The sequence below is a fragment of the Thamnophis sirtalis genome, unplaced genomic scaffold, assembly GCF_051295495.1.
Source record: "Thamnophis sirtalis isolate CommonGarterSnake01/CBP01778 unplaced genomic scaffold, rThaSir2_p1.2 scaffold_8, whole genome shotgun sequence".
Lineage (NCBI taxonomy): Eukaryota > Metazoa > Chordata > Lepidosauria > Squamata > Natricidae > Thamnophis > Thamnophis sirtalis.
This window is the reverse complement of record NW_028261388.1, coordinates 31,858,292-32,141,266: the sequence shown is the minus strand read 5'-3', so window position 1 is coordinate 32,141,266 and position 282,975 is coordinate 31,858,292. Positions and strand designations below refer to the sequence as shown.

Sequence of the window (282,975 nt, the reverse complement as noted above, 5' to 3'; positions counted from 1 at the left end):
GGCCTGACCCAAGCTAAAAGTGTTGAAATAATTGTTATCTTTTAAGAACATATATAGCTGTAGACACACCAATCTGCCAAGTATATTGTCCCCTAAAGCAGGGATCACAAACCTTTTGGACCTTGAATTCATAATTTTAAATCCCGCAGACCAATAATATGATCTGCCTAATGACTGGCTGGGTGACCGTGGCTGGGTGGTCATGTGACTGGGCGGTCATGGCCAACTTGATGTCACTCACATCAAGGGGTGCCTCCCCAGCCTCTACTCGCCCCTCCACTCCTCACCTGCCTGCCCGGGCTCCTTAGGGCCTCAACAGGAAGCAGTTGTTAGAGGTAAGCAGCCACCATGAGAAAAAGTTGGCAAAACAGCTGGCTCAGTTCAAATTGGATTTGATCAAGATGGAGGCTCAGCAGAAGCACCTCACTGAGGACTACAAGCATAGGCTTTCCAAGCAGAGGAAAGACTTGTGGGAGTGCAAGGCCAGGTACCAGCGCCTGCAGGCTCAACAGTCTGAAATAGTCAGCCAGTTCCAGGCCATGATGCAGTCCCACTGGAATGAGGCCCTCCGGCTCTTTGCCACCAGCAGCACTTTCCTCCAGTCTTCACCCAAAACTCCACAGATCCCAAGTCGGAATTCCACCCACCCACCCTGATCTGGACAAAAAGACCCTAAAGGGGTGGGACTCTCTGCAGCAACACAAAAGTTCATCCCAGGGACTGTAGTTTGAGGACCCATGATTTAGTGCAATATAAAAAATGCAAATAATTTTTCTGTGGACCACCAAAATTTTCTCATGGACCAGTTGGTGACCGTTGCCCTAAAGGGATATTTGTGTCTGAATAATAGTTGGCAAAATCCTCTGAGAAATTATTTCAGAATCAGTGAAACATTGTCTTTTTTTAAGGCAGACAGCCCAACTCCATTACACATAGATGGATTCATCACTTCCCAAATCCACCCAGTTAATCCCCCAGGATTATCTCAAATGTGCCAAGATGGACAGAAATAAAGAAAACCTGTTGTAGATCAGTACAAGAATACACATCAGTTCTCATAATCTGAAAGTGATCTCATATTAGATGATGCACTGGTTCTGTCAATGAATAATAAATCTGAAGCAACCTTACAAGAGTACAAACATTCAATTTCATCATGAAATGGGCATTGTAAATCTGTCCTACCAGATTTTTTAACCCTCTGACAAAGTTTTTGTGGATGATTTTAAGACCTTCATGTCTCCAAAGAACTCTGCTAAATGACTACTTGAGGATCCAACGGAAGCAACAAGGTACATTTGCAATGTTCACCGCTGCACAGTAGCATGATTATAAGCACACAATCATATTCATTTAGCCCCTTGGCTGACGTTACACTATTTATGCTAAGCAAAACACAAAATATGAATAAGAATTTTGGCAATCTTAACTATAAATATATATATTCAGTGATTTAAAAACTCCATGATTTTTGTCATGTTCTGGAAGAACCTACATATATCATTATTTAAGATTAAATAGATGATCCTTTATTAAGTACAGTGCATTATGATTCATGATCATATCGGGATATTAGCTTAGTCTTTCAAGCTATGGACAGTAAAGCCAGACCTATCAGTGAGGTAAAACAATAAAACATCAGTCTTGACAGTGACCACGATAAACTATTGGAAAATAGAATTCCATTTGTTAAATAGCAGATATAATTTACTAAGGTTAACTTAAAATGATTTTGGTTTTCATGACAAATATGCAGTTTTGCATCCTATGAAACATATTATTTGAATTTTGTTTGCTCAGACTGAAACAAGTTGTTTCATTCTCATCCTTTATATATATATATATAAAGTGGAAGTGTGACCTTCCTCCCACACTTGGGCATACCAGGGGTTGTGACTTTAAGTATATACCTCCCACCCTGGCTGGCTGATAAAAGGAGTCGTTCTCTGTAGCTCAAATGGTTAACTCCTTGCCTGGGAGGCAATAGAGCACAGGTTCGAATCCCAGTAAGGATATGGCTAGCTGATGAGAGCTAAATAGCTTGAAATAGATCTATACTAGTCTTCCTTTATTTATTTATCAGCACAAATAAAAACACACACACATATATATATATATATATATATATATATATATATATATATATATATATATGTGTGTGTGTGTGTGTGTGTGTGTGTGTGTGTGTGTGTGTGTGTGTGTGTTTATTTGTGCTGATAAATAAATAAAGGGAGACTAGTATAGATCTATTTCAAGCTATTTAGCTCTCATCAGCTAGCCACACCCTTGTTGGGAATCGAACCTGTGCTCTATTGCCTCTCAGGCAGATGTGTTAACCATTGAGCTACAGAGCTCGATTCCTTATCAGCCAGCCAGGGTGAGAGGTATATATTTAAAGTCACAACCCCTGGTATGCCCAAATATGGGAGGAAGGTCACACTTCCACTCTCTGTCTTCGGCTCGTCACAAGAGACCATCCAGATGTAACAAATGTAACAAAAAGGCAACAGTAAAAAATATTGGGTTTCTCTCTGAGAAAGAGCCAAGGTGGCGCAGTGGTTAAATGCAGCACTATATATATATATATATACACACACACACAAATATATACACATATACACACATATATATATATAATTTTGAGGCTGATTGAGATTTAATCTAAGGGAGAATGAGAATTAGGTTGCTTCATGCATACACATTCTCTTGTTGATAGTTTCAACAAGTTATCCATAAGATTAATTTGGATTAATATGAAATCCATGAAAATAAGTGATTATATAGGGATTAACTAGTTATGAAGAATAGATACTATTAGAGGCTACAAATTCCAGGGATTATTATTAGCATACCATCTCTTTTTTCTCCAAAATAATGGTTTAGATCCATATATGCTAGTACAGTGTCTATAGCTGCTTATTGATTAATTAAAAACACATGATGTGGGGTAAGAGTTGTATACTGAGGGCACTTTTTCATCCAGATTAGCAGCAATATGTATGTCAAGTTTAAACTGCTAGGAGAGATTTTTGTTAATTGCATTTTTGTTGTTTTGGAGAACAAATATTCAATATATATTTCCTCATTAAAGAAAAAAATATTGCTCTAACGCTCTATAGAACTTTCATTCTCGTTTCTGTTTAGCATTTATAACCATATTAATGCTGTCATTATGTTGGTTGGTTGGTTGGTTGGTTGGTTTAATTTATTTGTATGCCGCCCTTTTCCCTGAAGGGACTCAGGGCGGCTCACAACTCAAAAAGGGAGGGGAAATACAAACAAAGTTACAAAAACATAGAAACCATACATAGTTAAAAGCACAACAATCATACCATTCGAAGTGGGGCAGCGAGTCTTTAGCCCCAGGCCTGTTGGAACAGCCAGGTTTTAAGGGCTATGCGGAAGGCCTGGAGGGTGGTGAGGGTACGAATCTCCATGGGGAGTTCGTTCCAGAGGGTCGGAGCAGCCACAGAGAAGGCTCTCCTCCGGGTAGTCGCCAGTTGACACTGGCCGGCTGATGGAATTCGGAGGAGGCCTAGTCTGTGGGATCTAATTGGTCTAGTGGAGGTAATTGGCAGTAGGCGGTCTCTCAAGTACCCAGGTCCAATACCATGAAGGGCTTTGTAGGTGACAACTAGCACCTTGAAGCATACCTGGAGATCAACAGGCAGCCAGTGCAGCTCGCGGAGGATAGGTGTTACGTGGGTGAACCGAGGAGCACCCACGATCGCACGGCTGCATTCTGGACAAGCTGAAGTCGCCGAATACTCTTCAAGGGCTGCCCCATGTAGAGCACGTTGCAGTAATCCAGTCTGGAGGTCACAAGGGCACGAGTGACTGTTGTGAGAGCCTCCTGGTTCAGGTAGGGACGCAACTGGTGCACCAGGCGAACCTGGGCAAATGCCCCCCTGGTCACAGCTGACAAATGGTGTTCAAAAGTCAGCTGTGGGTCCAGGAGGACTCCCAAGTTGCGGACCCTGTCTGAGGGGTGTACTGTTTGACCCCCCCAGCCTGAGAGGTGGAACACTTGGCCAATTAGTAGGAGGGAAGCACAGCAGCCACTCAGTCTTATCTGGATTGAGTACAAGCTTGTTAACCCCCATCCAGTCCCTAACAGCCTCGAGGCCCTGGCACATCACGTCAATCGTTTCATTGAGTTGGCACGGGGCGGACAGATACAGCTGTGTATCGTCCGCATACTGGTGGTATTTTATCCCGTGCCGTCGAATCATCTCACCCAGCGGTTTCATGTAGATATTAAAGAGGAGGGGGGACAGGACTGAACCCTGCGGCACCCCATACGTTAGGGGCCTAGGGGTCGATCTCTGCCCTCCAACCAACACCGACTGTGACCTGTCCGAGAGGTAAGAGGAGAACCACTGTAAAACAGTGCCTCCCACCCCCACCTCCCGCAGTCGTCGCAGAAGGATACCATGGTCGATGGTATCGAAAGCCACAGAGAGGTCAAGGAGTACCAGGATGGAGGCATGACCTCCATCCCTGGCTCTCCAGAGATCATCGATCAATGCAACCAAAACGGTTTCCGTGCTGTAGCCAGGCCTGAAACCCGACTGGAAGGGATCTAGATAATTGGTTTCTTCCAAGGACCGCTGGAGCTGAAAGGCCACCACCTTCTCAACAACCTTCCCCACAAAGGGGAGGTTGGAGACTGGACGATAGTTGTTTAGGACGGCCGGATCCAAAGATGGCTTCTTCAGGAGGGGTCTCACCACCGCCGCCTTTAATGCAGGGGGAAAGACCCCCTCCCGAAGGGAGGTGGCAACAACCGCCTGGATCCAGCCCCGTGTCACCTCCCTGCTGTTAACAACCAGCCAGGAGGGGCACGGGCCCAGTACACATGTGGAGGCACTTACAGCTCTCATGGCCTTGTCCACGTCCTCAGGGGTAACAGCCTGAAAATCAATCCAGTGATGTCCTACCAGATTATCCCTTGGTGCCTCAGCTGGTTCTGCAGAATTGGAGTCCAGGTCCGCCCGAAGCCGAGCAACTTTATCCGCGAGGAATTGGACGTAGTCCTCAGCTCTGCCTTGCAAAGGATCGCTCATATCCCTCCTATTTAGGAGGGAACGGGTTATCCTGAACAAGGCGGCTGGGCGCGACTCAGCGGAAGCAATCAGAGAGGCAATGTATGTTCTTTTTGTCGTCCTAATTGCCCGGATGTAAACTCTGATGCTGGATGTTAAAAGTGCTCGGTCTGACTCAGACTTACTGGATCTCCATCGGTGCTCTAGGCGTCTCTTTCGGCGCTTCATCTCCCGGAGTTCCTCAGTAAACCAAGGGGCCCTCCTGGATCCACTGCCTCAGATCGGCCGTAAAGGCGCAATCCGGTTAAGAGCCTCTGTCGCTGCTGAATTCCAGGCAGCAACCAGAGTCTCCGCCGGACTGCGGGCGAGAGTATCAGGAATAACCCCAAGCTCCATCTGAAAACCCGACGGGTCCATAAGTTGCCTGGGCCTCCTCCCTACAGTGGGGGTTTGGTCTCTGAAAGTCAAGCCTCAGTAGGTAGTGGTCCGACCATGACAGGGGTAAGATCTCACTACCCCTCAGACCAATGTCACAACTCCACTGCTCCGAGAGAAATACGAGGTCGAGCATGTGACCCGCTGAGTGAGTTGGGCCCCGGATTACTTGGGTCAAGCCCATGGCTGTCATGGACCCATTATGTGTATTTAGTTTATTCTCCAATTGGTTTGAAGGGTGCTCTAAAGCAAGAGTATCAAACTCATGTCGTGGCGGTGTCACTTGGCCAGTGCATGATGCATCTGGCCTGCGGGCCGCGGGTTTGACAGCTCTAAAGGGATAGTTTATTAATATTTGTTTTTCAGAAGAACTAGACATAGGCATATAATTCATCAGTTGCCTTAAAATTGAATATAGCATGCTGTAAATCTGATTAATTAACATTAAGGCTGGGCTGTGTTAAAAGGACAAAGGATCAGAGGTGAATAATCACAGCATAGTTTTCTGTATGAAGGTTGATGTATATATGCATGTATCTGAGTTTGGTTCTCCCCCATTAGTTTTTCTGTCTCCTATCAGAGAATATTGAGTTAGTAGGCAAAAGTCATTAGAAAGTCACATTGGAACAACTGATTTTGTTTTTACTAACTCATCATTGATATATAAATTTAAATCTCATCATTTCTTTCATTAAGGAATTTGCTGATAGGAAAAGGAATAAAATATGGAATAATCAATACTTTTTAAAACAAATATGAGGTAACTTAGCCCAACTGAGAGTAATAATGTGAGTACAAATTAAAGCAGTTTTCTAATATAATGCAATAAGGATATAGGATATAATTTGATAAATATTGTTCTTGAGTTACAACAGTAATTGTCACTGGAATATCTGTCACTAAGTGATACAGTTGTAAAACATGAGATCATGTGGCCACATCACACTGCAACAGCAATCCCAACAGTCTGCATTCCATCAATCCCATCGGTCATAAGGTGAGGACCCCCCCCCAATCCAAGCCATTCATGTCCTGGTCCCGCCCAGCCTCATGCCTTGATAAAGTAACTGTTGAACTCTTCTCCCCCCACCAGCATCTCTCCCCCATCCTCTCTGTACTTTTGGCTGTCCTGCACAATGGCACTCTTTGGCAGTGGCAGCAGCATTGGGTCTGAAGATAGATGCTCAAGATGGGGGTGAGGGAAGCATTGGTTGAGTGAGACTGCTGAAGGGCCTGACCCTCTAGTGTAGCCTAAGAATCACATCCAAGGACTGCCATTGTACAGGATGGCCAAAAGGGCAGGAGGTTGGGGGTTGAACAGCCTCTGTAGTAGTAAGTATGGGAAGATTGCCAAATATGTGACAGCACTGTTTCTCCAACAGCTATCAAGGATTGGGCGTAAGTATCATTTCTACAGCCAGCACCCAACTTGGCAGACAAATTACCTTAGATGCCAAACGTTTTTAGTACTTTTGGTTACCACTGCAAGCTTCTTCATCTAAAAGATCCCAATTTAGTCCTGAAATGAGTGGAGACAGTAAAGGCATAATGTTTCTCAAAATATCATATCTTCATTTTGCTCAGATGGCTTTAAATGCAATAGTGGCCTATTGTGGAATGGTGTAATAGACGTCATTAAATATTTGTAAAAGTATTTGCTGCTCACCTTCTGACCCAGTCATTTTACATCAACTGTATGTTATTAAGAGTGGCTTCAAACCAAGTATCCTGAACAATTAGGTCATCCGTGATCTTTGGCTTAAACAGATTAAGCTCTTATTAAGTGACTGTTAAAACATCGAGCATAATCCAATGAAGATCAAGGGACAGGGGTCCTGCTTTCTTTTCAGTTTAAAAGAAATAAAGAAGATATTGAAGAATTATCAAGTAGCCATGAAAATTGTGGATTAAATCAAAGCATATATTTGCTCCTCATGATTTCTATGTCTCTTCTCCAAGCTTTCTATCCTATATCTGGGGGCAAAATATGTTATAAGGTTTCCAAAGTCAGATGAAACTCTTTATCCTCTTTGATCACCAACAGCAGGTTAAAAATAGGCTGCTTCTACAGTATGTCAGCAGCTACCTCACTAATCCAGTCTGATTCCATTGGCATTTGTCAGAAATAGAACTGAATAATAATCATACGGTGACATTGAACCATGATCAATAACATCATTAAACCGCAACAACAATGGCCATTACAAGAATCCCAAGTCAGGATTTCATATTTAATATTAAACAATATTTGAGCAGTTTAATCTTTAAGGATGTAAAGACAGGCAAAGGTAGAAGAAATATGCACTTTTATTTCAGGACACACATTCTGTGAGTTACATCCTTGTTACTGACAATGTGAAAAAAAATCATGCTGTAATCATGATATTTTCAATAAGATTTGTAATGTTGGTTTTGATGAACTTGGTTTGAAAGTGCTTTTTAAATAAAATGCATTGGTCTCTAGGTGGCAGAAGAGACTCACAATATGCCTACTTAAGCGCCATTCCTTCAGTATGGTATAAAAGTAGTTTCTATCCTTGAGCTGTCAGACTCTTAAACACAACCACAATCACTCAACGCACACACGGAAACGTATGACTAGTTTTTAGTTTTCCTTCTTTTTCTTTTTTCTTTTCCCCTAATTACTTGCATTGGGATTATTCCTCATACTATTTATGTTGTTTGGATTTGTTGTCATAGATTGCACCAGTGAGGCTAAAACCAATTTCGTTGTATTTATTTTGTACAATGACAATAAAGACTATACTAATTCAGTAAAATTGCCAGGTGATTCAGACAAATTAGTATGAATTAATTTCTAATCTCAGTCTTCTATCATAAGGCCATTTATGTTGTTGATGTTTGATGTTTGATGTTTATTGGTCTTGTATGCCGCCCACTCCCGAAGGACTCCGGGCGGCTTACAATAAACAAGGGAAGGGGGTAAATAAACAAAACAATACTTTAAAATACACAACATTCACAGTTACCGTGGGGCTGAATATTTCAAAAGCCCCCCGGCCTACTGGAGCAGCCAGGACTTAACGGCTTTGTGGAAGGCTGGGAGGGTAGTGAGGGTCCGGATCTCCACGGGGAGGTCGTTCCAAAGGGGAGTCGCCAGCCGACATTGGCTAGCAGATGGAATCCGGAGAAGACCTAACCTGTGAGATCTGATTGGTCTATGGGAGGTAATCGGCAGGAGGCGGTCTCTCAGGTACCCAGGTCTGATGCCATGTAGGGCTTTATAGGTAACGACCAGCACCTTGAAGCGGGTCCGGAGACTAATGGGTAGCCAGTGCAGCTCGCGGAGGATAGGTGTGACGTGGGTGTACCTGGGTGCACCCACAAACTCTCGCGCGGCTGCGTTCTGGACTAGCTGAAGTCTTCAAACACTCTTCAAGGGCAGCCCCATGTAGAGCAAGTTTATATTCAAACTCATAGGAAACGAACAGTCACAATGAAGAAAGAAATCTAGATAGGAAATTAAAGCATTTTATTTAAGGCAAATGGATTACCTTTTGCCTTAAATAAATCCTCAGAGCTAGACATATATTAGCTCCTTTAAGGTCTGCTTTCTAATGAGCATGACCCTGCTTATTTGTTGTTTTTATTTTGGCTCCCCCTTATAAACATACTGTCAGGCCTAAAGGCAGTTCCTTTTAGGCTCTTTGGCCTGTCATACTCTCTATTCTTGTGCTAGTGAGGAATTGGGAGGGGGTATAGTAAGGAGTAGAATGTGTTATTGTCAAAATAAATTCCTTTCTAGAAAGCCAAGGCCATCTTTTGTTCTCTACACCTCTCGAGCCTGGCGGGAATTGGATGGGTGGAACTGCCAGCATGGAAGTGGAAGATTGGACCATGTGATGGACTTGTGGGTGTGGGGGCAAGATCATGAACTTTCAACTGGGTGGGGAAACCTGGGAAGCTTTCAGATTCGGGTTTCCACAGATGTGTCAACATGTCTCTCTTAATAAATTGGAACTTTGAGGAATACTTTGCCTTGGACTCTGATTTAATTTTTGATGATATTTGGAACGCTGACACATACACCTGCTTAATACACATTGCTATGTGACACACCGATATAGTTATGTGGCTGGTGATAGATATTGCCATATTTCCAGTAATCACTTGCTATTGTGGCACATCTATTCTTCTTTTCCTTCCTGTGGGTCATTTTCTATTTCATTTCCTTTGCCATAGGTTTGACAGTTATCGGATGGAGATCTCATGGTCAATTTCCATATGTTCCATGGTCAAGTTCCATAAAGCATATTCTTAATGTAGGAGCTAACTTTGTCACTTCATTCTTTCCATCCTCTTTCCAGTCTCCAGTTTATATTCCTGTCTTTCATTCAATCATGTCTGGTTTTCAGGCACTTCCTGGAGAAGTCCCTGAAGTTTTCTTGGCAAGGTTTGTCAGAAGTGGTTTGCCACTGCTTCCTTCCTAGGGCTGAGAGAAACCCAGGGTGCCCCAAGTTCATCCAGATGGTTTTATGCCCAAGGTGGCACTAGAAGTCACAGTTGCTCAATTTCTAACCTGATGCCTTAATCACTACACCAAAAATGTTTCTAATGGACCATTTCCTATTATTTATAAACCCTAAAATAATCCTGAAATAGCTTTTACAAATATGAAAAACAAATGTTATGTCAAAATTAGAGAAAAATAGAATATCATGTTTCCCTGAAAATAAGACCCAATCTTATTTTTGGAGAGGGGCAAAATAAGTACCAGGGATGATTTTAGAGGAATGTATTATCCGCTTACCTCAGGACCACAGCAGCCACACCACCCCTGCCCCAAACCTGTTGTGACACTACCAGACTCCCTGAGACTCATTATGCTAGTGGTGCCCTTGTGGCAAGACGCTGTGAGGCTCGTCATGCTGGTGGCATTGTGCCAGTAATGCCACTCATGGCAGGAAGCTGCATGGTGTGATGTGTCATTGAACACGCTTGCAGTGGTACCAGCTCAATGAGCCATGCAGCATCCTGCCATGAGCAGTGGCACTGGCACAATGTGCCACATGGTGTCTAGCTGTGACCACCCACAAGTGGCTGCAGAAGAAGTGCAATAGGTGTCAGGGCATGAGAGGCCTTGCTGTTGTGGTCCTAATCTTTATTTTTACACCTGCATTGTTCTGCCCTAGGCTTCCTGATACAGTAAAACACACACAATTAAGTCCAAAAACCCTCTTTTTATTTCAAAGGCTGTGAATTACAGCTCGTAATGAGTTCCAAATAGTAGTAAAGAGTTCTACAGCAGGCTGCCAAACTACTTTGGGATAAGGCTGATAAGCACCCACCTTTAACTTCTTTGAAAATTCTGCCAAAGACTTAATTGGCAAATAGCTTGGCAAGGATACACGGAGCAAAGAGTCCAAACGCATTTTCAGAAGGTAAAGTGACCAGCATGAACTATCATATTTTTCGGAGTATAAGACGCACCGGAGTAAAATACGCACCAAGATTTTGAAGAGGCAAATAAAAGAAAAGTTTTTGCACTCTGCAGACCTCCCAAAAATGGCCTGTTTTTTGTAAAAAAAAAGGGCATGCATAGCTCTTTAGGAGGCTTATAGAGTGCTTATTGGGGGGGGGGACAAAATTGAGCAAAAAACAGCCCACTTTTATAAGACCCACCCAGATTTTCAGCCTCTTTTTTGAGGGAAAAAGGTGCATCTTATACTCTGAAAAATATGGTAAGTTGCTTCCTGCAAAAACTCATGAGCCTTTGCTCATCCTTTATGTCCCATAGGAGGGGCCAATCACCTCCAAACCTTACTCCCAAGTCGTCCCTTCTGTTTTAACTGTTCTTGCCTTCTGGCAGCTCTGTACATGCGCGCACTGGGAACAGGGGGAGCCTGTTCCTCTGTCTTGCTGCTGTTCGACTCTGGAGGTCTGGAGGGAGCACATAACTCCAGATGGCGCTGGCCCTTTCTCTGACTCTGACACAGAGCCCTCATCTGAGCCTTCCCCAGACTCCAGGACTCGCCCATGTTACTCCCAACCTTCTTGCTATCCAACTCAGCTACGAGTTTCACAGGTCACCGGTGGACCACAACGTGCATCTCGCCCCACCTTGTACAACCAGATGGTGAGTGGGGCTTAACTAGGGCTTATTTTGGGGGTAGGACTTATACTAGGGTCTGTCTGTCTGTCTGTCTGTCTGTCTCTATCTCTCTCTATCTATCTATCTTAGTTATATATTGCACGAGAATATAAACAATAAGCATTTCATGGATTTGGGGATTAGAATGGAAAGTTCTTGTGTTGCCAAACCTTTTAAATCAAGTTTCTCTTTATTATTGTGCAGTAAGTAACATGTGCACATAATTGCAAAGGGGATTTGAGGACATATTATACTTTGTCTTAACTTGTGCTAAATAAGAATTCAGATTTTCTTTTTTATGTAATCATACCATTATTATAATGTTAATTTACATCATCCCAAACTCAAAAACAAACAAAGAAGGAAACCATTCTAGATTCCTTACTGTTATGCAATCTGTCTACATTCACTTAAAGTTAGTAAATAAATGTTTTAAAAAACCCTCATAGTCAAGTTTTATTTTGATCATAGCAAGTTCTTTAGCTGTTCCCGTATAATTGGGAAATGATTTTTATAATCTGATGCTATAATAAGTTTTTTTAAGTTTTTTGATGTATGCTAGTTAGGTGAGATGGGTGGTATAGTATGCTAGTTAGGTGAGATGGGTGGTATAGAAATGGGATGAATGAATAAAATTTAAAAAGGAAACATTAATTTTCTAGATATAAGTTGATAATATCTACAAGTATATTAGGGTAGGCTGGTGCTGGTATTACAGCCGATTCAGTGAATACAAAAATAAAAAAGTGGGGGGAGAAGAAAGAAAAATTATAAAGTAGCATTTTTGTTCTATCCTCTCTATAATATTACTTCATATTTTTCTTCTTTCCATAGTCTATCAAGCATTAAACTTATAAACCAAATTTTTATTTTTATTTCTTCAACAAAAAGTCCATAAGGCACTTCCAGTCAATAATAAATGGGTTTCTTGTTTTTCCCCTAATCAATTTTACCAACTTCTTCGCCAACCATTTCTCCATGGTGCATAACAGCAGATGAAACAATGGAAGAACTAATCCTATTTGTGGGAACTACTAACTTGTACAATATAAATTACATTTTAGTTTGTGAAGAACTGCTTATGTCATTTTGTCTAGAACTGCTTATAAATAAAACATGCTGCATTTAATTAATGCATAGACATATGCCATTGTGTGCAGTGGCGCAGTGGTTAAATGCAGCACTGCAGGCTACTGCTAGATCAGCAGTTCAGCGGTTCAAATCTCACCGGCTCAGGGTTGACTCAGCCTTCCATCCTTCCGAGGTGGGTAAAATGAGGACCCAGATTGTTGGGGGCAATATGCTGACTCTCTGTAAACCGCTTAGAGAGGGCTGAAAGCCCTATGAAGCGGTATATAAGTCTACTGCTATTGCTATTCTTTATACTCTCAGACATGCCCACAGAGGGGGGGAAAAGGTAAGGTAGGGATTTAAAAAATAAATAAAAACAAATGGCAGAAAGCCATTCCTGCCTATCTATGTTAATCTCCTTCACATCTGGAGCAGATCTTTAATCTTCATTAAAGAGCAGTATCAACCATCAGTAATAAATACCATTTGATGTTTCTTTCCAAAAGAACATCCAAAGTTTAGCACTTTGTCATGTGCTAATGGATTGAGCACATTTGTCTTTTCAGTTATAGTTCAGATTCAGTTATTCTGATTATGGTACGAACAGCGCACAAGGGAAAACACCTGCCCATGTGGCTGTTCCAGTGAGAAACTAGTCCAATATTAAGACAAATAGAATAAAAATGTCATAAAACCTCTTAACATTATTTTTATGATGAAGCTACGTTACTGCAATGTTGTTGTGTTTTTTTACTTAGAAAAGTTGACCAAATATAAAGAAGAGATGAGGTCTCATTTGCAGGAAGTCTTCAGGCATAAACATTTGGCAGACATACTTTGGCAAATATGCTTTAACCTGGATTTGTTCACTGGATATGATTCTGCATCTGATGCTTTGAATGGTCAAAGTTCTAGCTATAGAATAGAATAGAATTTTATGTCAATGGTTCAATGAAAAACTCATCATTCTGATGCAGGTACTGTAACTGTTAGCTCCAGGTAGGCTATTATTACATGCAGATTTCATCCTTTATTTCAATAATGAGTATCATGATATATTCTTCCTTTCTTCTATTCCTAATAACAAATAAATTTGGATAAAAATAATCTGCAGACAGAGGCGAATTAGGTACTAAGCAGGGCCAATTTCCTGAGATTGAATAGAAATAAATTAATATACAGAGGTATATAAATCAACTCTAACACTCTATTCAGTACTGTACTGAAATGTGATGCAATCCCATATAATGCTTTGAACCAATTTCTTAAGTTGAATTGATACTTGAATCTAAATTTTCAGATAAGGTTGATTTGATGTAAATTTCCAGTTCTATGAATGCACAGAAACTTTTGACTCAAAGGCATTAATTTTAATGAATCGATGAACGCCACAGTTTGATTTAAATTTTCAGTTCAGTTCCTAAATTCAATTTGCTTTGCACAATCAGTTGAATCCACTTCAAATAGAAATTCTGCATCAAAGATTCACATAATCCTACAATTTAAAACACATCAAAAGCAGCCTTATGCCATCCAGTCCTTTCCACTTGCATGGAACTGCCAAGTCATCATCATTGGAGATTTGGAGAATTAAAGCCCAATGCAAGTAAAGGTAAAGATATTCTACCAAATTTTAAATTCTTGTTTTTAACCATGATTGCAAAAAAAAAAAAAAGTCACATTATCTTTTGTCTTGTTTGTAAAACCTGTTGGCCATATAGGAAAATATAGATCTTTATCTTTTATACCCAATTCTGGTATAAATATTTTGAGAAGATCCAGTATAGACCAGGATGAAGCAGGCATTGTTTACAGGAATCTATGAAAATATTTGCATACTTTGTTAGATTTCAGTTTGACCCTGTCATTTCATTCATAGCCAAGCTATCTTATTAATAAATAATTCAATGTTCACCAAATTCAAAGTTTGCTTCCTTACTTTGAGGGTGTTTTTTAAGGTATAAGTAATATTATTTTAGTGTGTGCTAAAGGTCTCAGCTGTGTAATCAAACCCAAATGGTTTGGAACACCCTTTTCTTTATGATTAAATGTATGCGTTTGGATCAACATTGAATGAGTGATAATTGCTACTGCTTGGAGAAGCAAATGAATGTGACAGCATCCTTTTGTTAACATCCTCTAGCATAAATATTATTTCAATTTCAGTCTTTCATTAGACCATGTAATACTATAGATGATTTGGGATTTGGAAGAACAAAGCCAGTTTTTTTTTAACTAGGAATGAGACATTAGCTGTGAAGCTTGACAGGACAGGTGTTGTAAATTAAATTATTTCTACTGTACATAATGGACACCAACTATATCCTGGACATAAAATATAAAATATTACAATTATTATCACATTATATTCAACAAAGTTTAGAAAAGTGATTTTTTTTGGAAAGAAAAATCCTAACAGCCAGAAGCACAGATTGGAATACCCACAGTGTGTTCTGGCAATGAACCAGATGATATATATTAATATGCTGGTCACTTGTGAAAATTTTCCATTATGTTAACAAAATGGAAACTAAAAGTAAACACTGTTCTAGAGTGATGATGGTGATGTAGATATTTAAATCTTCTGAATAAAAATATATGAATCTATCAGTGAGGAAAAATGATAACAAATAGATCAAATAATGAATTCTTGATTCTGGCACTTTAAAAGTTACTTTTAAGTCAGGCATTTGGAACTATGTAATTTCAACATTTAATAGGTTTGGAACTTCCACAGTTTAAAAAAATCAGTTGCTACTTTGTGTGAAAAGGCAGTCTTTGGAAAAGCTAATCCCCAATTTTCTAAAACATGTTGAACTTGTGCTAGATTTTTTTTCCAAACCAGAGTGAAACTAAATTTACAGTGTTATTGTAATACTTACTGAATTGTTATTATTCAGAAAAGTCCTTATTGTGCCCTCTGCAGGAGGAGGCTAGAGAATCACGTGCCTCCTTTGCATAAGGAATTTTTTGCCTTTTAACCCTTGCTTAACTCTGCTCAAGTAATCATAAAGCAGAGTAAAGGAGGCCCATGATTCTCTCGTCTCCCTCTGCAGTTAAGCACTAACCAGAGTCATCCACTGTGACTCTGGCAGCAACTACCTCTGCCTTTTTCCTTTTAATTTTGTTTTTCTTTTCATTATGACAGTGGTGAGGCCCTGCCTCCCCTGACTGCATGTCACTGACCCTAACACCCCTCGATGTGTGTTTGTGTGTGTGTGTGTTCCAACATAACTCCAGAACGCTTGGGCTGCTGAAATGAAAAGGACTGAATTATATCTACTCAAGTACTGTCACAGTACTTTTGACAGTGATAGTGTGCATTTTGGATTCAAGTTCTGTTAAGATACGGCCTGTTGTGCCTTAAAATAGCTTCTACTGTACAGCACAGTGAAGTTGCCATGGTAAGGACTTTGCAGAATTCCACAAGGGGGCTTCTTATAATACGGGATTGGGATAAATACATACATGGGCTATGGCGGGTTATCAGCTAGTTGTATATAAGAAAAACATTGACAAGAATATATTTACATTATCAAATGTTTTCTGGAGTTCACTTCACAATGCCCTTGAGAAAATTCTAATACATCTTAGTAGGTTAACCATCTATAAAATGCTTCTTGTGCTGAAAGCTATAAAGCAAAAGTTTACATTTATTCCATAGTCTAAGAATAACCATCTAACATAATGGTTTTTGAATTTTACATTTATCTTAGCTTTATCCTACCATAGATATCCATGCCATACAAATATCAAATCATGACCTTCTATATCCATAAATTTCCATTTCTTAGCAACACCCACTTTTTTATCCAAACTAAACAACAAGCAGCAAATCTTCAATCATTTCCAAAACAATTTTTCATTGTTTATACATTTTTATCCCTGCTTTAATCCACAGAATTATTTTCTCTGCCTTTGACTACATTGTTTCCTTTCCACTATTTTCCCCTGAATATGTAATATCTAAAAGGTTTTCACACCCTCATTTTTACATTTATTTTTTACAGACGATTTTTTTCATCTAGATCTTTTGCTTTGTCATTCCATTAAGTATATGTTTACATATTTCCCATTGGTGTAACTTCATGTACTTCTTTGGCAATTAATAATGTAATTACTTTCACACACAGTTTCCATATGCTCTTTCTGAAGTCTACTTTCCATTTATTTTCTTGGGAGATTAAATGGTCTTTAATTGTTTTGAAGTGTACTATTCATGCTTTCTTTTCCTAGAAACATTCTACTTTTCTTTTTGTTTCTTTCTCATCTTTCCTCCCCCCACATCCCTTTTTTGCCAAGATCTACTTCTGACACTGTAAATATTCTCTTTACCCTATTCAGAACCTCTTTCATCTGAAATAATCAAAGCTATGGTTTTAGATTATATTTGCTTTAAGAATAGACATGAACTACATATTTGATGTAGTTTTTCTTTTATTAAACAGTCACTCACTAGTCTCCATTTTCATTCATTCTGGGATTTCTCCATGGCCCAATCACTTTTCCTACATTCTTTTATTCCTTTTCCACCCCTTTCCCACCATATTCTGGCTTTTTATTTTCATATGCATCCATAATATCCCTCAGGACAGCAGTTCATCCCTTTTGACATACAGTATATTTAATATTTTTTATAAAAGCTACACCTTCGTTTCCATGTGTATTTGCCAATTTCATTCCACAAGATTAAACTGCCTTCATTCACATCCATTTCTTCATTTCCCTTTTGCTTTCAAACACAATTAATATATTTTTCTTTTATTTCTTTTATTCTTAATCCATGCTCTTCTTATATGTAATTTCCCATAGCCCACTGTCATCACTATAGATATTGATTTCTGCTATTTTGATCAGTTGGTATTTTTATATAATGCTTTTTAGTATTATAAAGAAGGCATGGACTAGTTTACCAGCATTAGTTGTATCTGTGTCACATATTTAAAAAAGGTAAGTACCAGTTCTTTTTGGCATATACTGTATTTTGCCTAATAGGAACCATGTGCAACCAATATTTGTGTGATCATCCTATTCTACGGAAAGTCAGAACTTTAATCTACAAAATACTTTTGTATTCTGTAGATTACTCTACATCCTACTAATTAGGATAGCAATAGCAGTAGACTTATATACCGCTTCATAGGCCTTTCAGGCCTCTCTAAGCGGTTTACAGAGAGTCAGCATATTGCCCCCAACAATCTGGGTCCTCATTTTACCCACCTCGGAAGGATGGAAGGCTGAGTCAACCCTGAGCCGGTGAGATTTGAACCACTGACCTGCTGATCTAGCAGTAGCCTGCAGTGCTGCATTTAACCACTGTGCCACCTTGGCTCTTGGATGCTTATGTATATGGTTTACTGACACATCCTCAAGATTGCTTCATTATGTCCTTTAGATATATGAATAGTTCTAATCTGCCTTAGAAAGTTGCTGCTTTTAGCCAGAATAAAATAAAATAATATATTAAAAATAGAAGTCTTCATTTTTTATAATGCGTAAATAATACTATAAATTAAACACAGCATGTCACTATCATCTATCAGGAAAAAACATGTTTAAGCGTTCATATATCACTTATGGGTGTTTCACCAAACATTAATTTAAAAAACTCTTCTGGGAACCATTTTAATGATACAAATAGTCTGTTTTGTGAACATTATGAATCTTCCATAGTATTATATGATATGAGAAGAAAACGTCCCTTGTGTAACATCCAAACCCCTTTGCTATTATGAAGCAACTAAATTAATCAGTCATTGCAAGCCCTTACTAACAGATGTTCATGGGGAATGGAAGTAGTTCCCAGGAATTCTACCAGGCTAATGATAAGGAATGGTTGAAGTATGTTTTACATTAATGGGAGCATTATTGATGGCTGAACATAAGCTTTCTGACACATGGAGCTTCTGCTGCATCTGTTTTACTACAATTGATCAAAAGAAAGAAGAATATTTATTTACAAAAAAAAAGTTATAAATGAACTTTTAAGAGATTGGCAGTAATTAAAGCATGACTAAAGACTTGATCTGGAAAAATATATTCAGATAAATATAAGAAAAAACATCTGCACCTTTAATTTTTAGAGATGTGAACTTGAAGAGTTAAAAGAAGAGAAGACATAAAGAAACAATGAGAAATCAGAAGAAGAAGAAAATAATACAGTTTAATAGAGACATGTTGACTCATATAATACCAGGGGGGGAAATTGGGCAACAAGAATGTACAACAACTGAACTCAGTTGTCAAGCAAGAAAGTACAAGGAACAATATTTCAAATAAGAATATCAACAAATATAAAAAACAGTAAAGAACGATGCTTTTAGAGGTTCAGAAAAATCACAAAAAAGTTTATAGTTAACATTGAGATGATAAAGAATCATCATGGAGGAGAACTCATAGAAGCAAATAAGGTTAAAGAAGATGGAAATATTATCCTGTTACCATCTGTAAGCACATTTAGTTAAGAGTCACATTTGCACAATGGTGGGTTTCAAATAATTTAACAACTGGTTCTCTGCACTAATGACCAGCTGGGTTGGCTTGATGGGTGCTTCACATTAGCTGTTACAATGTAATAAGGGTTAACTGGAGAGGCAATTTCTGTTAGCAGGGCAATAAAGATTAGGCTAAAGACAACAACAGAATGTTTCCTTTCTGCCTTCCTTACATGTTTAGCCTTGTAAAGTGGAAAAAAACAAAGTGAGATTTCTTCCAACAACCAGTTCTCCAAACTGCTTAGAAAGTTAACAACCAGTTCTCCTGAATAGGTGCGAACTAGCTGAATCCCACCACTGCATTTGCAGACAGAAACTCACTGAGGGAGTGAGAGCCAATAGGCAGTAGACCATTGCCAAATAGAAGTGTACTAGGCTCAGAAATATCCATTCAATTTTTTAAAAAACAAATTAAAGCTGAAGTAATATCATAGACTCAGGACTGCAGGAGACAAGCAGTCTTGATCATTTTTATCTTCCACTTTGCAGACATGTAAAGATATTTAAGGCTTGCTAACATTGTCTAGCAATGATATTCTTAGTTGGTGAATCCTAAGCATATGTTTATTTTTTTATTTTTATGGGAACAACATCTTTCTGTTGAAAAATCTGGGAAAGCTTTTTTTTAATCTATGAAAAAAAAGACCTTTTGAAAGGCAGAATAACTTGCAGGACTGTCAAAAAAAAGGAGACTAAACTTAAGCAGAAAGTCCTTTCAGGGAAAACACTCAAACTCTATATCCTATTTAAAATATCAAGCTTGTACATCTTAATAGTTGTGTCGAATATTTTCCATTATAAATTTGCTATTATTAAATTTACCAACAACTCAAGAGCTGGACTTTCTTTTAGACTTATAAAAATATATATTGCACAAAACTCCAAAGTATGCTAATGTTATTTTTATGTTCACTTTTCTATGTACACTAATTCTATGTACACTAAAGGGGAGGAAATTGAAATCTTTTATTAATTCACAGGCTGGCAAGTTAATACTATCAAGGCTTCCATTTATAGGATGTTTTCTAGAGCTGGACTTCTAGAAGAATGATTTTTTTTTTATGATCAGAATTTTTCTAAATCAGGGACAGGAACATCTGCCTCTGCAGATGTGCTGTACTTCAATTTGCATAAGGTTTAGTCATTACGAGACAACCCCTGACCCACTTTAGTATCATTTCAGAGATATTTCCTTACCCAAACCGAATCATCACAGGTGGGGAGAAAAGCAGCAGGAATAGGAGCGATTTCCAACTTCCTGGCTTCTGCACTGAGTTTCCTTGTGGGAAACTGCCAAATCCATTGTAAGTATATCATCTCTTTTGGGGGTTACCTATTGCATGTTCAGAAATGCAATGAAAAAGATCAAGTATGTATTTTGCTAAACTTTGATTATTCTTGTAGGTAAAGTACAAAGAGTAAAGATACTATGGGACAAATCCACATGAAACAGCTGAAACAACATAGACTGGGAAAAGGATGAAAGACAGACCTGAACTGCTGGGTTTTCAAAAAGCCATAACAAAAACCTGAATTTTTTAACATGTCTTGGGGGAATTACTGCTGCTCCTTCCTGTAATCTGGAGATTCATGAATACAGAGCTGTATTCATCTCTAGTATTATGTCCTGTATTGTTATTCGTCCTGTATACCTTGAATATGTAAGTCACTCAGGGCTATTATATGGAGCGTCTAAGTAAGCAAACAAACAAACAACATGAAATGAAATATCACTTATTATCAACCTGTAATGTGACTTTACATATGTATGTTGCAAAGATATGGTGTTTTTTTTCTAATAAAGCCTTCAAGAATTGGTAAACTTATAAAAATAAAACATCCTCAACATTGCACTTCCCAACAAGTTATGCCATAATTATTTTACTTTCCTTATCTTTTTATTTTTTTTAATTAAAGTTGCTTTATGAGATGGTGCAAGGTCTATTTTTGTTGTTTTGTTTTTTGCACTGATATGTAACAGGAATTTCTAACAATTACCCTCCCAACACAGAAGAAAGAGAATTCAATATAAGAATCTCTTGTTACTTTACATCAATCCTTTAGATCAATGACAAAGATATTTGGTTCACTGGGGCAGGTTATCTAGCTTCCCCTCCCAAGACCTATTCTCAACTGTTTAAAGAGCAGGTCCCCAATTCTACCTGGCTTAAAGATTGTGCATTGTATAGAAGAACTTTCCCTTATCAATGAATGTACAATATATTGTCAGAGGAGGATATTCAGGAAAAACATGGAACTATGCTGTCCCATAGGAAAAATTTGGAGAGACTGAAATACAATTTGGTTGCTTCACATTTGCACAGGGCAGCAAGGGAAGTTCATTTAGATATCCCCACTGGACCAGAGTTCACTCATCCCTCTTTGCTGACATCTGGTATAAATGTACTTTCAAATTTTACAGTAGAAAATATATCAGATTTTTAAAGCAAATATTATTTTTGATAAATTATTATTTTTTTAAAGCTCAAACTGTCCAAAGAGCTGCTGATTCAGTTCTACATAGGAATTATTGAGTCTGTCATCTGCACCTCCATAACTGTCTGGTTTGGCTCTGCAACCAAACAAGACAGACACAGACTTCAGTGGATAATTAGAACTGCAGAAAAAAGCAATTGCTACCAATCTGACTTCCATCAAGGACCTGTATACTGCACGAATTAAAAAGAGGGCTGTGAAAATAACTACAGACCCCCTCACATCCTGGACATAAATTGTTTCAACTTCTACTCTTAAAAAGACGCTATAGGGCACTGCACACCAGAACAACTAGATCCAAGGACAGTTTTTCCCCCGAAAGCCATCATTCTGCTTAACAACTAATTCCCTCAACACTGTCAATAATATACTAAGAATGTATTACTATTATTCTTCTCTTCCTAGTATCTACCTCTCCACACTTATGACTATAACCATGTTGCTTGTATTTTTCAATTTATATATTTTTATTTGTTTCCTAGTACGATTTGACAGCTTAATAGTAATCTTGACTATCACTAAGTGTTGCATCTTTTTATTCTTGATTAATGTATTTTATTCTCTTATATATACTGAAAGCTTGTGCACCAAAGACATTTCCTTTCTTCTGTCACTACCATGTCCAGCATTTATATCTTTGCTTGCTTACATAAAGGAAAGTATTCCAGTAGGATGACAGGAATTTACAACTATATTTTCCTGTTTCTTCCCTTCTCTTTACATGCTTTATTCACAGAGCTACATGGATTTTCACTTTTTCTCTCCACCAGGGATTTTAAAATACTTGATAATTTTAGTGTACAGAAAAAAACAAGAGTTATTTATTTATTACATTTATATGCCCTCAGTATCACTATCCAAATTGGCTAAGACATTATGATAAATAATAAACATAAAAATTAACATTAACAAGATTAACAAAAGATTAAGATTATTGAATATGAATAGCTCAGCCCTATTCACAAAACTCTTAAGCAAAACTTTATATGGTTACGCCTATATGACGCAAGAAACACTGCTAATATATGACTAATCTCTAAGCTTACTTTTCTTCATCAGAATATTGAAGTTTTTAAACAGTTATTGAAATTGAATTTAATACATTCAAAGTTATTAAATAAGGAGGTTAGGACTGCAATTTTAAAGCATCCTAGAAAAAGAAATGATACCTTCTAATTTAAATTTGGTTCTAGGTTCAGGGCAGAAACAGTCTTAAGTGCTCTAGTACATAACCTCTGATGAAAACATAGAACCTCCTACTTCTATGAGATCTCTTGATGTGATCCTTCTGAACCACTTGAAAGCAATATTGAAGCTACCATTTTGCAATGCTTATACTTATTCTGAAATGAATGGTTCTAACTAGTGTATGTGGGGGAGGGAATTCTAGTCAGTGACGTGCAGTGAGGTTTATGGCTTGTGAGGCAAGCGGGCAAAAGCTGCCCTATGTCAGACAGATGCCTCGGTGCTGTGTCTGCCACACAAGCGGGACGCCTCTATGCTGGACACAGTGCCGGGGTGTTAGGATGGCCGGGCGCTGTGCCCATCATACAAGCAGGACACCTCTATGTCCAAATGCCCCGGCACTGTGTCCGACATAGAGGCGTCCCGCTTGTATGCCGGACACAGTGCTGGGGCTTTCGGACACCCCGGCACTGTGTCCACCATACAGGTGGGATGCCTCTATGTCTGAAAGCCCCGGCACTGTGTCCGCCATACAGGCGGGATGCCTCTATGTTGGACACAGTGCCGGGGCATTCCGAAAGCCCTGGCACTGTGTCCGACATAGAGCCATTCTGCCTGTAAGGTGGACACAGCGCCAGGGCTTTTGGACGCCCTGCCAAAGTCCTGCCGCTGTGTCTGACATAGAGGCATCCCGTCTGTATGTCGGACACAGTTCCAGGGGTTTCCAAAAGCCCCTCCAAAGCCCCGATGCTGTGTCCAACATAGAAGCATTCCACGGACACCTCTATGTCGAACACAGCGGCGGGGCTTTGGCGAGGTTTTCAGAAAGCCCCGGCACTGTGTTTGCCATAAAGGTGGGACGCCTCTATGTTGGACATAGCGGCGGGGCTTTTGGAAGGGCTCTACCACACCAAGGGAGAACCCATCTTTCTACCCTCTCCTACAAAACAGAAGGTGAAAGGGGCAGATTATATTAATGAAGACACCCCATACTTAAAGTGGTTCCCCTTAGACAGGAAATGTAAAATGATTATAAACATGCCTGCTGAATGGTCAGCCTCCTCACTTTAACAGGTTTGGGTTGCCAAATTCAACTCAGACACTTTCCAGCTCAGGGATTTCCTACTGCCCAATAAATGCATTTATTTATGGGAATGGTTCTGAAACATTAAAAAAAGTGCCAACCCACATGCCAGCAGAGGCGGGTAAAAAAAAACAAACCACACACAGACACACAATAATACAATTACTTACAAATTACATTAATTTTTCCCCCTCCCTCCGACCCACATACCTTTCCAGCTGTTTCACAGAGGATTTCAACTCTGCTCTTGTCTGCCATGATGAAAATGTAAAAATGTAAAAGGAAAAAGGCAAGAGCTGCTGAGGCCAGGCTGGGTTAGCTGCTGCTAGAGTCTCCAATGGATGACTCTGCTTAACTGTTTAAAAAAGCCTCTAAAAAAAGTTCCCTCTACAGGAGGAGGCGAGAGAACTACGTGCCTCATCTACATAAGGAATTTTTCGGCTTTTAACCCTTGCTTAACTCTGCTCAAGTGATCATAAAGATAGACTAAATGAGGCACATGGTTCTCCCGCCTCCTCCTGTAGAGGGCACTTTTTAAAGAGGCTTTTTAAGCACTCTCAGTTAAGCACTAAGGTTAGCCATCAATTTGGGGTAAGGCATAATCAATATGTTTACATCCCAAGCTATTCTACAGGTGCTATGAGGTTTCTGACACAAGTCTAGAGCCTACAGGTGCTATGAGGTTTCTGACACAAGTCTAGAGCCTGTGAGGGAGTCATTAAGTTGTAATGTAAAATGCTCAGCATAAATCCAAGCAGATAGAGTTTATAATGACTGATTTTTCCTGAAATCAGAATCTCTTTAGCTCTGGACAAGACTAAATTTACTTTAAATCAATATGTCTGTTTCTTGGCAGATTGGATTCTCCTGAATATCTTCTTGTATTTGGTGTCTTGTTCAAGCAAAATATGGCTTTCACTCAGGTTTCACTGGTGCACCGGTTGCAAGCTTCTAAATGGGGTCTCATGCACTTATCACTTTAAGCTTAGGTCACTGCAATGTGCTCTACATGAACTGCATTATATATTTATACCTCTGAATCCATGAAAATGGGCAGGATACAAATGAATATAAATATGTATACATGCATTATTTGTGTATTTATGTTTTTGATGACTCATTGGAGTTATAATGTAGAGAGGGATATAATTCTAGAAAACTGGTCAGGGTTTTTAAAATACCAGTCTAACACGATCACTACCCAGAGTTATTATGGAAATAACTTTAAATGTCATCAACCAAAACTGAAGTGATGCGAAGAAAATATGTACAAAGAGTTGAAAGGCACATCAAAAAGAAGGGGCCGATGGAAATGATTCATTTAACAGGAAAAATAGTTATGACTATAAATTGCACACATACTCATTTAGTGAGAAGAATGTTTATGCTTTTCTTTTTAATTTTCAGGAATAAAGAATTCTAAACATCCTATTGTTTTCCTTCAAGTGATGTTTGTTTCTTCATTATAGCCTTTCATGTTGATTTCTCTATGACAAGGAAAAAAAGCTCTTGTGTTTTTATTAGAGTGTAATAGCTTTGTAACAAAAACCAGACATTTCAAAATTTTATTCATCCATGTCTTTGTCACAGCAACACAGAATGTCCTTTATGCAGGGAACAAACAGATCAGAACCTTTATATCACCTTGTCATCTGAGGAAATGTGCTGTTTCAATTACATTTGGATAATCTGTGCTACATGTAAGAATCTCATAAGAATTCCTAGTATGTTAGAAATAAAGTTTACTTAATGTTTTTGATTAATCATAAAGTTAAGATTGGTTTCCTATATCAACTAAAAACAATAAAATAACTGTATTTTGGAGCAGCCACTTTAAATGAGAAATAATATAAGTTAGTTAAGAAAAAACAGGAAGAAAACAAGCTGCAGAAATTCTGTTTAATACATTTATATCCTATCTTTATTTCAATATAATAAGTTTATTGTCATTTTTTTTTTACTGCAAGCACACTGGCCCGATGCTATGTGGAACAAAACTGACTGAATTTAGATGTTCTGCTTGAGATACCATGAAGCCTCCTCCCAGAAGGTACAAGAAAAACAGGTCATGAAGAGGATGTGTGGTGTCTCAGACAATACTGTGGACCCTGCTCAAGCAACACTTATGTGTTATGCCCTGGATAGAAGGAAGTGAACTACTAGAACAATTAATCAGTGGAACAATTTGCCTCCAGAAGTTGTGAATGCTCCATCACTGGAAGTTTTTAAGAAGATGTTGGATAACCATTTGTGGTGTAGGGTTTCCTGCCTAGGCAGGGGGACTGGACTAGTAGACCTCCAAGGTCCCTTCCAACTCTGTTATTCTATAATTCTACTAATGAGCTTTTCTGCTATTCTCACCATTCTCTGCACTGCCTTCTTGTATGAAGCAATAATGCTTCCAAACCAGAGAGTAATGCAATATGACAGGATGCTCTCAATCGTCCCTCTATAGTAAGTCGTAAGGACAGGGGAAGGAAGATATATTTCCTTCCCCTGTCCTTATGACACAGAAAATGTGGGCTTAACAAAATACCTGGTATAATTAGGGACTAGGAGCATAGATACAAATGTTGCTAAATAAGAACATACATTAAAAACTAGGAACCATTTATGAGAATCAATGTGGTGTAGTGCTAAAGTGCTAAAGCTAAAGACTAGACTTAGGAGTTCACTCGCAGCCATAGAAACTCATTGGGTGTCTTTTGGCCAGTTATTCTCTCAGCCCAACCTATCTCACAAGTTGTTGCTTGGGGTAAAATAGCATTAAGAAGCACACTACAGTGAGCTCCCGAATTAATGGTAGTATAGAAATCTAACAAATAAATACACAATCCAATGCCCACTATCAGTAGTGGGATGCGATACAATCACAGTCTATGGGCAGGAATGTGAGGAAAAGGACTCAGAGTAATGCTGCTTTAAGCCGATCTAGGAATTGCTTTGGCGGGCTTTAAGGATTCTGTTAACTTAGCCTATTGACAATGAAAGTCATTCCACAAATCCCATGGTTCTTGCTTATTGAGTTTGCCAGCCTTAAAGGGGCAAGAAAGACATCTGGCTTTGTGATATCCTTTCAGTGGAAGACAAGAAATAGTACCAGTATTAACTTTACAAGAGGCCATAAAATCAGCAAGAAAGCTGAATGAGAAGCTTTGTTTTTGCCAATGTAAAATATGGGATGTACCCTATGGATGCCAGAACAAAAATAAAAAATAGGATAACTAGAATCACTCTTTAAAACTAACTAACTAACGAAATAAATAAATAATCAAAGAGCCATTTGTCAAGGAAGAAGTAATTTACAGAGTTCCAAGTGGAATTAGGTAAAAGAACAATAGCACTTTTGAGTTAGCAAGAGACAATATTTCTTTCTGAGAACTGGGAGAAAATTTAGTTGAACCATTATCCCATCAAAATTCATTAAATTTATACCTTCACTGGAGAAAAAAACCCTGCAGAAGGGGAGCAAATGCATTTAGTTTCTAATAATAAGGAACAATTTCACACTACAGCTAAGCCTGCATCTCAGCTATGAATTACCAATTAGGCTCGGTTGGTGCTTACTCTGGACCATAGTCATTACAGACCATGACTGGTCATTTGCTTACTTCTTGCCCTTCGCCTCTCTTGGCTGTCTCTTGTGTGGGCTGGTCTCCACATTCCAGCCTTTTGATTCTAAAATGGACCATCTGGTTCAGATGCTAGAATAATCAAAGCAATTAAAAAACAGATTGCTCCTCTGCTCAACTAGAGATTCAAAGAAACTATGTACAAAGGAAATCCAATTGTTTATAATATACACTATTTGTAGCTTTATTTTAATATTGCAACTTATATGTTTAGGGGAAAAAGAAATAAAACCTTTGTAGTAGTACATGGGTGGGAAAGCAAATGGAGCATGATTCATCTGATATGGGCAGAAACTGAAAATATGACAGTGGAAAACATAAGTGTTGGATGAACTGTGGAGCTTCTTGCGGGATAGAAAATAATGGATTGAAGAAATAGGTTATTATTAGGATATATATTATTATATTATATTATATTATATTATATTATATTATATTATATTATATTATATTATATTATATTATATTATATTATATTATATTATATTATATTATATTATATTATATTATATTATATTATATTATATTATATTATATTATATTATTATATTATATTATTATATTATATTATATTATATTATATTATATTAATTATATTATATTATATTATATTATATTATATTATATTATATTATATTATATTATATTATATTATATTATATTATATTATATTATATTATATTATATTATATTATATTATATTATATTATATTATATTATATTATATTATTATATTATATTATATTATATTATATTATATTATATTATATTATATTATATTATATTATATTATATTATATTATATTATATTATATTATATTATATTATATTATATTATATTATATTATATTATATTATATTATATTATATTATTTATTATATATTTATTATATATAATAGTAGTAACAACAACCAGAACAATGATGCCAGATGCTTACCAACAGAATTCATAGCAGCTAGATAATTTAGAAAGGAACAGTTGCATGAGCTCTGGAGGACCTACACTCTGAAGAGGCAAAGTCACTGATTGGAATTGAGCTTTCACTATATCATTGCACCTCATTCACATGGAAGGATTAAAGACAGTTGAGGATGGAAAATTTCCTTTTTCCTTTTCAACAGCAATATATTTGCAATTGGCAGTGAATGTCAGGAAGATAATGTCATCTCTTCTTGAACTCAAGGAGTGATGAGTAGCCTGTAGCAGTAGGTCAAGCACTAAGGTGCACTTACTCCTAGTCTAATTTAAAGCAAGGACGGACAATGTATCATCAAGTTCCTTCTGTGTAGCCCTCAGAATCCCATTTTGTTTTCAAATAACATAAGCACTTCACAGTTAAAAATCAAGGAATGTCCAAACTCCCCCCACCACTTTTCTTTAATATATTTGGCACAATTCATACTGAGGCCTTAGGCCCATCCTCAAGTGTTGTGGAGACTTGGCTATCAGAAGATTATTCAGCCTTCTACTGAATAAAATCTAACTGTATAAGTGCTCTTTATATGAATGAATATTTGTGGAATAGCATAAGTAAGAAACCACATGAAATAAAAAATAGCCCTACTTTCAATTGATGCATTGCAAAGGGAGCTTATTATAAGTGTTCCAGAACTCTAGAAGTAATGGAGCCAAAATAAACAGATCATTTGAAAATGTTTTGAATAAGTAGAGACTATTTCTAAATGGTTTGCCAAAAATCTTAGTGTCATTGTGTGCTGCCAACAGTTGACAGTGAACTACACCATTAAATCAAAATGGCCAAAGTGGAGACTCTGGAGTCCATGTTGAAGTTTCAGGAGGGTATTATTTGCAGACCATGTTATCTTTTCCTAGTGTATAAGGGGACATCTCTTACACAATACTTCTGTATATCTTTCATTGTTTCTACATCATTCCACACACACCCCATCACCACCATTACCTAGCTGTTGAGGAGAAAAATGTAGAACACAATACTCTTTTCTTTAGGCAACATAGTTTTATAATATGTATTGAATTCCTTCACTCTATCTTTATTACTGATTATTGAAAACAAATTTTTACCTCCCCTTGAATAAAGCTTTTAATTACCCTATATTGATTTCAAGTACTTATATAACAGGTTCCTTTGCATTGCTGTTTTCCCATTCTTTTGTTTAAAATAACAAAATCAGATCATAAAGAAATATCTGACTAAGGGCTTACCCATTACCTCGCTGCCCCATGCTTAAGTGGACAGACAAGCTTTTTGGAGGCCAGGAAAAGATATCCATCTCTAGCCCTCTCCCTGTGCATACAAAAATTTGTATATCTACTAAACCTGCCCACAGGAAGTAAAACAATTGGCAAATAGGGTCTTGGAATAGGCACAGCAGTCTCAGCTAAAAATCTTGCAAACTATCATCAAAGTGTCTCCATTCAGACAGGATTGTCCTAAGCCAGTTAAGAACTGATCCTGCCACGACCACAAAATATACTAAGAACATTTTAATGGTGCAATGTGAATACGACATAATATTTTTATGTTTCTTTTAAATAGCACGCTGTGGAAGAAAATCATAGTGCAAAATCAATGAGGGAAAATGAGATCAATTTGCTCTCCTATACTACAAAGGAGGACAATAATAAGATTCAATCACAGACATGTAATTTGATCCTGAACATCAAGACTCCTGCTTGCTCTTGGCTCAAAGCAAGGCAAAAAAAAGGTCTATAATTTCTCCAGAACACGTCCAGGTACCATAGGATTCAGCAGCTCAGTCCACAAAATAGGGCATCAAGGGCAAGCAATCAAAATATGTAGATCCTTCTTGATCTCAATGCTTTTCAGGCTGTATCTTGTGACACTTACTTAAATAAACGTATTCTATAAAGGTCTGGATTTATGAACTTGAAATAAATTTATCATTTATTTTGTGTGACCTGCTTTTTTTCACCATATTCAGCACTTTCCTACACAGGCAAGGAACTATCAGTAATAAATCTGAACTGTGTGGGAGGCTATGAACAAACCTGCCACACCATAAAAATTGTTCTTTTAAAATATTTCAGTACTTACAAACAACAGTTTTTGCTAGTTCATTCCAAATTCTGACAAAGTTGTGCCAAACTTAAATGTTTATCATCTGCTGTTTGTAGAATACTACATGTTGAATGAAGTAAGATGGCAAAATGTTAAGCCTCCAGTAGAATAGCCAGAGGGGGTGGGAAGCTGTGGTGACTTAGTGGCCAAACATATGCATTACAGATCAAGTCCCAGATTTAATTTATTTCATTTCCAGCTACATGGATCTGAAATTTGTCTGGTTAATTCAAGTAATGAACGATTTTGCTATGCAACTATTTATGTGATTTTCCACTGCATTATCTACAAAGCTTGCTTTTATTCAATGCTGTTTTTAATTTTAAATCTCTGTAATTCTTCTACTACTATGATGCATGTTATACTTTTCTTTTTCCTAGGAAATATTTTGAGATCAAACCAGGAACTCAGTGGATATGTTTTAAATAACTAAATAAACCGGAAATAAGTAGACTTATCTGATGAATTATTCTTTGTTTAAAATTTCCAAACAAGGCAGAACAATCTAAATGTTTAATTGGTCTTTATAGCCATGATCCTGTGCAAGATTGCCTATTGCTATATCATTCCACAAACTGATTGTAGTTCATTATGCATGCATTCTCCTTCAAATTATTATTCAAGATAATAATTGTCATTATTACCTAAACTTTTCTGAGATTGTGGAATGATTTCCCTCACATAAGGTCATAGTACTTCCTCATATTGTCATTTAGAATATTTTTTTTCCATTGTTACCTTGGCTACTTAAAAAGAAAGTTGAAACTATATTAAGTTATGTTATAAGTTTACATTTATTGTACTTGCTTTGTAAATCTTCTAAACTGCTTTGAGCTTTGGAAAGAGGAAGCTTTCTCAATTTGTAACATATTGTATGACCTAAGTCTTAATACTACTCAATGTTGCTGTTTTCTATGGTCTTTGCTCACAAAATTGAACAGATTTGTCTGTGTTGGAATCTCAGTGTGCTAATGAAAATAAACATAAGTAAAACCCTGACTCCCCACCCCTAAAGTCACCAGAGACATTTTAATTCCATATGCAATTTTCTGAAAAATGTAGGGACGTCAGCAGGGTCATCATATGGGGAAAACTTGTTACAGATGCTTTAACTCCACATACATTTTATGAAGGACTTGTCAAATGGCATAGGAACTAAAAACGGCACATTCCATCAAGGGGGATAAAGTGATAGTAATCTAGAAACTATGAATCATAGGCCCAAACTGAAAGGTTGAGCTGCCTAGGTTTGAGGTGATTATCCCAAGCATAAATGACTGGAATGATAGAAAAGAGAGGGAATTCTTTGCAGCTGGCTTGAATGGTTCAGCTATATTTATCCAGCAGAATATCTCCAGGTGAAGAGCTGTCAAAGCCTTGGATTTAGAAGATTTGGGATTCAGCCAGCATTCAAGTCCGCCAAGAACAAGTTCCTGAAAGAGACTTTGTAGAATTGGCAGCCAGACAAGTCATTCTGTGGTGCTTACTTATTGTTAAAAACCCAATTCAAGCTCCACGCATAAAGCTGATTTCTTAACAATTTATTGGAAAACTTTTTTAATTCTGGCCTTTAAAAGGCTTTTCCCAGCTGAAGGAAAAGAGGACTGCAGTTACATAAAGCATCTAGATTAGAGTCATTGCAAGGACTACAGATACTTCATTTGGGAACATGCAAAATCAAGGATAAATTATCTGCCACCACATTTTAGACACCAAAAAACTTTGGGTCTTAATTTTATATATTGTATATTATATCATCTATATGGCATGTACATGTGTTTTAGGTCTCTTTTGTGGATGCTTTTTATCAAGTGGGGTCCATTCTATGCAGTGGTGAGATTCAATTTTTTTTACTACGGGTGTTGTGGGTGTGACTTGGTGGGCATGGCTACGTGGCTTGGTGGGCATGACAGGGAAGGATACTGCAAAATCCCTATTTCCTCCTGATCTGGGACTCAGGAGGCAGAGAATAGATGGGGACAGGACAGTCAGAGGTGGTATTTACTGGTTCTCCTAACTACTCAAAATTTCTGCTACCCATTCTCTAAAACTTATCAGAACCTGCTGAATATCACCTCTGATTCTATGACTATCTTGGTCCACATGTCATCAGTTCTTCTTGCTGAGTAACAAGCCCATTTCCATTTCAATTCTTTTACTCTCTTGATGATATTGTATACAAGATAGATCAATGACATCAGCAAGTATTGCGAGTGCAATTAGCAAAAGAAAACTCAGGATTGTATTGATTGGAAACACGCAGAAGAGACCTTCATCCTGTATTGGACAGATAATGGGTAAGATGAAGAAGAAGAAGAAGAAGAAGAAGAAGAAGAAGAAGAAGAAGAAGAAGAAGAAGAAGAAGAAGAAGAAGATGTAGTAAATGTGTATGAGTGGGTATCTGAATAGATGGATGGATGGATGGATGCATAGATAGATAGATAGGTAGGTAGGTAGGTAGGTAGGTAGGTAGGTAGGTAGGTAGGTAGGTAGATAGATAGATAGATAGATAGATAGATAGATAGATAGATAGATAGATAGATAGATAGATAGATAGATAGATAGGAGACAATGGGAGAATGCCACCCAGAGTAAAGATTCATATTGGTTATATATTTTGGAAATCAAAAGTAAAATTACCTACAGCATGAAGGGAAGTTTTAAAGAAACTCTCCACAGAAAGTGTAGAAGGCACTATGAAGTATACAAAGGGAGAACAATCAGTCATAGAAGAGCTCTGAAAGAAAGTGTTTTAATAAAGTATACTGTTTACCGCAAAATAAATTGAAATACTGTATAAATTGAAGTACTGTATGATCCTTTATTTATCCAAACAGACTCATATGAAACAGTGATCAGTTCAAGTAATTATTGAAAGTGGTGGTCATTCAGCTCTGTGATAGTAGTACTGTACTGTACTCTTTGCAAAGAAGCAGAGGCATTTAAAGATGCTGTTGGATTCATTTTATTATTTATGCTCAGGTAATCACAGAAAACCAAAACATCTTCTAACAGTATTGTAAATACAAATTTCCAATGTTCTTGGCATAGGGTTGCTGAAGACAATTGGAAACGTTAGTTAATTCATATTTCTGCAGTATTGCTAAAAAGGATTAGGTTTAAAAAAGGTTGCTTCTACTATTACAATTTTACTGATCAACTACTAATTTTCCAAAGTCAACCCATGCTTCCTTCATAAGTTACAGGTACAAAAATTGATGGGATGTTTCATTCTTATTGTAAACTACATGAATAGTTTGATTATAATCTGATTTTTATATCCGAAGACTATCTAAAATATAGCAGGACAACCAGAGAGAGTGACTAATTGTGGGTCTATTTGCAGTGACATTCCTTGCCTTTGAAATGTCCTCTCAATCAAAGTCATCATTACTCTTATCTAGAGCAGGAGTCACAACCTGTGGGATTGCTCAGCTCCACTCACGCCTGCAGCATATGCCAGCACTCACAACTTGCACTTGCCCTTGACACAAAACTACCCTCTTCTCCCCTCACTTTATTCCAGGCCACCAACCCGGAAAGACTGAAGAATGTTGATGTAGAGAAGATATTCTTAAGAACCGCTAACAATGACATTTTAACTTAGCACAGCTAAAATGAAGTTTGTTACTTATATTTATGTCATCTTATTTATTAAGTACCAGACAATTAAGAACAGATGAACAGTGCTTAAAATGCCCATGATTATGGTAATACTATGTTTTTAAAGATTTGAACTAAGGAAGGGAATAGGGTCTTGGCCTTTCAGATGTTTTGCATTCAATAGTCTGACAATTATACTGGTTACATTTTTTTCTCCGTGGCATCTCATGTCATCACCACAAAGAGGTTATCATTGAGAACAATACAACAAACATGGTATGCCTAGTTTTTCCATAGGATTACAGTCTTCACAAAGAATTAAGTTAGGTCTTGCTTTAGAAATACCTTTGACACAAACAAGTCAAGCTGCTAGCCTGGATTTAGTTTGGTGTAAAACTTAATACTTATCCATTACTATGAATTGTTCTAAAAGGAACTGTGGTTATTTACTAATGAGTGAAAACACTTTCTTTTTGTCTGAAACATTTCTTCATTATCATTATTTTCTCAAAATCTTGGAATGATGTTCTAGAACTAAGCCACAGTGAGCTGTGGCTCACATACATATATTTAATAAACCTTTCCAAGTATTTTCTTTCTTAAATCTTTTTAAAAAATAATGTGTCAGGAATGATTACAAGTGATAGACACTAGTCAGCTGGTTGATTTGTCTTTTCTTTTCTTGAACAGCTGTCCCTGCATTAGTAGTGTGGCTCCTGCTTTGTTTCCCAGTAGAATTGAGCCATTTTATAATCTGATACCACTACTATGCCTAGCTTTCTGATATTTTGCCAGGCAGATAGGAGATCACTTTATAGCACTATGAAAAATCTCTATAATGTTAGATAGTTTACAAATAGTGTATGGAGTCTAGGTAGTGCTAGCTTCTTAACTTTTCTTTCCACACTTTCTCATTTTCCTAGGTTATATTTTTAATTCTTTGGGGTTATATTTGTTCATGAAAGAAGCCAGTTGTTTAGTTCTGTTTATAGTTGAGACCTATTATTAACTGCCAGGAGATTTTTAATATTCCTTGGACTAACTCTAATATCTGAAGGCTATTACATATTACATAGAGGATCCAAAATTCTTCTACATCTGAATCCTGATCTGAGGTGGCACAGTGGTTAAATGCAGCACTGCAGGCTACTTCAGCTGACTGCAGTTCTGCAGTTCGGCTGTTCAAATCTCACCGGCTCAGGGTTGACTCAGCCTTCCATCCTTCCGAGGTGGGTAAAATGAGGACCTGGATTGTTGTTGGGGGCAATATGCTGACTCTGTAAACCGCTTAGAGAGGGCTGAAAGCCCTATGAAGCGGTATATAAGTCTAACTGCTATTGCTATTGCTATATGCTTTAAACAGGGAGCATGCAGAAAAGGCCATCTTTAAAGTTTAAAAATATTCGACTCCATCCATTCATAACATTGCTATAGTTGTAGTACCATTAAAGTTTCGCTCTTCCTGGAGTAATCCATTTATTTCCAGATAAGTTCAAGACATTAAACTTCTTCAGACCAATTGCTTTTCATTAGACAGTTTATAACATGTTATATCTATCATTCAGCTGGAAAGGAATGATGAATGAGTAAAAGTGCAAAAGTGATGATAATTGCTTGATATTTTAGTAAGCAAGTTGCAATAGGAATATTAGAATTTACTGCAAAGAAAATAGGATATACATAAATCCAAGATAGGCAATCACATGTGGTGATTGGGCAACAAATAAATTTAGTAAATGAATACATTTAATTAATAAAATTTATATATCCTCCCATCTTACCAAAGGTACAGACAAGACTTAGGAGTACAGATATCTGCAGAAAAAAGTTCCAATGCTTTGCTTTGTTAAAATGCCAATATAGTATTTTCTTTCACTGTAGCCTTAAAGGGCTTCTTTTTTTCTTTTCTTTTTTCCCCCAATTTTTAATTTTCAAAACAGACACAACACAAAGAATCAGTTGGTTACAAAGACTTTCATGCATCTCTTCCACAGTCATCAACCATAATTCATATTAACTCAAGTATTTTAACTCAGATATATTTATACATATTACCATTATCATACCTCCATTTTCATTTGACTATAATTGTTTAAATGTCCTTCATCATAAAATATATCAAGATTTAAAACATAATCACATACTGGCATTTCATTTGCTATTTCTAATATCCTCCAATAACATTGAATCCTTACAGCCTATTCTGGCTAAACATCCATAATATTTAGTAACAAAAATTTCTAATCCTCCTTTCCAAATCACTGTTTACAATTTACCTCCACTTTCCTTATGTTGTACCCGTGTGTGTGTGTGTGTGTGTGTCTATATATATATATATATATATATATATATATATATATATGTATGTATGTATGTATGTATGTATGTATGTATGTATGTATGTATATTGTTGGTATCATTATCCTCCTTTATTTGACTGTGTCCTTTATCATTAAATTTTCCCCCCTAATAAACAAAATTTAACTAAATTTAACTTAGTTCTTTTTTATTAAGCTTTATATATAACCAAAAAAATTCTAATCTTCCTTTCATAGGTACCATTCAATATTCATATCCAATTATTACTTATCATAGCAATACATATGTATACATTATTATTATCAATTATTTATTTAACTATATCTATTGTCACTAAATTTCACTAAGTTTAACTAGTTTTAGATTATACCCTTTCATCTATCAACCTGTATCTTTCCAGTAGCAAAACAACCTCATGTCTTCTGCTATTTGTAGTATCAATCCTTTAATCATCTCTTTAATCAAATTTGTATGGACTCCTCTTTGCAACTCACTGCTTATTAAGTCTCTCATGTAATTTCTATGCCCTTCTTCTGTTTCCTTAATCAGCTTATCTTTGTCAGTGGTGTTTTCAATGATGTTTCTAACAAAATTTCTCTCTTTAAATCCATAAATTCTTTTATTTTTTCTTCTTCTGTATCTTGCCATCTGAGGTAGCATTCCCCTCCATTTAATTCCTCTTTCCGTATTCCACTCTTTCCATTTCCAGACACAAACCAATCACCATAGATATCAGCGGATTTAATTTCTTTGTAGTCATTTTTCTCTTCGGTTTTTAGGACTCTAACCTCCACTTTTTCCACTTGATAAATATATCCAACTTCTTCATCATATTTTATTGTTAGATGCTCTAGATTTTCCAACTTCTTCTCCGTCCTCTCAAATGTGTTTGATAATTTCTGAATTTCTAACAATATCTTTTGCAAACTTAAAGTTTCTTTCCGCTGTTGAGATTGTGCTATTATCTCCAGCTGACAAACACTGCTGCTCTGGCTTGGAAGGTTTTTATAGGATTAAGCATAAATTCACAATAAGGTCTTATTTTCACTTTTCTCTGTTTAAAGATATACTTCAAAGGAACATCTGTATGCTTTTCTTCTTATCACTCTCTATAGACAAAACAGTGAGAACTTGAAGTGCCAAGCCAGAATAATCAGTGAGCAAAGTAAAAGTGTTTTGTTTCCAATACACAAACCTCCAGCCTCCAAGTAGCAGTGTCGTCTTCTGCTCTGTTGTTACTTCATCAGCCTGGTGTCTGGACTTTTTGTCGCTGGCTTGAAGAACTTCTCTTGGATCAATCAGGGACTTTGTGATGTCCCTGAGACCAGCAAGATGTATTCTTCCTGTTCACCATCTCTGCGGGACGGTTTAGGTCCGATTGGACCACCCAGCGGCAAAAGTATTGCTGTGGTCGCAGAACATCAAGACCGCACGTCCGTATCATCATGAGGTTGGCTCCTCCCTCAAAGGGAGGGACATTATAACATTTACAATATATAAAATTTGCATGGGTGTGATCTTCATATAGTAGTATGTAGGTTTATACCTAATAATGTTTAAATTTACCAAGAAACTGTTTCAAAGTAGATGAATTTTATGAAAACCATTACATAAGCATTGTGTTTGTTTCAGTAGACCAAAGATTTTAGCTTTATATTGGAGAATCAAAACATTGGTAAGACAAATCATTTCATTTTATTTAAGAGCTGTAAATGACCTGAGAGAACGGCAGTATTCCATTTACATCATTCTCCTATTTTATTAAAGAGACAACACCACATTTAGATAAAGTTGCCTTTTCATAACATTTTCTTAATAAGGGCATGAACATTAGTCTGGATTTTATGCTTATTTTTATGCATGGCATTCATCTCTTTGTCATCACATCTTCTATAGTTATGTAACATCTAATATATATTATGCCATGATATCCTGACTTTTCTATGTAAGCTTACTTGTATGTTTGTGTATAATTTATATATGGAATTCAATCAACAGATTGGATAAGAATTTGCATTACATCTGGTGTAGGGTACTTTGGGGTTATTATTTGGCTTATAACTTGAAAGCATTTCCAAATTGTCTTGACTCCTTACTTTCACTCTTAATATAATAAGGCTAACAATGATCCATCATATATTGTCAAGCAAATTATAATTGGCTTCTTTGGTATGTATTATTTAAAATAGCAACACATAGCATCTGGTTAGTGTCTCTTTTGAAAATAAGTATAAACTATTCTATTGGAACAGACTTTTGAAAGCTAACTGGAGCCTTAAGAACTGGCCATGTAAAATTCATGCACTAGTAGAAAGGCTAAACTATTGATGTCTGTCTCTTTTCTTATTGTGAAGAAAAGGTATGTATTAAAATTTAGAGTATTCATAAATAATGGTACAAAAGCTTTTCTCTGAGTGTTTTGTCCTACATTACCACTGACAACAAATTTGTTATAGAATAATATATAGTGTATATATAGAGGCCAGCCATGAAGCTAATTCGAGTAAGAATTTTGTATGACAGCTTCTCTTTTAATTGAAATACTACTGAATTGAAACATACCTTCTGACTTCTAATTAAGCTGAAGTTAATATTCTGATTTTTAAAAAACTCTTATTTTCAGGTTTTAAAAATAATAGGTACTTAGCTGAGAAATAATGAAACAAAGCAGTGAAGGAACGAAAAGAAAAAAAATTAAATAAATAACTGATTTGACAAGTTTGGAAATAAATTTTTCTCAACTTGCAGATTGATAGGACTATATAGTTAGTTCACTCTGCATTCTCCTTTGCTGACAAAACTGAAGAGGGCAATAAATAAACAAACAATAAATGAATAAATGCTAGATAGATACGGTAGGTAGGTAGGTAGGTAGGTAGGTAGGTAGGTAGGTAGGTAGGTAGATAGATAGATAGATAGATAGATAGATAGACAGACAATAGATAGATAGATAGATAGATAGATAGATAGATAGATAGATAGATAGATAGATAGATAGATAGACAGACAGACAGACAGACAGACAGACAGACAGACAATCCAGTATATATTCTGGATGATCTAGAAACATTTATTGCTTCAGACTAATCTATAACTATATATGTTGTAATGAAGATATTTGGCATCATTATACATAGTTTTGTAAATCTACTGCAGGTGATCCATCCAGTTTAAAAATTAACACTTTAGTAATACCTTACTAGGTATTAAACTAGTAAGCATAATTGTTTACTAGAAAATAAGAAGATTCAAAGTTCTTCCTTTTGCTTTATGTTTTGGGACAAGGGGGTCTTTTTTTATTATAACAATCACAAGTAATGGCCAATTGTTGATCTAATGAAGAGTAACTTCTATCATTTAAACACCTTTAAGGATTTCCAAGACTAAGTTTCCTGACTCTGGAAAAACTAGTCTTGGATAATTGTGGGAATTGAAGTCAAATACTGGATTTCCTCCTACTGTATAAAACTGAAAATTTCCCTCTGACTTTAAAGAGTAGGGAGCCTAAAATACAATGTGAATACTTTTGTAGAGACCAGAACATAAGCTGCAAGGAAGGGAAAGGAGGGGAAAGAATTGCTTTAAAAAAAATGAGTACTTCTTGTCTACTTAAGTGTTTTTCCAATGAGACTGGTCTAAATTTAAATTTAACACTTCTTATCTACTTACACATTTATTGCTATGATGATTAAAAACATAGAAAGCAGGGGAGTCTTTATCTTTTATATTACTTGTAGGCTGTACATTCTGTCCCTGTAAATAAAGGGATTAATAATGCATTTTCTTAGTAAATAAATTTACGATTTACGATTACAATCTTAATTAAAGAAATAACAGATATAGAACTGCCTGTCAACTTCCATGACATAATTAGTTGTATCTGACAACTGAGGCAACTTATCAAAATAAGATTTAGCCAGAATAATTACGGCAGCAAGGAAATATTTTTATGATTTATCTTTGTTGATTCATCACATAATTGGGGGAAAGCAAACATTGAGGAAAACTCAGTCAACCTGTTATCATTATTTCTGAGCATTTTTGCAAAAAGAAAGGAACCAAGAGTTGGGCCTTCCTGGTTTTGTTTTCCAGCTAAACTTTCCAAGCTTCACTGCCTGCTTTCCCTCTGGAGTGCAACTCTGTAATCTGGGAATCCAGACTACATTCCACGACAGTACCTTAAATGGGCTAACTACAGAATACACCAAAATCGAGGAACCATGAGTTCCATGGAATTGAAATTTGGCAAATTATATAAACATAGCAGGTTTTATAACTAGATGCCTAGTTATATTGCCTAATGGAATGGAAGAGGAAAATTATTCAAGATGGGGAAACTAGGAGTTGTTAGCATGAGATTGGGGGACTTTCTCTAGGGCCAACCAGCCTCATGGCTCTTGTAGGCCACTGTGTCTTCCACACAAGGCTACATAGCCAAGTTTTGACCCTTGTGTGGGACCTGATTTAAATCAATAATCTTTTTTTTCAACCCATTTCCATTAATTTCCAGGGAGGTGGTGTCTTCCCATACTCCCATAAAATCTTATCTCAAACTTATTTTAAATACTTATGTGGTTGTCAACTGATACAAAAACAGCACGTTATAGAAACAAGCCACCTGTTTTTTCTTTTCCTTTCCCACTAGCATAGCACACATATGCACGGATTTTATCAAGATTTTGTCAATAAACTTCTGTAATAGCATGATTTACTGTGCTTCTACTATTGTATACATTCTTAATTATTTACTGATATTGACAATATATCAATGAGAAAATGCTACAAGAACCTTTTTCCTTGAGTTTCCTCCCAAGTTTCCTTTAACTATAAATGAAATTCAATTCTAAGGAGGTCATTAAATGTTTTTGGACATTTTCTTTCTCAATGGACAAACATTCTGGTTTTTTTAATTTTGCTTTAGCCATGAATGTGTAAAAATCCTGAATCATTGCGATACTAACTTGTTGGGTATCAAATTTGCTAGAAGAGCTTCACATTACACATTATTGCAAAACCTATGAGAAGAATATCATGCTGAATCAGGACTTTCCATGATTTTCTTTTTGTTCCCAAAGTACCGTAAACTAGATGAGGGTGGGAAGTAAACTAATCCAATGCCAATTGTGAAGCAACCATTGGCTATCTTGGGATAAAGTGCTTCTTGCAAATTATACATCATGCTAAACAATGAATCATCCAATGGTGAGGACAAACTGGACGAACTGCAGAATGGGATTACAAAATTTAGGAAATTATTTACAAAGGGAATGACCAATGATGTGGAAGAGCTCATTGTTAATGACATAAATATGAAAACAAAGTTATTAGAATAGGCATGGGTGAAGTGTGAATTTTCAGCTAATTCAATGTAGTATTAATAAGAATTTGTGGATCTTTTTTTACCATTTTAATCTGGTTTTCCAATGTCTTCTTTCTTTTATTAATCATATAGCAGGATAAGACCTGGTATGATTTTACATTCAAAAGTAATTTTTTGAAAGAAATTTCTGTACCACAATGGCCAAAAGAGCCAACCTTCTTCAAGGGAGTTAGGAATGAAAAGTTTTAGGTTATGTTTCTTATCTAAAAATGTAAGGAACCCATGAAATATATTTATTTCACTCAATGTCAATTACAATATTTTTGGGGCAAAAAATTTTTTTGAAGGTTTTTATAAAAATATCATGTTAAATGATTGAAGTGGATAATTCCCATAATTCTGATGTTCTATTTATTTCTGCTCCTAGCATGGCTGTAATGTTTTATGCAAGCTTTAAAATTTAATAATTAGCTTTTAATTATTATTTTTTACATTTATATTAGGACAATGTTGGTATAAAGTAACTGAACTAATTATTTGTCTACCATTCTTGGTAACCTCAACAAACAATATTAAATTTTAAGATTTTAAGAAAAAAATGGAAAATATCTATTTTTTTCTATTTTTTAAAATTCTTTCTCTTTAGTTTCTACATTAGAATGTAAACAATCTCAAAAATCTTTTGGGACTGTTCGTGCATCAAAGTATACTGTTAGTACATATTGTTTTAATATTTATTTTTTATATTTCAGCGATTGGCATTACAGATGAGAACAATTTTAGAATTTCTGCTAAATATGTGTAGATGTATATAGCTTTGGATTTTTGTAGCCATGCCAGTTCTAAATACAAGCCATGTGTAATGTGAAACCTCTTGGCATTCTTTGTTTAACATACTTTCCAGTTGAAGATCAGCAGGTGAAAAATAACAGTGTAGAGTATTAAAATGCTTGGAACAAGTTCCTGAATGATAAACATCAATTCTGGATACTCAAGATTTTCTGCTTTTTATTTTTCCATTTTGTTGGTCTATCATCATCACATCACTAAAAATTGCCTTCTGCACAATACCTATATCATCATTTTGAGAGAATGGGGAAAATTTTGAAGAAAGGACTTATCCCCCATGAATATTTTGATTTACATTACTACATACATATTAATTGTTATTGTATAATCATTCAGTCACTTCTGATTTTTGTGATTGAGTAGCATTGAAGAAAACAACAGCAATAAATTAAGAAAATAGTAAAGGCAAGGATTGTCCATATTACTTTGGGAAAATATTAATTTTTTAAAAGGCTAGAAATAATCTAAAAGCAGAAGTGGGTGGGGGACATTTAAGAAAGATGTTGAGGATAAGTGTTGGATGTGAATTTCTCAGAGTTTGCAATTGGCAAAGTCATGATAAACAATGAAATGACAATCAAGTGCTTAAATGGCCTATCAACCAATTAGAAAGCTGATTTGCAGTTCCTATGCGACATAAAGTGACCAACTATTATTTCTAAATGGCAGGAACAGATTACATTGTCTTCAGCTTGCCTCTAGCCTACTTGTGTGATGATCTCTGCATACATACATTTGTTTTATAGAAAACCACTTTTTCCCACCTAAGTATTTATCCACCAATCAGCAATATTTGTGATACACATTTAATTGCAGATGTCTTCATTTTTTTTATCAATTCTGTTAATTAATCTCATTTTGGATTTGGATCAGGGGTGGGTTCCTTCCAGTTCTAACCTCTTCTATAGAAGAGGTTCCACAAATCTATAGTGCCATTTAGAACTGGTTCCAGCTCCATCTATCCGCCCGTCCGCACATTATCAAGATGAAGAGCGAGAGGAGGAATTCTGGGAGTTGAAGATCACAAGACTTAAAGCTGTCAAGTTTGAACAACCCTGCATTTTTTTCCTAAAGGGTTAGAGATGCAAGGGTCTTGTAACTTGACAGTTTTAAAACTTGCGTGCTTCAAATGCCAGCGTTTCTGAGCCAACATTTTGATTGCTAAGCAAGAGCGTTGTTAAGTGAGTTTCATCACATTTTACAAGTTGGCACGCCCATCCAGTCACATGGTTGGCAAACCACTCCCACTCGGCCACATGGCTGGCAAGCCACTCCTACCCGGTCACATGGCCAGCAAGCCACTCCGACAAAGCAGGCCAACCTACAGAAGAGGTTCTAAAAATTTTGAAACCCACCATTGATTTGGATCTGATGACTATTTTGTCTACTTCCCCTGCAAAGTTGTTGTGTTGGAATATGACATCTTCCTTTGATCTTCACTCCTTTGAAAGTCTTTGATTCATGCTCTGGCCATTTACTTGCATTAAATTTAAAATCCCTTTAATATCTTTGTAAACACAATTATTTTTAATCCCCAGGACATTTGATGCAAATATGTATGTTGTATCCAGTGCTTCCTTGAACTATGTTGAGTTCAATTTTAATTCTATTTGCTCTGTTCTATGCACTTCTGCAGTAGTCTTATAAACTCCTGCACTTTTCATCTTCATTGTCTTATCCATCTCAGCTGGCAATAGATTACATGATACTCTGGGAATCACCAGCTGTTCCAGATTATGACCATTTGTATAATTCCCATCATGATCATTAAAGTGTTTACTGTATGTTGTTTTGCCAGAGCTCTTCCTTTTGATATTGCACATGTTATTGGGTGGTTTACTCTGCACTAGCTGGGCTTCTTTCCAGCTCTATTCTTTCTATCCATTCACTGTTTTTAGCCAGGTTGTTATGTTAATATCTTCCGCTTGTGTTATATAAGAAAGCTGTTGAAATATTTTAAATTTAAATTGTTTAAATAAATCATGTGGAATCAACATAGGTATATCTCTCCAAATATGTATCAATATTGATGCATAATTATTTTCCTTAATACAAATTCTTTCCAAAAATATAGAGGTGTTTTCATCCTTCTCTATATACCCAATCTTGTATTTCATAAGAACAATCAAGAATCAAATTTAATCTTTTCCTTTAACATTAACAATTATATTTTTCCAGAAATGGACAAATATAGCATTTTAGTAAATGAAAACATTAAATGTGCATTCATTCATGTATTATTTAATTTTATTATAGCTGCCCAAACACAATGAACTCCCATGAATTAAATAATGTACTGCTAATGCATAGGTGCATTTAATTATACATTAAAAATAATAAAAAAGTGGAGTGGTGTAGAAATGCTAATGTTTGTTTTGTTAATTTGATGTTACATTTTTCCCTCTGAAATTAGAATATAAAGTTAATTGGTTCATTAATGCTTAAGTTCACCAGCTGAATGCAATTATACAGGTGATAAAATATTTGATGTTTTCTAATCTCTGGTTGTGATTATTCTTCTGTCTACTTCCACTAACTAAGGGCTTTTTGAAGCAGCTACTGAGCATTTGAAAACAAATACAATGCACTCTTATAAAGCAGGGCAAGACTTTAAAAAAAACATCTAAACCTTTTTACCTAGTAATTTCAATTATAAAATTTCAGACTTGGAAAACCAATAAAAATCTCTGATATTAATTCCCAAAACCAAAGCCATGGATGGATCACCAAAAACAATTTGCTGAAACGATTAGTTGATACCAGTTCCACATATTTATGCAACACTAATGTACGTGGGAGAACAATGTGACATATTTAATACAACATACCAACACAAATAATATGGGGAAATATTGATTTAATTGACACATGTGTACCAGAAGTCTGTTCTGTTTCCTAGCACTGCAATTATGTAACTATGGTTACAAGTTGCACATTTGAAGAAAGCCAGACATATTGCATCTGTGAACTTGATCTCTGCAGAATACATTGTTTGAATGTTTTATTTTGGTTCAGCTCCCAACTTGCTTGGAATTGTGAATTCATTTAAGCTATTGCTTTGGAGACTTGGTGTTTCCTGTCTTGGTTTTTCCTGTAGATATGCACCATTCAATAGCCTTTTGCTTACAAGCATTTTAGACAAAGATCTGTGTTTTTCTATTGTCCTTGTGGTTATGGTTAAAACTGTGGTGATTGACAATCACCTTAGGCTGTAATTTAATTTAGTATTCATGATCTCTAAAGGTTTAAGCATTAGACGTCTGAAATTTGCAAGTTCATCTGAAAATAAAGCCAGTTATAATTATAACTGGTATTAGCATTCTAAATCTTCTTGGGTCTATTAAAGATTTCCTAGGATGATATTTGTTATGTCTACTTCCAACTGAATTTTATCATCTTTGTCTTTTCCCCAGCTAGCTATGTACAGACAAAAACCAAATTGCGCTCCTTAGCCAAGAACTTTGTTACTTAAATTATGAAACACGATCTTTTTGTACATGTCAAGCATGACCTGATAGGTGTAATGGGGAAAAAGCATGCTAAGGAAACAACTGCTAAGCATATGTCTTAAAATTGCAGATGTGAGATAAAAGGGGAATCAATTAATGTCAAACAAGCTTTCTCTTTTTAAAAAAAAGAGGTTTTCCTGTAAGCTTAGTAGAGTTTGATGCTTTCATTTCAAATGATTCTGTATATTATTTGTTGGAGAGAATATTGTTTTCTCATTTATGAATTTTTATTTGTTTCTCCTAACTGTATACTTTTGAAATGTATACGATCGCAGCAAAAGTTAATTACTGTGGCAGTAATTGAAGTGATTGAATGGTTTATCATTTATCTTTGTCCCTATGCATTAGGACAGCAGGAAATTGCTCTCTTTTCCCCTGTATAGTACTATAGTATTTTAAGATGTATCAAAACAGAAGAATTTTAACAGTGTAAAATAAAAGAAAAAGTTAACCAAAAAGGAAAAAAGAAACAAGCTAAATGTGAATTAACTTTGTTATAGATAGCAGAAACAAAGAATGTTTCTGTGTATATTTAGAAAATTGCCATGGTAAGAAGAACTAAATCAGAGATGTTAAACAGAGTTTGAAATATTATAGCAGCAAAGCTCCTGAAATAAATTGCCTCAAAGTCTGCTATGGGCTTTTCAAGGAACCAAATCCTTTTTAGCTCTGCGTTGAATGATGGCCCAACAGCAAAAGTCATAAGACTGCAAGTAGTATTGATTCACAATATTTGACATGTCCCTGGGATATATTACAAAGCAAATCCAAACTTGATATTTTCACTCATTTGCTTGTTGGTGACACCCTGACACATTTTATTAGATAATTCTGAGGTTAATATTATTTATCCAAAAGCAACATAGCAGAAGCAGGTATAATTGACACTTTTCTTCACAGTGACCAGACACAAAAAGCTTAGAAAAGAAACAAAAACTTGGAATATAAATAACAAAACTTGCAGGAAATAGGGAGATATCACTGTTTTATTTAGAAAATAAACTCATCGCTATGGTATTAGAAGCGAATCTGGATGAGTTTGGAACTATCCTTTACTTGTCTTCTGTTGAACAAATCACTGGGAAGACCTCCAAGCATAACATGTGGTAAAATCCAACTGAGACTGATTTAAGGATAAAACATAAAATAATATGTAAAAAACCCCAAACCACATAATGAAATGTTCACATTGGAAATTCCCCAGTTTTCTGCTTGAAGATTCCTTCTGATTTCATTGCTGGGCATAATACCAAAGTGAGTATCACATCAGCTTAGTAACAATTAAGGACAAAGGCTTAGTAACATACCCCAATGATACATAATATTTTCATGTATTTCTGTATTTCTGAAATCGATGCTGTCTAGTGTCAAGTAACGATTTGAAAACAACAAAAATTACATTGTATGGCTTTCATGAGGTGCTGTTATGTAAGTACAAGTACACATTACATCTTTCTTCTTTCTAATTTCTAAGGACATGCAGATTTGACATAATAGGTTACTTAATTAGTTCATGAAATTCTAATAAGTGTTGTTATTTTGTTATAAATCTCATTTTCAGGCTGTAAGGAATTAAAGAGGGACTCATTCTTTCACATGATGCTTTCCTTTTGACATTTATCTTTCAGCTTCATTAAACAACAAATGCAAAGCGAAGTTAAACAAGTGTGAAAAAGTTACTGCAAAATAAAATTCTCACCTTAACCCAATGGAAAATGCATGGACACTTAGAACCCAGAAAGCTTAGTTATTAGGTGAATGACACATCTGACTATTGCTTTCAGATGATACAATAAAAATAGACTGACAACTACATAAAGATAACCCTGTTTTCATGGAATAATTGCCAATATTAGACTATACAAATTTGTTTGCTGCATTTTGGATTCATTTTAACAAGGACTTTGGGTTGATTTTGTTACCAAAATGCCATGCCTTGCGAAGTCTTGTTTAACTTAGTGATTGGGTTATGGTGGGAAGGACATTGATCTTTAATCATTCTCTATAGCAGCTTCAGACCAAGTTAAATTCTTAGATAGATGTCCAAAGTGAAAATTAAAGGAACCATTTCTTTTGAATGTCTTGGCTTCTTCCAATATCATTCAGTTGGATTTTTAATTTACTCAGACCATACTTTTATCGGGAGTATTTTTTTTCATGCATTGCAGTTCTAAGCATATTTACTTGAATGTATTCAACAGAACTTTCTGTGTTGTATGTATGCTCAGCATGGAGTGGAATAGTCCATTGAATGCCTTGTGGGAGCAGGACCCCAACCTTACATCACAACTGTACACACACACACACACACACACACACACACACAAATTTCTAAAGAGATTCATTATACTACATCCTATGAAAATGTTTACCATCAAATTCTTCCACATATCTTTGGTCCCACCCAAGTTATATAGGATAAAGAGAATTTTTCGGTACTACTTTGTCTTCTGGCAAATTAATGTTTCAGGACTGGCAATGCTCATTAGGGTAGCATTTTGTAGATAGGAACATCTATGGGAAGAATTTTGGAGATGAACAAATCATATGGTTTCAAAAAAATCTAAAAAGCTTTTGAACCCAAATGTTGCCTCCTCCACTAGAACACATTTGTCTATATTATTTAACATGAAATGGTTTATTTTGATGCAGGCAAATAAGCTACATGAAAACAGTTGTGAAAACTTCGTGACAGAAAGTATGGAAACAAAAACATTAGGAAGAGAAAATTAGGAAGAGCTGCCAAAGAAATCATAAAGCCATTGGCTGTATATCTTTAATATAAAGTCAGTAATCAACCTTAGGATTATCATGTCTAGGATGTCTATATGAAGACAAATAGAATATACATTTTTTTTCCTTTAAAAAAATACTGCATGTAGTTTCTGGTATCACTTTCTCTCTCTCTCTCTCTCTCTCTCTCTCTCTCTCTCTCTCTCTCTCTCTCTCTCTCTCTCTCTCTCTCTCACACACACACACACACACACACACACACACACACACACACACTTACTTTTTGTTCTTCTATAAAGGATGTTATAAACTTGTACTATTACAATGTGGTGCCGAAATCTAAAATATCTGCACAAGATATTTTCTAAGTTGTTGTAATTCATAATGGGGAGGAGAGTACATGTGAGTAATTTATCCATATCTTTGCACATATTCATCATGTCTACGAAGTTTTGAGAACAAAATATTTTTTGTATAGTGAAGTTTGGTGCAATAGTCTAATCGCTAGCCAAAAGAAGCACCCTTGCGAGTACAGAAAGTTCTAGCTCGTTTAATGCTGGAATAAAATATACAATACACTGGGGTCACTTTTAGCTATGTGGCTGTAGTTATTCTAATTAAAAATGATACTTGACATGTATAATCACTTAGTTCACAATTGAAATATTGCCATTAGGTTTCAGGAGTATGATGTGCTTGAATGGTCATGTGAATTTCACTGTATATGTGAGTTTAGTTTAGTCCATAGGCCATATCAAAGTGCAGAGTTTCAAACACAAATTATTACAATTTAAAAATAATTTAAATTGTTTTTATCAGATTTTAATGATAATTTGTGTTTGAAACTCTGCACTTTGATGTAGCCTATGGCCATGATGGACAACCTATGGCACATATGCCACAAGTGGCACACAGAGCTTTCTCTGAGGGCATGCGAGCCGTCGCCCCAGCTCAGCTCCACCGTGCATGCATGCATGCCTCCCGCCGGTCAGCTGATTTTCGGGTCTCTGCCATGCATGCGTGGGGATGGGGCACATGTGTCAGGGGTGTGTGCATGCATGGGGGGCAGTGAGGCAGTGGGGTGGGGTAGCATATTTTTGGTCCCAGGAGGCTGCAGGGAGGCCTACTAGGGCTAAAATAGGGTATGGGAGGGTCATGCACACATGTCCGGGAGGGTGAGGATTACATGGAGGGCCGCATGATCATATGTGGGTGTGGGGCGTGTGTGTGTATCATGCGCACATTGCATTATGGGTGTGGGGGGCACTTTCTGCACATGATGACAAAAAGGTTAGCCTATGGGCTAATCAATAAACTCAACTCAACTCACTATACATGGCACTGCTGATTTTAATGGTTGTGCCCACTCCTCCACTGGGTAATCAGTATAAGCATCATTAGTTTTCTGTGTCAATAACTATGATTTTGAATTATATGTGGTAAACTGTTGCTGAATTGCTACTCAGATTTTTCATTAGAACAGAATGTTTTAAATGATTGTTACCAATATAGCCTGCATGCTTTTAATTTCCTAGCGATCCTCTGTTCAAATACAATCATGACTATCCTATTTAGTTTTTAAAATCAACCACCAACATAAGAGATTGAGTTCAGCAAATGCAGGTATTTAAACATGTACCATCCTGGTGAGAAGCTAACAGCTTTCCATGAATCCTGGCATATAGTCATGCCAGCCACATGACCACGAAGCAACTTTGGGCAATGCTGGCTCCCTTGAGATAAGCAGCACCCCTTCAGATGGACTCAACTGGGCAGAGGAAATCTACCTTTTATTTTTATCCTAATATATTGCAAGTTCAACAAAATGGAAGGCCCTTGTAGGCCTCTGCCCAGTTCAGGATCACCACAGTATTTGCGAAAGGCTGACAAATGAGCAGGTTCAGCGTTAGTTGTTGCTCTCTGCAGTTCTGAATGATGAGAGAAAGAGAGATTTTCTAGATTACTTTCAAAGAAAAATAAGATGGACTTCCAGAATGGTAATTGAGAATCATATGCCTTCTGCTTAACAAAAGGAGGAGCTCATGGCTCTGGAAACTTTTTCTTATTCAGCTATCAATTTGTCACATCTGCCATTACTTTAACAAGATCCAATGATCAGTAATGCAAAGCTAAAGAATTAAGGGTTAGCTGTCTACAGCAGTGTTTCAAACTCGATTTCATTGAGGGCCACATCAGGGTTATATTTGACCTCTGAGGGCTGGGTGGGCCGGTGTAGAACATGGCCGGGGGGCATGGGGATGTGGCCATGGTTGGCGTGACATGGGACCTCTGCGCACATGCTTTTATACAATTATAAAAGTAGAGAGGCATACATTTCTGTGATTTTGTTTTTTAATACATACTTGATCTACTTGATCACCCTATGAGAGAGAGACCAAATCAAGAAACTGACTCCATAGAAAGACTAGAACTATATATTATTGACATAGGCTATAGTAGGAGAATCCTGTAAGACTGAAAGGTAAAATATTTTACCTTTCCTTCCTCTTATAACCTTCTGAGTCAAGGATGGTTTCCTGCAGCACTCTGACAGCCAAATTGGAGAACAAGGGGGGGGGGGGCTGTGCCACATTTTGACTGCCAGAATGCTGCAGGATCAGAACAGAGTATAGGGGGGACGCCCACAGCCCCCTGCCCTATTTTTGGTAGCAGACATGCTGCAGGCAGGTCCTTTGCTATTTCCAGGCTGGTCCTGTGGACCAAATCTAAGCAACCTATGAGCCAGATCTCACCCGCAGGCCTTTGACACCCTTGGTGTCCAGTCTTTAGTTTGGGAAGATTATTCTTGGATCCTTTAATTCTCTGTGGGTATTGGAATTGCTATACATTTATTGAGGAGACCCTGCTTTTCTTCAGATCAAGATCACATATACCTTTTAGAGTGTTTCCAGCATGCAAGCGCATTGATTTTACTGCAGGATGGAATTGTTCCTTAGAATAGGAATTATTTGTCTATTTGCTTGACCCTAGTAGTAAAGTTGTACAAAAATGAGTTAAATTGGGTTTGTGGGGCAAAGGTCTGTATCATGTAACAGCAGAGAAATGAATTAGGAGTTTTTGTTTTTGTTTTGCCATTCAATACTGCTTTCCCCCCCCTCACTTGTACCAGTATTATATATTACTACTGCTGCTGCTAATAGGCATGGTAAATATTAAGTAAATAAACTCTTATGGCTACTTGCCTAATATATTGTTTTAGTAAAAATTATTTCCTACTATAAATTAATTCATGAACTCAAACACACTGAAACATAGACACACAGACAGAATACATGTAAAATTTATAGCATAGGATTAAGGGGCACTTTATAGTATTGCAAGATTATGTTCATGAAAGTTACTAAAAGTTACTAACTAACTAAAAGTTACATTGATTATGTTCTTTCATTTACAAAAATGTGTTGTAATTGTACTACCTAGAAACTGTGCTAATAAAATGAAAATTAGTTTTGTACGAGATATCAGTGCTAGGAATTTAAATCAGTAATGACTTTCTTGGAAATGCCATCATAATTGGCTGGCAGACACCTTTTTTGCATGTGTACTCATCAGCATGATGTTTAATTTACTACAGCTAATGAGCGACTGTCAAAATCTTTGGCACTGTTTTTTGTGCAATATGCTTAAGATTTCCTACAATAGTCATAGGAGCATGTCAGCACCTCATATCACTTTGTTTGCCAAGAATATAACCACACATTACTCATATGTTATCAGCAGGATAATCATTGCCAATTAAACCTTATGAATGAGTAAATTCTTCCCTCTTACACTTGACTTATTCTACGATATTCTGGCTAATGGGTGTGTGCAGTTAACTCAACAAATACAACACACTCTATAGGTTTGCCAATGTCAACTGACTCCAACAGAAGAAGGGTTTCATACTTTGGGATAGTCAAGTAAATTGTATGGTGAATATGGGTAAATACAGTACATGAGTTATTTAAATCTCACATATGTAACTGTTGTCAATAAAGTAGTTTACAAATATGGGAAAACAAAATGTATATACAAATAAAACAAAATGTATATACAAATAAATGTAACAAATTAAAAGTGAGTCATTTAGTTTTCTCAGCTGGAAGAACCACACCCAATTTTCAGATATAACACTCAGGGTTTCCTTTTCAGAAAGGAAACTTGGGTAGAAACAAAACAGATTTTTTTATTCCATATCTCCAGAGGCACTTAATTTTTTTTCTTGGTTAATCCTCTTTACAAATCAGTGTTCCACGCTTCACTATGAAAAGTACCCCCAACAAACTCTAAAATTAATTTACTATTACTCTCCAAAGTCATGAAGCCTAGTCTCTTAAGAGACAACTGTGCATGACTTATATTCTATTTTTTGTAAATAAATGCAACAAATACAAATACAACGGTATCAATGGGGAATTAAGTCTTTTTTTAAAAATTAGATGTAGATGTAGATAGATAAATTTATTTATAGGCCGCCCTTTTCCCTGAGGGGACTCAGGGCGGCTTACAATGTATAGGGAAGGGAGTACACACAATGACATATAAAAACAGTACGTAATTAAAAATAGAAGCAACATTCATTCATCATTCGGGAGGGGACGGATTATAATCTTTAACCCCAGGCCTGACGGGATAGCCAGATCTTGAGGGCTGTGTGGAAGGTCTGGAGTGTGGTGAGGGTACAAATCTCCACGGGGAGATCGTTCCAAAGGGTTGGAGCTACTACTGAAAAGGCTCTCCTCCACGTAGTTGCCAGTCGACACTGACTGGCAGATGGAACTCGGAGGAGGCCTAATCTGTGTGATCTAATAGGTCGTAAGGAGGTAATTGGCACGAGGCGGTCTCTCAAGTACCCAGATCCACTACCATGGAGGGCTTTATGGGTGGTAAGTAGCACCTTGAAGCGCAAATTAGGACTGCATATGCACGCTGGTGGAAGAATAAATGCAAACATGAAATTATAATAATTTGTTATTAAGAGAGATGGACCTCTGGCTCTTCCATATGCCTTTGTTGAACATGACATGGTGGTAGAATATATAAAGAGTTTGTACCAGTGGTGAAATTCAATTTTTTTACTATTGGTTCTGTGGGTGTTGCTTGGTGAACATGGCAGGAGAATGATACTACAAAATGTCCATTCACACCAGGGGTGGGTTCTGTCAGGCATTACTGCCGGTTTGCTTATGGGCGTGCTGCATACACTTTGCATGCATGCGTGCACATGTGCAGTGTAATAAAAATTGTTCTGAACATGCGCAGGAGCGAAAAACAAGATGGTGGCATCTATGGCACTGCCCAGATAATGGTTTTGTGGCGTGGCGTGGCAGACATGGGTCACTGTCAGTTCCAGACACCTAGGCTGCCACACCACTACTGGTTCGGCCGAACCGGACCGAACCGGCAGGAACCCACCACTGATTCCCACCCCACTCTGGGGTCAGCCAGAGGTGGTATTTACTGGTTCTTCAAACTACTCAAACTTTCCACTACTGGTTCTCCAGAACCTGCCACAACCTGCTGAATTTCACCCCTGGTTTCCACCATTATCCTCTCTGTCAATACAATTCTGTTTAAATACAACCAGAATCAGAACTGTTTTGCCTAATCCCATGAGAGCCAAACTGACCTTTCTTGCATCCAGACAAAGTCTCCCTGCAATCACTTCTAAACCAAAGAATAGAAATATCCTCCATAGCTCACAGCCCAAGGACAGACCTTACAAGAAAATCATAACCTACAACCAGTCTTTCATTCTCTATTAGTTGACATTCCATTTTCTTGAACAATGTACTTCTCCAGATCTGCTGCCCTTCTGAAGTCCATTGTTCAAGGAAATAGAATGTCAACTGATTTTGTCTAACAAGTGAACTATCCCCAATTTTGTCTAACAAGTGAACTATATCCAAATACATTGACAAAGGCTTGCCTATCTTCCCAAACTTGACAGCAAATCAGAGCTCTGAGATTTCCCACCTTGCAGCTCTCTATTTCTATAAAGATTGTTGTCCAGGGTCCTCCTTCTTATAAAGCAGGTAGCCAACAATCATTGCAATGTAATGTGGCTCTTTTCCTCACCATTGTGCTCTTTCTTTGTACCAAATAGGCAACATCTACTTTCCAAAGATTCAGTGATAACCCAGCCTAACTGAGGATGCATGTTATCTGCAGAATTTTTTAAAGAAATGATTTGAAAATACACTTTTGCAGCAAGTTGTCAAAAAGAAGGCTTGAGAACATTGGTAAAATTTATTTTACTTCTGGCTCTGTGGGCGTGGCTTAGTGGGCATGATAGGGGAAGGATACTGCAAAATCTCCCTTCCCACCCTTCTCCAAGGGAAAGATATTGCAAAATCTCCATTCCCACCCCACTCTGGGGCCAGCCAGAGGTGGTATTTACTAGTTCTCTGAACTACTCAAAATTTCCACTACCGGTTCTCCAGAACCTGCTAAATTTCACCCCTGCCTGAGAAGCTATAAAATTATGCAGATGTTTTTGGAAAATTGGACTGTTTCTAGATTTTAAAGTATATTTTGATACCTATTGTTGTCCAGCCTTCATATATTTGAGGATACTGAGACATTGTAATGTTTTGCTGTACAATCATGCAAAAGCTGTTAAAAGTGTTCCCTTGTTTTGTATGAGTTATTGAACATAGTATTTATCATTAACAGTCAACTAAAAATCAAACACAGGACAGATCCCTAAATGATTAATAATATCAACACTGCTACTTTTTTCATCACGAAATCAGTGATGTGATTCTATACTAATCTAAATAGTATGGTAACATTTTCAGATGCAATTGAGAATAATAAAGTTTGAATTAAAATTTGGTGTTCTGACATTTTCTGATCTGGTAGTGTAACAGCACAGCGTTAAGCTTATTTCTGATCCCCAGAAGCAGATAAAAGTCATGTTGAGATGTCAAGGAAATGCTCTGTAGGAGCATCCTATCAATATATCCAAAATTTAATGTCATCTTGGACTTAGCTTTTGCACACATTGTTAGCAGTGTAGGTCAAATATTTTAAATGTGTCTTTTGCTTTTTCAGCTGAAAACCTGTTCAACTGATATATAAAGTACTTATCTATTGGTATATAAAAGTCATAAATTCTTATCTTTCAGCTTTTAGTTTGGCAGAAAATTGATACATATGTACTATCAACCAATTTGAAAGATTATTTGGAAAGCATTTATTTTAGATTTGTAACATTTATGAATTTAATCTTTTATTTCTTAAAAAATAGGAGGAAACTCAAGAAGCAAATTCCAAGTACATATCTTTATGAAAATAAATTGAATAAGAATTCTAATCCGTCCCCCTTACTTTGTTTAGGACATATTAAAAGAAATGTTGTATACATTATGTTGTAACCAATGAAATTCACTACAGCAGAATGTCATGATGTTCTCTAGTAGAAGAGGCTAGATACTTTTAATTACAATAACAATGCCAAGATTAAACAAACATTTTTGGACCAGAAGAACATTGCTATGTAGGGAAAAATGATATAGACATTTGTGGAGTCTTATTAATTGCAGGAATTCATGTTTCAGATTGTTTAATTATATTATAGACTCATAAAGGATAAGTATATTTCAAAAGCACAAAGACAAGAACAACTTAAATATTATATAAGGCTTATGATAAGAAATATGTAGACTAAATCATTACTTTCTGCTTTTATACAAAAGATTTTGCATGTCTGTGTCATTAGAAAGAGGGACCTTTTGTGGGGGGAAAAAATCTAAAGGAATATTCTAAGTAAGAAACTTTGTATGCACCCAAAAATTTAAAAACAAGACATGTGGAAAATAGATACAAAGAACAGATCTTTACCAAAATAAATGGCAATTCCAAACGTGAATATAATGGAAATAATACTACTTACAACTGCAGTTATCAAAAAGCCAGGGTATTGGGATCATTATTCCAAATGTGTGATAAAACATCAGGATATTATGAAAATTCACAGTGATCATCAGCTTTATTAGTCCAAAAAGCTGGATTTTAGTTAAGGAATCTGTAAATCAGATCAATTGAATTCTTAAAAATTCATTTTAAACCTACTTTCCGGACCTTACAGAATGCCATTTATTCATATTGCTACCTTGGAATGCAATTTCACCTAAAACTGTCCTAATCTTTGTTATTTTGACTAAATAGTTTTGCTTAGTTCTTTCTCTTTATTATGTATGAAGCAACTGGGACAGATTGTGTTTCTCTTCCCCAAGTAAATCCAGAACCACAGAATTATAATTATAAAAGACTACTTCAGGGGTGGGTTTCAACTGGTACGGCTGTACCAGATGGTGAAATTTAGCATACCTCACCATACTCATTGGTCAGGAGGCTCCGTACCAGAATGCTCCCTCCCCTCTTTTGCTCTTTCACTCACCCCACCCATCCTCACCATGCTACCGAAAAGTTCTCAGAAGAAGAACCAGAAGAAGAAAGAACTGGTGAGTGGCTGGGGTGGAGGGGGGAAAGATGTTGAGGAAGAGGGAAGAGGCAGAGGGGCTGGAAGTGTGTGTGCAAGATGGTCAGTAATGTTGAAGACTGGCAAGGACAGCCATATTTCCTCTGTAAGTAGCTGTTTTATTGTTTTGTGTACTTATTTTATTCTTATTTAAGTAGTAAGTGCACAAAATAATAAATTTCCTTTTTTATATCTTCTTTTTGTAGGTCATTCTTTGGGCAAAGAATTCAATGACATCAACTTGGCCATTCCCACCCAATCACATGACTGCCAAGCTATTCCTACCCGATCACATAACTGTCAAGCCAATCCCACTCAGTCACATGACTGCCAAGCTACTCCCACTTGGTCACATGGCCACCAAGCCATTTCCACCTGATCACATGACCACCAAGCCACTCCCACAAAACAGGCCCACACCTACAGAATAGGTTCTAAAAAAATTTGAAACCCTCCCACTGGACTACTTAGAATATTGAATTCAATTCAGTGTTCAGTGAAAAAATCCAAATTAAAGTAGAGTTAATCCTCGACGTACAATCAGAATTGAGCCCAAAATTTATGTTAAGTGAGTTCTGCCCCATTTTATGATTTTTCATGTCATAGTTGTCAAGTGGATCACTGCAGTTGATAAGTTATTAACCTAGTTGTTAAGTAAACCTGACTCCCCATTGACTTTGCTTGTCAAAAGCTGCAAAAGATGATCACATGACCATGGGACACAGCAATGGTCATAAATATGTACCATTTGCCAAGCATCTGAATTTTGATCACATGACCATGGGAATGCTACAAAGGTTGTAACTGTGAAAAATGGTCATAAGTCACTTTTTTCAGTGTCATTGTAACTTTGAACAGTCATTAAATGTTGTAAGTTGAGGACTACCTGTATTCCTTATAGTTTGTTTGTTTGTTTGTTTATTTATTTATAAAATGTATATGCCACCCAATCCCGAAGGACTCTGGTTTTCTGAGGTCTCCTCCATATAAACACATCAAGAGAAGAAGTGCCTACCTACAATTTTTCTATTGAACTGCTCTATTTTTTATAACTGTTTTCTACTTTTTCTATTTTTTTCTAAAGATTTTTCTTACATTTCAGTATAGTCTTTTTAGTCCTTCTTTATGCACTGGAATAATGGATAAGAACAAAACCAGAGTTTTAACTTCTTGACTCACCAATCCATAGCTTTAGCATATAATCCATTTACTGCATTTCTATTCTATTTTACTTCTGTCAGGGAACTCAAAGCAGTGTATTTGATTTCTATATAGATAATGTAAAAAGATATAGTCTCTCAACACTATATATAATACAATTGCAAAGTGAAGAGGGTGGCTTTGTGCCTGAGGCCAGACTAGAACTCATGGTCTTCCAATTTCTAACTTACAGTAATGCCTGTAATCACTACATAAAACTGATTCAATTTGTAACTACAGCAATAATAGCATCTTTGAAATTCCACAGATGACAGCCTCCAATTTTTGTTCTGACAAAAGGATTATAAACATGGCTGCTAGTCAGTCATTCCAGTCATCCTACTCCCTGTGGTATTGCCACATGAAAATATGGAATTGACTCTAAAGGGAATCACTGGGTCAAGTATGTGGTATGAAAAAGGCCCCTAAAATGTTTTTGTTGTTGTTGTTTAACCTTTAAATCAGACTTGAGTCCTAGAAATTACCTGGACATGTCATTTGATTTCCAACTTATGCCATTGTTACTTTCTCACTGTGAAAGAAAATACACCAACAAACCAGTCTATCAACCATTCTCTGAAGACATGATCTAGAACTGCAAAGGTACTTGGCTTCTCACAGGTAAATGCCCATTTTTCTTCTTCCCATTATTCATATTATATCACGAGGATAAAAGTTAACAAAACCAAGAAAAAGGTGATTCATATTTATCATGAAAAGTTTTTAAAGTCTGAGATTCATGCCAAAATGAGAAAGAGCGGAATTGTGGATTAAATACATAACAGTGATACAGAATGACAGTAAAGAGATGCATCATTTCCTTGAAATTAGCCTAGCCTAATTTTAGAACTGTATGTTTACTCTATTCTTCTCTGTTAACTTTCTTTTTACTGCTCCTCCCGTGCCAACAATTCAATCATACTGAAAGAGAAATACGGTGCTTCACATTCTAAGTGTTGCAACCAGTGGTGGGTTTCAGGTGGTACACCCCGGTATGGGTGTACCGGTGCCTGCCCAGAGCACTGAGTACCATTCCAGTATGGTGCTCCGGAAGACCCACCTGCCTGTCCATCATCCTTACCTGTCTTTAAACTCTTCGGGGCTTCCACACATGCACACGGCTCATACAGCGCCTGCGCGACACTCCGCCAAGCAGCTGGAACGTAGCGGAGGCTCGTGGAGGCATCACTAGAGGGTGGGACACATGCCCGCGTTGCACCCGTTCATGTGGAGAACACCAGGCCCTGTTTCAACTGTACCAGTTGCAACAGGATCCGGAACCCACCACTGGTTTCAACAGGGAAAGTGGGCATTTAAACCAGTGGTTGATTCAACATTTTTTACTACTGGTTCTGGCATGGCTTTATGGGTGTGGCATGACTTAGTGGGCACGGTTTGGTGGGCCTGGCAAAGGAAGGATACTGCAAAATCCCTATTCCCTCCCCATTCCTGGGGGAAGGTTATTGCAAAATCCCCATTTCCTCCTCAGCCCACTAATCTGCTTTCCAGATCCATTCTCCTGTTCAGGGCAACAAAAGAAGATCAACTGGGAAGCTGGGAGGCAGCCGGTGTGTGTGTTGGGGCAGCCTATTTTCCAGTTGTCCGAACTACTCAAAATTTCCGCTACCGGTTTTCCAGAACCTGTCAGAACTGGCTGAATACCACCTCTGATATAAACTGAGTCCTGTGTTTCTTCTTCCATAAAGAAATAGGCAAGAAGGGCTGGGAAACCCTTCATAAGCTAGGTAAGACATTATCCACTCACATGTTTCAGTGAAAGTTGCCAGGAAAATTTCAGGTGACAGAGAGTGATAACCTACATTTTGGAAATGCAAGTGGGCTAATACAATCAGTTAAATGTTAACTGCCCAAGAACTGCCTTTGTGTTATGAAGATTCCAGGAACTACATCCAGCGCTTATAGTAACCACTTTCCTTTAATAGATAATATTATCTTCTCCTAGGAGATTGGCAATCCTTCATGAAATGCCCAAGAAGATGGATCATACAATACACCCCCCATATCAAAAATTTTAATGAATCAGCACATGTATGCTCCCAATTTTTAACCACACCCAAAACTTTCCAGAAAAAAAAGGTTTTGTAAAATATGCAAGGGAAATATTTATCAAAATATCATCAGTTCATTTTAAAACTGTTTAAAATTTACTCTTTGGGCTCCCTCCATATTTCCACATTATATCTTCCAAATCTAGTTTTGACAAGGAAATTTATTCCATGCCAAAGTGTTAGTTATCTGTACACAAAGCTTGAAAATCTTGGTATTCCCAGGAAACGTTCATTTTTACAGAAAAAAAGAGCATAATGGTCTTCTGGAAAAAAAAGATATACAGCCAACTGCTGAATAAGATAATCCAAGCTAAAAAATAAAAAAGACTCTCTTCTCTGGTGCCTTTTTCCTCTGCTTCTTCAAAGATTGAACTCAGAGAGAAAGATGCTTAATGCATCTAAAGTTTAAGATGTACAGTTCAGAGGTGGTATTCAGCAGGTTCTGACCAGTTCTGGAAAAAATTTCTGTAGCAGAAATTTTGAGTAGTTCAGACAACCAGCAAAAACCACCTTTGACTGGCCCCGCCCCATCTATTCTCTGCCTCCCGAGTCCCAGCTGATCGGAAGGAAATGGGGATTTTGCAGTAATCTTCCCCTAGAGTGGGGAGAGATGGAGATTTTACAGCATCCTTCCCCTGCTATGCCCACCAAACCATGCCACACCCACTAAGCCATGCCCACAGAACCGGTAGTCAAAAAATTTGAATCCCATCACTGGTACAGTTCTGTACTTTAATTCATAGGAACCTGAGTACATATTCCTCTTTTCAATTCTACTCTATTTGTGACATTAAAAAAAATCCTTTACTTCATCAGTAAGGACAGACCTGATTCATTGAAAAAGATTGTTCCAAAAACCAAATCCTGAATGGTGGACTACTTACCTACCCACATGAGTGATCTCTCTTTGCAGTCATAAAAATAGTAATTGAAATATTACTTTCCATATATATTAAAAAGACCAACTCACAAGTCCAACTTAGCTAATTCAGCTGTTCAGTATAAGAGCCAAGGTGGCGCAGTGGTTAAAATGCAGCACTGCAGGCTACTGCTAGATCAGCAGGTCAGCGGTTCAAATCTCACCGGCTCAGGGTTGACTCAGCCTTCCATCCTTCCGAGGTGGGTAAAATGAGGACCCAGATTGTTGGGGGCAATATGCTGACTCTCTGTAAACCGCTTAGAGAGGCCTGAAAGGCCTATGAAGCGGTATATAAGTCCACTGCTATTGCTATATTGCTATTATATGCAACATCTCTCTTCTAAAAACTTACCTTATTTTTCGGAATATAAGACGTACTGGAGTATAAGAAGCACCAAGATTTTGAAGAGGCGAATAAAAAAAAGGTTTTGCACTCTGCAGACCTCCCCAAAACAGCTTGTTTTTCGGAAAAATGGGCCTGGTTTTTTTTTCATTAAAAAAGGGCATGAATAGCCTTTAGGAGGCTTGTAGAGTGCTCCTGGGGGTGTGTGTGTGCCAAAAACAAGCAAAAAACAGTCCACTTTTTATTTTAAAAAGGGCATGCATAGCATTTACGAGGCTTACAGAGTGTTCCTAGGAGCTGGGAGTGCCAAAATTGAGCAAAAAATGGCTCATTTTTTGCTCATTTCTGCCCTCCCCAGTCTCCAGGAGCACTCTGAAAACCTCCTAAATGCTATGCACAGCCATTTTGGTGAAGGGAGCAGGGTTTCAGGAGACAAAAAAATGCTGTATTCAGTGTATAAGATGCACCCAGATTTTCAGCTCCTTTTTTGAGGGAAAAAGGTGTGATGTTATAATCCGAAAAATACGGTACTTATAGCATGATCAAGGAAATGCTAACCTGTAAATTAGACATCATCTAACCCTGTTGTTCAGCAATATTGCACGGCTTCTCTGTCTGCCAACTTTATATAAGGTAAAGGCTCCCCTTGTACATGTGTGCTAGTCTTTCTCGACTCTAGGGGGTGGTGCTCATCTCCGTTTCAAAGCTGTTTAGCCAGCGCTGTCCGAAGATGTCTCCATGGTCATGTGGCCAGCATGACTAAATGCCAAAGGCATACAAACACTGTTACCCTCCCACCAGGGTCTCTATTTTTCTACTTGCATTTTTACATGCTTTCGAACTGCTAGATTGGCAGAAGCTGGGACAAGTAATGGGAGCTCATTCCATTACGCGGCACTAGGGATTTGAACTGCCAAGCTGCCGACCTTTCTAATCGACATAAATTTTCATTCTAGTTCCTTGAGAGAGTTTACAATGGAAACTGCCACGTTTTTGTATCAATTATCACTTCTTCACTTAATAATGTTGCTTGAAAACACCACAATACCCACCACCAAAGGAATTAAGCCACCCCTTTAATATATTTTATGTCAATGTTATTGTAAGGACATTTGCTAACCTTCAATTCCGCCCTTCATCCTTAGTTGATAATCTCATCTCCATACTATTATACTCTGATGATGCTGATATTTTCTCTGTTTCCCAAGTGGGATTGTGGGTGGGATTGATAAAGTCTGCATATTGCACTGTTCTGTCAGACTAAAATAAAAACTAAGGCTATAATTTTTACAAGGTTTAAGCTTGCTTTCACCTGAAAAATTAATAGCATTTCAGAAAAAGGCCCATAAATATCTTGGAAACTACAGTCCTGTAAACGTATGCTTCAGCTAAAGCTATGCAAATCAAAAATTACATTTAAAAACCCCCTAAGGTGACCAGATTTTCAGATAGGTAAAGAGGGACACCATTGACGGGGGGGGGGGAGGAGGAAGCTAGGCCGCGGCAGTTAGTGCCAGCCTGCGGCCTCGCTAGGGACGTCTGGTCACCTTAATTATACATATCCTCTCTCTATCCATCCATCCATCTGTCTGTCTATCTGCCTGCCTATCTGTCTATCTAGTTATGGTATCTCTCTGTCTCTCTCTTTCCTTCTGTCTGTCTGCCTGCCTGCCTATCTGTCTATCTAGTTATGGTATCCCTCTCCCTCTCTCCTTCTCTCTTTCTCCATCCGTCTATCTGCCTGACTACCTATCTCTCTCTCTTTCTCTCTCTCCATCCATCTATCTGCCTGCCTATCTGTCTATCTAGTTATGGTATCTCTCTCTCTCTCTCTCTCCCTCTCCCTCCCTTATCTCATTATCATCTATCCCAGTGTTTCTCCACCTTGAAGACTTGAAAGTATGTGGACTTCAACTCCCAGAATTGTGGGAGTTGAAGTCCACACACTTTCAAGTCTCCAAGGTGGAGAAACACTGATCTATCTAATTAATATAATTACTTCTCCCTCTCTTTTTCACTCTCTCTCTCTCCCATGCACACACGCAAATGCATAGGGCAGCCCACCTCACACACAGGTAACGCCGGGCGGCTTACAACATTATGATGCACACCCAAAGCGAATAGAGTCAGGTGCCTGTGATCCCAACCCTCCCTTCCCGAGGGGGAAGGGCTGTGGAACACTGCAAAACTCTTCTTGGTGGCATCACTCTATGGGGCTTTCACTTTCGCTTGTCCCCCCCAACCTTTCTAAAGCCAAGCTTCATCCGATTCTAACCAATCCCAGCGCCTCTGGCATCTCTCCTTTGCAAGCGTCACCCTGTGCAGAGCGCTGCGATGGGAGCTGGAATCCGATGCCACTGGCAGTCCACACGACCAGTCAACATCGTATTTTAATCAGTGGGCTGCACGCAGAGATGAATATCTCCTCTCCTCCCTGCATGCATCCCACTGATTAAAGTGCTTGCTCTGGCCCACCCGATCTCTGCTGCTGGCAAAAGGGAGCTGGGACGAAAGGAGAGATTCCTCCCAGCACGCACCCATTGAAAGCATTTTAATCAGTGGGCTGCATGCTGGGAGGAATCTCTCCTCTCCTCCTGGCACGCACCTCCCTGCCTAAAGCGCTTCCTCTCGCCCGCCCGATCTCTGCTGCAGGCAAAAGAGAGCAGTTTAATCAGTGGTGTGCGTGCTGGGAGTACAGGAGGGATTCCTCCCAGCATGCACCCCACTGAAAGTGTGTGGATGGGCGGGGGAGCGAGCAACAGCTGATGGGCTGGGGAGTGGGACTTTTTGAAAACTGTGCGGGGCGCGGGACAAATTGTACAAAAGCGTGCCTGTCATGCTGAAAGCGGGATGTCTGGTCACCTTAAAACTACCAGAAGTTCCAGAAGTCTGGAAATGGGCCTATTTCCAGACTCCGGAAGGCTTCTGGGCCCAGGGGAAGCAGTTTTTGCCTTCCCAGAGGCTTGGGGAAATCCTCCGGAACCTGGGGAGGGTGAAGAATTCCCCCTTCCACCATGGTGCAGGAGGCTGATAGACCATGCCCACCATGGCCACCATGGAAGGCACATGTTGCTGCAATTTTTGAAGCCCACCTATGCTCACCATCTCCCATTCTCTGGCTTGATATCTTAACCTCTGAATCTAGACCAAATTGGTCTTATATTTCAAAGTCTATAAAAGTTCAGTCTATAAAAAGCTTAAAAGCAAAGTTAATCAGCAAATGGACATAACTATAATCCATGCCATTTCTATCTTGATCTCATTCACCACCTTTTCAGTATCCCTAAATATAGAGCAACAGCAATAGCACTTAGGCTTATATACTGCCCATAGTGTTTTACAGCACTATACACAGTATGTTCTACATTTCTGCATTATCAAACCAAAGGGCAAAGCTATTTACCTTCTGCTAATTTGTCAAATCTAGACATTCTCACTGGTACTGAAACTGGTACTCATCTACTTCAGGATCCCTCCAGATAATTGATCCTGGAAAGTAGAATTGATGATTTTTTAAATTTCATATTGTTCAAACTGGCAGCATGAGAGAAAAGCACACATTTTACTACATATTGAAGTTTCCAGGAAAGTGACTAAATTTTGCAATACAGTCAAAACCACTGAATTGAATTGGAAATTTATTATCTTTTTCAGTTAATGTACTTAACCAAATACCTATCCAAAACCTCAACCAATCTATATTAATGGGTGTTTTAATTTGTTCCATTTAATTTGTTTAATTAATTATATTAATGGGTGTTTTATTTTGTTCCATATTCCTATCTGGACATTTTGTCCCTGTTTATTATTTTAAGCTCTTGGGGTTTGGCTGAAATAAAGCATATTTATCTATCTATCTCTCGACATAGAAACAATTTTGACAATTACTTTGTGAGAGATACCAATATAGCAACTGTTATTCCCTGAGCTGTAATACTAGCAGTCGAAATGGCTGAGTGTTACAGCTCCATAAATCATTAAGAACTGTTGTCCAAGTAATTTTATTTTCCTTTTGCTTTCCAATCTGTTTTCTACTTTATCTATAAAGGGTGTCAAGTCTTTTATTATGTGATAAGCTGCTGTGGGACCTTCCAAGAAGAACTAATGACTTTCAGAACAATGAAGTATAAGAATTAATAATAAGAGAACAATGGGGTATTAAAATAATTTTGACAATAAAAAGAATTTAAGCAGTAGGTCAGTGGCTAAGGTGTTAAGCTTGTCGATCAGAAGGTCAGCAGTTCAGTGGTTCAAATCCCTCGTGCCGCATAATGGAGTGAGCTCCTATTACTTTTCCTTAGAACTAGAAATTCAAATCAAATCAACCTTATCTGAAAATTTAGAATCAAGTATCTAAATTAAACTAATTCAACTTAAGAAATTGGTCCAAAGCATTGTATGGGATGCATCACACTTCAGTACAATACAGAATAAAATATTAGAGTTGATTTATATACTTCTGTATATTATTTTTTTTTCTATTGAATCTCAGCAAATTGTCCCTGTGTAGTACCTAATTGAAGGGACTCAGTGACTCAGTGGCTATGATGTTGAGGTTGTCGATTAGAAGGTTGGAAGTTCAGTGGTTTGAATCCCTAGTGCCTTGTAATGGAGTGAGCTCCCATTACTTGTCTCAGCTTCTGCCAACCTAGCAGTTCGAAAGCATGTAAAAAATGCAAGTAGAAAAATAGGTACCACTTTGGTGGGAAGATAACAGCGCTCCATGTGCCTTTGGTGCTTAGTTATGCCAGCCACATGACCACAGAGACGTCTTCAGACAGTGCTCTTCGGCTTAAAAACGGAGGTGAGAACCGCTCCCTATATCCGGAAATGACTAGAACACATGTGCAGGGCAACCTTTACCTTTACCTTATATCTTCTTACTTATGAAACACACTTTTCTGCACAAATTGCTGTTTGCTCCATTAGAAACAATATAGCACTGAATGTTTACTGTACTACCCTTTGATCAGGAACCATATCAGTTGTATTATGGAACAGACTTCTTTAATATTTAACACTAATAAGATTTACTTATTACTATGGCAATAAAACAAATCCATGAATTTCAAAACAGTATTAAAAGAACTTGATCATGCTGTACAATTGCTTGCAATAAGAGGATCAAATAATACATTATGGGTTACATTGTAAATTCTTCAAAATTACCCCTTGTCAGTATAGCATATGTTATGTAATATTCTTTGTTCTTTCTATTTTCCAGAAACCACTCCGGTGAAACACTTATGGCAGTTAAGAAATCCATAAGCACATATTATAGAAGTCTTTTACCATTTAGTGTTTATGCAATCTCAAAGGATTGCAAAATATAGGATTTGTTATGAATACAGAGCAGGAAGTTCAGTTAAAAGGATCAGTGGAACTTAGATGATAGACATGATAGTCAGCAAACTTTAGAACTCTCAATTAACAAAGAAAATCATGAATATGTTGAAAATAAGGATAAATAAATGTAATATGAAATTGAGGGTAAAATTAGATTGTTAACTCTTCAAATATAAAATAGTAAAACTTTTAAAGGTAAAGGTTCCTCTTGCACATATGTGCTAGTCATTCCCAACTCTAAGAGGCAGTGCTCATCTCCATTTCAAAACCAAAGAGCCAGCGCTGCCCGAAGACGTCTCTGTGGCTATGTGGCCGGCATGACTAAACGGCGAAGATGCATGGAACAATGTGTCTTCATTTTTCTACTTGCATTTTTACATGCTTTCAAACTGCTAGGTTGGCACAAGCTGGGACAAGTAACAGGAGCTCACTCCATTACGCAACACTAGATTTGAACTGTTGAACTGCTGACCTTTCTGATCGACAAGCTCAGCTTCTTAGCCACCAAGTTCCTGTAAAACGTTTAGGGCAGCTCAAATATAATATTCATATAAAAAGTAGAACCATTTCATAAATTTATTGAAATTGACCTTGGAACTTCCCCTGAAAGCAATTCTATTGGCACCAAATAGGATTCTTGGTCTCCAGTGTTTGCTGAACCAATAGAGTTAACTGATTTTGGTTTTCTGCCCCTTTTTTGGAAATGTACTACCTTAATTTCTGAGGATGTCTTATTTCATTTGCTTAAGGTCTATTTTTTCTGTCTTGACAACTCAACAACTCCTTGTTTGGCACCTGTTTCTGGATAGACAATATTAGTCATTTAGTTAAGATACTGCTCACTGTGTCTATATTTGAATGGAACATTCGAGAAAAGAAGTCCTCAAAATAGAGTGAATTTTCACTAAAAGTAGATTCTTCTTCATAATGTAGTTATTCCCTTATATCTTTTGTTACATCTTGATCATGGCACCATTATTGACTTTTGGCTCTCCTGCACTGCATCCTTCAACTATTTATTTTTTTTCTCTTTAAACCAGATAGAAATAAGGCTAGTTTCAAATTTCAAAGCTTTCCTTAGGTTTGATCATAGCAATTTCTTGATGTTCTTTTCAGATTCTACTTACCCAGAACCCCTGATTGGTAGTTTCCTCAGCATGTCACCTTGGCTGGAAGGGTCTACACTTGCATTATTCTATCAATCAACATATAAAGAAATGTGTGGTTTCACTTACATAAACACTTGTTAGGAAAAAACCTTTCAATGCTTTACTGCAGAACTTGTAAAAACAAATATGACAGTTGAGAGCAGTGTCCAGTCACTGGAAGAAAGAGTCAATCTTTCCTGCAAATTTCTCAATTAACCTTGTTAATATAATTAGTAGCTCAAGCTTTTAATATCTTATGTGTTTCAGAGACTGTTTCTATTCCAGTTCACACAAATTATGCGTTCTTGGGATTTATGCAAACTTTTAGGGTCATGCAAATAATTAAACCTCTACACATTTTATAGAAGGAATCTCACATCAGAGCTCCAAGTCCTGTATTTCCAGCAAGAGATTGGAAATACCATTATATTTAAATTATCTTTCCAGAGAGTTGCTATGATGTCATCCTGTCTCCTCCCACAGTGTAAACTAAACTGTCAAAGTTTAGCTGTCTCTGTGACAGAGAGAACTATTCTCTTCATTGCAGCTGCATTACCTTGTATGACACTCTTCAGCACCTTTAACAGTGGATTTTTTTGTTTGGAAGTATGATATCAAGATTGGTCTTTCTCCTTTTCTGTGGACATTTTGCACAAATCCTTGGAAATGCTGGGAAATTGCCAAGAGGCAAGTAGATATAATTCTCATACTTCGTAGGGAAGAAATGCTTAGCCTTTATAACACAATCTTGTTTTCAGAAAAATATGAAAGGATTAAGAATACAGTGAAGGAGAAATGAAATTGCAAAAATTGCAAAAACACATTTGAGAGAGACAGAGACAGATGGAGTAATTTAAAATGCTTTGCATAAACAAAAGAAAGTATAAAACATACTTTTTAATTTCTTGACCAAAACAAGGAACACTGCAGCCAGAAGAAAAACTAGTCTTGTTTATTTATAAAATATGTACTTCTTATGATAGTATGTAATGAAATCTCTGATATATGTGTGTAAACAGGATTTAGTTCTTTCAACTTCACTGTAAACACTTTAAACTGATTTGATTTACTGTGTATCATCAATATTAGTTTCCCTCAATTATTTCTCTTTAGTATCTATTAAAATGTATGCTTGTGTGTCTATAAAATGCAGTGTTAAGGAGTACTGCACTTGGACTCAATTTTTTGTAAAGTGAAAGAAATTGTGCAAAATTTTAAATTTATTTTTCTTCAATATATGTTAGTCTGACATTTTAAACTTCTTTACTGAAAACAATCTGTGCTGTAACATTAATACCATATTTATAAATATAGATTACACTGCCCAATACATTGGTATTTTTTAACTCTATGATGCTTCACATTCTGTTACTGACTTTGCTGAAATGCTTTTTAATGGAGTGCATGCTTTGCAGATATGCCCAGTGTATTTACAAATCCCTTAAGCAGCATTTTATTTTTTATTCAGTGGGTGGAGGAAAGTTAAGTTAGAAAAGATTTTCCTAGATTATGCATGTATGACATATTTCATATCAGATGAATAATTATCTTTCCCCATAAAATAATGTGGGTTTTTGTTTTATTTGTAATTTGAAACGTTTATATTCTTCCTACACAAAATGTAGTCTTTATCAAATGCATATTGTAATGTATTTATCAAAGGAAATATAGTAACATGCTTACCTTCTGAACTAAATAGTATAGTTATTTTATTAGGACATGTGGATAATTCTATATATCTTCCTTATACATCTTTATGGGATAATAATCATAACTATCTGTGTTCAGAATTCTGACAAAATGTTTTATTTTATGTTTATGTTTTATACCCCAATACATTAAGGCAGATGTTTTCTAAAATTAAGTGGCAGCTGAAAATACTAATTACTATTTTTCATTTTTCCAATTATTCTTGATTTTGGAAATAAATAAATATCTACCTATTCTAGTTTTCAAAATATGTACAATATGTAGTGTGAGGCTCTTTCTAATATACTTCACCTATTGACAATCTGAAGATGCACCAAAGATTTATTCATTTCATTGTAATATTTTGGGGTATTTTAAATGTTTTAGGTATTTTGAACATTTAATAACATTTGTTTCTTTGAACTCTTGTATTATTAAATTAAAAAAAAATAAAGAATACACTAAACTTACTTTCTCCAGTATAGCATTTCTATTCACAGTCTTCATAAAATAATACAAGGATTCCAGCTAACAGCAGTGCTTTGAATTCAGTTCATAATGCTAAGAGCTGCCAAAGTTATTTTTGGGTGGACTTAACCATTTCAGTGAAGTTTATTCCTGGCATTAGATTATGAATGTAGATTTCCTTTCTCTGGTACAAAAAAGGGAAGGGAAGGGTACAATTCCTTGGTACAAGAACAGGGGAAAAAATTCTGTTTTTGTACCAAGCAAATGTAGCCATAGAAAACTAATAAGATGTTTGGGTGTTAATTACTTGGCTTTAGTATAAAAGCTGTTTATAACAAATGTTCTATTCTTCAACCATCAATATGAAGGCTTTGCCTTTTGAAATTCTGCCATTTTTTCCATCATATTTCATTCAAAAGAAATTTCAGCTTGAAAACATTAGTAGGGAAATACTATTTTCTGTAGGCGTTACCTAAAATTGGTTTGGTACTTATAGAACCAGTTGAAAAAGATTGAATAGTTACATTAAATCACCACCTGAAGAGCAAATGTGACTAGAAAAGTCCATCATAGTCATAACTTGTGATTCCATTAAATGGTTGATCTCTTGACTGACCCAACCTTAGGACCTTCTTGTAGCAGTCGTGAAGTGGTCATTAAATTAATGTGGCAGTCATTAAGCAAATCAATAGTTCACCAAAAAACAGAAATAAATATAGGTTTTCAGCAAAACCATCATAAAATGTGGTCACATGACTGGAAGATGCTGTACATGGCTATAAATGCATCCTGGTTGCTCAGCAACTGAAGTGCAGTCATGTGACCATGGTGGGCAACATCAGAACTTTGAATCCAAATAGACATCTATGAAATACTAATTTGAATATACCAAAAATAAAACAGAGCTAAACATAGCATGATTGCCTAAATGAGCAGACCAAACAAAATCCATCCCATTTAACTATATGCACTTTAGAATTTCAGGTCAAACTCAAAAAATGGCTATTTATGTTACGTCTTTTTTTAACTGTTTAAAAACATGACACTCGTGCAAAAGTCAACAGGCCTTTTTAAACACATTCTGGAATACCTGTGTAACTACACGATGTTGACTGGTCATGTGGACATTCCAGGAAGAGTTAGGAAACAGGTTTCTATACTCTGAGCATGGTGCTTTTGTAACTACCTAGCCTTCAAATATTTTAGGAAATGATTGCTGTACATGTAAATGTATTTCAGATAAACATTGGCAGAAAAATAATGCCAGATGCATCCTGCAATAGCTCCAGATATTTAAAAATTAAGCTGCCTGTTATGTGAAATGGAGTGTATACAGAGATGTGCCAATGTAGCTGCAGACAAGGGATAACAATACTGTCAGTAATATTTATTTTAATTTCCATTTCACATGAAATATTAATGGCTGGGCACAAGTAAATGTGGCTAGATGATGCACATATCTGTAAGGCATTTAAAATGGGAACAGAGATGCATTGTCTAATGTTTGTGGTATGCATTTACTATTCTGTTTTTTAGTTGTTGGCATTTTAAAGTGTTTCTCAAGTTTAGCAAAACCGCAATTCAGTTGTCATCTATTCAGAAGTTCTTTTGATTCTCATGTTCCTAGGGAATAAGTCCTTAAGAATACCAAAATACATCTTAGTATAGCAAATACAATGCAATATTATATGGAATTGTACTAGGTAAAAGGAAATGCTGGCTTGAACATTGTTTATTAATTGATTAATTTTATTAAATACTCAAAATTACACACAATTAAGCTTAAAGGGTCATGGTGGCTTAGTGGCTAAGACACTGAGCTTGTCGAGCGAAAGGTCAGCAGTTTGGCGGTTTGAATCCCTATTGCTGCATAAGGAGTGAGCTCCCATTTCTTGTCCCAGCTTCTGCCAACCTAGCAGTTCAAAATACGTAAAAATGCAAATAGAAAAATAGGGACCACTTTTGGTGGGAGGGTAACAGCATTCCTTGAACCTTCGGTGTTTAATCATGCCAGCCACTTGACCACAGAGCTGTGGTCTTCAGACAGAGCTGTCTCTTCGGCTTTGAAACGGAGATGAGCACCACCCCCTAGAGTCATGACCACAACTGACCCCAAACTTTCTGTTGTGAGACAGTTGTGCATTTTCCCCTATTTTATGATCTTTCTTGGCACAGTTGTTTGTAAATCACTGCAGTCCTTATGTTAGTAACAGAGTTGTTAAGTGAATCTGGCTTCCTTATTGACTTTGCTTGTCAGGAGTCGCAAAAGGTGATCACATGACCCCAGGACATTGCAAGTATCGTAAATATCAAGTAGTTGCCAGGCATCTGAATTTTGGTCATGTGTGATGAGATGGTCGTAAGTGTGAAAAACTCTTCCAAAGTCACTTTTTCAGTGTCATAACTTTGAACGGTCACTAACTGAATTTTTATAACTTGAGGACTAACTACCTATATAAAATTAAATGTTGTGAAACAAATTATAAATCCACAACAGTATAGTAAACAAACAAAAATAATTTAAATAGTTAGTAGAAAATAAGTAAATTACCTTAATTATGCATTTAGCTAAATGAAACACCCATATGGTATACCTGAATAATGAATCCATATTATGATCAAATTGGGAAAAGAAAGGGTATCGCTATATAAAATATAAATTTTCTATTATGAATAAATAGGCTCAAATCAGGACTTCAGAATTTCCAATAATATAAGAGACTAACTCATATATACCAGGTCTCAACTGTTTATGTTCTCAGCCATACATTTTCTTCTGCCTGTATCAAGAGGTGTCTTCAATACATAGGAACCAGCTATTTGTTAGACATTTCTTCTCAACAAGCCTTTACCTTGGTGATACTTAGGTTCTATTAAAGCAATTGTGTATAAAATAATGTTTTCCATTAGAAAATCAACACCATCTTCACTAAAAAAAAAGAGTTAATATAGAGGGAAGTTGGTGGCTTCCAGCATTCCAATGGTCTCATTCAAGAAAAGGCCTTCAATGGCCCCTTGCTGCTGAACAGAACAGAACAAACCATAACCCATAAACCAGTTTTATTTTTTAAGATTTATGAAGGAATAGCAACTCATTTCTTCTAATAACATGCCTTGTAACTTCTCTTTTTTTTAAATAAATGTTTTTAATTTTAATTGAAACAAGTACAGCATCTTTCTTTACATCTGTAGAAAGTGTATCAATCGATTACAGATCCTCCACGGTCAACAAACATAACTCATATTAACTTAAGCATTATTATATTTGACTGTAATTATTATTTAAAAGTATTAATACAAGTAATAATCTTGAACAATACCTGCCCACACCAGTGGGAAAAGAAAAAATCAAAAAGAAAAGGCAAAAAAAAAAGGACAAAAAAAAAAAAACCAGACACGACAGGCAGGGAAAAAGAACAAAACACAGGTATCTATTAAGAAAAAAAAGAAGTATATCAGCTGGTTACAACATGCTTTGGTGCTTCTCTTCCATTAATTCATATTAATTCAAATATCTTAACTCAAATGTTTACCATATTAACATCATTATACCTCCAGTTTTAATTACCTATAGTTATTTAAATATCCTTCATCCTTAGCTATATCAGAAAATTAATCCATAACACATGCTGACATTTCATTTACTACTTATAAAGTCCTCTATTTACATCAAATCCTCATATCCTATTTTAGCTGGACATCCATAATATTTAGTTATATCATATATCATAACATTTTCCCAGTGTTGATTAACATTTGATTGTATGTATTTTATTTAGTTTTTATAATAGTGATAGTTATTGTAATTAATATTCTTTATGTATAATCCAAAAATGTTTTCTCATATTCAATTGTTATTTATCATATCGACTCCACATTATATACATTACTATCAATATCAATTATTATTCCACTATATCTGTTACAAAGAGAGCAATTAGATTAGCTAAATTTCTTCAATCTATCAGCCAATTCCACATTATATACATTACCATCAATGTCAATTATTATTCAGCTGTATCTATAACAAATTAAAATAATCAGATTTAGCTAATTTTAAGTTATATTCTTGCATCTGTCAGCCTGTGTCCCTCCAACAGCAAAATATTCTTAATCCAGTTGCCATTCGTTGAATAAATTTACCAAATGTTTTTATAAGCAAGTCCAAACAGAAATATCTTAGCACCTTTTGGCTCTGAATGTGAGTGATGAAATAATAATGTTGTCCTGGGCTTGTAAAATTTTTCAGATTAACTTTAATTCTCCAGGGTGGAGTTTCCATTTCTCCTGCACTCTGTCTCTTTAAATGAATCTTCTTTGTGGCTCCCCCCTTCCTTTCTTCCTCTGAGATAGACCAGACGCCATTTCTCACATTTTCCATTTGTATTTCAGGAACATTCAAACATTCAACAATCTCAGTTTTTCCTTCATATTTTAAAATCATATGATCCAGTTTTCTTTCCAATTTTTGAAAAGAGTCAAAGAGCTCTTGACATGCGGAGAAAAGAATCTGAAATGAGGTTTCAGACGCCATGATGTGTCGTAGTTAAAAATTCCAAATATAAACACGCTGAAAACTGTGCAATCTTATCTGATCGTAAACACAGCCAGGTAGTAAAGATGTCAGATCATGACAGGCTAATTAGTAGAAAGTTAACTTTACGATCCACTTAAAAAGAGTCAATGAGGGGGGTTGCCGAAACATTCCTTGAAGTATTTAAGAGATAAGGTCGCCACCAGCCATAAATCCATTAGAAAAGGACCAATTCGCCGCTAAATTCTGCTATTTTATGGTTTCAATTGGTTTAGGCTTTTAGCGCGGACAGAGTCTCTTGAGTAATAAAATCAGCTTACCAGATGACATCACTTCTGCCATTCTTAGGGGCAACCTGCAGTTTCAGTTAGCACGCAGCTAATCCAAAAAGGAATTGGCACGAGGAGTTAATACCCCCCCCCCCGAGACTTGCGGGTGTCTCTGAGGTCCAGGGTCTCTCCTCACCTTCACTGTCTTCTACGGGACAGCTAGGGTTCAAAGAACCCGTCCAAAAATCCTTTGGAATAGAGGAATTTCAGGAATAGCCTGAAACTCCGTCTTCTCACTGCTAAGCCCCGCCTTCTTCCTCACCTTGTAACTTCTCTTAAGACAATTTCTGTTGTCCCTCTCCCTCCCCCCATTTATTTATTTATTTATTTATTTTTGAGCAATGAACATTTTTCTCATTTGCAATGAATGTGGAACTTTTCTAGAAGCAAAAGCAGCATGATTTTCCAGAAATGATCCTCACTTGCCAGAAGAGGATTTTTTTTGCCTTTCCTTTTCCTTTCCTCTTACTGCATATGATTTATGGTACCTCTGTGCTTTCCTCACAGCAACCTCCAAAGTGACAGATTCCACCATCCTGTAAAGGCATCAATTTTGTTGATCTACTTTTGTGGGAATAGCCTATATATCATAAAAGCTTGATGGAGTGAAGCTAGCAAGTGTCTATGAATTTCTATATAAGTGCAGAGTGAACAATCCACAAGAACTCCTGCAGTCTGTCAATTATACTCCTTATACAATCTGATGGATAATTATGGATAATTATGCAATAATTATGTGATAATTATGCAATAATCATTCCCAAGTATTCATAGTTGCTTATCTATAAACAGATTGAGGATATCAGTATCAATTTGTTCTAAAACATACAATATTAATAGTAAGCTTACTTCGTGTATGTGTTCCTATCCATTAGTAGTTTTCGTGATTGTCAATAACAGTTTATACTTCCTTAACCATTCATTCAACAACAACAATATCAAGGGTTCACAATAATTTGCAGAAATCTGGAGACATTTTATTTAGTTTCTTCACTGGATTAGGTGAACTACAAGAATGGTTGTCTATATAAATGTTGTCTATGGGCTATTTAAAAATATATTTTACTAACAACTTAGACACTACATTCAAATCTTCTTTGAGTCAAGCTCACCTTCTGGGCATAGATTCACGGAAGTGATTTGCTATTGTGTTCTTCCAGGATGTTGTTCTTTCATCCCACACCTCTCATTCCCTCCATTCTAAACTATTTCCCTGAGATTTCCTACTGGTTTTGTCTGCTGAGTTTTGAGTTCAACCAAGTTGCTCAAGTATACCTGTTAAAGCAGCAACTTAAAAAATTAATCTACACAGGGGTTTGAATTCCATACTTTTATTGGAATTGTTCCTGTGAGTGTTGACATTTTTTTGTATACTTGCTTGCCTTTTAACAGAGGCTAATGTATGTTCGAATATGTATTGAATGCTTTAGTAAGGAATCAGGCGTGCAAAGATTAAGTAAATGGCCTAAATGATCCCTTCTTTTAGATATGACAGTCTGAACTCCGCTTTGGCTATGATGTAACATGTAGTGTTCATCGGGCAGAGGTGCTATTCAGACGGTTCTCTCTGGTTCAGGTGAACTGGTAGCGGTTCCATCACCCGCCCCAATGTAATGTGTGAGCACTGGCTTGCACAGAAGGTGGTATGTGATCACATTTGTGAACTAGTAGGGAAGGTAAATGAATCCCAACTCTGTCATGGGGCATGTTGATTGTAAATGTTGATCGCAAAAATGTGTGTGTGTGTGTGTGTGTGTGTATCTCTACCACGTAGATAATTTAATCATGATAAAATCAATCAATCAGAAATTCAGATAATACAAAGAAAGAAGCATTAATAAGTACATGGTGTAACTTTCTCTTGAAGTTGTTTTTGATATATAATACAATAGATGACTTTTTTTTTCAAACTAAGACGTTATGTTCATAAATCAATTTTTTAAAGAATATTTATAGCAATATACTAATTGAAAGGAATGTCACATTAATTGCACTGTGATAAAAATAGAGTTCTTAGCCAATTGGAAACATTAAGAAATATTTTTTAAAAAGTTTGAAAAAAATTAAGAGGTTGAAGTTGCTAGGTCAATAATAACTGCAAACCAAATGCTTATTGTTTTGGTGGGGTCATGGAATAAGTAAGGAGGCATAGATTTTTGTTCCAGAAAACAAAAATTAATTGAAATACTGATGATATAGCTGAATCTGGATGATTTGCATAAAGAAGTGGAAACTGATGATGATTAAACTTGTACTTAACACATTTGGTACACAGCCATATTCTACATTGATTGTTTATGTGCCACATTAGTCAGAGTTAATTTTTAGCAACCACATAGATAGATCTCTAGAGTGATGTGTTGTCAACTTGGCTTTTGGTCTTCCCACAGCACATACGTCACTGTTCTGAATCCTCGCATCTTGTTTGTCTTCTCTTTTATTCCACCTTTCTTATTAGAGATTTTTCAAGAAAGCTAGGTTATTGCATAGTATATCTAAAATATAACAATGTGAATCAAGTCATAGTGCCTTGAATGAAAACTCAATATTTTTCTGTGATCCATTTGTTTGTTTTCATAGCTCTTCATGAAATCCTCAGAGGTTTTGCATAACCAAACCACTTCCATGTAATTTGGGCTGGATCTTCTTAAGGATTATGTTGCTAACATGTAAATTAAACATATTGTATAACAGTTTGCACATTCTAAATCTCCTTTCTTTGATGTTGGCATTATATACATTATAGACAAGGTCTCTTCCAGTCTGTGTTTTTCTGTTTTTTTCCAGATCAGCTGGCATAGTATGATTTTTCTTCTAATGCTTTTTCCATTACTTGCCATATTTCTGATACATATTTCATTACCACTAATGTAGTCAATGGTATTTATTTAATTTCATCTGAAAGTACTATTCGTTTATATATTTATTTTAAAAGGTTAAAAATTCCAAGATAGGCATTTATAATTAATTAATACAGCTGTGTGGGTTCCCATAGAACCCGCCCATGGTTGCAGGGTCCTCCCCCATGTAAGGCTGCAGAGTCATGTTTTGACCATTTTGTGAAAGGCAAGGGTGTGGAGGTTCTTAGTGGTAGTTCTTACAAGTAAGGAATATTTTTAATAAAAAATGGAATGGGACATGCCTACTGTAGTCAATGTGATATCTTTACTAGAGAGAATATATATATTCCAACTTTTAACATCTTTTAATCAATTATTATTTGCTCACTGGTAAAGTTTAGCATACCCATTCAAGGCTAGAATTTCCATCTCAGTTTGGATATCTTTTGGAAGATATTCCCTGTTTTTCTATGCATGTTTTCATCTTCATTGTCTTTACTGATGTTGTAGTGCTGCTTCCAGTCTCATCTAATAATGTTCTGAATTTTTAAAAAATTCTTCCTGTGATTTTTGTCCTTTTTGTCCTTAGGTTCTGTCTTGGCTATTTCCACATTTTTCTGATATCCAGATTTCTACTTTTACTGTTTCTTGGTTTTTTTCACATTCATGCTTAAAAATTCTTTGATTTTACTCCAAAATTACTCTAGTTACCTATCGCTAACATTCAGGGTTTTAAGCTTGTCCCTGATGTTTTCCTTGAAAATGATGGGTATGTTCTCAAAATAATATTTTGGAAATTTAATTGTGAAAACTTGCCTAGTAACCATACTTGTAGAACAGATCTTGACAGAGTACTTGATTACAAACTGAGAATGAATTGACAATATTTTGGGTGCATAAAGACAAATATAATTTTAGGATTCAATTTTAAAAAGTTTTGAAATCACAGGAAGTAATCATTTTATATGATTCTGTTCTAATAAGACCATCCACCCTGGAGTAATGTATCAAGTTCTCAGAACTACAAAAGGATAAATCGAGAAGAGAATAAGTGATGTTCAGGAACTATCAAGTCCTCTATAAGAATTTGAAGGAACTCCAGTGGACTGAGAAAGAATATATTAGAGTACAGTATTAGCATAGAAAAGAGTAAAGGGGCTATTTTTGATCAGAGTGCAGAACACAAAATAATGCATTGATGTTGTAGGAAGGAAGATTCAAACTGAACGAAGTCCACCATATAAAAATTTAGTCCCATTTTGATCACTTTTGGAATGAACTGAACGAATGGTGAGAGCAATTGCCTATGGACATTCTCAGTCATCCAGGTCATGGTTGTCCTCAGTCATTCAGGTCATGGTTTTCAAAAGGCAACTGGATTTTCTTTGTTTTTTTCCTTGAAGGCATTTCACTTCTCATTCAGTCAGCATGAAGAAGCTTCTTGGATGAGAAGCAAAAAGTTATCAAGGAAAAAACAAAGAAAGCCCAGTTGCCTTTTGAAAAAGCATTTTTGGAATAGTGAGAGCACTTCAATAATAAAAACCAATTACTAAAGGAAGGAGTGAGCTCCCTTACACAAGATTGAACAAGAGAGGCTTCTGTTTTTTAGCACTTTTCTTCAAAATATTTTTTCTTAATGTATTTACATATGTTTATTTAGTATTTCCTTCTGCAAAATCTGTACTGACATGCAAGTGCTCCTCTGCTAGTATGGAATTCCCAGTTATGAACAGCTAGAATTTTTGAAGTTCCAATGTAATCATAATACCACTCACATTGCTCATAGTGTTGAAAAGTAAAGGTTGTCTAAATGCTTTGTAAAAACATACTTTAGAAATAGCAAAAGCTAACACATTTTTTAAAAGTATATACAGCGCCTGCTGGAAATAGCTCTTTTAATAACATAGTGTTATATAAAATATGTTAGATATTAACACTGGAGCAATAGATTCCACCAAGGTCCTCCAATCTGGAAGGAAAGTGCTTGAAGCCTATTGGCTGAGCTGTCTGACAGCTCCCTATAAAAGGGCAAGCTGTCAGAGAGGCCAGCTCTGGATCTGTACATAGTTGCCAAATAAAGAGCAGTTGTTGTCACTGAGTCCTGTCTCATCTGTTCACGCTATCTAAAAAAACATATTAATTTCATGTAAAATTATCGAAGGAGTATCTCTCCACGCGCAGGGTATCTCTGCCAAAACTGATCAGAATTAGACTAAATTTTATATGGTGGGAGAAACTGGCAGAAGAAAGAACAAATTCAAAAATGGGCCTTGGTGCTCTGGAGAAAAGAATTCCAGAAACAAAAATATTCCAAAATATTGGAGATACCAAAGAGAGAAACAATTAGGTGGTAATTTCTGAATGATCCACTGCAAATCCCTTTTTATTTCCCTTTTTATTTACCTGCAAATCATGTGATACAGAGCATATGCTGCATGCACATATTCAAACAAATATTGAGACAAACCATATGACAGGAGACCAGACATAACCAGCAAGGCAGGTTATAAATGAAGATTAAATGATTGTGGGATCCTGCAATTGTTGTAACGACAAAATAGTTACTAGGTGCTCAGATTGTGTATATATGACTGGCTGGGGGGTGGGGGGGGGGTGGGATGTTAAACAGGAGAGTCAGAGCCTTAAAAACCAATCATAAGTACCACTCGTTAACTGGCACCAAACTGCAAATGGTCACTGAACAAGTTATTGTTAATCAAGTACTAGCCGTAGACAAAGATAAAGATGCAGCACAACAGCATAAAAGCACACATACATAATCAGAGGCAACATATGTACACCTGCTCTGGTTAAACCTTTACGTACACATATTTGCATAGAAACATCAGTCCCTAAGAGAGAAGCAGTCACATATGCACACAATACTCAGAGAAAGGTAACATGTATGATTAGTCCATAAGAAGAGGTTGCACACATATTAGTTCATCACATAGAAAACAACACAGTTGTGCCCTATGTTGGACATTGTTATTTACTCCTTATTGTTGGGGGGAGAGCTGCGGGAAGGCTAAATCTTTTTAGAATTTCTAATTCTTAGGCAATATCTTCAGAACTGAGTTTGGAATTGCCCACTTGAATTTGAGTTTGTTTTTCTGCAATGTTTGCTTTTCCTGACACATCCTTCTCTACTCCCAAGTAAAGACCAAAATCCTTGCCTTCCTTGAATTTCTTGAACATCATCTTTACCAATTTTCTCCAATAAAATATACCTGAGGGCTAATACTTCTTTCTCTTGAAATATCTTTTCTTTTTTTTCCTTAAATTTATCTGCAGTCCTCCTTACTGCTTCTGTCTTTTCAAAAGCCAAAAACCTAACACAAATATTTTATTCAACATCTTATTTTCTTCTTTATGAAGGTCATTTATAATGAGTAATACATGGGTCATTGTTAGATGTTTTCCAAGCAAATGCTAGGGTGGAATTGTCTGACTTCATTTGTAATTTGTATCCATTATTTTTTATTAGTATTACATTTAATGACTGCCTGACTCCAAATGATTTAGTGTGGCCATTCCCACCTAGATTAAATAACATGATCATTGTGTACTGCTTCCTGTTTCCTGTATTTTAGTACCAAAAGTTATTTTTGCTAGTTATTATTGAACTGAAAAAGCCTAAGCTTCTGTGGAATAAATGGAAAGTATTATTCTAGTACAAAAATGAACTTGAGGCCCTAGTCTTTATGAGGCCTCAAAGACCTCTATGCTGGAGCATCATCTGATCTCAATTGCTAAAGTTTGGTAGCATTTTAACAATTTTAAAATTGGAAGAAACATATAAATACTAATATTCAAAGACATTTCAGAAACATATACAGCCTAATTTATATTTAACATAATGAAAAAAATAGCTGTCCTAAATCTCTCCACCCTCAATTAAGAAGTGTGTATGAGAATAGTATGACCACACCAACTGTGACATTTGCTTCTGTTAAACTGTTAACTTCGGGCTCTTGCCCATTCCTTTTTTAGAACAATTCTTGAATTATTTTTACATTTTTTTTCTTTCCAGAGATACAGATAGCTGTAAGACATATGTCCCAACCAGATAACATTAGACCAAGTACATAAGGTATATAATGCTATTAGGTGCTCAGAGCTCATTTCTAAGGCCAGCAGAAATATTCTAGAAATTGAACAACCATGGAAGGGAAAATGTTGATCTTTTAACCTGAATGGTAGAAGGTGGAATTCGGCCCTTCACTGTTACCAATTTGAGTTTCATCTGAGTGAGCTTCAAATAGGAGTAGCCTTTAGATCACTTAGTGACATTTCTGTAAATACAGTGTTTACAGAAAGCTGCTGGCAAAACTAAAGTCAAGGACTCAATGACTCAATACTGCAAAGGTCCTTTTGCCACTAAATTATCAGACTATAAATCAGAGTTCACGCTAACTTTGTGTTGTCATCCCAATATATTTGGCTTTAAATAAAAGTGTACATCTTTCATTGCTTTCCCATTTCGTAGTATCATGACTTTTCAAATTCCGTAGTTGTTATTTTCAGTTCTTAGAACCATGAAACTCTGAAAAACGCTGTGCAGTTTTAGCAAGTCACTACTATTAAAAACGTCTATTAGATTCACATTTGTTCGCAAAACTAAGAGAGTAGATCGGTATTTGAATTAAATTGTTATTCAGGAAAATGGTTTGGGTTTTGCTTATTCTTGGGCCATTTCTTCATGATAGCCCGTTCTTGCACTCTGGAAGACATGGTTAACCCATACTGGTGATGGGCTAAGTGATACATGTGACTATGCACATTCCATTTAAAATACTCTCTAAACCAGACAAAAAGGACAATGCAGTTGGGAGGCCAAAATGTAATATAATGAGGCCAAAATGTAATATAAAGAAATCCTGTTATTACAAGTATTAAATAGTATAATAAGAAAATAAAAACAAGTGCCACATTTTTAGGTAATGTCTCATATCTTATAAACCCTCCAGCTGTCTTACAAGGTTATCTCATTGAATACTTTCCAACAATGCAATATTACTAATACCTCTGATTTAAAATGGTTTCTCTGTGAGGGGATTAGAAATGTGGATCAGATGGCAAGCTAAGCTTTATCTGACAGAGAGGACAAAGAGCTCAGATACCTGAATTAAACTTGGAACAGAATGCAACAAATGTACATGACTCAACTTGCCAAATGTTACAGAATAAGTACAATAAAAATCCTATTTATGAAAACAAGATTAAACAAGTTGGATTTTAGAAGACTGCAGATGTTTTATGCTTATGGAACAGCAGACTATTATTTTCCTTACCTCCGTGCTATTAAAGGAAATGTAATCCTTCTGTTTGTAGAGAATGAGCTTAAAGATATTTATCTGTGGTGTATTATGGTCATTATCTGACAGTACAGTGTAAGACTATTATGTTAAAACTGGGTTCCACAAGCAATAAATCTAGTTCAACTCTTTCTTATACTTTCCCAACTCATTTTAGATAATGTCTTATATCTCACAGACAGTCAGAACTTTATATTAACTTATTTAACCAATCAGAACTTTAATCACAGATTATCTGTTCTCTTATCTTCTTTCATCAGATTCATTTTCACCATAATCACATTTTATGCTGTTTAAATACTCTTTTTGTACCCACTTTCCCTGGAAATAAGATAATAAGTCCAATCAGGCTTTTGAGTGCATGCGCTAAAATAAGCCCTCCCCCCCCAAATAAGCCCTCCCCAAAATATTGCAACACAGCAGCAGCCATGAGGTGACCACATTCACTGCCTCCCACACCTCAAAAATAATAATATCTCTCTGAAAATAAGGCGAAGCGCTTATTTCAGGGGGGGGGGGTTCAAAAGAAAATAAGACCCTGTCTTATTTTGGGGAAACATGGTAACAGAAAATTTAAAAATAGAATGAAATCTATCATGCCTTTTAATAAATTATCTTAACAAATTCAAATATGTAAACAATAGTGACCATAGTTTAGAGCAATGTTTCTCAATCTTGACAACTAGAAGGTGTATGGATGCAACAACCACAATTCCCCAGCCAGTCACACATCTTCAAGGTGTCAAGCTTGAGAAACACAGATTTTCTGATGTTACACTGGCAGCTGTGGCTGATATCTTCTACACACACCACAAGAATAAGAGAGGGGCTGACTGGCCTTCTATCTTTATAGCCATGCTTCCTGATTATGTGCATTGCTTACTCTTTCTTTTCCTGTATTCACACCTCTCTCTTCCACTGCTTACAATGAGTTTTTTTTAGTGCAAATTGAGCCCTATATTACCATACCTACAACTGGAAGGTACATTTTTATTGCAAGTTCCAATCTGGGTCAGTCACCAGGACCAGAGGTTTAGACTTCCAAGCTTTCTGACTCCTCCTGGAGCCCATCCTCCAACACAAGTCTGAAAACTCAAAAGACTAAAACCCTGGTCCTGGGCAGGAGTGGGTTGCTGCTGGCATTATTGCCGGTTCGGTGCGCGCAGAACCTTTTGTGCTGGCTCTATGTACAGCTTTAGTACTATCCTGCCATATAGTCCTGATACTACTGCAGTTATTTTTTATAATTTTTAAAACCAATATACCTTTATCAAACAGCTTTTCAGTAGATAATCACAACCAAATGGATTTATTAAGATATTCTCATTTTGGGAGGCTTTGATTTTATCTTGTTGCAAGATACCTTATTGTCTGAAGGGAAAAGAGGGAAGTCTATGTATGGCAGAGAGAATGATCAAGAATAGCAAAAGCATCCGTTACTGCTTGCTTAAACCAGATAGCAAGCAATGACAGGGGAAAAATATACACATGGAAGTATTAAATGTTCACTTTCAAGTGTTAGACTTCTGCAGACATTGAATGCCTTCAGGGCAGCTTGCTATTCCTTTTATGGGCTGAGGCAAAACAGGTGCTATATTTCACTCTTCATGGCTTAGTCCATTCTCTCAAATGTCTTTAACTGCAATTTTACTAATCTCACTTTGTTCAGTGCAGTTCAAATTCTGTGTCAGTAGAAAGCTATTAATTCATATCTTAGAATGATGTAAGTAAGAAAAAATATATATTTCTCAGAAAGGCATTTTTATTCCTTGAATTGTTTACAATATCTTAAAATTTATTTGATCTCATTTTAAACATAAACATTAGTCACTTATTCTTACAATAAATTATATTGAAATAGCAGCTCAGAAAATTTTAGCTTTATTTCAGCTAGTATAGTTTGTTTGTGTGTTAGTTTGTTTGTTTATATGCCACATATCTCACTGTCAAGTGACCCTGGGTAGCTTACAACATCATAAAGCCAGGCATAAACATAGTAACAATATGTATTAAACTGAACAAAAATAAAATTAGTTAAAAGCCTAATTTTTAGTTTGGCTGGAGGTGGAATTTTCTTTCTAGTCCACTAATTACCTCCAATGTGGAATGGCACCTATTGGATCCCAAGGCTAATTGGCAGTTCCAAGTTTTCAGGCTCTTCTGCAAGGCCAAGAGGGTAAGAGCAGATCTCACCTCAAGGGGACAATGTTGCAGAGGGTTGGGCCACACCGGAAAAAGCCCTTCTCCTGAATGCCACCAGTTAGAATTCTTTGACCATCCAAAATATTTCTGCCGGAAGAAATGTGATAGGTCAATCTCATTGGGATGAGAAGGTTCCTCAGGTAACCTAGTTATGATTAATCAATTGCTTGGAAATGATTGCTTTTTGATGGTTGGATCCCAAGAGTGATTTCAGATTATTCATAAACATCTACAGCATTATTAAAAGGTTATTAAAAGCACATAACAACATTCCAATGCTCCATCCCTATGCAAGTTTGTATGTAACACTGTGACACAAGCATGAATGGACAAATGTACACTTCATTCTTTTGGCATTATGGCTAGTTGCACATGCCTGTGAACTAATCTGTGGCTATATTAATATGATAAGAAATGTTCACACACTAACAACTGATAAAAGTTGTTCAGCTATGGAAATTTGACAATAAATGCAGCTGTTTAAAGGCAGCAGAAATAAAGTTGGAAAGAGAGAAATCGATATATGGCCTAAATAGAAATAGGTAACCTTAGAGAATAATGTATAAGTTAAGAACACAGCTTTAGATTCAGTATTTCCATATAACTCTATTTATTCCTGTTTTATATCTACTTTGCCTAAATGGCAAAATACCATTCAGCCACTTAAAGAAGCGATAGTAAGGCCCTTCCTTAAGAAGCCTTCTCTGGACCCAGCTATTCTTAAGAACTATCGTCCTGTCTCCAACCTTCCTTTTCTGGGAAAGGTTGTTGAGAAGATGGTGGCGTTTCAACTCCGACGGATCAGCATACCTGCGAGACCGCCTACTGCCACACTCCTCCCAACGGCCGGTAAGATCCCACAGGGTGGGCCTCCTTAAGATGCCATCAGCCAGACAATGTCGGCTGGTGGCTCCCCGGAGGAGAGCTTTCTCTGTGGCTGCCCCGACCTTTTGGAATGAACTACCTCCAGAAATCAGTACCTCACCCACTCTCATGGCCTATTCCGGCAGACCTGTGGCTGTTGACCTCATTGTTGAGGTCCAGCCCCAACTGAAATGAATGTATCTGTGTTGTTTTTTAACTTGTCTATTTTATTTTTATTTTCTTTTGTTTCTTTTCTTTCCCCTCTCTGTAACCACCCGGAGTCCTCCAGGATTGGGCGGCCTATAAATAAAATTAAACTTGAAACTTGAAACCATTGTGCCATATTTCAGTCATTTTTCATCAAATCTAGAAAAATATGATACTGTTCACTGAAAACCAGTTCATGGTGGTTTAACTAAGTAGTAAAAGTAGCTGGAAGTGAAACAATTTGGGTCTATATTTTAATATCACACCATATACCTCAACATGTCAAACATGAAAAATAATGAAGATAGTCTTTTCATGAGTTTTTTTTAAAATTAGCACATGCAGATTTGTAAGAGTTATCTTGTGGAAAGAGAGCATGGTCCTTTAAATTTGTAAGGCAAAAACTTTCCCTTTAAGTGGTCAACAAAAGTTATGGGGGTGGGGAAAGGCTCTGTTCTCTCAACAGCTTTTGATCATTAGAACTAGCCACAGTATTGCTAGCTTGGTAAAAATTGTCTTCTAGTGGTGTCTAATAATGTCAAGGGTACATTTTTTTTCTTTCAGTTGTCTTTCTTATTGTTTATGGTTATATTATACATTTGTCAGGGTAGAAATGTTTTGTTTTGATAACTTTAAAATAATGACAGCTACCAAACAACAATTTATCTTGCTACTTGTTCTTTTAATATTGGCAAAAAGATAAATTATCAGATTTAATTATTGCATCAAGATTTATTCATATTCAATAACCAAGCATAATCTAATATGTCATAACATATGATTATGAAACTGTCTTGTTCTTAAAATTATAAATGTGCTACATTCCCTTATGACTCTGATGTAAGTCTTCTCTAAATCTAGACCTCCATGAAAACAATATTTTATGATTCTCAGTTATTAAAAGGATTTTCTACTTAAACACATTTGCCTTCACAACTATCTAAATATCTAAATCATACCATAATAATTATTTATAGCACAAACGTCCCCTCAAGATTGTTCTTCAATAGAAATCGCTGGAGAACTGAAGGACTACGAGCCAGTAAATTTTCAGCCCAATAATAATGTTACTTCTTTATTATGGTCACTGATTAGCATTACGCAAACTAAAAAAAGAAATAAACAGATACTGTGCTTTAAGTAAAATGCCAACACAAAATTGTAACTACATCATTGAGGCAATCAATAGTATGAGTCATTTCAGACAGACTGATATGATAATCTAGGTAGCTACTTGTTTTCCAGCATAATGTACAGATTCAGATTAGAATTCAGTAAGTCTGTTAGTTAAGATTTTGGGATCTTGTCAATGGTGGGATTCAAATAATGTAAACAACCAGTTCTCTGCCCTAATGATTTTCCAACAACCAGTTCACCAAACTCCTCAGTAAGTTAACAACCAGTTTTCTCAAAGTGGCTGAATCCCACAACTGGAGATTGAAGAGAAGACACAGATCTTGAAAAGAACAAAGGCAATGCCAACCTCACCTACAATATGATACAATTTGTGATATACATTTAAAATAATAACTGTATTTCTTGCAAAATATCATTTTTTAAAATAAAAAAATGTACCATTTTCAGATCATTTAAATTCTGCTAAAAAGAAGCTCCAGATTTTTCCTTGAGAGTGGCCTCATTCTCCAATTAAACACCACTCTCTGGCATGGTGCCTTGCCATGTGGCATTTGTTTCACACACTAGACAATACATGAGTTGACTCTCAGTATATAATGTTGTTGTTCTTTGTTACAAAATACCAGTGTCTCAGTTTCCAGCATTACAAGCATGTATTAAAAAAATGTGCCAGGGCATACTTTCTCATACGTAAATGGAACAAATTGCAATAATTAGCAATGTGCCAGAAAACAGTTGTGTTTTGGATGAGGAATTACACAAGAATTAGCCAAAATATTTTTTTTATCATTTAATGAAATTCAAAGACGGTTGGAAAGAAATTCACTTAAGATGAAACTAAGAACTAAATTGATTCCTCTAAACCAGGGGTGTCAAGCTGAAGACCAACAGGCCGGATCTGGCCCATGGGGTGCTTAGATCCAAGGTGGCGCAGTGGTTAAATGCAGCACTGCAGGCTACTGCTAGATCAGCAGTTCAGCGGTTCAAATCTCACCGGCTCAGGGTTGACTCAGCCTTCCATCCTTCCGAGGTGGGTAAAATGAGGACCCAGATTGTTGGGGGCAATATGCTGACTCTCTGTAAACTGCTTAGAGAGGCCTGAAAGGCCTATGAAGCGGTATATAAGTCTACTGCTATTGCTATTGCTATTGCTATTAGATCTGGTCTGCGATGTGGCCTGGAAACAGTGAAGGACTGGCCTATGGTGTCTCTGCCAGCAAAAATGGAGCTTGGGAGTGCTCGGGCCATCACAAGTGTTGACACGAGTGACAATGATCTGGCCATGCTCCCCCTGCCCCCCCCAGCCAAACACTACCCTAATGTGGCCCTTAATAAAATTGAGTTTTACACCCCTGCTTTAAATTATATCAGATCTATACAAAGCCTACTATTAGAATCTTGCATTGTTAGTAAGACAGTTTTCTCAGGAATTAGATCAGGGTGTCAAACATCATGACAGCATCACGTGCCATAGTGTGACTTTTTTTCTTTTGATAAATTGGACGTGGTTGGGGCCAGCATGTGAAACATGCTGCCCGCAGGTCGTGAGCTTGACACCTCTGCATTAGATGCTACAGACTACAATGACAGAGAATTATAGCTACTGGAGAAGAACATTTAACTTTTGGGAGCAGAACTGACAATGGGGCCAGACCAAAATTCAAAAGTAGTCTGTGCATGCCTAAGCCAATGTGGAAAGAGAATCAGTCAATCCTAAAGGAAATCAACCAACGGCTCTTTGGAAGGGCAGATACTAAAGCTGAAACTCATATACTCTGGATTCCAGTTAGTAATAGCAATAGCACTTAGACTTATATACTGCTTCATAGTGCTTGACAGCAGATTGACAGAATGAGCATATTGCCCCCAGTGGTGAGGAAATAAGAAAAGAGGAATAGATAGAAAAGATCCTGATGTTGGGAAAAATTTTAAGGCAAAAGGAGACAGGGACAGCAGAGTATAAGATGGTTAGATAGTGTCATCAATGCAATGAACATGAATTTGGGCAAACTCTGGGAGACAGTGGAGGTCAGGGGAGGCTAGTGTGCCATGATTCATGGAGTTGTGAAGAATTGGGCATGACTTAGTGACTGAACAACGACATAATTCTTCCCACAACAATGTTTTTTTTGCAAATAACTTTTTTATAGTGTAGCTACACTGCTTTTTACAGTGGACTGTAATTTTTAAGAAACAGATTTGAACCAGAATTTTTTAGATGATTTAATTCCTACTGATCCAGTATTAAATAAGTAACTGTGACTTTTGAATATATTATTCAGTTACAGATTAATTCTTGACATCTCATTTCTTCAGTTGTTGATCATACAATCACTCATTATTGCAGAAATAGATGCAACCAATCAACTTTCTTTATTATGCAGTATTTATATTAGTTTTTAATCCATTTGCACTAAACTGTTTCCTCCCCACCAGAAATACTTTTTCTTCTTTCTCTCTCCCCCCGCCCGTCTTGTTCTTCATCTTCTCCTCCTTGAATATTTATTGTCATAGAATCTTTATCTCAAATTGGCTGCTTTCCTAGTAAAATATAAAAACTGTGCATAATAAAAATGCCAAACTCAAAAGCAATTTGTAATAAGTTTTTCAACTGCGTAGACTAATGGACTTTTTCCTACTGGTTTCCTCATGCATTTTTCATATTTGAATCTGTTGAGAAAGTACTCATGTGTCTCAGAATACATGTACTGAAGTTAATTTTAACATGTTACATTAAAAGGAAATAACCTACAGAGAATACTAAAGTATTAATACAAACTAAAAGTCTTACATCATTCTGTCATTTAAATAGATTTATTGTTAACTAGCTTGCCATATGGTATCAATTTCCTTCATCCCCTATGATGCAATTGAGATTTTTTGGGGGGAAAGTATAAAAAGTGGTAAGTAAAAAAAAGTATAAAATGAATCTTAGTTTGCTAATTTCAGCAGATACCATGGGAATTCATGAGCAATTTAAAAACAGTGCAGATGTTTCTTTTGTTGGTCTGCCTTTTTTGGACAGCAAGAGAAACACAGCTAGATCTGGAAATGACAAACGCACAGCTTTCTCTGATAATTTCTTTTTAATGAAGTGAATCTGGCTTAATTGAGCAGTGTGTAGATGTGCCACTGAATTCAATAAGGCTGGATTTTTCATGTGTCTATAACATTGTAACTTGGCAACAATGTCTTCTCTGGTGGATAATCCATTGATTTTGTTTGTAAAGGCAATGAAACTTAGCAAATCTTGTTACTGAAATTTACTGGCATTCAACAAAATCAATTAATTGACTGTTTGCCGTCAAGGCAGTGTCATGGTTAAGTGACAACATAAATCTTTTTTCCAGAACAAAGCTAAATGATAACTCCCATATAAAAACAAAATAGCCAATTATATTACTTCAAAATACTGGAATTGTACAGATTCATATCATTATGATTAAGTGATCCATAACTTATAAGTAATTAAATAAGTGAAGCTTTTGGTTTTTCACTTGAAATCTAGAATTCTTAGTAGGTGTAAAAATAGCAAGAATTATCATTTTAATATTTATCACTTGCTGCACACTTCTACCCCTCTCCCCATTTTGAAGCTGGTAGCATTGTTGAGCAGATGGAGTTTTTCCATACAGCTTTAAATTATCCAATATACAGAGCAGGCTTTCTCAATATGATTTAGGGAACAGATAGAATGAGTGTGAGTTCATTTAGATGTTGAACATCATGAAGGATAAAATAGAACCTCATGGAATGCCACAACAACTTTGGCTGAGAAATCTTTAATAGCAGGTTCAATTATCTGACTACTCTTAGATATCTTAGGATTTGTTCTGCTAACCATTAAACAAGATGGAGCAACAGGATGAATTTTTTGAGACAGATTTGCATCAAAATTCTATCCTAGATATTAAAATAGTAATTTTCTTCTAGTGAATGGCTATCTAGTGACCATTTTTTAAAATACTGTTTTCCTAATATTATTTTAGTTTTAAAGTTCTTGACAAACTTCTTTCCTCTGAGTAAATTATTAAAATTAAACTTTCACAGGAATCTTGTGCTACTTTTAATATTAATATATTTAACATACTGTATATGAGTTTGATTCAGGTCCTTCTTGGCTTCTTTTGTAGGACTGGAGCATAAAGAAAGAGATGGTAGAACTGGGAGATGAACATTGTTTCACTTTGGAAAGGGACAATACTGGAAGTCTTGAAGAAGGCTATGGTGCACCTTTGCTTAAGGGAACTCAAAAGGACCCTATATGAAGTGGATTAACTAGATTCCTGTCAGTCCCATTGCAATTCTGATAAGGGATAGAGAAGCCATTCATCACTCTAGTGGATAATCTTTGTAGGAACTTTGATGTAGTATGGCAGTCTTCTTAGACCTCTCATTGGCATTTTATTCCACCGACAATAGTATTATGGAGTGCTACACACTGATATGGAAAGAAACTTCAGTGGTTCCTCTGATATCTCAAGACATAATTCTAATCTATGATGATAAAGAAGGTCATGATTGTGACTATTTTTATAATATTTGATACTTCCCTGCTCTTGCTATTGAATATACTCATAGCAATGTTTGGTGTAACATCATCAATATGCTGATATTTGGCTCTATATTATGACAAGGGATGTTGTCAAAATCTGCTCCTGGTGTGTAGAGGCAGTTGAAGTATGAATGGGATAAAATAGGACAAAGTTGATTTCAACATGACAGAATTGCTGCCCTTGAGATAATATTACTATGACGAGGTTTTGTCTTAGATTCACTGTTGGAAGGGCTGATAGTAGCACTTATATATCATTTCACAGTGCTTTTACAGTCCTCTCAAAGCAGTTTACAGAGTCATCATATTGTTTCCAACAATCTGGGTCCTCATTTTACTTACCTCAGAAGGATGAAAGAATGAATCAACCTTGAGCCTGGTGAGATTTGATCTGTTAAATTGCAGGCAGCTGGCAGGCAGCAGAAGTAGCCTGCAGTATTGCATTCTGACCACTGGGCCACCGCAGCTCAGGTTGATGACTAAGTTCCAGCCTTTTTTGGAGCAAAATGATCTGGCTACAGTTACTCATGAGTTTGACTTCTGCCTCTGAAATCAACCTGGAAATAGCACTTGGTCCAAATGTAGTGACCTTCACTTTTATTCACAAATAATTCATGTTTCATTCAGTGTTCTTAAGGGTATTTGTCATGAAATTACATCGTAGGTAGAGATACCCATTGTCAAGAAAACTTAAAAGGAGAAAAATATACAAAAGCATTTAATGCTGTTTGCATAGTTCAGTTGTCATCAAAAAGAAGAAGTATATTGATTATGGAAAGCAAAAACACATAAACATAGAATGTGTGAACATCCATTTTCTGAGAAAACTCTTAAGAACACACAAAATATTTATCTTTCTTTTTTGTTTATGAAAAAGAAGCTTATATACTACTTCAAAATTACTTTTGTTTTCTTTTCTCTGTCCCTAATTATATATAATGGTACATTCCAGAATTGTTATTTCAGCATATCATTTCATTCTCTTTAATGCAGACTTAAACAATGTCATTTTTTTGTATTTTAAGGTTTTGCATGACCCATAACGAGGTAAAGACCTGGTATATGTTTGTAGAAACTCAGCAAAGTAAAAACTGAAAAATAAAATAAAAATAAAAACCCACAACCAAAGCCATATGTGGTATGGCCTCACTCTAACTTCTACATCAAAAGATATTTTATATGTTCCAAAAACTAAAAAGGGGAACTAAGATCTCTTGACTCTAGGGATTAACCAATATTGAATTTCCTTAGAATATTTATCAGTGCATATAGTAGTCCTATTGTTATTTTAAATGACAGCATATATTCGTAAAGTTGATGTTGTGCTTAAACAAGAGAATGCATTGCAAAGTGCTGAATTGAGGAATGCATTTTAAAAAAAAATCCAGATCTTCAGTGAGCTGAATATTATCTTTTAGTGTTTTTGGCTAACATATTAACATTTACAACTGGATTAAATTACACCTATTTCATGACAAGAATATTATTCAAAAGAATAATTTACTACCTACTACTTGGTATTAGCATGTAGGACTCCACAACCTGTAGTGTACATGACAGTATAGTTTATGGATGTTTAGGTAAGGTTACGGTAAATTACAACAATGTCTCTGGACAGTGTGATGTGTCAAATTGATAAATATCTCAACAGCTAACAATGACCAGATTTCTCTATCAGATTTTGATTTGGTCGGCAATCTGTTTATTGGCTAATAACCTATTTCTTTATTTAATGGTAACTGCCTGACATTTTAATTTGTATCTGCATTCTTTTAGTGTTTATTGGTTACACATTACTTTGAGCACCTTGGTGATAGGAAATAGAGCTAATGAGTATGATAAATAAATATATTGCAAACAAATTCAAGAAATTGCTGACTATGTAGATAAAATTGACACAAAACTGACTGTGGACACTATATAGTATTACCGTATATACTCGAGTATAGGCCGACCCGAATATAAGCCGAGGCACCTAATTTTACCACAAAAACCTGGAAAAGTTATTGACTCGAGTATAAGCCTAGGATGGGAAATGCAGCAGCTACCGGTAAATTTCAAAAATAAAAATAGATACCAATAATGTTTTTGAATATTTATTTCCTCCCCTGGAGTGGGGAGGAATTGGGGATTTCATAGTATCCTTCCCCTGGAGTGGGGAGGAATTGGGGATTTTGCAGTATCCTACCCCTGGAGTGGGGAGGGAATGTGGCTTTCATAGTATCCTTCCCCTGGAGTGGGGAGGAATTGGGGATTTTGCAGTATCCTACCCCTGTAGTGGGGAGGGAATGTGGCTTTCATAGTATCCTATCCCTGGAGTGGGGAGGATTTGGGGGATTTCATAGTATCCTTCCCCTGGAGTGGGGAGGAAATGTGGATTTCATAGTATCCTTCCCCTGGAGTGGGGAGGATTTGGGGGATTTCATAGTATCCTACCCCTGTAGTGGGGAGGGAATGTGGATTTCATAGTATCCTTCCCCTGGAGTGGGGAGGATTTGGGGGATTTCATAGTATCCTTCCCCTGGAGTGGGGAGGATTTGGGGGATTTCATAGTATCCTACCCCTGTAGTGGGGAGGGAATGTGGATTTCATAGTATCCTACCCCTGGAGTGGGGAGGATTTGGGGGATTTCATAGTATCCTTCCCCTGGAGTGGGGAGGAAATGTAGATTTCATAGTATCCTTCCCCTGGAGTGGGGAGGATTTGGGGGATTTCATAGTATCCTTCCCCTGGAGTGGGGAGGATTTGGGGGATTTCATAGTATACTAAGTCAGAAATAACATTGCTGCGTAGCCAGGAGTGTGTCTCAGTCACTTAAACCTCATACATAAATCATTGTACGAGGCGCTCGACGGCGCCTCTTACCTGCCGCGGGTCCCACCAGGACCGGCCAGAGGCACAGCAAGCTCCGGAACTAGAGCGGGAGCCTCCGCCGCATGGCTCAGCTCCACCAGGGACGCATCCGGCAAGGGGAAAGCGGGGTCCCCTCTCGCGCAGCGGGTGGAGGGCGCGGGGTGGCGGCAGGGCTGGGCTGCCTCCGGGTCCTGCCTCCCGGAGCCCTGGGGCGGCCGCGGGAGTCCGTGGGCGGCGGGGCTCGCTCGGCTTCCAGCAGGGAGGAGAAGGGGGGCTTCCCGGAGCCGCGCGCTCAGCAAGCTCGCCGCTCAACTCAGCGCCAGCGCACCTTCATCTCCGAGCGCCCAGCGGAAGGGCCAAGCCGCTCGCCTCGGAGCCGCTGGAGCTGGGACGCCGCCTCCGCCGCGGAATTTGCTCCAACTCAGCCGCTCCGGCCCATTGTCAGCTGGCTGGTCCCTGCCTTCCCTCCCCTCCTCTCTCTAGCTTAAAGAGACACCGACTTGCCTCGGCTGGAGGCCGGGCACGGGGAGGAGTTGGCGCCAGCCCGGAGAGGGGGCTGCGAGCGGGCGGGCGGGGGGACGGGAGGTAAAAGGCTGGATGGGTTTGGTTGCCAAACTGAGGCGGCTCGCTCGGGGCTCTTCCCTCTCTCCCCACGGGTGGGCAGCGGCCGGAGTTCCCACAAATGCCGCTCCCTGCATTTTTCTGGACGGGGTCTCGCAGGAAGGAATCCCCTCCTCCTCCAACAGGCAACAGCACTGCCGGATCCAGTTGTAGACTCGAGTATAAGCCGAGCCGGCTTTTTTCAGCCCAAAAAGTAGGCTGAAAAACTCGGCTTATACTCGAGTATATACGGTATACTTTCTAGTGCTGCATTTCATAAGATTGTCAACATTTTAAAAATCATACATACTATTTGGTATAACTTGTGACTGAATTGCAGCACAATTAATATTGCTCAGTTTAATATATAACCTCACTTTGGATTTATTATTCCTTGTCCTATTTTTATATAGTTCACACTGAGAAGAATTACCAAATTTTTTTTGATAACATAGCAATAGCAATAGCAGTTAGACTTATATACCGCTTCATAGGGCTTTCAGCCCTCTCTAAGCGGTTTACAGAATCAGCATATTGCCCCCAACAACAATACGGGTCCTCATTTTACCCACCTCGGAAGGATGGAAGGCTGAGTCAACCCTGAGCCGGTGAGATTTGAACAGCCGAACTGCAGTCAGCTGAAGTAGCCTGCAGTGCTGCATTTAACCACTGCGCCACCTCGGCTCATGACATGACTCTTATGAACGAATCATTGCAAACAAAACAAGACAATTCATGTGTAATGTCAGTCATTATTTTGCTTACATAGTATAATTTCAAACTATCTATTGAAATGCCATACTAATGATTCCTAATCATCTATAGTTCTACCCTCCATTTGTGTGTCTGAATATACAGTGAATATCAATAGCGATTATTTTATGCTGTAATAACATCTGTCTTTCTCTTGTTCTTTTGCTACATTTAGTTAAAAAACATAGCCTGAAAGTTCAGATCAATGTAACCAGTGATGCAGTGTGCATGAGATACATCCGTCCAACTCCAATGTCTAAACTTGAAGGCTTCGTCCTGGGATATGGAAGCAGTTTCTTCTCTAACCAGTATATTCCCCTACCATCTAATGGGAAAATGTACATGACTGAAGTTGGTAAGGCTATTTACAATTTACAGATTGGTTTTTTTTTAATGATTGCACAAATCATTGTGTAATGATTTGTTTGGTCTCGAAGATAGATGAGGCTTTGAAAGGAAAAGAACCCATATGTGTTACCAATACAGTTGTTTTTATATTCTGAAAGATGTTTGTTTGTTTGTTTGCATGTTTCCAATTACTCATGTTTTTCTAAATATCTGAATATGTAAAGGAAACAGGCTAATTGAACACTATTGCAAATGTTAAGTAAATTAAGGACACAAGCTTTTTTTCCAAGATAAAGATGGCAGTTAGTCAATAATTTCTTGATCTGCAACTTATGTTACAAGACTTAGCACTAATCACCTGAAGCAAATTTAAATTTAGGCTTAATATTAAATCAGAACTAACAGATCTGTGCTGCAAAAATCTATATAATTACTAGATAGCTCTGATAAATTCAGAAACTCTTGTTTGCTGCTTTTTGCAATACAATGTCAGTTTCTTCTTAAGGCAGATTATTGCAAGTAAGAACTTTGCACTTGGTGAGTAATATTCATGAAACTTTAGAGATCCTCAAAGGAACTGCTGGCAAACATCAGGGCAAATTTTATCTCATACTACCATAAGTGTTTCCATAGTCAGCTGTGATAAACAAATGTTCAGAATGGAGAAGTAGTTGGTCTGGAAAATTTAAATGCCTTCTAGCTATTTTTGGCAAGTTTAAATCTATGTTTTCCGAGATGGATTTCTAAGGTTGGAAACCCTTGTGAATACTTAGCATTGTACTGCACGAGACTTTTTCTCCTTTTAGAGCAAATATATCCAATAGATACTTTGCAATTAAATACATTTTGGAAACCATTTATATGTTTTCCCCTATGATTAAACTAATCAAGATATACAACCAAATTAAACACTTGCCAGGGAGTTCCTCATAGTAATGAAGAAAATAAATTCACAGTCTTTATAAACTTTAGAATTGTTGATGGATATGGCGGTAGATCCATTGGTTGCAAAAAAAACCACACACACAGACACAAAAAAAACACACCAATCCTGACCAACCGGCTTATTGCCTGGGCCTGATGTCAGTTTGGTCTGGGTTCAACTAAGCACTGCCCTGGTGGGTGGGCAGTATCCTAGTGGCACCACTAGGAGGAGCAGACCTCCTTACCTTTATAAAATCTAGAATATTATACTCAATTATAATTTACAAGTGCATCAATTTGCAAGTAAACCTTTTGCAATAAAAATAGTTTTATATTAGTCAATGAAAACAACAACAAAAAAATTAACAGAACACCAAAGTTGGGACAGACCTTGGAGGTCTTCTAGCCCAAACCCATGCAAGAAACCCTATAATTATATCAGCATGCAGATTTGTAAAACAAAAATAGAATAAAAGCATTGCCCTTATAATAGAAAAATAGAACAGCAAATGTAAATATTTTGAAATGCAACATGCCTAAAACTGATGACAGAAAGAACCATGCTAATCTTCCGGGTACAATTCAGTCCAAAATGATACACAAACTACACTGAAAATTTGAGATTATTTTGGAAGAGAGATTGTAGTCTTCAAAAGTAAATCTTATTTTCACTGCATTTACTGTAAAATGTACAATAGTGGCAGATTTTACACACACCTTATATTAGCAACAACATTTTATAAAATCTGAAATATCATATACTGAAAATGTGGATGATGCTAAACAGAATATAATTCCCCATATGGTTAAAAAACTATATGCAGTGATACTCATTCATGAAAATTTCATCAAAATGACAAAATGTGCAAGGTATAATAACTTAAGCGCTACCACTCATGTAGTGTCACAAGTACAAATGAAGTGGATTGGTACCATCTTTTAAAATTCCGTAATCCCTGCAGATGCCCATTTTTGTCTAGCCATCATCTATAATTCTATATGAAGAATCATATAGGCAGCATCTCCAAAATTAAACCAAAATTGATCTCTGAAGACATAGACTGGTGTATTATAACCTATTCAATTAGAGCACAAATTCTTCCCAAAGAGTTTACAAAATATAAAATGTTTAAAATGTATTTGGATAACAAACCACTTAGGGAAAGATGGTTAGGATGCTGCTGGCATAGAAAACTAACTTAGTTTGTTTTGACAGGATTGAGCCATGGTGGTGCAGTGGTTAGAATGCAGTATTGCAGGAGTTTGATCCTGACTGGCTTAAGGCTGACTCAGCCTATCATCCTTTTGATGTCAGTAAAATGAGGACACAGGCAGTGGTGGGCTCCTACCAGTTTGGACCGGTTCTGCTGAACCAGTAGTAGTTTGGTGGCCTGGGTCATTGGAACTGGCAGTGATCCAGGCCTCCTGCCAAGCCCCCAAACTGGTTCTCCAGGTGGCGTCTATGGCGCCACCATCTTTTTTTTACTTCTGTTCATGCACAGAACAATTTTTATTGTACTGCGCATGCGTGCGCAACAAACCAGTAGTATTGACTGCTATAATCCACCCCTGGACCCAGGTTGTTGGAGGCAAGAGGCTGATTCTGTAAAATGCTTCAAGAGTGCTGTGAAGCACTATGAAGCAGTATATAAATCTAAGTGCTTTTTCTATTGCTAACTGAATTAACTTTATGAGTATATTCTCATAAAGTATATTAACAAAAATAATATCTACAATGCAATTAGGAAAGTATATACATATCTAAAAAGAACACAGTGATTCAGTGGCTAAGATGCTGAGCTTGTCGATCAGAAAGGTTGACAATTTGGTGGTTCCCCTAGCTCCGCTTAATGGAGTGAGCTCCTGTTACTTGCCCAGATTCTGCCAACCTAGCAGTTCAAAAGCACCTAAAAATGCAAGTAGAAAAATAGGGACCACTTTGATGGGACAGTAACAACATTCCTGCACTTTTGGTATTTAATCATGCTGGCCACATGACCATAGAGACATTTTCGGACAGCGCTGGCTCTTCATCTTTGAAATGGATATGAGCACTGTACCCTAGAATTGGGAATGACTAGCACATATGTATGAGGGGAACCTTTACCTTTACACACATCTACATTATTGTTATACAATAAGTTTAAATATAAATCAAGATCCCAGAATAAGGCCACATGCACAGAAGGTCCACAAATTTGCCCACTCTAATATATGGTGGTTCCTGGCCAGCATATAAGGTTATTCACTTTATATTGCACTTATTCTGCAAGATTTAGTTTAAAATATAAAATGAATCTTTTCTAGTACTTGCCCTAATTGTGTGTTCATTGTATCTGAATCTTAAAACAACATCCTGGAATTTGTTACACAACTCTCCTGAATTATTTCAATATATATTAAGAAGTTCTTCAAACAAGTGCCTGGCCTTAGAGCATCAATGGTAATTCAAGGAGAAAGGGTGATGGTTAGTCAAACAGACTGTTTATTATCATAATTGCTATATTCTCCTAGTTACTTCTTTTCAGCAGAAGACCCAAAGTTAGCAGAATATTGAATAGTACTTTTGGTCAGTGAGATACCGTCCCTATAAACGTCTTCCTTTGTGGTGTGTGTTAACTTCTGGGTAAACTTTCAATAACTGTAAGCCCATATAAATCAGTTTGAACACATTTCCACTGCTTTGTAAAATCACATGTACACACTGTATTGTTATTTGCAAAAGGAAAATAAAATTTAAAATAGTCCAGTTATGACACAATGCTCAATAACTGCATGATTTTAAAATACCCCATGCAGAGAGAATAGAGTCCAAATTAAACAATTGGGCAATAGACTGGCATCAGTCTACAAATGACACAATAGAATCAGAATTTAATAAATAAAAACACAATCAGAAAACATTGTTATTAAACAATTCTAAGGAAAAGCCCTGGGCATAAAGATGTGTCAAGAATTGTGTGGTTATAATGTACCTGAAGGGATTAAAGAAGTACGGTATTTGTGTGACCCTGACTGTTTCAAAAAGTTAAGCTAGGCCAGTCCATGTTGGCACCTATAAATTCCATGACAATACGCTACAACCTTTTTAAAAAAAATCAACCCGGAGAATGCTCTAACAAACTGCATCCATATTATGGCCAAGAAAACTTTATATCATGATGAGGATCTAGGCTGGAGTCAAGATAGTCTTTCTCGGCACAAAGAGATCAGCAAGCTATTAAAAGCAGATAGTAAACAATACATACATATATACATACATACATACATACATACATACATACATACATACATACTGTAACATACATACATACATGCATAGTTGAATATATACAATATTTCTTCAATATCAGTTATTACCTCTTAAAAGTGAGTGTGAAAAAATGAAGACATCTTACAGAATAAAATGTAATAGACTAAGGACATAGTGAAATAATTACATGATATTTCTTGCCAAGCATTAACATCACTAGAGTTCAGTGAGTTTCCACATAGTATACAGATGGAAAATAGTGATTTGTCAGTTTTGGACAAAACCCATATTGCTTTCCAAGATTGTTATGTAAAAGCAAACACTAAGAATTAAAAAAGCTATTCTTTACAAAAAGAAGAAAGTACCATGTTTGATATACTTGCAGGAGATGAAGATGGTAAGGTTTCCCCCCATGTTACATCTTTTCTATTGATCAGACCAAAATACTAAAATCAGCACTATGTTTTTCCGATTCTTACTTTATTAAAACATAGGATAAACTATTCCAATAAATCTGCAAGAATTACAAGACATGCAGGGAATTCAAGGAAACTGAGCAACAATGCAACATTACAGGCATACTTAATCTATCAAAAAATAATTCAGTATACGTCTGCCTGTCTAGAAAGAACTTTCATATAAACATACATTGTGTAAAAATATTCCCAAGACCATCAGATGAATGGCCAAATATCCATAAGCTGGAATGGTGGGAGGAAAAAGCCTGTTTTAAACTCTGGGGCATAGAATTATATACAGGTTTAGATTTCTTTCCACTACATCACAGCAAAATGCCTGTTATGTAAAATGTATACATCTTCTTGTTGGCAATAAACACAGTCTTCTTACAAATTAAGCCACTTCCAAATAAGGGTTGACGTTCTGAAGAGGTGAGATTTACCACTGATTCCTGGTGTGAGACCTAAAATGTAGTTAAATGATAAACCTTTAAGATCCTGTGCATAATGTGAAGTCTGTGATTCCCAGTGTTAATGGTTTTGATAAACTTCTTGTGTATTTCACAAAAAAATTGGAAAAATATACATTTTGGAACGACACATTTTTCTCTTTGTACATCTTTATCCTTAACAGCATATGGTGATTATGATCTGGAAAAGAATCTCTCCCTATATAAGTTGATCTACTACTGGTCTATAAACATAGAGCCGCTCTAATGTTAACAGAGGTTACTTTAGGAGGGAAAGGAAGAAATGGATGAGGTAAATAGATGTATCAGTAGTCAACCTAAATATTAGAGCCTGAGATAAGGCTCTGCCTAATCTACCCTGAGTCTTCAGAGGAAACATATCTAATTCTTAAACATATCCAATGTTTCCACAGTTTCCTTCCATACTTGCTATAGAGAGTAAGAAAAATGATGTCAGAGGAATGTAAGTTCCATTGCTAAGTAGCAAAACATATTTTCAGTACAAAATATTTAAAAGTAACTCAGACATGTGCCTAATTCACTGAACTATAAGTCAGGAAAGAAGGTGACATATCATTATAGCCAATTTCAATAAAAATAATTTCTACTTTCTCAGGAAGTTGATTGGTCTACCTGGAAGGACTTACACATGACCTGAAATTCCTGAATTCTGTGCATACAATAGGATGATTAAAATGTTTACTATCTTAAAGTTCTAACTAATTCCAAGTAATTTTTATTTCCTTAATTAAATCACCGTTCAAAATATTTCAAGTTATATTTTTGTCCAATATAACTTGAATAAGTATGGAGTTTAAGATAGACATTTTGGTTAATTTTTTTTAAAAAATATTTTAATTAAAACCCTGCCTCTTATCCAATGAGAAATTATATCTATTTACCCACACATTACTATGTAAAAAATCCTTTTCTCTCTCCAAATATTGTTTTAATCAGTTTTTATTGTGATTAAGCTGGTGACTTGAAGTTTCACTAGAAAGATTAAATGAATTTATTGCCTGTTACCATGTGTTTTTCCAGTCAATATAAAATCCATTAATGATTTGTTAGCATATGAGTAAAAACATCAGCACATTTGGTTTTGTTTCCAAAAAAATAACGATTTCTGAAGAATTTGGAAACTGTTTCCCAGTCAGTACAGTCAGCAGGGAATTTATTCCAAAAAATTGCAGTTAGTTTACAAGAATACTACCTTGTGCATGATTGCTATTACATCAAGACAATAAATGTATATTTAATATTTTCTTGTAATCCAAAATAGTTTACCTTTTTCAAAATTAATAATTACCTAATTGACTGGCTTCTCTTTATGATAATGGTGCTTAAATAACTTAATTTTGTCATCAATCTTGTTTTGTGCTTCCATATTTGGTTGGAAAAGTTTTTATACTTTCAATCGAATCAATTTTTTTCCTGATAGCAAATAAGATCTTTATGATATACATTCACATGACATTGAGCTAAACTAGAGTTGGGTAATTGCTCCAATGACAAAAATTAGCTTGGAAAGTATTAAAGTGGGGCAAATAAAAGGACAGTAATTTATTATATTTTAGGTACTTTATAGCCTACTGTGTTGTAAATGGAAATGGAAATATTATCAGTGTTGAAACTCCAAAGGAAAAAAAATTGCTTGAAAATTACTGGTTCATTCCTTATCATTTATTGAGAGGAAAGATTTCATGTTTCTAAGTAGCACTATTTATTTCATTGTTTTATTGCAACTCACAACTTCCTGATTTCTTTAATCACAGTTTCATTCTTTCTTCCTAATGGAAAATACAAGCTGTACAACTAAACTTTCAGATTCATGTGATTCTATTTAGGGAAAGAGATTCTTATAATTAAAAGGTGTGAATGAGCGATTTTAAAAACATTGTTTTACTGAAATAGGAGGTTATTAGGCAATTCAGTGATGCTATGCTTATTATAAAAATGTAAAGATAAAGGTTCCCCTATGTGTTAGTCATTCCTGACTTTAGGGGGCAGTCCTCATCTCCGTTTCAAAGCCGAAGAGCCAGCACTGTCTGAAGATCTCTCCATGGTCATGTGGCTGGCATGAGTAAATGCCGAATGTGCACAGAACAATGTTACTTTCTCACCAAGGTGGTCCTTATTTTTCTACTTGTATTTTTACATGCTTGGTTGGCAGAAGCTGGGACAAGTAACGGGAAATAACTCCGTTATTGGAATTGGAAATTGGAATTGGAAAGTTTATTTATAGGCCGCCCTTTTCCCTGGGGGGACTCAGGGCGGCTTACAACTCATGGGGAAGGGGGATACAAACAATGACACATAAGAACAATACATAATTAAAAAGAACACAACATTCATACCATTCGGGTGGGGGGTGGGTTACAATCTTTAGCCCCAGGCCTGACGGGATAGCCAGATTTTAAGGGCTGTGCGGAAGGTCTGGAGGGTGGTGAGGGTACGAATCTCCACGGGGAGATCGTTCCAAAGGGTCGGAGCTACTACCGAGAAGGCTCTCCTCCGCGTGGTTGCCAGTCGACACTGACTGGCAGATGGGATTCGGAGGAGGCCTAATCTATGTGATCTAATTGGTCACGAGGAGGTAATTGGCAGGAGGCGGTCTCTCAAGTATCCAGATCCACTACCATGAAGGGCTTTATGAATGGCAAGTAGCACCTTGAAGCGCACCTGGAGATCGACAGGTAGCCAGCGCAGCTCGCGGAGGATAGGTGTTATGTGGGTGAACCGAGGTGCACCCACAATTGCTCGCGCAGCTGCATTCTGGACTAGCTGAAGTCGCCAGATGCTCTTCAAGGGCAGCCCCATGTAGAGCACGTTGCAGTACTCCAGCCTAGAGGTCACAAGGGCACGAGTGACTGTTGTGAGGGCCTCTCGGTTCAGGTAGGGTCGCAACTGGTGCACCAGGCGAACCTGGGCAGCGCTAGAGAGTCGAACTGCCAAACTGCCAACCTTTAAGATCAACAAGCTCAGTGTCTTAGCCACTGAGCCACCGTGTCCATTATATACTTATTATAAACATCACTAAAAAATTCCACAAATACAAGACATCTTAAAGTCAAAACTTGTATGCTATTATACTCTCTGTGTATTTTGAAAATGAACTTGAACAACATAAATGTAGTGTTAATGAGGCACTAATAATATAATGGGAAAAATAATATGATATGGTTTTGATTATTCAGGTATTTCCTCTTTGTCTGATTTTTCAAACAGTTATTAACTTATATTTTCCAGATGCAGAGCCAAGATACTTGATTGCAGTGAGACCAGTTTCCAATAACAAGAAATCCTGCTCAGGTATTTCAAAACTGTTCAACAATTTTTTCTATAAAAACTCAGGAGTTAAGAGTTAAGCAAAATATAAATTTGATAAATAAAAATAACATATATTTATTATATAATAAATATATGTACAATTTCAAAACATGAACCAACCTATTTAACTTTTAACTTTTTTAAAAGAAGAAACCAATGTTAGAAAACTCAGCAATATCTTGAAGAGTTATAAGAGTTTGAAGAGTTTGTTCATAAAAACAAACCTGTGTTAGCTTCTTGCTTTTTCTTATTATGTAACCAAATACTGGAAAGAGACCAAAAGAAAAATCATTCCATTCATATATGACATGCATCCAGAAGATTGTTTGCTCTGTTGTTTCATAAATCTGAGTAATAACATTTTCTGCTATTAATTTAGAGACAAGTATGCCCATGTCTTCACTTAGGCTTAATAACAATGAGAAATAATTAATACAATTATTTGCATGTATGATAATGGGAAAAAATCAACTCTGAGAACAAACTACATAACAATTACATATTTCAGCAGAGGTTTCATGTTGCTATAAGTGCCTCCATTGCTGAGTGCTATCTTCCATGGAGCTGCCAATATGCTATTATTCTAATTCTCTATGTTTGCTATTTATGCCAAGAGTAAAAAATAAAAAAATAAAAAAACTCACTTTTGTACAAGAGGGCCATTGAAGCTGCCCTCAAAGCAACTGGAAAAGCTGAAAGAAAGGTTCTTCTTTACCTTTCTGCTGAAGGGAAGGGAGCTGGGAGAAAGGACAAGATAGGGAAAAATGAAAACTTGAAATTTCAATGATGTGAGGACAAGGAGCCACTGCCAATCTTGAATTAGCATGCTTCCTGCATATGAAGCCATAAGTAGGTCAGACAAGTTGACTGAACTGAATTGCACTTATTTATTTTGTAGGCCTCTCTAACTGAATGGTCTTTGCTGTTTAGAAAAAGCAATACAATAAATACAAAATAACTCCAGCAATAAAAACCAAATACATTCAGTAAACCCTATGCAAAAAAAAAGTTTGTCCAATTTCCTCATAATTCCCAGAGGCATGCATCGATTGACTGACTGATTGATTGATTGATTGATTTTGTCAATCATGTACAAGATAACAGGTAAAAAAACCATGGATATGAACAAAGGAAATGAGTGCAAATAACTGAGAACAGAAGGACAGGGACAGTAGCACGCTGGTTCACTTATGTAAACCCCCTTTACCGATCTCTTAGGAATGGGGTGAGGTCCACGATAGACAGTTTAAGGTTGAAACTGTGGGGGTTTGAGAATGTAACAATGGAGTTAGGTAGAGCATTCCAGTCGTTGACCACTCTGTTGCTGAAGTCGAATTTTCTGCAATCGAGTTTGGAGTGATTTACCTTGAGTTTGTATCTATTGTTTGCCCATGTATTAATAATGTCAAAATTTTAAAGGCCAGTTGAAAATTGGCAAAGGGGGAGTCATGTGGATCACCAAGAAGATATTGTTCCAAAAGGCAAAGAAAGCTTGTCATCCATATCTCACTAAAGCTAGCCTTCTCAGAAAACAGACAATGGGCAGATACTGTGGGAAAGAGACAGTCCTCCAGCTAGCTATTTGCTATGACATTAGAGCTTACAGGTAACTCAAATTTCACCTAGAATTCAACTGGTAACCAGTGCACTCATGCTGTAGAGATGTTACAATGACCTAGCAAGGCTTGCCAATTATTGATTCTATCATATGCTGAAGGGTACCCTCTGCAAAGTTCATTGCAATAGTTTAACCATCACTGCTTGGAAAACATAGGAATGAGCACAACTGGCAAACAAGCTGTGCAGAAGGTTTTCTGACTACAGCTGCTACCCACTTCTCAATCAGAAGCTAAAAGTCCAGAAATATCCCTAAATTACATCCATTTATTTGATATATAAAAATACAGTATTTAAGCAAATGACACAGCATTTGTTGTCTCATAAAATAAAATAATAAGGAAGAAAATGGATAACATATATTATATATGAAATTTGAACCACTCTTTATGAATGCTCAATCTCTGTTTTGTTAAACAAGCTTTAGAAAAAGAAAAAAAGTAGAGAATTCTGACCTGAAAATGAAGGATGTGTACCAGAGAAGAATAGAGGGGATCATAAAGATTCCAAAATAATATTCTGCTTAATAAATCTAGTCAGGCAAATTAAAAACAAACAAACAAATACAACAAAAGCTGACTTGGTGGGGGAAAAAAGAGAGATTCTTCTGATCTCTATGAAGAGTAGGGCTTCGGTATTAAGCTAAAACATTTAGCTTAGATGCTTTGTAAATTGTGTTAGCTAAAACAAAGCACTGCTCTACAAACTGTTAAAGCAACTACATCTTTTCCAAGATTCACTAATTGCTTTGCAAGCTCTTCCTAGTTGTCTAAGTATGTCTGTACAGATATTTCTTCTTGGGGAATAAAGTAAGAAGTTCCCTTTCAGTTTTACTGATGCTAATATGTGGCCAGCATTGCCAGGTATTGGCCTCTTTCCATGAGCAACTCACTTGACTCTAATTAATGAATAATATTTATTTAGTAGACACAAAAAAACGGCACAAGCATTTCACTTTTTTTTTAAATTTGTCTGAGTTTTGCATAACAAAATAGAAGCTGTAAGCCAATATGTCTGGGAAATGCTTCACGGAAATAAAACCACTACATATCTTTAAACAACAACAACAAAAACCAAGTATGCCTTTTAGCACTTCTTACAACTCAACCCAAAATCTTATGAGATATATACATATTCTACTCAAAACCCAAGGAGCAGAAATTGCATTTTGTTGTTGTTAAAAGACAGACAAATATATTGTTTAGAGTGCTCTCATAAAAGTAAGCAGGAATCAAGGAATCAAGAAAGGGACATTTGGAGATGCAAAATTTGGCATAGATGTATGCACACACATACGCAAACAAACACATATTTAAAGGTACGAAGGAAGAATGAATTAGAAATTAAAGCGGGGAAATCTGATACACAGAAATAAATGTTAAAGTTCAATTGAATGTGCAATTCGCTATACAGTATGTCTACAACTATGTATTTTTAAGCTTCATTAGTTTCATTAATTCTCCTAAAATATAAACAATTGCAGCCCTAAACTAGTTACTAGCAGTTGAAACCCTCCATCATCAAATATATATTTGTATTTTTAAAATCACTTTTTCTCCTAACATTTGGCATTACTATACTCAGTTTTGGTACTTACATGACAGCCTAGTTCACCTAATATGGATTTTTCCCCACCTAGTTCACCTAATATGGATTGAATACCTCTGAGTACTGCCTTAATAACAAGGGTATTTGCAACAAAGTGCCAGCAAAGATACTATGGTCAAAGTCTCATTTGCTTTTATGTCCACTGTGTGTAGGACACACATGAAATGAAAAATAGGCAGAGCTTCAAATGCACCATCACTGCCACCATCTTGGGTTTATTTTTTACTATACACTCATGACACCCTTGACTCATAAAGTGGGGCTCTTTCTCAATAGAAATATATATATTGAACATATGTCTATTGATATACAAGACTCATGTTAACAGTAAACCAACCTGCATATTGCTAAACTTGTGAAAGTTCTGAGCATAGACAACTTTTTTTGCTTGTGAGAATGCCTCCACTCAAAGAATGACAGAATCCCACCACACTTTCCCTCAGGAATAGAATCATGTAAATAATGTGCTCTCTTGTGACTGTAGTACTTGCTATCAAAGAGATATTATAGGTGAAATGAACCTTTCCTTTTGATGAATTTGTACTGACAATCTAAGTGGCCTTTAAAAAAAATAGAACTGTGTTCAACTTATTCATGAATAACTTTGATCAAGAATAAAGACTGGGCATGTGAATTGGATAGCTGCAACATTCAAGTTCCAATTTATATTCCTCAAGTTTTAGTGGCTGGTTACATTGAGCAGTCATTTCCTATAGAAAGTCATGTTATAACAGGAATGAAGGATCTTCCATGAGAACAGTTTAATTGTTGGCAATGGGGAGTAGTATATACACAAAAGTTTCTGCCATAAACAATTGTGTATGACCTATGAATGATTGTAGATAGAAAGTGATTTGGCAGATGAAGCATTACATTACTTCTCACGTGTTGGAATATAGATGTGAAATTATTGCCCAAAGCGTTCTGTAGGGAAAGAATTATGAGTAATTGAATATGCAGAGTAAACAATGTTATCTGGTTTTGATTATCATCAGGTTCTATAATAGGAATTTTGACAATAAATATCTGCCCTTGACTGTATCATTTTGAAATATAAGAGATGTAATCTTACTAGTTTTAAATTAAATGATTCTTAATTGAAAATAATTCATCCATTATGATTTGGACCGTTCTCATCAATATCTGATTTTAGAAATGATGAAAAAAGGTATGTTGGTTACTATTTGTTCATAGTATACAGACCATATAAATTTTATATGATAAATTTAAAAGCCTTTTAATAAACAGTATATCTATCTATCTATCTATCTATCTATCTATCTATCTATCTATCTATCTATCTATATATCTATCTATCATCTATCTATCTATCTATCTAAAAAACAATATGCAATTTTATATTTCTTATATTAAAAGCCTTTTAATAAACAGTATATCTATCTATCTATCTATCTATCTATCTATCTATCTATCTATCTATCTAAAAAACAATATGCAATTTTATATTTCTTATATAGGTAAAACAAAGACACAGAAACCCCTTCAGCTTGTAATAGGCACTTTAACTCCAACATCTGTTTTTCTATCGTGGGGGATATTAGTCAATCCAAAGCATGATTGGACCACAATGAATAACTGTCCAAATGACAGGTAATGGAATGGACTGGTACTATAATGTTTTTCCACAATACACCTGTTTATATGCAAAAATGTGTTATATTCATGAAATTACTGTTTGGATAGATCTGTACTATAATAATTAAGCTCTTGCTTTGTTTCTTTTAGTGAAGGTAAAAGTGTCTTTACTCTGAGCAACTTTGCCACGTATTAAATATATTTAAAAGATAGTGTGTTATAACGGTTAAGATTTCAGACTACGCAGGACCAGCTTTGTGTCCATCCTCAACCACAAAAACTCACTAGATAACTTTGGACAGTCACATCCTCTCAGCCTAACCTATCAAGGGAATAAATAGAACAATAATTGTTAAGTTCTGGGCGATGAACGGAGGCAAGGCCAGAGTGATTTCTAACCCATCTTTATTCAATACTGCCTGTGAAGCAACTGAAACCCCCTGGCTGACAGAACTCCTTTTATAGGAAACTGATCAGCCAAACAACTAATTAGAAGAGAGAAATTTCCCGCTCCAACAGAGGAGCAGAATGAGAGCTTCAATTGACAACTATACACTATATACAATACATAACACTAAGAGACTCATATAAATCACTGTGACCATACACTTTTTATATAATGAAACAACTAAGTGAAACTATTTACTATTATCCTTTTCTGAACTACATTTATTCTGTTTTACCTAGACCTCATATAGCCACAATATCATTTAGTTCTGTAATCTCTCGTGCCCTATACAATTACAAATGATATCATTCAGCTATCTTTGATGGGGTAAATTGAATAAACTTGTAAACAGATTCATATCTTCACTACTGCTAAATGAATGAAGAATAAGGTCAATAGACGTCAAATAAGTAAGAAAAATAACAATGATAATAAAGGATTGTAAGTGAAGTAAAACAAATTACAAATAGTAAGACAAAAGTAAATAGTTGGGGGAAATTTTTTTAGAGAATATAATCAGTTCTAAGTAGTATGCTATACATTTTTTTTAAATGAAAGAATAATGTAACAGCACTGTAATTTGAGAGTCAGTCACATAACAAACCCACAACTGACAATAATTCAGCCAGGAATGTATCATGTGGCCTCTATCTAAGTTGCTAATGCTGTTGTTTGTATGCTGATGTAGATAAAGTGCTATTTCAACATATTTGTTCACATAGTTTCTATGATGCTTTGAAGCTGATTTTTTATTATGTTGGGATTAAATAAAAATGGCTAGATTAAATGGGAATTGTCATAATTCATGAGGAAATGTTATATACATATTAATATGTTTATGCCACAAGCAAGTTCCTAAAATTATGTTCGCAAAAAAGAGATTTTGTTATTAAATATATGATGATTACACATTACACAGAGAAATAGCACTGGCAGATGAGAAAAGTAGATTATGTTTTAATGGAAAGTTTAAAAGCTTCTGTATTTGCAGAGATATTTACAATAAAATGAAAGAAATTTTGTTATTTCTATAGAGCAATTCTCTTTTTACATAAATTTGTAAAATTTGTTTAAATTAAAGTTATAAAGAACGGCCTTCTTTTCTCATCTGCAGTTATTAATTTATTATTTCTTCAGAGTATTTTTCTTATATCATTTGTCCATACAAGCACAGCATTGCTTCTTTGTAGCTGTCCCATTTTCTTTTTTGCTGTTGTTGGAAATCATATTCTATTGAGCAAAATAAAACAATTCATTCCATTACATTTTATTCACTCATTTATAACATTATTTTTTCTGGCCCTTGAATATTTGTGAAATGTCCAATGTGGCCCTCAAACTGAAAGATTTGGAGACCTATGCCATAGAGCATAATGTAGGTCAGTTAATATAGCCTGGTCGCTAAGAAAACTGTATGGGGGAGCACTGATCAGATTTGCCTGAGTCTGGATAGTTGGATTGAACTGATTCAAGGCATTTAACTCAATTTAGATAATGAGATTACTCTAATATCTCAAACCTCACCATCTCAGGTTCCTTTTCCCACAATTCCCTCAATTCAAGAATGTTTGAAGTAAAAAAAACCACAAAGTTTGTGACAATACACAATAAATTTATATTCTGCTTTTAGCAAAGATATACACAATGTCATTCATTTTTGTCAGATTGAAAATTTATATTTATTGTTATTGTCTAGATTTTATACAGTGCGCTACAGAGAAAAGGACAAGAAAGACAAATGGATCCTGCAGCTTTGTCCAACTACAGAAACAGTGGTGGATAATTTGAAACCCAACACTATTTATGAATTTGGGGTGAAAGACAATACAGATGATGGGATATGGAGTAAGAGTTTCATTTACAAAATGGTTATACCTGGTAAGTAATTTGTAATGGTTTCAAACTTTTACTGCTTAAAAATCCAGATTTGTTTACTTATTGACTGGATTTAAACCTGTCTGATTCCAAAAAGAATCTATGAGGCTAATGATTTTTAAAAGAACACATAATTTAAAAGAGGAACATAACCACATAACATAACCACACATGAATAACACCCAGACTAGATAAACTATCTTCATATTATCTGACTGTCCAATTGAATATGGCATAGTTAGTATGCTCTAATTCTTTAAATTAAGCTGGAAGCATGCCTTCTAGGTTGAGGTTACACCATGATTTGCATGGCCATGACCCTGCTGTTGTAAGAACGGTTTTGAAGAGCTGGTCCTTTTCCCAGTCCTTCAGCAAGATTGAATGAAATACTCTTGGATTTTTTCCCCTTTCCCATTCCAGTCTGGTTTCAGTAACTTAAGAGTATCCATTCTGTTATATTTCCCCCCTGTCCTAGGACTATTACTGATCTTTCCTACAGTTCTTCAAGAAAACTGTTTCTAATAAAACAAATGAAAAAAGAACTAAAGTGAAATTAGTGAAGTACATAAAAGATTCATTAGTATAACTAAACCTATTGTGCCAAATATGCCCATTCCTGTTTATGTAAAATATTGTTACATTCCTTGTTTTAGGGTAATATAACATGCTATTGAAAGGACTGAGCTTGAAAATGGTTAAATGTTTAGTTTAGATGAACCCAGGCAATTGATTTTGAAAGCATAAAAGAGAAACATCTTGCTTCTTCAGTTAATAATAGCCTATTTCTAAACATGTATGAATAGTACTAGTTATAGCTTAAAAAGCTGCATAAAACCTAGGCCAAGGCTATTTGAATTTTTGGATCTTTTTTTCATTTGGCCCTATTCAAGTTACAATCTTTAGGAAGATTTCCATTTCCATTCTGCTAGTACCAGGAATATGGTCAGCAGGAAGATGAGAGTAGATCTTCTTACAATGACTAAACCTAGATTTTGAAACATATTGCTGTAGGAGTACAGAACATCCAAACAATAGTTGTAAATACAATTTTATGCCAATAGCTTTTGACATCTTATTTGATCTGCAATTGACATTAGTTGTATGAGATTATTTTTTATTTGTGTGTGTTTTGATTAAATAGTATATAAAATATACTATTTTATATGTTTATAGAATTGTCTTTAGGGGAATGCAATAAAGTAAAATATGAATATTTACTCATAAATATTATCCACTACAGAAATCAGCTGGAGTTTAATTATAGCTGAAGGAATAGAGCAATACATTCATTAAAATATCATTAACTGTGATATAAAAATGGGAATAGTATGAGATCACATTACATTTGGTATTACAAAATTAGTGCGTTTATGTATCTTTATATGACTATTGGAGGGTTTTTACATATATACATATATATTTATGTCAGGTAAAAACAAAGAAAATGGAGAACTTCAGAACAACTACAAGTTGCCTAAAATCCAAACACAGGTATGCAATGAAAATTAGTTTTATATTTATTATTGGCATATTTTCTATGCAGGAAAATTGCCTGCCCATTATGGCTGAAAGTTGGGATAAATGTTAAATGAACTTCAAATAGTTGTTAAATGACCAGTAGCTCAAGTTCTTCCTGTACAATATATCAAATATTAATCTAATTTTTTTCCTTTATAAAATTTAATAAAATATATAAATACTGCTAACCCTAACCCTAACCCTATCCTGTTCAGGGAACCTACAAATGCTACTCACTTTTCACATCAGAACTATATTCCATCCAATTATAAATCAAGGTGAAGATAAATTGGATTTAATTGTCTTGTTTGTATTTTATATTAAATCCATTTTTGAATATGTGAATTAGTCAAGAAGATTTTTAGAGCTTAAATGCTAAGATTATAATTATTTTACCTTTGATATGTACAAGATTATGATATTTTCCTTTGCTTATTTTTGTTTTTCTGAGTGCAGACTAGTATCTATTTTAATTCACAAGTAAATTACTTTTTTAACACTTATTTTAATTTTCATCATAAATAAGGTACACCATTACAATATTTTAATATGAAGACATGCAGACAGTATTAAGCTATAAGCATCTCCACTTCTGCTTGTACACTTCAACATTTACTTTTAGATTACTATGTATTTAATGCTGTTGGAGATTGTTGAAAGTACCACCTTGGAAATGTCTGACTCTTCAGTGTCCTGGTTCAGATTGAACAAACACACCAACTCTATTTACAAGTGGTTTATTGACAAATAGTATTCCAGTTAATTACAAAAACAACTACGCCACTGGCTATGCAGACACATATATGCCTTGAAAAATATAGTTTAGAATTTAGTCCCAAATCAAGACATAGGAGAGCTCAGATTCAGGGAAGTGGAGCATAGCCATGACAGAGAAGGAAATGTGATCCACAACAGTCCAGGAGTCTAATCCCAGAAAAATTAGTCAGCTGACCCACGTCAAGGAGCCACGAGTTAAGGAGCAAACAGAAAGATTGAACACAGGAACACAGATCTGAGATTGGTGAGTTGTTTCCAACATATGATTTCCAGATAAATGGAAGTTGTTTTTAAACAGGCCAAGTAGATATATGGCTCAATTATGGTCACTGGCATCTTCTCAAGGAGGCAAGATCACATCATCTTCTCAAGGAGGCAAGATCACATCATAAAAGTTAATATGAAGCTATCCAGAATCTTCTAAATGGGAAATTCTAACTGTTCCATTTATTTAGATACCTTTATGACTGCTATATGGATTTTTAAATTTTTATTTTATTTTATTTCATCAAGCATGAATTAGATAACAGATATAAGTATAGACATGATTATGAATACATTAAATACAAATACAAATAGAAGGGAATATTAGGACAGGGACAGTATGCATGGTGGTGCGCTTATGCATGCCCCTTAAAGACCTCTTAGGAATTGGGTTTTCCTTCTTTCTTTCTCTCTCTCTTTCTTTCTTTCTTTCTTTCTTCCATTTCTTTCTTTCTTCAATCTTTTTTCTTTATTTTAGAGTTTAAGAAAATTTCCTGTCATGCATCATCATCCTGTTAATATCAGAAGCTGAATCCCTTCATACTGATTGTAGTATAGTGATTTGTTTGATTTATAATATCCTAGTTAATTTTCAGATTAGTTAATTTACATGCTCCTACATCCTAGTTAATTTGTTTATTAAGAAAATGTACATGACCAGCCAATTCACTCTTGGTGACTTGGGGCAGCTTACAAAGATAAAATCTTTGTAACAGAAAAGAAAAGGACAGAAACCAATAAACCCCCATGTCATTCTAGTATGTTAGAGAATATATTAGCAATCCATCTTGAATTTAAATATAGTATATATGTATAGTCCAGCATTGCATCTCATGATGGATTTGGCATATTTAGAGTTAGAAAACTGCTCTCTGAAAATTGCATCTATGTTTAAATTTTTCTTCCCCTATACCCCAAATATTTTATATGTAAGAGCATAAGCTCTTTTTAGTTGTTATCAATAGGTGTTGCTTCTACCTGCAGAGAAAGGAGCAAGAATAAACCTGCTATTTTCATTCTCCCTTAGCTCTTATTCAGAGCACTGAGACTTTGGAATGTCCAAAGGACTTTTGGAATTTTTCTTCCTTTGTATCCTTAGGATACAAAACTGAATATCGTGAGACAAATTATAAATCCACAGTAGCATAGCAAATAAACAAAAACAATTTCAGTAGTTAGTAGACAATAAGTAAATTAACTTAACTATGCATTTAGCTAAATGAAATAGCCACATGGTATATCTAAATAATGAATCCATATTGTGATCAAATTGAAAAAAGAAAAGGCATTGCTATATAAAAATAGTTTTTTATTGTGAATAAATAGAGACTCAAATCAGGATTTCAGAATTTCCAATAACATGAAATATTGTATTAGACCAATTTTCTTTAAAAGGTATATTATAATATTACACTGGAAAAGGTAAAAAAAATATCCACACCCCCAACTAGCTTAGTATAAAAGTTAAGTTTAAAAATTAAGTGGGCAAATCTTTCGAACTTGTCAGAGCACTGAGACTTTGGAATGTCCAAAGGACTTTCGGAATTTTTCTTACTTTGTATCATTACTATGTAAAAAAACCCTTTTCTCTCTCTATTGTTTTAATCAGTTTTTATTGTGATTAAGCTTTGGTGACAACTTAATGTTTCACTAGAAAGATTATATGAATTTATGGCCTGTTACCAAGTGTTTTTCCAGAGAATATAAAATCCATTATTTGTTAGCTTATGAGTAAAAATATCAGCACATTTGGTTTTGTTTCCAAAAAAACTAATAATTTCTGAAGAATTTGAAAACTGCTTCTCAGTCTGTACAGTCAGCAGGGAATTTAGTCCAAAAAATTGCAGTTAGTTTTAAAAGAATACTATCTTTGTAAGTGCATGATTGCTATTACATCAAGGCTGTAGTGGGTTGCAATTAATTTTACTACCAGTTTGCTCGTGTGCACACACACTCACACATCTGGGCAGGTGAGTGGAGCCTACCACCACCACACTACCAGTTTGCCCAATCTGGGACAAACTGGCAGCAACCCATTTCTGCAATAAGTGTATATTTAACATTTTCTTGTAATTCAAAATAGTTCACCTTTTTCAAAATAAATAATTATCTGATTGACTGGATTCTTTTTATGGAAATGGTGCTTACATAACTTAATTTTGTCATAAACCTTATTTTTTGCTTTCATATTTGGTAGGAAAAGTTGTTCCCAATCCTAGCTCATCACCTTCTATACTATATTTATACTATAATACTATTACTATAATAATATTATAGTAGTTTTATGCAGTATCAATATGATACATATTTTGGTTAAAAGCACATCAATTTCACATTTGACAGTGAGAAATTATATCTATTTACGCACACATTACTATGTAAAAAACCCTTTTCTTTTCTTCAAATTGAATGGACTGCATCTGGTTCTGGTCCTGATAGTTTCTTTGTTGTCTATTTTGTCAATAGGTAGATCTATTGTTACCTTCACTTAATGATCTAATTTATACATAATGTTATATCAAACATTTTTTGTTTGGAGCTTAGCATAATATGACCACTCATTTCAGCATTATATAATAGGTTTTTTTGAATATATTTTTATTATTTTTACATTTAAAACAATGCAGTACTGTGAAGTTGAAGTGACCAAACATTCACATTATATACAGCTAGTCTCAACCATTAACAATTGGCTTACTTAATACATTGTCTATCCTTCTGTCCAGTCACAATATATACAGTTTGTCACCTTGTCTTATACCAATCATAAAATTTGTTCCAGACTTCAAAATATTCTGATTCCCCTTTATTTTTAAGTTCAAGAGTGAGCCTATCTGCTTCCGCACAGGCCAACACTTTTCTGATTATATCTATTTTATATCTATCTATTGTATTTTCTTTTTTCCAATATTGTGCATAAGTTATGTGTGCTGCAGTTAGATCATGTATAATTAGATAAAGTATATCTTTCTTAAACCCCTCCGGTATTATACCTAGGAGAAAAATTTCTAGTTTAAACAAGATTTGGTCTTCCACCATTTGTTCTAACCATGATTGAATCTTTTTCCAATATTTTTTTGCCTCATTGCACGTCCACCACATATGATAAAAAGTGCTTGGTGATATAATAGTTTATTTTTGTTAGCAAATGATCTTTTGAAATTGCATTTTCCTTATACATTCTGGCTTGGTTAATATATTCCCTTGTCTGAATCCAGAATCTTGCTTGTTCCCAGCCTATTACTTACTTATTTCAGTATTCTATTAATGTTTGCAGATCACGTGGGGGGAAAATACAGGTACTCCTCGATTTACAAATGGTCACTTAGCAACCATTTGAAGTTTGAAGTTACAACAGATCCCCACCTTTCCACAAAGCTAGTTATAACTTGATTTAAAGTTACAATTGCTAAGCAGTCCCATGGTCTGCTTGTGACCACAGACACATTGCAGTGCAATCCCTCACCAATTTCTCCCTCACATCCTGTCCCATTGGATCCCTAAGGGCACTTTGCCTCCTTTGCCATCCCACTTGATTCCACATACTCCTCCCCACCTCAGTTACCAATTGCTCAATTAACTTCTTTGTACCTCAGGTAGGAAGGAGAACAGACCACTCCAATGGCCACATGGCACAATCCCACAAATGGCCATCTTGCTGCCTCAACCCAGTGACCAATGTAACCTAGCGCTTTGTAGTTGCTCTCAGAAAAAGACAGCTGCTTGTGGGATTTTGCCTTGTGGTCCAGTGGTGGGCTTCAAAAACTTTACTACTGGTTCTGTGGGCATGGCAGGGAAAGATACTGTAAAATCTCCATTCCCTCCCCACTCGAGGGTAAAGATACTGCAAAATCCTCATTACCTCCTGATCAGCTGAGCCTCGGAAAGCAGAGAATAGATGGGGGAGGGGCCAGTCAGAGAGGGTATTTACTGGTTCTGCAAACTATTCAAAATTTCTGCTACCGGTTCTCCAGAACTGGTCAGAACCTGCTGAATACCACCTCTGATGTGGTCCAGCAAAGGAGCATCCTGTCCTCCTTTACTACACCAACTCCTGAGCTCTGTAGATCTTCAGAAGATAAATGACTGGTTTTGAAGGGAGTAGCTGGAGACCCAAGTGGTTGTGGGAACCCAAGGATGGGAAGCAAAGTGTGGGGTTATCCACAGGATGAAAGGGAACTTGGGAGGCTTGAGGCAGGTGAGCTGGTACTGCACTAGGCCTCTCAGGTTTCTGTGGCACTCTATGCTCCATTTAACAATTTGCTCATTCATTTGATTATTAGAGAGAGCAGGGGTGGGGGGGGAGTATTGTAAAAGGGAAGCAGTTCACCTGTACTCACACAGTTTGATCAAGCCATTATTATTTTACTTAAATGTAAGATTAATTCAGGTTTGTAGCTGACTTGTTCAATAAATAGCTAAAATGACCTTGCCTTATTATATGCAAATGATATATATTATAATAATTTTATGACTACTTATTAATAGGATTGCAATGAGAATGTTGACTTTTTTTAAAAAACCTGGAATTAATTAATTTTATTTTCCATTGCATTTTTCTCAAAATATATTGCTTGTTCCTGACATATCATGAAAAAAATGAATTTTAAAGGCTGTATACTTACTTTTGATTGATTTTCATTTTGAGTATAAAATATCATGGCATAAGCAATTATGTTAGTCATTAAGGATCTATAGGATTTTTTGATCATACAATATCAGTTTAATGCATGCCAAAGCATTAAAATTGGGATGTTGAGGGAATGGATCCAAAAAAATCATTCATTCATTAGACTAAAACATGAGGTGATGTTTAACTATGAAGTTCACATTGAAAGTTTTGTTTCTGGGGCCTCTTTAAAGAGTGGTAACAAATTCCAAAAAGCACACATGTGAGAGCTCCATCCAAAATATAATTTAGCCATTCAAGAACAGAAAGCAATTTTTCTCAACCTTGGCAATGTTATGATGTGTGGATTTCAATTCCTAGAATTCCCCAGACAACACTGCTCTGGATTATCAGCATTGGACAAAAACAAATGAAAACTATTTTTTCTGTTATAGGATTGTGAGTGGAATATATGTGGTATTTCTTTTCAAATGAACATTCTGACCAAGGCCTCTAAGAATCTTTAAAAGTTTGGAAACAGTTTTAGTGCTTAGATACAATATCCTTCAATATCCACCATTTTAATTCTCTGGTACCTTCAGCAGCTGGACTGGATATTCATGACATGTTTAAAATACTTCATAAAACATTTACTATGAAATAAACAAAATATTTTAATTCAACTGTGATCTGATGCATTTGCTGTGCATGTGAAAGTTATAGGCACTATTGAGAAAAAATAAATTTTAGAAGGAATGAACAATATTTGTGTCTTTAAGTGTATATACAGGTATTTCATGTATCCATTTTTTTACTTTTCTTTTCTTCAGTTTATACCAGATTCAAAAGCTTTTATTCCAGTTAAAGTAATCAAACAAGGTAATGTGGGATTTTGTGTACTTGTATTTATAGAATAGAAAGACTGTACATGGAAAAAAAATGAGTGTTGCCTATATGCAATTGGAGCAAAAATACATCTGCTTAACTTAAGTATGCTGGAAATATTCTAAAATACCTCTTTCAGCAAATTCAGTTGTTTCAGACAATTCCCCTTAGAGTGAGAGAAATCTTGCATTAGTCAAGTCATATAGCAGAGCTTGTCATCCTTGCAGAAAATTAAACAAAATCTGGATTGAGTTTACTTTCCCTACCCCCCACCCCCACCCCAAAACACACACAATGGTTTGGCAACAAAGCAGGAATTCCTCCTTATGTAGCCTTAAGGGCAGGAATGAATCAAGGAAGGTTATGCAGAATAACTATCAAAAGCTTTTTGCAAATAAAACTGTACTGATATCAATATATTTACTTTGATTATTCACAAGGTGCTGTGCTCTTTATAAAGTAGGGTATTAAAACATTCTAGTATCATCTTTTAAGTGCTATAGTTTGGTATGTTTCTTTCGCAAACCAAAAAACCTCCCCACTGTTTTCCACTTAATAAATTTGTATACAGCTTTTGAAAGGCCTGAAAGGTAGCAAATGGTGAGACCTATTTTAATTTTGCTTGTGTTCATTATATCAGGAATTCAGAGATCTGATGTTAATTGATAATTAGTCCACCACCAAGTTATTAGTTCCCCTTTCATATATGTATTTCTCAAACATAGCGTTTTTCCTTCAATTTTAGAAATTCCATTTGCAACATAATCTAACAGGTACATGTTCTGTTATCTCCAAGCACTTTAAACATACTATGAACCTGGTTTACTCTTGTATCTGCCAAAGCTCTTTCATTAAAATCATCACCTTGATTTTTTAGTGTCCTATCTGGAGTTTCCGAAGTTTCTTTGAGATCCCCATTTTCATTATATAATGTTACATAATACTGAATATTGTATTTCATAATTTTATAAATAAAAATATGTATAATTTAATAAAAACATATCTTATAAGTACCATTCAAAATCTTTCATATCAACCATAATGTGTCAGGTTTATTACATCAAAACAAGTATATAGATTTCTAACAGTTTCATTCCTATTATGTTCACAGTTCTTCAAAATATTACACATCGGACACAGTCTGAAATTCTAAAGAAGTCTCCTTTATCAGGACCAATAATAGGTGATTAAGATAAGTCATTATTTTTTATAAACATTCTGTGGCTTACTTTCACAACTTATTTCTGGGAGGGTCTCAGTCTAAGTGGATATAATAGCTAAATCAATTCTTATTAGTTTGTACTGAATTTATAGTACAAGCAAATGGATCTGTATGAAAAAGAAATTCAAAGTACATAGTTAAGTTTTCAGTCATTGGTAGTGCCAACTTTGTTGGTAACAGTAATGCTTTATTTTGTTAGCATTATCACAACTTGAATTATATCAAATTTTTATTTTGGGATTCTACTATATCCAGAAAGTAAGTAAAGGGATTTTAAAAAGTTGATGTATTGTAATTACATAACATGTCTCTGGGATGGTAATGGATGCCTCTTATTGGCAGTTATTGAAAAATAACATAATTTTCTATACTTATAAGATGAAACTATAATCCTTTTCCTACCTCTACTTTGCCAGTTGACTGTTTCTACTACTGATACTAATCTCTACATGATTGGAATCTTAGTAACCCTTCTAAATTATTAACTGTTTCATTTATCTGTCCTCTTATTGTAGTGCACCTTATTGTTCCTGATTTCAATGCAACAAAACAGAAACCGGCATCTTCGCCAAGGTTGGATATATTTGAAAAACCAAAACAAAGTGTAGGTAAGTAGAAAACCTTGGGTGAATAGAATTTTTCTCGCATTCACATAGAAGTGCCATATGTTTAACCAATGTTGCGAAATGGCAGACAAGCTACCAAAATGCCACATTACTTTCATGGTATGCTAACATCATGTATGAGAATGTACAGAAATTTTTGATATGGTTTTATGTGACAGTTTATTTGGCCTACAATGCTTCTTTCAAATAACTATGATTTTGTTTAGATATATTATTTATTTGATGTTTAGTTTATTTACTATGGATATTGTTATCCTGGAAGACTCAGCAAGATGTAGCATAATAAATAAACAATTTCAACCAGAGTATAGATGATAGTGCTGAAGTTACTTATCATTTGTCTTTCTATTTTCTATTATGTGCACAAAGAAAACATTTCCTGTGATAGATGCATTTGGAAAATATATAGGTTTTCAAAAAGCATTTAAATACAGTGTAATTTTTTTAAAGCTTGTATCAGAAAATTTATGTAGAAAAACCTCTGAAAGTATATAAAATAAAATTATTGCCTGGGAAATTTGAAATAAAATTAAAGACCTTCAGGCATATGGCATATTAAGGAAAGTTGAAACTAAATATACATGCACTTTTATTTAGATTGAACATGTGGTAAACCAAAATACAGCTTTAGTAATTTAAGTAGTAAACTAAATCAATGTATACTGATTCAGACAGCCTGACTACGAGTGATAAAACTTATTTGCATATATAGGCGATATATCTTTCCTTTTAAACTAAGAAGTGCATTCTTGCTTTATGCAGCTAAGAACAAAACTCAAAAATGGCTCCCAGAATCAAAGACATCAGAAGTAAAAGAAATTACCTCACAATCCCAGACTGGTGATTATTTTGTTCTTTCTTTCTATATAGTTATTTGAACTTTTATTTAATTTTATTTATATTGAGCTAAAATTATTTTACATTAATCACATCATACATTATTTGGAAGAACATATAGAGAGACATACATTTTCCTGATTTTTAGTGCTCATTTATTCAATTACTTCCAGATAACCATTGAATACACATTAATGTGTTTGTGCAGTTTTGTGAAGTTTTAATTCAAAAAGAAGCAGGATGTATGAGAAGAGAACCAGCCATTCACTTCTCATTCTGTGAGAGAAGAAGGTTTCCTCAAATTGATAAGAAATGCAATGGGTGGAGATGAGTATGAGTGATGCCATTTTTTTCTGATTATCCATAGAATGAGCATTCCATGGAGGTGGAGATCTGACAGCAGGAGAGCAAACTCTTTTCTTCTTTCCAATAAATTTGTCTTCCTTCCCCATTGATTAGGCAGTGCAGCATACAATCCATGGATGGGAACCTATTTTTGTCCATTAGTGTTAGGGAAGACTGCTGGACATATGTCAAAAATAGTTTTCACCCAGTCCCACTGATCAGGCATTATTGAGTCTGTAGGGTACTGTAGGAATTGATGCAATACTTTCAGTTTCTTTAACCAGTATGTGGAGATCGTGTGTGGGCCAGATGCTATCCAGCTCTTCATATTCCTGACCCACTGTTGGATGCCTGCTGTTAAGGGGTCTGGGATATTGTGGTTCTGGGAAATTAGTGTGGTTTGTTCTCATGTCCTACAGCTACTTTGCACTGGTGTTGTTTGTCTTCTTTCTCCCATATGTTCTTACAGTACTTGTTCATATTGTGACTGGATAATATGGTAGCTAATATGGCCACTTTTGACACTTGATATCAGGATTTGAATCCCAGATGGCACTTACCTTGCCAGTAGAAGTCCTGGGGCAAAGACTCCCTAATATTTTACCTGCCTAGCTCAAATATAAGAGTAATACAAACTAGGATACTATTGTTGGTTTGTATTGTATTAGAAACTAATACAATAAGAGGAATTAGAAACTAATAAGAGAAACTGATGATAAGTGAGCTACTGGGACAAACATAGATGAATGAGAGAAAAATATCTGGAATATACTACAGCAGTAAACCTAACAGCTGTACATACTCCCTTCCAAAAATGAATTGAGAGACTAAAATCAAGGCAACTCTGAGAGGTTAGACAGCTGGTAGAATTACAGATGGGTGTGAAGATTTAGGGTAAGATTCAGCTAATGAAAAAAATACAAGAATCTGTCTCCTTCTGAACCCTTATATGATAAATTAGTCAGATGAAATACAAGGTTGAGGGATTTGTAACTCATTTGATTACTTCTTGCTTGAAGGCAAACCTAGGAACGACTGTAATCATACAGTCCCCTTGAGTACATATTCTTTCAGAACCTGATTGGACATTTATATGTGATCAAGCTCACTTCACACCCAATTCCAGTAAATTTTGCATTGGAAAAAATAAACATGCCATTTGAACAACTATCTTCATGCAGATTCCTTGTTCAGAATGGGGTTGTAAGAGGGTCCCTAACTATCAACTCTGGGCCAAATAGCAGTCTGCTGTTGAATCTCAATCTCTCTCTCTCTCGCTCTCTCTCGCTCTCTCTCTCCCTCCCTCCCTCTCTCTCTCTCTCCCTCCCTCCCTCCATCCATCCATTCGTCCATCCATCTTCATACAGCTATGACTGAACAAAATTTGGAAAGGAGTAAACCTACAGCTCCTGGTGTCTCAAAAGATTCTGCAGTCAATCAAGGTAACATATTCTTTCCATGCTTTATTTTGCTGTTTTGAATTACAAATTAACATGTACTGAACTGAAACAGTGCCACAATGATGAACTGGGTTGTTTTTTTCAGTTTATGAGGTGCTATATCATAAATGAATTTCTAATTAAAGCATGGGTCAACTTTTTGAATAATTGTGAGATTGTGCCCCAAATAGTTGCGTAGATAGGGGCATAGTAATAGCATGTAAATACAGCACATTGTATAACATTATTCAGTTTTAATTTGTGGAAATTTATGCATAGAACTGTCAGTGCTATGTTGACAGAAAGTAAGGAAAGGTTTTTTCAATCTGATTCACTTTATATAAGCTGGAAGTATAGTTCATGGCCAATAGTTCTATTAGCTCTAAGTTCTGGGGCCTGTAGTTCTGTCATATCTGGAAAACATCTGGTCGTGAAAGACTGATGAAAAATAATAGTTCTTATAAAAATGGCCTTAACTTTTTTTAAACCTCTGGAAATGAAATTAAATCTTCAAAGTCCAAAAATGAATCATTTAATAAGCTTGTGAATATTTTATAATTATTGAAATATAGTTCAAATGATTATAAAGACTGCTAATCAAAGCCCTCCCCAGTTTATATTCCAGAGAGAAGAGGGTAGTGAAGAAAAAGTGTTTGGGGGAGTGGGTGAAGGACTTGGCCTAAAGCCCTTGTTTCCTGTCAATGAAGCATGAATATAGATAGAATATATATATATTAAGTGAACCTGTTTATACAAAAAAAGTTTTTAACAAAAGTTTACCTTTCTCTGTTTAAACGATAAGAAAATGATTGTTCCCCATCTTCAGAAATTTAAAGAATAAGCAACAGAATTTTTGAACTAGAAAAAAATTGATGATAGTAGCAGGTGAAACAGATTTCCCAAGATTAATAACATTTCACTATTTTTGAAGAACAAAAAGATGATTTTTGTATTTATTCAAAGGGACTTATTTCTCAGGAAAATTTATTTCCTGTGTCTTTTCCAGGAATATTTCAACAATAAGATTTTGAAAAATATTCATGTCATCTAATATTTCTTTATTAATTGCTCACTGAAATATTTCCATTTCCTTTATTAAGTGCAACACAGCTTTTGGAGCAATGACATGAAAACAAAAATTATTATCTAGTGAAACCTGCTTTGTTTGAAGTATGCCATATAATTGGTCACACTCTCTAAAGAAAAGGTGTTAGTTACTTTTGATTTCTTTTAGCTCACACCGAAACTGAACTGGAATCTTCAAAACCTAGCAAATCTCCTATGAGTGAAATGCCACTTGACACATTGGGTAAATACTTTGTTTACACATTGCAAAGCTACTGAATAGTGCTACTAATATATGTAATACCAACATGATATTTAACTCAATTAAATATCTTGCATTAATGTATCTTTTGATTTTTTTATTATTGCCATCAAGTCTTTTATTATTCTAGAAATCACATAGAATTCCTCCCCCCCCCTTGACAATCTACTCTTAATCTGATCTCTCAGGTCTTTTAGCAGTGCATTAATCACCATTGTAATTGAGTCCATCTATCTTGTTGTCGTCCTCTTCTTTCTTTTCTTCCACCTTTCCCAGAATTGAAGCCTTTCCTGAGATCTAAATCTTCAAATAATGTGTCCAAAGTAAAATATTTTGAGCCTGATCACTTATGTTTTGAGATTCTATGGTCTTTGCCATTATTGTCAGCTTTGGTTTTGTGAAGCTGTCTTCAGTACACTGTACACCCTCTGAAATTCATGTTTCATGATAATTTTTTTAAAAAAATTAGTTAAAAGGTAATCTTAGATGAAGATTAACCTATCTTGGAATTGAATCTTTTGCCTTTGCAGGATTTACTACCAATAATATTAGTACTTCATTTATGTCACTTAAAGAAAAATTCTTGGTTTTTCCAAGCCATCTTTGCTAGTAAACTAACAGTGTACAATGCTGTGGCTTTAAGAATGCCATTGAAAAATCTCTAGCAGAGTTTACCCTTGTTTTCTAATTATAGTAATTTTAGTCATCACAATCAATTCCAGTTTGCTTGCAAAAATGAATTGCTTTGTTTTTGTAAAGAAATGGCCATAATCCAACAGACATTAAATATGCTTAATCTCACTGAAATAAATCTTTATCATGATGAATCACTCTGTTGGATTGCAGTAAATATCTTTTTCAATTGCATTTTAACAAAACAAAATGATACAACTCTCAAAACACAAGCTTTTACAAGCTGATGAGCAACAGGGTATTTTATAGATTCACGTATTTGTTTTTATTAGCCATCTTTTTGGAGTAATATTGGCCATTGGCCTAACCATACACATTGTCCTCTCTTGCCTCCTGTACAGACACTTAGAAAAGTAACCTCTACTTACAATCATTTGTACAGTGAATGTTCAAAGATACAATGGCATTGTACAAAGGGACTTACAGTATGACCCATGCCTGAAGTTAGGGACATTGCAGCGCTCCTCAATGGGTTGGGAAAGATAGGTGGGTGAGGGAGTTGTAGGCAGTTGCTCACTTTACTGAAGGTCAGAGTTGAGAGACATCAAGCTTGAATGGTTTGGATCTGGGTTGATACTCACTTAACAAGTATAATTCTTGGTTGACGATGGCAATTGGGATTGCCAGGATTGCAGTCACTAAGCAAGGCTCAATCACATGACAACTTGCTTTACAACAACATCACTTAGCAATGATCCTAATTGTGGACATAAGTCTGTTTCCCTCAGTCTGATTTAATAAAAATGTTTATACCGTCATTATATAAGCAGAGAGTGTGTAAAATATAAGATTATGTCTACCATATTATATCATTAAATCATAAGTATTTTTCAAGATTTGTGAAATCATACAGTGGCTATTCTTGTTTCATTTTTGTTTGTTTAATATTTAGATCTGCACAAGTTTCTAGGACTTCCAAAAGCAAGACCATCTCTTATGCCTCAAGTGCACACAGAACCATCAGGTAAAAATGATTTATTTTTAATATAATTTTAATTAATTTCCCCTTTAAAATTTTCCAGCATTCTTGAATTATTTTAGTCCTAAAACTTCATCTTTATAACATTTAAGGTTTTTCTTTAGTGTTAATGATAGATTTAGTCTTTCTATCATAAATCCTTTAATTGGCATTAAATTATGCCCATGAAGGCTTACTGTAGAAGAGTCATAATTTCTTAATATAAATTTTGTGCCAATGTTTTATTTTTTTAAAATGACAATTTCTTTTATTTTAGTTTCAAAGAAAATACAGCCAGTTCCTTTAGAACTCAAAACACCTGTTCCAAAGACTATACAGACAAAATCAGGTAATTATTTTTCTCCAATATTACATTTGAATAATGCAGTTTTTAAATAAAGCTGTTTTGTATATGTTAAAACAATATTTAGCTAAAGTCACTTCCATTATGAGGACTCTACTTCTGGTTCAGCACCAATATAGCTAAAATCACAGTAAAAAACCCTCATTCTCAGAGTTTACGCTTAGGAAGCTTAAAGGCTATTATGGATCATTTTCAAATTGTCTCTGAAGAATTACAGAGTAGAAACAAAAATGCCCTCTCATCAGGTACGGAAATGAAATATATTCCTAAATATAAGAAAGCTATCCTATTTGATTCCAATACAGTATTCAGAGTATGTGCATGCACAAACATATCCAGTCTTTGTAACTGGGTTAGATGGATTTCTCTTTATGTTTTGTTAATCAAGCCGTAATGGCATAGTTCACATACATAATACTAAATCATAATGGAGGGGCTCTGCATCATGCTGAGACAAAAGCACAATTCACATTATGGTTTATTATTTTGTATGAGGCACAAAACTCGTATTTAAGCAGCAGGAAGTTGAAGCTGAAAAGAAAGAAAAACAAAAGCTTTGGAGATGGCCTTTTTGGGGAAAGTATTTGTCACTGAATATATCAGAAAGAATTAAAATATTGTGTAGTGGATTTTTTATTTTATAACAGGAAGTGTGTAATTTGTTAAATGAATTTTAATAATATATTTAACTTATTAGAAATGGGCCTCCTCTAAAAAGATGATGGATCTAATATTAGTTTTGAACTACATGAATATTAAACTAAAAAACGTACTTTCTCTCCTGCACAAACAGCAACTTCAGAAAGGTCAATTTTTATGAGAGCATTGACAGAGAGAGGATGTTTTAAACTCACATAATATATGTTTCAGATACTTTCAGCTGAACAATATTGTCAAAGATAAAAAAATTATTGGACAAGAATCTCTAGTTAATTTAGGATAGTTAATCATAAGGCTATTTTTATTGGATTAAAAACATTTTAAAAATTGTCATCATAGATTTAAAGGTGTTTTTTAAATTTTTTGATCCATTAATGAATTGATGTTACAAAGAAAGATTTTACTACTTTGCTTGATACTTATTTCAAGTAACTTTTCTTGGTAGATTTCAATAAATATGTCCAAACAACATACTTAAGTGTTTAGTTGTCTGAAATAAGAATGTTATAAAAATTAGTGTCTTCTATAGGAAGCAATTTGGGTGGCCTAATTATTATGAATTTAAACTTTCTATAAAAGAACTTTTTGTTTAAATGGGTATTATATTTTATCAGCACACAAATAGTTCGGAATGTATAATCTGAATGTAACTGTAAATAGGATAAATGCAATTGCTTCAGCCAAAAACTATGATTCATGCAATTTTCCTAATAAAAACTCTTAGGTTATGTCCTTTCTTTTGACAAAAAAACATTTATTCAAGTTAGTATGTTTGTAAACGGACTTTAAATTTAATTAGTAACATAAATCAAAAATGTTTTGTGCATATATCAGAAAGAATTTTTAGTTCATCTAACTTTTTAAAAGATTTCCCTATTTTTGACACTTTTTTCTCCAAATATTATAAGAGTGTTGTTGTTGTTGTTGTTCACATAGTTAGCCAGGTATTTAGACTGGAGTTGTCTGTCACAAGATTAAGAGTTTTGTGGAATTTTAATTTCCATTATGACTTATGAGTTAATGCTTAGAGCATGTGATAGTAACATGCTGGAAATGGATCAGGCAGGTCTAAATGTTATTTACATTTTGTAGTAAAGTGTGAGTGTTCTCATCAGGCTAGTATCTGTTGGGGAAGGTAGATTTCCAGAAACTGTTGTTAGGGAAATTTAAAGCAATGATAGATGGCAATAGGTAAAGATTATGAAAATAGATGAAATGTGATCCTTATGGAAAAATGGTTCAGAAGAAATTTAGTTTAATCTACGCTGGATATTAAACTTCTGTCCTTACCAGCTGCTGTTGCAGTAATTTTACAAGAGAACTTTGTAAAAGGTGGAATTTTGCCACCTAGCAAAGGAATTGTATTTATTTGTGTGCTATGTTTTCATAACTTTGTTGTTTCGTATCTGGGCCTGAAATTGTTTGAGGCCAGAGGTCTGCTTAAGGTTTTAAATTCATGATAAAGGTGACAATAGAAGGACTCCTTATAGAATATATAAATTTGTCTCCCATCAAGAAAGCTGATGGATTAATTATTTTAATAACAAAAGAAAAGAAATATTCCACTTGTGAGAGATAAGAGGGACGAAAAGATCCCTCTTATGAATATATATAGCACTATATATGATTCATAGTACTTGAAGGATCTTAGAAGTCTACTAGCTTAATGTCCTGTCCAATGAAGGAATCCTCATACCATCTCAGACAAATGTATGTCAAATCTTTTCTTGAAAACTTCCTCAACTTTAGGAGCTGGGAAGTGTCCACAAATTGGTTCTTTTCTTACCTTCAGACACTATAGAGAATAAGCCCCACCATCATATCATGCACTTGAATGCATGCCTCGTCTTAGCCTTTTCTTCTGTAGGCTAAACATATCAAGTTCATTTAACCACTCTGTAGGATTTGGCCAAGTCCCTTAGTCAACTTTTCTCTCTTGGTACTCTTTGTAATTTCTTAGCACCGTCTTTGTATTGTGGTAACTAGAAATAGCATTCCAGGTGCTTTCTGATCAGTGCATCATAGAAAAGTATTATCATTAATTTTGTTGAAGCTCAATACTTAACTGTTCAGAAATATAATCTATTATTGAGGTAGATGTTGCCTGCCATTTAAATTTGGATAATAAATTAGATAATAAATTCTTGCCCATTTTTTCCTGCAATTTCAAGCACTAAAACCTATTCATAGGGTGTTTTTCTCCTCGAATTCTAAGCATTAGTTATGCATTACATTAATACATTACTTCCCATATTGTCCTCAAATTAAACTTTTTAGCTTAGAGATAACAAAGAATGTTTTTGTTTTACTTTTTTTTTTTGCATGATTTTATAGGTTTCAGAAAAGAATAGAATAACAGAAATGGAAGGGACCTTGGAAATCTTCTAGTCCAACCCCCTGCTTAGGCAGGAAACCCACACCACTTCAGACAAATGTGTTACTTTTACTTTAAGTATTGATTGCAGTAAGGCCACCACTGATCCCAAACACATTTATGTGAAATAGAAAAATATCAATTGGGAAAATGTGAAAATATATACATGGCTTTGCGGTGCTTTAATAATTAATAATTTGACCAGAGGGCTAAAATTTTGTCAATACATTTTGAGCTTTAGGAAAAAATGGATTAAACATAGACAAATTAAAAACTTTCACCAGTGACTTTCACTATAATTGTGCCAACTACAATAAAAAGGAAGCCATGGAAAATGAAAACACATTATTTATTTTCCTCAAACATGAAGACTTGAGGATTACTTTAATAAGTATACGTTCTTTTATTTTATTAATATATTAAAAGTCAGTGAGCCAAAATATTGTATCCTGCCCTTTTCCATGCAGAGGCAAGTTCTAAGGCCCAGAAATGACAAACATGGAAACCTACTCTTGAGTATGTAATGTACCAATCACAACATTTCCCTGCAACTTCAGAGGTTATATAATTTGACCACTCAGTATAGGCTGATTTAGAAGTCAATGAAAAACTATAACTGATTCCCAAAGAAACTTCTTGAATTACATTTTCTGTCAGCCAATTACAATCTGATTTTGAATTTGTGGTTCAAGATAAATCAAAATTTTCACCCAGCACCTCAAATTCCTAGAACATATTCATTGGATCCCAGCCTGTATTTACTGTATATATGGCTTAATAGTTCATATTTCAGTTTTAATACCAGAGCTAAATATGCCAAGTAAGCTGCCTACTTGCTTCTCTCTTTTCATCACTAAAATATGCACTGAGTAACTTATTTAAGTTTTGTTATAATTGTTAAACATATTTGGTTTTATTCTTTAGTTCTCAATAGAGAGATCTGCTATTCTGTCCCTGAATAATTGCTATTTTTTGTGTTTGTTTGCTTTTCTATTTTACAAGTAAGTCACATTGAATCACATTGCTTTGCTGAAATGCATATTATGGGCTAATCCAAATAATTGTATTATGTAAATGAGAAGAGCTTTTTAGCTGAATGGAAAGATTTCTTGCCTTTTTTTCCAAAACCTTTAAAAGTGGTGGTTAGGTTAGAAGATTTGGTAAAATAAAAACTCTCCCTGATATTTTTCAATTTACCAATCTATTCTGTAGCAGAAGATACTCCAGAATATGCTTTTGAAAACTGAGAAATAGAAATGTATCAGCTTTAAAGTCTTAGTTGGTAGAAAAAAGAAAATTCCCAAGTATTCTTTTCAATAAATGAAGAAAGTTGCTGTTATTTTTCAAAAGAAAGTTATCCTTTTTTTAACTCTCTATAATAATTGAGTTTTTGTAATGCATACACAAAATTGTGTTTTGGATTGGTGTTTCTATGAGCAAATGATTCATTTCTTCACTACAATCCTATAATTCCATGCCAGTTTATTTGCATGACATAACTTTGGAAGTCATTCTTTACTAAAGATCTTCAGAAAAAGTGGATGGCCTTGTGTCAGAAATCCTGTAATAGATCCTGCACAGACCAAGGATGGGAGTATAGGGCCTTTAAAATTCCTTCCAACCATATGATTGAATAGATTGTTAGAAATCTCTAAATGTAATGTATGGCATTGACTCTGATAAAAGCTGTAAGTAGTCCAGCATTTGTTCAAATTCAGCTAAATTTTCATGAACAGAATTCTTACCGGTGTGAAATTTAAATGGAGTGCTTCATTTATAACAACTAATAAATTGGTGAATTAAAAGCAATAAATGTTGACTATGAAAATGCTTCATTCTCTATAACCAGAAACATTTTTCCACAGGCAAAACCTTTTCTTTTTTTTAAGATTGCTTTTCTCTCACCATCTTTTATACATTCATTTTTTCCCGTAGCAGTAACAAATGAAGCTACTTTGGAATCTTTCCCATCCAAAACATCTAAAACTCTTGACTGGCCAAGGGCAACTCTGGGTAAAGTTATTTTTTCACTGGAAATGATTATACTGAGTATTCTATTTCATCAGAAACATTTTCATTCCATGAGAATTAATTTGTTCGAGAATACAATTTTCCTTCCATACTAATCTTGGTCTATTTTCATCTTCTTTAAAGCCTCTAAAAAAGTTTTGAAAATTGTGGTGCATAACTGAATTTCTAAAAGTTTAAATTTTAGATATGCATGAATTTCTTTTTATTATTATTATTATTCATTTTATCTAGAACCATCTTTGTGAGTAGACTGCCTACTGATTACTCATTTGTTTTGGGAACATTGAGATCTTAAACTGTATACTGTAAAACATGCATTACATCTTTATCTTCTTCATCAGCTTGTTGGCCCATTTCTAACTCAATTTCTTCATCATTACAAGATCCTTGCATGTACGATTTTATGTGATATGTTTATAAATCAATCTTGAACAATTTTAAATATATTTAAATATATAAGTTGATGCTCTTTTCAGCACCATCTGAAATCCCAATCACATTGAAATGGAAAGTTTCAGCCACCCCAGAAAGATGGCATGACAAACCTGGTAATTAAAGAACTTTAAGCATGCATGTATATTAATTTGTTTATGAATCACTATAATGTGATTTTATATTTTTGCTTCATTGAACTTGAATATGAGCAAAAAGTCATTATATGTATTTTTATCATTAGTATATTAACTTCTAATAATTTTTATTTTCAGGATTTGGGGAATACCAATTATTTTATGTTAATTTTATCTTGTATGTGAAAAGGAACTTTGAGCCATGTTGCATTTTTACATCTTGTACAATCACTTAAAGAAAGCATGCAGTTTTAATCCTTCTTTCTTTTTGTGCTTATGTTGAAACGGAAAAGCATAAATAACAGTTTGGTATTATGCAAACATTTCTGATTGGTGGATCTTCAGTACATTATCAAACCAATGTCTTATAGTATATATTTGTATATATGTGTTTCTGTATGTGTATGAAACTAGAGGTCTATATTAGCTGTGTGTATGTATGTATGTACATATTATATCTTGATAATATCTTGATTAGATTTTCTGCCTGATTGTTTGGTGCTAATACCTGCTGTTGCTGTTGGAGAATATGTGTTGTGGTCTTTTTGTTTTCTTCTTAACTTTTTATTGTTGCTTTTGAAAGCTATGTAATTATAATTTATCTCTATGTGTCTATTGATGGCTGATTTGTCTGAATACCTAGGTTCAAGGAATTTCCTAGCTTTTTCTTTATTTAGGTTGATCTAAGATGCTCACAATTTTCCAGCTAAAACTATGGTTGTGTCAGTTTAAATTTTTCCTATGAAAAATCTCCTTTTCACAATGACAAATAATAAAATAATGATGTTTTCTGAAAGATTAGATTCCAGTCGCATCAATAAAAAGGCCTTGAGAAGCTGTTCTGAGCATTCCTCCCACATGCAATTTTGTGGTAGGAAGAAAGTGAGAGAAAGTGAGAAACCACAGGAGGGCTACGAACAGAAAACCATGACTTCTGGATGATCTTACAAATTCCATGAATAGAACAGGATGATTGTACAATAAAAACCTGAATGCATACAGAAGTGTTGTTTATCAAACATGAACAGTCAGAACATTTGTTTTCAATTAGCTTTAAATCATAAGAGATTTCCATTCTTATTGTTCCATTTGGTGATCTATATATTGAAATAATGTATAGACGAGCATTATAACATTTATGTTCATCTTTGGATACATTTAGATAAAGAACTTAGAGTGACATATAATAGAATTGTGTGATGATAATACTATCTGCTCAATTGTGTTTGAATCCCCGTGATTCCATGGGCAGCTCTCTTTAATTTTTTCCCAATTGTGTATGGTTTCTTGTTTTATTTTCTGGGTGGTATCAGCTTTGATGGAGTCTAGCCATTGTGTTTTTGGCAGCTTAATTTCCTTTTACCAGTGATCATTGGAAGCATAACTCCCTTTTCCAGTGAGTTCAGTTGCATGTCATAGCTTAAATAAGTAAGGCAGAATTTTATGATTTCCAACCAGTAATTTGTCTAGTTTTATATGCTCCAATACTTACTTATTTGTCACTGTTGCTGTCCAAGGAATGTGCAAGAAATTTCTCCAACACCACATCTAGAACGAGTCAATTTCCCTTTTGTCTAGTTTTTTCATGGTTCAATTTTTGCAGCTGTAGGAAACTATTGGAAAAACAACAGCGTGGCATAATCTGAATTTAGTTGCCAAGCTGATATCCCTTCTTTCTATTCATGTTTATTCATGTTCATCCTTGTTGTATGACCCAGTGCAATTTGACCCTTTATTTCTGAACTGCATTCATTGCTTTGATCAATCTGCAATACTACTAAAGTGAATTCTTGTACTCATTTGATCTCTTCACCATCAATTGTTATTTTGACATTTCTACTCCTATGCGTGGTCTTTTTTATCTTTAGGAAAAGACGATATATACAGTATGTGTATGTGTGTGTGTGTGTATGTGTGTATATATGTGTGTGTGTGCATGTGTGCATATGTGCATATGTGCATATATACATACATACATACATACATACATACATACATATATCTATATCTATATCTATCTATATCTATCTCTCTCTCTCTCTCTCTCTCTCTCTCTCTCTCTCTCTCTCTCTATATATATATATATATATATATATATATATATATATATATATATATATATATATATATATATATATATCATCTATATCTATATCTATATCTATATCTATCTATCTATCTATCTATCTATCTATCTATCTATCTATCTATCTATAAACCTTTTGATCATGTTTTCAATCTTTGGTTTCTGAGAAGAGATTTTATCATCAGCATATTGAAAATTGGTCTTTCCTTTAATCTTTACTGTATCTTTTGATTCTTCAAACTCCAGCTTTCACATGATTGCTTTGGCATATGTGTTGAAAAAGAAAGGTCTTACCATACTTCTTTCTCTATTTTGAACTAAACAGTGCCTTCATATGCTGTTTGCCCAGTGACTTTCTGATTTATGTACAGTGACTGCATAACTTGAACAAATGTATTGACATTCCAGGTCTTCCAAGACTCTCCACAGTTTGTTATGATTAACACAATCAGCTTTCTTACAGATATTGATGTGCTTTGATATTCCTGAGATTTTTCCATGCTCCAGCATAGATTTGCAATATTTTCAGTAGTGTCATGCCCCCTTCTGAAGCCAGCTTGAACATTTGGTAGTCTGGGTTATAGAATTCTTTTCCATACATTTATCTAATCTAATCTCTAAAATGTATCTAATTTTAGAACCACTTGTACTGATCCTCAGACAAGTTCTTTGACATAAAATTCCATTAATTTAATTAAGTATTTTATTCTATCATTTTGATTCTCTTAGTAAGGTGGGAGATACATTGTAAGAGAAACATAATATCTTTTCTCTATCAAGCATGCAATTTAAAATATCACATATTTTTTCCACCTTCTTTTTAAATTAAATTTAAAAGGCCCCCAAAAATGTCTTTTCTTGCAGGGCAACTGTCCTGTATCTTTTTCAATGTCTTTTCAAATACATTGGTCAGTATTATAATGCTCACCATAGAGCATCATTATTTTGGCCATTTTACTTTCAATTTCTTTTTACTGAATGGGAATTCCATTGGGCTCTGAAGCCAATTCTAGAGAGAATACTTCCAATTTAAGCCTATATTCTCTAATTATCACAATATCTCAGTGGTTCACATTCTCAAATGTAATTACCAAGGCAATTTAAGCATGAAACACATGCCTCAATTTCTTGTTGCTACTCATGCATACATCTAGAGTCTTTTTCTAACAGTAGACAATTATTATCTAATATTGGTGTGGGTAATTTTATACTGTTAGAAAAAGACTCATTTTTTGTAATTTCACAAAATTACAAATTCCTGGTGAAGATAGCTAAATCTACTGTATATCTTTCTGGTGATTTTGAGTTTTTGGAGTTTGTCTTTCATGTTTAAACTCTTTGTAGCTCTGTTACATGACATGTGGACCATATAAATGGATAACAGGCAGTTGGCTTTTGGGAAATTAGAATTATATAAGTATTACCTATCATAGCACATTATCTATCTCTCCTCCATATACTAAGTTAATAGTTGTTCAAGAGTTTAACTTAGGCCAGTGCAATATATCTTTCTCTCTAGGAACATAAATTGCTTTCATGGAAAGTGAATATCTCACCATGAAGAGATAAGTTCTTTTACAGTAGATGCTAAATAGCCATAGCTGCAACAAAAATCAGCTTCTAGAATAATATTTTATGTGATAGTATCTAATTCCCAAATGATGTTTTTCTATTTTTTTTTTCATTAGCAGAAAAAGAATCACAACAGAAAACCACTGCATCTAGCTTTTTTAAAATCCCAGAATTGCCAAGAACAACAATGGGTAAAAAATAATTACGTTTACATAAAATTGCAGGAAACCATAATTTGCATATATTTTTTGATATTACATAAGTGGACTATTTCCATAATAGTAGTGTGTGGTCTTTGTCTGGCCATGGTGTACCTGCTGTTATCTTATGCCTGAGTTGGCTGTGCTATTTCTTTGCCTGGTTTTACATCTGACTTCAAGTGATGAATCCTCAATGGAAATCATACTTCGTATCAGATTTGATCATCTTATACTTCTAATTTGAACCATAGTGATACTTGCTAAAGTCCCACACTGTTTACCATTATTTACACGTGATAGCTGTCATTTGCTGCTTTTTTGGACAGCTTTTCATTAATCAAATGTTTTAAACTGCCATGTTATCTAGCTAGCTATTCTCTTATTCTCATCATTCAGAATGATGTCTGTCTGTTTGCTTGCTTATTTATTGGATTTATATGTCAATATTTTTTATTTTTGAATTGTTGAATTGGCTATTATTTAACCAAACAAATTAGGTTATAAGAGAAAGTCACACACCACACCTGCAATGCGCTCTACATGGGGCAGCCTTTGAAGAGTATTCGGAGACTACAACTCGTCCAGAATGCAGCCGCGTGAGCGATTGTGGGTGCACCTCGGTACACCCACGTTACACCTATCCTCCGCGAGCTGCACTGGCTACCAATCAGTCTCCGAATACGCTTCAAAGTGCTAGTCGTAACTTATAAATCCCTTCATGGTATTGGACCTGGGTACTTGAGAGACCGCCTGCTGCCAATTACCTCCCATAGACCCGTTAGATCGCACAGGGTCGGCCTCCTCCGGGTTCTGTCTACCAGCCAATGCCATCTGGCTACCACCCGGGGGAGGGCCTTCTCTGTAGCAGCTCCGGCCCTTTGGAATGAACTCCCCGCGGAGATTCGGACCCTCACCTCTCTCCAGGCCTTCCGGAAAGCCGTCAAAACCTGGCTGTGCCGGCAGGCCTGGGGGTTGATGAGTTCCCCTCCCCTCTCGACTTGTATGGCTGTATGACTCTTGTGTATTTTAATTACGTGTATTGTGTTTGTATCCCCTTTTCCCCTTTTGAGTTGTTCGCCGCCCTGAGTCCCTCCCGGAGAAGGGCGGCATACAAATAAACTAAATCTTAAATCTTAATCTTAAGAGAGAGAATAAGGAATCATTTTCGTGACTTTTAACAAGTATTGGGTGATGAGTCTATGCTAACTTCTACTGGAACAAAAAATAGATTGGGTGAATTATTTTGTCTTTTTTTCTGTCATAGAAACTCTTCATAGCCCACTAGTAAAACTGAAACTTCCAAGTTACCTTGATTTGGCCCTAACAATTCTACCTTGTCTATTTGAACTTTGATAAAGACAAAGCTTTTAGAAATGCATTTTTACATACAGGGCGGGGCATAACCTTTTCCTAGGGGGTCACAGCAAGATCGACAGCAGTTTACAACTTCCGCGACACCTCATTTTAAAGCCCATAAAAAACTGAATTGAATGAGCTATTAAATGTTAAATTTGCTTTAAGAATGGCTGGAAAATTCGATTCGGAAGAACAAAGGATCATTGACAGAATAAAATGCATTGCCTTTCGAGAGGCTCGCGATGCTGGAGCGACGTTTATCAATCGAAAATGGATTGCAAACAAATTGAAACGTCATCCGGATTGGGTTACTGATAATTGGAACAAAACAGCCCAAGAATGTTTCACAAAATTTGGAGAAGGGCGTCCTCTGCAACTGTCCCAAGAAAGCAAAGCCATCATTGCAACTGGCAGTCACAAACAACGAAAAGGAAACCGAAAAGTGGCCCAAGAAATCCTTCAAATTCGTGGAAAACGAGTTGATCAAAGGACAATCGGCCGATATCGAGAACGAGAAGGTTTGAAGCCATTCCACGTCATTTGCAAACCATTGAAAACTCAAACACACGTTCAAGATCGGCTTTGGTTGTGCGATTGGTTGTCTGAATGGACCGAGGAAGATTTTCTTCATTTGGCGCCATCTGACGAATTCTTCGTTTATGCCATTCGAAAACCGAATTTCCAGAACGATCGAATTTGGGCTAAAGACGTCGACGACATCGCCAAACATGAACGATATCGACAAATCGTTCGCAATCCGACTTGCATCGGGATTTTCGTCATTTTCACAGCCAAGAAACTGCATTGGGTTTTGAAGGATAAAGGGGAATCCTGGGATGGCAGTTATTTCCGTGAGAAAATTTTATTGGAGAATGTCATTCCATTTCTCAGTGATCCAGACAATGTCTTGGTGATTGGTGAGGCTGTCTTTCTTCATGACAAAGCTCCTTGCATGCGTGCAAATGCGACTCAGCAATTGTTAAAGGAAAACAATGTCGAATTTTGGGGCAATGACGTCTGGCCGGGAAATTCGCCAGATCTCAATCCGGCAGAGAACATTGGGGCCATAATTAAGGATGAAGTGGAAGCTCTGATGATTCAGGAGCAAGGTCAAAATCGATATTCGGTTGAAACTTTGAGAATGAATTTGGAAACTGTGTTGAAAAATCTGGAAAATCGAACGGAACTGTTTGAAGATTTGTTGTGTTCTTATCCACCTCGTTTGAATGCTGTTCGAAGGGCTAATGGTGGTCATACTGACTATTAAATCGTGTCAATAAACTCAGTTTTTGATGGGCTTTCGAATGGTGTATGAATTATTTGTGTTGTTATTACAAGTGTTGCTGTGACCCCCTAGGAAAAGGTTATGCCCCGCCCTGTACAGTATGTATGTTTGTTAGATTGAATAGCCACTCAGGACCTGTGATTCTGAGTGTGGATTTAAATAGTGGATTGGGCCTAATAAATTCAACTAGTTTGATGTAATAGTAGTAATGATCAGGTTCCAAAAACCAATTAAGGCTAAATCAGTAAGCCAAATGCTATACATATAAAACTGTACATATAGAAAAGTAAAGTTCTTTAAAATAAATAAAACGTATTTCTAAACAATCTGATATGATTGCATTTCATTAATTACTTTGTTCAAAAAGCAAGCTCATTTTCTTTTGTTGCAACAGAAATTGCCATTTGGAAAAAAGAGGGAAGTCAAAGCTTTAAAATACAAATAAAACCAATGTATAAATTCCTATTTCTTAACCATATGTGATAATTTTATATAATTTTGGATTTAGATGTGCACAAATTTCTGTTACAGTAGGATACTCATACAGTTCAAAAATGCTTGTAAAGAAGCAGTTCTGAGTGCATAGTGCTTTTTTAAAAAAAAAACTGTCATTTTTACTTTTTATCCTTCAGTTCCCAGGGAGCAAAAAATTCCTGTTTCCAAGCCCCAATTCCTTCCCCATCTGGAAGAGCCAAAGATTACACTGGGTAATTGCTATGTACTTTCCTATAAATGTTTTGTTCCACAGCATAGATCAAGCTTTCCCTTTTATTGTTTTGGACAAATATTTCATAATAACAGAACATGTCACATTGTTTTTATTATATAACATTGCAACATGAAATTAAATATACTAATTATAGCGTTTTTTTAAACTTATCTAGAAATCCAGTAAGATTTCATTCATATAACATCTTTTGTGCTATCATGAAATTACTGAATTAATATAATTGGACAATAATTTTGTTAAAGATTAATTGCAAATAGCAGTACATGAGAATTACGTTACAATTTTATCTCTGTCTCCAAAGAGGCTCCTTCTAGACTCAGTGTTCCTGTTCAAAGAGCAGATAGAAATTAAGTCAGGCAGACCTTTACCCAGCTTCAACTGGTATGCCAATTGTGGCCTTACCTGGAAGATGATGTCCTTAGCAGTGACGTGCGGTGAGCTTTATGGCTGTTGAGGCAAGCGGGCAAAAACCACCATATGTCTACCGCCCTATGTCTGCCAGCACCGGGGCTTTCCAAAAGCCCCACTGTGTCTGCCATACAGGAGGGACGCATCCCGCTCTATAGCGGACACAGTGCTGGGGCTTTGGCGGGGCTTTCCGAAAGAGCAGCACTCTGAACGCAGCGTAAGCCACAGCTAGGGTAGAGGGGAAAGCGGCAGCAGCGGAGGAAGCAGCAGCGGCAGCCGATGAAGTTCCCGCAATGAAAAGTGCCCCGCCGATGCCGAGGCCGACATTCACGCCACCGCCGATGCCACGGGCGGGCGGCAGCATCGGCGGTGACATGAATGCCGGCCTTGGTGGTGGCAGGACACTTTGCATCGTGGGAACTGCCTAGCGCCTTTGCTGCAGACCCAGGTATGGTGCTGAGCTGCCCAGCACCATACCCGGTCTGCAGCAAAGGCGCTTGGCGGCTCCCGGTCGGCTCCCGATGCAAGATGCCCCACCACCGCCGAAGCCACCACCCGCCCACTGCCCCGGCTGCAGCCAGCCCAGCAGTTAAGTCTGTGGGCTTTACTTCTCAGTAGCCCCATATTCACTTACCATGTTTGTTGGCCATAAATTCCCAAGTGGCTTCCATATGCAGATTGCTTTAACTTCCCATGTCAGGGATGATAATAACAATAATGTCTTAATGCAGACTTAATCATTCTTAAGGGAGAGTTTTTGAAATAAGAGACCTCTAAGTCTTCTGATGGTTCTGCTCTTGGCGGCTCTCGCGATGCAAAGTGGAGAGTTGAACTTGCTCGGAGAATGAACTTTTCCAACACAAGCAAGGCTCCTGCTGCTAGATTGCATAGTCGCTCAACTGCAAGGAAGGCATGATTCGCTGCTCCCAGGTCAGGAGGCGGGAGAATCACGTGCCTCCTTTGCATACAATTTTTTTTGCTTTTTAACTCTTGCTCAACTCTTAAAAGGCGAAAAATTCCTTATGCCCAGGAGGCCCATAGTTCTCTTGCCTCCTCCTAACACTAAGCAGATTCCAAGTCACTGTGACTTGGAATCTGGCAGCAACTACCTTGGCTTTAATTATTTTTAAAAAATTCTTTAAAATTCTTTCCTTTTCCTCTTGACTGGTGAGGCCATGCCTCCCTTGCTTCTAGTGACTGCACGTCCCTGGTCCTTAGGATAGTCTTTTGTGCTCTTGTCATATTGTAACTAGACTATTGTACTTTACTCTACATGAAGTTTTTCTTTAAGACCACCCACAAATTGTAATATGTAATTGTAATAAAACACAATAACATTCCACTACAATGACTTTCAAGTAGTATTTAGGTTTTTTGGGAAGGCCTTTGGGGACTGATAATTGTGGAACCATGGGTGTAGAAATTGGTTACATCATGTCATGTATTTGTGATGTTATATGATATATGTTGTATCTTATTTTCTGTATGTTATATGTTATATGGTAATATTACTGTGCACCATCTAGAAATCTGGATTAAGATAGTAAATGCATTGAGTCTATAAATGAATATGCTAAATGCTTCCAATGTACTGATTTGGCATTATTCTTGAGAAAGTTATATGAAATCAACTTATATGAAATCTTAAATATTAAATCTCCAGAATCATATACAACTTATATGAAATCTACAGAATAATATACAATATTAATTAGCTGATTATATTTTAATTGCCTGTCACAAATAATATGCCATTAAAAACATCCCATGAAAAATACCAGACTTAAAACCCTGAATCCTTAGATTTCTTTCCTCTGTTTCAGTATGATATCTTTTATACTCCAGCAGTTACCAACAAATTGATTCCACTTCCTGCTTCAACAAAGATATCTGTCACTGATGGACATCCAGTGGCAACAATGGGTAACATATATTTTACTTCAACAACTCCTAATTCACATATTACTTTTTTCTCATACTCATATGCATCCATCCATTATATTTATTATTTAATCATATGTTTTACTCATGCAATTTATTTATCATTAACATTTTATTAGCTATTTAAATACTGTGTATTCCTTATATAATGATTAAAAGAGGTATTTGATTCCTTAAAGTTTATAAACTATGAATCTATCTGTTGCATTCTATTGAATTCTGCCAAATCTGGGTAACATTGTGAGTAAGAATATCAAATGGCATTTGAATATATGGTAGGGTGAAAATAATAGAGACCATGATTCCATGTCTGACAGAATTAGGCATATGCTTAACCTATTGGATGAGTAGATTTAGTAAAGTAAGAGGAAAAACATAATGTGCACTTGATTCTTAATCGGGGGTGGGTTCCAGATTGTTTTGCTGCCAGTTCGATCAGTTTTACTGCCACTTCCTTGCTGAACCGGGCCGAACCGGTAGGAACCGACCTCTGCTCTTAATCTGTTGTAATTTTTGTCCCTAATTGGACCATCTTTACATTGAAACCAGATACACAACTACAAGCAAGAAGGGAATAATTGAAACCAGATTAATAGAAAAAAGTTCAATATATTACTAGAAAAAACTTCAATCTATGAATAATTGCATTGGATGTTTCTAATTAGCAACTAAATTGCAATAGTTGCTATAATTTGATCATCATTTTAAAAAAAATTCAAAGACCGCCACCAATCACACTTAGTAAATCATAATTTAAGAGCTCCAAAATAATCTGCTAAATTATTTTTATTTTCATAAATAAATATTGTTTACTTTAAATCTCAGTCCAAAAAAATGTTTCAGAATACAATAGTCATCTTAATTAGTGTAGAATATTGCAAATACATTAAGTAACTCAACTGATTATTCAAACAAAATAACTTTCTAAAAGATTGAGATTATGTTCTGAAGAAAGTACAGTCTAATATTTGAGAATGACTATAAAAAGTCACATAAGCAAAAAAAATTAAGAGGGAAAGTTTTGTACTTCACCTGATAAACATTACCCTAAAACTTTGGTACTATCAGTGAGACATACTTTTGTAGTCAAAATCCTCTACTGTTTATTGAACTCAACTTCAGTCTAAGAAATATGTTTTAAAAAACATGTATAATATGTTACTAACATTTCAAGTCAAATTTGAGGCTTGTAAACATTACCTTTATGAACCAAGCCCTGTTTCATAAAAAATTAAAGAATATGATTTTACTATGCCAGAAATACCAGACAGGAAACCTGGCGGACTGACTTTTTAACTATCGTATTTTTTGTATATCTTTTTGAAATATTCTCTAGTAGTATATACTGTTTCAAAGGCCCCAATATGAGATTCAGGCTTCATTAAAATGTTATAAAATTTTGAAAAATCATTAATGAAATGCAGTGACAAGAGTCTTGATTTTTATTGTTTATTTTCACCCTCATTCTGAGTTTTGCACATTGGATCTTATCCAACATATTGCAAAATAAACATTTATGCAGTACACCTTAATAAATAACAGCTATGATCACATTCAATAACTGAAAGCACATGACCTAGGTTTAAGAGATTGGATATAAATATACTATTTAATCCTAACATACTTTGTTTATTTCAAGTTTGCACTAAGGAAGAAAGTTTCCTTCTAATAGCCACACCAAAACTCAAATTTACTGAGCATGGTAATAATGTGTTTTTCAATATTTCCTGAAATTTTATGTCATGTGATAATTAGTTGTGAATGCATTGATGTGGCCATTAATGTATAAGTATCTGGAATGCATATAAATCTGAATCAAGTTCTCTTTAACTTATATATAGTAATAAAACACAAGCAAGACAATATTTAAACAAGCAAAACTTGACTTAAATGGGAAATGTGACTGCAAACAAAGCTAATATAATTTTACATGGTGAATGCAAACAAAGCTAATACGATTAATTACAATGTCATAGTAAATTGTGTACTTCAAATTTGAGACAATGCAGGAAAATTTATTTATAAATTGACACAATGTAAACATGTTAGACATCAAAAGGTCATTGTCCTCAGCAAATTCAGAACCTTAAAAAAATTCATTGTCCTTGAAATAATAATGTGTAACTCATACTAAACTAGGGGTGTCAAACTCGCAGCCCACGGCCTGCATACGTCACATGCTGGCCACGCCCACTCCAGTTTAACAAATAGGGGAAAGTCACAATATGTCACGTGATGACAAAGTGACATCACAAGTTTGAAACCAATGTATTAAACAATTCAAATATCTCTTCTTAAAATTATATTCAATACTATTCTTTCACTTAACTGTCTTTTTCTTTCCGGAGAGTATTTTAGAAGTCAATTCCCTTACAGGTTCAAACTTTGGTTATTTAAGAAATAGTTTGAATATTAATATGACCTACCAAATTGAGAGTCCATTTACCATCCTTTCAAGATACTGTATTAATTAATTCTCAACTGGATTTCTTTTCAGCTTCAAAAGAAATAAATCCTGTTCCATCAAAGTCTAAAGAATTCGACTATACCAAACCAGAAGAACCAGACAGGAAATTTGGTATAATGATTTTTAAATATTTATTCCTTCTACTTTACAAGATAACTATTTGAATATATCTACTGTATTCTTATATTATATGAATATGAAATCCATATTTGGGGTTGTTTGCTTTTTTTCCAGTTTCAACTGATGATGATAATTATCTTCCTAAACTCTTGACTACACCAGAATTTCCAATTACCAAACCTGGTAATTATATGTTCTTATATTTAATAAAATTTTGTACATTGTGATTGCTGGTTAGATAATGCATTCTCCATGGCTACTTAGAAACAAGTAGATTTAAGACTTAAAATTTTTTTTGAGAGACATGCTTGTTGATCATATGCAAAGATTTACTTTAACCACAATATTTCAAGAATCCAACAATAAATATTCCTTTTTGAGGCTTTTCTTGAAATTATTTTTCATGGGGCTTCACATATACAGTGTTACTCTCTCAGAAATTTTATTCTCCACTTCAAAACCCTTCCAAAGATATGATTTCTATCAGATGGTATTTTGAATCTTGTATTTCCCCTTCAAATGTAAATTAATTTTAGGCAAGACTTCGTTTCAACTTCTTTTAATATAAGCCTGGTTCTGCCGAGTTTAAAGAACCCAATCACATCATGTCAGCAGTACCAGACACGAAACATGTTAGAATTTATCTAGTGTATTACTTTCTGAAATGAACATAAATTCCAGACTTCCTTGAAATTATAAATATATTCATTCAATCATGAATGCTGTACAAAATTGAATAAAAAAGAATAGAATTACCAGTACACATTCAAATCTGATGACATCACACCTTGCACAACAAACTTTCTTTAATAGTCCTGTATTGTAGATTAAAATTAATCTAAGACAAAACATTACTTCATAATAGAACCATGCATAATGACAGAGAAGACCTTGTAAGAGACATAGGATACATAAGTGCAACCATGTCCTTCAATATGGACACTATAAATTTATTTTGGGATTGTTTGCTTTTTTTTCTGTTTCAGCTGAAGATGATAATTATCTTCCTAAAGTTTTGACCACATCAGAATCCCCAATCACCAAACCTGGTAATCATGGCTTCTCATATGTTTGATAAAATTGAATTTTGTTTGTGCCTGAGAATGCATTCCCAGTAGCAATGTACATACACAGAATTTCTGCACTGGCTGTAACTTTGAAAGAGATACCAATGATGATACGTAGACTTTCAATACACAGATGAATAGTATTAGGAACCATGCTTATTGTATCGTGTAACTTTTGATATTCATTTTCTTGAGGTATAACTCCCATTACCCTGTGAGAATAATTACTTCTTCAGTTCAAAATCCTTTCATACGATTAGAATAACATTGTATATTGAATCTTGTACTTTGCTGTCAAATGTACATTAATTTTAGACAGGACTTCTTTTCAGCTTCTCATAAACCAAGGCCGGTTCCAACACAGCTTAAACAACCTGACAACATCATACCAGAAGTACCAGACATGAAACATGGTAGAGTGACTTTTTTTACATGCTTCTTTCTATCTCTGGAATTTATCTAGTGTATTCCTTTTGGAAATGAGCATGAACTCCAGACTTCCTTAAAATTATAATCCTCCACTGAGGATTGAAATTCATCTAACAAAATACATTATAACAATTTTTCCTCAAGATAGAAGGCCACATAGGCAACTTGGGGTGCATAGGTGTAACAATGTGCTTCAATATATACGCTGTAAATTTATTTGGGGGTTGTTTGCTTTTTTCTAGTTTCAATGATGATGATAATTATCTTTCTAAAGTCTTGATCACGCCAGATCTTCCAATTAGCAAATCTGGTAATTATGTGTTCTCATATGGTTGATAAAAGTGCACGCAGTGTGATTGTTGGTAGATCATGTTGGTGGCTACTTAGAAACAAAGCATAACTTCAAAAGATCATATGCAGAGCTTAAGAGATGAATAATATTGGGAGAATATTCACTCATTCAAGCTCCTTTTGATCTCCCCCCCCCCAGTTTTAACTCCCATTACGCTTTCAGAAGTCTTTCTTATTCCTTTCAAAATCCATTCATAAGTAACATCGTATCTTGAATCATGTACTTCCTGTCAAATGGAAATTAATTTTGGATTGGACTTCCTTTCAGATTCTTATAAAGCAAGCCCGGTTCCGCCAAAGTATAAACAACCTGACTACATCATGCCCGCACTACCAGACAAGAAACATGGTAGAGTGACTTTTCAACATGTTTTTTCTTCCTCTCAAATGTATCTACTGCATTCCTTTCTAAAATAAACATGAAGTCCAGTTACCAAACCTGGAAATTATAAAATACATATTTTAAATATATATTGTATAAAACTGTACAAAAAAAGAGTAGACATTGAGTAGACATTCAAACCTGAAGACATCAAGCACACCAAAAGTTTCTTGGACGGTTCTCCACTGAAGATTAAAATTCATCCAAGACCATATCTTACTTAATTGTAGGATCTGGTATAACAATTCCACTCAAAGTAGAAGGACTTGTATGTAACTTGGGGTCCATAGGTGTAACCATGTCCTTGAATATGAACACTGTAAATATATCTTGGGGTTCATTGCTTTTTTTCTAGTTTCATCTGTGGATGATAAATATCTTCCTAAAGTCTTGATCTTCCAATTACCAAACATGGTAATTATACGTTCTCACATGTTTGATAAATTGATATGTGAAGTGATTGTTGGTAGTTAAAGAATTTCTGGTGGGTTTTTTTTTTTAGATATAAGGACTTTCTGTGTAGAACAGAATTTGAACAACATGCCCACAGATCATGTGTCGAACTTGGTTACACGGATGGATAGTATTAGAAGGCCAGATAGTTCTTGTCATACTATTTTTGAGATACATTTTCCTGAAATTACCCTTTCAGAATTCTTCTTTCAAAATCCCTTCATTTATTATGATTAGGTTCACACAGTATTTTGAATCCTGTACTCCCTGTCAGATTGCAAACTAATTTTGTACTGGACTTCCTTTCAGTTTCTTATGAACCAAGCCCTGTTCCATCAAAATTTAAAGAACCTGACTACATCATTACAGAAGTACCAGACAGGCAACATGGTAGAGTAACTGTTTTTACATTCTACTCTCTGATTTACAAGATAGGTTTTTGCATCTATCTACTGTAATCTTATTGAAAGTGTATACAAAATCCATCCAATTCTGGAAATTGGTATATAAACAAGTATTAAGCATCTTATTGAACCACAAATGCTCTACAACATCAAGTAGAAGGAAGGGACACTTTCCAACCAGAAGACAGAGCACAATGAAAACCAAAAATTCCTGGATCCCTCTATATGAAAGATCAAAATCCTTTGAAGACAATATAATTCCATTTTAAGATGAAATAGCTTTTAGGCTTCAACAGGTGAAAATGTTCAAGTGTGCAATGTGAACTTATTTGGGGATTGTTTGCTTTTTTCTAGTTTCAACCGAGGACGATAATTATCTTCCTAAAGTCATGACCACTCCAGATCTTCCAATTACCAAATCTGGTAATTATGTGTTCTCATATGGTTGATAAAAAAGTATATACATTGATTGTTGCTAGATCATGCGCTCTTGGTGGCTCCTTAGAAGCAAAGAGTTTCTGGTTGAGCATAACTTAGAAAGACCATATGCAGAGCTTTAGAGGTGAATAATATTGGGAAAACATTCACTATTTCAAGCTACTTGCGATCTTTATTTTCCCAAGGATTAACTCCCACTACCCATTGATAATTCTTTCTTCTTCCTTTCTTCTTCCTTGCCTCTTCCTTTTATAAGTAACATGGTATTTTTAATCCTGTACTTTGGTGTCAAATGGAGATTAATTTTAGATTGGACTTCCTTTCAGATTCTTATAAACCAAGGCTGGTTCCACCAAAGTATAAAGAACCCAACAACATCATGTCTGCACTACCAGACAAGAAACATGGTAGAGTGACTTTTTGAACATCTTCTTTCTACCTGTGGTATTTGTCTAGTGTATTTCTTTCTGAAATGAACATGAACTCCAGTCTTCCTTCCAATTATAAACGGCATAAGTTCTAAATATATGCTATAGATAACTGTACCAAAAAAGAGTAGTCATTGAGTTGACATTCAAACCTGAAGACAAACCTGACATTTTTCTGACGGTCTTCCACTAGGATTAAAGTTCATCTAGGGATGATATTTTAGTTAATTGTAGGGCCATGTTCAAAAATTCCACTGAAGATAGAAGGGCTTGTAGGCAACTTGGGGTACATAGTTGTAACCAGGTCCTTGAATATGGACACTGTAAATATATCTTGGGGTTCTTTGGTTTTTTCTAGTTTCAACTGTGGATGATAAATATCTTCCTAAAGTCTTGACCACATCAGAACTTCCAATTACCAAACCTGGTAATTATACATTCTCATATGTTTGATAAAGTGATATGTGGAGTGATTGTTGGTAGATAAAGCATTCCTGGCGATTGTTTAGAAATTACGAGTGTCTGCACGGAACAGAATTTGAAAGACATGCCAAGGATAATGTGCAGAACTTTGTTACATGGATGGTCAGTATTAGAAGGCCAGATAGTTCCTGTCATGCTGTCTTTGACATTTATTTTTCTGAAATTACCCATTACTCTTTGAGAATTCTACCTTCATCTCATAGAAGTAGGATCACACAGTATTTTGAATCCTGTACTCCCTGTCAGATTGCAGACTAATTTTATATTGGACTTACTTTCAGTTTCTTATGAACCAAGCCCTGTTCCATCAAAATTTAAAGAATCTGGCTACATCACTGCAGAAGTACCAGACAGGCAACATGGTAGAGTAACTGTTTTTACATTCTACTCTCTGATTTACAAGATAGGTTTTTGCATCTATCTATTGTAATCTTATAGAAAGGATTTACATAATTCAGATATTCTGGAAATTGGTATATGCACAAGTATTAAACATCTTATTGAATCACGAATGCTCTACAACATCAAGTAGAATGAAGGGATACTTTCCAACCAGAAGACATAGCACCATAAAAACCAAAAATTTCCTGGAACTCTGGATATGAAAGATTAAAATCCTTACAAGACAATGTATTTCTTCAAAGTAGTGTCATGTCTGTTAATTCCATTTTAAGATAAAATAGCTCTTGGGCTTCTACAGGTGAAACCATGTCCAAGTGCACAATGTGAACATATTTGGGGGTTGTTTGCTTTTTTCTAGTTTCAACTGAGGATGATCATTATCTTCCTAAAGTGTTGACCACGCCAGATCTACCAATTACCAAATCTGGTAATTATGTGTTCTGATATGGTTGATAAAAATGTATACAAAATGATTGTTGGTAAATATGAAGTCTTGGTGGCTACTTAAAGGAAGTAAGTTTCTGATAGAACATAACTTCAAAAGACCATTTGCACGGCTTTAGAGAGGAATAATATTAGGAGAACATTCACTTTTTTTCAAGCTACTTAAAATCTTTATTTTCCCAAAGTTAAACTCTATTACCATTTGATAATTCTTTCTTCTTCCATTCAAAATCCTTCATAAGTAACATTGTATTTTGAATCCTGTACTTCGTTTTCGAATGTAGGTTAACTTTAGACTGGATTTCCTTTCAGATTATTATAAACCAAGCCTGGTTCCGCCAAAATATAAAGAACCCGACAACCTCATGTCCCCACTACCAGACAGGAAACATGGTAGAGTGACTTTTTTAACATGTTCTTTCTACCTGTGGTATTTATTTAGTGTATTTCTTTCTGAAATGAACATGAACTCCAGACTTCCTTGAAATTAAAAACGCCTAAATCTAAATACATGTGGTACAAAATTGTACAAAAAAAGAGTAGACATTGAGTAGACATTCAAACCTGAAGACATACCAGACGTTTCTCTGACAATCTTCCACTGAGGATTAAAATTCATTTAGGGATTATATTAGTTGTATTAGATGATATTGTAGGACCATATTTAGCAATTCAACTCAAGATAGTAGGGCTTGTAGGCAATCTGGGGCACAAAGGTGTAGCCAGGTCCTTGAATATGGCCACTGTAAATATATCTTGAGGTTGTTTCCTTTTTTCTAGTTTCAACTGTGGATGATAAATATCTTCCCAAAGTTTTGACCACATCAGAACTTCCTATTACCAAACCTGGTAATTATACGTTCCCATATATTTGATAAAGTGATATGTAGAGTGATTGTTGGTAGATAAAGCATTCCTGGCGATTGTTTAGAAATAACGAGTGTCTGCACGGAACAGAATTTGAAAGACATGCCCAAGGATAATGTGCAGAACTTTGTTACATGGATGGTCAGTATTAGAAGGCTACATAGCTCCTGTCATGCTATCTTTGACATTTATTTTTCTGAAATTACCCATTATTCTTTGAGAATTCTACTACCTTCATCTCATAGGAGTAGGTTAACACAGTATTTTGAATCCTGTACTCCCTGTCAGATTGCAGACTAATTTTGTACTGGACTTCCTTTCAGTTTCTTATGAACCAAGTCCTGTTCCATCAAAATTTAAAGAACCTGGCTACATCACTGCAGAAGTACCAGACAGGAAAAATGGTAGAGTAACTGTTTTTACATTCTACTCTCTGATTTACAAGATAGGTTTTTGCATCTATCTATTGTAATCTTATTGAAAGTGTTTACAAAATCCAGACATTCTGGAAATTGGTATATAACGAAGTATTAAGCATCTTATTGAATCACGAATGCTCTACAACATCAGGTAGAATGAAGGGACACTTTCCAACCAGAAGACAGAGCATATTGAAAACCAAAAATTTCCTGGATCTCTCTATATGAAAGATCAAAATCCTTTGAAGACAATATATTTCTTCACAGTAGTGTCATGCCTGTTAATTCCATTTTAAGATGAAAGAGCTTTTAGGCTTCAACAGGTGAAAATGTTCAAGTGTGCAATGTGAACTTATTTGGGGATTGTTTGCTTTTTTCTAGTTTCAACCGAGGACGATAATTATCTTCCTAAAATCATGACCACTCCAGATCTTCCAATTACCAAATCTGGTAATTATGTGTTCTCATATGGTTGATAAAAAAGTATATACATTGATTGTTGGTAGATCATGCGCTCTTGGTGGCTCCTTAGAAGCAAAGAGTTTCTGGTTGAGCATAACTTAGAAAGACCATATGCAGAGCTTTAGAGGTGAATAATATTGGGAAAACATTCACTATTTCAAGCTACTTGCAATCTTTATTTTCCCAAGGATTAACTCCCACTACCCATTGATAATTCTTTCTTCTTCCTTTCTTCTTCCTTGCTTCTTCCTTTCATAAGTAACACGGTATTTTTAATCCTGTACTTTGGTGTCAAATGGAGATTAATTTTAGATTGGACTTCCTTTCAGATTCTTATAAACCAAGGCTGGTTCCATCAAAGTATAAAGAATCCAACAACATCATGTCTGCACTACCAGACAAGAAACATGGTAGAGTGACTTTTTTAACATGTTCTTTCTACCTGTGGTATTTGTCTAGTGTATTTCTTTCTGAAATGAACATGAACTCCAGTCTTCCTTCCAATTATAAACGGCATAAGTTATAAATATATGCCATAGATAACTGTACAAAAAAAGAGTAGACATTGAATAGACATTCAAACCTGAAGACAAACCTAACATTTTTCTGACGGTCCTCCACTGAGGATTAAAGTTCATCTAGGGATGATATTTTAGTTAATTGTAGGGCCATGTTCAAAAATTCCACTCAAGATAGTAGGGCTTGTAGGCAATCTGGGGTACATAGTTGTAATCAGGTCCTTGAATATGGACACTGTAAATATATCTTGGGGTTCTTTGGTTTTTTCTAGTTTCAACTGTGGATGATAAATATCTTCCTAAAGTCTTGACCACATCAGAACTTCCAATTACCAAACCTGGTAATTATACATTCTCATATGTTTGATAAAGTGATATGTGGAGTGATTGTTGGTAGATAAAGTATTCCTGGCGATTGTTTAAAAATAACGAGTGTCTGCACGGAACAGAATTTGAAAGACATGCCAAGGATAATGTGCAGAACTTTGTTACATGGATGGTCAGTATTAGAAGGCCAGATAGTTCCTGTCATGCTGTCTTTGACATTTATTTTTCTGAAATTACCCATTACTCTTTGAGAATTCTACCTTCATCTCATAGAAGTAGGATCACACAGTATTTTGAATCCTGTACTCCCTGTCAGATTGCAGACTAATTTTGTACTGGACTTCCTTTCAGTTTCTTATGAACCAAGCCCTGCTCCATCAAAATTTAAAGAATCTGACTACATCACTGCAGAAGTACCAGACAGGCAACATGGTAGAGTAACTGTTTTTACATTCTACTCTCTGATTTACAAGATAGGTTTTAGCATCTATCTATTGTAATCTTATAGAAAGGATTTACATAATTCAGATATTCTGGAAATTGATATATGCACAAGTATTAAACATCTTATTGAATCACGAATGCTCTACAACATCAAGTAGAATGAAGGGATACTCTCCAGCCAGAAGACAGAGCATATTGAGAACCAAAAATTTCCTGGATCTCTCTATATGAAAGATCAAAATCCTTTGAAGACAATATATTTATTCACAGTAGTGTCATGCCTGTTAATTCCATTTTAAGATGAAATAGCTTTTAGGCTTCAACAGGTGAAAATGTTCAAGTGTGCAATGCGAACTTATTTGGGGATTGTTTGCTTTTTTCTAGTTTCAACCGAGGACGATAATTATCTTCCTAAAGTCATGACCACTCCAGATCTTCCAATTACCAAATCTGGTAATTATGTGTTCTCATAAGGTTGATAAAAAGTATATACATTGATTGTTGGTAGATAATGCGCTCTTGGTGGCTCCTTAGAAGCAAAGAGTTTCTGGTTGAGCATAACTTAGAAAGACCATATGCAGAGCTTTAGAGGTGAATAATATTGGGAAAACATTCACCATTTCAAGCTACTTGCGATCTTTATTTTCCCAAGGATTAACTCCCACTACCCATTGATAATTCTTTCTTCTTCCTTTCTTCTTCCTTGCCTCTTCCTTTCATAAGTAACACAGTATTTTTAATCCTGTACTTTGGTGTCAAATGGAGATTAATTTTAGATTGGACTTCCTTTCAGATTCTTATAAACCAAGGCTGGTTCCACCAAAGTATAAAGAACCCAACAACATCATGTCTGCACTACCAGACAAGAAACATGGTAGAGTGACTTTTTTAACATGTTCTTTCTACCTGTGGTATTTGTCTAGTGTATTTCTTTCTGAAATGAACATGAACTCCAGTCTTCCTTCCAATTATAAACCGCATAAGTTCTAAATATATGCCATAGATAACTGTACAAAAAAAGAGTAGACATTGAGTAGACATTCAAACCTGAAGACAAACCTAATATTTTTCTGACGGTCCTCCACTGAGGATTAAAGTTCATCTAGGGATGATATTTTAGTTAATTGTAGGGCCATGTTCAAAAATTCCACTCAAGATAGTAGGGCTTGTAGGCAATCTGGGGTACATAGTTGTAATAAGGTCCTTGAATATGGACACTGTAAATATATCTTGGGGTTCTTTGGTTTTTTCTAGTTTCAACTGTGGATGATAAATATCTTCCTAAAGTCTTGACCACATCAGAACTTCCAATTACCAAACCTGGTAATTATACATTCTCATATGTTTGATAAAGTGATATGTGGAGTGATTGTTGGTAGATAAAGCATTCCTGGCGATTGTTTAGAAATAACGAGTGTCTGCACAGAACAGAAATTGAAAGACATGCCCAAGGATAATGTGCAGAACTTTGTTACATGGATGGTCAGTATTAGAAGGCCAGATAGTTCCTGTCATGCTATCTTTGACATTTATTTTTCTGAAATTACCCATTACTCTTTGAGAATTCTACCTTCATCTCATAGGAGTAGGGTCACAGGGTCACACAGTATTTTGAATCCTGTACTCCCTGTCAGATTGCAGACTAATTTTATATTGGACTTCCTTTCAGTTTCTTATGAACCAAGCCCTGCTCCATCAAAATTTAAAGAATCTGGCTACATCACTGCAGAAGTACCAGGCAGGCAACATGGTAGAGTAACTGTTTTTACATTCTACTCTCTTAGGGTTTTTTGCTTTTTTGTAGTTTCAACTGTGGATGATAAATATCTTCCTAATGTCTTGACCACATCAGAACTTCCAATTACAAAGTCCAGTAATTATATGTTCTCATATGTTTGATAAAGTGATTTGTGGAGTGATTGTTGGTAGATAATGCATTCCTGGCAGTTGTTTAGAAAAAGAACAGTTGTGTACGGAACAGAATTTGAAAGATATAGCCACGGATCACGTGTAGAACTTCGTTACACAGATGGGTAGTATTATAAGGCCCGATAGTTTTTGTCATACTACCTTTGATGTTTATTTTTTGGGAATTCTACCTTCATTTCATAGGATTAGGGTCACAAAGTATTTTGAATCCTGTACTTCCTGTGAGATTGCAGACTAATTTTGTACTGGACTTCCTTTCAGTTTCTTATGAATCAAGCCCTGTTCCACCAAAAATTAAGGAATCTGGCTACATAATTGCAGAAGTACCAGACAGGAAAAATGGTAGAATAACTGTTTTTACTTTTTACTCTCTGCTCCCTCCAGGGAAAAGGGCGGCATACAAATAACGGAAAACTAAACTAAACTCCTTTACAAGATAGGTTCTTGCATCTATCTCGTGTAATCTCATTGAAAGGGTTTACAAAATCCTGACATTCTGGAAATGTGTATATGCACAAGAATTAAGCATATTATTGAATTACGATTGCTCTACAACAGCAAGTAGAATGAAGGGACACTTTCCAACCAGAAGGCATAGCACCGTAAAAACCAAAAATTTCCTTGATCCCAGGATAATAAAGATGAAAATCCTTCCAGACAATATATTTCTTCAAAGTAGTTTAATGTCTGTTAATTCCATTTTAAGACAAAATAGCACTTAGGCTTCTTGAGGTGAAACCAGGTCCAAGTGTACAATGTGAACTTATTTGGGGGTTGTTTGCTTTTTTCTAGTTTCAACTGAGGATGATAATTATCTTCCTAAAGTCTTGACCATGCCAGATCTATCAATTACCAAATCTGGAAATTATGTGTTCTCATATGGTTGATAAAAATATATACACAGTGATTGTTGGTAGATCATACGCTCTTTGGGGCTACTTAGAAGCAAAGAGTTTCTGGTTGAGCATAACTTCAAGAGGCCATATGCAGAGCTTTAGAGATTAATAATATTGGGAGAACATTTACTCTTTCAAGCTATTTTAAATATTTATTTTCTCAAATTTTAACTCCCATTTCTCTTTGAAAATTCTTTCTTCTTCCGTTCAAAATCCTTTCATAAGTAACACAGTATTTTTAATCATATACTTTGCTCTCAAATGGAGATTAATTTTAGACTGGACTTCCTTTCAGATTCTTATAAACCAAGCCCGGTTCCGCCAAAGTATAAAGAACCCAACAACATCATGTCTGCACTACCAGACAAGAAACATGGTAGAGTGACTTTTTTAATATGTTCTTTCTATCTGTGGTATTTATCTAGTGTATTCCTTTCTTAAATGAATATGACCTCCAGACATCCTTGAAATTAAAAAATTCATGTTCTAAATATATGCTGTAGATAACTGTATAAAAAAGAGTAGACACTGAAGAGACATTCAAAGCTGACACACCAAACATTTCTGTTGCAGTCCTCCACTGAGGATTAAAATTCATTTAAGACCATATGTTACTTAATTGTAGGGTCTGGTATAACAATACCACTCAAGATAGAAGGGTTCATAGATAACTTTGGGTACATAGGTGTAACTGTCCTTGAATATGGACACTGTAAATATATCTTGGAGTTTTTTGCTTTTTTGTAGTTTCAACTGTGAATGATAAATATCTTCCTAAAGTCTTGACCATGCAAGAACTTCCAGTTACCAAACCTGGTAATTATATGTTCTCATATGTTTGATAAAGTGATATGTGGAATGATTGTTGGTAGATAAAGCATTCCCGGTGGTTGTTTAGAAATAATGAGTGTCTGCACAGAACAGAATTTGAAAGATATTCCTACGGATCATGTGTAGAACTTCGTTACACGGATGGATAATATTAGAAGGCCATATAGTTTTTATTATGCTACCTTTGACGTCCATTTTCCTGAAATTATCCATTATCCTTTGAGAATTCTTCCTTCATCTCATATGATGAGGGTCACACAGTATTTTGAATTCTGTACTCCCTGTCAAATTGCAAACTAATTTTATACTGGACTTCCTTTCAGTTTCTTATCAACCAAGCCCTGTTCCAACAAAATTTAAAGAACCTGGCTACATCATTGCAGAAGTACCAGACAGGAAACATGGTAGAGTGATGTTTTTTATGTTCTTCTCTCTGGTTCTTTACAAGATAGGTTTTTGCATCTATCTATTGTAATCTTATTGAAAGTGTTTGCAAAATCGAGACATGCCATTACCCTTTGAGAATTCTTAGAAGCAAAGAGTTTCTGATTGAACATAACTTCAAAAGGCCATATGAGAGCTTTAGAGATGAATAATATTGGGAGAACATCCACTCTTTCAAGCTATTTTAGATCTTTATTTTCCCAAGGTTTAACTCCCATTTTCCTTTGATAATTCTTTCTTCCATTCAAAATCCTTTGATAAGTAACACCGTATTTTGAATCCTGTAATTTGCTCTAGGTTAACATTAGAATGGATTTCCTTTCAGATTCTTATAAACCAAGCCTGGTTCCACCAAAGTATAAAGAACCCGACAACATTATGCCTGCAGTACCAGACAAGAAACATGGTAGAGTGACTTTGTTTAACATGCTTCTTTCTACCTCTGGTATTTAATTAGTGTACTCCTTTCTGAAATGAAGATGAACTCGAGTCTTTCTTGAAATTATAAAATCATAAGTTCTGAATACATGCTGTAAAAAATTGTACAAAAATACATAGAAGCAGACATTCAAACCTGAAGACCTCAGACCAGTCACATCACAGGTTCCTTTTACGGTCCACCACTCTGGGTTAAAATTCATTTTAAGTTAATATGTTAGTTAATTGTAGGTCCATGTATGACAATTCCATTCAAGATAGATGGGCTCGTAGGCAACCTGGGGTACATAGGTGTAACCATGTCCTTGAATATGGGCAATGTAAATATATCTTGGGATTCTTTGCTTTTTTCTAGTTTCAACTGAGGAGGATAATTATCTTCCTAAAGTCTTCACCACACCAGATCTTCCAATTACCAAATCTGGTAATTATGTCTTCTCATATGGTTGATAAAAATGTATATACAGTGATAGTTGGTAGATCATGCACTCTTGGTGTCTACTTAGAAGCAAAGAGTTTCTGATTGAGCATTACTTCGAAAAACTATATGCAGAGCCTTAGAGATGAATAATATTGGGAGAACATTCACACTTTCAAGCTAATTTAGATCTTTATTTTCCCAAGGTTTAACTCCCATTACCCTTTGATAATTCTTTCTTCTTCCATTCAAAATCCTTTATAAGTTACACGGTATTTTGAATGCTGTATTTTGCTGTCAAATGGAGATTAATTTTAGACTGGACTTTCTTTCAGATTCTTATAAATCAAGCCTTGTTCCGCCAAAGTATAAAGAATCCAACAACATCATGCCCGCAGTGCCACACAAGAAACATGGTAGAGTGACTTTTTTAACATGCATCTTTCTACCTCTGGAATTTATCTAGTGTATTCCTTTCTGAAATGAACATGAACTACAGACCTGAGGTGGGTTGTTGCTGGTTGGGCCTGGATTGGCCGAACCAGTAGTAGCAGTGGTGGGATGCTCCACCCACCCAGCCAGGCATTTCTGAACATGTGCAGAAGTGTCACACATGTGCAGAAATGCATGAATGAGCTCACCCAAACTGGTAGTAAAAAAAATGGTAACCTACCTCTGTCCAGACTTCCTTGAACATATAAAAACATGAGTTCTAAATATATGCTGTAAAACCTGTAGAAAAAAGAATAGAAATAGAACATTCAAACCCAAAGACATCAGACCAGGTACACCAAAAGTATCTCTGATGGTCCTCCACCAAGCTTAAAATTCATCTAAGGCCATATGTCTTAATGTCTCTAGGCTTTGATCAAGCAAAGCAAGTAGTAATCAATAGAATAAAGGACATGGAGTTCCAAGAAGAACTAAATAGGTTGTCTCTTGACAGTAGGGACAGAATCAAACAGGGTGTATGGGAATCAGCAAGATATCTAAATGACCTGATCTCCCCAAAACAAAGAATAGCTTTCTTCAGAACCAGATTTAACATTCTTCCTTCAGCACTCCTCCAGGGCAGGTATAAGAGAACACCTATAGCAGAATGGATTTGTATATGTGGTAAAGGAGAAGTGGAAGATATCTTATATGTTCTATTACACTGTTAGCTATACAGAGTTTGTAGGTCTGCCAATATTCTCCCCTTATTAGAGAGATTGCCAGGGAGGGCAGACAATTTTTATCTAGGCTTTCTCCTCCAGGACACAAATTCGGCTACCACGTATGCAGTGGCAAAGTTCTATGTTGCTGCAATGTTCACAAGAAAAAAATTGGTTACAGAAATATAGTTGTCATTTTGTACCAATTATTTGGACATATCTCTAACAATTTGTGAACCATTGTATTAACTCCCATACTTATCAGCTTTGCACCCAGGTAAACCAGGGAGTGACCCAAACAATTTGAGAACATGTATGTTATTATCCACTTTTAATGTCAATACTTTTTAATAATATTTTAATTTCAGTACTTTTTAACATATTGTAAAAAGTCTTGTGTATTGCTGGTCTTTGACCATAATAAAGATTTATACTATATACTATACCATATGTTAGTTAATTTTAGGATCATGTATTCCATTCAAGATAGAAGGTCCTGTAGAAAACTTGGGTACATTAGTGTAAGTATCTCTTTGAATATAGACACTGTAAATATATCTTGGAGTTCTTTGCTTTTTTCTAGTTTCAACTGTGGATGATAAATATCTTCCTAAAGTCTTGACCACGCCAGAACTTCCAATTACCAAACCTGGTAATTATATGTTGTCATATGTTTGATAAAATTATATGTGAAGTGTTGGTAGATAAAGCCTTCCTTGCAGTTTTCCTGAAATTACCCATTATCCTTTGAGAATTCTTCCTTCAGAATCTTTTCATGTCATATGATTAGGGTCACACAGTATTTTGAATCCCGTACTTCCTGTCAAATTGCAGACTAATTCTATACTTGGACTTCCTTTCAGTTTCTTATGAACCCAGCCCTGTTCCATCAAAAGTTAAACAACCTGGCTACATCATTACAGAAGTACCAGACAAGAAACATGGTAGAGTGCCTTTTTATGTTCTACTCTCTGACCCTTTACAAGATAGTTCTTGCATCCATCTAGTGTAATCTTATCAAAAGGGTTTACAAAATCCAGACATTCTGGAAATTAGTATATGCACAAATTCTAACGATATTATTGAATCATGAATGCTCTACAACACTAAGTAGAATGGAGGTACACTTTACAACCAAAAAAAGCACATCCTACAAACTAGAATTTCCTTCGATCATCTTTTATAGAGGATTAAAACCTATCTAAAGCAATATATTTCTTCATAGTAGTATCATGCCTACAATTCCAATTTAAGATGAAATAGCTTTAGACGTGTGTGTGTCTCTGTGTGTGTGTCTGTGTGTGTGTGTGTCTGTGTGTGTGTGTGTGTGTGTGTGTGTGTGTAGCCATGTCCTTCGATATGTACAATGAGAACTTATTTGGGGATTGTTTCCTTTTTTCTAGTTTCAGCAATGGATGATAAATATCTTCCTAAAGTCTTGACCACACCAGATCTTCCAATTACCAAATCTGGTAATTATATGTTCTCATAAGTTTGATAATATTCTATTTTTAGTTATTGTTGGTAGATAAAGCATTTCTGGCAGTTGATTAGAAGTAACAAGTTTCTGCACTGAACAGAATTTGAAAGACATGCGCAAGGATCATATGCAGAACTTCATTACACAGATGGACAGTATTAGAAGACCAGATAGTTCTTGTCATGCTACCTTTGATGTTCATTTTCCTGAAATTACCCATTAGCCTTTGAGAATTCTTCCTTAAAAACCCTTTCATCTCATATGATTAGCATCACATAATATTTTGAATCTACTGCCTGTACTATGAGTTTCTGAACTGAATTGAATTTGAAAGACATGCCCATGTATTACATGTACAGCTTTACCACACAGATGGATAGTATTAAAAGATGGTTTTTTTTCTTGTCATGCTACTTTTGATGTTCATTTTCCTGAAATTGCCCATTACCCATGCCAGACGTACCAGACAGGATACATGGTAGAGTGCCTTTTTTTACATACTACTTTATGATCCTTTGCAAAATTAGTGCTTGCATCTCTCAAGTGTAATCTTATCCAATGATTTTACAAAATCCAGACATTCTGGAAAGGATTACATGCTTAAATTCTAACTACATTATTCATTCATGAATGGTCTATAACACTGAAGAGAATGTTAGTGCACTTTTGAATATAGAAAACAGTATACCGGATAATTAAAATTTTCTTTTGATCCTCATGTATAGAAAATTAAAACCCTTTAAAGACAGATAATACACTCTTGGTGACACTTAGAAACAAGGAGTTTCTGATTGAACATAACTTTGAAAGTCATGCCCAAAGACCATATGCAGAGCTTTAGAGATGCATAGTATTGGGAGAACATTCACTTTTTTTCAAGTTACTTTTGATCTTTATTTTCCTGAGAGTTAACTCCATTTTCCTTTGAGTATTAAAAGATTTGAGAATTCTTTCTTCTTCAGTTGAAAATCATTTCATATGTTATGATTAGTAAAGCATGGTATTTTGAACCCTGTCAAATGTAGATTAATTTAAAACTGCACTTCCTTTTAGCCTCTCATAAACCTAGATTGGTTCCTCCAAAGGTTAAAGAACCTGACTACATCATCATGCCAGAATTACCAGATAGGAAACATGGTAGAGTGACCTAGCTTCAAAGTGCTAGTCGTAACTTATAAAGCCCTTCAAGGTATTGGATCTGGGTACTTGAGAGACCGCCTGCTGCCAATTACCTCCCACAGACCCATTAGATCTCACAGGGTTGGCCTCCTCCGGGTGCCATCTACCAGCCAATGCCACCTGGCTATTACCCGGGGGAGGGCCTTCTCTGTGGCAGCTCCGGCCCTCTGGAATGAACTCCCCGCAGGGATTCAGATCCTCACCTCTCTCCAGGCCTTCCGAAAAGCCGTCAAAACCTTGCTTTGCCGGCAGGCCTGGGAGTGATGAGTTCCCTCCCCTCTCGACATGTATGGTTGTGCGACTGTTGTCTACTTTTATTATTTGTATTTTGTCTTTTATGTTCCCCCTTTTTTCCCCCTTTGAATTGTTCACCGCCCTGAGTCCTCCCGGAGAAGGGCGGCATACAAATAATAAAATACCAATACCAATACCTTTTTTAATATGCTTCTTTCTACCGTCTAGTATTATTCTAATTGTTCATTTTTGAAGTGAACATGAAATCCAGACTTTGTTGAAGTTATAAAATGCATAAGTTCTAAATAGATTCAGTCAATCATGAATGTTGTACAAAACTGCCTAAAAAGGAACAGAAGTACACATGAATACATCAAACCAGGCACATTGAAATTTTATTTGATGGTCCTCTACTGAAGATTAAAAGACTGAGTAGAATGTTAAGTGTATTTTCCAACCAGAACATAGCACACCTTAAAACCCAAAATTTCCCTTGATTCTCAGTATGGAAAATTGAAACTCTTCTAGGAGAATATATTTTTCATAGCAGGGTCATGTATAACAATTCTATCATAAGATGAAAAAGCTCTTATGCAACTTGACATATATAAATAAAACCATGTTTTTCAGTATGGATACTGTGAAATTATTTTGAGGTTCTTTGCTTTTTTCCAGTTTCAACTGAAGGTGATAATTATCTTCCTAAAGACTTTAACAAGCCAGAACTCCCAATTTCCAAATCTGGTAATTGTTGATATATGTTGATAATAATGTATACAGTATTATTGTTGGTAGATAATGCATTCCTGGTGGCTACTTAGAAACAAGGACTTTCTGGATTGAAAATAACATCAAAAGACATGTAGCTCATATGCAGAGTTTGCTATAGAGATGGCTAGTATTGGGAGAACAATATGTTTTTTTCCCATGCTACTTAGATCTTTATTTTCTTAATGTTTGACTCCCATTACACTTTCAGAAAACTTCCTTATTCAGTTCAAAATCACAAGATGTGATTAGGATCACACAGTATTTTGAATCCTGACCCCCCCCCCCCCGGTCAAAATGTAGATTAATTCTAGATATGACTTCCTTTCAGTTTCTTATGAACCAACTCCTGTTACATCAAAATTCAACGAACCAGACTACGTCCTTCCAGATGTACCAGAAAGGAAACATGGTAGAGTTACTTTTCAATGTACTACTTGCTGACCCTTAACAAGATAAGATATGAAGATATATGGTATAATCTTATACAATGGATTTATGAAATCCAGACATTCTGGAATCCATTACCTAAAACCATTATAAGTATATTAATCAATCATGGATGTCCTACAATACAGAGCAGACTGGAAGTGCACTTTCCAACCAGAAGACAGCACATCTTACAAACCAAAATTTCATTTGACCATCCTGTATGTAAAACCCATTAAAACCCATCTAAGACAAGCTATTTCATAGTAGGGCCATGCCCAACAATTCCATTTTAACATGAAAGAGGTGTTAGGTACTTTAACATATGTAGGTGTAACCATGGCTTCCAACATCAGCAATGTGAACTTACTTGGGGTTGTTTCTTTTTTCCAGTTTCAACTGAGGATGATAATTATCTTCCTAAAGTATTGACCACACCAGAACTTCCAATTACCAAATCTGGTAATTATGTGTTCTCATATGTTTGATAAAAATATGTGTGAAAAGATTGTTGGTAGATAATGCACCCCTGGTGGCTGCTTAGAAACAAGGAGTTTCTGGACTGAACAGAGTTTGAAAGATATGCCTGCAGATTAGATGCAGAGCTTTATGACACAGATGGCTAGTATTAGAATTAGAAGACTATATATTTCTTATCATGCTCCTTTTGATTTTCATTTTCCTGAAATTGCCCATTTAAGAATTCTTCCTTCAAAATCCTTTCATCTCATATGATCACAAGTATTTTGAATCCTGTACTCCCTGTCAGATTGCAGACTAATTTTATATTGGAATTCCTTTCAGTTTCTTATGAACCAAGCCCTGTTCCATCAAAATTTAAAGAACCTGGCTACATCATGCCAGAAGTACAAGACAGGAAACATGGTAGAGTGAATTTTTTTATATATTACTTTCTTCTTGCTTACAAGATAAGTTTTTGCATCTCTCTAGTGTACTTTTATCCAGATATTCTGGAAATGTCTATATGCATAAGTTCTAAGTACATTATTCATGAATTTTTTACAATACTTCCTCAATAAGTGGAAGCACACTTTCCAACCAAATGATAGTGGATCATACACCCAAAATTTTCCTTGAAGCTCAAATATGGAAAATTAAAATCCTTCTAAGACTATTTGTTTCTTCATAGTAGAATCACACCTGAAAATTCCATTTTAAGATGAAAGAGCTCTTAGGCAAATTAGACATACTGTAAATAGGTGAAACCATGCCTTTTAATATGAATATTTTGAAATTGTTTTGGGGGTCTTTGCTTTTTTCCAGTTTCAACTGAGGATGATAATTATCTTCCTAAAGTCTTGACCACGCCAGAGCTGCTACTTACCAAACCTGGTAATCACGTGTTCCCATGTGTGGAAGAAAATGTATATAGTGTGATTATTGCTAGATAATGCACTCTAGATGGCTACTTAGAAAAATGGTTTCTGGATTGAACAGATCTTTGAAAGACATTCTGATAGATAATTTGTAGAGCGACACTACGAAGATACATAATATTAGTAGACAATCCATTTTTTTCTCATGCTACTTTTGATGTACATTTTATTGAGATTTACTCTTTGAGAATCCTTTCTTAAGGTATGACTAGTGCCATGTGGTATTTTGAATCCTGTATTGCCCCTTATGATTGATTCAATCAAAAATGCTGTAGAAAACTGTATAAAAAATAGTAGAGTACACATTCAAACCTGAAGACATCTATCCAAGCACCAAAAAAAATTTTAGATGGTCCTCCACTGAAGATTAAAAATCATCTAAGACAATTTATTAATTAATTGTAGGACCGTGCATAACAATTCAATTTCAAGATGGGAGACTTAGGGTACATAGGTGTGACCAAATCCTTCAGTATGGACACTGTAAACCTGTTCTGGGGTTCTTTGCTTTTTTCCAGTTTCAATTGGTTCAAAGGTTCTTGCATCTATCTAGTATAATCTTATCAAAAGGGTTTACAAAATCCAGACATGCTGGAAATTAGTATATGCACAAATTCTAACGATATTATTGAATCATGAATGCTCTACAACACTAAGTAGAATGGAGGTACACTTTATAATCAGAAAAAAGCACATCCTACAAACTAGAATTTCCTTTGACCATCTTTTATAGAGGACTAAAACACATCTAAAGCAATATATTTCTTCATAGTAGTATCATGCCTGACAATTCCAATTTAAGATGAAATAGCTTTAGACATATATATGGGTGTATAGCCATGTCCTTCAATATGTACAATGAGAACTTATTTGGGGGTTGTTTGCTTTTTTCCAGTTTCAACAATAGATGATAAATATCTTCCTAAGGTCTTGACCACACCAGATCTCCCAATTACCAAACCTGGTAATTATATATTGTCATATGTTTGATAAAATTATATGTGAAGTGTTGGTAGATAAAGCATTCCTGGTGGTTTTCCTGAAATTACCCATTATCCTTTGACAATTCTTCCTTCAGAATCTTTTCATGTCATATGATTAGGGTCACACAGTATTTTGAATCCCGTACTTCCTGTCAAATTGCAGACTAATTCTATACTTGGACTTCCTTTCAGTTTCTTATGAACCCAGCCCTGTTCCATCAAAAGTTAAACAACCTGGCTACATCATTACAGAAGTACCAGAGAAGAAATATGGTAGAGTGCCTTTTTTATGTTCTAATCTCTGACCCTTTACAAGATAGGTTCTTGCATCCATCTAGTGTAATCTTATCAAAAGGGTTTACAAAATCCAGACATTCTGGAAATTAGTATATGCACAAATTCTAACGATATTATTGAATCATGAATGCTCTACAACACTAAGTAGAATGGAGGTACACTTTATAATCAGAAAAAAGCACATCCTACAAACTAGAATTTCCTTTGACCATCTTTTATAGAGGACTAAAACACATCTAAAGCAATATATTTCTTCATAGTAGTATCATGCCTGACAATTCCAATTTAAGATGAAATAGCTTTAGACATATATATGGGTGTATAGCCATGTCCTTCAATATGTACAATGAGAACTTATTTGGGGGTTGTTTGCTTTTTTCCAGTTTCAACAATAGATGATAAATATCTTCCTAAGGTCTTGACCACACCAGATCTCCCAATTACCAAACCTGGTAATTATATATTGTCATATGTTTGATAAAATTATATGTGAAGTGTTGGTAGATAAAGCATTCCTGGTGGTTTTCCTGAAATTACCCATTATCCTTTGACAATTCTTCCTTCAGAAGCTTTTCATGTCATATGATTAGGGTCACACAGTATTTTGAATCCCGTACTTCCTGTCAAATTGCAGACTAATTCTATACTTGGACTTCCTTTCAGTTTCTTATGAACCCAGCCCTGTTCCATCAAAAGTTAAACAACCTGGCTACATCATTACAGAAGTACCAGAGAAGAAACATGGTAGAGTGCCTTTTTTATGTTCTAATCTCTGACCCTTTACAAGATAGGTTCTTGCATCCATCTAGTGTAATCTTATCAAAAGGGTTTACAAAATCCAGACATTCTGGAAATTAGTATATGCACAAATTCTAATGATATTATTGAATCATGAATGCTCTACAACACTAAGTAGAATGGAGGTACACTTTATAATCAGAAAAAGCACATCCTACAAACTAGAATTTCCTTTGATCATCTTTTATAGAGGATTAAAACCCATCTAAGGCAATATATTCATAGTAGTATCATGCCTGATAATTCCAATTTAAGATGAAATAGCTTTAGACATATGTATGTGTGTATAGCCATATCCTTCAATATGTACAATGAGAACTTATTTGGGGGTTTGCTTTTTTCCAGTTTCAACAATAGATGATAAATATCTTCCTAAAGTCTTGACCACACCAGATCTTCCAATTACCAAACCTGGTAATTATATTTTCTCATATGTTAGGTAAAATTGAATACAGTTTGTTGTTGCTACAAGGCTGCCAAGGCTGCATGGCACAAGGAGTTTCTGTAATGGATATAACTTTTTAAAATATGCCCGTGATCATCTGATGGTCATCTGCAGAACTTCACTACACCAGTGCATAGTATTAGCTGACTATCCATTTTTATTCATGTTATTTAGAACTTTATTTTCCCAAGGTTTAACCCTCATTGCCCTTTGATAATTCTTTCTTCTTCAGTTCAAAATCCTGTCATAAGATATGATTAATATCACATGGTAGTTTGAATCTTGTACCTTCCTATAAACACCCAGATTAAATCTAGACTGGACTTCCTTTCAGCTTCCTATGAATCAAGCCCTGATCCATCAAAAATTAAAGAACCTAACTACATCTTTTCAGAAGTACCAGAAAGAAATCATGGTAGAGTGACTTTTTTATTTACATTTTTCTGCCTTATTACAAGAACCTCTTGAACCTATCTAGTATAATCTTATCCAATAGTACTATGAAGTCAGTACTTCCTTAAAATTATAAGTTGTATAAATTATAAATGTTGTGATCCAATTCTGAACGTCCTGCAACACCTTGAATGTCCCCTTTATAGAATGGGAATAGAAGTAAACTTCATAATTGGAGAAATCCACTACATACACTAAAGCTTCCTATGAGAGTCCATATAGGGGAATAAGACCCCTCTGAGACAATATATTTCTTTATCTTCAGATCATGCATTTTATGATGGAATGCTTTTGATTCATGTTTGTGAAATTATGAACCACCTCTGAGGCATCTTGGAGTACATAGGTGTAACCATGTTCTTCAGTTTCGACGTTCTAAATTTGGAGGGTTGGGGGTTGGTTGCTTTTTTATTTTCAGCTGGGATGGGCATATAATTATGTTCGTTAACTTTTGAGCATGCCATAACTCTCAATTATTAATCCTGATAATTATATGTTATTATACATGAGATAAAATTGTTTTCAATATGATTCTTAGTAAATAGATAGATAATGCATTCCTGGCAACTCCTTGGGCATAGGTATTTTCTGGATTCAACGCAACTTTGGAACATGTGCGCAAATGCATTGATTCTTATTAGTTTCTAATGTTAGTTTCTAAGATTATGTATCAATTTCTGTCTTTAAAGCTACAATATTTTTTTGTTTGTAAATTAGTGTTGCAGTTACAGGCATTCTGAAAGGTTTTCCATATTCTAATAGTTCCCTTTTTTCCCCGGTACAGTTTTGGAACCTATTACGTTTAGCAATGAACTTCCAATAGTAGGTAATAGTGTTTTCCTGGCACATTGATTGATTTTCTTATTTTACTTTCTTGTTCAGAAATCCATTACATTTTCTTTTCTGTAAGATCATCTAACATCATCTTTTTTTTCCATTAAATCCCATCCTTTCTCTAGGTTTGCTAGTCATTTAGCACTGAAGACTTTTAACCATTCTATTTATTTTTTTCCCACAGTACTGCTTTTTCTTTCTTTCCTTGCACAGTGATTCAGTCATATGAAAATAGCTGGAAGTGGCCTTATTATACGAAGTCAAGTCCCACGTGTTTGTAATGTCCATTTCTTTTTTAAGCTGGCTCCTGAAATTTTCATAAAGCACTAATTTTATATATGTATTGAGCCTACTTCTTTCTCAACCCTTTTGTGTGGCTGATTTTGTACACTTCATATCCACAGCATGTTTCTTCACCTTCACCTTCACCTTCAATTTTAAAATGCCCGACCTGACCTTATTTACATGTTAATAATTTTGAAGGTTTTTTTTTCTTTTTCAGATACAAAGGCCAAGCATCATGTTTCCATCACTGAAACAACAATCAGTCCACTGCTACTACCAAAATCTGGTAAAATTTTATATTGTTATTTAAATTATCTCCATGTGTCAAAGTCTGCATTAAAAAAACCCAACATAATTTGGGAATACAAATTTATTAGGTTTTTTTTTCCTTTAGAAGTAAGTTTTTCTTATTAAATTTGTCTCTGAGAGGCATACAAGAGAAAGTTATGCAAGAAAAAAGTAACAATTAGTAATAATCAATAATAGGAAATCTGGCCCATACTCCTCTCATGAATCCAAAAGCCATGACCATTCAGCCATGGTAGAACTGAATTGAAATTGTTTTCTCCCTTCAGACTTCAATAGACTTCAGATACTGTGACAGAACCTCAACAACTTTCACTTGTTTGAGTCGGAACAGATTTATATAGTTGAGGAACATCAGAATGCTAATGATGCTTTACCTCATACTGAGGAATGACTACCTCCTTCATTTCATGTAGATGTTAAAAAGAAGTAGGGATGGCATAGAACTGTAATTCTTTCTTAGTGGTTTGTAAGCAACAGTATTCTAGCATGAAATGAAGACATTTTTTGTTACAATCTGAGCTACAAATCTTTTACTGAAACAGTAAGTCTATCAGTGTACTGAATATCAAATAGGGGGTTCTCAGACTTTACAGGTGACTTTGTAAAATCTTCTTTGGAAATATGGAAGTTAGGAAAGTCCTATTTTGCCAAAATATTTTTGCTTGTAGTTATTTCGATTCATATGAATAACAATATTTCTAATTCTAATTATGCCAAATGGATTTCTAGTAAGAAACCTCATTTTAGTATCTCTGCCCATGTACAATAATTACTTCTAAATAAAATATTGCTTTTTTATTTATTTCCCCAGCTGTTCTATGCATTAAAATCCCTTTTATTTATTCAAATGTATGCTCCATCTATCTTTTATGCAATGTTCAGAATTTACCATGATTAAAAATACACACTTAAAAAATAAAAATAAAAAACAATTAATTTTATATCAATTTTATTCAAATCTAAATAAATTCAATTAACAATGACTTCTCTATGACTTCGGAGACTGGGAATGTCCTTCCTGGGAATACACATTATAACCTGGGATGTGCATGTTATCAGCCAAGTAACTAACTAGGTAAATTACTAGTGAAAGTGAGCTGATTCTCAAAAAGGCCTTTTCTGATTATGTAGCCAGGTTAGGCCATAAAAGGAGACACTTCAAGGAATGAGATACAGCTTTAATTTTTCTGGAGGAACAGTGCAGTCCTTGGTAGCCTCTGGTTGTTTTCTTTCAACAGATAGCCCACCATCTCTTCTCTGTCGGTTACTACAAATGCAATTTAAAAGGCATGGGAAGATCTTTTGTGTCTGAATAGCCAGACACTTAATGATGATTAATACAAAAACAGTTAGCTATTGACACCTATTCCTTTGCACATAGATTTAAACTATGTTATATAAGAATTTTATTTGTCTTTTAAATTCTATAAAATACCCTTTGTAAACACTAAGCTAGATGTATTCCACATAGTGTAGCTTTCAAAAGTTACAATTGTAGGTAGCAAAAAATAAAGGCAAACATCTATATTCCAATCTGAGAATGGTTCAGGTAAACTGAATTAACTTTGGTATGAGTATATGTTTATGCAATATATAAGCAGAATTATATTCTAATTAATGAAGTCAATCTTTATATTCCCCATTGTTCATAAAACATTTCTAAACAAACAAATGCATTCCTATCATTTTCTGATCATAACAATAAATAATGTCTGTACATAGACAAATACATAGTAAGAGTATTAGAAACAATTCAGTATATGTTACAGGGGTGCATTCAAAAAGGCAAAAGAATGAAGTGGAGTACACCTGTTCACACTTTCTTAAAGCAGTTGTATGTTTTTCTGGGATTGTCTGACTATTTTCAGCACAATTCTTGGAAAAGAGATATTTGGTTTAGAAAGTTACAGACAGAGCCTCTGAATGAAATGCTCTGTATATTGGTAAAATAACTGTCTAACTAATTCTTGTATTTCATATCTCAAAAGACATTCTTATGATCCATATCCAGCTTGTTACTGAAACTTGATCAAATAAAATATGTATATTCACTAGCTGCTATAGCAGAATGAAACCGAAATGTACTTTTCACGTTATGTTGCAATTTATTTACAATATATTTTTTATTTTTTTATTTATTGATATTATTGATGCAGAGGTAGAAGAGATTATTTTTAAAAATGAACAAGCAAAATCATCAACTGGTAATATATTTAATTATGGATTTTCAGATTTTTTAAAAAAATCCAAATAATGAGAAATTTATGTCTAATGAGATGTCATCATATTTATCATCCCACTGAGCTTTTTGTTTAAGTTCTTCATTATTAATGCCTTTTTCATATTATTATTAAATTGTGTAGCCATAGAGTATGCATCAATGGTGCAGCAAGACAGCTGTTTAAATGCAGTCTTGAGTTCATAAGCTTACAGGAATGTCTGCTGGCATAAAAGCAGAGAAAAGCAACAAAGATGATTAAGGAACTGGAGGCTAAAACATATGAAGAATGGTTGGAGTAACTGGGTATGTCTAGTTTAATGAAAAGAAGGACTAGGGAAAACATGATAGCAGTGTTCCAATATCTATGGGGTTGCCACAAAGAAAAGGGAATAAAGCTATTCTCCAAAGCATCTGAGAGTAGGACAAGAAGCAAAAGGTGGAAACAAATCAAGGAGAGAAGCAACTTAGAACTAAGGAGAAATTTCCAGACAGTTAGAACAATTAATCAGTGGAACAACTTGCCTCCAGAAGTTGTGAATGCTCCAACACTGGACGTTTTTAAGAAGATGTTGGATAACTATTTGTCTGAAGTGGTATAGAGTTTCCTGCCTAAGCAGGGGGTTGGACTAGAAGACCTCCAAGGTCCCTTCCAACTCTTATTCTGTTCTAAAACTGTGCCTTACAAGGCTGGCAAATGGTGCTATCATTACTGTTTCAATGCAAAACATATTATGGAAGTGTTTATGGAATCCCTGGTTCCACTCTCATTTTTCCAAATGCAGTGAGAAAACCAATACCAATTACTATTCTTAAGATATTGTGAATAAGTATGGTTATGTGTAGGTGGGCGTTTATAATGGTTGGCAAGTTGTCTGACTAATAGGTTACATTTCTGGATCACATTTGTGGCTCAGGCTGTTTCAACTCAGGCCTGACACTCTGCTGAAAGAAGCATTATGTTTCTATTTAAAAATAGCTCCGTGACAAGTCATGCAGGGGGGAAAAAAGGTTGGTTAAGGAAGTTAGAGTGAGGGATTAGTAGTGAGCCCTTGACCAGTGCTACAGTAGGGTGGCAATACAAGCACCAAGTGGTTGTGACTGTTAGCATTTGGAAGTTGCCCATGAAGTAGCTGAAATTACACACATGTAATGTGCCCTCAGGTATAAATGATTAGAACAGTGTTTCTCAACCTTGGCAACTTGAAGATGACATCTTCAAGTTGCCAAGGTTGAGAAACACTGGATTAGAATGTACAACCATATGAAACCTTCTGTTAACAGAAGAAAAAAGAGTAACATACAGTGGCAGAACCAGGTGCACACAACTAGAAGAAAATAGCCTAGCTATTTCAAGCTGACTTTTACTGACTGGGAGTGAAGAACACTCGCTCAAGAGAATTCTTTTTAAATACAGGTATAGTTCTCTCTGAAAACTATATCTGTATTTACTGTGTATTTATGTCTACATGTATATCTTTCAGTCAGAAGACCATGTAAGATCTGAAAAACACTTTGGAAAATTCCAGTCAGATACTCATAGACCTCATTTGACCTCAAATGTTTTTATTTATCTTCCTTGTCATTTGATGAAACAGCTCCCTTGAGTAAGAGTTCACAAAGCTGTGTTAACACATTTTTTTACTTAGCCACGCCAGTGTTTTTATTTAAATAATGGAAAGGAGCCTGGAAGGTGGTTTCTCTTGTCTAAATCTCAAACCCCATTGCATCTAGTTCAGAGAATTAATAATGTAGTCTAGTTTTTGGAATTGCGTCTTTTTTAAATCAGTATTTTTATAACAGTGCTCATATTTATAATACCGTGTTTTATTAAACAGTTATATAATTATTACTGATTTTTATTGGATATGTGTGTGTGTGTATGTGTGTATATTTGTAGAACTGTTTTTCTGTATGCTCTGTAGTTTGAGATATTAGTTTTAAAAAACCTCAGTATAATTTCTTACAGCTCCTAAGGAAACACATCAAGTTCCAACCAGACCAAAAACTTCTTCCAGTCCTGATACAACCCCAACCAAATCCAGTGAGTAATTCTTTATTTCGAGTTTCAGGAATTTGTTTTAAATATATTTAATAGAGTTCCATCATACATACTCACATAAAATAATGTGAGGGAAAGCACGTATCATGTATAACTAAAATTAAAAACTGGAAAAAAATCTGTTTAATAGGGTGTGGGGTATGCCTGTGTGTGTGTGTGTGTGTGTGTGTGTGTGTGTGTGTGTGTGTGTGTGTGTGTGTGTGTGTGAGAGAGAGAGAGAGAGAGAGAGAGAGAGAGAGAGAGAGAGAGAGAGAGAGAGAGAGAGAGAGAGAGAGAGAGAGAGAGAGAGAGAGAGAGAGAGAGATGTATTTCAACATACAAATACTAGTGGGAAAAACCCACACATTATAAAATCATTTACAGTATTTTTCTGTAAAAAATAGTTTCTTACTCAGAAATAATAGCAATTATTTATTCTTTTTCTTATCTGTTAAAATATAGGACAGACCTGCCAGCAGAGTATAAAAGAAAAGGATGAATTCATTCTTAGCAACCAGAATAACGTTTTTCCTTTTTAACTACATTTTTGGCTTATTAAAAAAGTTTCCTTTTTTGTAACTTCTCATGTAAAAGATATTTCCAGTTTTAGAAAATAGCCAGGAGGTTGTCTTTGCTATTAACCTAAACAATTTCTTCTGATTTAGAGCATTTTTTGCAACTTGGATTATTCTCAGAATACCTTTAACATGAGAACATTGTACAACAGATGTAAAGTTAACCTTTTATTCTATATATTTAAATCAGTACACATTTAGCTATTATACATGCTTTCTATTTGAATAGGAATATCCATTTTCCCCTTTAAATTAAAGATTTATAATATAATAGGAACTGACCTGTAAGGATTTTTCAAGTCAATTTGAAAAGTTCAGATTATTTGCTTATTAAAAAAAACATTTCAACCTTCAGCTATTTGAAAAAAATCATATTTCCTAAAAAGAATTATTTGAAAATAAAAGAAATATATATATCTTAGATCAAGGCATAGGATCGAGATACAGGACCCAAATGAGTTGCAAATGCCAGCATTTTTGCCAAACAGCAAAATAGAATCTCCCTTGGAATGAATAGTTGTAACTGTTCTTATTTTCCATTTTCCTGAGAAACTGAAATTCTGAAAATGCATTTACTGAAAGGATGAATTAAAAAATGCTGCCATTATGGCACAGGCAGACATGGTCTCTGCCATACACTGAGATACATTGCAAAGGGAGTTTCTATGACAAACTCCTCAAATTTAGATGAAAAAAATATTGTTTTCTCTGCTATTAATATAGAGTAGTCCAGCTAGTATCTGCCACATTTGTTAGAATTAACCCTTTCAGATTTGAAAAAATAGTGTAGGAATGGATTTTGAGCCAAATAAATTTAAAGTGACACCACCCTTCTTTCAAGAAAATACTCTGTTGTAAGATTTGCAATCTAGACTATAAACTGTTAATCCAAAGAATAAATTTAAAACTATAAGTAAAGCAGCAAATCTCATTGTTTTCCTTCTAGTTCTTCTGGTCTCTCTTGTGAATTCTTTTGTGAATTCTATTATTTTTTATAATTATTTTTTCTTGAATTACTATGATAAATAATTCTCACACAAGAACATCATTTCATATCAAGTGTGTTGCTCCTTTTCAGGTCTAAATATCAAACATGATCCATCCAAACCTAAAAATCATCCTGGTGAAAAAACACAACAGTCAAAACCAGGTAGATATATAATTGCTATTTTATATCACACTGTTTCTTTCACTAAAAGTGCACCATTAAACTTCTTCACTGCAAGGATATATTTATGGATGCATACAACAAATCCAGACAGGACAGAATGTTGGATATAGTAATTCTTAGATTGCAGCCACCTTTTTCCCTTTTAGAGATTATTTACATAAAATAGTTTAGTACATTGCGTATAGTTTATCCCAGGACTCATTTGCAGGATCTTTTGGCACTCTATCCCTCTCTCTCTTTCTCTTTTTTTCCTCCCTCCCTCCCTCTATTTTTATATACATTTTCACTATATATATATATGTGTGTGTGTTTTCTGAGGTTTTCGCGGGTGTTAGTATGTAGGTCTCTAGTTGTTCGGGTTTTCTCCCGCATAGAATTGGAGATGTCTTGGCGACGTTTCGACGAAGTCTCATTCGTCATCTTCAGGCTGCTTCAGACTACTTCAGGTTTGGAAACACCTGGAGACACCAAACCTGAAGTAGTCTGAAGCAGCTTGAAGATGACGAATGAGACTTCGTCGAAACGTCGCCAAGACATCTCCAATTTTACGCGGGAGAAAACCCGAACAATTAGATATATATATATATATATATAGTGAAAGAATATATATATTCTTTAAAATAATAGATTCTTTAAAATAATCCTTACATGGCAAATCATTAAATGTTATAATTTGCTCAGGAGTTCAGCCTAATTATGTAGTCTGACAATTTACTATGGAAACTTTAAAAATAATAAATAAGATCCCTTTTAGCCATTGATGTTATATCCTATTGTTACCCCATCCATGATAATTACCATGAACTTGCTAATTAATGTCTATAAATCCAAAGAAAGGTTGATGTTTTCAGAAACTGTGTATGTACTTAAATTCTCAACTTAGAAATAGGCCTTAGACAAATATTTAATATCAAATGACAACTATGCCATAGTTGTAATTCAGCTTTTCTTTTCTATAGATATATGTATGTGAAAATAATAATGAATCTACCCTAATACATTTCACTCGGTATATATGTTATATAAAAAGCATTGCATAAAATGATTTCTTAATGGAAACTGGAATAGTGTTAAAACAGTAGAGTTGGTTTGCAATAACATGCCATTCTAGTGTAACATTTTCCCTTGCATAGTAGCTTTTAAAAAGCAGTGTATGTTACTTTTCTCAAAAATAAAAAATAATAGCAGTAGCAATAACAAACTTATATACCGCTTCATAGTGCTTTACAAAGTTAGCATATTGCCCCAACAATCTGGTTCCTCATTTTACTGACTCAGAAGGATGGAAGGCTAAGTCAACCTTTGAACTGCTGGCAGTTGGCAGAATTAGCCTGCAATGCTGCATTCTAACCACTGCACTACCATGACTCTTTATAAGCATTTACTTCAATACTTATCCATATCAGTTTGACAAGGTATTGACAAGCTCAAAACAAGGGGATTCTGGTCCCCTTAACTTGCAGCACACAGTATTGCTGCCTTTATTTATCTTGCCCCACTTGCAGATTATCTGTGGACAATTCACTTATCAGAAAAACATCCATCTGTGTAAGCAAGGGCAACAGCGAGTAGAAGTCCAGAAACCCTTGTGTATACTAGGTGGGGAGCTCATTCAATATAAAAGATTGTGAAATTGCAATAAAATCCTTCTGGCTAAGATTGTTTTTAATGTATTGGAGAGTAAATTATTTGGAACAAACTACATTAAACATACTACTGAAAAATAACTTTTTTAATGTTTCCATTTCTTTCATGATGTCTCCATTTTTTGTCTTGCAGAAATTATTCCATTCTCTCAAGATTTTATTACAACTATGGTGCCTGTTGCCCCTGAAAAGACAAAGGAAACACTTGGTAATTATGTACAATAAAAATGATGCTCCTTTCTTGGGGTTTTTTGTTTTGTTTTGCAGGACAAGAAATTCCCAGTACCATTTTTGTACCATTATTTTTGTATTTTTGCTCTTTCCATATGCTCAGCTGTCCTTGGCACAAACTATGCAGTAAATGCTGACTTTCACATAAAAAGTTTTAAAATAGCAACACCACTTTAATATTATTGTTTCATGTACTAGTAGTTGAACAATGTAGTTGAACGTCCTGGCAAGGGAGATTACTTACCCAAGCATTTTATCTGACCTCTATCATATTCAGGTTACTTGTATTTCATCTGATGCAAGTTTGAGCTAGTTTCTTTGTTTCATCATTCCAATTGTTTATGGAACATTTCCTTCTATTTTAGTTTCTTAATGTTATACAGTTAAATGTGCTCCATCAAACTAAAATAAGGAAGAGATGTATATTCAAAAGGAAGAAGGGAGGAGGAGAGGGAGGAGAATGAGCAGGAGTAAAGGGAAGGAAGGAAGGAAAGAAGGAAAAAAGAAAAAGGGAGGAAGGGAGGAAGAAAAGAAAGAAAGAAAGAAAGAAAGAAATAAAGAAAGAAAGAAAAAAAAGAAAAAAAAGAAAGAAGACAGTGAGGGGTAACTGTTCTGAAGGTGGAAGAAATAGAAAAAAGATCAAGTCACCTGTACTCTAAATCTTACTTGCTTCATTAAACGTCACAATATATGTGATTCTCTCAGTGAAGAGAAACAACCACAACTGATTGTACATAAAGTACCTGTACCTGTTTCTTTGCAAATGCAAAATAATAGATAGAGAAGTATTTTTACAGGTAATTATTTGTACTCAAAGCCATAGGTGCCAATACAGTATACGTATCTATCAGTATACTACAATTCTATCAGTGTGTTCCATGGTCATATTATGGACGCAGCCACAATGTCTCCTGCATGGAAGGAGCTCCCATTTCAATCCAATTATGTCAACGCAGGGGAAAAATACTAGCTGGTGAAAACTTTGAGTTAACTTAGTCTACGGAGACATGAATTAGCCATATGTGTTATAAATAAAATAAAATAAATGCAGAAAATGATAGTCCAGAAATTTCAGAAGTTCAGTGTTGTCTAAATAGATCTTTTGAATTCATGTAAACATATTCTGCTAATTTTATCTCCCATAATGAAAATTCTAAGCAAAGTAATACTTGTCATTCAGAAACCTTTAAATACAAAGATGATGATAATGATGATGATGACAAAATATTATTGCAATAATAAAAATATTGCCTTTCTTTTTTAACCTTCTTCCCAAGTGACTTTCATACCAGCTTTTACCACTGATAAACAGATGCATTCCTGCACAATATAATCCAAGTTTAAATTCTTATTTTCCTTTCTCCCATTGAATAGTTCATTCTTAACCAATCAAATTATCCATGCCAACAGTGCTACAGACCAAATATAGTAACTGAGTCTCATTTGTATATGTTCATATTATCATCCATATTTTTAGTTTCTGTATTTTTAGAGTAAGATTCGCCCTGCTTGCACCTAAGAGACTATTTAGAAGAGAGAAAAAGTTTCCAAAGTATTGTCCTGCTGCCAGATTAGCACAAATATCTCAACACAAGAAGAAAAAGTTGTCATAAAATTTGCTTCCATAATCATGATGTTTTTCTTTTCTGTTTTTGAAGGCAGATTAGAAATCCACTGCAAAAAAAACCTTAAAAAATCACTGAAATTGCTACTAACATTGCTAGTAACTGCTGTTACTTTTTTTTTAATCATATCAAATTTGAAGAGCTTTTCTTTGGGACAAGATATATCTAGCTGCCTTGAATATTTGTGTATATAGAGATATACATACACACAAATATTATGACCATGATTGAAATGTGCACACAACTATTACATCCAAAATTATTAAGAAGTACCTTTGTAGTTACTGTAAAAACATAATCACAAGCTCAAACGTGCACTAGTTTTCAGTACTTCTATATCATCTTTTACCAATCCTATTTCATGTTCAGAATACCTGACATAACAATCATTGGTCTCTTTTGTAAGACCTGTTAGATCTCTTGGCTTCCTGTGGCATTCTTAACCATGGATTACCAGGTTTGAGCTTGCTTGGACCAGAATGATTGATCAAATTATTCATAACCTTACTAAATCCCAGTTACACTGTTATGCTTAGCTTGAAAATGCCCGAGAAGCTACATCAAGCAAAAAATGCAACTGTCCTTGTTGATTTATATTGGGTACAGGAGCTGTTACCAGTAGACTTCTGGGTCTGGTTTACTACTTCTAAATTCCTTTATCACTTGGGTCTTAATTGCTCTCAGGATCACTCATTTTTACGTGGATTCTACTCAGTATGCTAAATAATATCTTTTTTTCTATCTTTCTTATTCAAGATATTGTTTCTTAGTTTAACTATTTCTCCTTAACACTGATTATATATCATTGCACTGTTTCAAGTCAGCTACCAGAAATACGTGGAATCATCTGTTTTTATCTAATGGTTTTAAGTCATGTACCCTTATCTGAATAAAACACAAGGCATGATTTCTAATGAATATCTCACTCCTTTTCCAGATCCAAAAGAAACACGACTTATTCCTTCAAAACCCAAACCATCTGACAAACAAGAAAGAAACAAGACTAAACCTGGTAATTGCATTTTGATAAAATTTATATAGATGGGATTTTTGAAACTGCTATTAGTGTTTGGAAATCTAACTGATGCAATATCTTGAAATATTTAAACTTATTTTAGTTATCCATAATGGCTCATAACAAAGCTATATGAAAAGTTTTTTTTTTCAAAAGAGCCAATCTGTTAAGTATTATTGGTATAATACTTGCTAGTGCATTTTTATATAATATATCACCATCAGTAGTAATATTACATTTCAAAGTCAAATTTTAATATGTTATTCTCTTTTTCTCTCACACACACCACACCACAAACACAATTGCTGTTTTCTAAATTTGAAACATGGCTTCATGAAAAAGTGATTGAGGAAAGTTTGGCTTCTCTATTTGCACAAAGAATTGTGTTTTATTTTTATTTTTATTTTGCCCGTTGTCTGTTCCTATTTACTTTATTGGTAATAGGGCAACCAAATCATAATGGAAGGAAAAGAAAGGGATAGAGGAAAAATGAATAATAACTTTTTATTCATCTCATATTTCTTCTTCTCAAACTAAATAATAATAAATGATAGGCTGGGAGGACTCTTTATGTATTATTTCTATTAAAATAACTGCTCAGCAATCCAAAGTATATTATGTCTCTTAGAAAGCAAGGAGAGCAGACTTTCTAGGACACCATTCCCATCAGGCTTAATCAATGTGACCATTGATCATGGTTTATTGGATTAGAAGTGAACAACATCTAGACAATCAGAGATCAAATAATCAAACAATTGCACCTACCAAGCTTCAGAATTTTTGGGCTAGCAGCAGGAACTTTAATTCCTTTTTATTTGCAAAAAGAATTCCCATAAGGAATGTCTGAATGTAATCTGTTCTTTTAGCTTTGGTTTGGCTTATTACTAGCATTTATTTTGCCCTCTGAAAGATAAGATTTTGGCAATAATTGGGATTAACAGTTAGTTATTAATATATTTTGGTTTGTTTGCTGTAGGGTTTTAGCTATTCAAACTACTAAAAATGCAGCCAATACCACAGAGCCAAAACAACATTGGCAATGTAAAGCATACAAATCTTTAAAAAGGATACTATGTGGTGATAACAAAGTTTATGGTGGGATGTAGACAAAATCACACTGAAAACTATGGCAAATGGATATGAATGAAGTATAGACAAGACAAGTCTTATTAAGACATAAACATTTGAGTTAATCTTTCTCAAACCTTCTTTGGTGCTAAAAGAAAATTAAGAATGACCTCCAGAGAATTTTCCAATATCGCCATAAACTGTTCTTTGAACAGAATAAAAGGATACTAGGAATACATTCAGTTATGAATATTAATACGATAAGTAGATGGCAATGTATTAGGATGCTTTTTTCTTACAATAATATTGCTTGTTATTCAATTTCCAAATCTGGCTCACAAAACTACCCAACTGTGGCTGTGACTTTGCTTTTGTTCCCTGTATTTTAACTGCAGCATACCCAGAATCAATTCAGCTTCACTATCATGTTTCCAATTGTTCCAAGATATTTGAGTGATTTATTTATCTGTACTTTGAAGTTAACTGGAATGAGCATTTAATTCACTTAAATTTCATGCAGACTTATGAATCAGTGTGTATGTGTGGGGTGTGTGCACATATGTGCATGCATGTAAATATACAACATAAATTCTCCACCTGTATAGAAACTTAGGTGGAAACTTAGGTGAAAACTTACATGACTATACAGAATACTATGTCAAACAGATTTCTGAATCAGAAATCTTATTAATTCTAAATTTCCCGATGTCAAAAAATTAATCTTCCTAGAATACATGTAAGATTGCTTTGATGGTCTAGTACTTTCTATTTTGAAAGTCATAATATTCTATTTAAAAACAACACTGGGTACACTTAACATGTTTAATTATTTTGTTTTAGCTTCATCTAAACTGAACAACAAAGTGACAGTCACCAAAACTCCACGTTTGAGAAAAGGTATAGCCCTCAAAATAGGAAACCCATTCTACTAAAATCAATTCAGAACCATAATCTAGCTGATGAGTTTATTACCTTTGATTATTAAAAGCAAAGCTCTGTCTGGTCCTTGAAATACTGAACCATACTTTGGATTAATAGAAGAGAATATTTGTAACCTAAGGTTGAACTGTGTGGTCCTTGGTGCTACTTCCAGCTTCAATCACATATGTAATGTCCTGCTTGTTTTCTTACTTTCAGTCTCTTCGAAAATATTCAGTGTGATTCTTGCCCATGAACAGTTGTTCATATTTAGAATAGCATTAGAATAATAGAGTTGGAAGGGACCTTGTAGGTCATCTTGTCCAATTTGCTTTAGTATATAATACTGCATACTATTTTCCCACCAAAGCCTCTCTAAATTGCATATTGTCCTCTGCTTTTTGTCAAAACATTACATACCAGTCAGTGTTTTGCTGTTGCGGATTACAAAGTTAAGCTGTATCTCAGTATGCTTACCTTTCCTCTTTTATTAACTGGAGCTAGCTAAGATGCAACTTTTGGATAGCTAATTTGGTGGAGTAGTTAAAACCAGTGAACTTGAATGAGTAAAACTGGAATTTTAATAACTATAGTGAAAATAAATATATCATTGTCTCCAGTCAGTTCCTAATATCTTTGACATTCCTTTTTTCAGTTGTCCACAGAACAACACCAGCCCCTCCTAAAATTAGAACACCAGGAAGACCGTCCAGGACTAAAAAACCAAGAGGTAACAGTTAAATATTATTCCTCATATTGTTGAAATGTTTAGTAGCGGCACCTTTACTTTGTTGCAGATATGTCAAATGGTATACCTTGTGGTCCTTTGCTTATCTCTGTAGACAGATAAATAGAAAACAATAATATAATTGTGAAATAATTAGTTTTAGTTCTACAACCAAATGCCAGGAAATAAAACCATTGAGTAGACATGTATTTAATGCTCTGTTAATGCTTATTTTACATTAAGAAAGTAGCAATAGCTGCAAATAAAGAGATATAATTTGAACCATAATTAACCTTTATCCCTGACAGATTCTAACGGTGATTATTCAAGTATAAACATGTCCTAACTTTTGGATGTGCCATAATTACTTCCATATACATTTTGGGATGGAGGGCAAGAAAAAATGTAGTGGTTCTGACACTTTAATTGCAGCCTGAAAAGTGAAACACCACCAAAGACTACAGAGCGAATATAAACAATCTGCTTGCTTATTGAAAATATTTGTCAAATAAATTGAGTTAAGTAAGACAAATTTGGATTTTAAAAGTTTAGATTGAAAGAAAATCAAAGTATATAGGCTCTGAAATATAAAACTATTTCTGTTTCATAGTAGATTTTTATACTTCCCTACTAATCCTTAAATCAAAATAAATGTTGTATTAAATAAAGAGGCAACAAATATTGTGTCTTTGTACAGAACAGTTCATAATAATGAAAGAGCCGAGGTGGCGCAGTGGTTAAATGCAGCACTGCAGACTACTTCAGCTGACTGCAGTTCTGCAGTTCGGCTGTTCAAATCTCACCGGCTCAGGGTTGACTCAGCCTTCCATCCTTCCGAGGTGGGTAAAATGAGGACCCGGATTGTTGTTGGGGGCAATATGCTGACTCTGTAAACTGCTTAGAGAGGGCTGAAAGCCCTATGAAGCGGTATATAAGTCTAACTGCTATTGCTATTGCTATAATTTATGTTCTATATATTTAACATAAAAGAGACAGTTTGGTTGGTATGTATGTATGTATGTATGTATGTATGTATGTATGTATAATATATACACATACACACACACACAAACAAATAAACAAAATAATTTGGGTAAAAAAGTGAAAGACCCTCAAATATTTCCTTATAATGCAAGAATATATTTAAGGACTAATCTTTCTTTTCATCCCATTATTTGCAGACTGTTCACTAATTTAAAAAAAAACACCCTATATTTTGATATTTCATCTCTTTTTCAAGCCTTAAAAGAAAACTAGCATCATATCATACATAGTTTATGTTTATTGATCAAAAAGATAAAATTCTATAGTATTCATGTATAGCATCCTAAATTATATTAAAAATGCAAATATAAATAAATAAATAAATAAAATAAAAATAAAACATCGGATTGTGTACTATTTAATGAACTCTATTTCTGTGCTCTCTTGCCTACTATTGTGGACAATTCAATTATATTATCACATTTTCTATAAAATGTATGCCTAGAGGAATAGCCAGACCCTTTTCTTTTAGATGATGTGGCTATTTCTTTCTGGCATTTAGTCTGACATTTGGTCTTTTAAAAAAATACATTCTTGACTAATGAACAGAGTCAATTCCAAGTTAATAGGAACTTGGGTAAAGTATCTTTGGCCATGAATTCCCATCTGTCAAAGCAACCTAATTGTTTACCTGGCTTTAATGTCCACACTTCAAAAGCAGTAGACGATTTGGTTGGACATTTAAATGTTCCAAATATCCATGACCAAATACAACTGCTCAGGAAAAAAAAACTAAAGGGAGTTTGAAGCAGCACCAATAGTAGACTCTGCCAGGGACTTCAGGTTCTGAGAATGGCCGAAAGATGCCAGTTGGTGATGTATCTATGGCAACGAAAGCTTGTCTGTGTAAGATTTTCCATTTTAGATCATTTTTCAATTGTCAGACAAAACATTTCCCTTTTTTTTGTACTGGTTTTTGGAATTTTAAAACATCCTGTGGGCTGTCTTGCAAAACTGTTGAGTTGGGGTTGCCCCAGGAAATATAAGCAAATACAAAACTGAAGAATGTTTGGAATAGATACACACAAATTGAAACAATGTAGGTTGCAGCACTCAGAATTTTTACGTTTTTAAAAAAGCTTCTTAGGCACTTTAACTTACAAGCTGGATACCTGTGCTTCGCGATGAAACTATGTGATCGGGCTATGCAGGAGAAATTTGATTCACAATTCGTTGACTCAGTGGTAGTCAGTGATTGAAACACATAAGGGAATATCGCTTCCACCGCCTTGAGTCCGGAGCAGTTCCATAGGTGGAAGATGTAGACATTTTGATGAAGTACCAACATTTAGTACTGTAAGGAGCCCCAGATCACTCCTGAGTGAAGGAGTGGAACGTCTGCCAGTTTGAACTGAGGTAACGGAATGTGAGGCAACTGGCAGCTGGAACAGAGTTCTTTTCAGGTAGGGAGGGAGACTAGAATTCCTTAGTATCAGAGCGTGTTAATTACTGTATAAGAAATACTAATGATCTGATGGCCATTATGAAAATCCTTTCTTAGTGAGCACTTAGAAGCCAAGAGGAACATATGTGCCAAATTTCAAGTTTGGAGGTTTTATGGTTCTGGAGATTTCGTGGGGAGTGAGTGGTATTTGGCTTTTATATATATAGATTTATATTGGCTACCCAGTGGATTATGAGCAGCATACAAAACTAGAAAAAAACACCCCTGTAAACAGCTAAAAGCATTAAATCAGACAATCCTAACCAATCTGCCCTAATAAACAACAAAATCAATAAAACAAATTAAAGGGCTATTAAAAAAATAACAAACCTCAAACTTGGCTTGGCACCAAAGCCAGCTTTTAAAGGATTATATAAACAGTTTTGGGAAGTGTATAGGTATTAGAAGATGTCTATTTTTTACACTGCCACTTATGCCATACAATGCTAAACTAGGACAGATATTGTAAGACTATAAATATATATACTGGTATGCATAAAAATTTCCACTTGGTGAAAAATGTTCAGTCTATGTCAAGGGTGGGATTGAAAAATGTTAGCAACTGGTTCGGTTGCTGGGTGGGCGTGGCCATGGGGTCATGGCCTAGTCAGTTTCCTGTGGGCAGGGATAGTGTTTTTGTCCTCCCCAGGCTCTGGAGGTTTTCTTTGAGTTTCTGGGAGGGCAAAAATGGCCTACCCTGGGCTCCGGAGGACCTCTGAAGGCCATAAACGGGCCCTTTTCTGGATTTCTGGTAAGCCCATTTTTCACCCTTGCAGAGCCTCGGGGCACATACCTGGCATCTAAAACAGGTTGCGTGGACACTCCTGGGAGGGGCAGGATGGCGGTGTCAGACAGTCCTTGCAACTACCGGTTTAGTGAACCAGATTAAAAATAACATCCAGTTTGTCCGAACTGGTTTGAACCAGCTGAATCCCACCCCTGGTCTATGATCCTGAGAGCCTAAAATACACATGTTCCTTCATGTGAAAACAGATATGGTCTTCCTCCTACAAGATACAATCTTACATATGTGCTGCATGGAAGAGCTTTTCTAAGTTTGGTTCACTTAGCTCTTTTGAAAGGATGTATGATAATATCTTCAAAGCTGAATGCATCTGTTCTCATGAGATCAGTGAGATTGAGCAGGCCAATGGGTTATTGTGTTGCCTCTTTTACTATGATCTTTGCATGGACTAGTAATTCCTCCAAAACAAAAAGGGTGGAAAGAATCCTCATCCTATTCTTAGAACAGTGCTCCATGATTACAAAGAAGGTTGCAGCTGTTTTCTGTCAGTTTTGGTGGCACTGTATGTTGCAATTATTGGAAATGATGCATGTTCAGTTACAGTAAAATTATATGTTTATGAATAAGATTTACTTTGATTATGTTTCTACTGATTTTGTGACAGTTTTGAAATATTTAACATTATTGTTCTTTTTTTGTATTTTGTTTCTGAAATTCTTATAATTGATTGGAATACGTTATAACTGATCGTTAAACTAAGTGAGATAAGTAAATCTCTGTTCTCCAAAAATTACCTTAAAAGTTATGTAGCATTTCACCCACCATTCCTTTCACAGTCTTTATGTGGGCTCTGCTATATATACAGATTGCTATTTAATATGAGGATTAGTCAGAAGATCAGGAGGGACATGATCTTTGTATAGCTTGCTTTTACTGAGAACTGAATCAGAACATTTGGCCCTTGAGTTAAATGTTGTCTCTAAGTGGCTTGACCAGCCCCTTTATGAGCCTCGAATTAAAAGCACAGGAAGATTCAAATAATTCAGAAACAGAGGAGGAGTACAAAAAGAGTATGGTGTTATGCATAAGAGAACCCATGATGAATCAGGTCAAAGGCCAGTAAAGTTCAGCTTTCTATTGTCATATTGGTCTATAAGAATCCAACCTTTAAGATACAAGTAGACTAGTACTCACTTTCTCAACAATTTGCCTGTTTAGTGAGATAACACATAGCTGTCATGGCTATTAGCTGATAATATTTTTAATCTTTATTTTTAATTCTAAGATGAGAAATTAACAAATGAAGATGTTACAAAGCCGCTCCCTCCAAGCTCTAGTACTAAGTCCAGTATATCAGTGGATTCCACAGTTGCAAGAAAAAAACCAGATCCAGGTAAAATGTGTTCACTATGCATTATATAGCATTTTCCCTGATCTGCATCAGTTTAATTCTGATTAGATTCATTATATTGCGTATAATGATTAATAATAATAATAGAATAACAGAGAGAATAATCAAGAAATTTGGTTGTATTCAAACTTCCCCTGCCAAGCAGAATCTTGCTGAATCTTGCCATGGGTGAAAAGAATGTGATAGCAGTGTCTTGCTTTTGGCTTCATGGAAAATAAAGCTGCTGATTTAGTTGTGATAGAGGAAAGAATGGACGATAGATGATAGATAGATAGATAGATAGATAGATAGATAGATAGATAGATAGATAGATAGATAGATAGATAGATAGATAGATAGATAATAGATAGATAGATGATAGATAGATAGATAGATAGATAGATAGATGATAGATAGATAGATAGATAGACAGACGAGAGAGAGAGAGAGAGAGAGAGAGAGAGAGAGAGAGAGAGAGAGAGAGAGATAATTGACTCTATTAAAGTTAGAAGGAATACATGGAAACAATAGTTTTATATCCTTATTAATGAGAAATTAAAGAAAAATTATTAAAGAGAAATTAAATTATGTTAATATAAACAGACTTACTACTGCAGTTACAATATCCATTTAAACAAAACAATTATAATATTTATTAATTAAATATTACAACATAGTTCTACTGAGTTTTAAAAAATAACAAAGACAAATATTTATGTACATAGGAAGATCTGAAACATCTGATTAACCAGATATGAATTGTTCATATTCAGTTCTTTCTCAGTTCATCTCAAACCATACTCCTTTTATCACTGATGCTCATGCTTTAGAAATGTGCTAAGAAGTGTAGCTATTAGCTATTTTTTGTCTTTCTGATGTGCGGTTCCTCCATTAACAGTGGTGTCTTGTAACATTATACAATAGCTACACTACCTGGTACTCCACGACCTCCTTTAGCTCCTGCCAGACCTACACCAATACGAAGAAGACCTTTACCACCCAACAATGTGACTGGTAAACCTGGCCGTTCAGGTATGTCATCCTCCTAAAAACTAAGGACAGGAACTCAGTGAGAAATTTTACAAAAATATTTACATATTACTAAATCCTTCAAAATGGATACATGAGAATGCAGATTCAAATGTACCATAAGAAAGAACGTTTCAGTCAAGTAATTACTTTAAATGTGAGCAAACAAGATCAATACAGAGTTGTACATTGTAAAGTGTTTTTTTACAATGGGAATAAATATATTTTGTATAGATCAGTTGAATTAAGCTTGTTTAGCCTTTTAATTACATACTAAGCCATATGCTAATAAATAGAAAATAAACTACAAACTGTATAGATATGGAGTACTAGAAACACCTTAATAAATACATTTATACACATTAACCCACTTATAATCAAGAATTTACATTTGGATGAAATTCGTATCTGCTTCTCTTTGTGTAAAATTACTCAAAGAGAACATTTTAATTAATCCTTTTGATTAATTAATGTCTTTTACCATTATGACATGTTTATTTTACAATAAAGCCTGTATAAATTGATTCAAATTCTCTTTTTATTTTCCAAATAGGAAATGTCTTGATGCCACGAGCATCTTCATTTCTCACAACTTCTATAGCAAAACCCACTTGGCCAAGTTCTCTTGTGAAAACAAATTCACCTAAAAAGCTACCTACAGCAGCAGCTTCTCCAAATTACAGTAAGAATGGAATATCACATTTCCAAGTTTTCTTCATGTTTTTATTAATCTCAGACTTGTAGCTAAACACATCAATTAATAGCAATTCCAATAGTTACAATACTGTTCCAAATAATAAATGCACATTTTTCTTATATTACTCTATTGCATACCATACCTTACCTCTGCGAGCCTTAGGTGTAGCTATAAGAGGAGTCCTAACAAGTTGACTGTAGGAAAGATGGGAAGTGAGACAAATTTAATATTGCAGTTACAACCATTTGCAGTTGGTCGTGAAATAGAAATAGCAATAGCACTTAGACTTATATAATACTTCACAGTGCTTTACAGCCCTCTCTAAGCGGTTTAGAGTCAGCATATTGTGTAATGCTCTGGGAAATGCAAACATGACATCCAAGACAAATATGATTTTGTTGAAATTTTAATAAACAACTAAAGAAAGAAACTAAATAACAGAAAATAGAATGTAGGAGAATTGTCATTTTTCACTCTCAAGTGCTGTTATGTGCAAGAGCTTGGTGGGGCACTTAGTAGCTACATTGCATTAGTGCATTTTCATAAATTATTTGACATTAGAGGGCAACGGTAAAGTACCCACATTTATCAAAGTAGGTAGGATGACTAAAACAATAGGGTATTTTGAAGAACATTAAATGGGTTTTTTCAAACTATGAAAATAGGTATTAAATGTGATTCAATTTCATAAACCTAAAATAGTTTTAACATACTCATGCTAAAAGAATTTGAATGCTTCATTTCTCAATGGTATCTCATATTGCTTCAATCAGTTATAGAAGCATGTTACAAAATTCCATGCTAATTCTCACTTATTTCAAAAGGACCTGTATATTGAACTAGTGACTTCAGACTCTTATATTGATTGATATAATATATGACATATAACTTAATTTACATTAATTTTACTTGACATTCTTTTCTTCTAACAGAATATTTGTCTATATATTGCTCTAGCTATTAAGATAAACAGCATGATTTAAAATAAAGGATTATATTAGTTTACTTTCAGCATTTTTAAGTGTTGCCCTTTCTACAGAGGCAACCAAACAATTAGATTGTTGAAATAATTTTCTAGGAAAAAAATCAGAAAAAACAAAACCCCTCTTTTTTGAAAATTGTAAAGAGTTATCACATCAGGAAATTACTAATTAATTTACTAATTTGATTTCTTGGATTAAGATCATCAAAGTTTCAACAATTCAAAGAAACTTTATTTTTTAAAAACTGCCAAATTTCCTAAGAAAATGTGAACAAGCATGGTCTAAGGAGAGATTTTAAAACTGAAGTATGATTAAAAGAGAGCTTTTGAACAGAAAATGTTTTTACAAGGTAGAAAATCAGGGCTTTCATTAACATTATGCTATTGTTCTGTAGATAATCCAATGTTCAGTTCTATCCCTACAACCGAGACTGATATTGCAGGCACACCAAGGTATACAGGTATGTTTAAAATTATCTCATAAGAAAAAAAATCTGTTAAGCAATATATGCTCTTTTTATTTTCCCTTTTCTAAAAATAAATTATTTTTAATAAAACTATTTATTTTGTCCCTTCTCATTTCAATTACCAGAATAGCAGCTGGTAAGTAGAATATGCGAGGCCTCTCTGTAGAACTGCCAGTGTATGCATCTCAAGGTCTGCACAGAAGAAACTTCCAACTTCATTCAGTAAACTCTGAGACATTCTGAATAACCATTGTCACTTACTGAGTGAGAACTGTTTGAGGTTTGGAGACTAAGTCACAGGATATATATCCACTTATCATTTAAGCTGCTGCTACTCTGTGCTCATGTCAGTTTGACTCTATGCTAGTTTTCTTACTAAAGAGGCCAGACATATAAAAGTGTGTGCATGTCTAGGTATACATTGCTGGGTCTTAAAAATAGCTCAAATAACCCCTACATACTTACTGGACATATACACACCCTACAACCACATGTTGCATTCCATATCTCAGCTCCTGATTCTTCATATTAGTAGTATGTCAAAAGTAACCCCAAATCTCAGTGATTCCATTAATCTCTGTTTCAGTCCTGACCAGATTTATTTCTGGTTTAACTGAAAATATTGCCTGAACCCAAGAAATTTTCAAATTTGGGTTAATAGAAACAATAGAAATATTTGACATTACATATTTCATTGCTCTTTAAACAACATATCATTCACAGATTTCAGGTCTTATTGTTGTTGCAGGATAAACTACTTTTTGTAGATCCAATTGTGATCTATATATTATTGTTTTAATCTTACATTGCATATTACACCCTTAAAGCTAACACTACAAACATTAATATACTACAGGAGAATTATTAATTTTCATTTCTAAAACTATTTTGCAATATTTGATGACAATTTTCTTTAGCAGTGTTACTTACTTATACCCAATAAAATCATTTTTTATTTTTTAAATTAAAATGTTACTACTAAATATTAAAATGATACTAAACTGTATTATTAAAATATTAGCAAGATTCAAATTAGTTTCTGTCTGTTCAACATAAACAGAAGGGGAGCAATTGAGGCTGGGCATTTTAGCTGTCTCACCTAATACATCCCGCAACCAGTGCTAACACTTTGTAGTTTGCAGATATTCTTTATTTCAGGGAACATTCTGATTGAACCAAAATATGACCAAATCATATTTTCTTATGTAAAAAGAAGAATAGGATATTTTACATACAGTAGGTGCTCTAATTTTAGTTTTAACCATTTGGAAAGTAAGCATATTTCAGGGATCTGAGGTTTCTGTTTTATACTTTAGGCAACAAATGTTTGAAGTGATAGAATACTTTCAAATATCAAACATAAAAATATTGTGTTCTTTTCTATGTTGACATCAGAGGGCAGAAAGGATTCTAATCCTCTCTGACTAAGAAGTGTATAATGAAAATATTTTGTGGAAAGCATTTCTCTCTGTGAAAAAGTACTGAAGTAATATATTGCCATCTAAAGTATAATAATATATTTTTGCTTTATCATCTCTTTTGTGCTTAGTGCAACTGTTGATCTTGTCTTTTCAGGTGACCATGTGAAATACCTTAAAAAAGAAGATGATGTACCTTGTTCTATCACAGATAGTATGCAACACTTTTCATCTGATACAGAGGACAATAGAGACATAGCTACTAGTCCCCCCAAAAAACCTCCCACAAACCTCACTGTGGTGACTGTTGAGGGATGTTCATCTTTTGTGATACTGGATTGGAAGCCACCAGAAAATGAAACTGTAACAGGTTAGCTAGATTTTTGTCTTGTCCAGGTACTGTGTAAACATACATACTTCTTCCAAGCTGTTTTGAAAAGTTGGGGACTTTTAGCAGTCTTGGGCCTCTTTTATTAAAATTCCTAATTTTTCTAGATCCCTGATTTCTATTCTAACTAAAATTTATATCCTAATTAATTAACAATGATCTTTAGATGTTGTTTTGATCCAGGTCACCTAAGCAGAGGCAGGCATCGATAGAGCCCTTTATTCCTCTGATTAAATGTCACAACAAACACTCCTACAGTGGCTGGTACAGCTCCACTCTACATTCCCTAGAACCCAGCCACCTTCACGTTCCCAAATAAAAGCCAGTAAACAACAAAGAAACTCCAAAGAGAAGGTGCAAGCTCACAGAGCAAGGTTCAGAATCAAGGTAGGATGGGCAAGGCCAGTCCACAGGGTAAGGCAAGCTAACAAGGCCAAAGGCAGTACACAAGGCAAAGGCAAGGCACAGGCAGAAGCATGTGTTAAGCTGTGTAAGTGTAAACCAAACAAGCAATTGTTCCTGACAAAAAAAAATCCCACCTGGCTTCTCCGTAAGTCAACCCACACCAGGTGTTTCGTGGGGCAGGGTGAGAGATGGGTTGCTCCCGGTTTGGCCCAGTTCAGCTGAACCGGTAGTGGTATTCAGGGCTGGGTCGTAGATCCAGCAACGAGCCAGGCCTGTCACACCCCCAAACTGGTTCCCTCACTGCTGCTGGGCTGCCACCATTTTGATTTTTAGTGACTGCACATTCACTGTTCATGGTAAATTGTTCTGCGCAGCACACACACGCAGCATGTGTCTGGTGCGCGGGGGTTGCAAACCAAAAGTAAAACTGGCAGCAACCCACCCTGGGCAGGGTGACCTTCTCCTGAATAGCCTCGCTTGTCTCCACTCTACTCTCCATGCCCCTGGATCAAGTGGAGCAGGCAGCTGTGCCTATCAGCACCACTGCTTGTCTGCATCTGATCATTGTCTGTGTCTGTGGCGGCAGGCAGCTCTCCATCTGGTCAACCAGCTCCCCCAATACCTGAGGGGCCTGGGACAGCATTGTTCCCAACCCTGGCTTCTCCAAACATTCCAAGACATGCCATCCCTGACTGATGGTCCCAGGTCCAATTCCTCCAAACCAGGCTCCGATGGGGCCATGACAGATGGCATTCTCTGTCCATGGCAGCTATGTCAGAATTGTCAAGTAATTCATCTATGTACTCTCAATTGACTAAAATTTTAATTAAAGTGTCCATGGTCAGTTCTTCTTGAGAGTTATTGTGTTTTTTTTAGTTATTAGTGATCTTGTTATTGTTATTCAGTAACTGATATACAGCTATATGACAGAGAGCAATCAAATATTGCTCTCTACAAAACTTAGAATTTCTGTTCACACAATATATGATCAGGAATATATTTCAACACCTTATATATATCTTGGGGGGGGAATTATGTGTTGCACCTATTTTTTAAACATTAGGCAGCTAATGATTTTTCCTGAACAGAATACAGGTAATTCTTGACTTACAACAGTTGATTTAGTGACTATTTGAAGTTACAACAGCACTGAAAAAAGTAACTTATGGGTGTTCATCACACTTACATTAGTTACAGCATCCCCATGGACATATGATCAAAATTTGGATGCTTGGCAACTGGTTCATAATTGACTGTTCAGTGTCCTGAGATCATGTGATCACCTTTTGTATTCTTCTGAGAAGCAAAGTCAATGGGGAAGTCAGATGCATTTAATGACTGTTATTAATTTAACAAATGTTTAGCACTTAACTGTGGCAAGAAAGGTTGTAAAATCGGGCAAAATTCACTTAACAACTGTATTGTTTAGCAACAGAAATTTCAGGCCAAGTTGGGGTCATACGTCGAGGATTACTTTTAATTCAACATCTCAGCTTTCATCGTTTAAATTCCAATGTCTTTTAGAAAAACCATTAGCTTTCTTCTGTTTATTTCAGATTCTGTAAATTCACAAACTATGAATTCTGTAAATTCACAAACTATGGTAAAAAAAAAATCATTCAGGATTGAAGGAAAACTAGTGTTTTCAACAAACAGTTGAACATTTGTCATTCTAAAACTCTCTAATAGTTTAGAAGTAATGAGCAATGACTGAACTTAATGTCTTTTTTATTTAAAAAAATTATTATCCCACCTTTATTAATTTTATAAATAATTCAAGGAACCAAATTATACCTAATATTCCTTTTGTCTCCTATTTTTTCCCCTCAACTCTGTGAGGTGGGTTGGGCTAAAAGAAAGTGATTGGCACAAAGTCACCCAGCCAGCTTTCATGTCTAAGGCAAGTTTAGAATTCTAAAAGACACCAACTATGATTGTTAGCAAGATTGCTATTCCTGTTGTCTTCCTGTATTCAAACCCACGGGAGACCACTATCCTGCATTCTCCTCATGAGGACCACTGTTTGGAGCATGTGGATGATCTCCTGTCTCCTCTTATCCTGAGACGTTCTGAAGAGCCATTCTAATAACTGGTTGATGTCCACTTTTATGGAGACATCTTCATTCCACCATTCCTCCCCAAAAGCCCTGTGTGAAGATATTATGGATTATGTCCATTTTGATTATAATTAAACCAAAGTCATAGGCTAAGTAAATTGGGCAGTCTGTTTTGATCACTTAATTCTGTATTTATTTCTACCATATCAATTTTTAAAAATTATGAGACATTAAATAAGGTTATTTGGAAATAAGGTTTTGATATATTATTTCAGAATTAGTCTATATTAACTACACAACTAAAGGGATTTTTTAAATTGAACTCACTGATAAAACATTCTAATTTTTTAAATAAATCTACTTTGAACTATATTTTGTTTACAGTGGGAGCATGAAGGAGCAAGATAGACACCAGATAAAGAACTTTTACAAAACTGAAATGATGTAAGTAATTGAACATGATCTTCTTATTTTCAGGATATAAAGTTGTATCAACAGAAAATGGAGGCACAGTTGGAAAAGATACATCCATTATAACCACAAATCAAACCCATTCTACAGTGGAAAATCTGAAACCTAATACAAGGTGATGTTATTAAAAGGGGTTTTATTATAATAAGTCTGAATGAACTGACAATGATTGTCGCAGTATCTGAATTTAATTCCTGTAGAGCCGAGGTGGTGCAGTGGTTAGGGTGCAGTACTGCAGGCCACTTCAGCTGACTGTTATCTGCAGTTCAGTGGTTCTAATCTCACCGGCTCAGGGTTGACTCAGCCTTCCATCCTTCCGAGGTGGGTAAAATGAGGACCCGGATTGTTGTTGGGGGCAATATGCTGACTCTGTAAACCGCTTAGAGAGGGCTGAAAGCCCTATGAAGCGGTATATAAGTCTAACTGCTATTGCTATTGCTATTGCACTAGCCTTTGTGTCCAGGGTTTAAGGATATTGATCAATTAGCTTACATCAGGAGTGTCAAACTCGATTTCATTGAGGACTGCATCAGGGTTGTTTGACCTCAGGCAGGGAAGGGGGCACTCCTGAGCTCTGTTTTTGCTGGCAAAGGCACTGCGGGCCAGTCCTTTGCTTTTTCCAGAGCAGTCCCGTGGGTCAGATCTAAGCACCCCATGGATCAGATCTGGGCCCCAGGCCTTGAGAATGACATGCCTAGCTTACATCATATAACAAAAACTCAAGACAAAACAATGGAAAGCAACTAAAAAAGAAGCCTCACTTGAGAGACTCCAAACCTAATCTTCTTTCTTTAGTTGATTTGATTTGATTTGATTTATTGCATTTCTATGCCGCCCTATTCCCAGAGGGACTCAGGGCGGCTCACAAACCAAAGTAAGGGGGGGGATACAAACAGGAGGAAAACAACGGACAAACAACTACAACAATTTAAAAACAATCAACAACCACACAATTCGAGCAGGGATGGAGAACTCGTCAGACCCAGGCCTGTTGAAATATCCCTTTTTCTTCAGATAAGTGGCAGGTTCTTTAGAGATAAATGCAAAAGGATATAGAATAATTTGGAGATATGCATAGTAAGAGTAATTATATATCTACCTTGATACTAATGATAATTAAGGACATTTATTTTCTTATACTGGCAGCTAAAACACTGATAGAATATTATTAACTGTAAAACTGGGTGCTGTAAAACAAAACTTCAAAAGATCTGACTTTGGGTTTCTAAGATCACCAAATGTTTTTCCCCTATGTCAGTAGTTTCCTGGTTAGCAGTATCAGTTGTCAATAGGCATTGTAATTAAGTGTTGCATATCCATCCCTAGTGCCATGTAACGGGATGAACTCGTTACTTGCCCCAGCTTCTGCCAAACTAGCAGTTCAAAAGCATGTAAAAAATGCAAGTAGAAAAAATAGAAACCCCCTTTGTGCGGAAGCTAACGCCTTTGGCATTTAGTCATGCCGGCCACATGACCACAGAGACGTCTTTGGACAGTGCTGGCTCTTTGGCTTTGACACAGAGATGAGCACCACCCCCTAGAGTCATGAACGACAAGCACATATGTGTGAGGGGAACTTTAAATGTTAAAGTTTATGGGATACTCATTTTGTATGTTACGTCTTTAAAACTCTAGCAGTTTATTGCTGTTCAATTTGCAGTTTGGGGTGGGGGTTTTAGTTTGGTTTTGGTTTTTAGACATCTGGTTTGCTGGGAAATTCCATAAGCTTGTTAAAGACACTGTCCTGATTCAGGTGTTCCATTCTCTCATGGCAACAGAAACCAATAATCAATTTGTATCACTGCTCTGTTTCTTTTTTTCCCTTTGGGTGAGGAATATTTTGGCTTTAAAACTTGGAAAGCTACCAGAAATAATTTTTTCAGTGTTGCAAAGTAAGGAAAAAAATAAATCTTAAGACTTAACTAGGAAATACAAAATATTTTGCCCATAATTCATTCAGTTTTCTTCCGATTATTAAATACTGTTGGAATTAGCCAGGTTTGTCTTGACAAACATTCAAAAACAATATTACATGTTGTGGATTTTCATACTTGGGATGACTTAGTCTTTCATCAGTTGCTTTCATCTGGGAATGTGATGCAATTAACAAATAATATGTAAAATCTTCACAAAAACTAAGATATGGTTGGCCAATTTAAAATAATAGTTGGATTCATAATAAATGTCATGCACTACCAATTACCCATGACTAGTATTATACTTTGGCTGCAATCCAACATATACATAAACATTCTTGAGTATTTGTTGAAATGAACCCTTTGCAGAATAATCCATGCTGGACAATATGACTGAATGTTCAGGCATGCTTGCATTCAGATAATATAGGGAATTATTATTATTGACATATTATTCTACCATGGATTCCAGGCCTAGCAGCAAGCATAATAATTTACTACCTGGAACCATTGATTAAGATTTCTCCACATTGTTTAGGTTAGTCCATTATTTCAACAGAGATATTCTCAAGATTCTGAAGAAAGGTTCTATCAACAGAGTCCTCTAAGAGGAAAAAGAGAACCTATCAGCCATTACAAAGAGAATTGGGCCAAGTAAAGGAGGGTGCCCTTTTTAGCTGCCCTTCTTGAGCAATAGGAGAAAAGTGAGTCAACATCAGTTACCATCATATAATATTGATTGGTATTGTTGGTCTCCCACTGATATTTTCCCACTGAAAAGATTTTTGTAAGCCACTGACATGTATAGGTTTTTGACATTCAGAGATGAATGCCTATTCTATTGAATGGGTTAGCCATATCTGCACTGTCAGATTGCCTTAGAGCCAAGGTGGCGCAGTGGTTAAATGCAGCACTGCAGGCTACTGCTAGATCAGCAGTTCAGCGGTTCAAATCCCACCGGCTCAGGGTTGACTCAGCCTTCCATCCTTCCGAGGTGGGTAAAATGAGGACCCAGATTGTTGGGGGCAATATGCTGACTCTCTGTAAACCGCTTAGAGAGGGCTGAAAGCCCTATGAAGCGGTATATAAGTCTACTGCTAAGTCTACTGCTATTGCCTTGTCATGTGTATAAGCGACCAATAATTTCTGGAAAGAATGAACATTGTCTTCTGCAGATCTCTAACAAACACAGCTTCAAACCATTTCTGCTTCATATTAAAACTAATATTTTCCAGTTTGTGTTGGTGTGGGTTTATTTGCTGCACCACACTTGGTTCTAGCCAAACTCCTGCACTTTGGCTCCCATACAGAGGCAGGAACAACCTCCATCTCATTTTCCCAGCGGTTCCTCAAGTAACTCTGTGACAGCTGCAGCATGTAGCATGTAGCCTTTCTCAGCTGCATTCTCTTTATGAGGTTTGATGTGCAGAATGTCCCAGCTTTGAAACCTAGCAGATTTTGAATCCAGGGCATTCACCTGTCAAGCAATTGTAATAACTAGAATGCCCATGGGGAAGAAAATGGGGAAATAAAAAAGGAATTTATTTTAAAGCTAATTATACACTATCTGCCAGGCTAGAATCCAGGAGACCATGAATTCTAGTTCCACCTTAGCCATGGATGACAACTGGGTGACCTTGGGCCAGTCATCTTTCTCAGCTCAACCCAACTCACAGGGTTGTAGTGAGGAAAATAGGAAGAAAGTATATATTCACCGCTTTGAGATATTTGTAAAAAGTAAATGTAAAAATAATAAAGGTAGAATACAAATAAATATATAAATATATATGGTATTTCACTTTATTTTTATACACGCATGCGCACACGCATGCACGCACACGCACGCACACATATTCAGAGCAGATTTTTTCTTAAACCAGTTTAGAGCTGAACCACAGCAGCACAAGATGGAGTAGGATTAAGGATTGTTTAATTGTTTAATTGATTATGTACTATGAAGTTAGTGTTAATTCCTCATGACCACATAGATTTTCTCTGTGAACATTTTTCTCTAACTTGGTCCTTCAGGTTTTCCAAGGTGTACGCATCGCCACTGTAATAGTATGGAGTCCTTTTGCTGCCAGTTGTCCTTTTCTTCTCTTTCCTTTCACTTTCACAATATTACGGTCTTCTCCAGAGAGCTAGGAGTTTGCATCCATTTGCTAAGCAACTATTCAAAGTTACAATGGTGCTGAAGAAATTGACTTATGACCAGTCATCAAACTTCAGGCCATCAACTACCCTTAGGACATGTGCTAAAAATTTGAATACGCATTTAAGATTGCTCTCCCCTACTGCCCCTTCAGCTGACTTTTCTTCTTTGCCTAGGACCATGATGGCAAACCTATGGCATGTGTGCCAGAGGTGGCATGCAGAGCCCTCTCTGTGGGCACGCATGCCATCACCAGCTGCTCTTAGGATTTCCGCTGTGCGCATGTGCGCCAGTCAGCTGGTCTTCATACGTGCATGTTTCATTTTGGGCACTCAGTGCCAAAAAGGTTCACTATCACTGGCCTAGGAAAAGGCAGAAGTCCCAAGAAACCAGGCAGGCGCCAGGGAGCAATGTGGACAGGCACTAGGCAGCATAGGATTTAAGGCAACATAGGGCTTGCTGCGGCATGGGACTAGCTGATTCTTGCTGCTGGGCAATACTTCTGAGACTTGGAAGTCTCCCTGGCTCTGGACCTGAAGTAGAAGTTGGTTGTGGGCTAAGACTTCTGAAAGCTGCCACAACTGAGGAGTGCCATCTCAAGTAAGGTGACCAGACGTCCCGCTTTTGGCGGGACACCCACGCCTTTTGATGCATATTCCCGCGTCCCGCCCGCTTTTTAAAAAGGCACGCTTTTTTTGGCGCTGGCAGCTCCCGCCCATCAGCTGCTGGGCTGGCTCATCATTTCGTTCTATGCTACCTACAAATTTAAGCCAGCCCAGCCTGCCGCTCACTAATTTGATTGGCTGGACTCCAGCCAATCAGTGAGCTGGCCAACCAGCTCACTGATTGGCTGGACTCCTTAGCTGAGGACGCATGCGCGAGTTCTCCATTTTATTTCATCTTTCTTTCTTGTTGGGGTTGCAGCTGCTGCGCTTACTCACTGGTGGTGAGTATGTTTTGTATTGTCTAATTAATTTGGTACCGTGGGAATCGGGAGGCGCTGGGGGGAGGAGACGTTGCTGGTCGCCGCGTGCTCCCTCGCTCGCGGCTGAGGAGGGGGAGGAGGGGGAAGCAGCCCGGCATTGCTCGCGGAGGAGGAGGAGGAGGGGTGGAAGGCAAGCAGCCCAGCGTTGCGTTGCTCGCGGAGGAGGAGGGGGGAAGGCAAGCAGCCCGGCGTTGCACGCGGCGGAGGAGGAGGAGAGGTGGAAGGCAAGCAGCCCCGCGTTGCGTTGCTCGCGGAGGAGGAGGAGGAGGGGGGAAGGCAAGCAGCCCAGTGTTGCACGCGGCGGAGGAGGAAGCAGCCCGGCGTCGCTGCTCGCCGCGCGCTCCCTCGCTCGCAGCCAGGCTTTGGTGCTGCCTTTCCCGCTCTGTGCGTGCTGCCCAGACCAGACCTCTCTTCCTTCCGTGGAGTCCGTTCGTGAATCCATGGGATTTGCCGCGGAAGGAAGAGATATCGGGGGAGCGGCGGACGCCAGCAGAGAACGTCCCCTCGCTTCTGGGCCTCCCCGCTGCTGTCCCGATCTCTCTTCCTTCCGTGGAGTCCGTTCGTGAATCCATGGGATTCGCCGCGGAAGGAAGAGAGGTCGGGGGAGCGGCGGACGCCAGCAGAGAACGTCCTCTGGCTTCTGGGCCTCCCCGCTGCTGTCCCGATGTCTCTTCCTTCCGTGGAGTCCGTTCGTGAATCCATGGGATTCGCCGCGGAAGGAAGAGAGGTTGGGGGAGCGGCGGACGCCAGCAGAGAACGTCCCCTCGCTTCTGGGCCTCCCCGCTGCTGTCCCGATGTCTCTTCCTTCCGTGGAGTCCGTTCGTGAATCCATGGGATTCGCTGCGGAAGGAAGAGATATCGGGGGAGCGCCGCCGCCAGCAGAGAACGTCCCCTCGCTTCTGGGCCTCCCCGCTGCTGTCCCAATCTCTCTTCCTTCCGTGGAGTCCGTTCGTGAATCCATGGGATTCGCCGCGGAAGGAAGAGAGGTCGGGGAAGCGGCGCCGCCAGCAGAGAACGTCCCCTCGCTTCTGGGCCTCCGAGAGCGTGGACGCAGCGGCAGCTGCCCGCAGACAACTTCCACGCGCTTCCAGGGCTCCTGTCGCTCGGCAGAAGCTCCTGAAGCATGTGGAAGTTGTCTGCGGGGCAGCTGCCAGCGCCCCAACCTCTCCTCCTGCCTCTTCGTGTATGGGATCGCTGCCTCCGAGAGCGTGGGAGCGGCTGCGAGGAGTCCGTTCGTGCAGCGCCCCAACCTCTCCTCCTGTCTCTTCGTGCATGGGATCGCTGCCTCCGAGAGCGTGGGAGCGGCCGCGAGGAGTCCGTTCGTGCAGCGCCCCAACCTCTCCTCCTGAGTCCTGCCTCTTCGTGCATGGGATCGCTGCCTCCGAGAGCGTGGGAGCGGCCGCGAGGAGTCCGTTCGTGCAGCGCCCCAACCTCTCCTCCTGCCTCTTCGTGCATGGGATCGCTGCCTCTGAGAGCGTGGGAGCGGCCGCGAGGAGTCCGTTCGTGCAGCGCCCCAACCTCTCCTCCTGCAGCAGTTGGGGCGCTGCACGAACGGACTCCTCGCGGCCGCTCCCACGCTCTCGGAGGCAGCGATCCCATGCACGAAGAGGCAGGAGAAGAGGTTGGGGCGCTGCACGAACGGACTCCTCGCGGCCGCTCCCACGCTCTCGGAGGCAGCGATCCCATACACGAAGAGGCAGGAGTCCTCTGTGGGAGCCCTGTCAAAGCGCACCTTTCCCGCGTCGGCGGCTGCAGGGACCGCCCCACCGCTTTCTCTTCCTCCTCCTCCTCTTCCCCTTCTGCCATGAGCAGCAGCAACGGCAGCCGAGCCGGGAAATGGGCGCTTTGGCAGGGCTGTGGGAGCCCTGTCAAAGCGCACCTTTCCCGTGTCGGCGGCTGTAGGGACCGCCCCGCCGCTTTATCTTCTTCCTCCTCCTCCTCCCCTTCCGCCCGCAGCAGCAGCAACGGCAGCAGAGCCAGGAAAGGAGCGCTTTTGAAGGGCTTCCGCCGCGCCCCCAAGGACCGCTGACCTCACGCCTCCGTTTCTTCTTCTTTCCCAGCCTTCCCAGTTAGCTTGCTTGAAGCTCCGAGGAGGCGGGAGGAGGGTCGCAGGAGTGGAAGTGGGGGGAGGTCTTCCCAGCCGGGAAGAGCTGAGAGGCTGCCGGCCCCTTTCGCAGGAAAGTTAACTTTTCTTGGTGAAATCCTGCCCCCCCCCCCGCGTGGGTGAGTGGTAGGCTGTCCTCTTCCCGCAAGCCGCCCGGAGTTACCTGTGTGTGAGGTGGGCTGCCCTATGCATTTGCGTGTGTGCGCTGGAAAGAGAGTGAAAAAGAGAGGGAGAAATAATTATATTAATTAGATAGATCAGTCTTTCTCCACCTTGGAGACTTGAAAGTGTGTGGACTTCAACTCCCAGAAAGGGAGTTGGGAGAAAGGGAGAAAGGAGGAGAGAATGAAAGGATGATGGAAAGAAGAAAGAGGTAAGGAGAGGAGGATGGAAAGGAGAGAAAGAGAGGGAGAGAGGGTAGAAAGGGGAAGAGGAAGAGCAGGAGTAGGAGAAAGGTAAGGGAAGAAGGAAGGGAAAGGAGAGCAGGAAGGAAGAAAGTAGAGAAGGGAGGAAGGGAGAAAAGAAAGGGAAAATAAGGTGGTGTTATAACAGGAGGAAGGGATGGTAAACAAAGCAACCCAAACTGTATATTATAACCTATTAAATGAAATAATAAATGTATAAGAATGATAAATGTTAAAACACTTGTAACCAAATGACATGCTATATGTGATGATGGGTTTTTTTCTTTTTGTTTTGTTTTTATTGTTGTGGGTATGTGTCGTCTATGTAACAAAAAAAAATAAAAAAAGTTGATAGGCAAGAGGAAGGAGGAAGGAAGGAAAAAAGAAAAAGAGGGAGAGAGGAAAGAAGAAAAGATGGAACTAGAAAGCAAAGAAGGGAGGGAGGGAGGAAAGGGGAAGACAGGGAAAGAGTAGAAAGACAGAGAAGGTGAAGGTAGATAGGCAGAAGGAAGGAAGAAGGAAGAAATAGGAAAGGAGGGAAGAAGGAAGGAACAGAAGCGAAGAAATGGAAAGAGCAGAAAGACAGAGAAGGTAGATAGGCAAAAGAAATGAAGCTGAAAGAATGGAAGGAGGAAGGAAGAGAAAAAAAGAGGAAGGGAGTGAGTGAGGAAAGAAGAGAGGATGGAAGGAGAAAGGAAGGAAGAGAGGGAAAGAGCAGAAGACAGATAAGGTGAAGGTAGATCAGCAAGAGGAATGAAGGAAGAAGTGAGGAGTCTCGAGGAGGGGGAAAACATTTAGTGACCAAAGTTACAATGGCATTGAAAAAAGTGACTGATGACCATTTTTCACACTTAGCGACCATTTTCACACTTAGCGACCGTTGTGGCATCCTCATGGTTACGCGATCAAAATGTTGATGTTTGGCAACAGATTCGTATTTCTGATGATAGTTTGAAATGGTGACAGTATAAATTATTGCTGGTGTAATACTTAACAATGGTTTTTAAGGATTTCTTTTATTTATAGAATACCTTTTTTATTATTTTGGGGGGATTTTTACTTTTAAATTGTTTATAAAATGTATTTACTACAAGAAATGTTCCTTTTTGCAAATGTGATCTTTGCAAATCTTTGTGATGCAATATGTTCAGACCAGGTTTATGTGTCTCAAAGTGGCTGCTATTCTATGGGCAGGCCAGGTTGGTGCAAGGCAGCTTTGCCAGATTTGGTGTGTTTCACCCTCATTGAATTTTATATCGTATAAAGAATGGAAGGAGGAAGGAAGAGAAAAAAGGAGGAAGGGAGTGAGTGAGGAAAGAAGAGGATGGAAGGAGGGAGGAAGGAAGGAAGAGAGGGAAAGAGCAGAAGACAGATAAGGTGAAGGTAGATCAGCAAGAGGAATGAAGGAAGAAGTGAGGAGTCTCGAGGAGGGGGAAAACATTTAGTGACCAAAGTTACAATGGCATTGAAAAAAGTGACTGATGACCATTTTTCACACTTAGCGACCGTTGCGACCATTTTTCACACTTAGCGACCGTTGCGACCATTTTTCACACTTAGCGACCGTTGCAGCATCCTCATGGTCACGTGATCAAAATTTTGTTTGGCAACAGATTCGTATTTATGCTGGTTTCAGTGTCCTGGGGTGACCTTTTGACAAAAAAATTTTTTTTAATCAAGCCCCCCCCCCCCCGGTAAAGGGTGTCCCTCTTTTCCAATCTGAAAATCTGGTCACCTTAATCTCAAGTCCCTATGCCATGACAAATCCCACAGTTCCTAGTGCCCTCCTGCAATACCTGCCTTTTCCCACATCACTTTCATGTGAGATCCTTGCTTCTTCTATTAACTTATTTGGTTGTGGAATTACGACAACAACTGGGACTGCTGGATATCAGCTGCTATGCAATGCGGTCACATGATATACATAACACTTTACAACTGTATCATTTAGCTACGGTAATCCCAATCTCAATGCCCACACAACTTGAGGACTACCTGTAATGTGTCTGAAACAGTAGTACTAGCACTTAGACTTATATACCACTTCACATTGCTTTGCAGCCCTCTCTGAGCAGTTTACAGAGTCAGCATATTGCCCCCCAATATTCTGGGTCCTCATTTTACCAACCTTGGAAGGATGGAAGGATGAGTCAACCTTGAGCCATTGAGAATTGAACTACTGGCAGTCAGCAGAATTAGCCTGCTGACTGTGCCATCACCACTCTAGCATGGCAGTTTGAGACTGTTAAATTGGAATTTCACTGAGAAGTTTAAGGATATAATATATTTCACCTTGAACCTGAAAATCAAAATGGAAAATTGGGAATGAAAATCTGATTGCTTTACTTTGGGCCACACTCAGACCATCAACTCACAGGTTGTTGTGCAGAAAAGGGAGGAAAGAAGGGATATTATATATATATATATATATATATATATATATATATATATATATATATATATATATATATATATATATATATATATATATATATATATATATATATATATATATATATATATATATATATATATATATATATATATATATATATATATATATATATATATATTTGCCACCTGGAGTCATTTATAAAAAATAATAAAAGCAGGATAAAAAATGTTTTAAAATTGTTTTAAGGGTATTTAAAATGATCAGTTTGAACAGTTTTTTGTCTGTCAATTATCCAGATAAAATGCTGCTTAGGATATTGTCATTTTCTTAAATATGTTTGAAACAATGTATGTTGCTAATTTTTAAAAAATTGCCAAACCATATTTATGTTTTAAATATTAATGTTACCTTAATTATACATGCCAATTACATGTTTCCTCTTTATTTCATACCACATTGTAAATTTTAAATACACTTTGTTTTACTTATTTTCTTCGTAGCTATGAATTTGTTGTGATAGCTAGCAACCCTCTTGGGGACGGTCCAAGTAGTGAGTCAAAACCATTTAGAACTGAATCGGGTAAGAATTTCAATAACTGCATCAGTTAGATATAAGTCTCCTTTAATTCTTTACAATTTTATAGAGGAAAAAGAATAGAAAGTTATAATTCTGTTTAGATCAAAAAATAGCATTTGAACAAACTTCACAATAATACTTGCTTTAAACTGGAATTCAGAATGAACAATTAACATTTCATTTATTAGTACAAATCAATATTGGGATGATGTAAAATTTCTTTAAAAAATAAAATATAATGTTTATATTGTTATATTATGACCATTTTAATCTTATTTTGGATAAATAAGTATTAGATAAATACTTTTAAACATACCTTTCAGTAGTTTAAACTCAACTATTTGTTTTCAAACAAAATTGTTTCTAACGTCAAACAACTTTCTAATTCTAAAAGTTCAGGTTATTAATAATTTTTTTTTAAAAAAAGTTTATTTTTATAATTCCTTTACTATATATATAAAACTTTAGGTAGAAGGCTTGTTTGTTTCTTGAACCCTGATCTTTGTGCTTGTTTTTCTCTTTCTGTCTGTTTCCCTCCTTCTCTTTCTTTACAGCTGACCCAAGAGTAACGGAATCTATTTCAAGTAAGTTTTCTTTACAATTAGCATCCTTATTAGATACCATTTTTGAGATTGCATAGTATATTGTTATATGGCTTTTGGAAATAGGGTGGGCAACTATTGGAGAATGGTTTCTCTTGAGAAACCAAATGAATAGAATAGAGAGGAGAGGAGAGAAAATAGTAGAGTGGAATACTATATTTGGTCAAGTGTGATTAGACACCCAAGAAATTCATCTCTGATGCAAAAGCTCTCAATGTATATGCAAAGTAACAGAGTAATAATAAACATAATATGATACCAATAATAGGGGGTAGTAGAAAAGATGAAAAGGATAATAATAATAATAATAATACAGCCCTACCACATGGGTAAATATACTTAGATATTTACGTATATAAATATACGTTAAGTATATAAATATACTTATATAAAACAATATGATGAGGATTAGGTGTTCAGCAGAGTGATAGCACAAGAGAAAAAACTGTCCTTGTGTCTAGATGTTTTGGCATGCAATGCCTTATAGCAGCGTCCAGAGGAGTTGAAATAGTTTATGTCCAGGATGTGAGGGTCTGTAGATGTTTTCTCAGCCCTCCTTCTGACCTATACAATATACAGTTCTTCAATGGAAGGCAGGCTGGTTGCAATTGTTTTTTCTGCAGCTACAACTTTGTTGGAGATTGTATTCTTCCTGTTTAGTTGTTGTACCAAGCCAGATAGTTATCGAAATACAGATGAGCGACTCAGTAATTCTTCTGTGGAATTGTATCAATGGCTCCTGGGACAGTTTGAACTTCCTAAACTGATGCAGGAAGAACATTCTTTGTTGTACTTTTTTAATGATGGTTCTAATGTCAGGTATCCATTTCAAACCCTGGGAGATTATAGAACCCACAAATTGCTGATACTGTGTTATCAAATACAGTAAGAGTAAATTAAGCAATATTATTCTGATATATATTTATCTAGCTTCCATTTTTTTCTCCCTTAGATGCAAGACAATATGATTAGCTTATTTGTTCATTCATTGAATTTGGAATCAGCCTTTTTAACATAAAATTGTGTGTAGGGCAGCTAGCAATAAAGAAATATACAAAATCATATGATTAACAATTGCATAAATAAAAATAAAATAAAAAAAGAAATAAAGAAATATGAGAATTCTCAATCATCTTTTGTCTTGGTATTTCTTTTTTCCTATTTTAGTTATTTCTTTGTTATTATTTTTGCATTTAGTTTTGATACTTATATTTTGTATTTACTACAGTGTGTGTTTTATTTTCACTTATGATAAGAAAGGGAAAATATAATAATGCTAATATTCTTATACATTGCTTTTTTACTTAAATATTCTGTTTATGTCAGATGTACCTATATTTGGGCATATATTATAACCAAAATCTCATATATTGTTTTCTTGCAGTGGGGAAAGATGCAATTTGGACTGAAGTCGGCTTTAATTCTGATGATGACTATTCTGAATGTAAGGGGAAACAGTATGTCAAGAGGACTTGGTACAAGAAGTTTGTGGGTGTTCAGTTGTGTAACTCCCTTCGATATAAAATTTACCTCAGTGATTCACTTAAAGGTATAAAATCAAAACTCTCTTAATTGCATGTAGAGTGGCTATTTGTGTGGCCAGCACAGGACATCACTAGATTCAGAATTATGCCTGGACTTAGATTTCAGACAAAGCAATTTTGTAGAATTGTACTGGACATTTGTAAGCATGTTTGATAATTCTAGGAATGTTTATGAAGTGTGACATCAAAAAGTTTGTAGCTATCACCAAGACAGCTTCATCAGTATGCAGGCAACATGAAACATCATGGTAATCAGTACGGAGAACACAATGAAACATCATGGGTCTCTTCTTAATGCTGGCAACCATTGAGTTTGAGCATAAATTATTCTATCCCTCAACACAGGATTCTTGTGGGAATGTGCTATGGAAAAGTCTAACATGTTCTTTGTGGATCAGTGTAGTTATATAAACATATAACAGATCAATGTCAACTGGGAGACTGAAATTCTCCAAACTGAAGAGAAGCATTTGAATGCCTCAGAACCTATGTTGCTTTGTATGCAGTAAATATCCATCTTAATCATCTTCCCTAGGTTAGCATAGTGTTTATACTTGTGTAAAAATGCCAGGAACAGTTTAGATCAGGGTCTTTGCTAAAGACTGGTGGAATTTGGTTAAAATGGCAACAGGGAATGCTGGGATTCATGCGCTAAACCAGGAATGTTATTGAGGGCCTCATCAGGGTTGTGTTTGACCTCGGGAGGCTGGGGTGGGCCTGCCCAGGGTGGACATGGCCACCTCAACATCACTCATGTTGGGGGCTCCTGTGGTGGCATGAAAACTGCCAACAAAAACAGACTCCTGAGCTCCATTTTCACCTGCAACTGCATCTTTCAGCCCTCTGCCACCAAAAACAGAACTCAGGAGGGCTGCCCGCAGCCCTTGCAAGCTCTGTTTTCACTGGCAGAGGCACCGTGGGCCGGTCCTTTGCTGTTTCAAGAATGGCCCCAGATCTAAGCAGCCCAAAGTCCAGATCCAGCCCCCAGGCCTTGAGTTTGACACCCCTGCGTTAAACAATGTGGTCATGGTATGAAAGTCTAAGAGCTATTGCTCTTGCTATCTTACCACTACATCACTTACTGATAGAAATTCTGCTGCCAATTACCATTGTAACCCATAGCCTATTTGTTTTTTAGTTGATTGAATTGTAATCATATTCTAAAAGTTCTTCTAATATTTTCTAGGCAAATTTTATAATATAGGAGATCAGAGAGGACATGGAGAAGATCATTGTCAATTTGTGGATTCATATTTAGATGGAAAGACAGGGCAAATGCTTCCATCAGATCAACTGCCTTCCAAAGATGGTATGTTTTAAACCGAGGATAATAAATGGATTCTTGTATATTTCCCATCTTTAAATGTGATAGAGTTGTCATCTTTGTGATGAAAGCAGAAGAGTCAACTTTGATACAGTACATACCTGACAACTAAGTACACTTTCATAACCATGTTTGTTTATACATTTATGTGGAGACTCAGTTCAAATCCTAGGGCTTTCAGCAGCATAAAAAAATAAAATTATAATTAATACAAATTCATTAAAATGTATTAAAAAAGAAAATGGCAAGCAGAAATGAAAACTTCTCATTTATTCACTGGAGACTCAATTCATGACTCCAAAGTCCAAAGGGGGGAAAAACTGCTCTTAAACTGCCTACCTAAAGGCCTATAGAATTGGCGCCAACTGTATGATGGGGGAAAATTGTTCAAAAGGGCAGAGGCTGCCCACAAAAGATGTGTCTCCTGGATCCCGAACAATAATTGTTTCAATGAAGGGACCATACGTACACCCTCCCTGTGTGGAACAGGCAGATACCCTTGGCAGCAGGTCGTTCTGAAGCCTAAATTACTGAACTTCAAAGGCAGATTCTCCTACAAAGCTTTACAGTGCTCTATCAGATTACTCCAATTGCAAAATAGGATAGGAACTGAAAATAATATGCATGAGTATTTCAGCAATGTCAGAAATGACCATTCCAAAGATTATAAAATTAACATTGCGTTGGCAGAATGTCCTGTTAGAAGGAAAGCATATATAAAAACTGTATTTTGCTAAATCAGTCTGCTTGATGATTTTCATTTGGCCAAATTAATTTAATGGTCTATTAAGAATAGATAAAACTAGATTAGAAGCATACCACTGTACAGAGCTCTTCATTCATATTGACATACATAATCTCAATTTCATTACTACTAAGCAAATCATTACTATTATTACTATTTCAGTTATTACTAAGCAAAAATCAGCCTTGTATTGATTTTAATATTACCTCCTAATCAACTTATTGCTCTTGGCTCTTGGCTTAAATTCTGGTCTCTCAAGCACTACATATGCAGATATGTATCTATTGTATTTACTTACATTTTGTGTCTTGATGAAAATAAAATAAAAAGTGCATTCACCCTTAGGACTTGTCCAGGTAATACTGATTTGGAAAATAATGTTGCTATAATTGTGTATGAACCTGAAAATTACACTGTACACGAAGCCATTTAAAATGTTGTTCATAACAATTCTATATGTGCTAAAATGATCATATGTAATATACACCTGTAATTAAATTTTGCTTAAGAGTTTGTATGTTCAAAATCAAAATGTAGCTACTTAATATGTGTCATTTTCCCCATTTTCAATTTTTACTAAATGTTGAATTTCTTTTAACTAGGTTATTTTAGAGCTGTTCGTCAGGAACCTGTCCACTTTGGAAAAATAGGAGCTGGAACACACAATACTTACGTTCATTGGTATGAGTGTGGAACTACAATACCTGGAAAATGGTAGAAAATGGTAGAAAATGGTAGCAGTTATATTGCAGAAAGAAATATCATAAATGGATGTCTTGGGAAGCTGGCTCCCTAATAGTATCTTATATTATCTACTTATTGTAAAAGGTGTAGTTTATTTTTTACTATTGTTGTGATATTTTGAGGCACCTTTACTGAAAAGCGGATAAGAAAAAGTATCTTCTGAATTTGTATTAATGTATATTGCCAATGGTCACATTCTACTTCTTTTCAAACATACTTAAATTATTCTCTGTTAATTCCTGGATATTTTTGCCACTTTATAAAAAATCCAATCCAATTGAAAAGTTGCAGATTTTATTCAAGCTTTAGATAAAATTGACACTCTGATTTCAGATTTCAATTAAAATATTATTCAGGAAAAAAGAATCATGTTAATTGAACCAATACCAATAACCTTCTACTATCATAAATGTCTTTCATTGTGCAAGAGCTCCTCAACGCAAGGGAGATTTCAGTTCAATGATATAAACTTTTATTCTGCACTCCCAATATACATTGGATTATAGCAACAACATTTATAAAATGGCATTAAAGTTGGTTGTATGTCAGAAAGTTCCTGATTTTGATAGCATTTATTAGTATATATATATATATACTGAAATGGATGCTCTATTTTTGTCTCCCACCAGAAACTGAATTAGTTCATGGTAAATACACACACATATCGTGGTGGGATTCAGCCAGTTCACACCACTTTGGGAGAACTGGTTATTAACTTTCTGAGCAGTTTGGTGAACTGGTTGTTGGAAGAAAATCATTAGGGCAGAGAACTGGTTGTTAAATTATTTGAATCCCACCACTGCACACATACACACACATTCAATTTACAGGGGGGAAATATATTGCTATGATGAAATAAAGATGCAAAAGCCTTAATATTTTTTGCTGTGGTTAATGGAAGAATCTCTCAAAATTACTGTGTACTCTGGTATAGATATCAGAATACAAAATTCATATGCCATTTAAACAGACTACTTAGGTATTTCAAAAAGATTTTCCTTCTTTAAGTACACAGCAGACTCATACTTCTTGAAGCTGTTTTGTGGGAAATGTGTATATTCAGATTGGCAGTGTGTAAATCATATCCAGAATGTAATCAGGCAGTTTTTTCAGTTAAACGTGGAGAAATGTGGCCTAGTGTGTTGTATAGAAGACTGTCAAAGCATATACAAAGTACATGTATTTAAAAAGGTTTTGTATGATATAAAACTGAAAATGTGATCTGCTTTATAAAATGGAAAATGAAGACTGTTTTTGAAAATATTTCAGCTGTTCCCTACATAAAATGTTATGTTTGTATTGCTTAAACATTTAAACACTATAAAGAGATGTAAGTTTTAATGTATACAAATGTAAGAAACATAAGGAATATCGGTTCGGTTGTTTATAGAAAATATAAGTACACTGCAGGTACATTGTACTCTTAATAAAATGTTTTTAATCATTGTTTGATTCATAATTGATATATTCAGCCTTTACAAAGCTAAAATTACCTAATTTGAAACGTCAGATTCATTTTTTGAAAAAAAAGTGTGTGAGGATTATTTTGAAGATAATTCCTACTGCCACCATTTTTTAAAAGAATCCATTATAGAAGGCTTTTCAGTGTCTTTCAGATCATTTTGAAATAATGAAAACAGACATGAGGAACAATATTGTTTTAAATTATCTGATGACAAATTCAAAATGCATAAAACTCTATTTCACGAGCTTTTTAAAATATAAACTACATTGAGACCCCAAAGCAAAGGTCATTTAGAAGGGCTTCAACATTTCACAAGCTTAACCACTGAAAATCTTAGGGCTTGACAATTTTTGTATTATATAATGTGCCATTTGTAAATTTTTTGCCTAAATATAGAATATAAACATGGAAAGCTGGAGGACTAAGTGAATTGTGTGTAGTAGGAGAGATGAACACATATATTGTTCTGTGAATTGTGTGTAGTTAGATCACAGATTTTTTGAGTTATCAAGAAAAATGTCCAAATGATTTTTACAGGAAGGCTTATGAGTAGCATTTTAGTTCACTGATAAGATTCTGAAATTTGTTTATGCCTTTGCAAAATGTCACATCAGGTACTAATAAACATTAATTCATTTTATTTACAACACATCCAAAAATAAATACAATCAATTCAAGAAAACTCATTGATCAAGAAATCAATTCAAATCTATAAAGGACACCTATTTAGCAACTGAATTTTGTGCTATCTGAAAATTCTAAACACTTTTCAAGGACAGTGTCACCATACAGCTAATTTAAGGCATGACTCATGAAGCTGGTTGGTAGATAAAACTAGGTAAAAGCACCTCTGGCTCTCTGAAATTGGGCTATGAGAATATGTGCACGTTGTACATCTTTACCCAGAACAAATTCCACTGCAAGCCCTGTGGTAGCTTCTCTATTGGCAACAAACACTCTCATATTACTTAAATTGAGATTCAATTTGTTAACTTACATTCAGTTCTTTGAAGCTGATAACCAGTTGGGAATTCCACAATATTTTGGTATCAAGTAGGAAAAAAAGAAATAATCAGGGTATTATTAGCTGTAATAAAACTATATAGTGAGATTTTAACATGAAAAAGGGAGTAGATTGATTTTACTGATTATTGTGGGGAGATCAGTCAGATCCAATTATCTTGTTGATTCAATTCAAATCAAGTTGATTCTTCGAAGCACACACTTGACAAGGCAGAGAACACTACGGACTGGCAACTGCTAAGACCAAGGAGCATATATCCTTGAAGAAATAAGTGTGTAATTGATACTAACATGCCAAGTGGTTCTGAGCATCTTCTAGCAGCTTCATTCACATTTTCATGCTAGGGATAATCATAGCTGTGATCCATTTTCAATAGAAAATGTGTTAATACATATAATATGTAAGAAACACCTTGAGAGACAGAGAACAGATGCTGCCTGGGGAACCATCATGTAGGAGTATGATACACCTACTTAATGGGTGAACAATATGATTCAGAAGGGACCTTCCTTATCTTCTCAGGCTGTGAAAGAGACAGCGGCAGATTTGTATTTTTACAGTTATAAGAGTTGTTAATGTAGCCTTACATAAAGTGGAATCAGCTGTTCTGGTTATGTTTCCTGTTCTGGTTTACCTGGGTGGGCTGATATGCATAAAGCTTCTCTCAAAAACAGATCAGAAACTTTGAAATTAAATGTTGGGTACCTCAGGTTTCCCCAGGTTACATTCTATTGTGTCAATTGCATTGGCTACCAGTTTTCTTGCTGATGCAATTCAAAGTGGTGCTTATTACTTAAAGCTTTAATGGCACAAGAGTAGGTTACTTGCAGAACTGCCTCTCATTTGATAATACCTGTCTGTCCTACTAGACTGAATAGGATGGGCATGTTCCATGTCCCTTCTCTGAAATACTGCCATCTAGTAGGAGCTATGAAGCATTCCTTTTCCAAAGCTGTTACTACTTTATGGAACACCTTCCCCCAGGTGTTCCAGAAGACCCCCATCCTTTTTGTTTTCCAAGTCAACAGTGAAGTGGGGGCCATGGGGTAGTTGTTAAGATACCCTGGGACGATGAAAAGGAGTAGAAAGAGGAGTTTTTGTTTTTTTCTTACTGTTTTCATGCTTTTTGTATTGTTGCTATAAGACTCCTACAGTTTTAACTATAATATGGATGGCCATAGAAATCTTTTAAATAAATTAATAGTAAACAAATTTTCTTAAAACAAGATATATTTAAGCAATTGTTATGGTTCGTGGAAATAAGTGCTGAATTTTAAGCTTCAAAATATGTATGGCAGAAAAGAAAAGAATACAGTACATAGGTAAAGATCATTAGATACATACAAAACCTGGATCTCTCGCATGCCAAATCGAAGTGCAAGGAGACAGGCACAAGATAAATGGAATAACACTAATACTGAAAAGCAGTTCCAGGACAGAGTGGGGAAAATTTACCAAGGACTGAAACTCTGGGGTATGCTGTAATTGACAAGCACATTCAACATTGTGAAAATACACTTTTAAAAATATCTGTTCAATAAAAGATAGATGCTAAAGACAGTATGAATTTGTCACATACTTTATAGTTACCATATGGGTTTTTGTCCCTTCAATATTTTGGCTCATCTAATTGATCTCCATTAATTTCATGTGTTTTTATACAACAGATAAAAATAATACAGTTTTAATAAACCAATATATTTGATCCTTGGGCTTGATTTAGAAAAAGAAGAAAGTGTTGAACAGGGACATCTGAATAGAATTCAAGAAAAATGTTATGTGCATAATGCTCTAAACCAGGAGTGTCAAACTGGCGGCCCATGGGCCAGATGTGTCACGTGCAGGCCACACTCACCCCAGCTCTGCAAAGGGAAAAACATCACAATGTCACGTAACGGCAATGTGACACAGCAGGTTTGACACCCATGATCTAAACAAAAACCAACACTCATAAGCCCTTCTGAACAACCCATGAAGATATCTTGCCTTACCAGCATACTGATGTAATTCACTGTAAGTGTGCCATGGTAACATCACCTTAACTTACAAACAATTAAAATAAGCTATTTATTATCTAATCAAAATGTTAAGACAACACATAACAACAGCATTCTATTTCCATTACAAGAAGTTTACTGCTCGCTGAACACTGAGAGTCCTAAGCTCCTGTTAATATCTGTTACGAAAGGCATTTTAATTTATTTAATTTGCTTGAGTTTTTCTGCCAAAGCCTTGGCTATAATCATCACTCAAGTATCTGTCATTTTTACTGATATACGCAAAGAAAAGAACAAAGTTACACAATGTTTACTACAGCATTTTTCAGCTGCTATAATAACAGGAATTGCTTCAAATGTGTTCTTGTGTGAAAAATATTTCAACACAATCCTGGGAGTTGGAGACTTAGTTTTCTTTAGAAAGATAGGTATAACATTTACTAAACAGACTTCTCTGCAACTGATCAAATAATGATTTGAAAGTTTTTATTCAATTGCATTGTGAAGGTTACAATTTATATGTTATCTAATTTTTAACAAGTGGATCTAATTTAGTACTTAATTTTATTAGCAAAACCAATTCAAGAAAGTCAGCTAGATTTTCACCTAGCAGTTTAATATGGCAAACCAGAATGTCATCTGCTTTACATACATTTAGGTAGTGTTTCCAATGGGACAAATATTACACTAGAAAGCCAATACAATTTAAAGCAGGAAACAAGATTCATTTGGTCATTTATCCCAGAAAATTAAAGAGCAAAGGTGATACCATACAATATTTTGCCTTTCAATATTTTTTAAATATCAATTAAAGAATCTTCTTGTCTGTACAGGTGGAACAGCATCAGCAGCTGCTTGGATTTACCTGGGGCTCTTTAAAAGCATAGTTTCCTTATCGATAACCAGGACCTGGCTGAGTATAGCCCTGGCCAAATGGAGGACGACTGCGTGCATAAGGATTAGGGCCACTTGGAGGAGGAGTCATAGTAGTTCCGGGAGGTGGGGTGAAACCAGGTCTTGGCTGGTAGGTGCTGGGCTGGCTAGGAGCTATTCCAGGTTGCGATGCTGGAGTTACATTATAATTAGCAGATTGGGAGGCCTGAGTTGTAAAATTTTGTGGAGCATAAGTGCCTGTTTGATACTGCTGAGGAGGCTGAGCTGGCAGCTGTGTAGCTGGGCCAGAAAAGCCAGGAGCTGGAGCCTGGGAAGCTTGCTGAGTATATCCTTGGAACTGCTGTGCTTGTTGAGGAGCAGTCTGTTGGCTGTAGCCTGCTAAGAGATCCAATTAAAACAAAGACTAAATCAAAGTAGAACTTGCTTCTTTATATTAGCATTATTTACTTTATATTGAATTTTACATGAAGTAAAAGACAAATAAAAACAGAAAAGAAAAAGGGGCAACAAAAAAGACAGTTATACAGTTATAAAATATAACAACTTCCGATCTTCTATTCAACAGATATTGATAGCCTATCACCTCCCCTTCCCTTTTATCTCTTCCAGAAATCCCTTCAACCCTATGGTAAGTTCTCATCTTTTTTTATTATAAAATCTACAAATTGTTGATTTGTTTTATTCTTTGTTTAGCAAAATTCCCATAAAAGGTTCCCAGCCTTTTCAAAAAGCATTTGACTAAACAGGGAAGTTTCGCATTTCTGCCAATTCTAACAGTTTTATGATTCGTTCCTCCATTTTGAAAATTTCAATACTCTTCCATCTTTGTGCATGCCATTGTATATAACTGCCATTACCATATTCAAAATGAATTTGTATATGTGTTCGTGCATGCACAAATGTGTATGCATATTCTGAAAGTTATCAAATTTAAGTACAGCTGTTGAAAAAATGAATTCAGAGTTCTACAATCGTGAATATATATGAATATAGTGTTCTGTATGCAGGGAACAGTTTCACATAGCTGTATTCTAAAAGTTGATTTGTGTAAGTGAACAAAATACTTTAATATCCGGCACCATCAAAAATACAGTTCATACACTTCAACAAAGCATGTGTGTGTGGGGGGGGGGGGGGAAATCTATATAAACCATTTAAAAAAGTGATGAGGTGGTAGACAAGGTGAAACTGTATGAATTTGTTATTTATTATGCATAATAAAATTATATAAACAAAATATAGTATATTGCACGTATTTTGATATGTGAAAGGTCTCTTTAGAACAGATGAACATTTTAAAGAAATGTGGACCAAATGGGAAACATGTTTTGTTTCAAGCTTGTAACAAAATAGTCCCATTCAAAATGTTCCATAGGAGAGGCCAATGTATGCTCCATCAGAACAAAACCTATAAATGACTTTGAGTGTTTTGTTCCAACCACAAAATGCTATTTTGGGAACATATTTTTGTTCTGCACTCATAACATCAATAATAATCCATTAAAAAGTGAGAAGTGCCCGTTTCAACATTGTTTCTAAAACCAGATTGCTGAAAACATCTGAGTTCAAAATGGCCAAGTTCCAAGTCAAATATTTTAGAGTTCAAAATGCTTAGCACCTCCATAATTATCAGTATGTCTGCATGTAGATCCCAGCGTGAAACAATCAATACACATCTGAATGCAAAAGATATCTCTCGATATCATTTTCACAAATACAAAAATGTAGACAGGAGTGTATATATTCTTAATTCTGTGTGTTCAGTTATATCACAAATAACTTTCAAAGACAAATTCACTGGTAATGTGAAACAAAATCTGGAAGGGAATGGGAGACTAAGAACTCCATTTATTTCTTGCATAAAACACACCTGAAGCTACTTGCAATGAAACCTCTCCAATGTCTGGAATCCTGTTAGCATTAAATACCAGATACATAATAATTATTAAAAACACAGGATCCTTAAGAGAAAGCAATGACTAAAATCAACTTTGAAGTCAATTTTGAACTCACCTGAATTTACTTTGAAACAATCAAGAGCACAACTAAACAATTTTGATTGAACTAAACTGACCTACAACGAATGATGATACTAAGAAGTAAAGACTATCATCTGTAATGTACCCATATATAAATATTACGCAGAAAACTGAATGGTTTCTCTGTAATGCATCACAAAACTAATTTCAATACACAGAAAGAACTGTTGGTAATTATATTAACAGCTGCTAAAACTCAGGAGGCATTTATTTTGTATGTCTGTAGGAGTTGGGCCTCAGATTCTGTTTTGGCAGATTCTCCTAAACAAAATGCTCAAGGGAAATGTAAGCATTCAGATACAACTTTTCTTCTAGAAGTCATCTGATTTATTGGGCATTTCAAAATACTGGACCAGTTTCACTGTAACTGCAGGGTTCTAGATTATTTTCTAGAGGCAATCTGCAATCTGGTGGAATGAGCAAGCAAAACGTAAGCATTGGGCATTTTCTACTGATTTTATTTTTTATGTTAAACTCAATTATCATAATAATGCATTCCATCTGATTTTTCAAACAGTTGTACAATATCCCCTTTAAAAATGAGGGCACTGAAATATGAATGATATAAATCATATATAAACTATTAAAGCAATCAGCTCTGAGCAATGGTAGCATTCAGTTGCTACATAGGAATATATATTATCACTCCAAAACAGCTCTAAACGTATCTAAAAGTACTTGAGAATGGGAAGAGCTTTAAAAGTACTTGTGCCTTAATAACCCATTCCTGCTTTATTTTTATTTTAAAAACTAAACTACAAAGAAGTAGTCAAGTAGTTACAAAACTATTTAGCAATGCTGAAGAACCTGCCACCTTCTTACCTTGATATTGTACACCATATTGTGGTTGAGGTTGAGCTTGTGGCTGTTGAGGATATCCAGCCTGTTGTGGATACTGTTGATACATTTGGCCTACCGATTTAAAAATTTTACAACTTTAGTATATTGCTTGCTTTATCTTTGTCTTAATCTTTCTCATATATTGTTCTCTTAAAATAAGAATTTAAAAACAAATAAAGAATTAATTTACAGTTTTCAGCTTATAACTATTTGTGTAGCAATTGTTCAAAGTTACAATGTCACTGCAAAACGTGACTTACAACTAGTTCTCATATTTACAACTGTTGCAGCTTCCCATGGTCATATGATCAAAATGTGAGTGCTTGGCAAGGTTGCAGTGCCCTGGGGACATGTGATTGCCATTCGTGACCTTTCCAAACAGCTTCCTCTAAAGTCTGATTCAATCAACAACCACTTGATTTACTTAACTGTACTGATTCATTTAGCACCCGTGGTAAAGAAATTCATAAAATTAGATGCAGCTCACTTTACAGCCTTGCTTAGCAATAGAAATTCTGTTCCTTATTGTGCTTTTAAGAACTACCTATAACTGATAATTTTCTAGGGCCAAATGTAACGTAGCAAGAATGTATATTTTCTCCTCCAAACAATTTTCCAACGAGAAATATACAGGTGAAACTTGAAAAATTAGAATATCGTGCAAAAGTTCATTTATTTTAGGGGCCCAAACCAAGTACTGAGTAAATATGCATGCTTATACTTTTCAGAGGTCCAATATTGTTCTATGTATAATCCTTGTTTTATTGATTGCATGTAATATTCTAATTTTCTGAGATTGTGGATGTGGGGTTTTCATGAGCTATAAGCCATAATCATCACAATTATGACAAATCACGGCTTGAACTATCTTGCTTTGCATGTAATGAGTCTTATCTCATATACAATATACCTTTTAAGCTGCATTACTGAAATAAATGAACTTTTGCACGATATTCTAATTTTTCCAGTTTCACTTGTATATGTATATATGCTATCAGAATATAGTTGCCTTGTGGCAGTAAATAAAAATTGATTTAGGGAAGGATAGCAACCAATTATATGCAAAACACTTTGGGATAAAACTTTTACTTTATCAACAGGGGAGTATGCTTCCTTCTCTCAATCTGCAGGACCACTATCACTGCCTGCATGTGGAAAGAATACCTACCAAGAGGGAGATAACAACTATAACAGAAGAGCCTGCATAAACACACACTGCTTTGGAAAGGCAGTTTTGTGTGCATATATTTAGGTCAGAACTAATATTGGAATTTTCTTTCATATGTACCAAATGTCTGTGTAATAAACCAGATATTTTAAAATGATAATATTTCTAACTATTTATTTAGAAAACTTAACCAGTACTTCTAGTAATAGTGCTTCATTTTTAAGCCCCTATGCTAATCCTTCAAATAGCCTTTATGCGTTCATTTTAGAGAACTCTTTATTATGACTCAGCATTAGTGCACCATCTAGTGCTAGGTTACACAATCCCCCCCCCCTTTTTTAAAAATTGTACATTATGCATGTTTCCTGTATTTGGTGAATTAAAACAGTTAAAAACCATCTGTTAGCGTATAAATCACTTTAGAGTAATATAAAACAACACCCCCAATTCCAAGAAACAGAATTACATTTTGACAGTGAAAAAAATGAAGCAGCAATGACTAAACATAAATGTATCCAGAAGTGAACAAATGCGGTTTGAAAACGAAGATTAAAAAAAAAACAAGTCAAAAATATCACAAGATATAAATGCTTGAGAGAAATCTAAAGGTAAGGCACACAGTCATGGAAGTAAGAGTAGCAAGTCCAAGAACAGTTAAATAAAACTGCAAACAGCCAAAAGTGGTGTGGAACTGCAGGAGCAAACATCATAAACTGTATCACACTGTGAGATACAAAAGGGCAAATATGTTCACTGGGAGTAGGGTAATCATGAATGAATTGCTTACCATCCATTTGACCAGTTTGGGGCTGAGAGCCTCCATATGATGGTTGCTGTGGTGGATGAGCTGCAGAGGATGCAGAAGTGATACTGTCAGGCGTTCCTGAACGTTCCTCCACAGGGGCACTGGGTGGTCCTGGAAAAGAAAATATTTTGAAAAGAAAATAATGAACAATAATCCGCTATGCCTTCTGGAATCCAATTATCTTACTTTCAAAATAAAGATGGGATGCAAATAAATAAACAGCCTACACTAAGATGGCTGCAGAACGTTAATACAATTAATTCTCTGTGTCAGAAATGCATAGCTTTCTAGTCAGCCTTCGAATGGATGTCTAGATTCCTACTTCAAAAAATGGTAGGAGCCACAATGAAACCATTGAAATAAAATTTAATTTCACATAATTTTAGTCTCTTTTCAATCAAATTAATTAAATATAGGTAATATTACTTTCTATGCAACTTTCCCTTCTCTCACTTAGAAATCGCTAATTGATTACTACTTTTGGAGGGTTTCTGGAAATTATACCCAGGGTTTTCAGGTCATGAAAATGTGTTTTGTGACATTTTTGCCGAAAACCAGCAATTACTTCATTTTCAGAAAAAATTGCTACATCATGAATAATTGGTTTGCTTAACAAATGTGGCATCTGCTTATCAATTGTGATGTTCACTTAACGGCTGCCATAAGAAAAGTTATAAAATTGGGAACATAATACATATTTCAATACAGAGAAATATTATTTTAAATAATGCAAATAATCTCTCCAATACTAGGCAAATACACTATTAGTTTCCAAATTAGCAATTTCTGTACACCTGGCAGTACCTTTGCTCTAAACTACATTTTTAAATTCATTTTTAAATTTAAGCGCTGCCATGTTATATCTGCTTTAAAATGCTGCCATCTGCTGTTTGCTTATATTACTTTTTGAAACTCAAATAGTATTACTGACTTGCTACTAACCAAAGTAATTTTCTCATCTGTTTTGACCATTAGCTTAGTCAAAAATAACTATGATGAGTTTCACAATTATTCATAGTAGTACCAACTCCAAGTGATATTAACTTCCTAAAATATACCTTATAATGCTGAATTAATTACTGTTACAGATAGATTCTGGAGTACATCAAAAGAAGCAGATTCTAAACTTCATATTCAGATATTATACTAAAAGATTTAACTGATATTGAAGTTAGCTGGAACTTATTTTTAACAGTCTATTCCAAGCTAATTAAGTTGAATCCAATTAACTTCACAGCACACAGCAAAATGCTATGAATCCAATCCATTAAATCAATGTTGCAACTTTATCGTTTCACTAAACTTCAGGGATATTTCTGCAACAAGTTGTCATGTGTATCTACTATGCAATAGCAATTCTCTGTCATTTCAAAAACACCACACTAGTTGGCATGCAAAAAAAAAAGATAGGATTTTCTTCTACAGACTGGATTTTCCTTTTTTTATTCCTTATTGTGTTTTTTTAACTATTGATCTTCAGGTGTGAGATTAATATATTGTCACTGTTGCTGTTCAGAAACTCAGTATATATTCCCAATATACAGACTTCCCAGATTTTTAAAGTCAGATTTATGTAAACCAAGGTAATCCCTGAGTATGTTATTAACAGCTGTTATGAACTGATTGTGACTGCCTACTAAAACATCACTTTCCATTACTTCAAATTCGATCAATGTGAACCGATAAATGTTTATCTGCACAGGCATAGTTATGCCCCTAGTAAACTAATACAGTAATAAATTGTTGGCCAAGTCTGTCTCTTCTGCATTTATATCACAAGTTTTCACTGAAATATCAAGATTTCTTATACTCTACTCATCTCAGTTTTATCTCAACAACTATCTTCTGATGTGATTTAGGCTGAGAGAGAATAATAGACCCCAAACCATGCAGTAAGCAAGGTGGAAACTTGAATCTAGTTGCCTCCGGTTTAAGTGCAACAATTGGTCACAGGTAGTCCTCAACCTATGACCACAACTGAATCCAAAATGTCTGTTGCTAAGCGAGACAGCTGTTGAGTTTTGTCCCATTTTACCATCTTTCTTGCCAGAATTGTTAAGTGAATCACTTCACTTAACAATATAGTTGTTAAGTGAGTCTGGTTTCCCCCCTTGATTTTTCTTGTCAGAAAGTTGCAAAAGATAATCCCAGAACACAGCACCTGTCATAAATACATGCCAGTTGCCAAGCATTTGATTTTTGATCATGTGATCACGGGGATGCTGTAATGTTTGCTAAATGTGAAAATTAGTCGTTAAGTCACTTTTTTCAGTGCCATTGCAACTTTGAACAGTCACTAAATAAATCGTGGCTAAGATGGGGACTACCTGTATGATGGTTCAAATGTATACTTGGTGGTCTACTTAAGAGATATTGGTTGTACTGAATTCAAGTTGGAAAGAGGTATCATATTTTTCGCACTTTAAGATGCACCTGACCATAAAACGCACTCAGGTTAGAGGAGGAAAATGGATAATGACAAAGACAGAAGAGGTGGGGTTCAGCACTGTAAAAGGACCCCGCCACCGCGTCTGTATTTTTCATCCCATAAGATGCACAGACATTTCCATCCACTTTGCGGGGGTACATCTTATGGAGTAAAAAATACTGTATATTAAAGACTCTAAAAGGGGGGGGGTATGGAATTACTCCCTTTAGGGGAGTAAACATAATGCAAAAATTTGAAATCTGAAATGTCTTCATGTACAAGTAGTTGTCGCTTAACAACCACAAGTAGGATGGAATCTTGGTTGTTAAGCAAGATGTCACATGAATACTGAACTCAGCAACCTCAATTCCAGCACTCCTAGTTGCAGTTGTTAAGCAAACACACCAAACTAAAATCTTTATCTCCCTTTGTCTTTTTGCCATCTCTCCCTATCAGGGAGGTGGCAGTAGCTTCAACCTTCCCTACTAGCTTCCCCATTGGCTTGGAAGCCAGTAGAGGGGATTGCAAATGCTTTCAAATAGCATCATGTGCTTGGCAAGCAGGCAGCCAAGCACTCAGACTGCAAGCACATGGCTATGGTGTGCGTGCGTGCAAAAGAGAGAGAGAGAGAGAGAGAGAGGGAGGGAGGGAGGGAGGGAGGGAGAGAGAGAAAGAGAGAGAGAGAGATGTTAATTGTAAGCTTTGTGATGGTCAGAAGTACTTTATAGGCGCATAAAGCACTCTTTCCAAGGCTGTTGTTAAACTGAATGGTTGTTAAGCACCTGGCCCTTAATTGAGGACTACCTGTACCATCTATAAAATTGCCATATACCTGGTCAATTCTGAAAGAGAGTACTTCAGCAACAGTTTCAATAAAATATATATTCTTACCCGACACCTGATCATCTGTCAGCCCAAATGCTGACAAGACATTTTTGTTGATTTCATCTTGATTTTTTAATGGATCAAAAGCAGACATACTTGCTGCTATAACTTGAGTAGATGGCTTGACAGTTGAATCGGCACTAGCAGGCTTGTGTTCCCTACCCTCTGCAACATCTGCAACAGAGATGGAAATTTTCAGAACCTGAGATTAGGGTAGCACTTAACACTGTTAGGTAACAAGCCTAAACTTTACAGACTTAAAGCAATTACAGCACTGCACAAAAGGTTGCAAGCTCAAACCTGCAAATCCAAAATATTTCAATTGGACCTTATCAGAAATGATTCCATGTTGGTAAAAGCATTTAGTCCTCACCTAAAACACATAATTCAAACCAATTTTGCAGTCAGAATACTTCTGTTAAGAAAGGAAAGGCCATTTAATGTAGTGTTTAATGGGCTGGTTTAAAAACCAGGAGATTGTGCCACCTCAAGCACGAAAGCCTTCTAGGTGATCTTGGTTATTTACTATTCTGCAGCCCAACCCACCTCACAGGGCTCTTGTAAGAATAGGAAGAGGCATATATGTTTGTCACCTTGGTACTTATTTAAAAAAATCATAAAGACAGCATAAAATAAAACCAAATGGATGAAAGTTTATTAGTTTAGTTTAGTTTTATTAGTTTTATTAGAATTTGTAGGCCGCCCTTTTCCCTGAGGGGACTCAGGGCGGCTCACATAAAACTGGGAAGGGGGGAATACAAACATCAAGATAGAAACATATAATAAAATGGTAGGCAACATACATTCATCATTCGGGAGGGGTAACTATCCTTATCCCCAGGCCTGACGGGCGAGCCAGTTCTTCAAGGCTATGCGGAAGGCTTGGACGGTGGAGAGGGTACGAATCTCCACGGGGAGCTCGTTCCAAAGGGCCGGGGCTACTGCTAAGAAGGCCCTCCTCCTTGTGGTTGCCAGCCGACACTGGCTGGCCGATGGTATACGGAGGAGGCCTACTCTATGGGATCTTATTGGTCGCAGGGATGTAATTGGCAGAAGGCGGTCTCTCAAGTATCCAGATCCACTGCCATGTAGGGCTTTATGGGTGATTAATAGCACCTTGAAGCGCATCCGGAGATCGACAGGCAGCCAGCGCAGCTCGCGGAGGATAGGTGTTATGCGGGTGAATCGAGGTGCACCCGCAATCACTCGCGCGGCTGCGTTCTGCACTAGCTGTAGTCGCCGGATGCTCTTCAAGGGCAGCCCCATGTAGAGCACATTGCAGTATTCCAGCCTAGAGATCACAAGGGCCCGAGTGACTGTTGTGAGAGCCTCCCGATTCAGGTAGGGTCGCAACTGGCGCACCAGGCGAACCTGGGCGAATGCCCCCCTGGTCACAGCCGTTAGGTGGTGGTCAAATGACAGCTGTGGATCCAGGAGGACTCCCAAGTTGCGAACCCTCTCTGAGGGGTGTAGAATTTGACCCCCCAGCCTGAGTGATGGAATATTAGTCAAATCTTTGGGAGGAAAACACAACAGCCACTCGGTCTTTTCTGGGTTGAGCACAAGCTTGTTAACCCTCATCCAGTCCATAACGGCCTCAAGACCCCGGCTCATCACATCTACCGCTTCATTGAGTTGGCACGGGGCGGACAGATACAATTGAGTATCGTCCGCGTATTGATGGTATCTGATCCCGTGCCTGCGGATGATCTCTCCCAGCGGTTTCATGTAGATGTTGAATAGCAGGGGGGATAAGACCGAACCCTGAGGCACCCCATAATTTAGGGGCCTAGGGGACGATCTCTGCCCCCCCACTAACACCGACTGCGACCTGTCCGAGAGGTAGGAGGAGAACCACCGTAGCACGGTGCCTCCCACTCCCACCCCCCGCAGTCGTCGCAGAAGGATACCATGGTCGATGGTATCGAAAGCCGCTGAGAGGTCAAGGAGGACCAGGATGGAGGAATGTCCTTCATCTCTGGCTCTCCAGAGATCATCAATCAATGCGACCAAAGCGGTTTCTGTGCTGTAACCGGGTCTGAAGCCTGACTGGAAGGGGTCTAGGTAGTTTGCTTCCTCCAAGGACCGTTGGAGCTGGAAGGCCACCACCTTCTCAACAACCTTCCCCAAGAAGGGAAGGTTGGAGACAGGGCGATAGCTATTAAGAGCAGCTGGATCCAAGGATGGTTTCTTCAGGAGGGGTCTCACCACCGCCGCTTTCAGTGCGGCGGGGAAGTTCCCCTCCCGAAGGGAGGCGGTCACGACCGCCTGGATCCAGCCTCGTGTCACCTCACTGCAGTTCGTAACCAGCCATGAGGGACACGGATCCAGAACACAGGTGGAGGTACTTACAGCTCTCATGGCCTTGTCCACATCCCCGGGGGTAACGTCCTGAAACTCAACCCAGAGCTGTTCTACTTGGTCCCCTTGTGCCTCGGCTGGAACTGCGGGGGTGGAGTCCAAGTCCGACCGAAACCGAGCAATTTTGTCCGCTAAGAATTGGGCATACTCTTCAGCTCTGCCCTGCAAGGGTTCCCCCGCCTCCCTTTTGTTCAATAGGGAGCGGGTTATCCTAAACAGGGCGGCTGGACGGGACTCAGCGGATGCAACCAGGGTGGCTATGTGGGAAAGTATTATAGGTTGCATTGGGAGAGTTTCGGGATTGTGTTTTTCTGTTTCTGTTTTTCTGTTATTGTTTTGTTGTGATTAGGGGGCACTTGGAGCTCTCATTTTAAGATGGGCAGTCATATAAATATTTTAAATAAACTAAATGGCAAATAAGGCTGGAACAGGATATTTAGGGAACAGAGCATTTCCACCCTGGAATGTTTGCATATTCTAGACAAGCATAGCTTATGAGAAGGGATATCCATATCAATCCATTTTTAAGTAACAGTTATCAACTCACCATTTTCAGGCAGACTAGTAGAAAGTCCTGGCTCAGCAGGAGGTTCTAAGCAATCCAATAAACGATTCACTTTGTTGCGAAGCTCTATCAGTTCTCGGCGAAGGTATTTTACCTGATTTGATTCTAGCGGTCTTGGCTGCCCATTAACTATAAAAGAGATACCACACTAGTAAGTTTTCACAAGATAAGACAAAAGAGTCTTAAGATTTTATAACTTGTACATAATGTGTATTAACGTCTCCAGAACAAATGATATGTAGCATCTATGTTCTGAACAGTTACATAAATTCTTGGGAATGAAGGAAAACTTATTGCCAAAGAAAATTGAAAAAAAAAAGTATCAAGCAACTTTTAACAATATTTTTACTTACCAAACAGTGTCAGTTTCAGGATTCTACTGCACTGAATTGCAAAGGAAAGATCTGAACTATCAAAGATTGTTATAAGATCGCCATCTGTTAATTAAGGAGAACGAGGAATCAGATACAACTTCCAAAAAAAAAAAAAAACCCTCACATATCAGTGTCAGTCATTTAAAAATCTATTTCCAAAAAATAGCAAGCAGCTGGGAGAAGGCAAGAATCAAATAAAACCTGGCAGCACAGGTAGAGTTGAAGTGCTGTCAAAACTTGTTCCAAGGCTTTACTCTGTATTCTGCAAGTAGGGGGGGGGGCTTTGATATCATAAAGATTCTTTCTGATATATAGAGTTTTAAAAAGTTCCTGGCCAATGAAGCCTGCAAGCTTGCTTCCTCTGCTAACATGAGTGAGGCAAACCAATCTCATTGACATGAGATGGTCCCTCAGGTAATTTGGACCAATGCCATGAAGGGGTTTAAAGGTGATTGCCAACATCTTGACTTGCATCCAGAAGTAAACAGGCACCCAGTGCAGCTCACAGAGAAGTTGTGTTTCATAGTTCATTCTTGGGCCCCAAAAGTTCCAGCACCACTGCACTCTGCACCAGCTATAGATTCTGAATGCTCTTCACAGGTAGTCCCATGTAGAACTTTTGCAGTAGTCCAAACATGAGATGACTATATCTTATGACATAGGGCAGACATTAAGTTTATATAGCACTGATGCCAAAATTAACACTAAATGTGCAAGTGGAAGTAATTAAAAGATATTCACAGCAAACTTTGCTAATTGGTACCTGGGGTAAGGCTGTGCTATAATCATAATAATGCTCCAAGATGCAATTATTGCCAGTCAATAACTAACAAGAAGTGCCACTAAACTTATCCAAGGTGCAACATTACAAAATGCAACCACTCAGTTTATGCCATTTAACTGAGCTGTTCCTAGGTTGAAAATAATTTGAAAGAAGTATTTTGGCTCCACTACAAGAGGAATATCTCTCTGCCATTTATTGAAGTACAGGGCGGGGCATAACCTTTTCCTAGGGGGTCACAGCAAGATCGACAGCAGTTTACAACTTCCGCGACACCTCATTTTAAAGCCCATAAAAAACTGAATTGAATGAGCTATTAAATGTTAAATTTGCTTTAAGAATGGCTGGAAAATTCGATTCGGAAGAACAAAGGATCATTGACAGAATAAAATGCATTGCCTTTCGAGAGGCTCGCGAAAACAATGTCGAATTTTGGGGCAATGACGTCTGGCCGGGAAATTCGCCAGATCTCAATCCGGCAGAGAACATTGGGGCCATAATTAAGGATGAAGTGGAAGCTCTGATGATTCAGGAGCAAGGTCAAAATCGATATTCGGTTGAAACTTTGAGAATGAATTTGGAAACTGTGTTGAAAAATCTGGAAAATCGAACGGAACTGTTTGAAGATTTGTTGTGTTCTTATCCACCTCGTTTGAATGCTGTTCGAAGGGCTAATGGTGGTCATACTGACTATTAAATCGTGTCAATAAACTCAGTTTTTGATGGGCTTTCGAATGGTGTATGAATTATTTGTGTTGTTATTACAAGTGTTGCTGTGACCCCCTAGGAAAAGGTTATGCCCCGCCCTGTATATAGTTTTTCAGGCTTCTATGTAAATTCTGAAAAAGGATGTAGCTATTCTAATAATCACAATAAATGGAATGCTTTAATTATTCCATGGAAACAGCTGCTTTTTTCAATTACATGAAAACTATAAACAAAGGTGTCTGTTTTAATTACTAAAAATACTTCATTTGCAAGAGCTGTAAAGCATTTGAGTCATTTATGAAATGTATAAGCTATATTAATGTTCCAACAAAAAGCAGAAAATGTTTGTTTTTTCCTCTAGTTACAGTGTTAAACAAAAGAGGAAGTTTGGATAATATATACCTGAGAAATACTATCTGAGGCTTTCCATTCAGATTGAAAATTATGAAAACTAAATACATATACATAGATCAGAATTTATATTTACTGCATCAACTGTTGTCTCTTCAGGGATTCACATAATATCACTCTCTGCTAATTGTAGCAAGGTAGGACTATATAAATCACCAATTGAGAATGCAGTGTCTTCATCACTGCCCAAAAGATTTCACAAGAACAGGTTATATTTCCAAGCTGTTTCTTTCATTCAACTGCCTTTCCAATAAAAGTTCACTCCACTGGATAAATTTCATATCATAAATCCTTTCCTATGTCACTAGTTCCTAAATCTTAGTTCTGCATTCTTCATACTTTACCCAACACTTGCATCATTTGAAGGCAAACACCCATTTTAGACTGGTTTCAAACATGTGGCCAATGGTCCAACACAGAAGATAAAACAAAGGAGGAGATACATATACAAGTGTTATTGTACAAAACATTACTTCCTATAGAAAATATGTTGCAATTTGATCATACTATCATATAGTAACTATACAATGTAAGATTCAATGTAACTAAGAAAGATCTAATTATTCTGATATTGTTCTATGCTTTGGAATTCCATAGCTTTGCATGCACTAGAAAAAATGTGTTCCAAAGCAAAAGCTGAAGACTTCCATTAAGGTTTTTCATTATTAGACAACATTAGAAAGTGGAAGGTAAATAAAATCCTACCTTCATCCTTATATTTTACTGTAACTTCATCGTTGCTCAGCAGTTTCCCCCTGAAAACTCTCTGCATCATCAGCACCAACTCATCATAGGTGATATCCTCATTGTGAATTGGAATTCTCCTAATATCATCACCCAGCTGAGCTTTAATTATAAGCTTTCCACTCAAATCCAGTTGGCCATTCATAGTTACTACAGGTCTTCTTACAGAAATATAAAAATGGATTAGTAACATGAATATCTATCAATTTAACCAAAATACAAAGTAGGCTCATGGCTGGTATTTTTTCTCCTTCTCTCCCCCTCCCCCTCCAATCTTTCTCTCTGCATTACTAATAGGGATATCTCATGCCCTGGTGTTTCAGTAGCTTTGTAAAATTATGAAGGAAAGTTAGATTCCTTTCAAAGTGACCCAAACTGAATTTGTGCTTTACATTTTGAAGAATTGTCAACATTAAAAAAAAATACTCCTCTATTTGGTATGTTAGGAAATAAATAAATCTTTTAAAACCTAATTTCAAAAATGCAGTCACAGGAAAAAGTGTGAAATTATAAGGGACAATTGCAGATTTGTCAACCATGAATAGCATAACAAAGTACATTATTGACTACAAGAGTGACACAGGCACAAGGTATCCATTGTCAGCATTTAAAACTTCCCATTAAAAAATATATTTAAAAAGAGTAAGAAATGTCATGGGGAGATTCTTATTTTGCAAGATTTCTGAAGTCATAACATGAAAGCTCACAATTTTTGCGTTGATTCTCATGAAGGAACAAGAGATTTTTGATGATTAATTGGGGTCTGTGTATGTGTGATGAAAACAATGTTTCAATTACTTTAAATAAAATTGGCTATTTGGAGCCCAATTTACAAATGACATTTCATCATAATAAAGAGGAATCACTCTAACTTCATACTTTATACTTTGATAAATTCTATAAAAATATCAAATGTATAAATTACCTGTTTTGCACTGGTTTCCAAAAGAATGATTCTTTTTACTTTCAGCTGGATGTCAAATGCCCCGCCATACAGTGCTGATTACCAAAATAGACAGTAGTGTACAATACCTGCAACAGAACATTGTTAGGTTTTATCATCTCTCAAAAGAGCAATATCATTCATATGCAACATATGTTTACATTCTCAAAATATAACCCTGAATCTACACCGATTTCACTAATCCTTAACTTGTATTATTGCCAAAATATCCTGCTTTTAAGTATTCCATTAAGAATAAGTCAGGACTGTAAACCATATAACTCAGTTACTATTTCATATTTTCTATTTCATCAAGCCAAGGTAGAAGGCAGTTTAGAAAGAACAGATCAGATTACTTGGTCGCCAAAAGGCTATACATAGTTCAAAACTACAAAACATTCAGTTCTATAATTCTAGAGTCAAAAACTGAATCTTGCTAGGAGGATTAATGGTTGGAAAGAATGCCTGCAAATGAATATCTAAACAGTTATAATCCCTGTGTTCCCATGTGAAACACGTTTTCATATTTAATATTATCACTCAATTGTAAAAAACACAAATGTTTTTTATAAATATCAGGTTTTTTATCAATTCAAACCCATATTCAAATAACTTGTATAATAGCATATTGACAGCCCTTCCTCCCAAAGCATACAGAGGAACATTCCCTAATTCTCCATCAGATGTACAGTATTTATTTCCTTCCAGTACTAAAAAGTCCAGACATAGGAACAAAATTCTGAATGAATTTTGCTATGTTGGAGGACAGGAAATACAGAGGATCTTAGTCAGCAGATAACATACAGTATGAGGAACAATACATCCAAGAGCTGTTGAATATATTGTATTGCATTATCTTGATTTAGTGTTTGATTAAATGAAAGTATTATACACATTGGGGCAGGGAGAGAGGGAGAGAGAAAGAGAAAATATAAGCAATTTGTTTCAATGCTTACTATTTAATTATTAATAAAATTTATATGGTTGCCCAATTCACTCTCGGTGACACCAGGCTGCTTACAAAGATAAAACCCAGTACACAAACCAATAAACCCCCAGTCCCGTAGCAACAACAATCAAACCAGCTGCTTGTTGGGCTCGATGCATTATAAAATAAATATTGTATAATGCAGTGACAAGCATAACCCAACAAAATTGTTTGATGCAAACAAGAAAGAGGCTATCATCTACTGCTATTTAGATGAACTGAAGAAAAGCTTAAATCCAATTGAGAATTTTTAATGAATTCTTTATTGGTTAATATGCATATTTTAAGTTGGAGCAAGAACTGTGATGCAATGTTACAGCCCCAATAACATAATTTCTGACTTGATGTGTCAGAGAAATAGAAATCTTTCAGATATTCAGGAATCATTTCCTACTTCGGATCTAATCTTCTCAATTATTTGTATATAAAATACAGGTAACCTATAAAATTTATTAGTTTTTTGTCTTGGCAAAACACCAACATTATTACTATTCTCATATCTTTAAAAGATCCAAACATAAACAACATTTTGAAATAGTTTCCCCAAATGTGCTTTTAAAATACTATATTATTTGTTTACTGACTACAGACTCTTCTACATTTCTCCTGCTTTATCTTTTTGTTTGTAATCTAACAATTATACTGTAGTACAGGAAAGTATAAATGAATTAATCTATAGTGGCATACAGTAATTTTAAAAATTAATTATCCATTTCAGAGTCATCATTAAAAGATATTCCATAACAAACCTACCAATATTTAAGATGCCATAAAACTTACTATCTCTGCTGTATCAAATTAACTAATGGTCTGGAATCTTTATATTATTGCTCTAAATGTCATTAGTGAGTTTTAATTTGTAATCAAGAGATGGCCAAAATCTTACAAGTGAACTTGTTGTGAATTTATATTAAGCTTCCAATGCAATTTTCATTAAAGACAGATAATTTGGGACTATATGTTGACCTAAAATCCTATATTCGCTTATCTAAGAATAAGTCTCATTGAAATCAGGAACTGCCTATTTCCAGACATGTAAGACTTGAACTGTACATATGTTAAGGAATTATATGTAGTCATCAACCTATGACCCTATGACCATAATTGAGACCAGAATTTCTATTGTTAAGATAGGCAGTTAAGTGAGCTGTACCCAATTTTATGACATACATACATACAAGAGAGAGACAGACAGACAGACAGACAGACAGACTCACTCCAGACTGCAGAGAAGAGCATCAAAGACAATTAGGAGACTAAAAGCTAAAAAGGTATGAAGTTTGCAAGAACTGGGAATGTCTACTTTAATGAAAAGGACTAGTGGTGACATGATAGCAGTCCAATATCTAAGGAGCTGCGTATGTGTGTGTGTGTGTGTGTGTGTGTAGGTATGTGTGTGTGTATGTAGGTGTAGGTAGGTAAGATAGGTAAGATAGGTAGGTAAGATAGGTAGGTAGGTAGGTAGATAAGATAGGTAGGTAGGTAGGTAGATAAGGTAGGTAGGTAGGTAGGTAGGTAGGTAGGTAGGTAGGTAGGTAGGTAGGTAGGTAGGTAGGTAGGTAGATAGATAGATAGATAGATAGATAGATAGATAGATAGATAGATAGATAGATAGATAGATAGATAGATAGATAGATAATCTTGAATGACCTTGGCTACAATCTTCCCTTCCTCCAAGTAACGATCCTTTGTAGCTTTTTAAATCGGGCATCACTAGGAGAACCAGTGTTTTTCATAGCCCAGTTTATGGGCTACAAACTGCCCATTGTAAAGTTTCCAGCATCGGACGGGGGGGGGGAGGGAATGCCCAACCCCTCAAAAAAAAAAAGCAGCTTTCCAAGCAAAGACCTTTTTCCCTTAAAGGTGACGCCCCTAATGCGCTGCGACGCATAAGTTTCCCCCGTTTGGTTGCAAGAGGCCGATGAGGGTGCTCGCCTTTGGGCCAGAAACGCTGAAAGGGAAGCGAGCGCAGGAAGTGACAGCAGCTGACCGGCGCTCAGCTACCTTCTTCCTTTTCACCAGACATATGGAAGGGCGAAATCTCGACCAGGCTTCCCTCCTTCTTCCCCTCACGATCCTCCGGCCGGTTACTCACTCCGCCGCCGCCGCCCCCCCACATAAGCACATAAGGAACAGCTCGGCCGCGCCCATTCAAAACAAGGCCACTGTGCCCTGGCCGCCTCGATTTTGGCTCTTCCAGTACCAGGAGGCCACGGGCAGCGGCTCTCTCAGCTGCTCAGGCGGCCAAACCCGGCCTAAGGTCCCGGCTACTCACCGCCGCCGCCGTACGTGGCAAAGTGGATCTGCCAAGGTGGTCACGGCCCCGCCCTCAGCCCAAATCCCCGCGCATGCGCACCGCTCTCGCGACCCGACAGCTGGTACCTGGCCTGGAAACGCTTCGTCACAGGAAAACGAAGCTGCGCAGGCGCAAGAAGAGTCGCCGGGGGAAGTCGTAATACGTGGTTCGAAATCTTCTGCGGCGCGTTTTTTTTTTCTTCCCTAACTGGAGCAAGATTTTTGTGATACAATTGATCGCCGGAAAGAATTTCTTGTGGATTTGTGAAATGAATACTTTTTGTCAAACAAAATCGATAACATTTGCAGTGAGCAGTGTTCAGTGTCAACGTTGATCCTTTGCGTTAAACCACATTTTACTTGGATTTAGGGCGGTACGCGAATGCGTGTTCAGTGGAAGGTTGCTTTTAGATTCTGCCATGAAACCATTGAAATTCGATGAAACTGAAACAAAACAAATATGCTCTCCTGCTCCTAAGAACTGAATTCTGCATAATGGACACTGATTCTTCTCTCGCAGTTACTTTGGTGTGACGCAATTGTCATGTAATTTAAATTACAAAATTCTCTCCCTGCTATTTATTCTAATTTTTACATTTTTGAACCGCCCAGCTTCCTCAAAGAGGGAGGATGCCATCTTGTTAACATGCCAGTCTTAATACACTTGGCATTGCCTTCTTTCTCATAAAAGTATCAGCAGAAATTCTGCAATAGCAGGGATCTTTTGCCTTGTCTTTTTTCTGCAATATCCTACAAAATTGTGCTATACCTTACAGCAATGTATTCTAGGAAGCAGCTCCAAGTGGAAGTTCAGCGGAGGGCCCTTTTTATGATGGTTCCGTACTGATGAATTCATTTCTCACAAAGATTTTACAGTAAATAAAATTCTACCACTTGACCTTAAGGACAGGTGACTTCATGCACGTAGCCAAGAAGTTTTTTCCTGACAAATTGGGGGTGCAACTTGGCTGCACCTTAGTGAATTCAAGACCATTGTGATAGGCAAGTAGAACAGATTTAGATAAAAGAGCTATGGTATATCCACAATAAATAAAAGGAAAGGGCACATTTTGGGGCTTGTGAACAGTTTAGTTAACTGAAATCTTAAAAAGAACTGAATTGTAAAGTATATTGTATAATAAAAATATCCTCGTAATTAAGCCTCTTGTACAATAGATTTCCAATCTAAGATCTTTATTGCTTTTAGAATGATCAAAGCTAACAATGTTTTGTCATGATTACAAGCCATTGGTTTTATTTTAACCTTGTCTGACTTGTTTTATTGGCAGAAGGTTTTCATACACTAGACTCAAGATTAAGTAACTGACAAGCAGGGAAATATTTCAGGTTTTTAGCCAGGGTATGAGTCTTCTTATTTACTTGCCAGTTAAAAAATACAGAGACTATTTTAATATTTATGCACATCTATATTTCACAAAAGTTAATCAATAGGAGAAACAGGTTTTTCACATACTTAGCATTTTCTTCTGAAATCTTTGACCTGTGATTTACATTTTTACTGTTGGAGTACCTACTATCTTGATGTAACCTGTTCTAAAGAAGAAACAAAGTTCATACTGTGTGGAAGATCAAAGTTCACAAAGTTGTATCCTGGAGAGATGGTTTTAATTATGCTGCTGAATTTAATAGTATTCCAAGGACCAACACAGGTGGCTGAATAATCTTGTGTGTCGTGCTAAATAACCAATAAACTCACTGGTTTCAAGGGAGGTGATGATGCGAATATTGATGTATTATGAACTGGATCCATATATCATATTTAGGCTTGGTTTGTATGACATTTATGATGAATTAGATTCACACAACAGGTGGTAATTGGGTTCTTTTATTATTAGCTTTTTATTCCTATCTGTTACTTTTATAAGTGACTCAAGGCAATACCAACAACATACATAATTCTATTTCCCCCACAGCAAAACTCTGTGAAATGAGTTGTGCTAAGAAAGAATGACTCACCCATCATTCTGGCTTTTATGCCTAAGTCAGGACTCAAACTCACAGTCGCCTTGTTTCTAGGCTAACACATTAACCCAGACATGTTAAACTCAGCCCGTGATGCAATTAGATCTGGCCCACAGGGCTGTCCTAGAAACAGTGAGGGTCCTGTCCCTGCCACCTTGGTCCCTCCGTGAACGCCTCACTTTGGCCAGCCTCACAGAAGTGATTGCATTCCAAAACAATTCAAAATACAATTTTGAATTGATAAATTTTATAAAAAGAGAAAAATGAAAAGAGGGAGAAAAGGAAATGAAAGGCAGTGGAGGGAGAAGATAACGGGACCGGAGGGGAGGGGAGGAGAGGAGAGCTTCCAATTTTGTTAGAACAGCTATACATGCATTTAGCGCATATTTAACCCTCTCTCGAAAGTTACATCATAATTTCCTTCTTTTATTTGCTGCCTTTTCTAATCAAAATCCATAAATCACTAGTAGCTGAAATTCAACAAATGAAGGAACTGAATTGGGTAAGACTGGTAAATCTGATCAAAGACACGTATTTCTTCTCAAGTTTCTTCTTTTTCTAGAGAGGATTGCTGGAGACAATTTGTTAAAAGGAATAAATCCCTAAAAATGTCGATGGACTGGATAATTATGCAAGAGCAACCTGAGGCTATACTTCCAGTGTCTTGCTAAATGGAGCAAGGTTGATGGCTACTTGGGCAAAGGCCTTTTTCACTAGTGACATTGAATTAATGGATAATCACACTAAATGACTGTTTCAGTGTTGAATTGTGGTTTTCTGATATTAAGATATCATTCAGGCATTTTAGTATACTATGGGAAAAGTTACAAATATAGGTTTTTGTTTTGTTTTCTTTATTGCTATAATAATTGTATTAATATTAACATTAATAACTAGCTGTACCCAGCCACGCGTTGTTGTGGCCCAGTCTGGACGTAGTGGGGCGGCAGGTGGGTGCTGCTGTTGGTCAGGTCTTGGGGCTACTGAGCCGGACGAGGCTGGTTGGGGGAGATGGCGCTGGGGCTGTCGGCCTCGTGGAAGTTGTTGAGCATCTCCTCAGAGGAGCTGCGCTCAGGCTCCCCCAAGTCGGTGGCCCGGGAGTGTGAGACATCCAGCATCTCGGAGGAGAGGTCCTCAGTGTGCCGCCTCATGGGGCACACAGGGGCCGCACCAGCCCCGCTGCAGCTCAGGCTGACACTGTCAGAGCCACCTTGGCGAGGCCATAGCTGGCTCGTTGTGAGCGGGGTGGAGAGCATACCCGACCGGCCGGGCTGAGGAGACACTCCGCCTCTGGAGCTCCGCTGGGCTGGCTGGGGTAGGCCGGCTTAAGGGCGGGGGGAGGCGGTCGAGGGGTGGCACAGGTGGCACCCCGCCGCAGACAGCAAAGGCCCGGCAGGAGGGAAGGGAAGAGAGGGGAGGGGAAGGCCAAAGGGCTTCGGCTCCCCTTGACGGAAATGGCCAAAGCTCTTCAGAGGAGGGGTGGAAAGGGGAAAGGGTGTAGCCGCAGCCTAGCCACACATATAAAGGGACTGTCGGGACAAAGCTGGAGAGAGGCCAAATTGTTCCGAATATATTATACTCACTAAATGAATGCTATGGCAAATGACACAGCTCAATTCCAATGCAATGTCACACGAAATAATTAAAATGAAAATAAATCAAAATCTATGAAAATTCAATATAACAATGCAATCGGAAACATTGAAATGGAATCATGAAATATTTAGTATAGTGTGTGTTGCTTTTACGTCCACCAGATGGTGCTGGTTTTCAAAAACATGTTTTTACAAAAAAGCATGTTTTACCTGTCACACGTGTGACATCTATATAATATATGTATATAAAAAGATTCGCTTATTTGAATGCAATATTGTGTCAAAATTTCAAAGCAATCGGTGAAGAACTTTTGGAGATTAGCGATTTTGAACAAACAACCATTACATTTTTATTTATATAGATTGCTGTTTTGAAAAGATTTGGACTCCACTAGGGAATTATAGTTGCTAAAGTATTTTGAAATGGCAACAATGAATGTCTGGACAGGCATAGAATCATACAGTTGGAAGAGGCGTTGGAGGTCTTCTAGTTCAACCCCCTACTCAAGGCAGGAGCTTTATAGCATGCCAATCAAATTATTGTTCAGCCTATTTTTAGAAACCTTCAGTGATAGAGCGTCCACAACTTCAGGAGACAAGCTATTCCATTGATTAATTGTTCTCACTGTCAGAAAATCCTTCCTTCCTTCTAACTTGAATCTTGATGGCCAAATATGGCCTTTTCAGGCTCACGCCTCGGTGTGCAGATTTTCCAATGAGACAAACCAAGACAGGAAGACCATTTTATTACAATTTATCAGAATATTCAGACAAAAGGGATTGCTCATTCAAAGAGGGAACCCTGATCTTTAGCTTACATCCTATTTTATAGTTAACATAACAAAGAAATCTGAAAGAGGAAAGTTGATTGGACAGGTAATAGCATACATGTTTATTAAAATGAGGTCTGAAGGGGAATAAATTGTAAGGGAAAAGGTTGTTTAGTATTCACAAGAGATAAGCCAGACTCCAATTTGTACTAACAAACTTTTCTTATCTGGAGCTAGTCTCCAGCTTGTTTATCAGTTTAGCAATGTTAAAAGCTAATAAATCTTGAACATCACTTTAAAAGGAAGACTATAAATCAGATTAAAATACAAACTAACTATGTTAGTTAACAAATAATAAAACCCATGTTATTTGTCTCTCATTACGCCCCTTCTGATGCTATCAGAACTGCGCAGCAGGCCAATATGCATCATAAGATTATCTTAGATCGTGTTTAGAAAGGCAATGAGAAACATGAACATGAGAAGGCAGCATATGCAACCTAGGTTCCTCATGTCTCCTGCTCTGCATCGAGCGCTTAAGGCTTGCCCGGGGCATGCAGTTGACTCCATGCTTAGGAATCTCATTAAGATCAAGTTTATTATCAGGCATTCTTAATAACAAAACTTACAATTCAGTGTAAAGATACTTCTGACTTTCCATAATCTGTCCCATCACATGGTGTAAAAAGATGATGATTCTGTTCCCATGTTGAAGCACACACGTTGCTTCCCCAGTTCAAAATGACTGGCTATTGTCTCTGCACACAGGCAGAATGCTTCAGTGGCCAATCAGAAACACAGATATGATCACATGTCATGGAACTACATTTTCCATAAGGCAGTCTCTGCCTACATTTCCCAGGAGGTGGTTTCTTAAAAGAGACAGCTCTTAATTCCTATACTATCTATATACTGCAGGGGCAGCACACTCCCCGCCTGTAATTATAAATTCCACTATCAACTAACTTTTAACTAAAGGTAAACAAAGACATGGCATAAAACAATGCAAACTTGACTATTTAATTGACTAAAGTAAACAAAGGCATAGCATCGAACATGCAAACTTAACTAACTAAGTTAACAAGTTACACATAGGCATAGCATCAAACAATGCAAACAATGAGGTAAAAGCATGCAAAGTTTGAGGTGCAATCTTCAAGTTTAGTCTTTCTTAGCAGCAGTATCAGGTCAATGATTGGTCTGGTGTAGAGCTTCTTGGTGAAAGTCTGCTGGTTGCGACATGGATTTCAACCTGGTAAACTAGTCCATCATCACTGGGTAGGACTTGGCGCACAAGTCCCTTAGGCCATGAGTTCCAATGCATCTCTCTGGGAACAAAGCTCCCTGTGGTGCTGACCAGTCACCTGTCTTCTGGATCAGCAAAGGGGTTAGGACAGTTGGCTTTTCAGGACCTGAAGACAATGGAACCAAAGATTTAAAGTTGATGATAGCTGCCACCTCTGCCATGATGGTGATGAGGATGGTCACTGCTACTCCCAACACGAGAGGTCTCTGTCTGGAGAAGCGTTTGAAGTGAGCTGGTTCTCGGCACTGGTTGAGGGGTAGTTGTTGTGCTAGTTTCGCCTTTCCTAAGACGAAACCAACATGAGCATCATTCTCCCCACCATAGACCCTGATGTATCCTATGGATGCTATTGCCTTCATTGATGCATATGGGAAGACATGCTGTTCTTTCTTCAGTGCGGTGACGGGCAAGATGGGAGCATGAATGCGCTGCACATGAACACTTTGGAGACAACTCATGGAGGCACGCCATGTCTCCCATTCTTGTTTCTGTTGGTTGTGCTGTTTGTCACTGAACTACAGGAAATGTAAGTAGTTTCGATGGTCTCTGACAAGGAGTGAGTAGAACTTCTGCTGGATGGTGGTCATGATCCTTATTGCTATAGTCTGAGCTCTGAGGGAAGGAACGGAGACCGGCGAAATAGCACTCCTCCCCCCCCCCAGATTGTGCAGATGTAGTCCTTAAGGTAGGCGAACTTCAGGTGCGACCTCTCCAAGCGTGTTAGTTCTGGGTTGGCTGCCTGGGAAGGAGGTTGTGCTGACTCCACCTCTGCTGGATATGCTGTTATCACTCTTTTTGATATTTTAGACCAGGAAGCATTGCCTATTAATACATCAGCTCAAAAGGTAGAACTTGCTGCTTTAAAATGTGCTTTGAAATTGGCAAAAGGGAAAATGGCCAATATTTTCTTAGATAGCAAATATACCTTAGGCATTATACATTCCCATGGAGCCCTGTGGCCGGAAAAAAGGTTTAATTACAGCCAAAGGTAGCCAGATTAAATATTATTATTATACAATTGTATCACAGCGGCCAGTTGTTTCACCGGATTTGGCATTGGTTACTAGTTGGGCCAAACCCAGGGGCCTAGGACGTCATAACGTATTTTCGTAATATGTGTGCAGATCCAAGCAGTGCGGCTTTTTGCACTTGACTGATGGTGGTTTTGTCAATTTTTAACTGTTTTAAATGTAATTCCAGTGCTTTTGGAATAGCACCCAGTGTGTCAATTACCACTGGAATTATCACTGCTGGTTTGTGCCATAGTCGTTGAATTTTGATTTTTAAGTCCTGGTATCTTGCGATTTTTTCATGTTCCTTCTCAGCGACCCTGCTATCACCTGGTATTGCGATGTCTATGATTGTGACCTTATTTTTCTCAACCAGTGTGATGTCTGGTGTATTATGCGCCAGTATTTTGTCGGTTTGTATACGGAAATCTCACAACATCTTGACCATCTGATTTTCGGTGACTTTTTCAGGCTGATGTTCCCACCAGTTTGTTGCTGTTTTAATAATTTTTGCACTAATTCCAATTGATCATTTGTGCTACTGAATTGTGCCGCAATTTATAATCGGTCTGCGTGATTTTTTTATAGCAGCTGAGTATGTGATCAACAGTTTCATCAGCTTCTTTGCAAAGTCTGCATTTGGCATCATCAGAGGATTTTTCGATTTTGGCCTTAATGGCATTTGTGCGGATAGCTTGTTCTTGCGCAGCCAGGATTAGTGACTCTGTTTCTTTCTTTAATGTACCTCTTGTTAACCATAACCAAGTTTGTTCACTGTCCACTTTATCTTTTATTTTTTCCAGAAATTGGCCATGCAGTGCTTTGTTCTGCCAACTCTCCATTCTTGATTTTATCACATCTTTTCTGTATTCTTGTTTCGTCTGTTGGGCCTTCAGTAGATTTTTGTTCTTTACTTCGATTAATAGATGTTCTTGACTTTCTTTTAAATAATCAGTCAGTGCATGTTTTTCTTCTTCAACTGTTTGCTTCACTTGTAATAATCCTCTGCCACCTGATTTTCGGGGCAGGTACATTCTATCAGTATCACCACGTGGATGTAAACTGTAGTGCATTGTCATTAGTTTCCTGGTTTTTCAGTCCAAAATGTCCAAATCAGCTTGTGTCCAGTTAACTATACCAGCTGTGTATCTTATAAATGGTATTGCTCAGGTATTTATGGCCTTGATTGTATTTCCACCATTCAATTTAGATTTCAAAATTTTCCTAACTCTGTGGTGTACTCTCGCCTGACAATAGTTTTTACTTCTCCATGCTTGATGTTATCCAACTGCAGAATGCCTAAGTATTTGTAGGCTTCATTTTCGTTGCATTTAATTAGTTGGCCATTGGGCATTTCAATTTCTTCACATGCAGTGATTTTGCCCCTTTTTATGGATACAGTGGCACATTTTCCATGCCAAACTGTATTGAAATATCGGTGCTGAATACTCGGACTGTGTTTGTCAATGATTGGATTTCTATTTCTGACTTTCCATAGAGTTTCAAATCATCCATATATAGTAAATGCGAAATTTTTTCAGCTTCTTTGGCTGTTTGGTAGCCTAATTTCATTTTTTTAAAGATTACTGATAGTGGGATCATTGTGATGATGAAGAGAAGAGGTGAAAGTGAATCACCCTGGAAAATTCCTCGCTTGATATTAACCATTCCGTAGCTCTCATTCCCTACTGCCAACTCAGTTCTCCATTGTTTCATCGCCTTTTCAGTAAAGGATGTAATATTTTTGCTAATGCCAGTTGTTTCTAAGCATTTTATGATCCAACTATGTGGCAGTGAGTCAAATGCCTTTTTGTAATCAATCCAGACCATATTCAAAGTTCGTTTTTCTGTTCTTACAATTTTCTAATATCATTTTATCAATTAGGAGCTGATCTTTTGTGCCGCTGCTCCTTCTTTTGTTGCCTTTTTGCTCTACTGGCAAGATGTTGTTTGTTTCCAAATAATCCATCATGTTATCTGCAATAATGCCTGTGAGTAATTTGAAGGTTGTTGGCAAGCATGTTATTGGTCTGTAGTTTTCAGGTGTTGTTCCTTTAGTTGCATCTTTCTGAATCAAGTATGTTTTTTCAGTTGTCAACCATTCATCAATTTGGCCCTTTTGTAAAATTTCATTCAGTTGCCTGGCCAATATTGCATGTAAACTGGTCAGATATTTGAACCAGAAACCATGTAATTGGTCCTTTCCAGGTGATGTCCAATTCTTTACCTTTTTTACTCGATTTTTGACCAAAATTCCTGGCGTAGAGGAGGCACGTCCTTCTCTTGCCTCCTCCTATAGAGGGTGCTTTTTTAGAGGCTAGAAACTAGCTCAGCCTGACCTCAGCTCTTGCCTTTTTCCTTTTACATTTTTTTTTCTTTTCATGATGGCAGGCAAGAGCAGAGCTGAAATCCTCTCTGAAACAGCTGGAAAAGGTACGTGTGGGTTGGAGGGAGGGGGAGGAATTCAAACTTCATCCTCCTGGTGCAACTTTGTGTGTGTGTGTGTGTGTGTGTGTGTGTGTGTTTGAGAGATGGGGGAGGGAGCATATTGAGACAGTTCTTTAGTTTATGCACTATGTAATACTCTAATACTATGCCTTTGGGTCTTCTGAAATTTTAATTATCCAATCATAAGTAAAAACAATGTTTTCAGTAGAATGAATTTCCACTTCTACTTACACCTGCCAGCCAAAATGCTGCTAGTGGTATTGCTAACATGGGCTGAAGAGGAAAACCTAAATTTTCTGAATCCTGGTGCAACTGTGTGTGTGTGTGTGTGTTTGAGAGAGGGAGGAAGGAGGGGAAGGGAGAAGAAAAAGAAAGAAGAAAACTTATTTAGCAAAGGAGAAAAACAAATGCTGTCGCTTTAAATAGGAACTGAGCATGCCTGGCTGTGGAATTCTGGGACTTGAAGTCCACAAGTCTAAAAAAATTGCTGCCTCACCAGCTATAAACCTCACCGCACGTCACTGCTCTTTTTATATGTGGCAAAAGAGTGACATAACACATCCCTCACCACTTTCCAAACTTTTTTCATCTAGGCTATCCACTCCTGTGAGGTCATTTCATCTGGACGCACCTGAGGACACTCCAGAATTGGAATGAACTTCTGCCCTGTAGCCACATGAAATGGGGTAAACCCTGTACTTTTGTGCACTGCATTGCTATATGCAACCTCTGCAAAGGGAAGGAGTTCAGCCCAATCGGTCTGTTGGTACTGGACATAACATCTTAAGTAGTGCTCCACCATCACGTTTGCTCTCTCCGCAGCTCCATTGGTTGCGGGGTGGAAGGCTGTACTAAATCCCTGTGAAAACCCCACCATTGCTATGAATCTGCACCAGAACTGGGTAGTGAATTGCACTCCGCTGTCTGAAATTATCCTTTTGGGGATGCCATGGAGTCTATACACATGGGTAATGAACAGTTTGGCCAGCTTCCTTGCAGATGAAAAGCCAGTACATGCTACAAAATGAGCCTGCTTGGAGAACAGGTCTATTATTGTCCAAATGACCTTGTTCCCTTGGCTATCTGGTAAATCTACAATGAAGTCCATGGCTATCTGTTCCCATGGCCAAATTGGATCTGCCACCTGCTGTAAAAATCCAGGCCAGGTAGGGCCTTTATGGTAGTGCAAGCAACACAACTCCTTACATATTCATCTATGTCCCTCCACATGTGGGGCCACTAGAACTCGTGATTTACTAAATGTAGAGTCTTGAGGATTCCAAAATGTCCAGCTGAGCAAACATCATGGCAGCGACGCAGCATGGCCACCCATACCACACTTGGTACATATAACTTCGACCCCTTCCAGGCAAAGCCTTCTCATTGTGTTAATAAAGTTTGATTTTCGTACCCAACTGGGAAGCATACTATAACGCAGCAATCATGACATGGGTGAAAGATTGGGTGATGTTGAGTAGAAAGCGCCTATTGGCTATAGAGGGACATGACCTCCCCCAGGGATGGCATGCCTCCCTCTGGCAAGAAAGAGACACCCCCCATAGGTACTTCATGGGACATTATATTCGGAAGATTTTGATGGGGGTCTGGGAAAAGATGAGGAAAAAATACTATCTTAGGGTTCCGTGCTGGTTGGCACCATTAGACGCCTTAACGCATCCGAGTGTATTTAATTGGACAATAAACATAACATATAAAGACATCATGACAGAAGATGGCAACATGAAAACAAAGATGGAATTAGAGCAACAGGGCAGGAATTTGGAATGGTGGGAATATTTACAGGTCAGAAACAGGTTTAAAAGTGATAAGGCACGTTTTGGGATCTACCCAAACCCTCAGGGGCTAGATAAGATCCTGTTTGGTGGAGACAAGAAAATGTTATCGAAGATTTACCAATTTTTGACCTGCCAAGATGCTAATGAAGAGATGGACAAAAGCCTTCTAATAGCATGGGAGAGAAACCTTGGCTATGAAATTGAAATGGGCAAATGGTGGGATCTATGGAGTAAGACCATTAAACTTACAACATCTACAGCATTCAAAGAAAACATATACAAGATGGTTTATAGGTGGCACTTCCCCCCAACAAGGTTAGCCAAGATGTTCCCTGGGTTATCTCCATTGTGTTGGAAATGTGGAAGAAAGGATGGCACATTCTACCATATTTTGTGGTCCTGTACTGAGGCCACAAAATATTGGAAAAGGATTAAAAAATGGTTAAAAGAGGTTACTGGGGCAAACATGGAATGGAGACCCGAGAACCTTCTACTAAGCATTAAACCAGAAAACATAAGCAGTTCAATATGGCATTTGAGCCTACATATAATTGTGGCCGCAAGAATAACTTATGCACAATTTTGGAAATCCACTACCATACCGTCGGAAGATGCTATAATTAAAAAGATCTATGAATGTGCAGAAATGGACAGAATGACGGGTTGGCTGAGGGACAAAGGAGAAACGGAACATTATCTTAGCTGGAACCTATGGTATATGTGGGCGACAAGGAGAACAGCAGGGACTTAAAATGGGGAAAGTTAACATGGGTATTGTAATAGATCCCTGAACTTTGCAATGAGAAGATGTGGCTTAGAGACCTAACAATGAGGAAGGAAAGAAAAAGTTGGGCTGTGAATGACTGTCACCGCGGGGGGGAGGGGGGGTTGTATGTTTAAAACGGTATTTGTATCTGTATGTTTTACGCTTTAAAAAAATGTATAACTAATGAATGCCGATACAAAAGGCTGTATATTTACTTTATATTGTTATGTATGATTTGTCTTTCTTATGTTGTTGTATTTTTCTTTCTGTTTTTTAAAGGTAATAATGTTTAATAAAAATTATATTTTTAAAAAAAATAAAGTTTGATTTTCTTGAAATCACTGGTCCATTGGCAATGTTGCTTTGATTGCTTTGGAGAGGTCCTCCTCCTGGGCATAGAAGTTTGGTGCCGGTGTAGCATGTTGAGTGGCTAGCACCCTAGGCTGTGGGGTTGTGATGATAGCCTGCACTAAATCCTCCCTTTTTAAGCACTTAAGACGTACAAGAGTTACATGTTCCTCCATGGTCTTGGCATATATATGAGGATATCATCTAAATAGACGAGTACCCCTTGATATAGATGCTCATGCAGCATTTTGTTAATTAGCTGCATAAATACCACTGGGGTTCCTTGCAGTCCAAAGGGCATAACCTGGAACTGGAAACTGCCTAGAGGACAATTAAAGGCTGTCTTCCATTTGTCACCAGCCCAAATACGTACCCGTAGTATGCCTCCTTGAGATCTAATTTTGTGAATATGCATCCCTCTGCTAACATAGCCAGCATGTCCTTCATTAAAGGGACAGGGTACAAATGTTCCACACAGACAGCATTAAGGCCCCGAAAGTCAACACAGAGGCATAAGCCTTTTTTCTCCCAGAAAGAATGGGGGCAGCCACCCTTGATTTAGCTGGCTGAATAATGCCCCTTTTTAAATTCTTTTCTATGTATGCCCTCATTTCTGCTAGCTCTTGCAGGGTCATAGAATACATTTGAGGCTTTGGCAATTTAGCCCCAGGGAGTATTTCCACTGCACAATCTGTGGTGCAGTGAGTGGGCAAAGTATCACATTCATTTTTGCTGCAAACATCTTTTAAGTCTGCATATGCCAGAGGGAATCCCTCCTCCCCAGTTGTATGTATCAATGGCTGTAACTCGGAATCCCACCGGACCCTGGGCCATGGTTTGCACCTCATGAGGAGGGGGGGGCAGGACCAAGGCCTATTCTGAGATGCCTACTACCACCACCCCACCATATTGTGGGTCCCCACTTATCCAACCATGCCAGGCCTAGTACAATCTCCTCTGTAATGTGTGGAACCACTACAAAATGCAAGAACTCCTGATGGGGCCCTATCTGCAATACCACCTGTGTGGCTGGTTGGCCTCCCAATAACAACCCGTCCATCTTGTTAAAATGCATCGGCCTAGTCAACTTCCTGAGACCCACCCCCAGACTATCAGCAACTGTGAATTAATCAGGGCTGTAAATTGTTGTTGCCTGGCCGCTTCCACTACTACCTGTATCACAAACGGTTTGATAGGCTTAGTTATCATCGGGTTGGAACCCTCCCCCCAGTCGCTGCCACTGGTATTGAGCACATCACCCGATGGGCTGGAGTCAACTGGTATAGGAACTGGTGGGCTAGCCCTATGTGTCTTCTGACCACACCTCACGGTCTTCCTGGCTGTCTTTTTTTCCCCTTGGTGTGCTCACAGAGGCTGTAGGACTGGTCTCATGGCAGACTGCTGTGGTTGCGGGGTTTTCAGGGCAGAGTTTCCTCCGATACAATGCATCTGTTGCAGTCTTTGTCCTCGCCCACACCTCTCCTGTCCTAGCTTATCCTCGTGGAATGCTATAGCTAATGCCTGGAATAATGCAGTCAGTCAAGATGGCAACCGTCTGTAGACACAGGCCTGGCATAGTGTTCAAAACACTACCCGGTGATTAATCATGGATTGTTGTCAGACAGTTATCACTAGCTTTGTAGATTTACTCAGCTGCTTGTGTAGAAGTGAAGCCTGCTGAGTCTTGGCAGCTGGCCTGGGTTTCTCCCCTGCATGGCAGCTCCAGGTCTCTGGACTGGTTGGAGTTGACACAAAATATTTGGCTTTTTTATTCTTTGATATTAAATAATTACAGAAATAAAAAACAAAGTCATACATTTACAAATATAAATGTTAAATCTATCTTAGAAATTCTTTGTTTATAAATAGTTTTAATGTATAACTGATCCATTTTACTATTTTAATATATATCCATTTTTCTGTTGCATTACGATTGCATCTGCCTTTTGAAAAATATGTAAACATTTCCAGTTTACCCCAAAACAATGAAAGAGTGGGTCCACTATTTTTTTAATGGCCGGAACTGATTCTCATTTGAGATGCTACTGCTATAATGCCATATGTTTCTACTTCAATTGAGGAAAACAGTGCTGTAATGAAATTTTCTTAAATTAAAGTCTAAATTTTCTAAGACTAAATAATGGGGGGGGGGGAAGAGATAGAATCACCAAGCATTAGAAATACTAAAATAGAAATGAACTATAAGAAAATGTTTCTGTAGAATTAAATTTCATCTTCTGACTCCAGTTCTCGCTCAGATGTTTTCAGTAATCCAATTTCCATGGATGAAACTTGCATTATTTTGGTACCAATCACCCTGGAGAAAAAGAAATACAAGAACAAATCATGCTAAATCATCACACATTCTAAACTAATCAATGTATTGTATTTGTATTTTATTATTTGTATGCTGGCCTTCTCCGGGAGGACTCAGGGCAGCAAACAATTCAAGGGGGGAAAAAGGGGGGAACATAAAAGACAAAATACAAATAATAAAAGTAGACAACAGTCGCACAACCATACATGTCGAGAGGGGAGGGAACTCATCACCCCCACGCCTGCCGGCAAAGCCAGGTTTTCATGGCTTTTCGGAAGGCCTGGAGAGAGGTGAGGGTCCAAATCCCTGCGGGGAGTTCATTCCAGAGGGCCGGAGCTGCCACAGAGAAGGCCCTCCCCCGGGTAATAGCCAGGTGGCATTGGCTGGTAGATGGCACCCGGAGGAGGCCAACCCTGTGAGATCTAATGGGTCTGTGGGAGGTAATTGGCAGCAGGCGGTCTCTCAAGTACCCAGATCCAATACCATGAAGGGCTTTATAAGTTATGACTAGCACCTTGAAGCGTATCCAGAGACTGAACTATTACATAGATCTCAAAATAAATAAGCTAACTAAAAGAATCTTAAGAAGAAATTAGAATTGGCAACATTCCAGCACAAGTATGAACAGTTTTTATATTATTTTATGTATACAACTAGATACACAATTCATTTGCAATTTGTATGCAGGCAACAAGAAACAATTATATATTTCAAAAGTTATAGGCTGAAAGCCTTTTGATCCGTAGACTACTATAATTTTCTATCCCATTGGAGGATCCATTTTTGAATGTATGGAGATTTTGAATAAAATGATAAATTCTTGACATTTAAGTGGAGCTCTTTAAAATATCAATAATATTCACTTACCAGCTGACTAGAGTATAATTGACTGCCATGATAAGAAGTGAAATTGCATAATGCCAGCAATAGCACATGGTCAGAAACATGATGTTATCATGATCCATTTGGTTCCATTCTGTACTTCCACTTGGAGGGTAAAGGACAAATCCAATCTGTGAAAAAAAAGAAAAATGTATTAGAAATACTGTTTTTTAATGGGATTACCTCTCTCCAATTATATTTGCTTCTCAATAAGATCTGGTAGGGTTCCATGCTTCAGGACCCATCTCTTAAACTAGTGCTTCCCAAACTTTTTCTGTTATTATCCAAAACTGCCTATGAGAAACTCCTTATTTAAATGTTCTAGTTGTGATTGGGTAATGGGTCTGTGTGTCATTACTAGAGGTGGTATTCAGCCAGTTCTGACAGGTCTGGAGAACAGGTAGCAGAAATTTTGAGTAGTTCAGAGAACCGGCAAGTAGGCTGGTCCTGCCCCCACTCCTAGCCTCCCAGCTGATCTTTTTTTGTTGCCCTGAACAGGAGAACGGAGGTGGAAAGCAGGTTAGCGGGGTGGGGATGAAATGGGGATTTTACAGTAATCTTCCCCAGGAATAGAGAAGAGAATGGGGATTTTGCAGTATCCTTCCCAGGGGTGGGTTCTGGCTTCTTTTACTGCTGGCTCTTTCAGGGATGCGCATAGAGTGCGCATACACTTAATGTGCGCTACGTGTGCATGTGCAGAAGGAAAAAACAAGTTGGCAGCGTCTACGCTGCCGCCGCTAGAACCAGTTTGGAGGCATGGGCAGCCGAGTTGCTATCTACTCAGCCGAACTGGTAGGAACCCACCTCTGATCCTTACTCTGCCATGCCCACAGAAACGGTAGTAAAAAAAACGTTAAATCCCACCACTGATCATTATCCAATGAAAAACCACTTTTATCCAATTTTGGGTAATATACACAGGTTTGGGAAGCTGTTGGAGAACAACCATCTTAGTCAGGAAAGGTCAAGCTTGGAATTAGTCTGAAATCATTAAGTAAACACAAAAGGGCAAGGCCTGATTTCTTGAATGTTTATCTAGTTTTGCCCAGGGGCAAGCTGCCAGTCTGGTAAGTTTCCTGTGAAATTAGCATAGAACAATAAAATATCTAACTTCCACTTTACATATGTGGTCTGGTCATTCATACCTAACATGCTTTTTCTCAAGCTGCTTTACTCTGTGTACTAGCATCCTCCACTGCACAGATCCACATGGCCCCAAACTTTCCTGCTTTTAGGAATGTTTTAAAGACCCAGGCATTGGGCCGGGGGGATTTGTAGAGCTATCTGGGATGGCCGTTTCAAATTTTGAATTGCCTTTGGTGAAAACCGCTTTATGTCCTTTTATATTCTAAGTTTGTTTATTTTTAAATATCATCCTGCATTGTTTCTGAAAGGGCGCCTATATAAATTGCCATAAATAAATACAGTTGTAATATTTCCTTTCTGCCTTGTGTGTTCTTTATTATAGCTTAAGGCTGAGGTAGGCTACATTTTTTGATTAAGGTCCATTTTTCCCATATAATCAGTGGTGGGATTCAAAAATTTTTACTACTGGTTCTGTGGGCATGGCTTTGTGGCTGTGGCAGGGGAAGAATACTGCAAAATCCCCATTCTCTCAAACTTTCCGCTACCGGTTCTCCGGAACCTGTCAAAACTGGCTGAATACCACCTCTGTTAGTAGTACTGAAGCATGTGGTAAGTGGAGTAAAAAGCAAAGTTTATGCCACTCTTTCTATGCCCGTTTTCTTTCTAATATCCACTTTTTTCTGTTCTTTCACTTCCAATAGTTCTGATGAAAAAATTATCTCTTGCATAGTTCTTTAATAAGGCTGAAGGCCACATAAACTGAAGTTGAGGGCTGCATATGCCAAAAAGATGGCAAATTATCTACTGCTGTTATAAGAATGCAGAGTTAGAACTGTTTTATATCAGATTTTCCTGCAAAGGCATTCTCTAGGACAGAGTATAAAACTTGGCAACTTTAAGACTTGTGGAATTCAACTTCCAGAATTCTTAAAGTTGCCAAGGTTGCAGAGCCCTAGGAGGTCTTTGAAAATTTCCAGCAATTTCTCCAGATATTAACTTTATTTGATATTCACTATGTAGACTTGGCCAGGTCACAATCATTGGCCAGGCTAGAAGAGTCTAATCACAATTCTTAACTTTTAAATAGGTTCCATATATACTACTTAGGTTTCCATAATAATAGAAAGACGAGATAGAAATTAACTTAAAATTCCACAAGAAATGTTAGTGATAGCTATTATATATTTCTATTCTAATACTTAACACTTAACAACTACAGTATGTTGCTTAGCAACTGAAATTGTGATCCCACCTGTGGTGGTTAGTTGAGGAATACCTGTACTTTGCCACACAGCTCTGCTAACTAAAGATCTCATCTCACCTCCCATTCATTTCCCAACCATTACCCCCAAAAACACTTCTCTCTGATCATTAACAAGTTTGTCATTCCTGCCTAATTTGTTACCTTGGTCTATCTCAGAGTTTCATGGAGCAGGATAGGGGAAAATAATACCAACTAAGTCTCTTTTCCTCTTTTCCAAGCAGACAGAATTAAAATGACTGTTGCAGGCATTGATAGAAAAACAAATAGTAGTCATCACTCTACTGTAACTTTTTACAATAATTCAGTGTAATCTCCAGTATCATTACACTGCAGCCACCTTAGCAGATAAAGGAAAGCAGAGAAGCGTTGAAGTAATGGATAAGCTGGTATCTAATAAGTCTTCAGGGTCTCATTTGGATCTGAGGATCTCATTTGCTGATCCTGGTTCTAATCTCAAACGTTGTTCTTAATGCATCAGGAAGGAAAGAAAATTATTCACTCACCTGCCAGAACCAACTTCCTTGCAATATACAAAGACTTGTTCGGAACATCTCAAGAACAATGCTATTGTGGGAAAAGACTTCCAAGAATATGCAGATAGCACCTCCAAAGATAGTTATCAAAAGTAATTGATGAACATGCAAATCTAACATGGAACGCCCATGGATGTGAAAATAAAATAGAAAACCTGGTGAAAGGGAATGAGAAGTCACCTACTTTTGGATTTAATTCCACAAAGTCTTAGCAAGTCATAGAAAATAATGGAAAGCAAAGCTTTTATTTACACCATGGGAAGAGCTACAATGTACAAGTGCCATGGTCATGATCTTATTTTGAATCTTAAAACATATATAGGATGTGTGCATTCAACTTTGCAGAAAGATGGTATATTTAACTTTGTATAGAGTTAACTTTGTAAAAAGTTAAATCAACAAACAACTAAATAGCACAATCTATGTACTTGATCCATATGTTTTAAGAACATGCTAGATAAATGTAATGTAATTAAATGAAATTCAGGGCTGCTAATGCAGAAGATTTTCAGTTGTTTACATGCTTAACATGTTGAAAAACATCCTCCGAGGTACCTACAATGATTTTCGCTTACTATCTTTAAATGTAATTTATCTTCCGATATTCATGCTTAATTATTTCAAACAGAATGGATTCTTAATCTCTTTAAATAAAACAAATCTTCCACTCTGCATGTATCACTAATAAAGAAACAGGCATATTAATTCATTAATTCATAATCTGTAAACATTTATTCTTGTTCCCTATTTCTGTTTTATCTCATATTGATTACATGGCATTGTTACCATAATAGATAAACTTTGCCTATTCTTTTTCATTTGGATTCAGAAAACTTTTCTACATAAATAATGCAGTGAAATACGGTAAACTCACCTTCCACAAAAACAGCAAGTGAAAGCATCATTCGATCTAAGGCCTCTGGTAATACATTTGTGCTGTTGGTCACAATGTCCACTAGCCCTGAGATCCCATAGAAGAGGTACATGGTTGCATGCTGCCAATTCATTAAATAATTCCACTGCTTTTTTTCATTATTATATAGCTTCAAATGAGGTCCATCAGGAACAAACTGCTCTGCTATCATACCTGGGTATAAAATAACAAAGGAATATGCTGGGAAACCTTTTGTTCTGTTTTGGCCATAATGCAAAAATATACACTATATTGCCAAAAGTATTCGCTCACCCATCCAAATAATCAGAACCAGATGTTCCAATCACTTCCATGGCCACAGGTGTATAAAATCAAGTACCTAGGCATGCAGACTGTTTTTACACACATTGTGAAAGAATGGTTCGCTCTCAGGAGCTCAGTGAATTCCAGCGTGGAACTGTGATAGGATGCCACCTGTGCAACAAATCCAGTCGTGAAATTCTCTCGCTCCTAAATATTCCACAGTTCAACTGTCAGCTGTATTATAAAAATGTGGAAGTGTTTGGGAACGACAGCAACTCAGCCACAAAGTGGTAGGCCATGTAAACCCGTCCCACATCAGTGTGTGTCCTCACAAATGTGCTTCTGGAAGAATGGTCAAAAATTCCCATAAACACACTCCTGAACCTTGTGGGCAGCCTTCTGAGAAGAGTTGAAGCTGTTATAGCTGCAAAGGGTGGACCGACATCATATTGAACCCTATTAGAGATGTGCAATCAGGGGAGGCAGGGGAGGCAGGGCCTCACCAGTGTCATGAGGAAAAAATAATAATAATTAAAAGAAAAAAGGCTAAGGTAGTTGCTGCCAGACTCCAGAGTCACAGTGGATGACTCTGAGTCTGCTTAGTGCTAACTGCAGGGGGAGGCGAGAGAACTACGGGCCTCCTTTGCATAAGGAATTTTTAGCCTTTTAACCCTTGCTAAGAATTAAGCAAGGGTTAAAAGGCGAAAAATTCCTTATGGAAAGGAGGCATGTGGTTCTCTGCCTCCTGACCGTGCCTAAGTTGCCTTTTTATTTATTTTTTATATTTTCATCATGGCGGGCAGACAATAGGAGAGTTGAAATCCACAGCTGGAAAAGGTATGATCGGATGGAGGGAGGAGGGGAATTCAAAATTATTGCAATTTAATTTGTAATTTTTTATTGTGAGGAATTTGTGTCTGTGTGTGTCCATGTGTTTCTTTCTTCACAGCGGTGGGGTCGGAGGAGGCAGGGGGCGAGGCGGGTAGCGTGGTAGCGGCAGGGACATTCTCACCGCTGTGTCCAACAGGCCAGGAGTCTCGCATTTATGTCCGCCATAAATGCAAGATGCCTGGCCTGTCGGACACAGCAGTGGGGTCGGAGGAGGCGGGGGGCGAGGCGGCAGAGCACGGCAGCAGCAGGGATGTTCTCTCCGCTGTGTCTGACAGGCGTCTCACATTTATGTCCATCATAAACACAAGACACCTGGTCTGTCGGACACAGCGGCAGGGACGTTGCTTCTTGCCGCGGCCGCGCTCTTGCCTCACCAACCATAATCCTCACCGTACGTCATTGTTGGATGGTCACCTGAATCTTATGTCAACTGCAATCGTTCTATGTTCCAACAGACAGAAACAGCTGGATAAGCCCAAGAGAAATGATCAAGGCTTGCCACTGGTTTCACCAAACATTATATATCCTTGAATAATGATTAGTATGCTCCTTGTGTCTGGGAAAGTCATCCCCTCCACTGAAAATGCAGCTTCAGGAGGGATGCACATGGAAGGACGTGGGAGGAATGGGACCACCACCTAGCCAACAGATCAGTCAACTCAACCCAACCGTGGCAATCAATGAGATGACAGATGCCACATCCAGATCACCCTCACATCTACACCAACAATTGCTTTACCATGCCTAATTGTAGGGCCCCTGGCTACCAAGAGATGGGATAAGAATGGAGCCGTGCTTTATAACCAAGACAATCTCACAGTTCATTTTATATAATGATTTGCTATAAATCAAAGAGTCCCAAGCCGATTTTGGGAGTACAAATATTTCTGATAAATTTTAAAATCATCCTAGCTGAAAACTTCATTTCACATCTCTTTCTTCTGGGGCCTTCTATTATCCCTAGGACCTATTGAATCTATTAGATCAAAAGGATAATTTTCTTGATTCTCACAATATTTATCAAAAATGTATGGTAATGTTTTTGTCATATTTCCCCAAGGTTTTGATCTTCCTCATTGCCTTCACATTTATTTTCATCACAAAGCTCACTGCAGGTGTAGGGAACTGACACAGCAATGAGGAAACCACTGAAGTTCTTTTATGTTGACATATCAAAGTCCTATAATACAGGGCCTTGCCGTCAGAAATGGGTAAGGATTGTTTATTTGTTTCTTGAATAAACCACAACCAACTGAATTCATACATCATGCCAAGCAATACTCATTTGAGAGTGGAGATTCATTCTCCAAGTTCATGGCTAGGTTTCGTTGTTTGTGAAAATTTTGTTACCAAGCTAGGTAACATCTTCAGAAGAATTTAGAGAAAGTTAGTGTTGGTGCTCTCATAACAACTTTGTGTGCTCTTATACAAAGTCCTTATAAGCAAAAGAACACCAAGAGTGACATTCCCTAAATTTCAATGAAGATGTTATCTAGCCTGGTAATAAAACATTTGAAAACCAACCCACAAGCTCAGAGAATGAACCTCCATTCTCATCCTACACCTGAGTTGCGGATATTGGCCACTATTGCAATACTCATTTGTAACATCTGGTTTAGTGAAGCTTCCCCAACCATTTTAGAAACCATTTTTCAAAAGTGACAACTTCAGTTCCCTAAATTCCTTGCTTTGTGGTTTATTAAATAAGTTAAAATGCATAAATGTAGCCAAAAAGAATGCTTATTCTGATAAGGACAACTACTGTGTCCTCTACTGTGGTTCTAAGAAGATATGGTTATTTTCTCCATGGAAAGATCTAACTCTTACTTAGCGTTATACATTGTGTATATTAGAATTTTTATTAATTTAAAAGATAAAAAATTTAAAATTACAAAAAAAGGGAAAAGGAAGAAGGAGGGACAATGGAAAAAGTTTAAAAGCAGCACATAAAAATGAAGAAAAACAATATAAAAAACCCTGCTGATTTCTCTCTTTGATACAGATAGAATTATATAATAAAATAATCTCTTGTTCCAGTTTGACAATAAAGCTAAAATATAAGAAATATATATCAAATAACAACACCAATGTCTAATCGTATCCTACTCTAATGAAACATATAGCCCAAAATGTGTATAATAACAATCCCCAAAAGATGTATATATATTTTTTTGTAAGATTAAGGTATAAAATAAACAGGCTAGTTGCATGATGGCTAACCCATGGCATGTGTGCCAGAGGTGGCACACAGAGCTCTCTCTGCTGGCACATATGCCGTCGCCCCAGGTCAAATCTCTGTGGCATTTCTTTCATGAACTGTTTCCCTGCAAATGATGAAACAGAAGCTCACAAAAGAAAAATACCTTACCTCTTGCCGCACTGGCGGTGCTGAGATGCCCCGCCAGCCAGCTGGTCTGTGCTGTCCATGCACACATGTCTCGGTATGCGCACATTTGTGCGTATCTTTCAGTTTGGGCATGCGACGTGCGCAGCTTGGGCACCTGATGTCTAAAAGTTTCGCCATCATTGGGTTAGTTGTTCAGTTTCGTTACTGAAATTTACCTCCATGCAGAGAAACAACATTCAACACTAAAAAGAATCCAGACTACAGTTTGGCATCACTTATAAATTGCTTCAACGTTAATATTTTTTTAAAATCCATTTTTGTTTTAAAGGTACTTTAAATTGTAATCATACTTATTTAGAATTACATTTTTTTTAAAAAAATATAAACTTACCAATGAGAGCAAAGACAACCTTGATTATGCCTTCTGTAAGTTCTATGCGTTGGAATCCTGCCTTAGAACCAAGATAAATATTTTTCCTCCTTTGACAGAGGTACCTGAATGGGTATTTCACGGACCACCACAAGCCAAACAAAAGGAAAAAACTTCCAGGAAGCGCATGACCTTTGAAATTGGCCATCTTTTTCTACTGTGGAAAAAGCAGTTCAAAAAATAAAGCTAAAATAAATAAAATTTCAGAAGAATCTCATATTTATAGACCAAATCTAAAATGTAGCTTATTATAGTTGAATCTAATAATAAGTTATATTTTGTTGCAGAAATCAAACATGATTCCTAATATTCTGAACTGTACTTGTTTGGAAAAGCATCTGTGCCAGACTTCAAAACCTGCTTGTATAAGCGATATTGTCATAAGAAAATTCCAATAAGAAACAAAGGCAACAACAAAAGCAATAATTCTTACTTTAAGCTCAGAGGTTTATTGTTTCTAATAATTTGGAACATTAGAAATGAATAAATATAAAATATATAATAGCAGTAATACACTGCATTAACATATTAATGCAGAGTGCCTATGAGAAATAACAAATCCTACAAGGACTGCTATAAATCAAAGAACCCCAAGACGATTTTGGGATTACAAATATTTCTGATAAATTTTAAAATCATCCTAACTGAAAACTTCATTTCATATCTCATCTTCTGGGGCCTTCTATTATCCCTAGGACTTATTGAATCTAATAGATCAATAGGATATTTTTCTTGATTCTCACAATATTTATCAAAAATGTATGGTAATGTTTTTGTCATATTTCCCCAAGGTTTTGATCTTCCTCATTGCCTTCACATTTATTTTCATCACAAAGCTCACTGCAGGTGTAGGGAACCGAGAAAGCAATGAGGGAACTACTGAAGTTCTTTTATGTGGACATATCAAAGCCCTATGATAAAGGGCCTTGCAGTCAGAAATGGGTAAGGATTATAATTCTATTCATATCATTGCATAGTTAGAATTTATACCATATATCCATCACTCCTCTTAGTAGTCAGTTTGCTTTGTTTCCCCATAAGATTTCAATAATCAGCTGCTGTAAAAAAATCACACAGACTGATTATAAATTGGGGCACAATTCAGTAGCACAAATGATCCATTGGAATTTGTGCAAAAATTATAATATTAAAACAGCAACAAACTGGTGGGAACATAAGCCTGAAAAAGTCACCGAAAATCAGATGGTCAAGATCTTGTGGGATTTTCACATACAAATGGACAAATTACTGGCGCATAATACACCAGACATCACACTGGTTGAGAAAAATAAGGTTACAATCATAGACATCACAATACAAGGTGATAGCAGGGTCGACGAGAAGGAACATGAAAAAATTGCGAAATACCAGGACTTAAAAATTGAAATTCAACGATTATGGCACAAACCAGCAGTGGTAATTCCAGTGGTAATTGGCACACTGGGTGCTATTCCAAAAGCACTGGAATTACATTTGAAACAGTTAAAAATGGACAAAATCACCATCAGTCAAATGCAAAAAGCCGCACTGCTTGGATCTGCACGCATATTACGAAAATACTTTACGACATCCTAGGCCCCTGGGTGGGGCCCGACTAGTAACCAATACCAAATCCGGCGAAACAACTGGCCGCTGTGATACAATTGAATAATAATAATAATAATAATAATAATAACAACAACAACAACAACAACAACAACAACAACCCCTCTGAGGAGTTTTACCATGTCGTGGTGTAGGGGCTTGCGTGCTCTAATGATCTTAAGGGATATGCTGAACAGGTACAACCATATCAGACAGGTCTTGGGTGAAGGGCCAGAATAAATTTGCTCCACAACCCATTCAAATATGGTTAATACAAAAAAATGAAATTTATGCCGGCTGAACCGTCGTCCGGATTAACAAGGGTTCCATTGGATGCTATGGCTCCTGGGCATTCTGTGCAAAATGAGCTACAGGGCTCAGCTCCCTCTGCTAGGCAACCAGGGCATGGAGCTGACAAGCTACTAGAAGAAAAAGTGAAAAAGGGAAAAATCTGGACAAGGGAAGAAAATATCTCTATTATGAAAGCTGACCTCCAGTCTGAGCCAGCAAAACATGGATTTAAAAACAAATGTATCAGATTTGGAAGGTGAACCACATGGTTGTGATATCACTGAACAAAGGCTAATGGACCAACGACGTGTAACTCTAAGCCACAAATTTTTCACTACAGCAGAATTAATAGATATCGAAGAGAAAGCAACTAATGGTCTGAGTATACCAACAAATAAGAGTAATATCAAGAATGATTTGCAGACTCAAAAGCAAACTGAAGAAGAATGGGAGGAAGAGGATGCTGAAATGGATGAAGATAAATAGCAATAGCAATAGCAATAGCAGTAGACTTATATACCGCTTCATAGGCCTTTCAGGCCTCTCTAAGCGGTTTACAGAGAGTCAGCATATTGCCCCCAACAATCTGGGTCCTCATTTTACCCACCTCGGAAGGATGGAAGGCTGAGTCAACCCTGAGCCGGTGAGATTTGAACCGCTGACCTGCTGATCTAGCAGTAGCCTGCAGTGCTGCATTTAACCACTGCGCCACCTTGGCTCTTCATAAAGAACAAGGAAGATATGAAAACTGAGTAACTCAATTCAAGGAAAACTTACAGTTCAGAGCAAATCAGCACCAGTTTTATAAGAACTTAGAAAGTGGAGATGGAGTAACAACAAATGAAAAGCCTGATAAAGAGAAATCTCTGAAATTCTGGAAGAACTTGTGGGAAAACAACAAGAAGCACAACAGAAATTCAAAATGGATCAAGCCGAGGATTCTATTAAAGTGCATAAAATGGAAGATGTGAAAATAACAAAAGAAATGGTGCAAAGACAGTCAAGAAAACTGAAGAACTGGAGTGCACCTGGACCAGATGAGCTACATGGTTTCTTGCTAAAGGCCCTTACAAGTATGCACAAAAGATTGGCAGCCTAAATGAACCAGATATTAAAAACACCTGAAAAGGATGAATGGATGACAACTGGAAGGACATTTTTGATCCAAAAAGACAAACAAACAGCAAAGCACCCTGAAAACTATAGGCCAATCACCCGCTTGCCAACAACATACAAGCTCCTTACTGGCATCGTTGCAAATCAAATCTACGGATACATGGAAAGAAATAACTTGCTTCCTGTAGAAAAGAAAGGATGCTGCAAAAATTCAAGGGGAACAAAGAACCAATTGCTGATTGACAAGCTAATCCTAAAGAATTCAAAGAAAAGACAACCAACCTGTTCATGGCTTGGATAGACTATAAGAAAGCATTTGATTCTGTTTCCCACAGCTGGATCAAGACATCCCTGAAAATCTCTGGTATCAGCAGCAACATACAAAAATTCATGGAAACTTCAATGAACCTCTGGAAAACGAAGCTTATGGCTAATGGAGAAGAACTGGGTGAAGTTGAAAAAAGAGGGAGGGACATGCATAAAAAAATGATGCAGTCTTTTTACCCATTAGGATTATAAAATTCATTATGCAATTTGTAATGTTTTAAGCTTGTTTAGTGGTGAGGGAGAAACACACATCCCCCATAGAACTTTTCTCGTTTCTTTTCCTTGAAAAATACTTGCTATTGCCTTTCTACTGAATGTTTTAAACATATTACATCCTTGGCTTGGGAATTTGGGCAGAATTGATTAAAATAATTTTAAGTAGTGTTAAGGAGTACCTAAGCCAATTAATATTAGTATTCTCTGTTCCAGAAACTATTATGCTGCTGTTACATGAATTTTAATCAGAGGATAGTAGAATATGCTATACATTAAATGTGGGCCCTGGATGAAAAATTAAATCAAGGATCTCCAATAAAGAATGCTGTCTATGGTAAAGATCTGTTGGATGTGCTGCACCTGCCCTCTCAAGTTGCTGTCATACAGTGCCTCTGCTCCTACCTCTGAACACTGTGTATGGTGCAACTCTGACTATATGGCCGCCCCATTTGTCCACGCTCTCTTTTGCCCTATCTTGTTTGTCTCCAACATGGGCCTGCTCGTGTTGGCCATGAGGGAGTGTCTTGTGCTATCAACAGAAAAATTGTTTGCTCCTGGAGTCCATGTTCTGGCTAAACATTTTTTCTCTAACTGTATTGTCTGCTTCTACTTAGTTTGTGGTGAATCTGGCTGACATACAAGCCTAAACTGCCCTTGTCACAACCTTGAAGACATGTCATTCAAAGGTTGCTGCTGTGCTTCCAAAAAAAAAAGACTACATCCTTGCCACCCCTTGGCAATTGGTGAAGGTATTTCAACAAAAGAATTGCCTGGCTCCGTGTTGGAAGGGTTCATTCCAGATCATCTTCACCACCAATACTGCTGTGAAGTGTCAACATCTGGCCTCCTGGGTGCCTGCTTTGCACTGTAAGAAGATACCAAGCCCAGACAAAGAAGCCACAACAGGGAGGCAAGTGCTAGTAACCTCTGGCCCTGCTCTCCATACAACCTTCACCCAAAGCCATGCCAGCATCAAATAACAAAAGACCAGCTTCATGGAAGCCCAGTGATGATTGCCAGAAACAGCCTGCATTAGGAGGGATCTTCTGCCTGCAGTTTTGACCAGCACTGCATTACTCCTCTTCAGTACCATGCTGCATTTAGGATTGCATGTCCCGCCATTCAAATGGTTTAGCCCATCTATCCCCTTTTATGTATTTGCCTTGCTGAAATGCCTTTTAGTCAAAGTAACTGTCCTCCTTTATCTCAAATGAAGGATTTTGGTTTATTTCACTTACTTCCATAATTGATATAAGGTAGCTTATGTGCAGAAATTGATTTGTAAGTTTCATTTTGTGTTGTTCTTACGAACAAGAAGTGAGGATTGTGAGAATCAAGAAATATAGCCTATTGATCTATTAGATTCAATAAGTCCTACGGATGATAGAAGGTCCCAGAAGAAAGAGATATGAACCAAAGTTTTCAGCTAGTATAATTTCAAAATTTAATATTTGTAATCCTACTGAACCGTTACTAATTGTGAAATATGTTTTTTTGCAAAATATGTACTTGTATGGATAGTTTAAAACAGGAAGAATGAAACTGTTGGAAATGAGGAACTGAAGTAATGTACACAGGTGTTCACAGAAACTGACAGTAAGGTTGTGAAACAGGTATGGTTAGAAGAACAGTATTCAAGATTGTGTATTACTGCTATTATATCTTTTATATCTATTCATTTCTAATGTTCCAAATTATTAGAAACACTAAACCTCTGATCTTAAAGTAAGAATTTTTGCTTGTGTTTTTGCCTTTGTTTCCTATTGGAATTTTCCTTTCACAGGTGCGTCTTATACTCTTGAAAAATATGGTACTTTTGTCCAATTTTATTTTTTTTTTGCCTTTGGCCATGTCCACCACATATGATAGTACGAACACAGTATCTGATTGCATTTCCAACATTTGGTGGACATGTCTTTAAACATCTTTGCCAGCCTTGCTGGTGGCAAATGCCACCTCTAGAACATTTTTTACAGGTTTTCCTTGTATGTAGTTGCCATTGTCAATTTATAATTTCTATCCCAAAGTTTTTGCCATTTATCTAATTCTAAAGTACAGTGATGGCTAACCTTTTTGTTGTCACATGGTGAAAGTGTGCGTACCCATAATTCAATGCACGTGTGTGCCCCGCATGCACCCCGCCCCCCCTGATTTCACTTGTTACCATCTCTGTTACAAGTTACTTTGAACTTATGTATAATACTGCCAAAAATTTAAAATCTTCTGAAAAGTTATTAGAGCCACTTTTCCATTAAAAAGAAAAATAGCTGCATGCAAAACAGAAGTAAAACACACTACTTTTACAAGAATTGCTTTTCATGGTTTTCTTCTAGCCCATATTAAAAAAACCTCTCATACTAAAAAACCCAAAACCCATGATAACATAATAAAGGAGAGTCCTGTATCCCAGGGGTTCCAATATCTCAGAGGTTGCCTCAAAGAAAAGGGAGTCAAGCTATTCTCCAAAACACCTGAAGGTAGAACAAGAAGCAATAGGTGGAAACTAATCAAGGAGATAAGTAATTTAGAACTAACGAGAAATTTCCTGACAGAACAATTAATCAGTGGAAGAACTTGCCTCCAGAAGTTGTGAATGCCCCAACATTGGACGATTTTAAGAAGATATTGGTTAACCATTTGTCTGATGTGGTGTAGGTTTCCTGCTTAAGCAGGAGATTGGACTAAAAGACCTCCAAGGTCCCTTCCAAGTCTGTTATTCTATTTTCTAAGTGATTGTTATCTCCAGTCTTGCATGGTCTTTCTTCTCATCTCTTCCCACTTTTCCCATTTATTAAAGGGCAGATATTTCAGGATTCCCAAGCAGCCTCCATTCCCCGCCCCCCCCCCCATATCTCCTCTTATTTACCCTCTCCTGAAATTCCTTAGCAATTGAACGCCCAAGAAGTCTAGGTATTTCAATAGAACTGGCTCAAGAGCAATTTCCGAAGGAAATTGCCGAACTATGTTCAAAGGTTTAACCTCCCGGGTCCACGTTGAATACTATTTAGTACTCTTAACGGATAAAATGAAGACTCAGAATTATTGGGGATAATATGCTGGCTCTGTTAACGACTTAGACAGGGCTCTAATGGTATATAAGTCTAAGCGCTATTGCTATATTTCTCCGTTATATTGTAAATCAGTAATTAACGTTGAGGTTGTAGTTGTGTTGGAAACTATCTAATACACTCAAACTATCTAATCCGGGAATCAGAACTCCGCTTGCAACTCCCCTTTCGTGCAGAAACCAGCGAAAACCCAGAGAGAAACATTTCATACAGAGTTACCGAACTTGCGCTGCTTCTTTGCAACTTAAAGCACCCTCCAGAGTCTTTGGAATTTTACGTGGAATTCGACACGCGGGATCCTGGATCGCCCATCGTCAAATGTGCGGACGTGCCGGAGCGCACCTCTTTTCCTCCGTGACGAAGAAGAATCCGGCTGCTCCTCGCCAGGGATGCTCCTTTTAGAGTCCTGCCTTCTCCATCCCGCCTTCTTCGACAGCCACCCAGAGGCTCCCTGCTGGCTCCACCGCTGGGGCACTCACGCCCTCCTGCCGTCCCGCTTTCATCTCTTCTCGCCTCAGGTTGGACTTCGGCGCAAATCCCTCCTCTGGACGGTCTCCCCTCCCTTCCCTTCCCCTCCCCACCCCACCCCACCCGGAACAGCTGCCCTCTGCCGGAGGCGAGATAATAGGGCTGTAGTGATGTGGCAGTAAGCGGGAGTGGGACTGCAGGAAGGCGGGGTATTCGGACGTGGAAGTCCTCCAGGGACATAAAAGTGCCCACAGATCTGCTCAAAAGCCTCAGATTTCAGCTGCCTCTCCCGTCGCTGATGGCGAAAGTGCACGAACGAAGGATCCCAATGCTGCTCAGAAACTCAGAGAACATCTCTGAGAGTTTCCAACTAGTTGTTTCAGAGCTCGCTCGCTCTCTCTCTCTCTCTCTCTCTCTCTCACACACACACACACACACACACACACACAGAGACAGACACAGACACACAAAAAAGCCCTCCTGCCCCCTCCCACTTAGGACTGTTTTTACCTCTTCCCTTAGAAACCCTACATTCCTGTTTGCATTAATAGACACTTCAATACAATCACTATTGAGCAGAGAGCTCAGTCAAATTCAGTTTCATAGGCAATTCTTCTACAGTGCTAAGTAACCAAACGCCTTTATTTTGGGCAAGCTGGTTCCATAATAACTTCATAAAAGGGGTGGGGGTGGGAGGAAGCAGGCAGATATACAGAAGACGCTGCTAACATTAGATGGAGAAGCAAATGTCCCATTCTTGTTTCTCAGATCAATTATTTGCAGGCACTTCATGGACATATCATATAGTTGCAATGACTCCCTGAAATTCCATTGCTCTACACAGAACAATGTTCCCATTAGTAACTTGGAATAATTTTAAAATCTTCCAACCACTATTGTGCCAAAATCACAGTAATGACAATTAACTTTATATCATCTCCATGGTGGTGGAGAAGGTACTATGGCCATGAACCATCATTGGGAAAATGGTACAAGAGTATCCTATCCTTGATCAATTATTTTTGAAAATGTAATTCACTGCCTTATGTTTTATATATAAATCTTTAAGAACACCAACAGAGAATCAACACACAAAGCAACTTTCAGAAAATACTAACAGCATTTGCAGATTTGCAGATTTGCAGAGGTATCTTAGACAAATATTATTAATGGAATACAAAAACCAGAAGAAAATGAACCTTTAGAACAATTCTGGGCAAAAATAGTTTTTAAAAGCACGATGACTCCACATCATAATGCTTTTAAAAACTATTTTTGCCCAGAATTGATTTAAAGTTTCATTTTCTTCTGGTTTTTGTATTCCATTAATAACATACAACTTTCAGATGAACCGGTTACTGTGTAATCCTCAATTATAAATTTTATAAGATATCCAAATATAATCATTTTCCAATTATAACCCTTCCTTGTATTTTCCATTAAAAATTCTTTTTCCTTGGTGAATCCACCAAGGAGGGGGGGGGGGGGGAGAAGTAAGAAAGATATATGTTTTCTTAACCATAGCATCAAGGATCTTATACCATAGAAGTTAGAAAAAGGATGGGACCTGTGACAAAATATTATAGAGTGAAATGTTTTTGTTCACAATTTGAGTGATTTAACTATTGCTTTCTTCCAAAAGTTTATTCAGTTTGTCTGGTTTCCCTTCCCTATACGATCAAACTTTTTTTCAAAGCTGCAGTTACATGCGTGATGCCTGTTTGCTTGCGTAAGCAATAACAATTATGCTTAATACTTGGAAATAAATGAAACTTATAGTTACCCTTCAAAAATGTTGCAGTGTAAAATTGTTCTGTTAAGATTGCTATATATTCTCAGTTTTTCCTTCCTCCCTCCCTCCCTCCCTCCTTCCCTCTCTCCCTCCCTCTCTCCCTCCCTCTCGCTCTGCAGCATTCAGTGCCCTAACATATACTTTTTCATGAAGTCCAGTTCTTTTGCTCTGTCTCTTCAACTATTTTTCTCCCATTATAGTTAGACAGGTACCAGTGCCAATGCATTATTTGCCCATTATTTCCCTGGGTTAACTTTCACTTTAATCTTATGATTCATTTAATGATTTGCTTTGTTTTTATTATGAACCAAAAAGAACTTATCCAGATAATTAGAAGAGGTGTGGAAGCGAAATTATACAATAAGGTATGGTATGGTATGGTATGGTATGGTATGGTATGGTATGGTATGGTATGGTATGGTATGGTATGGTATGGTATGGTATGGTATGGTATGGTATGGTATAGTATAGTATAGTATAGTATAGTATAGTATAGTATAGTATAGTATAGTTAGTATAGTATAGTATAGTATAGTATAGTATAGTATAGTATAGTATAGTATAGTATAGTATAGTATAGTATAGTATAGTATAGTATAGTATAGTATAGTATAGTATAAGGACTTTTGCCTTGGGCACAGGGTTGCACTAGAAGAGTTTCCCTTCCAGCCCTATGTGATTCTAAGGTTTATTTTTAATATTTATATATTCCTCAATCATTTTTCAATCACTCCTTGCTCATTCTATTTTTATTCCTCACCCCTATGCTGGTCCATACACACACACAGACACCAGAAACAAAATCTCATTAGTTTCCAAGATTATTGATAAATCTCTCAGTTGCTTGTGTTATCTTTTTGAGAATATAAAAATGAGTAATGAAATAGAATTAAAGTGATGATGATGATGATGATGATGATGATGATGATGATGATGATATTTTCAACTCAGAATGCTTTCTTTTAAAACTATACAAAAACACTACATGCATTTATCTATTTTTGCAGAATTAGAAAAAAAGTAGTCCCCTTTATTTAAAATTATTTGGGTAGCAAGAAAATTTAATTCCATTCTGCAATGAAGTCATGTTCTGCTGGCTATTGTATCTACTGCAGAGAATTATGCTTGGCAGAGGAAAAAATACTTATCTAGTATTATAACCATCTCCAAACTTAATAGTCACTGAACTGGTTCTACCATATTCCTATGTCACCAAACTCATTGACAAAACCATGTTTTTGAGGCCTTGAGAAAAGCCAGTAGGGTGGAGCTAATCTGATCTTCATATTCCACAGGATGGTATCCATGACAGAAAAAGCTCTCTTCCTGGGCTCCACTAGATGACACTCTCCGGCAGATGGGAACTCAAGCATAGTTGTACTTGTCAAACCTGATGGGACAGGTAAATATGATTGGAGAAATGGCTCTTCAAATAATGCTGTAGAATTCACCATCTTGAATTGTATCCAGAAATACACTGGCAACCAATGCAGCCAACAGAGAGGTTAGGCTGAGAAATAGTTACCAAAGTTCACATAGTGAAGTTAGGGGCAATTGGAGATTTGAAACGGTGATTCCAGAATTTAATTTGAACATATATTCTCCTCCTTTCTTAAAAAACATAGAACAAAAAAGTATATATATATAGTAATTGTACTTTTAATCACCACCACCCCAGCCTAGTTTTGGTAGAGATGTAGACCTGGTTACAATTCCCAGCTATTCTCATCATTATCTTTATATACTGTAATTATAATTCTCATGCGCTCCCAATTTGTGATTCTGTATTTAAATCTAATTTCCCATTGTAGATATATTCCATGTTCCCTTTCCATTTTTCCATATCTTAGAGTACCCTTAAATTATCTATAAATGACAAACTTCACTGTTCAATGTTCATTACAATTCCCTTAATCTATTATGTAAAATGACAAGCAGTAAACATCTCACTTTATTCATCATCTTAAAAATTCTATATATATCCATGTTTCATATATTTTAACCCATATTTAGTTATCCTTCTGTTGTCATTTTCAGTCAATTCACAACTCAAGTTTAATTCTCATGTATAAAAGTGAAATACAAACCTATTCTTTACACCCTCCCCATATCAGTTTCATATTTATCCATATTCCATATATTTTGGCTGTTTTAAGTTATCTTTCCATTATTATGTTCAACCAGTTAGCAACTTTATTTTATTGTCATATTCAGGAATAAAACCCTTATCTTGCTTTATATTTTCCCATATCTAGATATCTGATTTTTTCCTAGTGAGTCTTTTGTCCCACTTTTCTGTTCCTGTCTTCACCCTTTTCTTTAACACCTCCACTCCTATCAATTTTCCCGAAGCCCCCCTCACAAGAGTATTTTATATTTTTCTTTGTTGGGGCATAGTCTCATAGTTCAATTTTCCTTATGCCTCTAACAACTCCCAAAACCACTTCTGTCTGCTTTTTATTCCCTTTTGTTGTGACATCTCCTCTTTTTGCAGTTTTCCCTATACTACTGCCAAAACCGATGGAGTTTTTTTTCCCTGCTTTTTATTTCCCTTCGTTTCTCCCTTTGTTGTCTTGCCCCCCCTTCTTCTTCTTTAAATTCTTCTTTATATCTCTGATTCTCTGGGTTCAGAATTCTATTTAGGCTTGACTTTAATGATTAATGCATATTTTTTATAATTTCACGTAGTTCTTCTAATTCCCAATTTTCCCTGATGTCCAGTTCCAAAGTTATAGTTATTTATACAATTCTTTTTTCAGAGTTCTAATCCACCTTAAGTTTATCTACTTCAACTGCTGTGGGGAAAACAGAATGGGAGCCATCTTAGTCTTTTGTTCTTCCTTAATATCCAGTTCCAAGCTTGTAGTTAGTTATACAAATAGCAGTAGACTTATATACCGTTTCATAGGCCTTTCAGGCCTCTCTAAGCGGTTTACAGAGAGTCAGCATATTGCCCCCAACAATCTGGGTCCTCATTTTACCCACCTCGGAAGGATGGAAGGCTGAGTCAACCCTGAGCCGGTGAGATTTGAACCGCTGACCTGCTGATCTAGCAGAAGCCTGCAGTGCTGCATTTAACCACTGCGCCACCTTGGCTCTTATTTCAAAATTTTGGTCCACCTTAAATTTAGTTAATTCAACTACTTTGAAACTGGAAGAGAAGCTGACACCATCTTAATATTTTGCAGAAAAGAGAAAAAGAGAAAAAAGACAAGAAAGGAGAAGAGAAAAAAACCCCTTCATATTTCCCAGGTCTTGAGCCTGATATTTTTTCTTTCCTTTAATAACTGCTCAAAATAAATCACTTGTAAGAAGCTTGTAATCAGTCAAAAGTTTTCCTCTGCTTCCTGGTTTTCCAAATTCTGATTTATGGGAGTTGGTTAATTAAAATTTCCTGCACAGTCAAGGTTAAGTTATCCATTAGCAGTAAAAAGATGTGTTCTTCCTTAAAATCCCGTTCCAAGTTTGCAGTTAGTTATACAAATCTTATTTCAAAATTCTGGTTCACCTTAAATTAGTCAAAGTACTTTGAAACCGGAAGAGAAGCTGATGCCATCTTAATCTTTTGCAGAAGAAAAAAAAGAGGAGGGGAAAAAAGCCCTTCGTATTTCCCAAGTCTCAGTCTGATATTTTTTCTTTCCTTTAATAACTGATCAAAACAAATCACTTGTAAGAAGCTTGTAATCAGTCAAAAGTTTTCCTTTGCCTCCTGTTTTTCCAAATTCTGATTTATGGGAGTTGGTTAATTAAAACTTCCCGCACAGTCAAAGTTAAGTTGGTAAACTTATTATCATTATTATTATTGGTAAAAAGACGTGTTTTTTTCTTAATTATATTAACTGGAAGGAATTCAAGCAAAGTAAAAGTAAACTTTTCGGGATATTGGTTTCTATTTCAAATTCATAACCAAATTTAAAGTTTATGATTGAATGGGTTTGTCACTTCTCTGCTTTCTATTCTTCTGTCTGAAAGCGTTTCAAACAAAAAACTTCGAGAGGGGTGCCGGTGTTACAACCCTTCACCTTCCTTTCTTCCTTATCTTTTGGAATAAGAAAGTCCCGATCTAACCATCAATATTATTTATGTTCTCAAGATTTCTTTACCTTTTCCAGGTTTAATTTATAGTTGTGGGTTAGATAAATTTTCTTACCTGGTCTTTTATCTCTTCCACCTCCCTCCTGTTCCATTTGCTTTGACAAAAAGTCAGCATCTTGTCAGCCACGTTGAAGGCTGCCGCCCCGACTCCGATTCATAGGCAAATCTCTGACCTGCAAGGGACTGTTACTTCTCTCTGGGTCTGATGAGACGCTGCCCTTCTTCGCCTCCACCTCCAGTGGGGATTCTGATCCAAAAAAGGATCCCCGGAGTTGGTTTGTCAGACGGGGTTCATGTGAAGCTCTTCAGAGCTCACAACCCCCACATCTGTCCAGCTGGAGAACTTCCTGTCGACCCTTTCTTAGACATTTTTGTGCTGCTTTGAAAAACTTTAGATGGCCTTTTTCTCACTATCTAGTATTGGTTTTCATCTAAAGCAAAATTACCTCTCTGACACAATTTTCCTAAAATGTTAAATTATAAAAACCAACTCATAAAAGAAAAAGATGTGCTGGACATAGTAAGTTTTGTTGCACATTGTTTAAATTTTCTCAGACTGTTTCCTTTTCATGGACTGCCCTTAATTAATTAACATCTGCAATTTTAGAGAACAGAACAACATCAATTTATTTTTATTCTTTCATTTGGAAATTTTTAAAAAGCCAATCTATAATAATTTATAAAAATATATTCCTTCTCTATATACCCATCTTTTACTCAGATGCTTGTAAAATAGTTTTCCTTAGATTTCATGTTCTTACAGCTTTACCAACATCTCAGTAAAAGGCTACTGCTTTCTTGCCATGGTCCAGACCTGCGCAGTACTGCAGCAGCCTCCTGCTGGCTGTTGGGTTGTGGGTTTGAATGACTCAGCCTGCTCTGGAGATCTTCTAAAAGGTTAACTAAGCAATCAGAAATGAAGTAGGAAGGAGCAAGCAGAATCCAATAAGGTAGCAAAGCAGTGCAAAGTACCTGTGGAGACCCAGCAGGGCAGGGTAGTGTGGGGAAACAACTGTGGGGACCCCAGGGGAGCATGAGATATCTCAGTGTGTCGGGGGAGGCCTTGGGTAGTTGGAAGCAGGCGGCCTGTTCCAGGGACCATCTCTCCCCTCCACCATTGATCTTCCCCGCCTTGAAATATCTCATGTGTACTTAACAACCTGTGCATTTGATTAACAAATACATTGGGGAAAGCAGGGTGGAATTAACATGAGCCAACCAATGAATCCTCGTGTTACTAATGTAATTGGCTGGCTTTACTACATTCATACATTGAGGATTACCTGTATTGCATTGGCCTCACCCTAACATGGTTGGACTTTGCACACTCAGAAAATTAGTGATAAAGAACTCCTGAAACTAAAAGGGGAAAAAGTAGCTTTAGCTCTTTAAAGCAATAAGAGATTCCGGCAAATTGGCTTCTTGATTCTGTTTCCAGAAGGAAGCTCTAACTTGAATTCAATTAATTACAGAACATTAAAAATCTACATCTATCATTAACTTTTATTAGTACACAATTGAAAATAATGCAAATTATTAATTACCATGTCTCCTTAAATATCACTTAAGGAGACAAAACCTATGAGTATGTTTTTAGCTCTGCAATTTATGCCCCTTGAAAGAACATGGTATGTAGTTCAAAAACAACAGTATTTATCCTGTTTTTAATTTAAAATGATTCTTCTTTTCTCAGGAGAGTTTCACAGATGTTTATGCTATGGCAAAATTTTCTCTTCCACCATTAAAACCACCAGGAAAGCCACCATCAGTGTTTAAAGTGCACCTACCACCAATGAAACTATCAGGCAGGCAAATACCAACATCTTCAACTATCACAGCTGCGCCCTTGTATCAAAACAGAGAATCAAACAAACAGTTATTAACTTGTATACCAGATACAAACCCCATTTTCCTTCTCCCGGAAGTGAATATTTCAGCAAAGAAAATAGGAAGAAAATATAATGAACTCCCTCCATTGACCACTACAGTCACACCGACAGAAGCAACTCAGGAAGCAATTTATCTGCAGGTGAGCAATATTCAGGCAGATTCATTTTAAAATAGCCATCAATATGTTATGTTTGGCAATAGACTAGACAACGTTTCATTAAGAACAAAATAATATGAGATGCTGTTTTCAAGGAAAAAAGAAAACAGAAAAAAAGACAAAACTCATTTATTTCAAGTTTAAACATAGATTTACTTAAGCTTAGGCTATGTAATATGGCAGTGTACAACCACAGTGAAAGAAAATTAGGGCATTTAATTGTGCAAAATATTTGCTACATTCATAGGTAGCTTCGCTTTAGGAGACTCCCTCCTGGAATGTCTGAACAAAATTCCAATCATGCTGCTCCGGTTTAGAGTAAACAATATTATGCAAAACACATAAAAGGAATTAAAAATAAGCTCAATAAAGTACAAGATATAAGATAAAGAAATTTGACTGTAGTTATCCAGTACATACATTAATTTGTATGTTAGGGTGTGGAATTCTGCAGACAGCTTCAATACGTTGGGAGGTAAGCTGACGCTGCCCTTGAGAAATTTTGAATCCCAAGTAGAAAACAGAAGGTTGAACTAACTGAGCTTTCTGTTAAGAAACTTTATAACCAAAATCAACCAGAAAATTTCTGCTCACATTCTACCTGTGAGGGAGCTCCCAATAATAAGTCATCCATATATTGCAGCATTGTGCTATTCGTTCCTGGCAGGGGGGGGGGGTCCATCTAAGTAAGTCAGACCCAAGGGCTTCCCCCAAAATAGTTGGGCTATTTTTAAATCCTTGGAGTGACACAGTCCAATATATCTGACTGCTCTGAACATATTCATTTTCTGACCATTGAAAAGCAAACAACTTCTGGCTATCTACTTGAAGAGGAATACAAAAGAAAGCATCCTTTAAATCCAATACAGTAAACCATGCAAAATCAGATGAAATCAGAGACATCAATGTATAAGGATTTAGCACAGTGGGGTAAATGGTCACTGTAAGTGAATTAATGATCCTGAGATTAATAACTAGATGAAAGGATCCATCAGGCTTTTTAACAGGATGGGACAATTATAAGGGGACTTCCCTTTTTTTTAGAAGTCTGTATTCCAAGAATTTATCAATAATTGGCTTCAATCCTGCCTAGCCTCCTGAGATAGGGGATACTGTTTGATGTGCACAGGTTCAACCCCTGTTATCAGTGTAATCTCCACAGGAGGGATATATTTTGCTCACCCTTGGAAACCTGACGTCCCCACCCATGGCTTCACTGCATTCAAGATAGAGTGCCTTGGAAGTAGAGGGTCTTGTTTATGGATGGTTTCCAAGAGAGGCAAAACAAGTCTCCACGATTCGTGTTTAGGTACAAAAATAGTGACTTTCCATTGGTCAAAAGAAATTGTGGCTTGTAATTTTGAAAGTAAGTCACGTCCCAAAAAGGGAATAGGACAGTCAAGCTCCGCCAACGAAAACAGGCTCCTGAACTGTATTTTCAGCTGCAATGGCTTCCTGCAACCCTCTTCCAACAAAACAGAGTTCAGGAGTGTGGCCTGCTGCCCTTACCAGCTCCGTTTTTGCTATGACAGCCTCCTGCAACCCTCTGCCAGTGAAAACAGTGCTCGGGAGGGCCACCCTCTGCCCTCCCGAATTCTGTTTTTGCTGCTAGAGGCACTGCGGGTGGGTTATTTGCTGTTCCCAGAGCGGCCCTGTGGACCAGATATAAGCATCCCACAAGCCAGATCCAGCCCTCGGACCTTGTGTTTGCATCCCTGGACTATAGCATAGGTCTGAATCATTAAGGGCAGCTGTCTATCAGGCATCTGCTGACTACTCTCTTTAAAGACATAATGCCTTTATGTCACTTTTTTTTTAAGAATTACAACTTTGTGTCTATACAGGAATTACATGCGCTACATTTGCTGTGAATTTCCTGCATGCAACATGTCTTAGTTTAAATCCTCTAGGCCAAGGGTGTCAAACTCAAGGCCTATGGGCCAGATGCGGCCCACGGGATGCTTTAATCTGACCCTCACAGGGGCCCCACACAGCCCATTTTTGGCTGGCAGAGTGCTTCTGGAGGCCAAAAATGGGCAGCACGGGGAGCCTCATGAAGCCTCTCTGCGGCACATTTTGGCCTGCAGAGTGCTGCTGGAGGCCAGCAGAGTGCTACACGAAGGCATGGAGGGTAAAAATGAGGCACGGAGGAGATACGGACGTTCCCCTGTGCCCCTATATTGCAGTTAAGTACTACAGGAGATCGTTCAGGCTGAAAATGGAGCATAGGAGGCAATGTCATGGCAGTGACGCAGCACGGCCACCTATATCACACTTGGTACATATAACTTCAACCCCTTCCAGGCAAAGCCCTCTCACTGTGTTAATAAAGTTTGATTTTCTTGAAACCACTGGTCCATTGGTAGTGCTGCTTTGATTGCTCTGGAGAGGTCCTCCCCCTGGGCATACAAATTTGATGCCGTTGCGGCCTGTTGAGTGGCTAGCACCCTAGGCTGTGGGGTTGTGTTGATAGCCTGCACTAAATCCTCCCTTTTTAAGGACTTGATGTACAAGAGTTACACGTTCCTCCATGGTCTTGGTATATATAAGGATATCGTCTAAATAGACTAGTATCCCTTGATATAGATGCTCATGCAGCATTTTGTTAATTAGCTACATGAACACTGTTGGGGTTCCTTGCAGTCCAAAGGGCATAACCTGGAACTGGTAACTGCCTAGAGGACAATTAAAGGCTGTCTTCCATTTGTCACCAGCCTGAATACGTACCCTTAATATGCCTCCCCAAGATCTAATTTCGTGAATATGCATCCCTCTGCTAACCTAGCCAGCATGTCCTTCATTAAAGGGACAGGGTACAAATGTTCCACACAGACAGCATTAAGGCCCCAAAAGTCAACACAGAGGCATAAGCCGCCATCCTTTTTCTCCCAGAAAAGAATGGGGGCAGCCACCCTTCATTTAGCTGGCTGAATAAAGCCCTTTAAAGAAAATTTCTATGTATGCCCTCATTTCTGCTAGCTCTTGTGGGGTCATAGAATACATTTGGGGCTTTGGCAGTTTAGCCCCAGGCAGTATTTCCCCTGCACAATCTGTGGGGCAGTGAGGGGGCAAAGTATCACATTTATTTTTGCTGCATACATCTTTTAAGTCTGCATATACTAGAGGGAATCGCTCCTCCCCAGCTGTATGTACCAATGGCACTGTAACTCGGAATCCACCAGACCCTGGGCCATGGTTTGCACTTCATGAGAAGGGGGGGGGGTCAGGACCAAGGCCTATTCTGAGATGCCTATTACTACCACTCCACCATATTGTGGGTCCCCACTTATCCAACCACGCCAGGCCTAGTACAATCTCCTCTGTAATGTGTGAAACCACTACAAAATGCAAGAACTCCTGATAGGGCCCTATCCGCAATACCACCTGTGTGGCTAGTTGGCCTCCCAATAATAACCCGTCCAACAATAAAAGAGTAGATCCACTATTTTTTTAATGGCCGGAACTGATTCTCATTTGAGATGCTACTGCTATAATGCCATATGTTTCTACTTCAATTGAGGAAAACAGTGCTGTGATGAATTTTTCATAAATTAAAGTCTAAATTTTCTAAGACTAAATAATTGGGGGGGGGGGTGTGGTAGGAGAGATAAAATCACCAAGCTTTAGAAATACTAAAATAGAAAGTGAACTATAAGAAAATGTTTCTGTAGAATTAAATTTCATGTTCTGACTCCAGTTCTCGCTCAGATGTTTTCAGTAATCCAATTTCCATGGATGGAACTTGTATTATTTTGGTACGAATGATCCTGGAGAAGAAAAATTACAAGAACAAATCATGCTAAATCATCACACATTCTAAATTAATCAAAGAAGTAGAGGATAGTTATTTTTATATGAGATGGCACATTGAATGCAAAAAACCAACTCTAATATTCCATCTATTTTTCCAATATTTAATCTTCTTTTCCCCAAGTTCCTCTTATTATATTACTGTGTGGCCAAGAAATTAATCTCTATACATATTTATATAGATGGAAAAATTATAAAACAACAAAAATAATAGGCATAATCAAAAGTTTTGCCTTCCTTAGTTTTATTTAGTAAGTTATTCTAAACCTATGTGCTGCACTGAACTATTACATAGATCTCAAAATAAATAAGCTAACTAAAAGAATCTTAGGAAGAAATTAGAATTGGCAACATTCCAGCACAAATATGAACAGTTTTTATATTATTTTATGTATACAACTACATACACAATTTGTTTGCAATTTGTATGCAGGCATCAAGAAACAATTATATATTTCAAAAGTTATAGGCTGAAAGCCATTTGATCCGTAGACTACTATAATTTTCTATCCCATTGGAGGATCCATTTTTGAATGTATGGAGATTTTGAATAACAAGATAAATTCTTGACATTTAAGTGGAGCTCTTTAAAATACCAATAATATTCACTTACCAGCTGACTAGAGTATAATTGACTGCCATGATAAGAAGTGTAATTGCATAATGCCAGCAATAGCACATGGGCAGAAATATGATGGTATCATGATCCATTTGGTTCCATTCTGTACTTCCACTTGGAGGGTAAAGGACAAATCCAATCTGTGAAAAAAAAGAAAAATGTATTAGAAATACTGTTTTTTAATGGGATTACCTCTCTCCAATTATATTTGCTTCTCAATAAGATCTGGTAGGGTTCCATGCTTCAGGACCCATCTCTTAAACTAGTTCTTCTCAAACTTTTTCTGTTATTATCCAAAACTGCCTATCAGAAATTCCTTATTTAAATGTTCTAGTTGTGATTGGTTAATGGGTCTGTGTGTCATTACTAGAGGTGGTATTCAGCCAGTTCTGACAGGTTCTGGAGAACAGGTAGCAGAAATTTTGAGTAGTTCAGAGAACCGGCAAGTAGGCTGGTCCTGCCCCCACTCCTAGCCTCCCAGCTGATCTTTTTTTGTTGCCCTGAACAGGAGAATGGAGGTGGAAAGCAGGTTAGCGGGGTGGAGATGAAATGGGGATTTTACAGTAATCTTCCCCAGGATTGAGGAGAGAATGGGGATTTTGCAGTATCCTTCCAAGGGGTGGGTTCTGGCTTCTTTTACTGCTGGTTCTTTCAGGGATGTGCATAGAGCGCCCACACACTTGATGTGCGCATGTGCAGAAGGAAAAAACAAAATGGCAGCATCTACGCTGCCACCGCTAGAACCAGTTTGGGGGCATGGGCAGCTGAGTTGCTATCTACTCGGCCGAACTGGTAGGAACTCACCTCTGATCCTTACCCTGCCATGCCCACCAAGCCCACAGAAACAGTAGTAAAAAAACATTAAATCCCACCACTGGTCATTATCCAAAGAAAAACCACTTTTATCCAATTTTGGGTAATATATACAGCTTTGGGAAGCTGTTGAAGAACAACCATCTTAGTCAGGAAAGGTCAAACTTGGAATTAGTTTGAAATCATTAAGTAAACACAAAAGGGCAAGGCCTGATTTCTTGAATGTTGTTGGAGTTTATCTAGTCTTGCCCGGGGCAAGCTGCCAGTCTGGTAAGTTTCCTGTGAAATTAGCATAGAACAATAAAATATCTAGGTTCCACTTTACATATGTGGTCTGGTCATTCATACCTAACATGCTTTTTCTCAATCTGGTTTACTCTGTGTACTAGCATCCCCCACTGCACAGATCCACATGGCCCCAAACTTTCCTGCTTTTAGGAATGTTTTAAAGACCCAGGCATTGGGGCGGGGGGGGGGATTTATAGAACTATCTGAGATGGCTGTTTTAAATTTTGAATTGCCTTTGGTGAAAACAGCTTTATGTCCTCTTATATTCTAAGTGTGTTTATTTTAAAATATCATCCTGCATTGTTTTTGAAAGGGCGGATATATAAATTGCCATAAATAAACACAGTTGTAATATTTCCTTTCTGCCTTGTGTGTTCTTTATTATAGCTTAAGGCTGAGATAGGCTACATTTTTTGATTGAGATCCATTTTTTCCCATATAGTTAGTAGTCAGTGGTGGGATTCAAATTTTTTTACTACTGGTTCTGTGGGCATGGCTTTGTGGATGTGGCAGGGGAAAGATACTGCAAAATCCCCATTACATCCCCACTCTCAAAAGTCTACTACCAGTTCTCCGGAACCTGTCAGAACTGGCTGAATACCACCTCTGTTAGTAGGGCTGAAGCATGTGGAGTAAAAAGCAAATTTTATGCCACTGTTTCTATGCCCGTTCTCTCTAATATCTACTTTTTTCTGTTCTTTCACTTCCAATAGTTCTGATGAAAAATTTATCTCTTGCACAGTTCTGGCCTTCAGTCTTTAATAAGACTGAAGGCCACATAAACTGAAGTTGAGGGCTGCATATGCCAAAAAGATGGCAGATTATCTACTGCTGTTATAAGAATGCAGAGTTAGAACTGTTTTATACCAGATTTTCCTACAAAGGCATTCTCTAGGACAGGGTGTAAAACCTGGCAACTTTAAGACTTCTGGAATTCAACTCCCAGAATTCTTAAAGTTGCCAAGGTTGGAGAGCCCTACTCTAGGAGGTCTTTGAAAATTTCCAGCAATTTCTCCAGATATTAACTTTATTTGATATTCACTATGTAGACTTGGCCAGGTCACAATCATTGGCCAGGCTAGAAGAGTCTAATCACAATTCTTAACTTTTAAATAGGTTCCATATATGCTATCTAGGTTTCCATAATAATAGAAAGACGAGATAGAAATTAACTTAAAATTCCACAAGAAATGTTAGTGATAGCTAACAGTGTTATACTTAACACTTAACAACTACAGTATGTTGCTTAGCAACTGAAATTGTGATCCCACCTGTGGTGGTTAGTTGAGGAATATCTGTACTTTGCCACACAGCTCTGCTAACTAAAGATCTCATCTCACCTCCCATTCATTTCCCAACCATTACCCCAAAAAACATTTCTCTCTGATCATTAACAAGTTTCTCATTCCTGCCTAATTTGTTACCTTGGTCTATCTCAGAGTTTCATGGAGCAGGATAGGGGAAAATAATACCAACTAAGTCTCTTTTTCTCTTTTCCAAGCAGACAGAATTAAAATGACTGTAGCAGGCATTGATAGAAAAACAAATAGTAGTCATCACTCTACTGTAACTTTTTACAATAATTCAGTGTAATCTCCAGTATCACTACACTGCAGTCACCTTAGCAAATAAAGGGAAGCAGGGAAGGGTTGAAGTAATGGATAAGACTTATCTAATAAGTCTTCAGGATCTCATTTGGATCTGAGGATCTCATTTGCTGATCCTGGTTCTAATCTCAAAAGTTCTTCTTAATGCATCAGGAAGGAAAGAAAAAATATTCACTCACCTGCCAGAGCCAACTTCCATGCAATATGCAAAGACTTGTTCGGAACATCTCAAGAACAATGTTATTGTGGGAAAAGACTTCCAAGAATATGCAGATAGCACCTCCAAAGGTAGTTATCAAAAGTAATTGATGAACATTCAAATCTAACATGGAACGCCCATGGATGTGAAAATAAAATAGAAAACCTGGTGAAAGGGAATGAGAAGTCACCTACTTTTGGATTTAATTCCACAGTTTTAGCAGGTCATAGAAAATAATGGAAAGCAAAGCTTTTATTTACACCATGGGAAGAGCTATAATGTACAAGTGCCATGGTCATGATCTTATTTTGAATCTTAAAACATATATAGGATGTGTGCATTCAACTTTGCAGAAAGATGGTATATTTAACTTTGTATAGAGTTAACTTTGTAAAAAGTTAAATCAACAAACAACTAAATAGCACAATCTATGTACTTGATCCATATGCTTAAAACATATGGATCATATTATCTACATGTTAGATAAATGTAATGTAATTAAATGTAATTCAGGGCTGCTAATGCAGAAGATTTTTGGTTGTTTACATGCCTAACATGTTGAAAAACATGAGGTACCTACAATGATTTTGAGGTACCTACAATGATTGTCGCTTACTATCTTTAAATGTAATTTATCCTCCGATATTCATGCTTAATTATTTCAAACAGAATGAATTCTTAATCTCTTTAAATAAAACAAATCTTCCACTCTGCATGTATTACTAATAAAGAAACAGACATATTAATTCATTAATTCATAATCTTTAAACATTTATTCTTGTTCCCTATTTCTGTTTTATCTCATATTGATTACATGGCATTGTTACCATAATAGATAAACTTTGCCTATTCTTTTTCGATTCAGAAAACCTTTCTACATAAACAATGCAGTGAAATACGGTAAACTCACCTTCCACAAAAACAGCAAGTGAGAGCATCATTCGATCTAAGGCCTCTGGTAATACATTTGTGCTGTTGGTCACAATGTCCACTAGCCCTGAGATCCCATAGAAGAGGTACATGGTTGCATGCTGCCAATTCATTAAATAATTCCACTGTTTTTTTTCATTATTATATAGCTTCAAATGAGGTCCATCAGGAACAAACTGCTCTACTATCATACCTGGGTATAAAATAACAAAGGAATATGCTGGGAACCTTTTGTTTTGTTTTGGCCACTAAAAGTATTCGCTCACCCATCTAAATAATCAGAACCAGGTGTTCCAATCACTTCCATGGCCACATTTGAAAACCAACCCACAAGCTCAGAGAATGAACCTCCATTCTCATCCTACACCTGAGCTGCGGATATTGGCCACTATTGCAATACTCATTTGTGAACATCTGGTTTAGTGAAGCTTCCCCAACCATTTGGGAAACCATTTTTCAAAAGTGACAACCAAGCATGTTTATTCTGATAAGGACAACTACTGTGTCCTCTACTGTGGTTCTAAGAAGATATGGTTATTTTCTCCATGGAAAGATCGAACTCTTACTTAGCGTTATAAATTGTGTATATTAGAATTTTTATTAATTTAAAAGATAAAAAATTTAAAATTACAAAAAAAGGGAAAAGGAAGAAGGAGGGACAATGGAAAAAGTTCAAAAGCAGCACAAAAAATTAAGAAAAACAATATAAAAAACCCTGATGACTTCTCTCTTTGATACAGATACAATTATATAATAAAATAATCTCTTGTTCCAGTTTGACAATAAAGCTAAAATATAAGAACTATATATCAAATAACAACACCAATGTCTAATCGTATCCTACTCTAATGAAACATATAGCCCAAAATGTGTATAATAACCATCCCAAAAAGATGTATATTTTTTTGTAAGATTAAGGTATAAAATAAACAGGCTAGTTCCATGATAGCTAACTCATGGCATGTGTGCCAAAGGTCGCACACAGAGCCCTCTCTGCTGGCACATATGCCGTCGCCCCAGGTCAGATCTCTGTGGCATTTCTTTCATGAACTGTTTC

The 282,975-nt window shown here is 36.6% G+C and overlaps 4 protein-coding genes across 10 annotated transcripts in view; 1 reads left to right on the top strand and 3 right to left on the bottom strand.

Moving 5' to 3' along the window:
- Positions 1-68,984: 68,984 nt before the first annotated feature.
- Positions 68,985-213,430, top strand: ABI3BP (ABI family member 3 binding protein). The gene is made up of 76 exons (XM_087721379.1): positions 68,985-69,149; positions 96,987-97,166; positions 105,514-105,576; positions 110,298-110,430; positions 112,560-112,741; positions 114,168-114,229; positions 120,737-120,785; positions 121,903-121,974; positions 122,529-122,621; positions 123,402-123,479; positions 125,189-125,263; positions 126,495-126,569; positions 128,173-128,244; positions 128,516-128,587; positions 133,572-133,649; positions 134,144-134,215; positions 138,011-138,085; positions 141,368-141,442; positions 143,719-143,796; positions 146,312-146,392; positions 146,516-146,584; positions 147,388-147,450; positions 147,801-147,881; positions 148,517-148,597; positions 149,393-149,473; positions 149,842-149,910; positions 150,252-150,332; positions 150,712-150,780; positions 151,118-151,198; positions 151,597-151,665; positions 151,995-152,075; positions 152,463-152,531; positions 154,627-154,707; positions 155,104-155,172; positions 155,513-155,593; positions 155,974-156,042; positions 156,389-156,469; positions 156,910-156,990; positions 157,840-157,920; positions 158,292-158,360; positions 158,699-158,779; positions 159,145-159,225; positions 159,613-159,681; positions 160,011-160,091; positions 161,413-161,481; positions 161,693-161,773; positions 162,233-162,301; positions 164,398-164,466; positions 165,313-165,381; positions 165,724-165,804; positions 166,204-166,272; positions 167,212-167,280; positions 167,492-167,572; positions 167,980-168,048; positions 168,260-168,340; positions 168,740-168,808; positions 169,174-169,254; positions 170,077-170,118; positions 170,629-170,697; positions 174,908-174,982; positions 176,633-176,704; positions 178,505-178,579; positions 181,165-181,239; positions 183,151-183,207; positions 183,884-183,958; positions 188,474-188,581; positions 189,503-189,610; positions 190,161-190,289; positions 191,682-191,747; positions 193,329-193,541; positions 196,499-196,607; positions 206,949-207,028; positions 207,580-207,609; positions 209,012-209,176; positions 210,358-210,480; positions 211,843-213,430. The coding sequence occupies exons 1-76, from the start codon at positions 69,071-69,073 to the stop codon at positions 211,956-211,958; spliced, it is 6,306 nt and encodes a 2,101-aa protein (XP_087577505.1). The 5' UTR covers positions 68,985-69,070; the 3' UTR covers positions 211,959-213,430.
- Positions 213,431-216,939: 3,509 nt separating this feature from the next.
- On the bottom strand, positions 216,940-235,782 carry TFG (trafficking from ER to golgi regulator). Of its 6 annotated transcripts, none has more exons than XM_087721382.1 (9): positions 235,680-235,782; positions 232,399-232,505; positions 231,435-231,634; positions 228,809-228,892; positions 228,438-228,584; positions 225,536-225,703; positions 222,199-222,327; positions 220,226-220,315; positions 216,940-217,742 (listed from the first exon to the last, which is right to left on the bottom strand). In XM_087721382.1, the coding sequence occupies exons 3-9, from the start codon at positions 231,616-231,618 to the stop codon at positions 217,363-217,365; spliced, it is 1,182 nt and encodes a 393-aa protein (XP_087577508.1). In that variant the 5' UTR covers positions 231,619-231,634; positions 232,399-232,505; positions 235,680-235,782; the 3' UTR covers positions 216,940-217,362. The 6 variants fall into 6 exon arrangements, with proteins under 6 accessions (XP_087577508.1, XP_087577506.1, XP_087577510.1 ...); XM_087721380.1 differs by having other exon boundaries at positions 231,435-231,631; XM_087721384.1 differs by having other exon boundaries at positions 216,940-217,739; positions 231,435-231,631.
- Positions 235,783-249,876: 14,094 nt separating this feature from the next.
- On the bottom strand, positions 249,877-265,741 carry LOC148044355 (transmembrane protein 45B-like). 2 transcript variants are annotated; one of them, XM_087722093.1, is made up of 6 exons: positions 265,470-265,741; positions 258,610-258,805; positions 254,678-254,890; positions 253,774-253,958; positions 250,906-251,051; positions 249,877-250,038 (listed from the first exon to the last, which is right to left on the bottom strand). In XM_087722093.1, the coding sequence occupies exons 2-6, from the start codon at positions 258,794-258,796 to the stop codon at positions 249,945-249,947; spliced, it is 825 nt and encodes a 274-aa protein (XP_087578219.1). In that variant the 5' UTR covers positions 258,797-258,805; positions 265,470-265,741; the 3' UTR covers positions 249,877-249,944. The 2 variants fall into 2 exon arrangements, with proteins under 2 accessions (XP_087578219.1, XP_087578220.1); XM_087722094.1 differs by having other exon boundaries at positions 258,610-258,802.
- An 11,543-nt stretch (positions 265,742-277,284) lies between these two features.
- Positions 277,285-282,975, bottom strand: part of LOC148044354 (transmembrane protein 45B-like) — a 6,286-nt gene continuing 595 nt past the window's right edge. The window contains exons 2-5 of the mRNA XM_087722092.1: positions 281,899-282,111; positions 280,969-281,153; positions 278,076-278,221; positions 277,285-277,419 (exon numbers count right to left, since the gene is read on the bottom strand). Coding sequence (XP_087578218.1) covers positions 277,326-277,419; positions 278,076-278,221; positions 280,969-281,153; positions 281,899-282,111 — 638 coding nt within the window. The 3' untranslated portion in view covers positions 277,285-277,325. The remainder of the gene's footprint in view (positions 277,420-278,075; positions 278,222-280,968; positions 281,154-281,898; positions 282,112-282,975) is intronic.

What these genes read in the sequence shown, in the direction of transcription:
- TFG (XM_087721382.1), bottom strand. Translation starts at nt 231,618, where the DNA reads ATGAATGGCCAACTGGATTTGAGTGGAAAGCTTATAATTAAAGCTCAG. An exon ending in GACAGATGATCAGGTGTCGG is followed by an intron (nt 222,328 to 225,535) that starts GTAAGAATATAT and finishes TTTCTTTTCCAG; the next exon opens with GACCACCCAGTGCCCCTGTG. An exon ending in ATATGGTGTACAATATCAAG is followed by an intron (nt 217,743 to 220,225) that starts GTAAGAAGGTGG and finishes TGGATCTCTTAG; the next exon opens with CAGGCTACAGCCAACAGACT.
- LOC148044355 (XM_087722093.1), bottom strand. Translation starts at nt 258,796, where the DNA reads ATGGCCAATTTCAAAGGTCATGCGCTTCCTGGAAGTTTTTTCCTTTTG. An exon ending in GGTTGTCTTTGCTCTCATTG is followed by an intron (nt 254,891 to 258,609) that starts GTAAGTTTATAT and finishes TTTTATACCCAG; the next exon opens with GTATGATAGCAGAGCAGTTT. An exon ending in ACTTGCTGTTTTTGTGGAAG is followed by an intron (nt 253,959 to 254,677) that starts GTGAGTTTACCG and finishes CCCTTTCACCAG; the next exon opens with GTTTTCTATTTTATTTTCAC.
- ABI3BP (XM_087721379.1), top strand. Translation starts at nt 69,071, where the DNA reads ATGATATCAAGATTGGTCTTTCTCCTTTTCTGTGGACATTTTGCACAA. An exon ending in ACTTCCAGTTACCAAACCTG is followed by an intron (nt 158,361 to 158,698) that starts GTAATTATATGT and finishes ACTTCCTTTCAG; the next exon opens with TTTCTTATCAACCAAGCCCT. An exon ending in AGTGCCACACAAGAAACATG is followed by an intron (nt 160,092 to 161,412) that starts GTAGAGTGACTT and finishes GCTTTTTTCTAG; the next exon opens with TTTCAACTGTGGATGATAAA.